Source organism: Amphibalanus amphitrite, unplaced genomic scaffold (assembly GCF_019059575.1).
Source record: "Amphibalanus amphitrite isolate SeventyFive unplaced genomic scaffold, NRLGWU_Aamphi_draft 000037F_arrow, whole genome shotgun sequence".
Classification (NCBI taxonomy): domain Eukaryota; kingdom Metazoa; phylum Arthropoda; class Thecostraca; order Balanomorpha; family Balanidae; genus Amphibalanus; species Amphibalanus amphitrite.
In genome coordinates this window covers 3,016-249,029 of record NW_024881533.1, presented here as the reverse complement: position 1 = coordinate 249,029, position 246,014 = coordinate 3,016, and the positions used below count along the sequence as shown (strand labels likewise).

Genomic DNA, 246,014 nt, shown 5'->3' with positions numbered 1-246,014 from the left:
AACCATTATTTTAGCGATCAGACGAAGCCTTGGGGCACTTTTGACGCGCCCCGTCCTTTAAGGGACGATTAAGGGATGAAGGATAGGAGGCACAGGTCTGGAACCTTCGACTGAGGTTAGATATTGACCCGAGGAATCGATTGCGACCATTATTTTGGCGATCAGACGAAGCCTTGGGGCACTTTTGACGCGCCCCGTCCTTTAAGGGACGATTAAGGGATGAAGGATAGGAGGCACAGGTCTGGAACCTTCGACTGAGGTTAGATATTGACCCGAGGAATCGATTGCGACCATTATTTTGGCGATCAGACGAAGCCTTGGGGCACTTCTGACGCGCCCCCTCCTTTAAGGGACGATTAAGGGATGAAGGATAGGAGGCACAGGTCTGGAACCTTCGACTGAGGTTAGATATTGACCCGAGGAATCGATTGCGATTATTATTTTATCGATCAGACGAAGCCTTGGGGCACTTTTGACGCGCCCCGTCCTTTAAGGGACGATTAAGGGATGAAGGATAGGAGGCACAGGTCTGGAACCTTCGACTGAGGTTAGACGTTGACCTGAGGAATCGATTGCGACCATTATTTTGGCGATCAGACGAAGCCTTGGGGCACTTTTGACGCGCCCCGTCCTTTAAGGGACGATTAAGGGATGAAGGATAGGAGGCACAGGTCTGGAACCTTCGACTGAGGTTAGATATTGACCCGAGGAATCGATTGCGACCATTATTTTAGCGATCAGACGAAGCCTTGGGGCACTTTTGACGCGCCCCGTCCTTTAAGGGACGATTAAGGGATGAAGGATAGGAGGCACAGGTCTGGAACCTTCGACTGAGGTTAGATATTGACCCCAGGAATCGATTGCGACCATTATTTTGGCGATCAGACGAAGCCTTGGGGCACTTTTGACGCGCCCCGTCCTTTAAGGGACGATTAAGGGATGAAGGATAGGAGGCACAGGTCTGGAACCTTCGACTGAGGTTAGATATTGACCCGAGGAATCGATTGCGACCATTATTTTGGCGATCAGACGAAGCCTTGGGGCACTTCTGACGCGCCCCCTCCTTTAAGGGACGATTAAGGGATGAAGGATAGGAGGCACAGGTCTGGAACCTTCGACTGAGGTTAGATATTGACCCGAGGAATCGATTGCGACCATTATTTTGGCGATCAGACGAAGCCTTGAGGCACTTTTGACGCGCCACGTCTTTTAAGGGACGATTAAGGGATGAAGGATAGGAGGCACAGGTCTGGAACCTTCGATTGAGTTTGGATATTGACCCGAGGAATCGATTGCGACCATTATTTTAGCGATCAGACGAAGCCTTGGGGCACTTTTTACGCGCCCCGTCCTTTAAGGGACGATTAAGGGATGAAGGATAGGAGGCACAGGTCTGGAACCTTCGACTGAGGTTAGATATTGACCCGAGGAATCGATTGCGACCATTATTTTGGCGATCAGACGAAGCCTTGGAGCACTTTTGACGCGCCCCGTCCTTTAAGGGACGATTAAGGGATGAAGGATAGGAGGCACAGGTCTGGAACCTTCGACTGAGGTTAGATATTGACCCGAGGAATCGATTGCGACCATTATTTTGACGATCAGACGAAGCCTTGGGGCACTTTTGACGCGCCCCGTCCTTTAAGGGACGATTAAGGGATGAAGGATAGGAGGCACAGGTCTGGAACCTTCGACTGAGGTTAGATATTGACCCGAGGAATCGATTGCGATTATTATTTTGGCGATCAGACGAAGCCTTGGGGCACTTTTGACGCGACCCGTCCTTTAAGGGACGATTAAGGGATGAAGAATAGGAGGCACAGGTCTGGAACCTTCGACTGAGGTTAGATATTGACCCGAGGAATCGATTGCGACCATTATTTTGGCGATCAGACGAAGCCTTGGGGCACTTCTGACGCGCCCCGTCCTTTAAGGGACGATTAAGGGATGAAGGATAGGAGGCACAGGTCTGGAACCTTCGACTGAGGTTAGATATTGACCCGAGGAATCGATTGCGACCATTATTTTGGCGATCAGACGAAGCCTTGGGGCACTTTCGACGCGCCCCGTCCTTTAAGGGACGATTAAGGGATGAAGGATAGGAGGCACGGGTCTGGAACCTTCGATTGAGGTTAGATATTGACCCGAGGAATAGATTGCGACCATTATTTTGGCGATCAGACGAAGCCTTGGGGCACTTTTGACGCGCCCCGTCCTTTAAGGGACGATTAAGGGATGAAGGATAGGAGGCACAGGTCTGGAACCTTCGACTGAGGTTAGATGTTGACCCGAGGAATCGATTGCGACCATTATTTTGGCGATCAGACGAAGCCTGGGGGCACTTTTGACGCGCCCCGTCCTTTAAGGGACGATTAAGGGATGAAGGATAGGAGGCACAGGTCTGGAACCTTCGACTGAGGTTAGATATTGGCCCGAGGAATCGATTGCGACCATTATTTTAGCGATCAGACGAAGCCTTGGGGCACTTTTGACGCGCCCCGTCCTTTAAGGGACGATTAAGGGATGAAGGAAGGGAGCTAGGGCAAAATAAATGTCATATTCGTGTTCCCCGTCCCTAAATTGACCTGATGGCGGTTTTTGAAGCGATTCTGAATCCGACGCTGTATTCGTTGCTGTTGCTGACGCTAACTTCACGGACATAGGTCTCGCGGGTTTTAGCGGTGGGTTTTGCACCTAGAAAATTTAGTGTACTTCAGGCTATATCTTCGTCGTCTTAAGCTTTTAAGTGTTGAAGATGCGATCGACTTGTTGGGTTACAAGCCGGCTATGATCGTGTAAAATGGCTTCATCGTAGATCGATTAGTTTCTGAGATATAACCGGAAATGTAGAAGTGCAAAACCTACCGCTTAATCTCGCGAGACCTGTAGGTACATACATAGTAGGTAGGTACCTTTTTTTTGGTTGAGCTTTTTAGTTACACGAGGGTAATTTTGTGCTTACGTTCTTTATCGCCGACGAACTTCTGCCTTCCCTAAGTTTACTTTCCAGAAATTAGTTTTTTTTTTGCAATGCATTTATGATTCTATGCTCAAAATGATCAGCGAAAAAATAAAACCTTTTTATGAAAAATATTATTTTTATATTTTAACATAGGTAGGAAGGAAGGACTACCTATATTCTACACAAAATATTGTTTGACGCGGAAGCTTCTTACGCTTAGACCAATCATATTGCGTGGTACAAACCCATTGGCTGTAAGCAGCATGCTGATTGGCTGACGATGACATGGCTGCATTCCTCAGCAAGGCACGCATTCCTCTGCAAGGCACTCTTTTCGGAACGAGAAATGGAATATTTTCGTCGGGTGATCGTTGGGCCGTAAAAGCTTCTGATTTGTGCTAGTCTCAGCTCAAGCTACAAAACTGCTATTCCAGTTAAAAAAAAACCCTTGTTAGAAGTGATCTATTTCCTTTTACTCATTTTATCATCGACAAGAAAAACTAAAGATAGGACAATTGAGCTTTTTAACGTATTTGTCATTGATGCTCATAAGGTAAATAGGTATATGTTACATGTTCAATGGATTCTTAAACATCTCAGGTCTAATAAACATGCAAGGATTCTTTAGCGTGCCTACTGCCTTTTTTCAGTCTAGCAGCCGTAAGAACAAATGGTTCAAAGTGCCAGATTTGAATAGCTCAAATTCCGACTTGCACCGTTAAACTTCCAAATATGACGCCTGGCTAAGTAAAGCAACAGCCAAAACGTCCATTCCGTGGCCGGTCAGGCGGGCCGAGAGCGCCGGGCCGGCGAGTCGATAAGGGTCATTTTCACGCATCTGGGGGTCTGACTTTGGCTCATCGTGAGGCTGAGCTGTGTGATTTTGCCTTATTGTCGGCTGTGGAAGACATATATGAGTATTTAAGCATATTTTCGTCAATTAGTGGTCTTTTGGCGCTCAGTTTTCAGTGAAACTCGAAAAATATGCCTTACGATTTCAGGAATATCCAGGATACCTCTCGTACAAAAACAGATTTTTTAAAATGCCATCGAACGATTTCAATTAATAAAATTGCATCATTGGAATGAGCTCACCATCAACTTCCGAATGGTATTTCAAATTTATTTTATGGATGAAATTACTTTCCTACGAACTGTGCATATAAGAGGCATTATTCAGCACCGGAGAGTGTGCCCACCTCTCTGCCTTATTACGCCACCCCCCCCCCCCCCATCTAGTTTTTTATCGATTATTCCAAAAACGGCCGCAGGTAGAGCCACTGTTGAACGTCGCACCCAGTGAAGGTCACCTTACGTGATCCCAGCCCAATGTCACGTCAAACCGACTTTGTGACCTCACACCAATAAAAAGGAACTGCTCGCCAAAGTTACGCTGACTGAACGATTGCTCTTGATAATACTTACTGTTCCTAATTCCTATACGCATTACGCGCATGTCACTGTGATTGCTGGTAAATGAGGCAAGATCATTCCACATTGAGAAAATCGTTAAGCCAGCCAAAAAGTGTTGTTCACTTCCTACATCCGATAGCGTTTTCGATCAATGAACCAATTTAATCAATTAATTCACCCGGCTGCTTCAAGTGAACACATTCAATGTGAATGCCGATAAACACTGGGATACTTAATCTACATAAATAAAGCTGAATTAGGCACCAGGCACTTTATTACCCATAAAATTTATGTAGTTTATGATAAAAAAACGCTTTTAGTATTTTCCCATTCAGACAGCCTGAGTAAATCGAACATTAACCTTTCCAAAATCAACCACAATACCATAGTTAATTGAGCTCTTGGATGTGAATGAATCATCGATTATTCGCCGTAGTGTTTTATTCAAAGAAGTTGGGGTGATACCAGGGATGCGGAGCCGTGGAAATTTCAGACGGCTTCGGCTCCGGCTCCGGCTCCAGTACTCAGTACATCCTCTATACAATTAAATACGGGTGGAAGAAAAAAGGCAATAGTATTGGTACACGTTGCTTCTGTATTTGCATAACAAGGCTATTTTTGTTTTTAGGGCCTTGGCTACTTTCATATTTTGAATACCACATGTTTTACTGCCATTACTGTCAAACCAAACTAGGTCAATAAATTTTTCCTCTTAAAAAAAGGAGCCGGAGCCGCCCCCTTTTTGGACGGATCCGGCTCCGGCTCCGGCTCCGGGCTATATTGTTTCACGGCTCCGGCTCCGGGCAAAATATGTCGGCTTCGGCGGCTCCGGCTCCAGCTCCGGCTCCGGCTCCGCACCCCTGGGTGATACCCATTCACCTATGTAGGTGTGCTCGAAAGTCGCCATCACACAGAAATCATATGCCGGCCGACACTGGCGCGTCCTCGGTCAACTGTCGCCGCCGCCGCAGCTGCGTCCCCAGTTCCCAGACAGACGTCATTGACCTTCAGACTGGGCCCCGGCGCGCAGACACCCTCCCCTCCCCTCCCCCCCCCCCCCCCGCGCGGCGGCTGGAGGCCGGTCGGTCAGTGACCCCGATTTTTTGCGCCCGGTCGCGTTCTCTCCTGTTTCGCCGAATGTCTGGCTGGCACGTCCGCTGCGCGCCAGACCGCGTCTGCCAGCCGGCTGGCGGCATTGTTGGCTCTCTCTCCCTCTCCCTCACTCTCTCTATTTCTCTCTCCCTCTCTCCCTCTCCATTTCGCAGAGCATCCGTCCGGGAGCAGACGCGACATTCCTGGCCCACGGCGTTTTTCTTCTGCCGCTCTCGCAGTCCAGCTGGCTGGGTCGGGTCCGGGGTCGCCCCGAGAGCTCTGCCAGGCTTCTAGACCATTCCGAAAGGAACGCGGACTTGCCAATGTAGGCTTGCCTTGCCTTTGTTGCCGCTGACTGCAAAGCGAATTAATTTAACATATATCCACGTACACGCGCACACAAAAATCTAAATTGATGGATATACCTGGATATACCTGGCCAGTGTGAGTCCGGGACCAGTCATGCGACTCAATTCAATGCAACCTCCATGCCAGGTCTCAAATTCCCACCTTCTTATAGAGCACGCATGGATCGGCCCATTTCTGTAGTGCCTAGTGGGTCGCACACCGATGAGGGCAGCGACCCCTGGTCAAAAGGTCATTACCCCGTGAGGGTGGAGTGACCATCAGCAGTTCGGGATAGCTTACCATCAGCCGGTTCGGTCACCCATCGTGAGGGTTCCCCGGGCGACCAGGCCAAATGGTTCTGCCGTAATTTAGTAAAATGAGATTTTTCGAAATGCATGGATTGGAGTGAAGTCTTTGTGATAGTTAAACACATACTTGTCTTGCGGGATGCTGAGATATTCTAACCAGACATGTGCATGGGTCTGAGTGTTGGATCCATGATCTCAGTGGATCTTGAAGCAAAGTACATGTTAGGATCTATGATCCCACCGGATCCAGCGTGAAAAATATCACGGATCTATGATCTCATAGGATATGATGATGAACCAAGAACATGGATCTATGATCTGAGTGGATCCCACCATGCACAACATTTGGAACCAGGTTTCAAGTGTTTCTATGTCAATGGGCATAGGCGGTCCCAGGGGGGGGGGCCACGGGGGCCATGGCCCCCCTTTGGTGCTGAAAGGTGGGGCCATACTATCTTTTGGCCCCACCTTTCAGATCGAACAAAAGTCCTAGAAAGCTTTTTGTATGTTTCATTTTCTTTCTTGCGCCATCAAAGGGCGTAAATTTCACTCATGAGTGGGCTCAGTTTCGCATTCTGTCAATTTGGCGGTCAGCGTCGCTGGCACCGGTTCACGAGTATGGCCGGATCTTATATGGAATATCAGCGTGGGTTTAATTGAGGCTCTTATTTATTTATTTATTTAAACATACAACGACATCCACTCAAAGAGGGCTTTTCAGTCGAGGCACAGTTCCTAGACAAGATACAGTAAAATAAGAGTATTCACACTCAGGTCATAAAGCACACTCTAGGCCCAACAATGGCTGGCATGAGACCCTCTTCGGCAGTGGCGGGTGGGCCCTGCCAAATGAGCGTGGCTCTACGACACTAAAGTAAGACCTCATGGGTTTGTGCTGTGCACCTCAGAAGCCCGGTGGTGACGCCGTATGCCGGCTTGGTTTCTTAACCCGCGCACCGACGGGAGGGGGGGCGGATATCCGCCCCCCTGAGGTTTTTCGCGAATAGGGGGAAAACCGCGGCGCGTAGCGCCGCGAAATTTGTTACGACTATTCCCTCATCAATTTTACACATGGTGTGCAAGTTTGAACCTCCTACCTTTTAAGGTCAGGTCACCAGGTCACTTTGAATGACCCAACCTCAAGTCACTTTTTTGCAACTTTGTCACCGTGCCAGAGCTACAGTAGATGTCGGAGGCCTTTGAAAGTCGCAGGATGTTATAAGGTCATTAGAAGCTACAATTTATTTATCTCGGAATTTTGATATCGGTAACCTAAGGTCAGGTCAATTTCGCGACCTCCCCATTATAAGTCAATGGGGGAAAAATTAACTCCCTATTTTTACGACTAAAATGGGTCGGAATTGCCCCATATACCATACATGACTTCATATACGATTAACCTTCACTACCTTGAGGTCTGTTTTGCTGTTGGGCAGCTGTGAGGTCATGTGACGTCATCAAAGGTCACCAAAGGTTTTTGGCCAATAACTCCGTACAGGAACAAGATACAGCCGCGTGGATGATCTCATTGTGTTCAGCTCGTCAAGACGCATCGAATGATATACATGATGACCTCGAGGTCACGTGACCTGAGGTCAACCTTTGACCTTGACCTTTCGAGGTCAACATATCGAATGTATATATCATTCGATGCGGATTGACGAGAGGATCACGATGATGCCCTTAGTTTGCTCCTATCTTGTCTAATTCGAAAGTTATTCGAGAAAAACTCTCCATATCTAGCGCCGCCATTTTGAATTTTTCGACCCCTGTGACGTCATCTTTGACCTGACCTGAAAATGACCTTTGTAAAAATTGTAGATCTTGACCGTGCGCATCGATGCCGTTTACCGCTTGTCGCTATCTTGCTTCGTTCTAGAGACCTCAGGGGGGCGGTCATCCGCCCCCCCCCCCCGTCGGTGCGAAGTTGGCGCAGACCCCCGTCGGTGCGCGGGTTAAGGATTAGCGTGGGAGTTGGGACCTCCGGAGCCTGCATAGAGTTTGCATGAACTAGTATGCAATCTCAGAGGCCTGTGTATTGTGTACACAGTGGCGGTCGCGGTGGGGGGGGGGGGCATCAGGGCCATGCCCCCCCCCCCCAAAGGCCAATAAAGGGGGCCATCATTTCATTTGCCCTCCCCCCTCAAACAACCGATGGGCCACCATAGGTGTATGGGGCCCTGGCCCTTATTCGATCGTCACGAGGCTCAAAAAACCCACTCCCAGCTATTAATATAGCTCCCACACCGGTCTTTGAGCGTCCTACACTGACCTCTGAGAGAACTTCAGTGGCGGTCAAGCGCCCACGTTGGCCGCTAAGAGCCCACATTGACCTCTGAAGCCCCACATCTGGCTTATGAGGGCCCCTAACCGGCCTCAGGGGCCCCAACCGGCGTCTGAGCGTCTCACACCGGTCTCTGGTGGCCTTATTTCTGTCTCTGGAGTCCCAAGACGAACCTTTAGGTGCCAATGAGGGCCCCGCACTGGTTGCTAAAGACCCGATGCCGGCCTCTAAGGGCCTGCATTGGCCTCTGAGGAGGGCCCATCTTGGGGCCTGCTGGCCTCTGGGGTCCAACGACGGCTCATGCCGGTCTTTTAGAGCCCCACGCTGACCTCTGAGGGCCCCATGTTGGCCTGTAATGAGTAAGGACCCACATTAGCTTCTGAGAGCCCAACACGGTCTCTGATGGTCTCAAACTACTGGCCTTTGCGGTTTGCAGGCCCTGTACTGGTCTCTGAGGGCCCTAAACTGGCCTCTAAGTGAAAACATACATGGGTGGGCTTCTGAAGATCAGAGGGCTTACGCAGACTCCTGCGACCTGCACAGCCTTAGGTACGTTGGTCCTGATCGAGATCACTTTACGTCCTGATGGTCCCGCGTAGATTCCCTCATATTTCGACGTCGGGACCCCATGAGCCGTTGTGGTTCCTGGGGCTGGCAGAGACTGATGAAGTCCTCAGGGCTCAGGGCCAGTCTTTTTAGCATGAGGACTAGGCAGGTTGAGTGAGCCCCAATAGAGCCGTTTCGAAGCCCGCAGGAGTTGCGCGCGGCCAATTTTGAAAGCCAGGAACCTTTGGTCTCCAGAGGTCGGTCAGTCGGTGTACCTACTCTCTCCCGCCGCCACACAACTATATGGGTAAATGTCATAGTCTGAAAATGCTCTCTGGGTTTCACATGCTTGTTCAAAGCAAGAGGTAGGTATCTGTACTTTTCCGAATTGTTTTATAGTGGTAAGGTCATGAATCCGCGTGCCCAACCTTCCAGTATATGCTACACCGATCCGTCGCCATGGTGCAGTGGCCCGACCGGTGGAAACACCGTGGGACGGGAAATGGAACTGGTGATTTTGCCTTAAATTTAGCTTAAAGATTCCACGCAAGAATGAGATGGATGAAGCATAAGTAGTGCCAACTGCGCGGCACCTCGTGGACGTAAAACATTAGCCGATCACCCCCCCCCCCCTCCGGTGACGGAGTAATGTTATGTCCCGCGAGTGTGAGTTTGGCCCCCCCTTTTGCTAGCGGCTGCGACCGCCAGTGTCAATGGGTGCCACAAAACTATGGATTGGGACGCAGAGGCGGATCCAGCTCAGAGTTTTTTTTTGGGGGGGGGCAAACCATAGCAATTTATCGATTCTTTCCATGCCTCGTCCATAGGCGTAATGTTAAAATTATGCCGTTTGGGGGGCAAATGCCCATTTTGCCCCCCCCCCCCCCCTGGATCCGCCACTGTTGGGACGTGCAATCACATAAAATCACTAAAACAGAAAGTTTTTAGGTTGCAACAAGTGCTTTTTTATTTCTGTGTTGACAAAAAGTAAACGAGGATCTATGATGTCATTGGATTTCAAGCAAAAAATTAGACTCTGATCCATGATCCCTACGGATCTCTCGATAAATGTAAGATTGGATCTATGATCCCGTCGGATTTGAGATCTGAGGCCAGTTTTACCATTATAAAAGTAACCGCGTGCCAGAATTTTTCGCCTAAACTCCGCTTCACATACTAAAGGCCACATCACGCCTAAAGGCCGTAGCCGTGCTGGGCACGTAAGCGGATAGGGTTTTACCGTTTACGGTTCATGTGTGAAGCGGTCTTTAGGGAAAAATCCCGGCAGGCGGCTATTTTTACAGGGTGACACAAAAAAAAAACGGTCATCACCAAAATTCGAATAACTTCGGAAGTTTTATTCAGATCATCACCAAACTTCGGCCACTTTAGGTCACACCTATGTAGCAGACATCCACCAAGTTTCAAGTCTTCACTACGAATACTTTTAGTACAGTGTGTGTTTTACGGACGCTCCACAATGTGCTCCAGGTGAGCGCCCCGGCGCTGCAGGGCGTAGGCACACCTGCATCCGGCGGGCAAAGTTGTTGATAACCTGTAGTAAACAAATGCGCAGAAATGTCTATTCCCAAGCGGGGACCGAGCCGCCACACGCCTCCCACTCCGGCCGACTGGCCCCCGGCTCGCCGGCGCCGTGCTCACCGGCCAGCGAACCTGAACTCGAGCCGTCGGTCAGCTCTAGTTGCCGGCGCCGGCCGACAGCCACAGCTGTGGGCCACGGCCTGTGCCAGTTCTATCATACACATGCATAACATATAGCATACAATACTAACTACAGCCCCTCCTGATCCTCAAGGATCACTAACGCTAGTATCTGCATGGGGCGTACCCAGTTCTTCATACTGAAGGCGATCAGGTGGCCGCCGCGAGCGGTCACTGCGTCGGACCTCACTCTCACTCACCGTCTCTCCTTCTACCCCCACATCAGGTGATGAACCCTCTCCCCCATCGGCTAACAGTGGCAAATTGACATATTCCACCACGTCATCGGGCGGCGAGCCAGGCGAAGTTGCCTCAGACACATCAGGACAGGTACGCAAAACATCACCACATGACCGGAGGTCCCTGACATGCCACGGTACCCCGTCGACTTCCACCACCTGTGGTGATACCGTGGCGGTGACAGCACCGCGTCCAGACTGTTCCGTGCACCGTGACCCGGGCTTCCTGACCCACACGGCGTCCCCAACTCGGTACGACGCGGGCTCGCGTGATAGATCGTCTCGGTCCTCCTCACCGGTTCCACCAGGTGGGCGCACTCGGTCACGCACGGGGTACACATACACTGCGCTCGCAGGTGATGATGACGCCGATACACCATCGCGAGGCGTCACATTATATAAATGAACGGCCTCAGACACGGAGCACTGTTTACGAGCAGCGATGACCTTCACCGAACGGTGGTTTCGCTCCACGATAGAGTTTCCACTCGGTCGGTGAACGGCCCTGAATCGGAGCTGTACGCCCCATCCTGCCGCGAACACAGAGAACTCTCTGCTGCGGAACGCGGTGTCATTGTCTGCCAGAAGTTCGACTGGGGCACCGCGCTCACAAAATATCTCCTCCAGCTGCTCCGTCACACTGGCCGAGTCCGTTCGGCGCAGTGGGCGCCACACACAAAACCGCGACGGACCACAGTCAATGATTGACAAGTACGACCGGTTTCGGTAGTGCGTAATGTCTATGGCGAGTCTGGTCCAGGTTTCCTTCACCCCCAGTTCCCCGCCACGCCACTTGACGGGTGCCGGGTCCACTGACCGACACACGTCACAGTCTGACACCACCTTTTGCACCTGGCTCCGCGTGATACTCGGCGATATGTCACGACGGGCAAAGTACAGAGTTCGCCGAATACCGGGGTGTCCAGCTTTGGCATGAACCTCGCTGATGGCCGACGACTCGCGCGTGCCGACGGTGTCCTCCACAACACCCGCATCAGCCCCGTGAGCGTCATCTTCTCCCGCATCAGTCACTGGCCCGACCACCGCAGCGGCGACTGCGGGCTCGCCTACACTCGGGTCGTCTCCGCGTACCCACTCGACCGGCACCCGCGTCAGGCAGTCCGCTCTGTTGTGGGCGGTCGGCACCAGGGTCACTGACAGGTCGATGCCGAACTCGTCCACCAGCTGCTTCACCATGTCGATGCGCCGCCTGATGATCATCTCACCGTGGGCCTTGGTCTTCAGACGGGAGCGCCCGCTCAGAGCGTCGCTTATCCATCTGTGCACGGTAGCAGAGTCAGTCCTGAGGTCCAGTCGACGCATTTCCCAGGCGATGGCGAGATTGATGCCCCGCACGGCGGCGTCCAGCTCCGCCATGTTGATGTGCGCTGTCTCGTCACGTCGGAGCCAGCAGCCGTCCTCGATTGGGTCTCCAGTCGGCGTCTCCAGCACCACTCCGGCCGCTATCGAGCTGGCATCCGTCCACACCACCGCGTGATCGCCTTCAACATGCCACCGTCCGTGAGCCGGGTCGTCGCGGGCCAGCCTACTGGCCACATAGTCAATCTGCTGACGCAGGGTGGCATCGTCTGTTGGCTGGTCCCAACTGTTCGTCACCGCGTTAGCCCGCCGCTTTAACCAGGCGGCGGCGGGCCGAAGCCAGGCGCACACGGGCAGGTGTGCCACCAGGCGACCACACCAGGCGAAGACGCTCCGCCGCGTCAGCGTGACAGGTGGTGGCCCTACGACGTTGTCACGCGCCCAGCGCAGCACTCCACCCACCGCCCGCACGTGCAAACCAAGCAGGCGTGCACCGGCAGCCGCTCGCTCCGGCGGCTTGCACTCTAGCCCGTACTGAGCGAAGTGGGCCACCACACGTTCAGCGCTGACGATGTCCTCATTCACACACAAGTCGTCCATGTACGGCAGCACCGCACTCTCCATCGCCGGGTCCTGCTGTAGCACGGCGCGCACTACAGCCTTCATGATAAGTGGGGCCACATTCAAACCAAATCCGACCCTAGAGAGTGCATACCGCTGACCGTTCACCATCACAGTCTGGAACGGCCACAGGCTCTGCTCCGTCCTCAGCTGAAGATATGCTCTCTTCAGGTCGACGATAGCGACATTGGTGCCGTGCCGCCGCCATTTCCTGAGGGTGGCGGCACACACGTCCGCATCGGCGGTGTGGGGCACCACATGACTGTTGAGCTCTCGATAATCCAAGACGGGTCGCACTTTGGTCTTGTTTTTCTGCTGAACAGCCATGAGCGGGATCAGTCCTCGCGGTGGTCCGTACAAATCCTCATCATACGGCACCAACCATTCGTTTTCAATCCAGGACTGAAGTTCAGCGTCGAACTCTTCCTTAGCGTCCTCCGGTACGGAATACTCCGCTACGCCGTTGCCGAGGCACTCTGGTGCCGCACCGTCACGCCATTTCCAGGCTACAGTCCACGCTCGAGCCACAGGATCGAACTGAGCCCCGAAATCCGACGCCTCCACAGTCAGCTGGTCACACAGCCGACTCACCGCACCACAAAACCTCACCTCTCGCTGCGACCCGATCAGCACACCACCTAGTGCTGATATTCCACTGACACCAATCACCATCTCCGCGCCAAGCGGCTTCTCTCTCATTACCAGTACGTCGACCACCGCGGCCTGACCCGAGGCCGTTTCCACAGCCACCTTTCCAACTCCGTCACAGTAGAAAGGATCCCCACTCATCGATGTTACCCGGACTCGCTTCTTCCGCCAGTCTCTGCAGTACGGTGCGAACACCAGGTTCTCCGTACAGCCGCTGTCCACTATCGCCCTGCATTCCCTGCCTGCCACTCGCAGCTGCGCCATCGGCAGAACCTCTGCTACTGCCGCCCTGGAGAGGACGCCGGCGCTGATGCGGCCTCTCCCGCGCTGTTTCCCGGCTGCTGACGCTGAGGGCAGCCAACGGAGATGTGGCCGATCGCTCGGCAGATCCAGCATCGGCGTGGTCCACGCACCGCCGTTGACGGCTGCACGTCAGCCGACCGATCTTCACGCCGCCCCGGCCCAGGCGCCACCGGCCGCCGGCTCCTTTCCTCTGCCGCCCAGCTCCACCCCTCTGTCCGAGGAGCTCGCGCCGCCGCTGCCAGCGGACCAGCCGCCGCCGCCGCCGCCACCTGAGCTGCTGCCACCGGAGCCGCCGCCGGCCGTTGGTCGCTCAGCACTGAGCGGGCCCGAGCGAGTACATCCTCCAGGCTGAGGCCCTCAGCCCTGGATCCAGCGCGGATAGCTTGTCTGGTGCTGTCGGGTAGTCCAGAGACAAATGCGCAGATGAGCGCCTTGTCTGGCACACCCCCGAAAAGCACCGCTAGCCGCCGTAGATCAGAGAGGAACACATCCGGTGATTCGCCGGTCCGCAGGCGTCGGCAGCAGAAGGCGTCATACGCAGCGAAGCTGTCCATGGCGAACGCCGCATACAGCGTCTCTTGCACTTCCACCAGCGAGCCGCGGCTGGCTGCCGGCATCTGTGACCATACGGTGAATGCCCCGCCTGCCAGCCGCAGCGGTACCACAGACATGAGCGAGACACCACGCAGTTCACAGAGGAGCCTCGCACGCTCCCACCACTCCACCACGTCAGTCGTGCCGTCATATTCAGGCACCAATCGAGTGTCAAACGGTTGGTTCGGTAGCCCTGCGCTGCTGGTCACTGGCACAGACACCGTCCCTGGTCCATTGTCCGGGCCACTCCTCTCCGCGTTATCACCCGTCACTGACATGGTCACGCGTCTTAAAGGTCAAAGCCGAAATAGCTTGTAGTAAACAAATGCGCAGAAATGTCTATTCCCAAGCGGGGACCGAGCCGCCACACGCCTCCCACTCCGGCCGACTGGCCCCCGGCTCGCCGGCGCCGTGCTCACCGGCCAGCGAACCTGAACTCGAGCCGTCGGTCAGCTCTAGTTGCCGGCGCCGGCCGACAGCCACAGCTGTGGGCCACGGCCTGTGCCAGTTCTATCATACACATGCATAACATATAGCATACAATACTAACTACATAACCCGATAAGAATAACGTTTCAGGGGTAGCACACCCCCTGAGCACTGTCTCCACTCAGAGGCCGTTGCACTCTGTAAAGTGCACAGCCATCGGGTTATCGACAACTTTGCCCGCCGGATGCAAGTGTGCCTACGCCCTGCAGCGCCGTGGCGCTCACCTGGAGCACATTGTGGAGCGTCAGTAAAACACACACTGTACTGAAAGTATTCGTAGTGAAGACTTGAAACTTGGTGGATGTATGCTACATAGGTGTGACCTAAAGTGGCCGAAGTTTGGTGATGATCTGAATAAAACTTCCGAAGTTATTCGAATTTTGGTGATGACCGTTTTTTGTGTCACCCTGTATGTTGGTAAAACTGGCCTCAGGACCCGTGGGATCAGATCCCAGATCCATTTCTTTGGATCCGGGCACCTGTCTGATTCTAACTGCACCGTTGACATCACGATCTGTCTACCCTCAGATGATACAACAGTCGGAGGAAACGTCAAACGAGACAAATTTGAAGAAAGTCGCCAATTAATATTGTTTTACGCATTTTATACCGATCTTTCAAGCCACGATTCTTCAAATATCACAGAAGAATCGGAATGCGTGTTTCTGTGCTAGTTTTACATCATACCTACATCTTTACCTCAATTTACCTCACGTTGTGTGGAAAAATCCATACAAATCGCTGGCGCCTGGGGGATGTCCAAATCAAATACCCCTTGAATCGTTCATTGCCTTTTGTTCATGCATGCGTAAAATGCTAACAATTATCTATTTAATGATTTAACATTTACCCCCGCCGTTCAAGAGTGTCACCAGCCAGGTGTAAATGAGTGCCCCGCTGGGTGTCGAGCTCCACTTTCCTGTGAAGCGAGCGTCACCGGGGTGAGTCGAGAGCGCCGGCCCCAGTCTCTCCTACAGCGGAGGATCTCACCCTGTCCGTCGAAACCGCCGGAAAATTCCGGTAATGTTTCGTCAGTGCGCTGGGGGGCGGGCGGCTCAGCTACGTGTGCCCCCGGAGACGGCGGCGCGCGCCCCGCCTCCGCGGCGCCGGTGAATGGGGTCGGGGCGTCTGGCGGGGCGGGGAGCGGGGCGGCGGTCGTCTGCCAGGCGCGGGCCGGTCGGCCGGTCGGCCAGTCTGCTCGGAGCGCCGGTGGGGCGCGGTTGGTGTGCGTGGACCTGTGATGTGCTCTGCAGGGCGCCGAGTGAGGGGCCGGTGGTCGTGGATAGCGGAGCGTGTGACGGCGCGCTCCCTGGATGGACGGGGCGCGGTCGGCCCCAGCGGGTGGCGCCGGGCCCTGCCCCGCTTCCAGCACCTCTACCGGGCTCGTCCTGCGGTCTCAGCTGGTGAGAGTGCAGTGATTGGTGACGACGCCGTCAAAGGGCTGTTTAGAGGACAAGATAACTTTTTTATTTCCGTGCCTCCAAAGATTTTGCTACACAAAGGCAACGTGGTTTCAGTTTCGGTCATCTCAGTTACGACGAAGTCTGCATCTTCCAAGTTGGTGTGTTTTTACACTGGGACTAGAGACGTTCTGAACCGTCTCCTACTTACAATGTGTCAATTTTTTATTCGTACCAATTGGTATTGAGTGTGTGGCTACCGGCTAGGTTCGTTGGAATACGTAGGTGGGGCAATGGGGATTTTGTCGGGTCGTTTCAAATTCCATTTTAGGTGGCCCAATTCTAAATATTTTATGTCTTAGGAAATAGACGAGGATATGTAATGTCACAAATTTTCGTGTTTTTTTTTTGTCGTCTTGACGGATAAGATTGGGATTCGGTGGAATTGATTGCGTTCAGGCTCTTAAAACAGTGAAATTAATCATGTTCATTCTACTCAGTACGAAAAGGAACTATTTTGACGGTCATCGTGTCACTGCTGCGGTCGCAGGGGTTGCACATGTCGCACTTTGGCTGGTTTTGAGGCTTCTGGTTGATCACTTGGTTCCAGGGACAGTTGCACCACAATGCGTTTCCTTCAGTTTTGATTGTAACTAATGGACAAGTCACTGGAGCGTATTTAAATTGTTTTTCTCTATGGCGTTGCATGGAATGCATGGTTTTAGTTTCCCAAAATCAGGTATATCAGTGCCATACCAATGATTTGTGACAAGTATGGCCTTTACAAGTGTTATAGGCGTGGGACCGCTAAAAGAACCGAGCTGCATCTGGCCGGCGTAGTAGTCGCTGATACCGGGTTCTGCGGATCCCGGGGATGGTTGTTCCATGACTGAGTGCTCCGAGTTATACCTAAGGTGTTCAGCTTCTGCTTATATGTGACAGCCTATTTTCTAGGTTTGAAAAATGCCTTACACTCTGCACTGGGGACAAGGTGGCTAATTATTGGTCAAAATTAAGAGCTGCAAGCTGTCCTCTTGTATTTACAATGCGAAGTAATGGACACTGATTTATGTAGATTTGCTACGTCCATGATTTGAGCCATCCCGGCCCATATCACCAGGGGTATTCATTTTCCAGGTGTTGAGGGCTAAGGCTGGTGGTGTTGTTGGCACAGCTGTATCCAGGGATGATAAGGTATTCAGGATTTCACGTGGTGTTGATTGACTCTATATAGCTTCCCAAAGGTTCTTTACATTCGAATGGCGGGCTCACAGGAAAACGTTATGAGTTTTCTAATATCGTAATTTAGGTATTCGCCGGGCTATGATCGCAATCTTATTCACTCGCGGGCCGTCCGTCCTGTTCAGTGTCCCCCCCCCCTCCCCCGAGCGCGAATTTTCGTGATTCAATCATTTCATTCATTTGGCGTGACCTGTTCGATTTCAGCGAATGTGTGCATTTGCCAAGTCATTCACAGTCGTAAAGTAGCGATAGTCCAGTTGTGCGGTGCTTTGTCTCACGATCTGTGAAATGTGAACTGCGTTCTGTTCATTTGTGGAGATGCCAGTCTCCAGACGGAGCAGTTTGACATGTGGTAACACCCGGCCGGTGTTTTCGGCGGCATTCCGCTGCGTTTCGCAAGTCGGGCGGTGTTATTCTGCGGTTCACCGACCGATCGCAGCGCTCCCCGGCCCTCCGCTCGATCGCCGCCGTTTCCCAATCTCCGCGTCTGGCCGGCCGGCCGCCTCCGCCGCTCTCCCTCCGTCTGGCCGCCTCCGCCGCTCTCCCTCCGTCTGGCCGCCTCCGCCGCTCTCTCTCCGTCTGGGCCGGCCGCCAGTCAGCTGATTCCGCGCCGGCCTTGCCTCCGGCCGGCTCGAATGAATGAGCACGGCCGCTAGATGGCTCTAGCGGCGGGCGGGGGGCGCTGGCGAGCCGCGCTCCGTCGGGCCGAGCTCCGAGGGGCCGGCAGGACCAGCCCCGGCAGGTCACAAAAGTTGTCATGGATCCGTTGTTTCCAATAGAAAGAACTATCGGTTCTGCGGTCTGGCATTACGGACCCAGTGGCACGGAGCTACGGTCGGAAAAACCCGGCACCGGGATCGAACAGCGCCCGCTCCTTTACGGGCCGGCAGGTAATGGCAGGCTGGAGCCGGGCCACATCCTGTATGATGAAACAGGGAGCTCGGACGGCGGCGTGCCTTTGTCCCTGGACCGGTGACGCTGGTGACGTCGCTCCCCGACCCGGAGGGCGCTTTCGAAAGGTCACGGCCCACCCGGCCGTGCCTCACGACCGCGCCAGTTCCGAAGTTTCGCTCGATTTGTAACTTAAAGGAATCGTTCGTTATGGACGCAGCAAAGAATGCTTGCACCACACCTCATGTTTTTATATAAGCGTTGAACCATGATGAAATGTGCGAGAACGGTGAAAAGTTCAGTTGGGTTTTACATGCATGACTTGCTGCATGTGTTATCAGATTATTAAATGTGGAATGCATGCGGAATGTGCCTTCGTTGATGTGCTACACAGCGGCGGGTGTTCGGTTACTGGCCGCCACTGCAGGCGCCGCCGATACAGGCCACGGCAGTGACGGCGCCGGCGGGCTCGGCTGTGGCTGGCTGCGGCGGTGGCGTGCTGCTCTCCGGCCTCTGTCGACTGGGGACGGGTCGCAGCCTTGTTGTCGGTCTTTGTTGGTTTTTACCGGTGTCGCCCCGCGACTGGTCGGCGCCGGCTGGCCCCGTTCGACCGGCTCCAGCCGCCGCCTTTGTGATCGCTGTGCGGCGTTTTTCGCCGAGGACTTTGTTGGGCGTTGTGTGCCTGTTTTTCGTCTCGGCTGGCTGGCAGTGCGGCGCACGGCGCGGTAAACACGCGCTCAGTGGCCCTGGGCCGTCTCGGACAGGCCGGCCGGCCCACGGTTTGACACGCGGCGGCGAGGTCGGACGGCTCGGCAACAGACGGCCGCCGCCCGGGGCGACATCTCTGGGCCGGCGCGCCAACCACGGCCGGCCGCCGGTGCCGAATTCCGGGCCGGCCGGCCGACAGCACGGCCCGGAGGAGCCGTCTGGCCCGCTCAGCCTGTTGCCAAGAGGATATGGTGGTATCGGCTGCCGACTTTTTAAGGAGGTCGTGTTCTGGTGAGGCCGCGCGGCGGGCCTGTTTTTGCCGAAATGTGTGGCTCCGCTGTGTGGGCTGTTCTTTGTTGGCTTGGTCTGCTACTGCGCTGAGAGGTTCCTTAAAAACAACTATTCACCGTTTGCAGGGATGCGCCATCAGTGATGCTGTGGAAAACCCACCCGGCACACAAATGTGCTTTGTTTGATAGAGTGGAATGACTGAGTCAGTTGTTTCTGACGAGGCCCCAGTTCCATCTTTGTGAGTCCCCTCCCCTCCCCTCCCTGCCCCGCCCGCTCGGCGCCGGCCGGCCGCACCCCAACCTCAGCTGATCTGACTCACCCCCCAGTCCCCCGCGGCTGAATCAGCTGATTGCAGTGAATCAGCTGACGCGGCCCGACCGAGATCGATCGCGGCCGGCCGGCCGGCGGGCAGGGGTGGGCCTTTGTGCCGGTCCGGCCCGGTCCGCGGGTAGTGCCGCCGGCCGCGACCGCGCGGAAGGGGCTCGGCCGCTCAGTCCGCCGCGCGGCGCCGCTCGGACCACTTCCGCTGCCGCCGCTGTCGGCTGTTCCCCTTCGACTGTCTGCATGTTAGTGTTGTGTGTTTTGTAAGCCGGGGATTTCAACACAGACATCTGAAGACGCCCGTCAGCACCGACACCTCTCCGGCGGTCTCGCGAGCTACTCGGGTGCTTCTGACTCGATTATAGAGTAGTCAGGTACCTGAAGTAGCGCGCGAGGCGGCCGGGCCTCTTCGAGCGGCGGCGCCACGTGCCCCATCAGCTGAGCGCCGCCACCCGGCGCGCCGCACCCGTAAAAGGCTCTGGCGACCAGCTGAGTCACGGTGACGTCAGGCGGCGGCGCGGCGCGGCCGACACCCACGTGAGCGGCGGCGGCGGCGGCCGGGCCGGCTGATAATAGAGCGGGCCGCGCCGGCCGGACGGCCACGTCAGAGCGGGCCTAGGTGGCGCGCGCGGCGGGGCGGCACCGCCCGCCGCCCGCCGCCGCCGCCGGCTCGCCGCAGTCGGCGACCATGGAGCGGTGGCGACGGGCGCCCGCGGCGCGGGGCGATCGACGACGGTGCAAGAACCGGCGCATGGCGTTCATTGTACTTCATCAGGTGCTCTGGTGACCTTTAACCCGGCATCTGACGGAGTGCAAACGAATTGCCTGCGCATATACTCCTGCTTCGTCGGCGGGCAGGGCTGGTGTGCGCCCCGCGGTGATATAATCAATCAGTGATTGCTGACGTGTCCTAGCGCTGTGCAAACTGTGTGTGTGTGTGTGTGTGTGTGTTTGTGTGTGGTGGACTAGCCAGTGGTATATCTAGACCTGGATTGTGGTAGGTCGTTGGACATCGCGCCTGGGCATGCGTGTTTGGGATTGGTGGGCGATTTGTAGTGCCTGTTTTTTTTTTACAGTTTTTTTACAGTGAGTGACCCGACGGGTTGGATAGAATTGGGCTCCGTACCCGTCTGTATTCTCTGTCTGTTATCTCGGCTAGCGTTTTTAATTTAAATGACAATCGAGGCGGACCGATTTTCAGGTGCTGCATGAGCAGCAGATTTTCAGCAGCCCTTGCGGTCTGCTGCTGACGTGTTAGCCGCCGATCAGACTGTTTCCGGACTGACCCGGGTTGCTACTTGAGTCCTCAGAAGGCCCTCGTAGGGTGTGGAGATCTTCTAGGTCATCAATGCCGGCCTCTTGCTCCGAGACTCAAGACTGAATTACTTTTGGCGGATCGGTCTAGCTCTTGGTTTCTATTGCGGTTACAGCCTTGCGCTGACTTCTCTTCAAGAAAACTTTCCGATGTCGAGTTCGGAGTTCCCCTGAGGGGCCGGCCCGGAGCCGTGTCCCCTGAGTGTCTGTCCCGGTGCTGGGCTCCCTGACCGCGGCGCTGAGCAGTGAGCTGTGCTGAGCCTCTGCCCTCTGAGCAGTGAGCTGTGCTGGGCCCTCTGCCGCCGCGCCGAGCCGCCCAACCGGACGCTGCCGGCCGGGCTTTCCACTGGCGGCCGCATTCCGCGAATGCCGCGCTGACGTCAGCGGCCGGCGCTCGATCGTCAGCCGGCGGTCACGTGACCGGCGTCAGCTGACTGCGGTGACGGCGGCCCGGGCTGGCCCAGCTCGCCCACGAGCTCTCCCGGCCCGGCCCGTGCTGAAGGTCCTTCCCGTTGGCCGGGTGAACCTGGTGGCTCTCTGCCCTTCACCGAGGGCCTGGCGGTCAAATGGGAAATTAACAGATATCTTGCCGATCTCACAGCACCGTTCGCATGGCCTGCCCTGAATTTGAGTAGAAGCAGCAGACCGGTATTAAAAACTAAGGAGAAACTGACGGACTACCAAAAGTTAGAAGCTACCATGCGATAAGACATGATAGGTGCCATCAATTTTATGAAACTTAGGTATTGTGTACAAATGCGATGAGGCTCGAAAAGTACCAAATACCAAATGCTGGAAGATGTAGGTATTTCATATTGGTATTTGAAAAACACAATTTCGGCATGCGATTGCCATTGTTAATCCATACAATAAGTTCTAAGCATACGCCTCCAGAGTCCAGGGAATGTATTCACCTGGCTCCATTTTTAGACGGCCTCAAATGACATCGGCGGCTGCGGTGCGCACCTTGCATTTATTTCATCAGCCGGCCGGCGCGGCGGCCGTCCATTCACCGGGTGCCGCGAACGCTCCAGACGTGTGTGACGTCACTCGTCGGACCCGGCCGGCAGGGGTCACCGGGAGGTCAGCCGGCGCCGCTCGCCGCGGTCCCACTTTCACGCGACAAGGACGCCAGCCGCCAGCTGCCGCCGCCGACCGGGGCCGCCTCGTGGCGGCGAACGTTTGGGCAGTGCGGGGCGGGACGCTGCCAACGACATTTAAATAAGGAACTTAATCCTCTCTGAAACCAAGAAGGCCACTTGCCGGTCTTATTGCTGACAGTAAAATCATTATCGTGCCGCTCAATAATCGGTAACGATATTATTCGAACGCTTATATTTTCACAAGTTACGCCAAAGCACTGCAGTGATTTTTAGCTGCACTATCGGCACTGCGCTAATGTTTTTAGGTTATCTCAAGTCGCTCTACGAAATTTAATGTAATTATCGGAGGTTATTGATTCCAGCGGCTTTATCAGGGCTTTGAAAATGGAAAGGGATCGGCTAGTACATATTGGCTGTTGCTGGATTGCTTGGGCTTTGCTGATTCTAAGGATCTGCATGAAACCTCTATTTGCTGGCGCGATGACTTTGATTTATTTATCAGCATTCACGATCACATACACGCGCACGCACACATGGACGCACATACACCCATACGAACGGAGGCGGTCGGAGTCGTTCCACCGCCGGTGCCACTCAGGCCCTGTGCTTGCGCGATTGTTCCAGTTGCACCGCTTAATTTGGCGTCATAGCTGATTGTTCTAGTTTTACCGTGTAGTCGTTTAGTTGTCGCTAATTGTAAACAAACAAATAAATAAATAGATAAATAAGCCTAATCAACCAATGGCTCAGCAGTCAGCTTTATAGGTGCATTGATTTGAAAATGAAAATATATTCAAGAAGTTGATACTGAGCGGTGAAAGTTCCGGCTGGCAAATGGATGGGATTTATGAGGGCCACTTTTTGAAAATTTGACAGTTTTTGGATGAATGACTTTGGATTGGTGTCTCAACCACCTCCTACATGTTACACCGAATAACTTCGAAATTTTGGGAAAACCCTGATTGATTATATACCATTAAACGATGCGTTCTTGGCTTACAGAAATTTATTTATGCCCCGCTGTGAAGAAATTGATATTCCCTGGTATTGAAATCGTCTGGAATAGCAGTCTTAAGTTTCCAGAGCCTTGTTGTGCTTCATTTGCTATCGCTTACTGGTGACAGTGGCGTAGCCAGAGATCAGCGAAAGGGGGGGCCATGGTGCTCGAGGGGGCGACTTTTTCCCTTGAGAGGGGCGCCGTTGTCAGCTAGTGACAGGGGTGTCAGTCTAAAATGTAACGTCATGTTTATGCATGATTTACTAGGTGTTGCAAAATACATAAGAACCAGCTTTCGCTGATTTTCATAAAATCAAATTAATGCAATTTGCAGCCTAGTGCTTTTTTATAAAAAAAAACCGTGATCTAGATGAATTTTTAGCATGATATAGGAAACGAGCTCAGGCTACGGACATTTTTTTTCTCAAAATACGCATCCATGCGAATTCGAAACGGTAAAATAGCTATACGTTGATCGATAGGCAGAATCTTTATTCTTTGCAAAAAAAAAAGAAAAATATACGGGCTCACTCACTGATCCGAAGTGACCTGTGGGCTGCAGCCTGTAGTCGACCGGGGTTGCCGTGTTTAGAATCTCAGAGCGCACGTATGTAGGGTACACGCTGCGACTTATTGCCTAAATTGGAATCAAGGAAAGACTTGAACATTTAAGACAATGAGATCCACCATGAGATCCCAACTCATTGTCATACCAGCAGCGACTGCAGTCAGAGGCGACCGAACGCTGACATACATTCTGTTTTTTTTTTCTCCACACATCACCTTAACAATTCGATGTCTAGTGCGTGCAGCCCCTACTTGTGGACATGCATGACTGCCTCCAGTGACTGACTGCCACTAGCCTCCAGAAGGAAACAGCTCCAAAAATAACAGTTTTTATTAAAACCGTTTTCTGCAATAACTTTTGACTCAAGACAGTGACGACATTTATTTTGCCAGCATCGTATTCCTCTCGTCAAAACGCGTCGAATGAACTATACGTTGACCTTGAAAGGTCATTTGGAAAATTTGACCTCAGGTCAAGGTCATGACCTTGACGGACAGGGTCATGCCGCATATCACCCGATCCGTATCGTCGAGCTGAACACATCTGACGTGTTTTCACCGCTTTAGCACGTCTCTATCAAAAGGTATAGCAAAAAAAAAATGCTGGTGACCGTTCATGACCTGAGGTGACCTCAGGGGCACACAGAAGGGTCACAGGTGCATTTTGTCGATTCAGTGTGTTATGTTTACCTATGAACCGATGTTTGAGAGGGTTTTGAACCACATTCGTCCAAAAGAGGCGCATTTCAATTTTCCCCAATTGACTTATACCTAATGGAGAAGTCGCAAAATTGACCTGACCTTAGGTCATGGATATCAAAAGTCCCAGATAAACATTTTATACATATTGTTAGTCTTATCAATCTCTGAAAGTTTCAAAAGTGATCGTTCCGTCGGTGTGGCGTACGCTGGGGCGACACCGCACTGCTAGGCGGGGGCGGCATCACAATAATGGGCGGCAATGCGCTGGGGGGCAGCACTTGCATTGAGGGGTGGCATTGTACGGTGAATGGGCGGCGTCGCATTGAGGGGCGGTATCGCAACGAGGGGTGGCACTAATGAGGCTGCCTTATAAGAAACGCTTGGCACATCCTAGCCCAGCTCGGCGCCGCCTGCTGGCTGCTGCATCTTGAAAAGGGTCCTTGGTGTCGATGAGACAGCCCCATTGTCAAATAATTACCTACCTAGCATCAGTGGTTTCGGGGGGGGAGGGGGCGCTATCGATCTTAAATGGAGCGGGGCGACTGAAGTCTCCAATCAGATGGGCGTCAGTGACTACTGGAGGGCGCCAACGAACTCGGATAGGGCGAATGTGATCTTCAGAAGGGCACCGGGTGATCTAGAGGGGTGTAATGCTTAGATGGGGTCACTGCTGCCTTCAGTAGGGCGTCGGACGCTCTGAAGGGGCGCCATTGATCTCGGATGATTCGACTGTTATTTTCAGAGGGGCGCCATTGATTTAGGATGGGGCGACTGAAGTCCCGGTTTAGGTGGGCGCCAGTGGCTCTTGAGGGGAGCCAGCGACCTTGGATTTATGGGGCGACTGTGATCTTTAGAAGGGCGTTGAGGGGCGCCATTGGGCATGGATGGGGCCGCTGTTGCCTTCAGCAGGACGCCGGACGCTCTAGAGGGGCGCCTTGAACTTGGGTGGGGGGGGGGGACTGTAGTCTCAAGGGGCGTTGTCTCGGATGGGGCGAATATGATTTTCAGAGGGGCGCCGGGTACTCTAGAAGGGCGCCATTGGTTTCAGAGGGTTGCCATCGATCTTAAGATGGGGCAGCTGTGATCTCCGTTTAGATGGGCGCCAGTGACTTTTGAGGGGCGCCAGCGACCTCGGCTGAGGACGACTGTGATCTTCAGAAGCGCACCGGACGCTCTGGAGGGGCGTCATTGGGCTTGAATGGGGCGACTTTAGTCTCAAGCGGGACGACTTCAGTCTCAAGGGGGGCGCTAGTGGCTCTCTTGAGGGTGCTATTGATCTCAGATAGGGCGACTGTGATCTTGAGAAGAATGCTAGTGCTTTAGAGGGGCGCCAGTGGTTTCAGGGGGCGCCATCGACCTTGGATGGGGCCGAATGGGGCAGCTGTGAACTTCAGAGGGGTGCAATCAACCTTAAATGGGGCGACTGTTCCGTTCAGGTGGGTGCCAGCGGCTTTCAGGGGCGCCATCGACCCTGGGGGTTCGGAATACCTATTCTGGTTTCCGGAGGGGCGCCCTTAAACATTGGGGGGCTCAGGTTCTATTTGGGGGTGCCCTGGAGAACATTGGGGTGTCCAGGCACCCCTAAAGAGATATTGAGTTCGATCCCTGCCTGCACATCGCTTTTTAATTCATGTTCCCTCTGTAAAACGGCATCAGCCTAGTTGGCGCTAATTGGGGCGCCATCTGGGCGGCTGGGCGGAAGCCCCCCCCCCCCTGTCTACGCCACTGACTGGTGACCACTTTTATTCAAATTTGTGTAACAAAAAGTAGTATTTCTGAGTTGTTAAGGCTCGGCATTTTACGGCTGCCCTCAGCTAAAACTGCTAGCAAACTTACCAAAAAACAAAAAACCAAAAACAACAAAACATGAAGCTGAAGGTTTCATGGCAAGGTTAAGGTAGTAATGGCAAGGAGTACCCAATAGCCGTCTCATATGCTCAAATTCTTTGGTTTTGATTCAAAGACGTTACATAACTCGTTGTTGGCGTTTCCTACAAAAAAACCGAAGCGCTCCGTTCGGGGGGGGGGCAGATTTTGCCCCTCGTCTTACGTCTAACTTCCGAACGGATGGTTGTAGAAAGAGTGGGAAAACGACAATCGAAAGCTCTCAACAAGACGGACCTTGGAGCACGAAAGTTTTTGCCTGAATAGGTTATATGTCAGGTCAAGGTCAGGTCCAGGGTAAAACCACAAGTTCTCACATTACTGGCTTGGAGCCGAGTTGACGAAGAATGGACTGAAATTGATCACCCAAAACGCGTTCTTGGGCTACCAAGGCAAGACGCATTGCATTTAATGTCATTCAAAGATCAAGGTCGGGTCAGGTCACCAAAGACGCACTGTTGAATAGGATACGTGTGACAAATGTTTTATGAATTATTGTCATAGAACTCAATAGGCATACTCCGGTAGTGATATGGACCATATTTGGATGAAATGCAGGTCAAAATCAGATCAATGTCGAGTCAAGTGAGGCCAATTTTAAGGTTGGTTGTTTGGACAAAAACCAAACGTGTATTTGGCGCAGGTTTTTTTCACGGCAAATCGAATGGTGCTATTTTTTGTATTATTGTGCAAGACTTAGAACTCAAACTGAAAATTATCTATTCCTTGAAAACTTTGTGCGTCATGACGTAACTAAAATTTGAATACCGACTTTAAAAAGGTATTCAATTACAGTTATATGCCTTCGATGTTCATGGACCGATTCTTCTTGAAATTGGGATAGAAGTGCACAGGCCATACTTATCTTAAACAAAATACGCTCTTGTAAACTCAAAATTTTGGGATTTCATTGTAATTTTTCCTTAAGAAATATTTTTTACATGTGTCAAAATAAAAAAAAACTAAAAAATTGATCCATTTCAATGACAAATTCGAATATCACCTACCTCCATATTTTTGTTGCGTCTTAGGATTCCTTAAAAACCAACGTTGTTGGAGGCATTTCATGTTGTGCAGTTTTTATAGCAAAAATGGCGTGACACTCACTAAAACGCCATTTAAAAAAAAATATGGCCGATTTCGCTAAAAAGTCAGGGAATATGTCACATTGATGTATGATAAGGTGCTGTAAGTTTGACGTTGTTAGCTTAGCGCGTTTAGAATCTATTGGCGAAACACGGGACGCCGGACGAGGGAGATTCTCCCCCCCCCCCCCCTCTAAGACGTACCCGTATCGGAGACCTCTATGTTGCGGCGTTAGCCGTCTCTGTGGGAAGCGGGCTCTCTAGCAAAAGCTATTTTGTCTACAGAGATTAGTTACTGTGGAGCATATTGCTACCAGCCATGGCAACCACGTAAGCTCAGTTACGAACCAATTTCAGCGTGCCTTTAACCTTCGCCCCAGTGGGGGGGGCATATGTTACCACCCTGTCGCGTTTTTTGCGTGTGAATAAAAAACCGCGGCGCGTAGCGCCGCGCCGCTTGAAGTGGCTTTTGGTACATCAATTTTGGACAATGTGTGAAATTTTTGACCCCAGGTCATGTCAGGTCAGGTCACCAGGTCAAGTTAACTGACCAAGCCTAAAAAAGTTTGCAATCACGTCCAGCCTGCAGTGTTTGTCAGAAAGGTTTCAAACTTGGTGGATAGCATGCTGTTATGGGCGCCTACAATTTGTATATCTCGGATTTTTTATATCCGTGACCTAAGGTCAGGTCCGAGTGGCGTGACCTTTCCATTACAAGTCAATGGAGAAAAATGAAAATGCCTCTAGATCCGTGTGTACGCATAGGAACAGTCCAAATATTTCAGAATCACAATGATTTGGACCACCCGTGATGACCTAGGTGTCACTTTTGCTGATGGCCTCTAGAAAGGACATCCGAGGTCATTTGAGGCTACAAACAGATTTTTGCCAATAACTCGCGATTGGAAAGAGATAGAACGCTGGGGATGGTCTCATTGTGTTTGTCTTGTTGAGACGCATCGACTGATATGCAACATGACCTTTTCCGGTCAGGTCATGACCTTGACCTGAGGTCAAATTTTCAAGTTGACCTTTCAAGGTCAAGTTATAGTTCATTCGACGCGTCTCGGCGAGAGGAACACGATTCTGGCAATAGAAATGTCGTGGCTTTTTGTAGTAGAAAGTTATTGTCGAAAAACACTTATCGTAAAAACAGCTATTTTTGGAGTTTTTGCCCTCTGGAGGCTAAACCGTTGACCTTAGGTCAATTTTGATAATAACCTTATCAAAAGAAGAGTTCAAAAGCTATCGATTGCTGTTCCATGCGTTTTTCTAGCTACTATATTTCCTGAGACAATGACATGTTTTCTGAAAAATATGACAATTCGCAAATTTTGACCTTTGATGACCCCTGGTGACCCCAATATTGCTCTAAGATGAAAAATGACCGAAATACTTTCAGACGTACGCATTGAGAGCTATCGACTGCTTTTTACCGCGTCTTTCTAGCCCTCTTAGTTTTTGAGTTAGAGGTGGGTGGTAACATATGCCCCCCCCCCCCCCACTAGGGCGAAGTTGGCTGAGACCGCCACTGGGGCGCGGGTTAAGAAAGAGAGCCTATAAACGTAAAATTTAGGTGAAAACGAACTTATGGGACACCCTGTAGATATCCACACCAATCTCACGTGCTTTCAAGCATTTTTGGGATGTTTCGGTTGGTTTAAGGTTCAGTCCGAGCTCAGTCTGGGTTTCGGTGGTTTTGCCCGGTGTGTGCCCTCGGTTCCGTTCATCCAATTCTGGCCCAAGGCAACGCAAGAGCGCTGCCGGCATCTAGTAATTAAGACATGTTTTCCCATCCTGAGGCTCTTAAATGAATGCTTAGAGCAAAATGGATGCCAGAATCGTGATCAGCGGCTACGAAATCATCACAAAGGACTTTGCATGTGTCAAAGTCTACCAAAGGTGATTCGAGGTCACATGAGTACCATAATAATTTTGAATGGCAACATCTAGGGGCAAGGTGCTCATGGATTTTGCAGATTGGCGTATTAGACAACAGTCGGGTCACCTCAAGCTTGCCCCCACTGGCGAAAATTCGTGGCGCCGCCACTGGGGACCAGCAATATTAAGCAATTTAGTACGTAAAAGAATTTGTATTTTTGTTACACTGAAAAGAGCACGTGATTAGTTCTAAATAAATTGAGATGTAAAGTGGGCCTCGGGCCCTGAGCCGAGCACACTGCAGTGGGCCTCAGTGGGCCCTGTGCCGGAGTGGGCTGCAGTGGGCTGCAGGGCCCTGAGCCCAGAGAGCAGCTGCTGCAGGCGGCGCCCGGGCGTCCTTGGGCGCCGGTTTGCCGTCCAGCCCGGCCCGGTCGGGGCGCCGGCGTGGTCTGCAGCGGTGAGCGCGGTGCCGGCGGGCGCGGCCGGCCGGCCGGCTCTCGGTGCACTGCAGCCGGCCGGCCGGCCCTTCCTCGAAGCCATTGGCACGGGGCCGACATTCCTGGGGCCACTGCCTGCCAGGCGGGCCGCCGCCACCGCCGCCGCCGCCGCCGCCGCTGGTGACGCATTGTGCCACAGCCGGCAGCAGCAACTCGAAACGATCCGAGTGGCTTCTTTAGCGTGAGGCCACCGGTATCTTAGGTCACTGTCGATTTTAGTATTCAACCGGCTCTGATAAGAACACGACGCATGCCTTCAACATCGCTTTTATACGAGTCTCCCTATAGGATGCTCGTCGTTTGGCAGACGTGTCAATGTTTTTTCTCCAATAGAGCACACATTAGTTAGAGACGCTAAGAAAATGGAAATCAAAGCAAGCTTTCAATAAGTTCAAGATCACGAATTTAGGATGGGTATTGGGTAGCAAAAGTTGCGATAAATGGTTAAGTTTAAACTTCTGTGCTACGCCACGAATAAGTAGTATAAAGTTTTGTTCATATGCTTAATGCGTATTGATTTCTAAGCTGACAAATAACACGTTGGCGTACCTGCGTAAGGTAACAGCGCTAGGTAAATGTGATTGCAATTTTCCCTCAGAATAAGTTTAACATGGATCTTGCAACTCGCCATGGAAGTAGTAGTTGGAAGTTATTATTTAAAAAGTTCCTGTTCCCATTGTTGCTTATGATTCATGAGCCATCCCTTTAAATAAAAAGTGTACCTAGATACGTATCAGCGCATTATTTTTTTTTAAATCTCACATCTGTCCTCTCGTGAATTTCCGACAACCAACTTGCAAGACGTTAAAAAAGGGACAGTCACTCGATTTTTTCTCATGTTTGTCTGTCTTGGTAGATCAAGCAATACCAGCACAAGCCTTCGAGCACACATATTTGATCATGGTCGGATGACTGGACATTTTTACGGGGCCTTTCGTACTTCCCGGAAATTTATGAGGGAGCAGAAGTGGGTTTGAAAAAATGCGTCTATATGGGGAACGCTGTTCACTGTTCATAAAATCTCTACTATTTAAAACACCCGTTTATTTTTATAAAGTACAGCCTAATTTAACCCGCGCCCCACTGGGGTCTGCGTGTAACGCGCCCTACTGGGGGGGGGGGAGGGGGCTCTTCATAGCCGCCCCCTCCTAACTCCGAAACTACTGGGCCGATCGTCAAAATTCAAAGGGCGTCTGATAGCCCCGGAAAAACTGTCGAACGAAACCTAATTTCATTGAAATCGAGGTAACCGATGACGTCACAGTTCAAGTCAAAGTAAAAATTATTAGCATTTTGGCTTGTTCACATTTTGGGCTCTGTCCGCCGTCTTACAAGTCAGATCAGGCTCATTTTTGGTTTACACACTCGTGAACAGATGCTTTAGATACCCTGAGGGTACCAAACTTGTACTTTGATTTTCAGGTCAGGGTCACGTCGTCAATATATAGGTCAATAATAGGTCACGGAAATATTAGCCGTTTTCACGACGGGCTATCCGGCGAATGCACCTGATTTGACCAAATCTATACCTAATTTCTATTACAGCAAATATCTTCATTTTATGAATTTATTTCAGTGTTTTAATCGATGATGCTCTCTGATAATATGACAAAGCAGGCATATAAGCAATTACTGCACCCCTAGCTGATAGCTGCTAAGAGACACACTGAACCTGATTTGACCAAATCTGCACCTAATCTGTACCAGATGTGCACCAAATGTGTACCAGATGGCCGTCATGAAAACGGCTATTGGCAAATATTCCACCCTCGTTATCCATTCTCGCTACCTATCTGAAATTGGAACATATCAATCTCAAAACATTCTTGACAATGCCACCGCTGTTTTGGGAGACAAAGCCAGAAATACCAAAAACATAAACTATCATAATACTCAAATTGAAATCAGAGCTAAGACGAAAACCAAATTATCGAGAAGCTCTCGGCATTGTGTCACTTTGATCGCCCTAGCTGCTGTGCCGCCGTGACGTGGCCGTCTGACCCGCCGTGACGTGGCCGTCTGATGGCGCGATGACGTGTCCCGGCGGCTGGCGCGCCGTACTGACGCCGCCGGCGGCTGATGACGGCCGGGCGGCGCCATGAGCGTCATTCCGGCGGCAGCGTCCAACTTCGGCACGGACGGCACGGGAGGCACGGACAGCACGGACAGCACGGACGGCGGTCCAGACGTGCAGCCTCTATCCCGACCTCCCTCTCCCTCCCCCTCTCTCTCTCTGCCTCTCTCCGTCACTCCCTCCATCTTCTCTCTCTCTCTCTCTCTCTCTCTCTCTCTCTCTCTCTCTCTCTCTCTCTCTCTCTCTCTCTCTCTCTCTCCCACATCTTCATAGTATCTTAAATTTTTATTTTTTTTTCTTTGCATTTGTCGGTTCTTAGTTCTTACCTCCAGTGAAATCATAGACCCTCACTTAGGCATTTCTTTTTTCAGCATATAAATCCTAAAGATTAACTTGTTTTAACTCACAAAGGTTCTGTTCAAGCAGTTCTATGTGATCGCACGACGCACGTCATAGTTCATAGTTTTGTGGCACTTAGTGACTTAGAAAGACTTGCAGACGTGGTTTCAAATGTTGCGCATGGTAGGATCCACTCAGATCATAGGCCCATGTCCTTGATTTATCGTCAGATCAATATGAGATCAATTCATAGATCTAGGCCAGGATACTTTTTTCACGCGGGGTCCGGTGGGTTTATAGACCCTAATTTACAGCTTGCTTTGAGATCCACTGAGCTCATAGATCCATCACTCATCCATGCTCATTGCGCATTGCACATATATGTCACCTCGACATAAGTTAGCTCCGAGTTATTTACATGGAAAAAAGTGCAGAAAGCAAATACAGTATGTAGTTGCATACGTGTCCAATGCTGCTTTTCTGAATCCACGAATATAGCAGATTTGAACAATGAACAAGACGGCAGCCAGACAGTCCGCAGGTGATCAGCTGGGCCGGGCGGCCGGGTCTCGGCAGTCCAGCCTGTGCCCGGCGCGGTCCACGCTGCACAATGCACACTGCACGGAGCATGGAGCATGGAGCCACCGCCGGCGGCGAGGTCGTCCGGCCGACCGGCAGGCAGCAGCCCGGCCCGTTAGCCGCCGCCCCGGCCGTGACGTCAGCACCGGGGGAGGGGGGGGGGACCTGATGGGCGATAGCGCCGTGCCGTGCCGTGATGTGACGGTTGTCCCGTGCCGTGATGTGACCGTTGTTACGTGCTGTTCTGTGACCGTTGTTCCACGCTGTTCCGTGCTGTGACCGTTGTTCCACGCTGTGCTGTGACGGCTGTTGTGCCGTGCCGTGCTGTGACCACTGTTATGCCGTGCCGTGTTGTGAGTGTGACCGTTGTTACGTGCTGTTCCGTGCTGTGACCGTTGTTCCACGCTGTGCCGTGTTGTGAGTGTGACCGTTGTTACGTGCTGTTCCGTGCTGTAACCGTTGTTCCACGATGTGCCGTGCTGTGACCACTGTTATGCCGTGCCGTGTTGTGACCGTTGTTACGTGCTGTTCCGTGCTGTGACCGTTGTTATGTCATGCCGTGGCGTGGCCACCGCTCCGTGCCGTGCTACATTGGCACCGTTATTCCAGGCACCCAAGCAACTTCATCACTTATCAATATTTATGTGTACTTCCACACCCATAATTACGCCTAGTAATCCTTTAGCTCACATCTCTTTAATGTCCTTGAATCAAGGTCGTCGGTTCCCGCCCTGGTGGTTCGCCTCCCGAGCACCCCGTCCGTGTGGTATATAAATATTCCCTTGTAGTCGCAGCCGCACTGCTTTGGCAGGCCTCCTGCGGCAGGGCGGAGATCGAACTGATTACCAGCAGAAGGTCCATTGGCCCGGCGGGGTCCGAGCTGCGCCGTCTCCCCAGCCCATACCGAGCTACTGACAAACACGGCTGCGGCCCCGGGCCGCGCCACTTCGGTGTGACGCCACCCCTGCGGCAGCGGCGGCGCTGCCAAGCTCGCAGAAAGTCCCATAGAGCTGGGAAAACCCGGCACGGCTGCGGAGAAAAGCCCACAGAGCTGGGAAAACCCAACAGGGGCCGCGCCGGCTCTGGGGAGAGGGGAGACAGAGACGCAAAGAGAGGAAACGCGCCGCACTGGTGCAACCGGGAACACACGGCGCTGGTGTAACCGCGAAACGTCGCGCTAGTGTAACCGGGAACACACGGCGCTGGTGTAACCGGGAACACACGGCGCTGGTGTAGCCGGGAACACACGGCGCTGGTGCAACCGGGAACACACGGCGCTGGTGTAAATGGGAACAACTGGTGCTGGTGTAACCGCGAAACGTCGCGCTAGTGTAACCGGGAACACACGGCGCTGGTGTAACCGGGAACACACGGCGCTGGTGTAGCCGGGAACACACGGCGCTGGTGTAACCGGGAACACACGGCGCTGGTGTAAATGGGAACACCTGGTGCTGGTGTAACCGCGAAACGTCGCGCTAGTGTAACCGGGAACACACGGCGCTGGTGTAACCGGGAACACACGGCGCTGGTGTAACCGGGAACACACGGCGCTGGTGTAAATGGGAACACCTGGTGCTGGTGTAACCGGGAACACACGGCGCTGGTGTAACCGGGAACACACGGCGCTTGTGTAACCGGGAACACACGGCGCTGGTGTAACCGGGAACACACGGCGCTTGTGTAACCGGGAACACACGGCGCTGGTGTAACCGGGAACACACGGCGCTGGTGTAACCGGGAACACACGGCGCTGGTGTAACCGGGAACACACCGCGCTGGCGTTAAGGGGAACACCTGGTGCTGGTGTAACCGGGAACACACGGCGCTGGTGTAACCGGGAACGCGCGGCGCTGGTGTAACCGGGAACGCGCGGCGCCGGCGTCCCAGCCGCGGCCGGTAGAGGTGGTCTGTGGTGGGGTTGACTGACTCCGCTTCTGTTGCAAGCCCGGTCGTTCCGAGACCGCTCCCCGGCTCACCCCGGTTCCTACCCCCGACCCCGACCCCTCCCCCCCCCCCGATCGTGGGAATGAGACAAAGAGCCGCCAGCTGGCAATCAGGGCCGCCGGATGAGCGGAGCAGCGAGGGGAACTGCAACCCTGCCGGGGGTGTGCAATGTGCATTGCTATACGCGTCATAGTTTCCTCCTCTCAGGACCCCTCTCCCTCTCCCCTTTGTCCCTTCCTCCGCTTCTCGCGTCCATCTTTCCCGTTGCCTATGTGTAAATTTCATTGAGATTTGAGACGGAGTCGTGCGATTTTGAAGCTGTTTGCCTTGGTAAGTTTCGCTATCACTCTCAACTGGTCGCTTCATTTTCTGGTTGTTTCTGATCGCAGCAGCTTCAGCTCACAAATGATGTTTTATCATTGGCGTTGCTGAATGCTTAATAGCATGAGTTATTTGAAAATAGGAAATGAGTTTCACATTTCTTAGATGCCGGTAATTTATTGAAAATCTAAGAACAAACTGAAACGTATCGCTTTGGTGAGATGGGCCATAAGGTATCTCAGTTGTCTGGAGATGTGCTCAGCCGCCCGGGGTCTGCGTCACGGGACGGGCGGCTGGGACTGACAGAGTCTATATCTCAGTTGTCTGGAGATGTGCTCAGCCGCCCGGGGTCTGCGTCACGGGACGGGCGGCTGGGACTGACGGAGTCTATCAGCTGACGGCCGGACCAGTGACGTCATCAAACTGCTGAGCGGCCGTGTCACACACCGCGCCAGATGACGTCAGCGGTCACACACACCCTGACAAATATTAACTCACGGCGTGTTAACCCGGCAGTTGCTGGGGTATTTCGCCACCCACCGTTTGCTGGGGGGGGGGGGGGGGGCGTTAAACGCCCCCAGCCGATAACTCGAGAACCAATTATTGGTTCTTGCGTCTATTAGATGTTTCGCTGCGCCTATTATAGGCGCAGCGAAACGCACGAGGCGGCAAACGAAAGAACGCGACGAGACGCTTCAGATGAGTACTTTAAAGTTGAATTTTGAGGTCACAGGTCGGGTCAAGGTCAGGTCAAACACCTGAAATCGGGCTTTCAGTAGCATGGACTTCAGGACTTCGCAATGGGCGGCTCTCGTCATAAACTCCGGTGCACAATCCATCATATAAGGCCTACAAGAGGGTCAGCTCCATATAGGGGTCAGTCAAGCATAGGTCAGGGTCAAGGTCAGGTCAACCGGGTAGGCACATATCCCCGAAAATCAAAACTGATATTCGCAGCCTGTGACACATGTTTTATGGGTAATTTGGGGCGTAGAACACGATGATGACATTCATTTTATCATATGTGTACGTGTTTGACTCAAAAAGTTAAATTTAAGAAATGCATCTATCATGGTCGTGAAGTAGTCACGAGAAATTGCCAAGATTCAGTTCAAGATTTTGGAAAATGCGGATCGATAATCAATAATCGAAGATAGCCATTTGATTGTTCATGGTATTGGCAGTCTAATGGCGTTTACGGCATGTCTGTATGTCTATTCTGTGATTTTATGATTTTTTGAACATATGCCGTTTTTGGTCGAAAACTCAGAAATCATGACGTCACTAAAACCTCGATATCTCAAAAATTTTCCAACCGATTTTTTTGAAACTTTGTCACAATACACTTCAATCAATTCCCTACAGGTACCTAAAATTCGGCGCGTATGCGGCGCGCCGTTTTTATGCTATGACCCGGCGAAAAAAGTGGGGGCGTTTAACGCCCCCCCCCCAGCAACTCGAGGGTTAAATCGATATCCACACTCAGTGCGTACTGCCGGCGTCTGTGTGATCTGAGCTAGTCGACGGTCAAAGCCGACCCATCCCGGGAGGTGCAATAGAGGCAGGGGGAGTACTGAGCAGGAAGTGTTGTCAGTGTAGTGTGTTCGTCCAGCGAGGGGTCCTCACTCCCCACATCAAACACACCATACAGTAAACACATCCGCTGTATTGCGGCCACCGATGTGATGTTCTCATAGCGGACATATGTATCTACAGAGTCGGACGCTCCAACGCACACGGATCGGTTCAGGAGCGTCATCGACGCCAGACAACCGCGGGAAAGACGGCGGCAGCCCACGGTCAGCCGTGAGCCGGCAAACACAGCGTCTTTAGGATAAATATGGATGGCAAAAACGAACATGCAACGATGTTGATGATGTACCTCGTGAAATCTGTGATTGGTTGGCGGAATATCAATTTAATTAATAAAAAGTAAATTCGTTCTAGCGCCCTACGAAAAAAGCGAGATCTGTGCGTTGAAGGAACTGGAACGCTCGAAGCCATAGTCCATCGGCGTACAACATCAGCTGTGTCTCCTACATAATACATCAACATGTCAGAGCCACGGCGACAACACATAGTTCGCTTGGACAGGCGAATGATCCACGACGATCCAACACATCTCATTGGATAAGACCGATGACGCTCTATGTGAGGGGTCCGACATCGCGCCTCCAAACAGATGAAACAGTACTGAACAGACACTAAGCCGCTCGCGCAGAGTTTCAATCCCACAACTATATGCAACTACACGTTACACAGCTTGAGCATGTGTACTCGTATGTACACAAAACATGCATTAACACATTACACATCCGATAGCAGCATCAATTCAAAGGATGCGCCTAACAAATCTCATCAAACAACTGGGCCTCCTTTCGGATACCGGCTGTCTTACACCGAGCGACAAAACATAAGGGGATGTAAAAAACGCACACACAAAATATGCCTTATGGATCATTCACGTCAACCTTGAAAAATAAAACAAAAATAAATAAAACACAGAAAGAAAGAGTAAAACAGGCTTTGATCTAAATTAAACATGATTTCAAGTAAGCTAGAACTAGAATCATCAGGAGCCCGGAGCGCACCACCGTGCGGCCATCTTGCTCTAAACTGCAGCCCCGCTGGATGAGCTGAGAATGTTTTGAAGCCGCCAGTGTCAGTGGCCACATTGTCCGCGTCACACACCGTGACCTGTGACCGTGACCTGGCGGTCGGCCGCCGGACGGCCAGCTCAGGAGGCCTTGCTCTGCTCCGAGGACTGGAACGGCTTCCAGGTGAGACATTTGGGATCGATCTCCTTGTGGTCGGGACCGCGACGGCGCCGCTTCTCCTCAAAGTCCTCAAATATGTCCTGAGAGCGAGACAGAGAACACCATTAGAGAATAACAGGTCTGGGACGGATGTGTAGGCAAATGTATGACCGATGCATGTCGAGCGAGGTTAGCGGGTACGAAACAGCGATATGAACGAAAACACAACACAGAGGGGAAGAGGAAAGAGTGCATGAGAACGAGAGAGAGAGAGAGAGAGAGAGAGAGAGAGAGAGAGAGAGAGAGAGAGAGAGAGAGAGAGAGAGAGAGAGAGAGAGACAGAGAGAGAGAGAGAGAGAGAGAGAGAGAGGAGAGAGAGAGAGAGACAGAGAAAGAAGCTACGAGTTTTACACAGAGAAAGAAGAGAAAGAGGCACAAAGAAAGAGGCACGAGAAAGAGGCACAGGGACAGCGATGCAGACAAACGCACGGACTTTTGAGTCTGACACAGAGGTCAGTGGTGCTATATAATCGCGAAAGACGTGAACCCAACATATTTGTATCTCCTTTTTTGGCGATGGAGGGGCCCGACATTGGGGACACCTTGGGGTCACGGCCGCCACGGGGAACACACTGGAGCGGGGCGTACCGACTGGCCTCGAGAAAAAAACGAGCACGGCATGCCACAATCGAGGAAACCATGCGGATCAAGCAGCCAACAATGGAGGCTCATTACACATCCAGAACTTCTTGCGGCCATTTTTTTTTTCTTCAGACAGGTGGTGGAACAACTAACGACCATGTCAGCGCGGTTCAGCCATCCAGCTCACCCGCTCGGGTCAGAAACCGGGCGACATCCGCACGACGAGGCCAGTTTCCTCCCCTGTCGTCAGTGGTAGGCTCAGCGGGTCTCGGAGCTATTCACTAACGAGCCACCTCAGTGAGCGGACCAGTTACGGCCTACGGCTGCGGTCTGAGCGGGCCCACCGAGCCGCTCGAGAGGGGCGCCGGCGTCCTCACGGCGGTCGCAGGGGAGCCGACTCCCTCTCTGTCTGTGGCTATGGTGTCTGTCCTCCGCACATCTCCGTTCTTTATGATGTATAGTTATTACTTCGGCTCACCTCGCCGACCACCTACCCAGGGCTTACCACCCCTCCACCCGCGGCTTCACCACCTGCCCTCTCTGAGAGCTCTGTATATAAAGAACGGTGAAAGAACACAAAAACTTTTTCGAACGATTGACTGCTTTAAATTTTCTGCTTTTAAGGAAGTTTCCGAAAAAAAACATCAATTTGAACATAACTAATGCATGTCTTCACGTAAGGGTTATGTGTTTTAAAAGCTGCCGGCGCCAAGTCTCAAGTCCCGTTCCCTAGGCTGCGCGTCATTATGCCCATATGCAATTATGACAAGGCAATAGTAGGCGGTGCAGCGACGACGTGACAACAGCCGGCACAAAGACGGCATATTCAAATGACACTTCACCCCAGCGAAGGAGGAACACAGGACATGACGCCATCAACCGGTGCCGTTCCACAAACTGGAAAACAGTGAATGAGCTGTCACTGCTGTCGCCAGTTATTCGCGTCCCTAGAGATGACATCATATCCTGTTTTATTGAAACAAACGCCGAGCCATTGTGCAAGAGCATTCAGTTCACAGGCGTGCATAGACGGAAAAGGAACGCAAGGCGAGCACGAACCCATGTGTCCCCTTCCCTGTGTCACAACAGCCCTGTTCAATCCTCAGTGAACTGCCACAGGCAGGCAGCCCTGCTGACCAATAGGAAAGCTGAGGCCGTGAAATTCGCGTCAACGCTAGTCGTTTTCACTTTGACCGTTAAATTTCAAACACATGCTATAGGTATTTCATATTTGTGCTTATAACTAGCACGTACCCGAGTAGGTACTGTGAATTCCCCTGGTAGGTACAGGGTGTGACCTGCTAGTGATGATTATATCACACATGCAATATGCATGCTTCAAAATCTGGTCTCAAACATTGAATTATGCCGCGCGTGAATGGCTGATGTGTGAGATTCCGCGATACTGTATGTAGTGGTATTTGACAGACACACCGGGCTATGCTGTATAACCAGTCAGCAGTTGAGGCCACCAAAATGAATAACTCGAGGCAACATTATATTGCTGCAGAAACTAGAAAGTGAACACAAGGCTAATTTTCTAGCGGAAGCCTTTGATAGGACTTTGATGTGCAACGACAATGCCAAAGCCGAATAAGACGTCGGGCATTATATCACTGCTAAGAAAAGCAGTGATAACATTTTTGAACAATCTTACCAGGAAATATGATGAAAAACCGTGCAACTGAATCTAATGCGCTACAAAATCTCAAATTATAATATAAATGCACGTCTGTACACGAGAACAGAACGAATCAATATTACCGTGCATAAATGACACGCCGCCAGGCATCAGTCATGCATCAGCGTAACCGGCACGTGGCCATAATTCACGCGGCGCATAAAATTGTACGTCCGACGGCCGTTAGGGCCAGAGTAATTGCAGGACGGCAGGCGTTTGGTAACGACACGCCAATTATTCGTACAGTTGGGCCAAAAACACGCATTAAACATGCAACTGGAGCCATCTGCGACGGGGACGGTATACCTGGAACAGGGGGCAGCCGTTACTGGGGACGTGTCTACAGCTGACGGTACCTATACATATAGGTGATCGAGTGGTTGGTTAGTCGGCGATCCCCTATCCATGCGCGGGGTCCGACCGGGCGACTGCGCTCCCGTCAACTACCGATTATCAATGACTATCAGCAATGCAGACATCAATTTTCACGTGAGTCGTAAGTAACCCGAATTAATCCCGCAGCTATAGCTGCGGTATATGCCCATTCTGCCCAAGAACAAGTGCTGCTGACTGAAAACCGCCACGTCGTCACCAGGCATGGGACTGCCTGCTGGTCGGATGTGACGCATCTGCTGCCGCTCTGGGGGCGGGTGGACCGTCTGTCTGTCCCTCTCTCCCTCCCCTCCCCTCCCCTCCCCTCCCCCGCCGTCTGGGTGACCCGGATTCGCCGCGGGCGCCGCCGCCGCCGCCGGTCGGGGAGGGGGAGGGGGGAGGGTGTCTGGCCGGCCGGCGGCGGCGGCGACCTCTCTCTGAATAGCCGGCGGCGGTGACGACACGGCGGCGGCACATTCCGGCGGCGGCCCGGGCACCGGGGACGTCAGCAGCGGCGGCGCTCACCCACCCACGCACCCACCCACCGCGACCGGGGCGCGATCGGTCCCAGATAGCACCGGCCACACAGGGAGCCGGCGGGGCACCAGGGCACACCACTTCAACTGACAACGTGAACCACATAAACTGCCAACAACCGAATGTAGACTATGAGCGATACAGATATACCTATAGGGAATGCCTTTATAGTGCACCCACCTCCGGAGCCAGGAAAATGGCAATGGAAGCCGCGGAGCATAGTTTTAAAGTTTCCAATTTCCAAAAACTTTCTGGATTTCTTCTCGGATTTCGAAACAAAACGTTCAAAACCTTTTTAAGCGGTGTTTTTTTTTTAAGGGAACTCTTTTTGGTAACAATTGCTCATATCTTCCTTAGCCGGACAAACCGACAAAATTTCGTTCATTTCGGACGCTGAGGGAAGGGCTGCAGTGACCGAGACGTCTCCACCGTCCCTGGATGCGCCATTGACATTTGACTTAGTGATGTCAATTTCAGAAATTTTGGAAACCAATACCAAACCGATACCGACCAAAACCACTGAGAGTATACCAAAACCGAACCGATTTTCAGAAACAGGGGGAAATACCGACTAGATACCGAAATCAGGGAATTATCAAACAAATGCTTCAAACTTTCTCAAGACATATGATAAGCCTTGAAAGGTACCTAATACTTTGAAATAAGGTAACAAAAACAAATTAGGCAATCTCTTAATTATTTGCATTGCAAAAAAACATTTATAACTTATTTTGTAACTATTAACAAATATTCAGGTCAGTTATTTTACTGGAATGTGGATTCAAGTCAACTGCATGAGGTGTTAGGAAAATAACTTGAACCCTGAATCTTGTCCATGCCTGAACCATCAAACCTCTTTCAATTCAAGTCATTCATTTCGAGTCCGGTCAAGACAGGGTTAAGTGAGTTATCATGATCCAAAAGTGGTGACCCAATTGACAATGATGGGCCACACCTTGGGCTGGCTACACCATTAATGTACAAAGCCCATGATACCTACAGTTAAACCCAAGTAGCATGGTGATTGGTGACGATACTGACGCAGCCAATTTTTCTTCATAAACAAATGTGTAACACAACAAAACTTGATAAATAATTACTTACGAGGCAAACTGATAGATAGCAGACACCACTGTAATGATATCGCGATGAAATCTAAGTAAAATGTCCATAATCTTACGGAAGCATTGACACACGTCACGTGTCATCTCTTCCATAATGGCTGCCTTACAGGCGGCGGCCATTTGCATTAATGATTAAACTATATAAAATAAAGTTTTTCTTTTCTTTTTTGCTTAAGTCCACTTAAATCAAAATTCCTTGTAAAAATTTTGACATCTTAAAATTAATCCAAGAAAGTTGTAGGCCACTTTTGCTGAAAAATGAAGTACCAGAAAAACATAGTTATTCAATTATTTTCAATTAGTTTTTGAGCTATATCAGTTCCTCAACCTGGCGCAGCTGCGACATTGAAATGTTTTTAAATGTGTTCAGTTTCGAAACTGCTGTGTGCAAGTCAAGCCAAAAGCCAATTATATTTTATAAGTGCTTATGATTAAATTGCTAGCGATCTGTATCTGTTGAGAGAGCAGGAAAGAGAACACTAATTGAAGAAAATAAATTATCCACAGCATAGATATACAGACTAGATAGGGCAGCTGTTTAGCGACGGCATGCAGAGGGCGCCGCCATGTTGGGGCAGCCCTCGGCGGGGCAGCTCTGTGTAAGTGAACGGGAAAATGGGAAAGTTTACGGCACATTTTTGGTATTTTTAGAGTGAATAGTGTTTGTCTCTGGAGCTCAGCTCATAGATTGAAGCTTGGAGAATGTCAAACGGAGGTTGAATTGTGCTCAACTAGTTTTGATTTAGATATATGAAGATAGAAAGGAGGGAGTGTTACCCGGATGGCGCCATTGTCTGACAGGTATGCTGCTTTGCATTTGAGGGTATTTAAGGGGTTGATAGTACATTTTGTTGGAAAAACATTATGTGGAAGTACAGTAGGATCTCATACCTTTATTTTCTTCCTTATTTACTATATAAACAACAAAAGATCTAGGCATTGAAAAGTGTAGTTTGTGATGCAAAATGCTGGTGCTAAAATGAGTTTTATTGTAGGCCTATGGTAGGTTAAATTATAGCACTATGTCAAATATATCCTCATTTCATATTTAAAAACACTTCAGCTTTTGAAAAGTTACTGTGCGCCAGACAGCAAAGCGCGTCAACACAGTCAACAAGCCGCACAAGCTGGGGCGACATGTCTGCTTCAGTCCTCTGAAAATCTGCAACAGATATCAGCTGCACTGACTAGCAAGACCTACATTTTTACCACAAGCTTATATATCTTTGCTGTTGATAGGAAATGCTGCAATATAAGACTTGAAATTTAAGTCACATGCTGACACGCAGTCAGTGACTGCGTTATGTCTCTGAAGACTGACTATCTGTTCACCATTTTCTTGGAGCAGATATGATATGCTAGTGCAGCAGATCTGCATTTTATGATGTTATGGCCAGCAATGCTCAGCACAAAAATATTTACCTTTCTGCTGCAAATCTAAGCCACCCTGTGCAGCTGATGAGCACCTCTGCACTGGCAATATGTTATCGGCATTGCCGTCTGGGCTGTGGTTGGCGCCTTAAAAACAATGGTCTACGTATGAAATTCCAAAATTGTGAACCATTTTATAGCCTTACAGATATTGCAATATTTCTCTTGCCATCTAAATGGTTTGAAATACCTAAGTCTTCATTGACCTGGGTTTTAGGAGCAAAGTTGGTAAATGCACATTTCGAACTGAGTACAGCGGTGAGCGAGTAGGAAAATCCTTTCCTGATGCGTAGTTACTTGGTAATGTAGCCCAGGTAATTGACTCAAGAAAATGATCAATTATTGTATCTATCTTTCAGGTTCAGTTATATGTGCAACTCACAAGTACTCAAAAAGGCTGCAAGATGCCTAGCTAGCAACTGCTCCAACCAGTTTGAAGGAAGAAGGGGTGTGTTTCTCCACAGGTAAATAGAAGATTTCTTTTTCAGTTAAGTCTGAGAGGATGTTTTAGAAATGGATATAAATTGCAGTTAGTATTGTTCTTTGTGTTTTGTCATTTGTGAGATAGTCTCTGTTCATGTTTTAATGTGGATACATCACAATCCATAACAACAGTTGGCCATAAGGACAATATTGATTAAACAATGGTTTGTTAAGAGCTCAGTAGCATCAAGATGCAGTGAATATAAATGTATAGTTACTACAAAGGGTATTTCATTTGAACAAACCTCCACCCAGCCCCTTGTTACCAGTTATTCAACACATTAACAGATGCCTGTCATTTTTTCACTTTCTAGGTTTCCTCAAGACCCAGGTGTGTACAGCGAAAGGACTGGCGCATTCAGGTGAAGATGGACTGGCGGCAACATGTGTCGGAAGGGGGCAAGCTTGGTCATGCGGCACACTTCATGATGAGGGCTCCTTCGATTGCACAGACCAGTTTGGCTGTGCTATGGTGCAGTCCCATCAGGTCTTTCTTCCCTGCTCACCTGCAGGTGAGTGGCATATAGTTGTGCAAGGTGAGCAGAGTCCACTGCTGTGTCATTGCTAACATGTGAAAGCAGCCCATGATCTGTTTATACTGTTACAACATACCATACCAACTTTGAGCACAATCATTCCAGATGTTTGTGAGAAATAGATACGTGTTCTGCACATGTACAATTGTGTACACATACAATACCTAGTATGCCTCAAGTGATTGCTTAAACTTATAAGGCACTCATCAGATTGGTCTCCAACAAGTGTCCCAATTTTGTATGCAATGCATCCTGCCATTCTGGAGTCATAAAAATACCCAGCACGCGCTTGCACCCAAACCACATTTCTCATTGCATTGCCAAGGGAAGTGGGTGCCCAACAACACACAAAGTTTCATCAAAATGTGTCCAGGCATTAAATAGGAGTTACTGCAAACAGAACAGATTTGGCACCGATGATTTAGTAAGTGCCTGGTGGAACGTGCCGAGTTGACTCCCCAAATGCTTGTTGACTCCCCAAAAACAATGCGTAATTTCAAGGAAGAATGGCTAAGCTACACAACATGATAACTGTTCGCTAAACAGCATGTATGGCTGCAAAGATATGGGCCTCTCTAGAATGCTTGATACCAAGTTTGACAGTTCATACTCTTTTAACCCGATATTTTTTGAAGTTACATCAAGATTTTTCGATAATCAATCTCATTTCTTTCTCGCTCATAAATATTTGCATTACATGGACCATGATTGATCGCCTCATGTGTGAATGTGTGTGAACATGTCAGTGTGTGCATGTCATTGTCGAGTCCGCTCATCGCCCTATCCCTATAGGAGAACTAAGAAGTAGGCATGATTGGTTGTTTTTATTTTCCTCAGGACCATTTCAATAGCTGCCAGAGCAGCGGGGGCTGAAGCAAAGGCTAGAGAAAGCTGCGACTAGGACGTTGGCCTGTTCCAAGCAGTCTCGAAACGCACACAAGAACGGGAATATGTCGATCCGGACAGCACGCCCCAGGGAGCGTCACTCGTCAGAGGCGGTCTCGACGGGCAGGCCGGGCGGTGCCCAGGGAGCAGCGTCACCCGTCTGTGGCTGCCCCGATGGGCAGGCCGGGCGGCACTCCGGCAGCAGCTGCATCTGTCTGTAGCGGCCCCGACAGCAGGCCGGGCGGCACCTTGGGAGCAGTGGCACACGTTTATGTGTGGGGTGGCCCCGACGGCAGACCGGGCAACAGAGGCAGTCTACAGGGAATAGCGGCACCCGTCTATGGTGGCCCCGACGGCAGGTCGGACACCGAGGCGGCTCCCAGGGAGCAGCGGCACCCGTCTGTGGCGGCATCGACGGCAGGACGGGCGGTGCTGATGTAGTAGCGTCTAGTTTGCTGATAAACGTTAGCGATATAGGCATTATCCTAGTCACCATGCTCAGGCGCGTCGATGATATGCTTGTGGTAGGATAAGTTCAACCTAGAATTCTGACCTTACGTCACGTTGATCTAAGAGGGCCGTATAACTCATTTCGATTTTGACGGTCTTCAGTCCATTGGTGACTGTCCCGACTCGCCAGCTCAATTTAATCGAATGATTTACCTAAAACTCCGACTCTGGCTTTGTGACGTAATCTATGTCGCTAAAGTAAACGGTGCAAAAGTTAAACATTGGTTTACAAGATGTGTAATGTGTATTATCTCATGGTTTCGTGCGTTTGCATAATCTTCAATCATTTTCGGCACCAAAATAGCAGTTACCACCTTTCCCCATTGACTTGTGATGGCGATGTCACGTGACTGACCTGACCTCAGGTGACCATCAGGAAAATATTAGATATACAAGCTATAAGGCCTCTGGAGGGTACAAGGTTCTGTTAGTTTGATCTCCCTGTGAAAGCTCCTCTGGCACTGAAGGCATTGCGAAGTTGCGGCATGTCATGACCGCGCGGTGGCTCTATTATGACGTCATAGGTCAGTGACCGGGCATGACCTGAAAGGGTGATTAGTGTCATAAGATCCGGATTTAATGAAAGGTCAGTTGTACCAACTTTCAGCTCTCTGAGGCCAGCGTGTACCGAACAAGCACGAGTAAACCGTCTGGGAACAAGGGGTGACTAATCCCTCGCTGCGGTACGGTACGATGATGGAAAATTGATTTCAAATACATTTGGTGAGGCTATAGGCTCTAACTAATCATTTCATAACCATACTGGCCATCTGCAGCCTCCCAATAACTCAAAAATCGGTTTGGAAAACGGGCTCGAAACCGCTCCACCCCCATTCACTTTACGTGCTGTAGCAAATGCGAGTCTATGTAGACGGCTGCCCCAACATGGCCGCCTGACCTACATGTTCGCTAGTATGGGGAGCCAATGGGCGTGTCCTATCTAGTCTGTATATCTATGATCCACAGGATCATGACAGCATCGCTCACTACACGGCTTTTTGAAGTTGAGCGAAGTTGAAGATTTGTGGGGTGATGCGGGTGATGATGAAGTGACAGATGCTGCCTTAAATATTAGATGATAATGGTGAAGCTAGTGCTGTATTAAACAGGGTTTGGATAATGTAATTGCATTGCAGTAAAATGGAGAGGAAGACAAGGTCAAGATCAATCACAGACTCCTCAAAACAAAGTCAAATTTGTTGCTAATAAATGCTTTGGATATTTTGAGAAAGGTAGTTTAAGGATGTTTTCCAGCATACAGTGAGTTAAACATTAATTCATGTTTATGTCTTGCACATTGGCTTCTTTGTAGGATAATTATCCTCATGGTATTGGAATTTGCTAACACTGATAAGTTGCCATTTAACATTTGCATTGGTAGACTGATGTATTTGATATTACAGTTGATGTCTTTGCCCATTTGTTAGGACATCATGCATTTGGGAGAAATGTGTCATGATTGCCATTTTCTTCATCCAGTGTCATTTAGCAAAATCAAATTTGAGTTCAGAAGGTTTATCAAAAATGCTTTCAAATATTTTATGACAGTAGTTGATTTTCATGATACCGACAAAATACCAAATGCTTTTGGTATATAATACCGAATACCGAATCGGTATTGGTTCGGTATCGGTATACCGAAATTTTGGTAACCGATTGACACCACTAATTTGACTGCATCCGACCATCATCAACCATGAGAAGAATGCTGGTGTCATCTGACATTTGTTCACAAGTCTGTCAAATGTCAATAAATAAACTAGTTTGGTGGCATCATACATACGTTAAGATAGAGGTCACACTCGACATTGCGACCTGGCTGAACAGAATCTCCAATCTCCATGTCTGTGAAGATCGAGCAATGTGATTTTCGAAAAAACCAAAGAAAAATATTCACAAAAAGAAATAGAGGACGATTTTGAAGAAAAAATATTCAAACTTGGAACACAACGATACAATAAAACGAAACGTCTTGGACGATAAGCCACTAAAGAAAGCCACTGTCACACCCGGGCGCCGTTTTGTCATAAGATGTCCGTTGGCGTTCTGCCAGTGACGTCACTGTCAACGGTGTCCTGTCTAGTGTCAGTGATGTCCGAAGGATTCTGTTCTGTCGGTGCCATCCGATCTATGTTCTACCAGCGATATTAGCGCGCTGGTCTGCCCATGACGCTCACATAGTGGCGGTGGGTCGCCCATGATCGTTAATAAAACTGAGTTGACTCGCGTCACGCCGCCCGACACAGGTGTCCTGTCGGCGTCACGATGCCGCCGTGTCCCGACAGCCGTGTGACACTATTCAGTGACTAGTGCAGGACGCCGGGCCGGGATCCCCCGGATCGGGGACTCCCCGACAGGCGCGCCCCACCTGAGTCGGTGCCCGACATGCGGGCGCCGGTCACCGTCCCGCTAAGTAACATCATCCGTCCACGGGGCTGCTAGTTACCGGTCTGAGTCATACACTGCGAGGAAACATATCTGAGTTGATTTTACCGTAAGAGAATGAGATCTGGCCAACAGGGTCACTTGATGGCATGGAGAGGCCACAAACTGCTTTTCATGTCGGTATTTATGAGGTACCCAGAACAGAAGCAATAAGGAAATACCACAGTAAAGACCAAAGGTGACGGCCTGACTAGGTCGCGGAACTCATAACGAAGCAGCGGGCTCACCATTCCCAAAGGTACACAAACCGCTGTCCGGAATTTGGCGAGGCTGGACGGACCCGTTATATAACGTCTAGCCTGAATGACTTCGATCTTTAGCTCAATACGTAATCGCAGCCCGCTTGCATGCTTTCCGGCCCTCGACATTGTGAAATGACACAAGGGCACGCAAAGGACCGGTGGTCAAAATCTATGAACCCCCGGAAGCAGTCATTGGACGATCCACGCCACCATGATCCTGTATGATGTTGGCAGCAGTACTGCAGCAGATCGCGCCACGCCAATTCAGAATCTCCCGACCAGCTCTCAGCCTCTAGACACGGCTGGGCGAGTCGGCGACCTCAGACACTGGTCAGTGGTCAGCTCTGACTGAAGGGCTGGTAGTGCCTCCTTCGCCCCTGCCACTGAAGGGATAGATAGCTTTAGTCCCCCTGACCTCTGAAGGGATGACTGAACCTCCTGGCCTATGTCATATGTGACTGACGAGTTTAGGCTATGCCCCTCGACCTCAGAGACTGAAGGGCGGACTGAGCTTCCCGAGTCCCGGCCTCTTGAGACTGAAGGGCTGGTCGTGCCCTCTGGTTCTGAGACCGTCGTCTGAAGGGCTGTTCGCAGCGATAGCCAACGGAACCGGAGCTGCAGTCGGCAGCCGCGACAGCCCCAGCTCCGACAGTCAAGTGGCCGCCGCGGGCCAGGTCAAAGGGCACCCAGCGACCGACCGCCTCCCCGCCAGGGGGGGGGGGGCACCCGGATACAGACAGCGGGGGGGGGGGGGGGGCTACGAGGCATGGGCGGCCCTGAGGCCATGACAGACTGAAGATATGGGGCTGGTAGTCGAGACGCCAGACTATAAGAGAAAGTTACAGACTGTCTGCTCTCCGGCTAAATTCGAGAAGTGATAGGGCAGTTGAGACGCAAGACCTTTGTTGACTACATAGAAACATCAGGTTGAGGAGAGTGAAAACTGTCCCAGCTAAGCAACGACATTAACAATTATAGTCGAAAGAGTAGGTGGTCACTGGTCAGTCATAAGGAAAGTAAGGACACGGCCTGGGTTGTCCTAGGATTTTTTTTTTTTAAGAGTAGAGACATAATTTTTTTAAGAGGAAACACTGCCACCATAAGATGACTGCGCACTGCCACTGGTGAGGCCGGTAGCATGGCGAAGATGATGGTAAATTTGCTGACACAGGGCACAGTACTCGATCGGTGGGAGCATGGATCAGTCCAGAAATCGAGCGACCTCGGTCCGACAGTCGCGGGCCGGACCAACCGCTGCCGACCGGCACAGTCTCCCGGCTCCAGCCCACTGCACTCGTCTCTCCGGCGCTAGCTGAGAGAGGCAGTCGGGAGACCAGTGGCCTCTCAGCTGTTGAGCGGGATGCCAGTCCTAGCCACTAGAACAGTACGTTCGTTACATAAGCATCACTCTAGAGCGAGTTACATAAGCCGGGCGGACGGCTGTTCGCACAGTAAGCATAGTGGCACCAGGCTAGATGAAAAGAATGAGTGAAAATGCGCAGCGGTCGTCATCGTGGACTGGGCATACGAGTCCAATATTGTAAGGAAAAGGTTTAAGACTGAAGCTAATGCATTTCTCGATGGCGTCATGCAATAGCCAGCCTCGTCCCATACACTCGTTAGATGATGAGCGTTCAGCGGCTGAACAGCAGCAGGGTATGAAGGAGATGCATACACAGAGCTCAGGCGGTCACCAAAACCCATGTGAATTCTACCCACCAGCACGCTGACTGGGATCAGCTGACTCTCAGCCACCCCACCCCGTTCACCCCTCATTACCGTCCGGCCTATCCCCACACCCCGCCAGCTGATCCACCAGGCTCCACACCGTCCACATCCCCCCGGTCCACCCCACATTCCACTGCAGCTGATCTGTCACACCCGGCCGTCACGCCGGTCCCGCTCCGCCCGGTCTTTATCCGTCCATCACGTCACGGCGCCACGTCCGTCCATCACGTCACGCCCGGCGCCGTCACGCCGACCGGAAGTGGTCGGTTTCCGGTGACGGTGCCGCAGACAGCAGCCGAGACGGCCAGCCAGTCGCTGCCGCAGCGGGAAGCGGCGGCGGCGGCGGCGGCGGCGGCTGCCGGGAAAACCACGCCCCGACCACGTGGCACGTGGCGGCGGGACCAGGGTGACGGACGAGGCGGCGGCGGCGGCGGGAGAGCCGACCGCACGGGGAGGGGCGCAAGATGACGAGATTCCTGGGCAGAGAGGATGACGTCCATTCCTGACTTTCCTCCTCCCCTTCTCAGTTCTCCCGCCCTTCAGCGATTCAGTGATTCAAAATGTTTTGTGACGAGGGTGAAGCCGACGCTGAATGCAAGCTCATTCTGTGAGAGCGACGAGCGAAGGCAAAGGCCGCTCCCCGTGGATCAGCAGTGACTCAGTGCTTACACACCTGACCAGACGTCGGTCGGCAGAACAGGACCCTTGAAAACCAAGAAATATGCCACACCAACCGAGAAACACCCACACCAGCTGAGAAACTCGCCGACACCAGCCGGCGGGTTGTTGCAGCTGGTTCGGTTCAGCGCCGATTTCCCTCGCTCTGGGTGGTCGAGCCGCCACCCGGTCCGAATGATCACGGCCCTGACGTGCTGAGCCATCCAGCCATCTCGAATGGTTCCAGCAACACAGCAGCAGGGAGAAAGCACAAAGAGAATGGCGATAGACGTGCAGCCGGCTGGCGCAGAGAAACGGGCGTGTGATTCATGTAACAATGACGGTGAAGGACCTTCTCCCAGAACTCAGAACATCCTTGCTGATTCAATGGCGGGCATAAGTATGCGACGTACTACATTTGAATAATAACGTGGCGGCCCATCCGGCGGGTGCCGGTCGTCTGACGTCAAACGGTAACACCATTAGACTGCCGAGCGTCCAACTCCAATCGGAGAGACGACACTAGACACGATCAGAGCTCACCAGACACTGATTTATGTATATACAGGGGATCGGACAGAGCAAACCAACATCGACACACCGTAGCACGCGTCACGAACGGCCCGACTCCCGCCAACCCCTCGCCCAGGGGCGCGCCGGGGCCTACCTGTCTCTTGAGGATGATGTGTTTGTTCTTCCAGTACTTGACGATGCCGACCGCCTGCAGGGTGCTGACGATGTCGTTGGAGTTGGCCGCCATCTCCTGGCTGATGTCTGAAATGGAACGGGAGAACCACGGCGTCAGCCGGAAGAACGTACCCGGTTTGTGCACTCGTCACAGCAGTCGTACCCTAAAAATAAGCTCCTCAGTTGTAGAATAAGTGATTAAAAGTCTGCACCAAATACGAGGAGAATCTTTTGTAAAAAGAGAATCTGAGAATGACTGCCCGCAACACTTTTGAGAGGCTTATATTTATAGCCTTGCAAGCGTGCGTATATCCGTTTGACGAGCGTTTAAAGGTAGTGTGCCACCTTTGAAAGATTTCCCATTTTATTTTTCCTAGGATAAGAAGCTTCTGTTTTTACCTAATATCGCAAAAAAAAATCAAAAAATGGGCCTGGAATAGTGCCTTTTTCGCCTAAAAGTTTATCGGTTTTTCGATATGTATAACAACTGTAGTGGGCTAACCTGCAAACAGGCGTCGGCAACAATCGCGAATGCGGCGCACATGTGACAATAAGCAAAGGTCATTATAGAGTTACGACGTACGGGAATGAGTTATCAGCTGTCTAATCGTAGACAACACAACGTCGAGCCTTAAACTGTAAGCCTGTATTGGTATTGTTTCTTTTATTTGGCTGTCGAACATTATTTATGGTTTGAAATATGATTTTATGTAAAATAATTGATATGAAAAAGCCGTCTCTTAAGTTATGACCCCATTTCACCACACGCAAGTGGCAGAAATGACAATGATCAGCTGACGCATTTTTCTTGGCCGAAGTAAGAGCGCGCGGCCCGACGCACCACCACCGCACCACAAAGTATGAGCAGAAGCCGCGCCCAAAGCCAGGGCCCCGGTAACGTGAGGTAGCCGAGTCGGGGCAGCGTGCGCTGACCCAAGCCGGGGCCGCAGCTTTGGGCGCGGTCTACCGCATCCCCGCGGGCAGCCCCGGGCTATCACATGACACCGGGAGGACGCGCGGCCCCGGCTTGGGTCAGCGCACGCTGCCCCGACTCGGCTACCTCACGTTACCGGGGCCCTGGCTTTGGGCGCGGTCTACCGCACCACCTAACAGGCGTGTTCGAAACCGCAGGAGATGATGATTAACGGGTTTATCGAAACTTGATTGGATGAGCCTATCGGTAATAGCGATTTCAGTGTGTGCATTTATTGTTCATAGTGGTGTGAAATGTGGTTGGGGTACGACCGACAACCCGTCGGGGCGAATTTCGCACTGGGGTACTCAAAATTTGAAGAATTTAAGACATTTCCATGAGTTTTGAAGGTATGGATAAGTTCTAAAAATCCGGTTCTCCTTATCTGGGCCATTAACTCCATACGGTCCAGGAAAGCTGGCACACTACCTTTAAATAGGGAAGCCCACACAAAATATGATTCCATAAACATAACTTGGAATTTGGAACATTTCGAGCAAAGCGTAACACCATTATCTGTGACGTGATGTGCCAAAACTCAGTCTGAAACAAATTAAAGTCATTGAGCATCTAACTCAAATTGCTATATGACAGAGGCACTCAGAGTTCAGATCGTCCGTGGCGGGCCCCGGAGTCCTGTACTCTGAAAGGGACCTCTACACCCGGAGGGGGACGACATTGAGCCGACGACACCGGCCCCCACCATTCGCCCGGCTGGCCTATCTAATGGGGAAATGAGCAGGGTCCGGGCTGGCCGTCGTTCTGGGCCGCCGGGGCACGGTCGGCCGTGAAGTGAAACCGCCCGTCGCGACGGGCGGTCGTGGGACAGGCTGGGCGGGACCGGCGGCCGACGGCGGCAATTTGCGCCGGCCGGCCGGGCACCGCGGACCACACACAAAACGCACCCCATCGGGGACCACTGCACCCTGTGATTGAGGAGTCCTTTCTCCGGATCACATTCGAAATCGTATGAAATTCGTACCCAGTCTCACGGGCCGCCTCGAAGACAATGATGTTCCAGCGTAAGTGTCCCAGCGTCCTGTCGCCGGACCGACCGACGTCAACTTTTCAAACAGCCAGATGCGATCGGGGAGAACGCGGTGAGCGGTCGCCTGGGAGCCGCTCCGTTCCCCGCGAGGACAATGGACGGCTCACAGAACCGTGGAGACTCGGCCCACCGCCAAGTCTCGGTACGGAGAACTTACAAAGCATCGAGACACCGGGCCATCGCGTATCAAAATAATAACGAATGTAAAAGTCCAAGCAGAAAGTAAAAGCTGCATAACATCAGAGGAAAAGTGAAAATTCTTGGAGCGGCCCAAACTTCAGCCAGCATAGGTATACCTACCACGTCAAACAGGACGTGGTCCTGAGCGGGGGCAGGAAGTGGGGGGGGGGGGGGGGTGAGGCGGGGGCTCGTGCACACAAACGTGTCCGCCGATGACACTAAGCAGACCTGTCCTCCCAGGGCATCGCCAGCGACCATGGCGTCGTCCACATGTGACAGGGACGCAGGGAGAGGTTAGGCAGGGGGAGGCGCTGCCACGTCACCGTAGTCCTGCTCGCGAGGTGCCGGTGCTGTGCAGCGGTAAGGTGGGGAGAACTGAGAACTGCGGACCGGGCAGGACGCGGACCACGGGCTCTGCTGGAACTGTGCGCCTAAAACGCAGTTCACACTTGCCCGTAAGGTCTGCCGGTGACGGGCCCGACACCGTCAAAACGGCCGAAACCGACGGAGTGACGGCCGTCAGGTCGACGGGCATGGGTGAACCGGCAGCGTTTGACGGCCGGCAACAGCTGACTGCGCCGGCGCCGGACCTGACGGCCGTCGCTTTGGAAAGTTCAGCAATGTTCAACTTTTGACGGTGACGGGCCCGTCGGTTTGACTGTCTGCGTGTTGGAGGAAGAGGAAAAGGAACCTTCTCATGCAGCATGAAGCTTATGTGCATTTTTGAGATCATTTATACCATTTTCCATCCATTTGCTGGGATGAAAGTGTTTATTACGGCACGATATCTTGAGATTCGATCCCTGATTTAAATAAGCGAACCGATGTGTCTTTCATTTAAATAAAATTGCAGCATTATTTGACATAAAAATGTAATTGCGTGGTATTTTATTTCTGCAATTTAAAGAATATTTTTAACCTCTCGGCCTCTACCGTCCCCCCATCCCCTTCTCCCGTCTGCGTCAATCTCGAAAATGATGCGCCATTTCTGTCACAACATATGGCAGCCAATGGGAGCTACCAAATCCCAACTTTCGTTTGACGGGCTGCAGGCCGTCAGGTCGACGGTGGCGGGCCCGACACCGACAGACTGACGGTCATGTGTGAACTGCGTTTAACACACCAGTCCGCCGTCCCCCGTCACGGGGGGCGCGACACGCTCCCTCCGGCGCCTCCGGCAACTCGGCGTCATTTTCACACTCCACCTGGCACATTTGCATTCGAATCAAACAAACAAAGCGGCGCGGCCGACAGCGAGCAGCGGCTCCCGCGTCCCACATCCCTCGTGTCGCTCAGACCAGCAGCTCCCGCGTCCCACATCCCTCGTGCTGCAGTCCAAGCTGCAGAAAGAAGACGCGGGACACGCCAGGTGTGTCAGGGAGGGAACAGGACGGCGGCGCCCGTCGCCCGATGAGGGACAGGACGGGGGTTCGCGGGCGGGACAGGGCGCCCGCCAACGGCCGGCCGCCAGCTGAGCGGGTTTTCTGTCGAGTGCTGCCGGAAATACCTACCGCGCGGTAGGCTGCAGCGTGATAGTGCAGATAAGTGACGGACGGACGCCGACGTCGCCACGCCCGAAAAGGGAGGAGAGACAAAATGGCGCCACCGAACAATGTCTGCAACGTCCGCGCGTGGTTGGAACGAAGGCTGCATGCCTTTCTGCCAACAATTCGTCTGGCACCGCCCACTCTCCACTAACAACCGAACTGTCGGCCGGCAGATTACCTAAACTAAAACCACGAATTTTGGAAACATTTGTGCACAAATACATACAGCCTTCATGTAAAGAAGCCTTACATGCGTTTTTTTTTTTCGATCGGATAAGTCATATCAGGTCAAAGACTTCCCCACGTTTTATTTTCCTAAAATGCTTGTCACTGTGACATGTTTCATTTTCTTAGAATTCATTCTTTCTCTTCAGCTGCCAGCTGGTCATAAAAGAGACGTCACAAAGAGAGCAAAAGAATCCCCCATAGTATCCCTTTCACCATCGCGATAATTCCATGTGAGACGGACGGAAGCCGTCTGTGGACCCACAGCCACCGGTGCCACAGCTGATGGCGCCCCTCCGGTAAGAAGCCCTCTACCCCTGCTCAGTGGCCGGTCGGCGGCGGTCGGGGAAATCAGCTGCTATCTATCCGAGGAAGAGCGGTGACGCTGCACCGCTGGCTGACGTGATTCACACCCCAGACAAACAGGGTGTGTTCGGCAAACAGAGTGTGTACCGGGCAGTCATGTGCGCCCGGGGCGACGCCTCACGCCTCACCGGGGGCGCTGGGCACACTGGGCGTGCTTGGTAATGCATTTCGCCAGATGCATTCCGTAGGTAATACGATGGCTGATGAGAGAAGCATAGCCAACCATTTCCATTTGCTATGAACTACGTAAGTCACCATCACTGGTTTTCTGAGGTACATTTGATGATTTATCAAACATTCACCGATGTATCAGTAATGCTCGGCTCACACCAGGATATGCCGAGACGGACCGCAATGCCTGGCACGTTACTCGTCAAGCTAGTCTCCAATCATGCGCACATCCCCGATTGCCAACGCAGCGTGACTCAATATAACGCGATCTGCCCGAAGCTTTTACCATCACCTACAAGGCTGGAGATTGCTGATCATGCTTTTTTGTTGGACATGTTTGTCGGTTCCAACCTCCCACGAAGGCGTTATTGGACGCTGCACGGGGAAGGGAACTGAAGACAGATTTAGTGGTTGATAAATTTCGAGCGTTTGTCACTCGAGCCCTCCAAGGGGACAAACAAACAATGAGTTCGATTGACAAGACGCCCAGAGCCTGGATTGGATATGCTATTCTTATAGGTGGACCGACATGTTCCGGTTATGACCGACTACACCCGGTTCCAGCCAGTTTGAGGCTGTCTGATCGGTGATCCGGAACGTTCTAAATCTGTTTGATCCCAAGAGGCTTTGCACGTAGGGGCTTGCGGTGAAAATTTAAAGCACGCTGTCTTGTCATTCATTGCTAAATCCTACTGTAATATGTAATTAGCAATGAATGTATGAATTACAATGAATTCGAACGGAGCAAGCAAAAAAAAAACCTATATAGGTAAATTTCAGTCAACTTTCTAAGTTCATCACACACCACATTTTCGGTAAGCCTAAACTGAGTCGTCACTATGTATCTGGTAAAGCAAACATGTCAGCAGCGGTATAAGGGGCCCTGGCAGCTGCAGGGCCCGGTTCGCGGACACGGCCGGGTCCGCAGACACGGACTCAGCTCCGGACACGGACACGGCCCGGCTCGGGACACGGTGATTCAGCGCTCTCCGCCGCACGACGTCGGTAAACAGCACACATCCGCCGCCACAGCGACAAATATGGCGGCGCGGCGGCGACGGCGGCGCGGACGACGCGTCACCGCGAGTGACCCGGCCCGACCCGCCGGCAGACGTACCGTACCGCCTTATCAGGAGAGTCCACCCCCACCGGCCGGTCGCCTGTGAGGCATGGCGCCCGGCGTCCACACTGCAGGAATGGAGAACAACGCAGGAAGAAACAACTTTTCGACGAAAAAGAGCGAAAGCTGAGAGGCTGACGGCATTTGGTAATATGTGGTGAATCATATCTCAAATTATCTGCTGTAATCACCAAAGGCATGCTGATGATGCAGCTTCCTTTCGCAGACCCGACTGCATACGTTTGGTACCATACTTTGCACAGAGAAGGGAATCGCTGGATTGCCACAACAATGCCAGAGCATGAATTTTTTTACATTCCTAACTCACTTTCAAGATGTAACGACATTCCTCCCGGTGTGAATAATGCAGGAATGAAAGTCACGGAAATACGTCGGACACTGCTTTCATCTATATAGCGTGCTCTTTTGAAGCCAGGTCCGCCGTCGCGTTCGAGTCCAAGCCGACCGACAATGCCAGGGGTCAGCGCGGACCGCATCTGTCGACGGCCCGCTCCACTGATTAGTGAGTTTATTTGGGGCGGTGACAGCTGCAGCCGCCACGAATATGTCAGCTACTCAGAATTCAGCGCAACGCCACAGCTGCCGGCCACACCGGCCTCATTAGCTTAATTATTTTCCGAAATCGCCATTCACCGATACTGGGAATCGCCGAGGTTTTTGCCATGGGAACGAACTGTTCGGCGTCCTCGGTTCGGTCGCACTGAGATCGTTCGGTCCGCAGTAGCACGGTACTCAGGCGGTCGCACTGAGATTAGTTCGGTCTGCCCAGTACCCAGGCATGCTCACATTGTCTGCCTGGTACCCTGGCGGCCCACTCAGAGCGACCGACGAACACTGCCAACCTGATCAGCGTGAGTCGGAGCAGCGCGAGGGTTCTGCCGCCAGGATCCCACCGTCCCACCGCGGGTCAGCCACCGTCCCACCGCGGGTCAGCCAGCCTCCCACCGCGGGTCCACCGCCATCAACCCAACACCCCACCGCGGGTCTACCGCCAGGATCCCACCGTCCCACCGCGGGTCAGCCAGCCTCCCACGGTCCCATCCTGCGCGAGTCCGCCGCCAGGCCTCGCTGCGTAACCTGCCGATAGCGCAGCTCACCCACTGAGGCATAAGGGGCCCTGACACTTGCACGATTTGGTGGCACGCATTGGCACGAATCGAATCGTGCCCGTGCGCATACTAGTCGTAAACTGACGTGAAGTGTGCGTTAGCTCGTCGTGACTTCGTGCCATGTCGGGGCGAGAACTTTGAAATGTTCAAAGTTTTGGTCACGACAAAATTTCGCGACCGGATCGTGAACTATGCGCAAACTGTTCGTGAGCTCGTCGTGAACTCGTCGGGACGGTGCGGGAAGTGCGTAAACTATGCGCAAACTGTGCGAAAAGCATTCGTGAACTCGTCGTACCAGCCCGTGCCAATGTGTGGATCTCGGCTTGCTTCGCAGCGCGAAATTTGGGATTGTTTGGTGTTTTTTCCCGAGTCGATTGGACGCCTAGATGGGAAGTTATGACCGAAAATGTGTTTAGCGGGTCATTTCAGGTCAAAGAGGTCAAACTAGGTCACACGGGTTCATATTAGGTCACAGAGGTCAAATTAGGTCACACGGTGTCAGGTTAGGTCACATAGGTCACCATGAGGTCACGATGGGTCACGCCAGGTCACAGAGGCCAGCCATAGTCACGATAGGTCAGTCCAGGTCAAACTGGTCACATTAGGTACGGTCAGGACATTTGCGTCACTGGAGGTCACGATGGGTCAGGCCGGGACACGGAGCTTACATTTGTAAGCTCCGTTCTGGGAGGTTCTCCGTTCCGTTCTCCGTTCCGTTCCCAGTTCTGGGACGTCCCATTCTTATATGGCATGCCCAAGTCGGCACAAATTGCGCAATCTTGTCGTGCCAATGCGGGAAGTGCGTAAACTATGCGCAAACTATGCGGAAAGTATGCGTGAACTCGTCGTACCAGTCCGTGTCAATGTGGACACTGATGGGCACGCATTCGTGAATTATTCGTGAAATCGTCGTGAACTGGTCGTGCACTAGTCGTGAACAGTGCGGGAGTCATCCCAATTCGTGCACGAAAATGGCACGGCTTGCCACGACAAAATCGTGACCAAAAGTCGTACAAGTGTCAGGGCACCGAAATCGCACCCGACTTTTGACCGTGGTGCACCGCCAGTACAACCCCGCCAGGACGAAGTCAAGTAGGTTACTATTGCACGTCTTGCTAAATAATGCAAGAGCCTACAGCTAACTGCATGCCCTATGTTTATCCAGGAAACACTTGCGTAACCGTGTTGAATCGTTTGTGTGAAAGCCAAACAATTCTGGTCAGCACGTGATGGAGACACGTGGGGGGCCAGTCGAGCGGCTCGTCACGCGTCACGTGACACACTAGCCGGGCCACGTGGCGCGTAGTTCGCAGACCGTCCTCACGTGTCCGGCACCGCTGCCACGTGCCACGTGACGCGTCATGTCAGTTCCTCCTCCTGGCACAGTGAGGAGGTCCTCCAGCTGATGGTCTCGCGGGTGAAATGATCCGGGGCGTGACATCAGCCACGGAACCCTGACCTCTGCCGGAAACCCGCACCCCCACACCGAGCGACAGCCCCCACCCCGTGTGTGACAGGGGGGGGGGAGGGGAAAGGAATGCCGCCGGCCGTCACCGTCTTATCGCTCAGACGAGCCTCAGCCGGCCTGTTTCGTCATCCTTCGGTACGGCTCAGACACCACTGGCAACAGCTCGCTGAAAACCGCGGGAATCCGGCTCGCTGAAAACCGCGGGAATTCGGCGCGACCTCAGCGGCAGCGGAAACTCCACCTCACCTTAGGTGGAACTTATTCAGCGTTAATCAGCTTCGGTGGAAATCTGTCAGCATCCACCTCAGGTGGAACTCGGCGGCAACATTTCACTGGAACTTCACACTCGTCAACGTTAAACGGAACCGACCTACATTCACCTTACGTAAGGCCCTATCAGCACCAGCCCAGGGTGGACGCGGTCAATTTGCAGTAAAGAAAAATGACCGGACGCTTGTTTGGTCGTTATTTGCTGTGCCGCCTGGCGTTGGTGGTATTTATGGCGCGGTACGGGACGCCGTTTCTATTCGGGACAGGACGCTGCGGTGTACTGAGGCCGCATTTATCATCGCCATGGACACCATACAGGGCTTCTACACGCATATGGCCGAATGTGACGAACATCCGTTTGTCAGTCCATAACAAGTTTGCTGAGTGCTGACGCACAACGGACCGTTAAGCGCAGCGTGCAGTAAGTAGGTACCCACCACGCGCTGTGAAGCCATCAACTCCCTCGCCGCCGCAAACTGCTGAACGAACACGGCGCTGCGCTCACTACATAGTAGGTACCTACATGCCTATTCAGCCGACGTCGACACTGCAGAAACTGCAGTCCGCACCCTACACACACCTAACGCCGCGCCGTCCCTCGTGCGTAACCCGTCCTTCGTCCGCCGTCCGCCGCCGCCCGTCACCCCACTCCGGCCGGCGGCGTCCTTCGTCCCGACTGCAGCTTCCGGCCGCTCTCGGGCGTGTTGCACGACCGCCGGAACCAGACCGTTTCCGGCGGCCCGTCCGCCGTGACGGTCCCGGGCCGCGGACAGACGACGGGACGACACCCTTACGTCGCGGCCGACAGGTGCGGGTCGGAGACGGCGCCGGTTGCAGCTGCAGCGTGCCGGCCGGCGGCGGAGCACGTGGCGGCGTCGGTCCAGAGAGGGGAAGGAGCGCGGCTGGACGGAGCACGTGGCGACGGGCCACGTGGGGGATTCAAACCCTTCTCCAAAACAGAGCGCCAGACAGAGCTGTAATTTAGTGAAAAACAACGCTAGAAAAACATTACTAGAGTGCATCTTGCTGACAAAATGATCTGCATCATAAATGTGCAGAGACGGACACAACAAGTGTCTGAAGCCAGTACGTGTCAATTACAGCTCTGAAGCCAGAAATATGCATACTGCACACCTCCTTGCGCAGAGACAGCAGTGCCACACCGTCGTCGCTATGATCGCAGAGAGCGACCGAGCGCAGTTCCGGCCACAGTCGTGAGCCACCACCACCGGCAAGGCTCAGTGACACCGTCGCACTGCTGTCCTGGCACCGCGGCCACCCCTTTGGTAGCACCAGACCAGAGTGGAGCTGTCCGGGTCGGACGGTTCCGGGCCGGGTCCGGAGCTGAGCTGTCGCGACAGAAATGCCGACGTCACTACAGGATGCACTGCAGGATGTAGACTGGCGAAACACTGTCCGAAAGGAAACGGCCGGATAGCGGACAATAAGAGTACCGAGGAGCGGGATGCATGGAAACCGTCGAGAAGCGTTCAACGGACCTGCAACAGCAAACTGAGTCGGAACACAGTCGCAAGAATAAATTTCACGGCTATTGTCATTAAACAGCGCCATGAATCAACGCTACAGCCACTGCCGACGGAGCCCTGCGCCGACTTTCCGTTCACAGCGCGCTGGTACCGGGCCGGACCGGACCGGCGTGGAGACCGCCTCCGTGTCCTTCCTGTCTGGAGCGCCGGAGACACCGGAGCCGTCGCCACCGCGACAGCGGGTAACGGGGCCGGCCAGGATTACTGGCCGGCCCGCCTGGTAACCGGCCGGCTGCCGGCCCGGTCCATCTGCGCCGCCGCACCCAACACTGAGCCGCCGCCACCCGGCGACCAACGGAGCTGTTCATAACGGCGTGCAGTACATCAAACTTGCATTAGTTAGTTCCGACATTTATAGTCAAAACTCAAATGTACTAGCAAAAAATTGACGTCCATAGTATCCGTCCATGCCAGACGCGGCTTGGCCCACTCCAAAGGGATCACTGGCGCCCGTTGAGACCGTGGTTTTGGGTCAGCCATGGATCCTGCATGATCGGAACTCGGAAGCTATGCTTTAGCTTAACCACGGAGCTGTCGAGCTCAATTAGCCACGGGCACCTAGCTAGCATATTTAGTAGCCATAGCCAGGGTCGCCTGTCAAGGCATTGGTCCAGGCGGTGGTAAGGCCTGTCCAGACCAGACTTGTAAGCGATTCAACTCTGATTGAATCGATTCTCATGAATCGCTTGAAAATGCCGACTCACTGTGATTGAGTCGGTTGAATCACCTCTTGTCACCATATGAATCCTGATTGAATCGGTCACACATGGCAACTGCAAGTGATTGAATCGGCAACTCATCGATTCAAGTTGATTGAATTAACAAAATGATTCAATCACCATGTGCTGGAAATTGAAGTTATGACCATATTTAGTACGATATTATGTAGAAATATATGTGGATTTGCATCATAGTCACACACAATGCACTGCAAAATTTTTAGGTATTTTGTCAGTATTATAAATGCGCACAGCTATCATTATTGAAAAAAAATAAAAATTTTGTTTTAAGTTTTTAATCAAACTGTAAACACAAAATTATACATAAATGTCAGTGCATGAAGATGAAAAAAGAATGTAAAGTTTCTTTCCAGTGCCCTAAAATCAGTATGGTAATCAAGTTAACAGTAGCAGTAAGCAGGCGCACATTGCTCAACACACATGTTTTAGATATCATGTTAATCTTTATATTTTCAATACCCTGTTTCATCAGGACATTTGTGAGCAAGCAAAACATATTGATGAATACACAATGCATGTTTACATTATAATTTGGTAACCTTAGTTACTGATTTGATTTTGGGCTAAGGGTCATAAATTGCTTGATCTAACCCATGGTCTTCTCACTCACTTTACATTTCCCAGCAGAATCAGCGTTTACCTATCAACGTAAATAATTGGAATACCTTGGCTTATGAGCGTTGATGGATCTGTCACATATTGCCGTGGTGGCTCCCAATTACACAAAAGTAAAGATACAATGGCAAAAAGTAGATACATACCCTACTAGGTATTAAAAACAACCACCTTCCCATCACCTCCACCATCACCCAAAAACAATTGTTTTCATAGCTCAACAAACAATTTTTATCCGTTTGGTGTTCTTCACCTTCTAGTTTTGAGGACCGCTAACAGTTTTGCATTCGATGCTAAATTCGGATTAAGAGATTTGCCAGACTGCTCGCAATATTTGCCACATGCAAACCACGCAAAATACGCTTTTATGTCACAGCTGCGTCAATATACGCTGCAACTACCTAGTGCAGCAGCAGCCGAACAGACTCTGGGCTAAATACATTGCATTGTGATGTTCAGTTCAAAGCATGTATTCGGCCCAGATACAGGTCTGCCGGGGAAGGATAACACACAGTCACAACCATGCACAGTACACATTCGTCACATTCCTCCCCGCCATACACCGCCATGTAACATCGTGCGTAGGAACACATGAAGTTAACTAAACAGCCATTCTCCATAAAGCCTTGGGGCGGATCTTTTTCTTTTACTTCGTCTGACAGCGTTAGTCCCTGTATCCCCATCACCTCCTGTCGTCAGCCTGTCATCACCATCAGCCACACTATCCGTGACAACAACGCAAGCACCGTCCCTCGAGTCTACATCGGGCACAGTTCCTCCATCAGCGCTGTGCAGCACACTCGTATCCCCCTCGGCACCAACAGAAGCTTCCTGATCCGTAGCATCTGCGACTGTACTAGAGGATAGCATCGGTGCTTCTACGTTAGCATGCTCCGGACCACTTAGGACGTCCGCTCTGTGATCGATACACACATCGGGTGCGCGATGTTGAGACAGATATGGCACATAGTCATCATCGTCTTCCTCTACCACTTCACCAGCATCAACAGACTCAGACTGAGATCCATGATCATCCTCATCCTGTTCATCCTGGCTACCTTTGCGCGCATACTCCTCACGTTCTACATACGGTTTCAGGTGATCATGATGTACTACCACCTTCCTACCGTTCTTTAACCTCAAGCGATAGTTCTGCGGCGACAGCACCTCAATGATATCAAAGGGGCCTGACCAGGGACTCTGCAGCTTGGGGGAAAGTCCCTTTCGCCCGACCGCTCTGTGCAGCCACACCCGGTCACCCACCTGATGCTGCATCTGGTTCACAACCTGACGCTGACGCCGTTTGGCAGCTGCTTCCTCGATAGCAGCATGAGCCACCTTCCGACGGACCTCCTCTAACTCTCGAGGAGAGCAGATCCTGTCTGCCGGACAGTCACCACCACCACAAGTGACGTCGAGAGGGAGTCTGGCCGGGCGACCATGAAATAACTCGAAAGGAGAAACACCGGTAGTCTCATGCTTGCTCGTGTTGTAAGCAAAAACAACTTTTGGGACCACCGTGTCCCAATCCCTTTGATTGTCTGAAACGAAAGCAGCCATCATGGAGCACAGGGTTTTGTTGAAACGTTCCACCTGTCCGTTTCCGGATGGATGGTAACCCGTCGTGCGTGTTTTGTCGATATCCAGATGTCGACAGACTTCCTTAAACAGTCGGCTCTCGAAATTGCGACCCTGGTCTGAGTGGATAACGCGTGGACACCCATACCTGCAGAAGAGCTCCCTAACCAGGATCCTAGCAACCGTTTCCGCCTCCTGGTTGGGAATGGGAAATGCCTCGACCCACTTCGAAAATCCGCAGACTACTACCAGGATGTATCGGTTACCAGAGTCCGTCAACGGAAAGGGTCCCGTAATGTCTGTGGAGACCCATTCCCAAGGTCGGGCTGGAAGAGGCATCTTCCCGAACTCCGCCCTGAGGGGATGGCAAGGGCTTTTCTTCTTGGAACATGGAGAGCAAGATTTGACGAAGTTGGCTACGTCAATGGTCATTCGGGGCCAATAGAAACGGCACTTCAGCTTCTCAGTAGTCTTTGAAATTCCCAAATGACCCGCCCAGCGACTGTCGTGGGACTCTGAGAGTATCTCATCGACCATGGAAGCTGGAACGACAAGACGCCTGTGGTTGTCCGCGTGAATGTATAACAACCCCGAAGAGCTGTCCACTTCCAAAGCCTCTTTCACTGACAAATAGTGTCGTACGACAGACGACTGACTAGATACATTTGGCAAACCATGCAAAAGACTGACGACAACCAGCAATATATCTGGATCGCTGCGCTGGGCCAGAAGGATACGGTGTTCATCAGACTTGAGATCAATGTGACCAACCACACCTCCCGACACCGCCCTTGACAGCGCATCAGCATGTGGGATGGACCGTCCTGGACGGTACTGCATTATGTACGGAAATTGTTCCAGCTCAAGGATCCACCGAGCCAGCCGTCCCCTCGGGTCCTTGCACGAACGCAAGTACGTCAACGGGCAGTGATCTGTCTGGAGTGCGAATGGTCTACCCTGCAGGTATACAGCAAAGTGGCGAACCGCCCAGACCACTGCCAAGCACTCCCGCTCGGTGGCGCTGTATCGAGCCTCGATTTTGGACAGACAGCGGCTCGCAAACGCCACCACTTTTTCAGAACCGTCAACCCGCTGGGTAAGTATTGCACCCAGACCGATGCCGCTGGCATCGGTAGTGAGAATAAACTCTTTCTCGAAATCGGGGAAAGCCAGAACTGGCGCCTCCGTCAGCAGACGCTTCAAACTTTGAAAGGCGGACTCGCACATGTCATCCCAAAGAAATTTCGCACGATCCTCGGTCAGCTTAAGCAATGGCTTAGCCACTGTAGAAAACTTTGGTATGAACTTTCTGAAATAACTAGCTAAACCAATGAATCTACGCACATCATGGACGTTTTTAGGACGTTCGTAGTCGACAACCGCCGAAACCTTCGAAGGATCCGCGGAAATGCCCTCACCGCTAATGACATGACCTAAAAACTTCACCTCCTCCTTAAAAAAACTACATTTCCTCAGGTTAAGTTTCAGATTGGCCTCCTTTACGGCACACAGAACGTGATCCAGGTGACCCAAAGCTTCGTCAAACGACTTACCGAATACGATCACATCATCTAGGTAAACCAGGCACTCCCGCCAGGTTAACCCAGCAAGAACAGCCATCATGAGACGCTGGAATGAGGCAGGGGCTCCCTTCAGTCCAAACGGCATCCTCGAAAATTCCCAGAGTCCCGTGTGGGTAGAGAAGGCTGTCTTTTCCTTATCTGAGTCCTTTACCTCCTGCTGCCAATATCCCGACTGAAGATCCAAGACGCTGAACCAAGATGACCCGGAAAGAGCATCCAAACAGTCCTCCACCCTGGGTAACGGGTGAGAATCACCATGCGTTAGGTCGTTAAGACGACGGTAATCAATGCAGAGTCGCAACGAGCCATCTCGTTTCCGAACTGGCACCACCGGGGAGCTCCACGGCGAGCAGCTGGGACGAATGATACCATCTCGCTGCATTTTCAGGATAGCCGCGTCAACATCATCCCTGTCAATTACGTTAATCCTTCGCGGAGGCTGAGAAACGGGGCGGGCTCCCTCTACGAGCGGGATCGAATGTTTCACGATACCACACTGTCCCAGCTCACCATCTAACGAGAATGCTTGTTTGTGCTTACTCAAAAGATCGGAGAGGGCAGTTTTCTGTGCATCATCACTGAGGTCAGAACCCTCGACCAGAGCGTTCACCCAAGCATCATCAATCTCACATTCCTCCCCAGAGTCACCATCAGCAATCTTTGAGTGATCCATCAGACGGGCCACTACAGAGCGAGCGGGCAAAGTGACACCCCGGCCTGACGGGTTCAAAACTCTTACGGGTATCATACCTCCCTTGGACACTGTCGCCACAGATCTAGCCGCCAAGAGTGAATGTTTATCAGACAGAAGGCTACTCGACTAGGACTGGTGGCCCATGGGGGCGCCGGCGCCCCCATGGGCCACCAGTCCTCCTGCCGCGCCACTCCCCAGTTTAACTGTCTCGGGGCCACACCCCTTACGGGTACATCAGACGCCGCGACCACGCGCCCCTGCCGAATCGCGGCTACTCGAAATTTGCACAGCCTCTGGCCATATGTCCTGGCTGCTTGCAGCGAAAACAGATAACAGGCTTCCTCTTCTCCTTCTGAGCCCCAGGCTCTGAGGGTTTAGCTGTCACTTGCTGCGTCTGATCAAACCGCCTTCTCTGTCCAAATCTGCTCTTGGGTATTGACAGCGCATCAACTTTCTGCTCCAGTGCTGATACAACACCTGCCAGTCTTTGGATTTCACCCCTCAGCTCATCCTGTTCCAACGGCACGCGTCGAACTGCAGCTGGGGCAAACACCTGCTCCAGCCGTCTTGCCCTCGAGATGAGGTCTCTGTATGATTCTGATTGGTCACCACCAAGGAGAAGCTGGGCTCGCAGAGTGTCAGCCAACCCTCCATTGATGAAGTGGGTTTTGCACAGACTTTCAAGCTGAATCTCAGTAAAAGATGGATACGCCTTCCGTGCCAGCGTCTTCAGAGCATCACCAAACTCTGGGAGGGGCTCCCCTGCCAACCGCCTCCGAGATACAAACAGAAGAGCATAGTCTGACTCCAAGGCAGTTGCAGAGTATTCCTTTCGCAGGGCATCCTGCAGTGCTCTTACAGTGGTTTTCTCCTCAATGGGTAGGCGGCGGAAAAAATCAAAAGCTGGTCCACAAAGTGCAGTAGGAAGCTGCAGAGCCCGAGTTTCTGGGCTCCAACCATTTGCCCTGGACACTACATCAAAATGATCCAGGAAACGTTCAACATTTCCCTGGCCATCAAACTTATCAATTTTGGCATGACCACCAACAGCCCCAAGTAGCTCAGGCTTAGTCTCCACCATACTTCTTGGCTTCAGATAGTACACACAGTCCGAGCTCCCAGGACATGCAGCATGCAAAGCTCACTTCATGCAACCAGATCATGCATGGCCATCAAGCGTGGGTTCATCTGGGCCGAATCAATCAGCTGCCACCAGTGTGATGTTCAGTTCAAAGCATGTATTCGGCCCAGATACAGGTCTGCCGGGGAAGGATAACACACAGTCACAACCATGCACAGTACACATTCGTCACAGCATATTACCAAACCAATTTAGATTTCTACTGTTGGATATTTTTCTTTAATGAATTGGACAGGATAAAAACTGTTTTACACGCATGCATAAATATGCTTAATTGAATCTAAAAATATAAACTATGTATTTTATATAGTACAAAGTAATCCATGGTTCTGCTGCTAAATTAAAGATGGCTGCCCACTTGGCGCATGCGTACTTCAGTACTAAAGGCCTGGCTACACTATGCGTGTTCTGCGTGCGTTTTTTGCGAGCTTGCATGTTTCGCGTATATTATATAAACATTAATAAAACCTTTTATGATAAGTTAATACTTAAAGTTTTTATATATAACAAAAACAAAACATAATATCGTTCCTTTCTAGAACCGTATTGTGCAAATCACGCAAACTCGCAAAAGCAAAAACAAAAAACGCACGCAGAAAACGCGTCCTGGTAGCCAGGCCTTTACAACTTGCAACTCAGCTCCGCCGCGTATGAAGTTTGGTGTCGTGGGTTGGGCTTGGAATTGTGATTTTGTCATTGAAGATGTGGATGGTTGAGGTAGTTTTATCGTGAGAGCATTCAGTTTATATTATGTAACTATTGAATAGCTTCGTATGTGTCGATATTCCGTATTCTTGATAGTAAAGAAAACTTGTAGCACGCCGAAAATGTCTAGTCCTGTGTAATGCTTTACCGGCTTTACCACTGCTTCATAAAGTATCCATCAATATTTTTTTAATGGCTGATCACCAGCTATTTTAGTTTGGGTATCACAATTGATTTACAAATTTTGGTCCTTTTCGATGATGCTGATAATATGTGGTAGTGTCCTGTGCAATTTTGCATGTTTCCTTTTCCAAGCGCCAAGCAGATAAATGAATTTTTATAAGTCCTCTGGTAGCTTCATTTGTAACAGAGCTTGTCTTTTCTGTGCTTAAATTATCATCTTTACACAGTATTTATATAGATATCTACAGCTTTGTTGAGTTCAGTATAGATTCAGTACTTTTCTATGATTTTTGGTATTTTCTTAGTGTATTTGGTTGGTATCTGTTTGGTATCAGTTTCCAAAAATGTCTTGAATTGATATCACATATGTATAAATTTTATATAACATCTTGACTGAATCGCGTTGAGTTAAATCATGAGTTGAGTCATTCCCTGAATCACTGATAATGGGATGAGTCGTGATTGAGTTGAATCACAAGGTCCATGAGTCGTGATTGAATCGCTTGGAAAATCAGACTGTTTGATTGAGTTATGATTGAATCAGTCATTTCATCAAGTGAGTCGTGATTGAATTGATTGAAATTTTTGAATCGTTTACAAGTCTGGTCCAGACAGTGGTATCCAGGACTGTGTCGCCTGTCCAGACAGTGGTATGTGTCGCCTGTCCAGACAGTGGTATCCAGGTATGTGTCGTCTATCCAGACAGTGGTATCCAGGGCTGTGTCGCCTGTCCAGACAGTGGTATCCAGGGGTGTGTCGCCTGTCCAGACAGTGGTATCCAGGGATGTGTCGCCTAACCAAACAGTGGTATCCAGGGCTGTGTCGCCTGTCCAGACAGTGGTATGTGTCTCCTGTCCAGACAGTGGTATCCAGGGCTGTGTCGCCTGTCCAGACAGTGGTATATCCAGGGGTGTGCCGCCGGCGAGCCTGCGACCCCGGCCAGACGGGACCTCGGCGATCAATGTAACCACAACAAACAGCCCAGCGGCACACCGGCGAGGTAGGGGAGGGGGCGGGGGACAGACTGAATCGTGAGGGGGGGGGGGGGCGTCAGCCTGGAATGACAGGACAGAGAGACATGAGAAACAGGCACTGGCGAAGACCTGTGTTTTGCCAAGTGAATTTCAAACCCACGTTTTGCAGCTTAACCTTCGCCCCAGTGGGGGGGGGGGGGGGGGCATGTGTTACCACCCTGTCGCGTTTTTTGCGTAGCTTTTGGTACATCAATTTTGGACAATGTGTGAAATTTTTGATCCCAGGTCATGTCAGGTCAGGTCACCAGGTCAAGTTAACTGACCAAGCCTAAAAAAGTTTGCAATCATGTCCAGCCTGCAGTGTTTGTCAGAAAGGTTTTAAACTTGGTGAATTGCATGCTGTTATGGGCGCCTACAATTTGCATATCTCGGATTTTTTATATCCGTGACCTAAGGTCAGGTCAGTGGCGTGACCTTTCCATTACAAGTCAATGGAGAAAAATGAAAATGCCTCTAGATCCGTGTCTACGCATAGTAACAGTCCAAATTTTTCAGAATCACAATGATTTGGACTACCCGTGATGAACAAGGTGTCATTTTTGCTTATAGCCTCTAGAAAGGTCATCCGAGGTCATCTGAGGCTACAAACAGATTTTTGCCAATAACTCGCGATTGGAAAGAGATAGAACGCTGGGGATGGTCTCATTGTGTTTGTCTTGTTGAGACGCATCGATTGATATGCAACATGGCCTTTTCCGGTCAGGTCATGACCTTGACCTGAGGTCAAATTTTCAAGTTGACCTTTCAAGGTCAAATTATAATTCATTCGACGCGTCTCGGCAAGAGGAACACGATTCTGGCAATAGAAATGTCGTGGCTTTTTGTGGTCGAAAGTTATTGTCGAAAAACACTTTTGGTAAATACAGCTATTTTTGGAGTTTTTGCCCTCTGGAGGCTAAACCGTTGACCTGAGGTCAATTTTGATAATGACCTTATCAAAAGAAGAGTTCAAAAGCTATCGATTGCTTTTCCATGCGTTTTTCTAGCTATCATAGTTCCTGAGATAACGGCATCTTTTCTGAAAAATATAATGACAATTGGCAAATTTTGACCTTTGATGACCTCTGGTGACCCCAATATTGCTCTAAGATGAAAAATGATTGAAATACTTTCAAACGTACGCATTGAGAGCTATCGACTGCTTTTTACCGCGTCTTTCTAGCCCTCTTAGTTTTTGAGTTAGAGGTGGGTGGTAACATATGCCCCCCCCCCCCCCACTAGGGCGAAGTTGGCTGAGACCGCCACTGGGGCGCGGGTTAAAGTGACCATCCCACCTTAACATTAGTTTTGAGTTGAGATAGCCAAATTGGTGGCCATGGCCTGCAAATACCGGTTTGGGTACTCACAACATCGAAAAATGCTTTAATTCGGAGATATGGAATTTCAAACTTGCAGTTTTCGGATTCTAAGGGGCTAATGCATTGAGATGCCCCCTTAGAATTTGTGACGTCAGCGGTGATCTAACGATTTTAAAACCTTATGCTAACATCTTTGTAAAGCAGCGGTGGTAAATGCTATTTGCGCGCAACATCTGCCGCGAACGCCGCACTTCCAAAATGAAGTCGCTAGGAACAGCGGAGATCCCAAAAAGGTAAACAAAAGTAGAAGTCTAATATCTTGAAAACCGGTGAATATTTTTCGGTGAAATTTGGTAGATATTCGTTTTTGCTCTTTCTGAATCGAGCGACATCACTTTCATGCCAATTCATTAACTTTTTTGAAGGTGGGAGGGTCCCTTTAAGTTGCACAGAAATCTGGCGATGTCCATTTTGTCAAACACTTTACGATGTGCCAACTTAAAAAAGAAACAGCATAAAATGTAGCCACCCAAAATTTAAGTCGCTTGCACGAACCACCTGAATAGTGAATACCATTGAAGACATGGGGGGTACGCGCATTGCGTTGGTGTGAAATACAAAAACTATTATTTTACCATTGTCCAAGGCTGAGGCCAGAGCGGCGGCGCAGGCGGAAGCGACTACTAATTGGGCGCGGGGCGGCGGCTGATGTAACTAAGGCATACGGTGAGTTCAGCAGGATGGTGAAACCACGATCTTACCATGTGGGGAACTACGCATGCGAAGGAGCTTACGGAACAAGAAAAAGACTGATGATGAAAACTATTAAAATAACCTAATGAAAACTTGAAGTACCGGAAAGACTCCGTAAACCTTAACATAAACCTGAAGACTCCGTAAGAGCATGATTGGGTGCACCATTTGAGTTCGATGCCCAAGTTCCCTCCCCTTTACACAAACACGCCTAAAACCGTAAAAAAATCGGACAGCGGTGATTAACTTCTCATAAGCCAATTATTTCCACCACGTGAAGCGCGCTGCGCCGGGCGGCACTCGATGGCCGGTGTCGCCCACAGAGCCCGTGGTTTCGCTGTTTGCTCTGGCGATGAACCGGCGTCCGGCCCCGTAACTACCGGTAACTCGCCACGACTGCCGGAGCCTCGCCCGCCCTAACAGACGGTCTGAAATGTTTGCCAGGAAATTCAATTATCGCTCTCGATCACCTCTGGACACACACACTGGGTGCGAAAACAGCCCTGCATGTTATACGGCCGGGTTAATAATGTAGCCGGATTAGGGTGTCACGTTTGTCACGTTTGACATTAGTACGCGACGTCCCATCGCAGAGGGCTTGTCCGGACCGGCCACCCGTGACAACGACAGAGCTCCAGAGCTCCACCAGTCACATCGATAGCACCCTGCGACCCGGCTGACCACCCGTCACATCGATAGCGCCCCACCCGTGACATCGATAGCACCCTGTGACCCGACTGACCACCCGTCACATCGATAGCGCCCCACCCGTGACATCGATAGCACCCCACGCGTCACATTGATAGCACCCTACATGTCACATCGATAGCACCCTGTGACCCGGCTGACCACCCGTCACATCGATAGCGCCCCACCCGTCACATCGATAGCACCCCACGCGTCACATCGATAGCGCCCTGAAACGACTGACACCGACCTACCGCTTAAACGCAAAGCAAAGCATAAAAATTAAAACGTTCACTGTCACTGTCCCAATGAAGTATTCACCTTCATACGATCAATCCATCGTAATACAGCTATAGAACATTTTAATATATTTTGATATATATATTTAATAATATATTTTAGAATATTTTCATTTTTGCTTCGAATTAAACGCAGCCAGAACAAGAAATGAACGTCCGCATTAACTCTGCGTGGGACGCCATTCATCATTGGCTTCTCAGTGGCAGCGGAGAGGCACTGCAGGAGTCAGGAGTCAGGAGCCACACCCCTGGATGGACCCGGCCCGGCACCAGTGGCACCTTCCCTACAGACGCCGCCGCGAAATCCCCCGGCTCGGCGAAATCGGCTCAGGAAGGGCCACCTGGACACCGTGGCCGCACACAGCCGGGTGAAAACAAACCCGGGAAAATAAAACAGCCCGTGTGGGCAGCGCGGCGGCCCTGACCGAAATCAGACGCCTGCTCGCCATATCCGCCGGTATATGGGAGCGACTCCGGAGGCCGGCCGCAGCTGCCGCGCGGCGTGTCCGGCTCGCTAAGGCTGTCCACCCGACACCCGGCCCATCTCCCTTCGCAGAGCTGCAATTACTGCCGGCACCGTTAGCCGTTATCTGCGGCCCTGTGAGCTGCGGCCTGGCGCTGTCCCAGCCGCCCCTCCGGCAGCTGCGCGGCCCCCCGCCAGGGCCCTGGCCGGCCGCCCATGGCTGTCGCAGCCCATGGCTGCGGCAGCTCCCCCGCCCCGCCCTGGCGCGGCGGCCCGGGCATTCGGGATCGATGGTGCGCCGGCTGGCTGGCGCGGCCGGCAGCCTTGGCAACAGCCGGCGGCCGCCGCCGCTGTCTAGACACAGCCGGCGCTGACCCATTTTCCCCGAGAGCGTCATGGGCGGACCCAGCGCACAGTGGCGGGAGGCGAGCCGGGTCACGCCCTGGATTCAGCCGAACATTGGATCCCAGCTGTTTCTGAGATCCACCCAGCTCCGCGCCGCTCATGGCCTCCCCTGCCGCGGTGGGGCGGGCGCCTCCCCTGTGTCGGCGCCTGGAGACGCCGCTGCTCGAAGCCAGACGGCGGCCGGCCAGCCTGCGATCGGCGCGGCCGCCGGTAACGCCCTGGGCCATGTCTGAGCGGCCAGCGCCGCCGCCCCGACACGCCACTTCGACCGCCGCATGCCTATTGCCTGATGTAGGCGTTCGTCCACGAAACTAACTGCAGTCTGCATTACGCAGCCGGATGTCCTCAACTATCGGCTATTCCTGGCTGCTATTTGTATTCAACACCCACAACTTACCAGCCAACCACATGAATTGCCTTACATGAATGAACATAAGTTGCCTTATCGTCTTGGGCAACATTGCTAACAGCGTATTACTTACGAAGCCTTGTTTTCATTTTCGTATTCATATGGGGAATATTCCCAGAGCAGTGAGAACAAACTTCGTGCACAGATAAGCATTGTAGTTTTAAGTTTACCTTTCATGTCTACATTTGAAATATCGGCAATCGGCATCCTAAGCATAAACGGTTCACTGAAGCATGATTAGGTGTCTATGTCGCCAATAATCGACAGAGCTGAACTAAAAGAACATAACCGCTCAAGCACATGCAACCTTTGCTACAACTTTGTGTCTTGAGCTTAAAAGCAGTTTCCTTCTCATACGAGTGTGAGCTTTCAATTGGTGCCCGGTCATCCTGGCGCGTGCCTAAAGTAATCGATAATCCGTCTCATGACTTTGAGACACATCCAAGAAGAAATAATGAACGTTTAAATAATATTTCTGAGGCTGACTCCCACCAAGCCTGAAGCGGTTTTGGTCAGTGTCGGTGTTTTCAGCTGGATCTGGGACGGTTCGTCCGTGTGGGCCGGGAGCCCAGCGTTCGCTCTGGGTGAGGTCGCCACCGTGCGGAGCCGGCACGTGCCGCCCCCCCCCCGCCCGGCGCCGGACAAAATGGCGCCCGAGGTCAGTCGGTCTGCGGCGCATCAGCTGACGGCGGCGGCGGACCGACCACGGGAAGGCCCAGACAGGGAGCGCGCCGCCACCGGACGGAACGAGCTGGTCTAACAGACATCGCAAACGCCGAACCCTCGGGGATGAAATGTGTCTGAATTCTGAATCCGAGACTAACGGCGAAAACGAGACATATGGCCTGTTCCAGCGCCTCCAGAAACCTCCAGAAATCTCCAGAAAGCTCTAGAATCCTCCAGAGAGCGTTCCAGCGCCTCCAGAAAGCTCCAGAAAGCTCTCGCCAAAGCTCCAGAAACCTCCAGTAGCCTCCAGAGAGTTGGGAGGTCCAAATTTCTCTGGAGGCTCTGGTCTACAATTATGGCGCACATGTGACAATCACGAATGTAAACAAAGGACTTTTGACTGATTATATTACAACTTGAATGTAAAGAAAATTACATTGCTATAATTTTGTTGATCTTTCTTAATAAAATTGAAAACAAATTTTGCGTTTCAAGAGAGAACAATCATCATTCTTTTGGTATCTGTGATGCCAATCTCCAGAAATCTCCAGATTACGTTCCAGCGCCTCCAGTGAAACCTCTGGTAGAGCCTCCAGTCAAGAATTTCTACTGGAGGCGCTGGAACAGGCTCATAAGCAGGTCGATAATTGACCGACATTGGTCGCATTTCGCAGCATCCACTCGATTTTTGCTCTTCCTCTCTGTATATCGGTTTTTTGATACATGAAATTATATCCTAACTATAGGGATTATATAAAACTGCGCAGTGCATGCTGAAAATGCGTTAAGTCGTGACGCATCGCGACAGTCACGGTGCCATGTCATCAGCGATGTAATTATATCAACGATATATTTCGCGATATCAACGAGAACAAAACATTTCATCACAGAGTAGCGTGGACCTCATGTATGCTGACACACCATATTGACAAAGTAAAAGTCCATTGTAACCCCAAAATATTTCACGATCCTATGACCTCATTTTCCAGAAGTTAGGCAAAAAGAAACCTCCCCCTGAGGTGTCTGTACTGACTGACTGATTGACTGACTGACTGACTGACTGACTGACTGACTGACTGACTGACTGACTGACTGACTGACTGACTGACTGACTGACTGACTGACTGACTGACTGACTGACTGACTGACTCTCTCTCTCTCTCTCTCTCTCTCTCTCTCTCTCTCTCTCTCTCTCTCTCTCTGCGTTTCTTCCAAAGCAGACTGGCGACGCCTGACCTCATTCCTCGCCCACGCGCCCGGCGGCCCAGACGCAGGCAGCCGCCGGCGTCCCCTCCCGTCCTCTGTCCCGTCTCCGGGCCTCTCTCCGACGCTGACGCGGGTCATCCCCCATAGGTGTCGCGCGCGGCAGGCCCGCCCGAGTCCCGACCTCCCCATCGAAACACTGGGAGGGCTGGGAGCCGCGGGCAGGAAATGCCAGAGACTCGGGGAGGAGGGTGATCGCGGCAAACAGGATACAGGGTCGCTTCTGGACTGCATAACACGGATGAGTATAATGAAGGAGCATAAAAATGGAAAAGCAAAATGAGCATAATCGTCGTCATAACATCAGAGACCATTATGGAACATTTGATGCAAACATGAAAGGTGAAATCGACGGGAAATAATGGATATTAGCGAAATGTTCTCTCATCTGAAGCATAGCGACTGACAAATAAACAATTTATTTACAGGCTGTGGAACAGAAAAGTGTTTCATAAACTTAAGGTGTGCGTCTTTGATATAAGTTCGTCATCAATCAGTGTAGTGTGTACTAGTTCTTGTTTGTCAACTACTAATACACCTTTTTGCGTTAGCTTTTGACCATTGAGCAAAACGTTTGTACACATTCACCATATAGGTGGCGCTACAAATGGGCGGTTGGTCACAAAGAATCACCATTGTGCAAAACTATTCGGCGATCTTCCTCTACAACTCGACATTGAACGAATGGTTCGACGTTGTGCAAAACAAATCGTCAATGGTCGAACCTAGTCGTCATATGCCGAGCTGGCTCCCTCTATGCCGAAGTGCGGCGAACTGTTAAACTGTTTTGCAGATCGCTCATTTCAGTGTTCAATCTGTTTTGCTGAATGGCTGAAATGAAACACACCACGCCGGAATAGTTGTGCTCAATGCGGATTGTCGAAATGGCTCCTCAAACAGTTATGGCGAATGGTTGAATTCAAATGCAAAAAGGTGTACTAATCCATTTACATCCATTATCAATGTGTATGTATGTATGTATTGACGTCAAAAGCCTTCCACCACGTATGGCGTGACGATGTAACATGGATGAAAGATAAAATGGACTTCGAAAAAGGCCACGAGTCTGCGGACCGTTGCTCGCTAAATGGACCTCAAGGGGATTGGTCTGCATTCGATCTGAGCAGCAGGATGGATGAAGCTTCAGTATAAGAACTAAATGTTTTGACCCTTAAATCAACCCGAATTCCTCTAATCGAGCAGTTAAGTAAGGGACATTCAACTTCAGCTATCTTCTATATCTATTAGAGCATATTTGCTTCGTCTGTAGCGACATTTCTCCCATTCGGTTAATTCTCCCATTTACACAACAAGGATGAAACGTTTTATATCAACACCAGCAGAGTACCTTCAAAAGAGCTGATACAACCGAATGAGACTGTGAAAAGCATGGTTAAACAATACTGCGAGTAACGGAGTTTCATCAGTAGGTATAGGGTGCCGCGACATGGGAATGCCGTCACCTATCGGGCACGCCAGTCCCCTCCCGGCGCCGCTCTGCCGACCGACGGGGGCTCCCTACTGATACCGACGCACAGTGAGTGTCTGCCACAGGAACTGGCGGCAGGGTCTGTCGGCCGCTGGGGCACTGGCAGCAGGGTCTGTTAGTCACGGGAGAAACTGTCAGCAGGGTCTGTCAGCCACGGGAGAAACTGTCAGCAGGGTCTGTCAGCCACGGGGAACTGTCAGCCACTGGGGGGGGGGGGGGGCTGTCAGTAGGGTCTATCTGTCCCAGGGATTGTCAACAGGGTCTGCCTGCCAACGGGGGCACTGTCAGCATGGTCTGCCTATCTGCCACAGAGGATTGCCAGTAGCGGCTTTCAGACAACGAGTAAAAATACCAGCAGGGTCTGTCTGCAACGGCATCTGTGAGCAGGTCTTTTTATCCGTCACGAGAGCAGTCAGCATAGTCTGCCTGCCCCGTTCTCTAACATTTCCTGCAGTAGCAGTTAGAAAGCCCACCACCAAACGCTAAAAACCGGCCCCTCCAATGGCCAACACTTCTCACTGCCACCCATTCGGAATGTGTCGACCGGTCATTCCGGAAACATTCCGTGCCATCCCTCGATCGGATCGGAGCGCTGCAGAGTGCAGAACTCCCAGCGGCGCGGCGCGGTGCCTCAACACGACATTGCCATATAAGGATTGGTCGGCGAGCATCGGTGCCGACAACGGCGCGGTGCCTGGAAACTGCGGAGCGTGCAGCAGCGCGCAGCTGTCCGCGCTGCCGCTGTCCGGACCGCGGGCGGCTCGGCGGCGACACGTGTGTCGGGCGCCGACCTTGAGATGGCGGCATTAGACTGGAAATGTCATCGACATGAAGGCCGGCATACCACAGACGGCGGCCACGGCGAGGCCGCCGCACAGCCGGAATGTGCCCTTTCCTCTCAGCGCAGCGCCGTTCAGAGACAGACGCTACAGACAAGCTCGCACGGATCCACTGCCAAAGGATCGTTGGCATGGGATGCTCGCGAGTGTGATGTGACGCTCGGAATTTACACCCGAGAATCGAGATAACACCATACGCAGAACGGGCCGGCCGGATGCTGGTGGCAGCACATCCATATTGGGTGCTCTGAGGACCCGGACCCTCAGCAGAGTCACACCCCTCCCTGCCCGGTACCAATTATCGGCACCATTAACGCCCGACCCACCACCGGCCTTGATCAGCCATTTGGCGATAACCTGTGAGCCGCACAAAAAGCGGCTGATTTCCTATCAGCGGCGCTGGCAGGCCCACTGTCGACTGTCTGGCCTTGGCGGCGGCGAGCTGCGGCAGCTGGCCCGGGGCTGGGACAGCCCGGTGCTGCGGCAGCTGTCCGGGGCTGGCACAGGAGTCCGGCGGCGGCCAGCTGCGGCAGCTGCCCGGGGGCTGGCACAGCCCAGCGCTGCGGCAGCTGGTCCGGGGGCGGCTGGGACAGCCCGGTGCTGGGTGGGGTTGGGACGGTTAGCTCGCCCTGGAGCTGGAACAGCCCGGTGCTGGGTGGGGTTGGGACGGTTAGCTCGCCCTGGAGCTGGAACAGCCCGGTGCTGGGTGGGGTTGGGACGGTTAGCTCGCCCTGGAGCTGGAACAGCCCGGCGCTGGGTGGGGCTGGGACGGTTAGCTCGCCCTGGAGCTGGAACAGCCCGGCGCTGGGTGGGGCTGGGACAGTCCGGTGATGGGAAGGGCTGGCACAGCCCGGCGCACGGTGGGGTTGGGCCAGCCGGCCCCGGGGATGGGAGCTGGGACAGCCCGGCGTAGAACGGAGCCGGCGCAGTCCTGTTCGGCTGTGCCGCACGCCGGTAGTGGTACCCACCTGTCTGTGGTTGTCTGACTCTAAGTGTGTCTGTTTGTCTGACTCTGAGTGTGTCTGTTTGTTTCCTGTCTTACTCTTAATATGGGTGAAAATGACTTTTTAAATGATAAAGATGCATTGCGAAAGCGACTGTGAAAGCTTGTGTGAGGCTGTGAAAGTTTGTAAAAATTGATATCAGAAGTGGACAGTGCACGCCGAATAAGGCACGCTCAGCAGATGCAGCCTCATCGGACAGCGTTTGCATGACGTCGGGTATTTATCGTGCCGTTAGCGCTGCATGCAACCAACTGGCAGCCCAGCCTTCAGACATGACATTATCGGCACATAAAGTGAAATACCTTTCCGGTCGGCCGGGCCGGTTCCCAGGCACCGGGGCCGGCTTTCCTCAGTACCGAGAAGTGAGCCGGCGCCGGCCATGGCCCTGGACCGACAGTCACCTTCAGAGGCGGCCGCGAGCGGGCTGGGAGGGCGCCGCTCACACGGATACAGCGGGTACAGCGGGTACACCGCAGCCTACAGGGACGTCACTCAGACAGCAGCCACTGGGTACAGGAGCGCTGATTAAAGTCCCACCCCTAATACTCGCCCTCAAAATAGGAGAAGAGTTGTCTCTGTGAAGTTGGTAGACAGACCTATCTGTCTGCCTGTCTGTCTGCCTGTCTGTCTAGACATCTGCGCCGTTGGGTGACCGCGCCCCACTGCGCCATCCAGCGCCGGCGGAGAGCAGGAGGGACGGGGTCCGGTGGTTTAGGTCGGGTCGGCGCACCGCCGCCCACAGTCCACAGCGCGGCCGGCCCGGCCCGGCTGTGCCGCGTGGGAGCCGCGATCGATACGGGTCGTCGGCCGCCCCCGCCGGCCGGCCGCCCATGGCAGCTCGCCGCCGGCCGCCCCCGCCCCCGCCCAGAGCCGTTGGCAGCTCACACCGGCGCCGGTGCCGCCCACGCCTTCCGCTTCGTCACCGTTGGCGCCGCTCCGGAATGGGACGGGAGCCTCCCGCCGCCCCGCCGCCCAGACTGCAGCCTCGGCCCGGACCGCAGCACCGCAGCACGGAACCGCAGCCTCCCCTCGGAGCGGCACCCTTTCCCGTCTGGACTGCACCCCCAGTGAACATACTGCAGCTCCCACCCACCCCACCGTCTGGAGTCTGGACCGGAGCTCTCACCGCCTCCCGTCCGGATTGGACGACCCCCACCGCCGCCCCCGCCGTCCAGTCTGCAGCCCATTGCAGCCTCCCCTCGGAGCAACAGGACCTCGCGGCGACGTACGAGCCGGCCGATTGCGGCATGTCCGGCGCCGGCCCGTTTTGGTCCCCCGGGAGGGGAGCGCTGCAGGTGCTGGCAGCCGCTCCACCCGCTCCGAATACAAAATGGAGCCTCTCTGCGGCGGAAGAGCTTTGGGTCGGCGGCGCGCGGCGGCGCCGGCCGAATGCAGGCTGCGACACGGGAGCCATCGAGTCCACGTCTGCTCCACTTTCCGTCTGGTAATACCTGCGCCGCAGGTGTGAATAGTAAATACGGGGCTGAGATCGAAGCTTGGTTTTATATGATTTTACAAAAGTTATGACAAACAGAATATTGGCAAAAAAAAAAATGACGCCTAAAGAGCCACTGAATATTGTTTTTCGCGCTATCCAAGTGGTGGGTCGGGGGTGCAAAGAGCTGCAGCAAAGGTTCACAAATTATTTTCGAGACCGAACAACTGCAAGGAACGGCGCATTGCCCAAAAAATCACCGCAGCAAACTGATGCTGACAATAGTTAATTAGATGACATCTTACATAAGTACCTAAAACCAGGTAACGTCGACAAACTCCTTGATGATTAGGTACATACGCGGTAACCGGTGCTACGAGTATATTGTTACTTTTCCAGTTTCCACTTACAACTTGCAATTATTTTTAGCTCTGTCTCTACCACAGGCTTCTGGTAGATCGGCGGGTCTCGCAAGGTCGGCCACTTTGCCCCATTGCCCTCTCCCCGCGGGAAGGTCAGCAACAGCAGCGTCCAGCTGCCTGCCGCCTGCAGCCTGCTCTGTGTAACCCGCTCACACAGCAGCGTCCAGCTGCCTGCCGCCTGCAGCCTGCTCTGTGTAACCCGCTCACACAGCAGCGTCTAGCCACCTGCAGCCTGCTCTGTGTAACCCCAACAGCAGCGTCCAGCTGCCTGGAGCCTGCAGCCTGCTCTGTGTAACCCGCTCAAAGCGCTCAGGAATCATGCATCCCCAGCACCATGCCGGATAATGGCATCGGACTATGCAAAACTAACAACACTCCCTGCAAAGTCACGTTATAGTGTCAGTTTCGACTGAGACTGAGAAGAACGCTGCTTCTTAGCATTCGGGGAGCAGCGATTCTTTGTTTTACCGCCCCCTACTAACAAATGCTTTAAAGATCACTTATCCACAAGAGACTCCTGCTCTGCCATGATGTCCGTTACTCAACGTGAAATAGCCACCGCTCTGGCAGCATCACCACCCAGGCGCCGCCGCCAGGCCACCTTCCGTTCCGGGGCCTTTCAGGTGAGTGAAGCCCGCCCTCGGCTCGTGGCCGGCCACAGTGACCTCTTCTTTCCACTTGTGCACCGGCATCAGGTCATGGTCCACTCCTGTCGGCCCCAGGTCATGATCCACCCCTGCTGTCCCCGGACGATGACCCCGCTGTGCCCCCTGTCGGCCCGGGTCATAACCCGCGCTGCACCCCCGCCAGCGGCGGGTCACTCCACCGGCGGGCGGCGGGCGGGCGCGGCCGTCGACCCCGCCCATGGCCGGCCCGCCGCCGCCCGCTAAATATACCGTCGGCGCCGACAGCCGAGGGCTGCCGCCAGACGGCCGGCGGGGGCAGGGGCGGGGGCGGGGGCGGCGGCTCCGCTCCGTCGGCGGCCGCTCGCAGCCCGCTCCGTTCGACTCGAATCGGCACTCGGCCCAGACAGCGGCCGGTCGTCGGGACCGACAGACAGAGCGCCGAGGGGGGCAGAGCGCCAAGGTGACCCCGCCGGCCGCGCCGAGAGAGACAGAGCGGGGAGGAAGGTGACCGCTGTTCCCCCTCCTCTGCCCGTCCCCTGGCCGCTGCATTGACCGGCTCCGGTGACCCCCCCCCCCTCCGGCGACCCGGCTCACCCCGCATACCCCCTGACCCGCCGGCAACGGAGAACTCGACCTCGCCGGGCGGGCAGCCGCACCAGAACACGCAAGGCGAACCCCTCGCCTCGCCTGAAGAAAAGAGACCTCTGGCGAGAGAGTTCGCCCGACGAGTACCACACTTTACCTGATAAACGAAGAAGAAGACGAAGACGAAGACGAAGACGAAGACGAAGAGAGAGAGAGAGAGAGAGAGAGAGAGAGAGAAAGAGAGAGAGAGAGAGGGAGAACCCTTCCTCGCACGAACAAGGATCCTCCTTAGTCCCAATAAGAACCCGCAGCGCAGTAGATAGGCGGACAGGGGCGCGGGAACTACTTTCAGACTGGGGGGTGGGGTGGGGGGGGGGGGGGGAGGGAGGGACACACCATAATAGAGATAAACCTAAAGTACCCCCAATTCTAGTTTTCTCACTGGTTTTAGGCCACTTATTTTTCATCCCTTGACTTTTTCAACAAAAAAGAAAATATTTCCATAAAAAGTGCGGTATTCTGTCTCAAAGTTGTGGGGGCACCACCCCCACGGCCCCAGAGTTGTGGGGGCAAGCTGCCCCCACTGCCCCCCCCGCGCGGTTCCCGCGACAATGCACGCGGACACAGAGTGATTGCAGCCCTTACCCCCGGAAGACTGGAAGGAAGCCCTGACCCGACCGAGCAAACACACAGGCTTCCGGGAGCACGGGCCGGGCCTGTGACGCAGCGAGACATGCAGAGCGACCCGATGCGCTGCGGACCACGCTTCATTGGCCGCTCCGGTCGCCCGGTACACACGGAACCTCATTTCGGCGACCTAATGAAACGCCAGGGCTGGGAGTGAGAGCGCAGTGGTGAGGGGTTATGATAAGGGGCCCGGCTGGCTCACAAATCACGCCGGTTGGAGGACCGGAGTAGGGTGGATCATTGACAAAACAAAACGGGTTCAGCTGCCGGCTGTCACGGTTTCCGTCAGAGTTGTGACCGACACGCAGGGGCGTGTAACCCTGAGTCAGAAATTAGTTAGACATATAGAGATTTGGGATGGTCAGAGGTGGGCTGCAGGTTAGGAGAGGAAGAAAAGACATGGAGCAAAGTGGACGCATGGTGTTGTGTTGTACAGCCTGGAAGACCTGAGGCCTACCAATATTTTTGACTTGACAACGACAAGTCAATGTAACCCTGGCTTGAAGACATACTGTGGAGTTCGAAAAAAGTTTAAAATTGACTTTCTCTACAAAGTTCGTCAGCACGTTGGATCTTTCGATATGTATTCACACATCTTCGTCAGCAATCGTGTCGTAGATCTGTTCGGTCTCATCTTAGGGTTCAGATTGAGGACACGGAGCACGTGGAAAAAGTCCAATTTGAAACCTAAAATTTGGAAATTGTATAAGCCTTTTTTACCCTCGCCGGACCTATTGATTTATATTTTTGTATTTAGGTTTTAAGGCATTTAGAGATTGCTGATGCACCAAACACATGCGCAGTGGCAGTGTACCGGCAATAAAATGTATTCTATCTATCAAGTTAAGTTTGGTGTCGGTCAGTACTGCAAGTAAATACGCCTCACCTACGAAACTGAACACTGCTCAGTTCGCCGTGCAGCTGCGGCGGCCGGCCGGCCAGGACCCGCTGCACGCTAGGCCGGCGGGCCGGAAAAGCGCTAAAAATACCCCCAAGAGTGACTTTCCACAATATGAACAAAACATGTATCATTCAATCCCAAATTGATCAAAGCATACGATTCTGATGCCATTTTTGCCCTAAGGTCGAAATTGAGGTGGTCAGTTGTCACCAAACACAAGACTATTTAGACTCGCTAGTGGCCACCACATTTGCCGATTTTAATGCTAATCTTTAGTTGATATTTATTAGATGACCAGTTGTCGTTTTGAACGCAATTTTCTGTCAGACTAGTTCAGGGCACTGTTGTTCACTGTACCAACAACATTCTTACATATTGCATCGCTTTTCTGCAAGATAAGCTAGCTTTTTGTAAGCAGCTGCAAGACCTAAATAAAAATCATATCTAAATTTTTAAATAGACTTTTATAAAAGCGTTACTTCGAGCGGCTAAAAATAAACATCTTATACTAGCCTCTGATTACTCATCTTTTGTTCCATATAGGTGCTTTGCTGCTTTTCCCTGCTACTTTTCGAGATATGCGCCAGTAAACCACATGCTGTAGGGGCAATTGTCACCTCGCCGCTCTACTGACGGCCCGGCGCTCTTTAAAGCGCTGAAATTTATGAAAAACGAATGCTTATAATATGAATAAAATATATGTCCCTGAGCTCAGAATTGATCAACGCACACAATGCTGTCAAAATTTTTGGGCCAAAGTCAATAATTAAGTCATTATGAACCCCCAAATACAAGTCAGTGATAATCAACAACAACTTGCTCTTTAGTTAGACTTTTTGAGAAATGTTATTTCGAGCCGCTAAAGATGAGCATGTCATACAAACAACTAGTCAATTGTCTGCCATGCCCTATTGACGATTATTGCCTATTACTGCTACTTTTCGAGATATCGTCTGCTAAGTCACCTGATATAGCTGCTATGCCACCCTACCGCTCAGGATCGCACGGCGCCTGCTGTGACCTGACCAAGCAGCAAAGCATTCCCAACTTAGGTACGTAACGATACAGGTACTTACTTACTCTCTCTCTCTCTTTCTCTCTCTCTCTCTCACTCTCTCTCTCTCCCTTCCTCTCTCTCTCTCTCTCTCTCGTCTCTCTCTCCCTTCCTCTCTCTCTCCCATCCTCTCTCCCTCCCTTCCTCTCTCTCTCCCTTCCTCTCTCTCTCTCCCTCCCTTCCTCTCTCTCTTTCTCTCTCCCTCTCTCTCCCTCCCTCCCTCTCTCTCTCCCTCCCTTCCTCTCTCTCTCCCTCCCTTCCTCTCTCTCTCTCTCTCTCTCTCTCTCTTTCTCCCTCTCTCATGCTCTCAATCTTTTTCTCTGTCTCTTTCTCCCACTCTCTTTGTGTGCATTCATGTATGTACGTACATGTATATGCATGCATATATACACAATACACATCTTACCAGCCAAATGTGTATGTAGGTATATATGCATGCCTATGTGTTTGAAATCAGCAAGTAGTTTTACAACGAACCCAAGTTAGCCGCTGTTTAGACAGCTCGAATAGGGACCCGTTCTACCTCACACCATACACATCGCTTATGCAGCTGCATGCTTGCATTAGGCGATACTTCGTGTTACTACATCAGCATCATGAGTTAAGCAGACTAACTTTGTATATAGCATGTTTGCTTGCCACTGAGACCAGCAATTCAGTCACAAATAAATTCCAGCGCTTTTCCGGGCGGCTGGCCCAGCGTGCGCTGGTTCCGGCGGCGCGCGGCACTCCCTAGTTGACCTCTGACCCCAGCAGCGGTGCGTGTGAGGCGCCCCCCCCCCCCCCGCCACCCTCGCCAGACCGGCTGACGTCAGCTCAGAGGAGTGCGTCCCGTCCGGGCGGCCGCGCCGCGGACGCCGGATGTGAGGGGGGGGGGGTGATATGCAGGAGATGCAGCGGGGAAGGGAAACATATATTTTTGAGACTTTGCCGGTAACGTGCGTTGATGGGAAGAAGTGTGGAATGGAAGACATCAACGACCCAGGCGGAAAAAATGAGGACAATAATTTCTTCGTGCGACAACGTATATCCGACGCTGACATCACGACGAATTTATCAGAAGGGAAGCCCATTTAACAGTACCTACCGCTATAAGAAATGTAGGCAGTATACCCTGGCCCCTGTAGACACCGGGAACGGCAACTACAATCGGAAATATTGCATGTTTTTTCTTTTAAAGGGACAGTATCACCATTTTGATGAAATTTGACATTACATAGGCCCCACCTTTCTGGTCCGGGAACTGAAGACCGATCCTCGAAGCTCCACACCGTTATCCCGCTATCGCCGCTCAAAGTACGAAAGGTGTACTACACTTTGAATCGTGCTTCACTATCTTCACTGTTTAAATGTTTGCGCCGTTTTGAATTGACCGCCAGTAATAAAACTTTTACCCTGGTCATTTCATCAAATTTTATAAAGCCAAAACGTTTTTCGCACTTATTCATCACCGTTAAATTCATTAAATAGTCGTAGGCAATTTCCGCCGTTTCCTTCGGATTCTAGCGGCTCAACAAAGGAATTCCTCAAGCTTGAATCACAATCTCCCTCCAATGTATGACGTATATGTATGACGTCATCTGATCAGTCTCGATCTCAACGACAACTCAATCAGAAGAGCGGCCGCGTAAGCGTAGCGTCAATAATGTAGGTATTATCTGCGCCAGTTCTGTAGTAATTTCGCAGGCTTCCAAAGTGGCGGCCATGCTTGTAGTGGTGGTTCGCTCATGAAAATGACTCGCTCATGAAAAAAATATTTTTCACCGAGTTCGGTCCTCAAACTATGTTTTTCTGATTCAGAAAAATAAGAAATGCTAGTAAAAAAAAATCAGCTCCATACATTGTTTTTTTTCGATGATACTGTCCCTTTAAGGGTCCATCAAGCGATTAGGCACTTTCTACCTTATGTGTAGATATTCTTCCAAATGCTTTTACCCTCCAAAACATTCTCTATTCCCTATTCGACTAGAGCTCTGAAAAGGATAAGTGTTTCGAGAAAAGTATACCGAATGAATAATTAAAAACTGTTTCCACAATGAAAACCAATTCACCCCAAGACGGTAAGCAGGCCCGAGCCCTACGTGCCCCCCTACACTGAACCACGTGGACTGTGGAGGCCGTTGTCAGTGACTGATCACGGAGCAGGATGTGGGTGTCGAGACCGTTGGTGCTCCCACATTCCGTGACCGGGGGGGGAGGGGGCAGCCGTTAGCGACCCCGGCCGATAACCGTCGCCCGGCACACACCTGGCCAGACAGGGCCGCCCAGAGGCGGCCGTTCGTGACCTCGGCGACCTGGCGCGGCGCGCGGTGGGAGGGGAGGGGGCGGGCCGGGCCGCACCCTCCGCCCGGCTGCAGACGGCCAGAGACAGCCAGCGTGGCGCCGCCCTGGGCGGTGGCCGCCGCCGCCGCCGCCCCCGCCCTGGGCGGCAGAGCATCGATCCCGTCTGGAGGCGACGCCCCACCCCGGCGGGAGAGGGGGAGGGAGGGAGGGCAGCAGCCGAGACTCATCCCCGAAAACGGTCACAGGAGCTTCCCGCCGGCGCGGCGCCGCCAGGGGCGCTGCCGGTCAGCGCAAGGCTCTGCAGTCTGCAGTCTCTCCACTCAGCATCAGCAGTCAGCAGTCGAGCGCTGTCGGCCAGCGGCTCATGAGGCGGGACCCCGGGTCCTCCCAGCAGTCTCTGGAAGACAGCGTTGAAGCTGTTCCCTAACCCCACAACTGCGGGCCGGGCCGGGCTGGGCCACCCTCAGATCACCAGCGTGTTGGTCCGGCTGAACCAGGTCTGACCGAGCGGCCGTTCTTACTCCTTACCTTTGATGCTGACCACCTTGCCGCGGAAGTCGGCGAAGTAGCGCAGCAGGGCGTCCTTCCAGTAGCTGCGGTACGAGATCAGACCCAGGTCGGAGAGCGGCTTCTCCGGCGAGCCGATCTTGTTCTCCGTTTTGGTCAGCAGGTAGCCTGGCGGTGAGAAAGGGTCGGGCGTCAGACAACCAGGCGAGATACAAACAACACGCCTGTCTCACGGCTACGAGAAAGGGGAAACTTTTGATCCATCGATATTCCATTGCGATGTAGACAGATGAAAGATAAAAAAGATAATCCTAGGAACACAGGAAAGGTCTCGCAATAAATTCTTGTTCATTGTTCACTATCACTGCTTTCGGTTACACATGAGTAACAACACCGTTTATGTTCCCCATGTGAAAGGCAGACAATTGGAGCAAATATCGGCAACCTTCTTTGAGCCTGAGTAGTGAGCACTGACCATGGAGGGTTTGTACCCCAATCAATTGCAAAAACACCCAAATTACCTACGCCACCCCCAGATCTCGATACAGTTTATGAAGACTGTAAGCAATATGCTGGATCGAACCTCGTACAAACGCACTACATAGAGGATGTCAATTCCTACAAGTCTTCATTCGTCAACAATTTATGCCAAATTTGGCGGCGCTACGCGCCGCCGTTTTTACATTATTTGCGAAAAACCTTGGGGGGTTGCATCAACCCCCTCCCTCGCCGGGCGAGGGTTAAATCACATTCAAAAATCTGAAAGTGATTTTCCATGATTTTCTCATTATGCTGTCTGTTGGTCAGCTGAAGCTCGGCCCGGACTGAGGCTATGATTTCGAACAATATTTCAGCTGGGGTGCCCTGGATACCCTGGATCTGTCGACCGTGCCGACGGCTGCAGCATATACTGGGATACGCGTCCACAAAATGGCTGCTGCTCCATGTGCGAAGAGGCCTTTTACATTTTCAATCTGGCTGCATCATCAACTATCGGAAACCGTGCATTCATCTGCCATGCATATTTGCATTCATTCTTTTCTGAATATGATAAATGTGTGGTTGTCTGTGAATGCACCGGTGAATCCGTCCAAACGGTGGAATCTGCACTGTGCTGTGTGTGCAGCCTGAACCGGAGGCTGGCCTTCGAGCCCGCCTGCGAGAGCGATGACGTCACTGAAAGAACCTGCCATGCCGGCTGCGCTTTTTACAAACCTAATGTATTTACCAAACACGGCAGCATTCCGAGAAGGACCGATGGACATTGGACACTAAATCTCGAAAGTCTTTGGGAGCGTAGAGCCTTTGCTATAAAGCTTCCACCTGAAGCTGGGTATACTGCAGACTGCTGAAACGTTTGCTCTCGGCTGGCGGCCGGGTCCGGTGGAAGGCTATCGTTCCCGGAACTCGGAATGGCAGTCGGCAGCGGCCTTGGCTGGCCTCCATTCCATAGAGGGTCTCGGCTTCCGTATAGAGCACCACGGGACAGCCTCGGCGGCGTTCAGAGAGAGCCAACTGTCTCTGGCAGCCCGGCGGCGTTCAGAGAATGCCTACTGTCTCTGGCAGCCCGGCGGCGTTCAGGGAAGGCCTACTGTCTCTGGCAGCCCGGCGGCGTTCAGAGAATGCCTACTGTCTCTGGCAGCCCGGCGGCGTTCAGAGAATGCCTACTGTCTCTGGCAGCCCGGCGGCGTTCAGGGAAGGCCTACTGTCTCTGGCAGCCCGGCGGCGGATGGAAGTAACTGAGGTCCGCGGCGCAGTCAGCAGCTCTAAAAGGCTGGTGTTTGTGCTTATAACCGTGCAATGTGCAGGCATGCTGCTCGGATGTGAGTACGAAGTAGGGGCGACATTGGCTGGCTGTTCTGTGTTGTCCGTGCTCTGGGAATGAGGTCGTCCCATAGCTGCACTCCCGGGTCCGCCTGGTTCGAGGAACGCTCGCCGGTCAGTGTGCGATGTCGGCTGAAGTGGAGGGCCGGGCTGCTCGGTCCGGCCTGCGCCGCCCCCGGACCTGGTGACGCAGCAGCCGGGGACGCCCCTTGGACAGGTCACGTTCCTGTCCGACCCCGGCACCCGGGTCACAGCGGCCGGGCGCGCGGCTCGTGACCTTTGTGTGACCCCTGCCCCGGGCGCTGTCACCGGGAGCGGCCCGGTGAGAGGGCAGAGCCCGGAGAGGGCAGAGCCAGGGACATCCGGGTCGGAGGCTCTCGAAGCGTGGTGAAGTGGGCTGTCTGTGCCGTCTGATAGGGTGGGGCGCACTACAGTCGGGCCGATTGACCGCGATCTGCCGCTTCCTCAGAACACCCGGGGCGTTGAGTTCGCAATGGCAGGGCCAGATGACCGTGGGCTATGATGAGTAATGACTTCGTACTCATCGTAGTGGATTCCGGTCTGAATAACAAAAGATCAAAACGTGATCTGCGGGATTAACGATTTCTGAAGTTGACGATAGTTTGTATTGTTTGTTTGCTGCACCCTCTGGGGCAGCCTTTTCGCACCTTTCCTGAAAATTTGAAGTCCCAGTCTTTTCAGGTCAGGTCACCAGGTCACAAAAACCGGTACAAGGTCAGGGGAAAATTTGACTAGCTTAGCGGCAACTGAATTCCAGGGTTCACTTAAATTGGTAACATAGTATATCATTCGATGCGCACGGACGTCCTGAGTTCACTGGTGCTTTAATTTTTTCTCTATCTTTACTATAGGTAAGAAGTTATAAGCGAGAAACGTTTGACATGTTTTAGCAAAATTTTTGCACTTATACCCCCAAAACCCCCCCTAAATATTGACTTAGAGTCACCAAACTTTCACAGGGGCGAGATCTCATATGGACCCACCTACCTTGTAAATTTGGCGTTTTTAAGTGCCATAGGAGTCAATCGCGAGGGGGGGGGTCGTACCAACCTACCCCCTCGCCGTCCGCGTTATGGAAAAGGCCGTCGCCTGGGGAGGGTTAAGACCATCGCCGATCCCGTGAACTCGAAACTTGCACGGCAGCACTGCATGGCATAGCGGGTTTCACCGGCCCGATGGCCGCTTCGACTCCGACTCCGACTCCGGTCCCGACTTCGCCGGCTGACTCTGGCCCTGACTCCGGCCCCGGCCCTGACTCCGGCCCTGACTCCGGCCCTGACTCCGGCCCCGGCCCCGGCCCCGACTCCGGCTCCGGCCCCGGCCCCGGCCCCGACTCCGGCTCCGGCCCCGGCCCCGGCCCTGACTCCGGCCCTGACTCCGGCCCCGGCCCCGGCCCCGACTCCGGCCCCGGCCCCGACTCCGGCTCCGGCCCGGCCTCGAGGTCAGGGCGGTCACCACAGGAATGGCGGGCGGCGGCAGGTGAGAATGGGAGCCAGACAGACCGGATGAGGGAGGGGAGGGAGAGAGAGAGAGAGGGGAGAGGAGGGGAAAACACAAGGCAAAAGACAGAGAGGAGTGGGAGAACATGGAACGCGAATATGGCGGAAAATAAACATGAAAGTAGGTAAAAAAAGACAGAGAAAGCAATACATAAGATCATGTAACAAAGACAAGCAGTGTGGGAGCTTTGGCTATCGGCGGAGGAAGGGGCAGCGGGTTGGACTGGCGGCCGGCCAGGTGCTCGGCTAGCTGACGGAGCGGGCGGTCGCGGCGGGTGGTGGCGGGCATCTCCCTGTGGAGCGGCCTCCGGCCCGCCCGGTGGCTGGGGCGCCGGGCACGGGAGGCACGGGAGGCACGGGAGGCACGTCCGGCCCCCCGCTGTCTGCCGTCGCCGTCCCCAGTGCCCCCAGTCGGGAGTCCCTCCGGATCACGGCAGAGCCCGCGCCGGCCTTATTGGGCTAGTAAAGGGACCATGTCAGCTCGGCGGACTTACAGGCTTCGCAGCGGCACTGGGTACTGTTATGTTTCTGTTCGTCGGTTCAGAGTGAGAGAGGAATAATGAGTAACGCGATTTATTGGACCGTGATCCGAGCGAGGCCGAGATTATACATAAAAGACAACAAGTATGGCGTGCGCCGCCCCTCGTCACCCGCGCCAGCCGTGCCGCTCGGCGCGCACCGTCAGCTGGCGGCGGCAGAGGCGCTTGCAGGCGCCGAGCTGGGGCGGCCAGCGGTGTGAGCGGCAGAGGCGCGCGCAGGCACGGCCAGCAGCCGTGCGGGGGCTGGATCGCAACACAACATCTCCCCCCAAGACGATCACATCGTCTTCACTAGCGCCATCCCAAAACAGACCGTCCCGGGTCTGGGCGCACAAGGCCACTACTGGCAGTACGTGGCGCCACCCCAGCGCACGGACAGGCGCCTGGGGGGCTGGTGCACGCGGCCGCTGCGGCGCGGCGCGGCCTGCGGCGACGGCGGCGAGCTCGGTGCTGCTCCCGCGGCGGCAGAGATCGTCTCCGCTAGTGCTGCTGGGGCTGCGGCAGGCGCGGCTGCTGTCGTGCGGGGCGGACCGGCGGCGTGTGGCGCTGCAGTGTCCAGCAGTGGTCGGTACGGCCGCAGGAACCGCCGGTTCCTCCAGTACAGCCGCCCGCTGCCCGTCTTCACCAGGTAGGTGCGGCGCCGGCCGATCCCCACCACGACACCGGGGCGGTCCCAGCGGCCGGTATCGGTGTCCTGGATGTCGACCCGGCTGCCGATGTTGAGCTGCGACAGCGGGCGCGCTGTCGCGTCGTGGCGGCGTGTGACCGCTCCCCGGGTCACAGCGGCTTTCAGTTCGCACTCGGCGGCGGCGCGCTGCCACTCGGGCGCGAACGCGCGGTGGTGCGTGGGCACGCCCGACCGGATCGGGTGTCCGAACAACACCTGTGCCGGTGATCGGCCGTCCGCGCGCGGCGTGTTTCTCAGCTCCAGCAGGCCCCGGCTCAGCAGCTCCTCGTCCAGCTGGCCGCCCGTGGAGGCCGTGATGACGAGCTTCTTTGCTGCCTTGACAGCCGCCTCGGCGTGGCCGTTTGACCGCGGGTAGTGCGGCGACGAGATGACGTGGCGCACCTCCCATCGGGTCAGGAAACGGCGCAGAGTTCCCGACGTGAATTGCGGTCCGCCGTCCGTACGGAGAACCGTCGGGACTCCAGTCTGTGCGAACAGCGCACGCAGCTCCCGAGTCAGGTGCTCGGCCGATGCTGTCCTCGGGCAGGTGGAGATGTACGGCCAGCCGGACAGTCGATCGGCGTAGACCAGATACGTCCGGCCGGCGACGTGGAAATAGTCTGCCGAAACCGACTCAAACACCCGGCTCGGCTGGTCGTCCTCCTGCCACAGCGGCTCGTTGGCGTGGCTCGCCACCAGCTGCCGGCAGCGCGGGCAGGACGACACCACGTTGGTGACGTCACGGTCGACGCCCGGCCAGTACACACAGAGACGGGCACGGCGTTTGGTCCTCTCGATCCCCTGGTGTGACTGGTGCAGACGGTTGAGGACGTCGCGTCGGAGGCTGGCGGGGATCACCAGTCGAGGGCCGTAGACGATCAGACCGCCGTCCAGCGCCAGCATGCTCCGCACGCCCCAGTATGGGCGGACGGCGGGGGGCACCTCGTGCCGGTGCTCTGGGAATCCGTGCAGAATTGTCTCTCGCAGGGACTCGTACTCAGGGTCGCGGTCGGCGGCGGCTCGGATCCTCTCCAGACTGGGGTCCACGAGCGGCGCTAGCCGCGCACCGTCCTCGGACGCCCGCTCAGCGTGCAGAGCTGCGATTACAGCTGCGTGGAGCGGGTCCTCCGCGTCCTCTGAAAGCTCGTCGTCGGCGGTCGGGTCGCTGGTTGGAGCGCGTGACAGCGCATCCGGTATGCGGTGGTCGGATCCTTTCTGCCAGCTGGCAGTGAAGGAATACGGCGTCAGCTTCTCTCGCATCCGCTGCAGCCGGGGATTCTCGATCTCGCTCAGCTGCTTTTGGTTCAAGATCGGGACCAGTGGCCGGTGGTCCACGACCAGTGTGAAGAACGGCAGGCCGGCGAGGTAGATGTGGCACTTCCGGCACGCCCACAGCACGGCGGCCAGCTCGATTTCCACGACGGCGTACCGTGACTCCGTGTCCGTTAGGAACCGGGAGCCGCAGTGCACCAGCCGCCAGATGTCGCCGTGTCGCTGGAGCAGCGCGAATCCGAGGCCTTTGGTCCGAGCGGCGTCCGTCTGTAGCATGGTCGGCAGGCTCGGATCAAAGAACGCCATCACGGGAGGCGCGGCGAGCACCGACTTGACCCGTAAGAAGGCCGCCTCGTGCTGTGCTGTCCAGCACCAGAGGTGGCGCGCCTTCAGGAGGTCTCGCAGCGGCTGGGCGGCGTGGGCGAGCTCTGACGACAGACCACCGAGCTGGTTGGTCAGTCCCATGAACGACCGCAGATCGGTCACGTTCTCAGGCCTGGGGAAATCGGCGATGGCTCTGAGCTTCTCTCCGTCGGAGGTGTAGCCGTCCGGTGTGATGCGGTAGCCGCAGTAGTTCACCTCGTGTCTGGCGAACACGAACTTCTTGGGGTTCAGTGTGATGCCGCACTCGTCACAGCGCTGTACCACGGCTATGATGTGCGCCAGGTGGTCCCGGTAGGTGGCGTCGTATGCCAGCAGGTCGTCCACGACCTTCACCGTGTTCGGAATGTCGCCGAGGGCCATGTCACCACGCCGGTTGTACTCATCGCCGGCGGACACGCACCCCTGCGGCGCCCGGAGGAACTTCATGCGCCCCCAGGGCGTGATGAAGCATGTCAGGTCCTGGGACGGCTCGGCGAGCGGTACCTGGAAGTACCCCATGGCGGCGTCCAGCGTCGTCATCCAGCGACTGCCAGCCGGGATACCTGCTACAGCGTCGTGCGGCGGTCGCACTGGGTAGGTGGGCCTCTTCACAAACCGGTTCAGCCGGGTCAGGTCCACACACAGTCGCACTCCGGACGGTCGCTTTGCGACGGCGACCATCGGGTGGCACCATTCGGTGGGGTAGTCGACTGGTGCGATGACGCCTCGGGCCTGTAGTTCATCGAGCTGAGCTTTGATGTCCGCTCTCCAGGCGTATGGGACCGGACGGGCGGCGGTGACAGCTGTCGGAGTCGCATCCTCGCGCAGCTCGATCACCATCGGGCCTCCGTCCATCTCTCGCAGCGGGCCTTCAGCGCTGAATACCCGCGGGTAGTGAGCCGCGATCGCGGCTGCATGAGCTGCGATGAGCTCCTCGGACGGGTCCCCGTCCTCGTCCCATGTCGGCAGGCCTCCCACCGGTGGCGGCGAAGCTCCATGGGCGGCGGCGGCCCCGCTCGGCTGGGTAGGCCGCGGCGGCGGCCCAGCTCCGTGGGCGGCGGCGGCGCCGCTCGGCTGGGTAGGCTGTGCCGCAGCACACCTCGCCCGCCCAGTGTCCGCGAGCGGCGGCGGCGGCCCAGCTCCGTGAGCGGCGGCGGCCCCGCTCGGCTGGGTAGGCTGTGCCGCAGCACACCTCGCCCGCCCAGTGTCCGTGAGCGGCGGCGGCGGCCCAGCTCCGTGGGCGGCGGCGGCCCCGCCCGGCTGGGTAGGCTGCGGCGGCGGCCCGGCATCGCCGACGGCTGCCGCCAGGGGCGCCACCGTCGACGAATCAGTCATCGTAGATGGCGTCACCTCCCGAGCTGCTTCTGGTCTCACGTCGGGAATCTGCGCAGGGAAGTTGGCCGGCAAAATCCCCAGGGCGACTGAATCAAACCAACTGATGAGCGTCCCCGTCAGTCCACTGATGACGTAGACGGTGACGTCGACGAAGCGGTCACCCAGCCGCAGCGTCGCGCTGAACGCCCCGAGACAGTCGAGTGGACGGCGTCCGACGGCGGTGAATTTGGCTCGGTGGTCGGTCTGTAGGCGGGAGAGGGCGATGCCGAGCGACCGAGCCACAGCGTCACCCATGACCGTCGCCTCGGCTCCCGTGTCCGGCGTGCACTCCAGCGTGCTGCTCCCGGTCTGATGGATCAGCTGGACATTGACCGTGGGCGCTGGGCGGGTGCAGACTCCGCTGATATGGATGTCAGCGATGACCTGCTTAATGTCGCGTCCGTACTGCGCTCGCTGGCTGCTGCGCGCCGGCGGCGGGCCGCCGGCGGGGCCCGGCACGACGGCTGCCGGGGCGGCGACGGCGTGGTCCGAAGCGCCATCTGTGGCGCTGACTCCGTGGCGGCAGACTGTCGCAAAATGTCCCAGTTCGCCGCATGCTCGACAGGTGGCGCCAGCGGCGCGACACGTGTCTGAGCCAACATGACGGCGACGGCCGCACCGCGGGCAGCGCTCGCGGGGCCGCTGATCAGCGGCGGCGGCGGCGGCGGTGAGGGTGGGGGCGGCGGCGGTGCGCGACCGCGGGCCGCGAGACCGGCTGCGGCCCCTCTTATAAGCGGAGAGCCGCGCCACAGAGTGCCCCTCCGACCCACGAAGATCCTGGCAGGTGGTACGCGCGTTTTCACTGGCGCGACAAATATCCACCGCGCGCTTAAGCGTCAGCTCTGGGTCTTCCAGCATGCGCCGCACGGCCTCCTCGTCCCGCGCACCACACACGACACGGTCACGAATTTGCACGTCGACACAGTGCTCGCAGAACGCACAGAACGACGCGGCTTCCTTGACGCCGCACAGAAAGTCATCGAAACACTCACCCGGCTCCTGCACTCGCGCATAAAAGTCCCGCCGGTCCACCAGCACGTTCCGCTGCTTTCGTAGGTGTCCCTCCATGGCGGTGACGATGGTGTCCAGGCTCGCACCGTCGGCCAGATCGAGCCCGAACCTGATGACTCGGTGCCAGTCCTCATCCAGGAGGCTGAGCAGCGCGGCGCGCTGGCCTTCCACTGGGAGGTCGCAGGCTCCGGTCAGCATCATGTAGCCGCGGAGCTTCTCGGCCCACACGGTGAACTCCCGCAGTGACGCCGACGAGGTCAGGTACGGGGCCGGGGTCGCCGAGGTCGGCAGGCGGGCGGTGCGGCGCGCGGCGGCAGCTGATCGCCCATCAGCGCCCGGGTCGTCGGGCACTGGGTCCGTCACAGCCGCCGTGGAGAGCTGGCGGGCCATCAGCCTCTCCATCATGGCCGCCAGACGCTCCTCACGCTGGGCGGACAGCTCCGCCTGCTGGAGCAGCAGCGCCGACAGTTTATCGAAATCACTCATGTCTATAGATTATAAAACTCAATCACTTAATCACAACACCGACCGCGCCATGTTATGTTTCTGTTCGTCGGTTCAGAGTGAGAGAGGAATAATGAGTAACGCGATTTATTGGACCGTGATCCGAGCGAGGCCGAGATTATACATAAAAGACAACAAGTATGGCGTGCGCCGCCCCTCGTCACCCGCGCCAGCCGTGCCGCTCGGCGCGCACCGTCAGCTGGCGGCGGCAGAGGCGCTTGCAGGCGCCGAGCTGGGGCGGCCAGCGGTGTGAGCGGCAGAGGCGCGCGCAGGCACGGCCAGCAGCCGTGCGGGGGCTGGATCGCAACACAACAGGTACAGGTGGATCGCGGACCAGAATTCAATAAACATTCGGCAGCAGGGGCGGAGCTTCCTATATAGTTGGTGGGGCGGCTGCCCCACCAACTTGGTATCTTGCCCCACCAATAAGCGTTTTGCCCCACCAACTTTAGCTGATTTCTAAGACTTTGTTGCTTTGCAAATTAACCTTTTTCGCATTGAAGAGCTTTGGAATGTCTGTTTAATGCAAAATAATATGTCTGTAATAATAGGAATTGATTCAGTGTGGCATTTTATTCAACTTTATAATCGGACATTGTGGGTTTGATGACTTTTTGCCCCACCAACTTCCCTAGAAAAGCTCCAACCATGTTCGGCAGGCTCTGGCTGTGCATCCTGCACGACATCCTGCAGCCCACGTGGTAACCGTAACTCTCGCACCCTGCTCTGAGCGACCGGAGAGCGACAAATACCGAACACACCACTGGACGATAGTGTCCTAAATGGCTATTGAACTTGACCTTCTCCATCAGTGCAACACAATGCCTTCCTTCAATTAGATCTTCGTAACCGCACACGGATCATGACCGGAAATACCATTCACTTGCATTTTGCGGAGCGGCTATCCATGCGTTGATAAGTTGATGCGTGACATGAGACAGGGTCCGTTCGTGTTGTGTTTCCCTGAAGCGGCTGCCAGTGCCCACCGACCCTCCCCATCGGCGCTGTCCGGCCGTCCCATACATACACGGCGGCGGCGGCGGCGGCCGGCCCTCTGCGTGCGTCAGTCGACCGCTATCGGGCCGCGCCAGAGGCCGCCGGTGACGTCACACGGACGTCACCGGCCGACGGTGACGTCAGAGCGCCGGACACGGCCGCCCAAAGGTCGTGACCTTCCTGAATGCCGTCTGGCTCCCTCCAGACTCCACGATAAATGGTGCGGACGACGGGCCCGCCAAGCGCGGCCACCTCCGCCAAAAGATTGTGACCTCCATCACTTGATCTGAGCCCTGAGCACCAAACACTTCATCTATGATGTTATACTTTTATTGAGTTATCGATCACAAACAGGGCAGTGCCCACTTAAAAGTGGGCCAAATACAGAAAAATGGCATTATGAACTTGGTGTCAGGTGGATTTTCACCGTATTACAGTTGCGGTGTCAAATTGGCTCAATTAACCGGCAGGTAAGGATAAATAACTGTTACTGTGGTCGGTTGCATCACTTGTAGGTACTCATTAGCCAGAGTCAGACACAACAATTAAAGACTTACAAACGACATTGGTATTAGGTAACCGCAATGCAATATCTCCCTGCCTCTCAGATTCGCTCATAAGACATCTGAGCTGCACCTTGACCCTGCGACCATTACCCAGAACGCTGCGCGCTCCGACTTCACGATATCTCCTCATCCCGAGCAAAAACTACCGGGACCTGGTTTTCACGAGGTTGTCAGAAGCTGGCCATTAATTATTTTAATTAAATTCACGTCGTCTTTCAACGCTTTCGTTCCCTGAACGAAAGCGTCCAAGACCCCTAAGTCCTTCCAGCCACAAAGAACGGCAGAATCGCGTGACCTTGGAGCCAAGCTCTTCCCAGAATCCACAGGCACTGGACCATCTGGTTCCCTGGTGAAGCTCCCCGGGGCTATGCCGGTCCACCGGGCCCTCGCGGAGTCGTGTCATTGTGTCCAATTCCATGGACGCTTCCCCTCCCTGAGGACCGCCTGGGTCCAGTGTCGGATGGTGGACCAGGTGCCACCGCCGCCGCCGGCGAATTGCAAGGAACATCGACCGATCGCAACAGCACCAATACGGAGGTAAGACTCGGTGGGCTCTGGACATGCTCGGTCCTGGAGACACCATTGTCCGGACAGTGGGCATGGATCGATCCTACAGCAGCATACACACAGGTCACGGATCGATGATCCATCCTACAGACACTCTGCATGACACGGATCGATGAACAATCACACAGGCACCACATAGAAAACGTGTCGGCCCCACAGACACCATACAGGACACGTATCGATCCTGCACATACACCATCCCTGAAACGGGTCGATCCCAGACACTATCCCTGAAAAGGAGCGATCCTTCAGACACTATTCCTGGCACAGATCGATCCCACCGACACTATCCCTGAAACGGATCGATCCAGCAGACCATACAGGACACGGATCGATCTAGCAGAGACTGTACAGGACACGGATCGATCCAGCCGTCGGCTGGAAAGCGCCGCTTTTACAAGCCGCGCACGTGGCGTAATGAACAGGTGTCTACAGTTACCCCCACATTACATAACAGTCGAAACGGTACAAACGGGAACACCCGATTTTGAGGCAGCTGCAGTGGTCAAAACACGAGGCAAACCACAGGCGTGACGAGAAAATGATGTATCGACCATTTCGACCGCTTCTGCAACTGGCATACAGAACAAAAGTTAATGAAATCCCAGTGGAAAATGTCATGCACCCAAACTTCACACAAAACTCTACAAGCGTTCTTTTTACGCCTAAATTCGAGACGAGCTGAGTCCAAAGTGACGTGTTCCCCGTCCCACGCCGCCTGTACGGTCGGTATACGGCCGGCTGCAGGATCTGACCGGGGCGCACGGTTCGTCGGAAGGTCATCTCAGTCTCAAAAGAAACGGTATATACCATTCGAAAGCTGGCGGTGAGCTGAATCCAAAAATGTATTTTTTTATCAAAATCGATCGATGACCTTTTTTGAAAATTGCGTTTTTGTAAAAACTTTATAATTTTTTAATCAACGGGCTGTCCCGGGCATTCTTGAAAAAATAAACATGTTTTTCGAGTTCCAGTCAAAGCTGAACGCCAAAAGAACAATATTTAACGAAGCAATATTTCTTAACATTAAAATGCGTCTCCCACAGCCGACAATAAGGCGCAATCACACAGCTCAGTGTCACGATGGACCAAAGTCAGCCATACAGAAGCGTGAAATGACCCTTATCGACTCGCAGACCCGGCGCTCTCGGCCCGCCCGACCGGTCGCGGAAATAACGTTCGGCTCTCGTTCTACTAAACAAATGTCATATTTGTCAGTTTAGCTGTCTACATCGCTATTAAAGTTATTCAGGATGGCTGTGAAGAAAATTCGTTGTTCTGCTTGATTTACAACATGCTTTAATTTACATTTTTCTTATACATGTTTTGTTCCATCCAGCTGCGCTCAGTGCCCGCGCAGGGGAAGTGAGCGGGGTTTCACTGTCAGAGGCTGTACTGGTGACAGCTGCTCGGCCGTGCGACCGGTCAAAGGTTACCCTGCCCCACCGGGCACTACCCCCACTCCACCCGAGCTGAGGCCGGTGCAACCTCTGACATTTCAGCGCGGCCAATTTTCCTTATATGGGCATGATACCAAGCTCAATTGAGCAAAGTAGACATGAACAAATACAAATTAATGCATGATGTGAAGATGACAGAGCAATGAATCTTTTGCTCATGTATCCTGAATATCTCAAGTACCGACTTGAATCGTTAAACTAACAAATATGACGTCTGTTTAGTAGAACGACAGCCGAACCTCCTTGCCGTGGCCGGCCAGGCGGGCCGAGAGCGCCGGGCCTGCGAGTCGATAAGGGTCATTTCACGCTTCTGTGTGGCTGACTTTGGTCCATCGTGACACTGAGCTGTGTGATTGCTCCTTATTGTCGGCTGTGGGAGACGCATATTAATCCGCGCGGGGCTGGGGGGGGGGGTAAATTTTACCCCCCTCGCGAATTTTTGCAATATCTCAAAAACGGCGGCGCTGCGCGCCGCCAAACTTCCAGTACCTTTTCTTACATCAATTTGACACGTTCCCTGAAAATTTGAGCGAAATCCGTCAAAAATTTTTCGAGAAATTGACGTTTTAGTGACGTCATGTTCGCCATTTTCGCCTCAAAAACGGCAAAAATTCAAACGCCGCTAACATCTTCATTTTTAAAGGAATCAAGACGTAACAAAAACTTTATACGTAATTCTACTTTGTCTATCAAATGGCTATCTCGGTTTTTTGAATATTTTGGATTTTGGCCCAAATTTTTTCAAAAAACTGACTTTTTGGGGAAAATAATTATAAAATCCAAAATTTTGAGTGTATCGAAAAAACCGGAATAGATGTCAGAGAAGTGGTCTATGTGCACCTGCATACCAAGTTTTAGAAGAATCGGTTCAAAAATGTGGGAGTAATTCGAAATTTTCTGACGTCACGACACACAAAAATTTTGAAAATGATTTTTTTTTGGAAGTTCTAGACCTCGTACGGAAACAAAAATAGCACCATTCGATTCGCCGTGAAAAACTGCATCAGATTAACACCTTTTTAGGCCTAAACAACCAACTTCAAAATTTGACCTCACTTGACCTGACCTTGACCTGACCTAGACCTGAAATTCATCTAGAGGTGGTCCGTATCACTTATTGAGTGTGCCTATTGAATTCTGAGTAATATGACCCATAAAACATGTGTCGCACATGCCCTTTTCTATATTTTGTTTTTGGTGACCTGACCTGACCTGACCTGACCTTGACCTTGACCTCTGAATGATATTGTATGCAACGAATATTGTCTTGGTAGCCTATGAACACGTTTTGGGCAATCAGTCTCAGTCCATGACTCCATTCTTCGGCAACTACGGTGCAAGGCCGATACTGTAGGAACTTGCAATTTGTACCCTAGAACTGACCTTGACCTTGACCTCAGACTTTAAATTATGTACATGTTTTTAGTTGTTCGTGATGAGATCTTTCGATTGGCGTTTGAATTTTCCAAATCGGACCATTAGTTCGGGAGATAACAGGGGGGGGGGGTAAAATTTACCCCCCCCCCCAGCCCCGCGCGTTCGGCTGGAGACCCCAGCCCCGCGCGGGTTAATGTTTGGAAATATTTATATTGCTTCGCTAAATATTGTTCTTTTGGCGTTGAACTTTCACTGGAACTCAAAAATGCATGTTTATGTTTTCAAGAATGTCCGGGACAGCCCGTTGAATAAAAAATTGTAAAGGTTTCACAAAAACGCAATTTTCAAAAAAGGCCATCGATCGATTTTGATAAAAATTACATTTTTGGATTCAGCTCACCGTCAGCTTTCGAATGGTATATATCGTTTCTTTTGAGCCTGAGATGACCTTCCGACGAACCGTGGGCGGGCAGACGGCCGGCCGCTGGACCGAACCCGCTGAGGAACACACAGGAGCTAGCCGGCCAGTGACCTGACCACTGGACCGCGACCCGGCCAGCCGGCAGCCGCTCGGCCAGCTGCCGCAGCTCTCGTCACGGTACGCTCGTGACAGGTGTCACACTGGCGTGACGGCGGCGTGACGGCCGCCACGCCCCGGGGAAAACCGGCCGGCGCCCGACACCTGCCGGCGAGGCGGTCGGACGGTGGTCGGTCGTTCGTAACGCCAACAGATTAAATTCCGACTACCTTCCAAAGACCGCTGCGAGTTGCGACGCATCTCCCTACATATCACCTCGGGCCCCGTTCGGGAATATAATGTCTCCTTCGTCGGCGCGTCTAGTTCGCCTGTCTGGCATGTGGCCAACGGCCCATGAATTTCCGAGGCGTCTGGGGGACCGCCGCCCAGCCGGACCCGCCGCGTGACCCTGGGGTCACTGCTGGTGGACCGTCAGCCAGCCCCGACTGACCCCGGGGTCAACTGGTGACCCCGGGACCGCTCCCGGCGGGCCGCCGCGCCGGCCGGTCTCCCAGACCCACCGGCTGATCCCGGGGTCACTCCGGGAACGGACGACACACGAGTCATGCATGAGCACGCGTGTTGACATGCAAATCACCACTAACAGACGGTGTCCGTGCCGCCGGGAAGGCTGTCGTCCCGGCGACAGGCGGTCCACGCCGCCGGGGGCGTCACCGCCGTCACCACCGTCACCAACGCCGTCACCATCTGGTGCCATCCCTACCAAAAGCGCACTCTGGCCGTATCGTGTCAGTTTTCAGCTAGCGCTACGGACCTGAGCGGATGAGAGTAATTCAGGTAACTGGCAGAGGCATCTGCAGCATGCAGAGACCGCCGAGGATTGGCTGTTCCCAGCGAACGATCGCGACTATAACAAGTCACTGCAAATGACAGCCTGAGTGATGACACACCGGGAGAGGAACAGATGCCCCGCTCCAACCGCTGACCGTGGCCCTCGCACAGAGAATAATACGGTCCTGATCGAACAAAGACGAATGCCACTGACTGGGAGACCAGTGATGCAAATCACATGTCACCAGCAGCTGGCAGCCAATTTACGGCACAAGGTCAGTGGGAGCGCGAGCTCTGCCGATCCGTGTCACCTGGATCAAACAGCATTCAGCGCCGATACATGACTGATCACACTGCGCCAAAACATTTCCTATCCGATTGTAGGATTTTGTTAAACGCCGTGTGGCGAAACGAAGGTGTTCATAAAGACAAAAAAAAAAAAAAAAAAAAAAATCGCCGAAGACACGCCTGATTTTCGGAAAGAAATAATGTTTCCCTCCCTTATGTTTCCTCCTATACCACAGACTGATGATCATGCTCCGTATTTCGGTCATTTTGACCATTGTCTCGCACCTGCGACCATGTGGTTTCCAAAATCTCCGCTGTCGACGACACACACGACAGACCGGTCCGCAAACCGTTAGCCGCTATCAGTTAGCGTTACAGAGATGGTTAACGTCTCTGCGGATAGGCAGCGTGGCATGTCAACTGATCAACATAGGGATTTAACATGTTACGTTAACCAGCTAGTCACACCTAGGATGTAATTGGAACGATACAACTGGTTAAGTCGTATGACAGCAAAACGGAACAGCAAACTGCCAAAGCTCATAACGGGAAACTTGAGGAACGCAATGTTCCCTTCTATCAGTTTGAGTTTCAGTTTACCATGAAATCGACTTATGACTGAGGGGAAACGATAGGACATCTTAAGGACTTGATTACATTTGGCAATATACTACCTTCCATGTGACTGCCACAATATAGACATTAGTACCTTTGTCACACTACGCATAAACATAATCCGCACTGAATGCACCCCTCGCCAGTCGCCTTCCGTTGTGTCCAAAGCCCCGCCTCTGCCGCGTGCCATTTGACGTCGCCCAGGCGTCATCGCTGCCCGTCCCACGGCATGTCAGCACCAAAACCGACCAGGATCCGGCCGAGCGGACGACAAAAATGAGCGCCGAGCGGACTAGCCGGAACAGAGGACCGTAAGTGGTCACCGTTAGCAGCGGTCAGTGGGGACGGCGGCCGGTGACGGCCCTCGGAGACCGGCGACTGGGCATATCATCGCCGCGTGCCGCCTCTCCAACGCCGGACAGAGAAACACTGAGACGTGGGGAGTGGGGGATGGGGATTTTCCCCCAACAGTGGGGCTTGTTCAACCATTGCATGCAGCGATAAGACTTCCGATGTGATTTGTAAAGAAATAAGTATATAGAAGGGTGTGATTGAGAATGATATACTCAGCAGAGATCGGTATAAGCACTGGATAATGGTTAGTGACTGCACTTACATGCCACTTCAACAGAAGTCGAGACATCTTAATCGCTGCCAAAGCTCATGTGGTCCTGACAAGCAGCACATTCTACGGCACTCATTTCATCCTTATATGGTGAATGCCGGAAACAAGAGGGACCCCTCCGCATAGCATTCAATGCAAAAAAGCAACAGAAACAGTAACAACAAACAATGCTGATCGATTCTGGACCCACGCAAACCATACACGCACAACATCCCGGGTAACATAACTATATCAGGGTTTGGTGTTTGTTTAATTTTTCAAATAAACAAACATACCTAAACAAACTGTTCACGAACAAATGTGTTCGCGAACAAGTGACGTCATCGGTCAAATTTTGGTAAACAAACAACGAACAGTTCGCGAACGTTCATGAACTGTTCGCGAACACGGTATAGAGGGGGTAGATAAGACCCCCTCCTTAGCCATTTCGCTCCCAATTGAGATAGAACCTTGCGGAAAAAGCCAGCGTGTGCGTCTTTACGAACCACAGCGACTGGTATCCGATTTCAAGGTCTTACACCAACCGGTGACCGCCGAGGTCAGGTCAAGTGTCATAAAGTAGGGGTTTGGTTCTTGGTACATAACTTCGCCACAAATGGTGGCAGAGCCGCGATTGTGGCACCATCGTGCTCGTCGTGGCCAGGCGCGTCGAATGATATGCTTTTTGTTTGGATTAGGTCTTTTTTGTATGCTGACCTCAGGTCAAGGTCAGGTCAAAGCCACTCGGGTCACAAAGCTGCATGGAGGATGTTATGCTGCATATCTTTCGATGTGGCAGTTCTTTCTGAGTCGATTGATGGCTCAACCGACTCGCTAGCTCACTTTGATCGGAAGTTATTAGCGAAAAGCTCCTACTGCACCAAACAACCTTTGTGGCGTCTTATATGACGTCATGCAAGGTCTTAAATGCACAATTTAAGCCTCAGCGTTGCAAAAAAAATTATGAATCATGATTCCATGTGCTTGATATATGACTGGTGCATTTTTTCACATGTAAAACATGCCTGCAGTCATGTCGGCACCGTATGATAACAGTTGCTCCGAAGATATCAGAAATGATGACTTGTTCATGAACGTTCACGAACGTTCACGAACTGTTCGTGAACAGAGAATCGTTGGTGAACATGTGACCTTGAATGCCAAAATTCGTAAACTATCAAATAAACAAACAAACAAACATTGTTCACGAACTGTTCATGAACAAATATACAAACACCAAACCCTGAACTATATAGGTGCCATCGGTCACACCTGACGTGTGAGTGCGTATAGCCCAGGAATTTCTTAAAGGTAGTGTGCCAGCTTTCCTGGACCATATGGAGTTAATGACCCGGATAAGGAGAACCGGATTTTTAGAACTCATCCATACCTTCAAAACTCATGGAAACGTCTTAAATTCTTCAAATTTTGAGTACCCCAGTGCGAAAGTCGCCCCGACGGGTTGTCGGTCGTACTCGTACCCCAACCACATTTCACACCACTATGAACAATAAATGCACACACTAAAATCGCTATTACCGATAGGCTCATCCAATCAAGTTTCGATAAACCCGTTCATCATCATCTCCTGCGGTTTCGAACACGCCTGTTAGGTGGCTTCTGCTCATACTTTGTGGTGCGGTGGTACTGGTAGTGCGTCGGGCCGCGCGCTCTGACTTCGGCCAAGAAAAATGCGTCAGCTGATCATTGTCATTTCTGCCACTTTCATGTGGTGAGATGGGGTCCTAACTTTAGAGACGGCTGTTTCATATCAATTATTTTACATAAAATCATATTTCAAACCATAAATTCATGTTCGACAGCCAAATTAAAGAAACAATATCAATACATGCTTACAGTTTAAATTCGACATTGTGTTGTCTACGGTCGATTAGACAGCTGATAACTCATTCCCGTACGTCGTAACTATAATGACCTTTGCTTATTGTCACATGTGCCGCTGTGCGCCGCATTCGCGATTGTTGCCGACGCCTGTTTGCAGGTCAGCCCACTACAGTTGTCATACATATCGAAAAACCAATAAACTTTTAGGCGAAAAAAGCACTATTCCAGGCCCATTTTTGATTTTTTTGCGATATTAGGTAAAAACAGAAGCTTCTTATCTTAGGAAAAATAAAATGAGAAATCATTGGAAGGTGGCACACTCCCTTTAATGGAGTCTATCGTTGGGTTATCTGATAGCTTTGTAACCGGGGTTGTGCTCGACTAAAAAAAAAATTGCCGACTCGACTCATCATTCAACTTCAGAAAGCCCTGACTCAACTCTGACCAGTATCCCAATATTTGCCAGTTTGGGTGAGAAGTAACATCCATATCAAAATAATTTTCCACTCTCACCTCTAATTTTCAGGAGCGATTTTTCACTCCCTCGTTTACCAATTAGGAACATCTGCTTGCACCTTTTACCTCCTTCCATATTTGATTGAATGATCTTTTAAGGCAGCTTCCACATCTTCCAACATTCATGCAAATGAATTGTTGATTTGTTTTCTGCTCTTTGTACTCTTCTAACTGGCAATTTTCCACTCTCAGCCCCCTTTATAGTGACGAATACTCCCCTCCGACACCCAAGCCAAAATATAATTTTGGGACACTGACTCTGACTCAAACAAGGAGCTGATTTTTTCCCTTGACTTGACTCATGACTCAAACGGCTCAATGAATATATGAGTCGACTCAAACTTGACTCAAATTTTTTTGTTGAGTCAAATGAGTTGACTCAAAATTGACTCAGACAAAAAAGTTGTTGAGCGGGGGGGGGGGGGTGAAAAAAACCGGCAGCAGGGCCAGGGTTAAGTTGTTAAGCGGGGGGGGGGATGAAAAGCTTTTATATATATATATATATATATATATATATATATATATATATATATATATATATATATATATATATATATATTGCTTCTGTAAAGTTGAGTCAGCTGACTCATGTTCCTAAATGTTTGACTCAACTCAATGTCAAAAGTCATTTTACTGACTGAACTCTGACTCAACTCAACGCCTTAATATTTTTGTCCGACTCAACTCTGACTCAACTCAATAGCTCAACATTTTATCCGACTCGACTCAAATCTGACTCATTTGAGTCAGAGTTGAGTCAAATTTCTGACTCGACTCATGAGTCAAGCACAACCCTGTTTGTAACCGTATCAAAAAGGAATATTTTTGCAGCTCAAAGGTACAAAAAAGACTTCGGGTCCATGGCACAAAATAATCTGATTTTTAAAACTGGTTTTCTCAATCATATCATTGATATAGTTATCATGTTACACAACAAACATGGGATTACGTGGGAGCTAAAACTATAGATACCTACTTTTCATAAGGTGAATTGTTTCTTAGAAAAAAAGCATAAAAGTATTTGTTTAATCGGTTCAGATGTGCCATGGAAACGTTGTGCTTGCGCCAAATCACCTCTGCTTTTCTGATTTCATCGACGTGGTTCCACGCAGTTGATCGTGGAAAATATTTCTTTTTGCTGAGATTGATGCTTCAAAAGCTCAAAATATCATATTCAACCGAAACTCTTTCGGCTTGATGCTGTCTTGCCGTACGCGTACCGATACGGCTAAGGTGCCTTCTTACCGTGTACCTACCTATCGTCTACGTATACCGAATAATGGTCATTATTTCCATTAGCCATGAATGCCGCGTATAGTGAACTGAAAGAGTGTCTTGCAAAAGAATGTCGGAAACAGGAACCGGCGTGAACTCAGCCAATTGTAAGGCGAGTCCACAAACTCTACAAAAAAAAAGCTGCGCGGCGCACCACTAGCCTCGGCGATCGAGCCAGTTGCAGTGTGGCACTACTAGTGACATCTATCGACAAAGTCGGGAACTTGGCAGCCCCACCGCCGCGCGCGACGAGCGTCGGCCGAAATTCTGAGCTCAGAGCTCACTGCTGTTGATTGTTCAGAGCTGACAGAGCTCACTGGTTATTCAGCACTCAGAGCCCACTGTTCCGTGGCCCGCGGGGCGCGGTAACTGCTCACTGTTGTCCAGGACCGTCACCGCTCCAAGCCAAGGGTGACGGTCAAACCATTGCGGTTTCACGGATGGATGATCGGGACCCCATAAATCAGTTTTCTTGGCTATTTTCAGTTTTTTTTTTGCTCACGGCATTAAAAAAAAACTGGCTGCATATTAACAAGCCGACTGTTTTGTCTTATACATTAACTGGGAATTGGGATGGCCTTTTATGTGGTAAGCCGTTTAGCCGGGCAAATCAGACCGAATATGACGTTTATTTTGGCTTTATATTGAGTCGCCTAGATGTTTGCATATACGTTGTCGTTTTCAAAGGACGCTTTCGCAAAGTAGCGGCAAAACGCTCAACGCCTGTCCTCCAGGGGGACAGGTTATGACTACCGCAATAGCCGTTCGTGCCCAACTACGATGCCTTACTGCACTTGTAACTGCCAACACTGCGATCAGCTTAAGAGCTCTTGCAGCAGTTATAAAATAAACCATATACCACCGCAATAATACGATACTGAAACGGAATTAGCTTTGGCATTGAACGCATGATTTCTCCGCAGGTCAACCGGTATTATAAAATGTGGAAAAATCACTGGTTGTGGAGCAATGCGAACGAAGACATACAACCTTGTGCTGCAGATATTTCCACACGAATTTAACAAACAATGTTTCTGCAAGGAAAAAGGCTGTCGATGTATAACAAACACGCAGTGCCGAGTGCATCCTCACAAAATATCCTAAAACCTTGCCATGCCTCATTCCCAATCACCACGGGACAAGAGCAACACGCACAAGTTACAAGAAGTAAGACAAATATGTAAGTAGAGACGCGGGACAAGAAAGTCAAAGAAAACACGAGTGGATGTGGACGCCATGGTTCCGGGGCGTTTGTCTGTTTACCGGGGACTCGGGGCGCGTTCCGGGACGTTAATTCGTGACTCTCACGGCTGCAATTATGAATGAAGCTTATGGGAAAGCGAGAAGAACGAGTTCTAACGCTTTCATGCAAGTCGCGTCTCAGTTATTCCCAGCGGACACCGCAAGGAAAGATCCATCCCGCCAGTCCCAAGGTGCGCCAGCTTTCTCACAAATTACCACTTAAGACGAGAGGGATGGAAAAAACACTGGGTAACTTTTCTCGACAGTTGCGGAGCGCTTGCGATTGTTTTATTTACCCCACGGATATAACGAAAGAGATCAACACCTACAGAGATGGATAAACAATGCAATGCAAACGAACTGCCACTTGAAATTTTCAGTGAACGCTCAGAAAGGACAGAGCAGCAGCTATACGAAAAATCAGGCTTCTAGCTTTAAAAATGTTCAGTGCAGAACAGAAAAAAACTACCTGGGGGGTTGCAACCCCCCCATGTGCTGGCGAGGGTTAATGAAACAATCAGCATAACAAATTAATGTCCCATGGCCTGCATTAATATTTTACGACTCAAGGCCCGATTGCAGTTACTCCGAGGAAATTTCCTGAAGACCCAGGAAGTTCAAAATATAAAACTGTTCTGAGTGTTCCAGTTTTATATTTTGGAATGGAAAAAAACTCAAATTTGACTCAGATGTCTCAGAGGGATGGGATCGAACGGATAATGTCTGTTTACCCAGCGTAGGGGACGGGTACCGACTACCGAACCCTCTGTGCATCGTGAGCATTGTGAAATGTTTAGGAGCAAAAAGCAATTTTCATTACCCTTTCTTTGCACTGCTTCTTCACCTCAGCAGGGCTAGTTCATGTAGCCATATCAATGCAGATGATGATGACTCGGTCAGAATCACCGGCCACCGCCCACCCATAGGGACGAACGATACGACGGTCGGCAGAGATGGCGGACGTGTCGGGTGTAGGTGTGTGACGTCACATTTCCCGGGCCCGAGTGACGGTGTGACGTCACCGTCCGGGGGCCGTCCCGGTCCCTCCCCGCGGCCGGCAGCAGCCTGTGAGGGCGCGCGCCGACCCGCCCTCCCCGGCGGCTCCACCCAACCGGCGCCGATGGGCCGTCCGATGGCCGTCGAGGGTGTAGCTAACGGCGCGCATTCAGTAGCTGCCCATACCGCGCGGTGGCCTGGGTCGGCGGCCGGCCGGCAGGGGGCGGGCCGCCGCGCCGGCCGGCCGCCGCCGGGGCGGTGCGAAGGCGGCTCGGGCGGGGTCGGGGCGGGACGCCGGACCGCCGCAGACATGGCCGCCGCCCAGTCACCCACGCCGGTCGGTGGCCATCAGTGGAGTGGAGCCGGCCGGCTCTCGGAGAATTACAGAGAAACTCACCGGTCCGTCTGCCTGTCCGCCGGCCCGGCGCCGCCCCAAAGCGCCGGCGGCAAATTAAAGTGAGGTGACGATTCCGCGCTCTGAAAACCTTTCAAATGGGGAGGGCGGCACTCCTCGGTACTCACTGAAGTCGATCAGGAGGCGGCCGTAGCCCTGGCGCTGGTACGGCGGCAGCGTCATGATGCACGACACGTTGTAGTTGAGGAACGAGTTCTTCTCCTGCCAAAAGACGGGGCACGGGACGGTGAACACTAACAGGCGACCAGACCGGTGACTGCAATATTTACACCAGTAGTGGGCTGCGAAAATCAAAATAAGTATGACAATTCGAAATCTGAAAACGTATCCAACTTCCCCCCCCCCCCACACACACACAAGTGACACACAAACATACACACAAGTAGCACCAATTCTATCACGACTGACTGATAGATATCGATAGCCAGAAGTGAGCGGGTTAGTCCCCGACTTCCCCGCTGTTATCAAACAAAACGGGGCCTCCCCACACAACGTGTCAACGGTCGCCAGACAATTGACTTCAGCCGGTCGGCTCTGCTTAGATCATCTACTCAACGAACATACCTAAAAGCGGACTTTTCGACCCTTGCCTTTAGTCTCTAGACGCGATCCTGAACGCCTTAAAGGTAGTGTGCCACCTTCCAATGATTTCCCATTTTATTTTTCCTAGGGTAAGAAGCTTCTGTTTTTACCTAATATCGCAAAAAAATCAAAAATGGGCCTAAAATAGTGCTTTTTTCGCCTAAAAGTTTATCGGTTTTTCGATATGTATAACAACTGTAGTGCGCTGACCTGCAAACAGGCGTCGGCAACAATCGCGAATGCGGCGCACATGTGACAATAAGCAAAGGTCATTATAGAGTTACGACGTACGGGAATGAGTTATCAGCTGTCTAATCGTAGACAACACATTGTCGAATTTAAACTGTAAGCCTGTATTGGTATTGTTTCTTTAATTTGGCTGTCGAACATTAATTTATGGTTTGAAATATTATTTTATGTAAAATAATTGATATGAAACAGCCGTCTCTAAAGTTATGACCCCATCTCACCACATGAAAGTGGCAGAAATGACAATGATCAGCTGACGCATTTTTCTTGGCCGAAGTCAGAGCGCGCGGGCCCGACGCACCACGCGTATTTGGAAATTCCGACCTCGACGAGCATCAGAAGCCACCTAACAGGCGTGTTCGAAACCGCAGGAGATGATGATGAACGGGTTTATCGAAACTTGATTGGATGAGCCTATCGGTAATAGCGATTTCAGTGTGTGCATTTATTGTTCATAGTGGTGTGAAATGTGGTTGGGGTACGACCGACAACCCGTCGGGGCGAATTTCGCACTGGGGTACTCAAAATTTGAAGAATTTAAGACATTTTCATGAGTTTTGAAGTTATGGATAAGTTCTAAAAATCCGGTTCTCCTTATTTGGGCCATTAACTCCATACGGTCCAGGAAAGCTGGCACACTACCTTTAAAGTAGAGGACGTGTGACATCGACTGTTTCGATAAACGGAGAACATAACACAAGCAAATAAAGCCACCTGCTTCTGAGAAATGGCCTCTGAGCTGAGAGGCCCACTGATGGGCTTCGAGGAAAGGTCAAAGGCTAACCCGAGAGTGCAGAGCGAACCACAGGTACGGTGATCGTCAACCATATCAGTCACAAGAGGATATCCGATATCATCGAAACCATAAAGGCACCGAGTGTACATTTTGCGAACCGCGATGCACGTTAAATAACGCACATTGCAAAAGTAGTTAGCAATAAGTAGTTGGTACGCAGGGGCCCAATGAATAATTATTAATATATTCTACGAACGTGTACAAAACATCAGAAATCCATAACGCTCTACATGATGACAATCCTAATCCATCAAAGGGTGGAACACAATTCTGAAAACATGGTTGCCCAGTCTGAATGCCTCGCATACCTTGAACTCGGCCTAGACCATTAATGAACAGCATTCAAGTTGGTCCTGGTCAAAGGCATATGAATGTATATTCTTGGACGATACCGCGAAAACGAAATATTTCTATCGAGAGTTTTCAAAGGATTTCATGCACGAGGCCTTGGCCGAGTGCATGAAATTCTTTGAAAACTCGAGATAGAAATATTTCGTCGCGGTAGAGTCCTAGATATTATTTCCTGTATGTTTCTTTATATCGTTCGTTATTTGCTTAAAAAGGCCGAAATATGCATAAATAGAATACAGTAACATTAACTACACGTTAAATACTGAAATACTGGAGCTTCTAATTACTTAACAGTTCAGCAAAGCTTACAAATTTTCTTTAAAACAGAAGCCCTTGATGAAATCAAGCTATCCAAGAAAACCATCCAAGAAAACGTCTCGCGCAAAGTTTCTTGGATGGCTGGATTGCATTGCAAGACTGCATCAAACATACAGGAATACTTGAACAAAGCAGATTCCCAGATACCAGGGCTCAGTTGTCACATGAAAAGCAAGCCTTCATTAAAAGTCGCAGGGCTCCTAATGGAAATAAAGGATAATGATACGACATCGCGGAGCCGGAGCACGTTGTCCACCTCAGTCAAGAGCAGCTGTGGTGGACCGGACACTACAAGCGGCATCGAGCCGAACTGCGCCGCGCAGAGCCAGAGAAGCTGTGGTGGACCGGACACTACCAGCGGCATCGAGCCGAACTGCGCCGCGCAGAGCCGGAGCAGCTGTGGTGGACCGGACACTACAAGCGGCATCGAGCCGACCTGCGCCGCGCAGAGCCAGAGCAGCTGTGGTGGACCGGACACTACAAGCGGCATCGAGCCGAACTGCGCCGCGCAGAGCCGGCTGGACATTTCAAACACCTACTGGACCTGCTCCGAACATAATCGTATGAATGGAATGGGCCTTTTCAATCAAATGTTAAGCAGATGTCTTTGAAAAGACGTGCCACTTTCAACCGCCATATGTTTATATGCAACGAGTAATCACATCGGACATTCTGGTCACAATAACATGACATGACATGACATGACACGGCATGACAAATCGGCGTCATTACGTGTATGTTGGCGCGTATGACATGTGAAGTTGAGAACGTGCCTGAATCCTAATCAAATCAAATTATTAAAAAAGCACATTGGAAACAATTGACATTTTGCTTGTTTGATGCTCCTTTCCGAGCGTGCTCGGCGGATACCGGAGATCAATAGACAACCTCCTGTCAGCGATCATTGCTAAACGGTCAGCGGTCGGCCAGTCGACGGTCAGCGGTCGGTCGGTCTGTCCGTCATTCAGCGCTTGGTCATTGGTTGATGGTAGGTCGGTCGATCGGTCAGTGACCGGAGATCGGCTTATCGGTCGGTCTTGGTCAGTCATTGGTCGGGGTCGGTTAGTGGTAGGTCTTTGGTCGCTGGTCAGTGGCCGCTCATTGGTCTGTGGGTCGGTCGGTCCGTCCGTCGGTCAATGGTCGGGAGACGGACAGCTGGCGCGTCGGCCGGGACGGCGCAGCTGACCGCCCCACGGCGCCGCGCCGGGCCACGCGCCGCCCGGCCAGCACCATTATTCAATTTGGACCCGGGCACCGATGGTTTCCATGGCAACGCGTCCCGTCAGTCAGCTGATAGCGCTGGGAACGGCCGGCGGCGGCGGCGGGCGCTCAAACCGAGCCGTTGTCGGACAGCAGATGGGATGGTACTGGACACTGGAGCTCACTCGACTGCAGGCTCAGTGATCCGTCCAGCTTTCTCGCTGATGACGCCGAAGGCTGCTAGGATGAGCAATGAGCAGCATGAAACCAGACAACAAGGATGAGCAAACAAGGATGAGACAAAATTAAATTTCGATATTATTTAAGTGAAGATAATTTTATCCTGGTGTTTGGTACAAAAAGAAATATATGATCAATAACATAACGTTGAATTTTGATACATTTTGAGACCGCAAAAAATGGGATTAGCTTTCGCCATAAGGCATATTATCAGATTATTTTTCATCATCATCAATTATGCGATCTTTTAAACAAAATCTATTTAATGCTTCGTGTTTTTCTATCTATTATTTCCGATTTGAACAAAATAAAGCAATAAATGACAGAATGCATAGTGAAACAATTTTATTAAGAAGCAAGCCCACACCTTCACCTACATCAGAAGGAATTTCCCAATGTCATCTCCAGAAACGAATTAAATACATGCTGTTCAGGACAGGAACGTTCAGGGGTCGCCCGTTATGGACATTACACAAAACACATATCATCGAAATCACAGCCATGGCCATAGTCGTGCCCGGCCAACTTTATTTGTCATCCGACTCCCTGCATCGTTACAGAACTTCGGGGTCTCCGGAGCACCCTCACAGGGCGGCGTGGAGACTGGAGAGCCCTCACAGGGCGGCCGAGTTGTTGACTCCCGGCCGACCCCCGAGGCGGGGATGGCGCCGGCGTCTCCGTCGTCAACAACCGGGCCGGACGCCCCCCCCCCCCTCCCCCGATCTGCCCTCGCAGCATGCGTGCTGGGGCCGGCGCCCGCGGGCCGCGGTCCGACTAGCAGTGCCCCGGTCTGCGGCCCCTCGCCCCTCCCCTCCCCGCCGGCCGGAGCGCCGGTGAACGGTCACGTGACGGCGGTCGGGCCGGCGAGCAAACAGGGGCGCTCCCCGGGGGCGGCGGCCGGCCGCATAGCAACAAGTGAAAGGGTTGGCCGGCGGCGGCGGAGGGTCCGCCGGGTCCGTCTGCCCGGGCCCGGCGCCGCCGTCTGGGCCCGCGCCGGTCGGACGTCGGAAGGCTCTGGAACCAGGCTCGGCTCGCAGAAGGACGGGGCGTCGCCCTGTCAGGAATTTGACCAACGAGCTGAAGCCAGGCTCGGACAAACGGCTTGGAAATCACAGACCGAATAAAATTCGCGATTCTTAAATGGTGCAAGGATAATCAGTTTAAATCGCCTACCAAAACCGAGATCTGCTAACCTTCACCAGATATTCATGAATAAGTTTCAAGTTTGTATAAAATCGAGGTGCGGGGGAGCGAGTCAAAGTGTTGGATGCTGAGCTTTTGCCGAGCATTTTGAGCATTCTAGCATTTTAGGCATGTCAGTACCGACACTGAGTACTGGGTAGTAGCGGTGTTCGATTCGAATGGGCCAGATCGCACCAACACTAGCACGGGGTGGGCAATAGACCATTACAGTGTTCGTAAATCTCCGCAACATGGAGGTAAGTTATTCGAATGTTATACGTATTGGATCCGGCAAGACCGTCTCTTGATTCTAAAGCATTTATTTTTTAAAGCAAATAATAAACTCGAAGTTGGTGCCAACTCAAAGTTGGTGCCAGATAAAGACATTCAATTGAACACTCATCCGGACGACTGCGCACTTCACTGTCCTTGCATATCAGAGGTCATGGCTAGAATTCGAGTCTCCGTTATCTGTCCGGCCGGAGCTGCCTCAGCGCACAGTGGCCCTTTTTCAGAATTAGCACGCATTAATTCCCACATTACCTGAAAGTGGTGCAAGACATCACCACGTGATCAAGGACGTATTCCCTGCCAATGCAAAGAGAAGAAAAGAAAAGAACTGCCCAAGGAGATTCGGCCCAACAGCGACAGGCCGCTCGGCCCAAGATTTGGCGCACGTTCGCACGGCTCGCCCGCCGGCCCAGGCCGCTCCGAATGCAAGTGTGGCGAGCCCGCCAGCCGACCGCGCTGCACTGACCGCCAGGACTAGTGGTGTCATTTTGCAAAAAATGGCTGACCGATACCGACCGAAACCGAATTTTGGGAAACATTTCCGACCGAATACCGACCGATAACATCCCAAGCCAAAATTTGACCGAAATTCTAGTTGCTATTATTTTACCCCCAAATTAAATAATTTGGTAAATTCTGATAGAAAATAATGGGAAATAGCATTTCAGTCCAAATTCAGTCAATTCTTAGCCACTGCAAAATACATTTTTTTGTGGTAGAAGTTACATTGCTAAGGGTAGATTGCATGGTAAATTGGCTAAGGGTACATTGCATTTAACTAGGTAAAAATGGAATGCTTTCTCTTTTTGAAAATGGTTTTACTGACAGGGTGACCGAAAATGTCCGATATTTGGGGGGCCTGACCGACCGATTACCGAATCGGTCAGCACATCTTTTCGATAACCGAATTTTTCGGTAACCGATTGACACCACTAGCCAGGACGCCCCAGGGCGTCACGTGACCGCATCTACAGCTGTTGCCAGCCACCGTTAGTCGGCCCCGGCCGGGCAGCAACTAAGGTCAGCGCGACGCGAACAATACAAACACATAGGCGCTTTTGACGTTAGATCTTTAGCCGACCACGGGACTTGTGCGGCTTGGACATCAAACGCGACAAGAAATCGGACAGTTTTTCTTGAGCACAGCGTTATGCCTACATGACATTTCAATAAGCACATCTTATGGCAAAAGTCAAGCCACATTTAGGCGCACACCAGGTGACACCAGCTTCGAGCCAGGTCAATGAGCTTAGTCGTATCGAACAGGAGCCACAGCCGCTCGCGGACTGAACTGGCTCACATTATCCACCGTAGAAGCAAAATGGCGCAAAATGGCGCGATGCCCTTTGGTGGACATGGTCAGAAGAGATCGGCGATTCGAACGATGTATAATACGACATGTTCCAGAGTGTGCTACTTAACATAAAGCTTCATATGTATGCCGCCATCTCCAGTTAATAATTGTCCTGTTATTATGTCCACAATATTCGGCAAAAGTGGTCTATTTAAGTTTATACAATGAAAATTGTGGTTTCTAGGGCTTCTACGTAAATTCAGCTCCACAGTCATGCCACTAATTTTTAATATTTTCTCACCGAAAGCCTTACAAATGTTCAAGATGTACAAGATGTTCATCTCACCCTACTTTTTAGGGTCCGCCGGTGGTGTCCGCGCGCCTCTCGACAAACTTCGATTTTGCGGTCAGTTTTACCAAAGATAATTATTTTTTAGGAGGTAAAAATGGCACTATCGGATAGTTTGGAATGTTTTGCACACGATTAGACTGCTTTTTACTCAAAAGAAGAGAAAAAATATTTTGAATTTATGCGTGCTAATTCTGAAAAAGGGCCACTGTGCAGCGTCCGAGCACAGGTACGGGCTCTGTCGCCCCAGTCCGTGTTCTGTCGCCCCAGTCCGTGTCCTGTCGCCAGAGCACGGGCCCTGTGGCCCCAGTCCGTGTCCTGTCGCCCCAGTCCGTGTCCTGTCGCCCCAGTCCGTGTCATGTCGCCAGAGCACGGGTCCCGTGGCCTCAGCAGCTGCGTGGCTGACCGCTGACGTTGTCGCCTGTCTGGCTGAGCCGCCGTGTCGCTGTCCTGTCTCTGGGCGCGCGTCCTGTCCTGTCCTGTCGGCTGCCGTCGGCCCCGGCGCGGCGGGGCGGGAAGAGGCGGCACGCGCGTCCGGCCGCCGCGCCGCGCCACGCGGGTTCATTGTCCCCGGCCAGAGGCGCGTGCAGCGTGCGACTGGCTCCCGGGCCGAGGGGAGCGGGGTCGGTGCTCCCAGCCGCCGCCGCCGCCGCCGCCGCCGACCGCCGACACACGCACCATCCGACAGCAGTGGCGGCGGGTGGCAACAGCCAGGCAGCTCCGGCCCGGTCCTCCCTCAGACAGGACAACCAGCTGCGCACCGGCTAATGTGTGTGCACTGTGCACTGTGCAGCATCGCAACCCGATTCAGGCATTAGGCAATAACGTTCACATTCTGAGCGTTGAGGCTTGTGTGAATCTCGCGAGACATCTTAGGCCGCACAGCTCAAATTGTGTGGCAACGAATCTGAAACTATGCGTGACAGCCTTCTGGAACGCAGATATGTTTTTCCAAAGGTGGGTCCTTCAAGACCCCCAGTCGTCCGCGCTATGAACGTGTATGGACGATAAATCAACGCAGAACGCCGGCAGTCAGTCCGCCTTTATAATGCCGCGATTATGTCGTTTCGTTCCCGGCAGCAGGCTGTCGTCGTCGGCGTCGGACCATGTAAATCATCATGGCTGCCAGATCTTCGCCTGTGTGACCTGCGTGTCCCGGCCCTGCCGTGTATCTGCCCGCGTAGGCCCTGGCTCATCCCCGCAACACAGTGTGTCGGTCCGTGGCCCGGGGTATGTTGCCGTGGCCCGTTCCCGGCCTCTGCGGCACAGTGTGTCGGTCCGTGGCCCGGGGTATGTTGCCGTGGCCCGTTCCCGGCCTCTGCGGCACAGTGTGTCGGTCCGTGGCCCGGGGTATGTTGCCGTGGCCCGTTCCCGGCCTCTGCGGCACAGTGTGTCGGCCCGTGGCCCGGGGTATGTTGCCGTGGCCCGTTCCCGGCCTCTGCGGCACAGTGTGTCGGCCCGTGGCCCGGGGTATGTTGCCGTGGCCCGTTCCCGGCCTCTGCGGCACAGTGTGTCGGTCCGTGGCCCGGGGTATGTTGCCGTGGCCCGTTCCCGGCCTCTGCGGCACAGTGTGTCGGTCCGTGGCCCGGGGTATGTTACCGTGGCCCGTCCCCGGCCTCTGCGGCACAGTGTGTCGGCCCCTGGCCCGTCCTTGCCGTGTGTCGGCCCCGGCTCATCCCCGCGGCACAGTGTGTCGGTCCGTGGCCCGGGTGGGTTATGCTGCCGTGTGTCGGCCCCGGCTCATCCCCGCGGCACAGTGTGTCGGTCCGTGGCCCGGGGTATGTTGCCGTGGCCCGTTCCCGGCCTCTGCGGCACAGTGTGTCGGTCCGTGGCCCGGGGTATGTTGCCGTGGCCCGTTCCCGGCCTCTGCGGCACAGTGTGTCGGTCCGTGGCCCGGGGTATGTTGCCGTGGCCCGTTCCCGGCCTCTGCGGCACAGTGTGTCGGTCCGTGGCCCGGGGTATGTTACCGTGGCCCGTCCCCGGCCTCTGCGGCACAGTGTGTCGGCCCCTGGCCCGTCCTTGCCGTGTGTCGGCCCCGGCTCATCCCCGCGGCACAGTGTGTCGGCCCGTGGCCCGGGGTATACTGCCGTGGCCCGTTCCCGGCCCATCCCGGCGGCACCGTGTGTCGGCCCGTGGCCCGGGGTATGTTACCGTGGCCCGTCCGCGGCCTCCGCGGCACCGGCCCGTCCCGGCGCGGCGCGGCGCGGCCGGACGCATTGGCCAATAGCCGACATCCGGCGGCGGCGCAGCCACATCCGGTGCGGCCGGATGTGGCCCCCATGGCCGGCGCCGCTCAGAACGTCACCATATACCCCGCGGCCAGTGGACAAGGATAACGCGAGACCTTGGGTGCCGGGAGACCACAGCCCACAGCCGAAACAGGGCGGAGACGGAGTGCCTGGCAGACAACAGCAACACACTAGAACTGGAGAGGAGAGCATAAGACAAAGTTGAGGTCCATTTCTCGGTGATTTATTGTGACTATCGCATTCCCAACAACACATGCAGCTGTCATCTACAACGTGACAGCCGTCCATGCTACCGCAACTGCTCAGGCGTCAAGTTCCCAGTGATCTGTTCGGTCTTCGGGCGGTTCATTCAGCCCGAAGCGCTCGGTGAAGCCAGTCCAGCTTGGCAGCGAATCGAGTTCAGGCAAACAGACCGAGCCGACAGCCATAGGGACTAGGGAGCAAACCGACCTGATAGACTGGCAGTGCCAGTGGGCCAGGTAGCAAGGGCATCTGGGTGTGCACTGTGCAAGTGTGCCCTGGACACTGGACAGCACACAGAAGCCCGTCTGCCCCTGTATATACAGCTGAGCCTACCTGACCCCTCGGCAGCGGGGCTGGCCTTAGTAACAAACGATCGGTGAGTGTCGCCCAACTGCACGCCCAATAACGACACCACGAAACACTCGTTCCTTTATGATCCCCTCTGACATTGTGCTAAGCCCGTCTAGGCCTACCAGTGTCGCCTCTTCACTCGGGAACGACTAAGACTGAGGTGGTACTGGTAGTACAGGCTACGGACAGACTGCAGACTGCAGCCTCCAGACTGCGGCTGTCAGCAGAGCCCGCTCACAACAGCCGACCTTCTCAGCGTTCGCTCCTCACAGCCCGACTGATGCGTCAGCGATGCGTGTCGCACAATGCACGTAGGTACTCAGCGTGCCGGCTCAGCTGCTGCCTGCTGGATAGACCGCCCTAATTCCAAAGCTAATGTGTCGTAGAAAGGTTGCACAAAAATGGCCATATACTTAGGTTGGAATAGTTGCAGAGATGGGGCAAGCAATAGGTCAATAAATTCACATTAATTTCTTTATCAAGCATCACCCATCATCCCGTTCAAACCAGAAAATGAAATGTCACATTCTAAAAACCTTTCCCAGACCGACATTGACAGGTAAGGTCGGTTGTCACAGGGGCAGCTGCAGTGGTGATGGCCGCTCGCAGTGAGCCGCACCATGCACCAGTGCCGAGCGTGAGCGGTGGCGCGCGCGCCGGCACGTCGTCCGTGCAGTGTGCACGGTGCAGGGCTGGCCGTGCATCGTGCACAGTCAGTGCAGACGGCAGACGACACGTCCGCGACCTTGGGCGCCGCCGCCGCCGAGCCGGCACCGTTAGGAATCCGCGCCGCAGACAGGGGCTGCAGTTAGTGCAGAGGGAGCAGCGAGAGGACAGTCAGGGGCTGCAGGGGACGGAGGAACCAGCGCCAGGGGTAGGGGATAGAGGACAGACAAGGGACTGCGGGCAGGGGCAGGGAACAAGACCTACAGAGGGCAGCAAACAAGACAGCAGCGGATAAGTCACAAGAGGACAGTGGGCAATGGACGGCAGACAGGACACGGACACACGTCAGCGAACAAGCTCCAGACGGCGCCGGCAGACATCAGCAGACATCTCTTCAACGCGGGCAGACATCAGCAGACAGCTCCACAATGCGGGCAGCCATCGGGTAACACAGAGCAGCGCGGCCAGAGCGGCCGGTCAGCCGCTGCCACCGCCTCCAATCCTCCCACAGGCTCCGTGCCGGTTATGGACGGCCTCAGTGCCAGTTTTGGAGGGCGTGCTGCCCGCTACCAGTCCCGTGGGGCCGGCAGCGGGGCCCGGCACCTCGGTCTGGTGTGTGTGACGCCAATGGCCGCCGGTTTCTGGCGGCAGCCGTACCGTCTCCCTCAGATCCCGCCGCCGCCGCCACCCGGCAACCGGTCGCCCTGGCAACCGTCCGCCGTCCGCCGGACGACAAGGCGACAGTGACCGACACGCCAGCGCCGGCGGTTGCGTGACAACGGGCGACCCGTCCCGGCCGGCGGGGGCGGGGGCGGGGGCGGCAGCTCAGCCTCGACAGCAACAGCTCCCCGCGGACACGGCACCGGCGGCGAACACAGTCACGGCACGGGCTGGGAGCAGCTGCATAGCCACGGCACGAGCTGGAAGCAGCTGCACAGCCACGGCACGGGTTGGGAGCAACTGCACAGTGCACCGCCGCGCCACGGGCTGGGGGCAGCTGCATAGCCACGGCACGAGCTGGGAGCAGCTGCACAGCCACGGCACGGGTTGGGAGCAACTGCACAGCCACGGCACGGGCTGGGGGCAGCAGCTCCCCACAACCACGGCACGGGTTGGGAGCTCTCGAACTGGTTTGGCAAAAATGGTATGAAAATCAACGCTCAGAAAACTCAGCTCATTGTTCTCGGCACTCGTCAAAATCTCCGGCAGCTTCCAACAGTCAGCATCAACTTTATGGGCGCCATTGTCTCCGGCTCTCCCGCGGTGCGGAATCTGGGTGTCGTATTTGACCAATGTATGTCGTTTGCCGCCCATACCGATGATGTCGTCCGGCGCTGCACAGGTATTTTAATCGGATTGAGTCACTCTAGACATATTTTACCGTATTCGACGCTCACCACCCTAGTCCAAAGTCTAGTCATTTCGCTCATCCGCTATTGTATCAGTGTGTACGGCTCCTGCAATGCCACTCAGCTCGCACGTCTGCAAAAGCTGCTGAATTTCTCAGCCCGTGTGATATCGGGGCGTCGGAAGTTTGATCATGTTAGTGACGTCCTGCGTGACCTGGGATGGCTGTCCGCGCGTAATATGTACTCATACCATGTGCTGACCCTATTGAAACGTATGCTGGTCACTGCGCAGCCCGAGTCAATCGCGAGTAGAATAGTGCATAGACGTGACGTACATCAGCGAGCCACGAGACAGATAGATATGCTACATGTGCCCAGAATCAAATCGGAGTCCGGGAGGAGACGATTCCTTTTTACCGCCGTGACAGCTTTTAATAGCCTACCACCGGCGATGTGTGACCTGAACCTGCGCGCGTTCAAGGCAGAGTTGCGCCGGCACTTGTTGCGACAACAGGCGGCCGACCGTTAGCAATACTTCATGACGACACGTTTGTGAGAGAGTGACTGCGAACGAATGTCTGTCTGTGTGCGTGCGTGCGTATGTTTTTCCCATGACACCCATCATTTTATATTGCGACCCTGGTTCAGGAATAGCCATTTTTTGTGGAATGAGCCTACGATGTCAAATAAATAAATAAATAAACAACTGCACAGTGCACCGCCGGGGGCGGCGAGCAGTTGCAGTCTGCACAGCCACGGCACGGATTGGGAGCAACTACTGCACAGCCACGGTCACGGTACGGGTGGCGAGCACGGCCCGACACAAAGATGTAGAGCAGCACACGAAACAAGACAGCATTTCCCATCCAAATAGGCGACGCTGGCATATTTGATGAAAGGTTCTACTTAATGTGAGGTGGATTACGATTGAAGTATCTAGAAGCGAAGAACCAATCAGGTAGGTGCTGAATGCTGTTATTATCTTCCAACAAGTACGGCTGTAGGAACCGGCCTAACAAGAAGATGGTCGCATTGAATAGCAAAGCTCCACTATAAAGAAAAATAGAACCAAGTAGACCGTGCCAGTTCGCAGTATTTCAGCCCATTAGCCCCAGCCAGTTCCGGAAGCCAGTTGCACCACAAACATGTGCGGCTCACACTGCAATACCAGCCGCAGCAAGGGCAAATCAACTGGCCTGGCAATATCAGGCTTTTGGTTTGGTTAACTGCGCCAGTGAGACCGTGTTGCCGGAATTAGGGTCCAACACGGCAGGCGGCGGGCCGCACTAGCACCGTTCATGGCTTGGCGGGCACTGCAGCGAGGCCTCCGCCTAAATTTAGACAACAATGTGTAGACGGACACTGATGGATGAAGGACGATCTACGCGGCCACTGCATATCACTTTTATGAAATATTGCTATAATTGTATTACCGCTAGTCAGCAGAGTGCAAGGTGAGATTACCGGCCGTTCACGACAATAGGACGTGCAGCCACTGTCACGAATTTTTGATGTAAGATAAATCAGTATAGCGATCAAACAATGCTGGTGTACCAGCAGCCCGACTAAAATAGCGCCCAGTTTGTGTTTTCACCTTTTACACAAGATGCTTGTGGCCCACGTGAGGAGGAAAGCTCTGACTGCTGCAGCACACGGACAGCTGATTCTGCCGGACCGCCACCACGTGACGGCTCCAGCTGCTATTACCAAACATCCCGGTCCGACCAGGGGGCGTGATGCACCTGGTCGTGACGGCCGCTGCACCCCCCCCCCCCCGTCCCGAGACCCGTGAGCAGGGCGGCGGGACCACCTGCCCCCCCCCCCCCCCCCCCAGTACATTGCGTCAGCCCGGAGCGGGGGACCGGTGCCGCATTCCATTGACATGGCTCATGTCTGCCGGCTCTTGCGCCGCGCTCCCGACTCGGCCCGGCCGCGACAGCTCGACCAAATGGGGCAGAGAGCTGGGCGGCAAGGTGGACAGAAAGGCTGCCGGGCCTTATAAGGCCGTCCGGAGCGCCGCGCCGCCTCTGCCCGCGGTCCCGGCCGCCATCAGACGGCGGGTCCGCCCCGGGTCAGCGCTGTCCCTCACGGCAGCTGCGCGGCAGCTCCGACGGATGCCGCCGCGGCTGCTCGTTCGAAATCGTGCCGTTCGTTTGAAGTAGCGCCGCTCGCCGCTTTCCGGACGGTTGGCGTCGGGGGCCGAGGTCACCAACGGTTATACGTATAACGAGGCCGGCCCGCGGGGGCGTCAGAACCGCAGAAGGTCGACCGGTGACCTCCCGGGTCCGATGGTGTAACAAGCCACACTACTGTATTTTGATATCAGTTAACAGTTTGAAGTGCCAACCAACTTCACATAAGTATGATATTCAGGAAAATGTGCGCCTCCCTTCACCGATATCTTTCGGTTTATCTTTGGTTCGATCACGTCGACATAGAATACGCGAAGCACGGTATAAATCTGCCGGAGAATTCAGAACGTTTAGGGCGGACACCAATAAAACCCCTCTGACATTCAAAGGGATGAAGACGTATATTTAGGATTGCCCATAAAAGTCAGCCGACACAGAAAAGTCCTCGGTATACCGACATCAGGTGTCGATCATTTTCCCTGTATATTTTCATACATACCATTTCAGTGACTCGTCATTGGTCATCAATTATCATCACATGTTGAAGCATTTTTCAACATTTGGTGTCCTAGACAGAAGGATGACAAGGATGGCACATACGAGGAAAAGGAAACACATTTCCAGCCTACCCGTGTTTCGTGTCTTTTATCTCAATGTAATCGAACCAACACATTTGCAGACAGACAGCCATTACATGCCAAGCTACACAGCGACGAAATAATGCTGCACGCACGAGTGCAACAAATCTGCGCCACCGACCACCACCACCTGCATCTCTCAATCAAACTTTCATTAACTAATCCCTGCAACAGTCACAGCTGCGCGGTGACAGAACCGGGCAGCTGTCCGTTTCAAAACCCGGCAGCTGTCAGTTTCAAACTCCGGCAGCTGTCCGCTTCAAACTCCGGCAGCTGTCCGCTTCAAACCCTGGCGGTTGCACGCTGAGAGGCGCGGGGCTGCTCGTTTCCAGCCCCCGAGCTGCCCGTCCCAAACCCCGCCGCCTGCCCGCCCGTTACCGGCCCTGCCGTCCGCCCGTCCCGTTTCAAAACCTCTGGTCTGTCCCGTTTCAGACCTCTGGTCTGTCCCGTGAGGTGTCGCCAGGTATGGGCCGAGGCCGAGCGGCGGCTGACAAGCAGCTGAAATAGCTGGGAGCGGCGCGGCGCGGCGCTCCGGGCCGGGCCGGGCCGGTAGCCCGGTGGCCTTGGTCACACGCCGAGAGGCAGGTGCGTCTGACAGTTTGAACAGCCGCGGAATGGGGCCGGTCGCCGCCGGCCCAGAACGGATGCCGCGGCGACACAGGCATAGAAGGCGCTTTGGAGGTCACCCGAAGCGGCTTTTTTATCGGACCATCCCGGCGTGAAGCCAGTTCTGTGGTGTCCTAACAAAGGAACTGAACAGGACTGTCACAGCTGTAACAAAGTTCTGGATGGCCGCGGAGAGCATCCAGCAACTAATCCTCTCAGTACCTGAGCGATGTGCGTAACGACCGGGGATGTGAGCCGTTGGCTCCTCAGGCTGAAAGGCATGACCGTTCCTTATGAAACTTTGCATCGTATCGCATCAACTGACCCTTGTACCGACTTCAGCTCGGGAAAGGCCCGTCCTGAGGTGCGGTGCCCTCCCCCCCCCCCCCGCAGGTGCTGTCAGACGGCCACGTGTCCCCGACACGTGTCAGCAGCGCACGGGACGCGCCGCGCCGGCCGTTCTGCAACCGTACCACCTATCCGCCCTGGAATGTGGCCTATCACACCACAGAGCACACATTGTCGGAGCACCGGTCGGCCATGGTTTCCTCATCAGTGTTTGACGTTGTGCAAGTGTTGACCGAACGTCGATAACGGCCGCGTATCAGTGACAGCCGGCGACCTAACGTCGCAGTTTGAGCGCCGGTCGACGGGGCGACCGGGCAGGTCACTGCCGGTCACCCCTGCGGCGGCGGGGCGACTGGGCAGGTCACTGCCGGTCAGCCCTGCGGCGGCGGGACGACCGGTCAGGTCACTGCCGGTCACCCCTGCGGCGGCGGGGCGGGCCGGCCACTGCCGGTCACCCCTGCGGCGGTTGGGCGACCGGTCAGGTCACTGCCGGTCACCCCTGCAGTGGCGGGGCGAGTGCGCAGGTCACTGTCGGTCACCCCTGCGGCGGCGGGGGCGGACCGGTCACAGGGAGGGTCGCTCTCACTGACACAGCTAAACGCATCAAAGATTGTCTAGGAAGATGGACCAAGAAACTTGTATTTCAATATGTGAAAGCGGAACTCATGTATGGAAAATAAATATGTTTTGTGATGCATGCCGGAAAAGGGACGTTGAAATTATGTTCCCTCTTTGAACCATGAAAATGCACGTTAAAGAAGAAAAAAGAAAAGGCGACGAAAATGACGATGATAATAATAGGTATTGACTCTTTAGGGCCAATATCGCCATTGCCTTAGTGCACAAAAAAAACTTCTCCATGCTGCCGTCTAAGCCCGATTCTCGATAGTTTTTTCTTATTGCGTGCTGCAAGTATGATCACTGTGGTGTTCAGTGTACACTGCACAGTTTCAAGTCACATGTTGACGAAAGGGGACGCTCATTAGAGGCCACAGACGTCAGGAGAGGCTCCCTTCGTCGCCCCGGCCGTGCTGATATCAGGTAACGCAGGGACAGTGACTTATGACAGAAAACGCGCCTCTAGACTAGAGGCGCTCGTCACCCTCACAGGGAACATGTGTGCCAACGTGACGTGACGATTATTCAATCCAGGGACAATCAGAGTCCAACGTCTCCTGTGGTGCTAACCAAACTGTCAGTTTGGCAGAGGCGTGCAGAGATCGCAGTATGTTTAAATCCACAGGCACAATCAATCGAAAACAGTCGTTAATTTTACCGGATGTATTTTTTTTTTTTTTTTTGGTTAGGCCCTTTCGGTCCAATGAGACCATTTCAGAGCCGGGAGGATGATAGGATATAGGGGGAGACATTGGTCTGGGCAGGCACCCTAGTGAGTCGCCGGGGCTGAGCCCGTCCAGAGGACAGACCACCCAGCCCCAAGGCACTCACTGCACCCGGCTACGGGGTGCGCTCCCTCGGGAGCAGCGGTGCCGCTCCAAGGGAGCAGCCCGCATGAGATAAAGTTGCCTGTCCAGCCCGGAAGGGGTTGCGGCGTGGAGAAGGATTTCAGTATCCTGAGGATAGAAGCACGGAACGGTGACCGGATGTAATCGAGATGAAAGCATAAAATGACTCCAAGCGGTGGAAATGCATGCTCATTTCTGATTTCAATACAAATCCTAACCGTAATAAAGACCTAGCACGAAACGCAAATACAATGCATATTGCAGGTGGCGAGGAAGGATAGCCATTAAGGCTCCAGGTGAGATCACGACCTAAGTCGATGAGTCGATGACAGTTTATACTTAGTGGTAGTCAGTGTCCTGAAATTGATTTTTCGGAGAGTGTGATTGAAGCCGCAAGGACGTCACTATTTCAAAAGGACGTCGATATCGGTGCGGAGCCTCAGCCACTGACGATCCCTTAAATCTCTTAAAATTAGCGATTTTCACTAGCAATTTTGACTAATAGCACCTCAAGGCACCTCAAATGATCATATATAGACACAAAGTAATGCCAGTTTACCCCTAGTACAATACAACTTTCAATCATTCACCACAAACACCAAAACAACACTTTGCAGATGCTTAGTTCTTGTCCATGATCGTACACAACAGTCAATAACAAATATGCTTCAACAAAAATCAGCCAAAGAGCCAGCGGCTATCACTAAATATTGACGTCATAAGAGGGATATTATATCGAGCAAGAGGAGTGACGTAAAAAAACAGACGTCCAAATAAAGAGATGGAAAACAGTTAGGAAAATTAATTTCCATAGCTTCCTGTTATGAAATTCAATTAAGAAAACTCCAAGGTAGACGCTGAATTTTTCTTGGCTGGAAAAAATGTGAAATCATTGTGCACTTTCCAGTTTTGTACCGACGTCGATTTAATGGGAATGACAAGGTCAATCGACGTCCCCAACATTGCGTGTATTTTTAAGCCAAGGACGACATACTTAAATTAAAACTGTTGAAATTCGGGAACTTTATTTTTAATTCAAATAAATAAACACAAACTTTTTCCCCAACTACTATCAACATATGCAAAATTAACTACTTTTGAAGGGTAGGTTCAAGGGGCAGCGCTACCCCGTTACTGTGACCTTCTGAGGGGAAAAAATAATTAAATATGTTACAGTGATTTGATACAAAATGTATGTTGTGTGCTTATATATAAATGTCGAAGTAATATATTCGCATGATTATTTTTTATCTATACACTGCACAGCTACTAAAACTGAAAAGTGGAAAACGACGTCCTCAGATCCCTCTATTCCGACATCTTTTCTCCCTCATATGGCAGCTATTACCTTCACATGATAAAGGAAAAAACCTATCCATATCTGACGCACAGAAAACGAAAATAAAACTGCGTTGTTTACTGTTGCGGCAGTTGGCCAGCGGTGTAGGAAAGGGGAGTTGAGTATAAGAGTGGGTTTGTGATTCCTTGGGATATATTTATTGTCATTTTGCAAAGCCGTGTTTTTAGGCCACACAGGTGATATTTCTTTTTGTTAGTTTGCTTTTGGTGTTCGATATACCTGTCGACTTTTATCTGTCAGGGACGTCGTTTGGCTTTCCGGGACGTCACAAAGAGAATCTGTTTGGGTGTGGGTTTCCACCCAAATTCACGAAAATCAGAACACTGGTGGTAGTCTGTAATCGGCGTCGAAGTCGGCAAATGCCGTTCCGCCGGGGAGTTAGTTTGTCCGACAGCCGTTAGGGGCGCCACCTGACGGTCACGTCCGCGGAACGGATCAACAACTTCATAGCTTAGGTGGTCGCCAGTTTCAAGAACACAACGGAAAATAACGACACCAGATGCATATATCGCTGACGAAAGAGCAGCCTACACAGCCCAGGCGTCCAACTGACGTCCCTATCCACCACACACCTCCTGTTCCTGTCTCCCGCGCCCCTGCCCGGCCCGCTCGCTAAGCTGGAAGCCGGACGGCGCGGCGCGTCGGCGGCTGTCCGCTGCCTATCAGGCTCATCACGAGGCGGCGCGCTCGCCGGCTGACGGCCGGCGGCGGTCGCCAAGCCGGCGTCTGCCTGCATCGACCGGGCCGCGGCGGCCGGTAATGGCCCGCCGCGCCGCCCATGTGCCGCGGCGCGCCGGGCCCACGGGCGTGCTCGTCGCGATCGATGCGCCGGCCCGTTGCGCCGGCCGCCGCCGGCCGTCCGGAGAGGCCGCAGCAGTGTCCCCGACACCCTCCCAGAGTCGCCGACGGAGAGACAGCCGAGGTGGCGAGCGTCTTCCCGCATAGGGCGGCTTCACCTTGTCGGCAGCGACGCTTACGTAGAACCCGTTATAATTTCAATAAACTTTTCGGGTCGATGAGCCTCGGCACCGGGCAAAGATGCGAACTAGCTCAGCACTAACGAAATGCCAGCTTATCCAAGACTCTTCTCTTTGTGATAGTGGTTGGATAGTCAGCAAGGCAGCGGGTAATTCTTTACATCATGGTAATATGTTATATAATTTGATTACCTATGGGGCGTGGGCACCTCTGGATAGAGATTACACACGGATTCCTGGCGTGCAGAAGTTGACCTGGCAACAACACACAGTCGACAAAGACCACGGGCACGTGGGGAGGGCAGGTCACTCCTTCTCAAACTAATGCCAAACTTAGTCTAGTTCACTGTTGTTGCGAAACTATCGCCGATCGGTTGACAGCGGACACAGTGCTCTGTGCTCAGCGTTCTGTGCTCAATGTTCAGTGCTCAGTGCTCTGGCGCAGCGTCCAGCATCTCGGATTGCTGGCCTCTCTGACCCCGCTGAGAGGCTTCCGACCCAATTGGAGGCTACCAACCCCAATCAAAGGCTACCGACCCGGACGGCCTGTCTCCCGGTGCGGCGAACAGCACCGCCTCATTCCCGGGGGGCGGGAACGCCACCGCCGCCGCTGTCGGCGACAGTGCTAGCAGTTACTTAGAGACAGGCAGTCCCAATCGGACAGGGGACTGCCTGCAAGAAAGCCCCGAGATAGAAAGCCCCACTGATACAGAAAGTCCTATTGACACGGACGGGCAGTCCCACTCGGACAGGGAGCCCATGGGACAGGCAGTCACACTGAGGCAGACAACCTTTCTGAGACATGCAGTCGCACACCTACCCAATGAGACAGGCAGTCACAATGACGTCACAATCGTTACGATACGACAAACGGCACGAAAAGGCAGCCCGTCGAATAAACAAACTCGGAACTCATGCGTCTCTGTCACTCATAAGAGAGGCGAGATTTTTCTTACTGTACGAAAGAAGACATTTCATGCGGCGTTAAACGATCATAACGATGTTCAATATGTTTTCGACATCTAGCAGATGGCAAAATTTAACTTGGCTGTCCTCATTTAATTTCGACTGATTACCTTACATTTCGTTGATGGAAATAAGCAGTTCGAGCAGCGGGTGACTCATAGTCATTCGTTCATCTATTCAAACATCACTTGATGCAATATGTGGAAATACTGAATTGTATGAGGACGAGTGCATATGGTGGTCTTCATCCTCAAAGTGCCGACGTCTGTTCAGTGCAATGGATGGGGACCGACCAATGCAATGGGTGTTAGCCGCCGTCTGTCCGTCGGCCGCTGTCTGCCCGCCGGCCCGCCTGTCGACCCCCCCCCCCCCCCCGGCCGGTCATCGGCCCCGGGTCATGAACCGACGAGACGCCCCGGGCGGCGGCGGCAGGTCGGCCACCGCCCCCCACTGGGGGCAGTCCAGTCCAGACGACCCGGGCGGCGGCGGCAGGTCGGCCACAGCCCTCTACTGGGGGCAGTCCAGTACAAACGCCCCGGGCGGCGGCAGGTCGGCCATCGCCCCCCACTGGGGGCAGTCCAGTAGAGACGCCCCGGGCGGCGGCGGCAGGTCGGCCATCGCCCTCCTCAGTCCAGTACAGACGCGGGTCACAGATCGGCCCCGGGCCAAGCCAGGCGGCACAGAGGCCGGCCCCACTGCACAGACCAGCTCCGGGCCGAGCCTGGCGGCACAGAGACCGGCCCCACTGCACAGACCAGCCACGTGCTGCCGCGTGGGACACAAAGGACATATTTGAAACAGTCCGGCCACCAAACTGGAACCGGTGACTACTGACTGCTCGGTACAAACTCCACGGAAACAGTGAACTTCTCACAGACCTGCCACTCACCGAATCACCGAAGCACGGCCAGATGAGAAGAAAAAAGACAAAAGACAACAGAGCGATGGATCTTTAAACCCTTCATGATCGAGCTCAAGGCTTTGCAACCGGACCCGTCACCGGGCGGCCGGTCACTGAGTCACCAGCCGACCGGTCACCGGGGGGTCACCAGCCGACCGGTCGCCGGGTCACCAGCCGACCGGTCACCGGGTTACCAGCTGACCGGTCAACTCACCGGGTCACCAGCCGACCGGTCACCGGGGGATCCCCAGTCACCGGACCTCGTCGCCGGATCACCCGCCAGCCGACCGGTCACCGGGTCCTGTCGTCAGCCGTCGGTGCCGTCGGCCCGTCGGATCGATGCCGACACAAGGTTAACGGCCGCAGACGTCGGCCGCCAGGGCGGCGCCACTGTACAGACGCGGCGCGGCCAACTCCCAGACCATCTCGGGGAGCTAGAGACACAGAATAACGAAAAACAGACAACCGGCGCAAACAAGCGCAGCTGAAGGCTGCTGCTCTATAGACGCCTCTATAGCCGCTCTATAGCGTCAAAAGAAATCTGGTGAGGTTAGCGTCCATATAAAATACTGAGCATCCAAATAGGCATGTTGGAATATGATATAAATCAATTACACCATGACTCAATGTTTCGAAAACCACCAGAGCCATGCTGGAAAGCAAAACACGGTATGTCCACTCCACCTGACATGACGGTTTCTATCAGGTTCCAGCTTTCACGGACAATTTGGCGATGTGTGAGTGTGCCTTTCACTCATGTGAAGACTGATCAAAAAATCAATCCACTAAAAGATGAGAGCAGTTCAAAGGTGTTACCGACTTACGGAACATCCAGAGCAAAGTCAGTGTGGAACTCCAAACAAATTAAAAGAGCTGGATCTAAGAAAGATAACCGTGTGATCACAGATCAAGATCAGTTTTCACAGTTATCCCACACCCGTGTGCCAAGATTCATTTTTAACGTATTTTATGTCCACCAGGGCTCCATAAGTTCTGAAGACTCCATAGGCATAACGCATTTTGTTGAACGACGGGGTGATTTAACGCCGAGTTCGGGTTGAGGATTCATAAGGCTGAAGGCCTTCCCGTGATCCGTCCTACCATTGGGCGTAAGTATGTAAGGCACAGTTCATCATGTAAGGCGGCTCTGGCCAGTGGCAACTCCCAGCACAAACAGCGCTGTCCACAGACCAGGGCCACAGCCCCGCCTCACGCACTGACTGCGCATTCAGCGCAAGTATTTACACACACACTGTATGATCGGCCAGCGTCCGTGCTGGCCCGCTCAGCCCCAGTCGGGACCGCGGGGACCACGTGACCTGTGACACCGCACCGCAGCCGGAACGCGGCACGTGGTGCGCCGATGGGCGTGGGTCCGGTCAGTCCCGCACCCATGTGACCACTCGGCCTATGCTGCAGGTCAGTACCACGTGACTACGAGAGATACGGCCACTGATGAGTGAACAGTGTTGTAACAGTCACATGACCACAGCCCGATGACTGAACGGACCTTGAACACGATACCTATGGCCGGATAGACCCACGTGACCCGGCACCTGACCGGATGGGCACCTACGACTGACCACGACACCTAGGTATAACTGGACATGTCCCGGTGACCGCACACTCGGGGCCACGTGACCCACGGCTCTCCAGATCCACTAGCGCGGCGAATAACGACCATCGAGAGGCGCGCTGTTATGAGCCGGATCGGAAATCTCATTATGCCAACATATCCATTCCACGTGACCGGTTTCTGCGGCACCTGCCACCTCTGAGTTGTAATTGCCTCATGGCACCTATATTTCACATTTATCGGCTCCACTTGACAACATAAATATGTTATTTTGAAAGCACATTATAAATGATGAAAGAAGAACATATGAATAAGCCACATGTCAATCATCGACACATTTGCATTATGCCGGGAATTGCATTGTAGATATGCGTCCAGTAGTAAGTGTACACGCTTATTGCATACTGCTTAGGTATAATTTTGAAGGTGGAATGTTGGTGGTGAGGGTTCTGCCGTATACAACTAGATACGCATAAGCACAGACGATGAGCAGCAACGGAGACGAATAGCGTAAAAATATGCTTGATATTGTTGTAAAGATTGAGACATTCGACCAACACGCTGCCAATCTGCAATCTGGTTATCAATGCTGCTACCATACATACAGGGTGTCTCAAAAACGTGTCACGGTTTTGAACATCTCCCATTTCCTAACTACATGACCTACATCGTTCAAATTTTCCAGATTTAGTGGCAATATTATGACATTTTGTGTGGCATAATTTCAAGTTCTTAGGCAAAATGGTTTTTGCACCGGAACCAAAAAATAAAAAAACTCAACTTGGGTGTTATAGGAGATGGTATACGGCACAGTCTGCCGACGGTTAAGACTTCGGCTTTTGCTTGTTGCACCCAGCAATGTGCTCGTCAGTAATTATCTACAACTATTAGCAGTGTTCTAAAATTGGATATTGATTGGGTGTGCCGATGAAGAAAAAAAAATCCTAGGATGAGAAAAAAGGAAGCAAATAACTGAAGTATTTTTGCAAAATGGTGTAATGCCAATTTTTATACCAACTGATAAACCAGGATTTCATGTCAGGATCTTGACAGGGTGTGAAACAAAAGGATGTGGGTGCATCAACTGTCAAGTGACATGTAAACTGGCTGTTGGGAATACATGAATTTTTTCAGAGATGAAGTAAAGTCGGTCATTCATATTTTAGGGATGAAAATATTTTCGCCATTAGGTGTGATTTGCCACCAAAAAGTCTGAAAAATGGAACACTGACTATTAGAGACCAAAAAACGCCATGCAAAACAGACAATGGAATTGCAATCACCCATTAGTCTCAGGACAGCGCCGTTGCCATGCCTGACTCTTCCGTCAAAAGCTGCAGTCGCTGACACCGTGCAAAGGACTTGTGACACACTGCCACATTGCGCACATCCAGAGCTGCGCACGTTTGAGTAGGAACTTTATAATTGTCTATCAGCTATCCCTTCTTCTCTTTATGTGTTTCGGAACAAAACCGAGTGTAGGATTTTGCCATCAAAGATGCCTTCGACTGTCGAGGCATGGAAACTCGCGTCGTCTGAAAATCAATCAGTGTTGAACGTTGTTCATGTTTGTGGCTGTGTTTCAGCTTGCTGCTGTGCTCCAGATGGCAGTTGTGTTGTACACGGTGTTTATCCTATAAAGGCTTCAAAAATGTATTGATGAGCTTGTTTCTGGATTCATCAGGCGAAAGGAGCTCAGACTCTTCAGGATCGACGGCAGGATGTGACGTATACCATCTCCTAATGCACGAATATTGAGCTTTTTATTTTTTTGTTCTAGTGTAAAGACCATTCTGCCTAGGAACTTGTAATTTTACCACATAAAATGTCAAAACATTGCCACTAAATCTGGAAAATTTGAATGATGTAGGCCTTATGGATACGAAACGGGAGATGTTCAAAACCGTGACACTATTTTTTTTAGACACCCTGTACTAAGTCACATAATATGCACTATGTACGAGTGTAAGGAATATAAATATGAATATGTTTGTACATAAAAATGGAAAAACAAATGTGTAAATAATTAAAAGGTAAAGCATGATGTGCTTGTATGCTTCTGGAATGCTTGCTTTTATAAAATGAAGGTTTACTTACTATGCGGTGCGCAATGCGCATGCATAAGATATCCGGTGAATGTTGCACTACTTTTACAGCTCCTTTTCAATTCATTACGCTGCAGAACTTCACATTTCATAAAAGTTGAACTTAGAAAGTAAGCCTTATAGTGGAGGAACCATTAAAACAGTAGTTATAAAAAACTAAAAAGAATAGTATAAACCTAAAGACAAAGAAAGCAAATGCTTTGGGAACATATATACCTGTATGCAGATATAGCAGAAATACGAAGATTTGGAAGGAAAAAGAAAACCACACCGTTTTGCAAAAAAAAAAACAAAAAAAAAACATGACAGCACAATGCACAGAAAAAAATCCAAAGCGTTGTTTTTATTAAAAACATAATTCCAAAGCTTCGTTTAATGAAAAAATAAAAATGAAAAGGCTTTGTTTTATCAAAAGCATAAACCAAAGCCTTGCCTTATGGAAAAAATACATAACGAAAGCCAAGAAAAATATAAAACCAAAGGTTTGTTTTAAGAAACGGAAGCTGTCTGGCGACCGCCCGACGGGTGGGAATTTCCCGGTAACGCCGCCAACCGTCCGTTCCCAGAGACCGGCGGGGCGTGGTCCCCCCGGGACGGACACGCCCGGCCGGAAATCAGCTGACCGCCGCCGGAGGGTCGGACGTCAATTAGTGGCCGGCCCATGGAGCCACCGCCGTCTCCTGTCGACATGTCACGGAGACGGCCGGCTGGTGCCACGGAGCTGGTCAAACGGGCAGACCCGACCTTACCCGTCAACAATTATGCCCCCGTACATAGACCACTATTGTACCAGACATAGGGAGTCGCTAATGCTGATATATGTACCAAATGCCAATTGAATTCCAAACCGACTGCAACGTTGGTTCTTCCAAATTCCAAATGCTGTATGGCCAATCAGACCATTGGAAGCGGAATTACAACAAAATGGTCACACAGGGAGGCAGCCCCGAACCGTACGATTTTCCATCGTCCATCCATGCGGGATACTCAACCATATCGAGTATGATCGCTATCATTGATCGCCGTCGACTGTCCCGGGCTGGATACTGGACAGTGGGCAGTGTCAGAAACGGTTTCAAAGTTCGTATGGGTCGTGGGACAATATCATAGCCAAACATAACCAGTTAGCCACCGCAGCCCGTCATACGGCATGTGTTCGGAGCAACTGAAAGGCCACTTTAACTTGTTACAGAGAATCCAGCCCAACTTGAAGCCTGGCGTGGGATACCTTTCCTTTCCACACGACCCCAGCCAAAGCTGCGCCGCCGCTAGACGAGCAGTGCGGCTAGCATGGTGCGGCGCGTGCGGCCGTGGCCTGCCCGGGGCGGTCCCCCGGCGGGCCACCACGTGCTGCTGCTCCCCTCCCCCCTCCCCCCGGCCCACAGGCCCGGACGGCGCGGAGGGCGGCTGGTGCGGTATTTTGGGACCCGCCGAGGGGATGAGCCGCCGGCGTCACTCAGCGGCCACAGACGGCCGACACGTGGCGGGCTTCGACAGACTCACAGCCAGCGGCCCCGGGGCACGGCGCGAAACACGGACGGACACGAGAAACCCCGGCCGGGGGGGGGGGGGGGGCACAGCGCGAAACGCGGGCGGACACAACAAGCGAACACAGCGAGAAGCGCGGACAACGTGGAAGGAACACACGGGCGAGACACAACAGGGAGGTACAGTCACAGTAGTGGAAACATAAAACAACGCGGACACAATGGACGCTGGGGACTGGCGGATACAAAACATGTTTAGGAGTATTTCAGTTGAGACAAGTATAATAACTTTATCAAATAACTTTATCAAAGGAAATGTAACCACCACATTGTCACATGCTTGTTTAAAAGTGTATGTAAAAATCAAAACGATTGAACTGTGATATTTGCTCGATGTGTGCCTCTTGCTCTCCTTTTAGACGCTGATGACGGTGATTTAGCCGAAACGCGTTCGTCTATCATTTTTGTTCCGTGTTATTATGTTTAGGAGTGTCAACCTTAGAGCACGATCTAAAATGATCAACTCCTTAGTCCTTACCAAGCCAATGTGCGATTAACTTCTCAGTTCTCATAGAAGGGTTTGCTCAGGGCAAAATAGTGATAATCTTTACAGCTGCAGGCTAGCCAAATGTTTACGTGTTCCTTGTTCTAAACGCTGCAGTGAGGTGCTTCTTGCTGTTTCATGGCTTAATCGTTTCAAGTTTCGTCTGCAGTCTGCACCACAGATGCCATATTAGACACCATTCAACATGATCTGTGACATTGTCTTACTAGTCCAAATCACGACCAGTTGGGCCTTTTGACGTAATTCACGTCACAGGCGCAGCCTGAACGGGCAGCTTTATTCGTCACTAGCTGCGGCCCCAGACGTCACCGTCAGGGCTGAACCACACCGCCTGGCCGTCTCTGTGGAGAGCCGAGCCGCGTCCGCAGCCTGGGCCGTCTGGCTGAGGAGCTGATCCGGCGCTGTCTGGACGGGAGGCCACGCGGACGGGCGGCGACAGCTGGTGCGCGGCCCGCCCGCGCCCGTGTTTGTCAGTCACCCCACCCCCCCCCCCCCTCCGTCGGAAAGACACAGATCAGGGCGCGATCGGAGAGCGGGCCGGCGCCACCCGCCCGGTAAACAACTCCCGGCGCCCGACAGCGGCCATCCATCCATCGGCAGACGGAGAGCCCGGCCCAGCCGCCCCAGCCGCCGCAGCCGGCCGGCCGGCGGCGCGTCAGCTGATCGTGGTTCGCGCCGCCGCCGCCAGTTGGCAGCACCTGCCGGCCGCCGGCAGAGAGGAGCCGCGCCGGAGCGGCCGATGGCAGCGGGGCACGTGTCAGCTCCGTGCGGAGAGGGCTGCCGCCGCCCGCCGATCGATGTCGCCGCCCGGGTGGGTGACCGACGGCCCTCTCAGCCGAGAGTCGCCGCCGGTCAGGGCTAGATAGGCCGATACTGAGCCGACGGTGGAGGGCAGGACCGGCCCAGATAGGGGACCGGGCCGGTCGGCGGGCGGCGGAGACGCCATCCGTCATCGCCGCCCCAGAGGGGGTGGGCGCGACAAACACCGGCGGCCGACCTGCAGACGTCCAGCCGGGAGGGACGGACCGGCCGACACCCGAGCCAAACAGGCTCGGTTCGGTACAAACAGTCTAACCGGGTCCGGGCCCAGGGTTCGGCCGGTACACACGGGTCATCTAACCAGGCACTGGCCGGTCCAGCCAGACTGGTCGGCCGGCTGGTCCGGTACCGACAGGACCCAGTCCACCTCGGTCTGTCATGGGGTCCCGCGTGGTCCTCAGGCCGATAGCCGGCTGAATCGATACGGTGCAGACTGCGGACAGCGATAAATTGTCGGGGGGGGGGGGGGGTCATGAGGAAATGACCGGCAGCCTTCCGCGAACCTACCCCAACACAAAGACCAATCAACTCGGCGTGCCCGTTTCACCGACTCATAACTCAGCTAATGGCACAGCCGGTCACCAACCGTCGATTGAGCGCGGCGGCACCGGTCGGCGAAACTCGGAAACTGGCGGACCCTGTGCCTGTGCGCCTCAGTTCCCCTAGACAGTAGACAGGCCTCAGTTCCCCTAGCCAGTAGACAGGTTATCAAACTGAGGAACGACAGCTCGGGTCATGGCTAGGAGGCCAGGAGTTTGTCCAATCATCAAAAGCCAGTATCTCCGGCATTACTCCAGCACTTTGATAAGGCAAATATCGATGCTCAGAGCATACTGGAACAGTGGCTTGAGCTAGACGGGCTGCTGCCACACATTATCATACAGACAGCCAAGGCCCTATAACATACAACAGACAGACAGACAGACAGAGAGACAGACTGATAGACAGACCGCCAGCCATTTGATGCACTATCTTCTTATCATTCAGCGTTAATAAATATATTTATCGATTTTATCAAATATGCATTTATGCACATAACCCACAAAGGCACATGTATATCCGGAGCAGGGGCTGGGGCATTTCCTGTGTCTGGCTCCGCTCCGCCGGCGTGGTCACCGGTGGAACGGCCGCTGTCTAATTCACACCCTTTATTGGCGAGCTGTGGTTCGGGCGAGCGGCGTTAGATCCGGGTCCATCGGGGCCCGGCACGGTCTGGGGAGGGTCTGTGACACTCCGGGTCTGCCTGTGATCCGGGTCCATCGGAGCCCGGCACGGTCTGGGGAGGGTCTGTGACTCTCCGGGTCTGCCTGTGATCCGGGTCTGGCAGAGAGCTGTGGGTCTGTAGCCGTTCTATCCGGGTCCGGTCTGAGGCCGTGGAACCGGAGCGCCGCCTGCGCCTCACACGGGAGACGGACTGCGGCGGAGGACGGCCTCCGAACTACATCAGCAATCGACAGGTGTTCGTGTGAGGTTCACAATCTAGCGGCTGAGGTAAGTAGTAGTACCGTCCGGGATCGGCGGAAGAAACAGACCAGAACCAACGAGGCACAACAGCCGGCGCACACCAGCATTGGAAGCCAGGCCCCAGACAGCCGACCCAGACAGCATAGTTGTCGGAGGCTGGACAGCGGACAGCCAGCCTGTGAGGGCAGCAGACAGCAGACAGTCCTCAGCTGGCGGACAGCCGGTGCAGACAGAGGACAGCCGACCCAGACAGACAGACATCAGACGGTGCAGACGACCCAGACAGTCATCGGACGGTGCAGACGCCCCAGACAGGACGTGCCGGCCCGGCCGTCAGACGGCGGACGTGCCTGCGGCCGCGCCGCCGCCTCCGCCGCCGCTCTCCCACGATCGACGACCCACCCGCCACCGCCCGGGACCGGCCCTGCCCGCCCGCCGCCTCCGTCCGGGACCGGACCTGCCCGCCCGCCGCCACCGTCCGGGCCCGGACCTGCCCGCCCGCCGCCACCGCCCTGCATGACGGGCGAGTCTCTCTTCCCGTATCACCCAGTCCTTATCCACATGTCTCATCTCTTTGTCCGCATATTTCCAAACATGAATTAATTCTTACCTCACACAAATATTGTTTCAGTCCAAGTCATATCGAAAGCATTGGAAGATGAAACTCGCGATCGTGTGCTTGCTCCAAAAGTCTGCCGAACTTGCCACAAAGACTGGCGGAAGTGCGCTGTAAGTAAGGCCCTAGTCAATGTCATTTCACCCCGCTGATCAGGAACGGAGTAGTCAGAGGGCCGACGCAGTGGCGGCCCCGGGACGGCGCAGTGGCGGCGCGGTCTGACGCAGCGGCGGCGTGGTCTGACGCAGTGGCGGCGGGCAGAGCGGCGCAGACGCCGAGGACAGCGCAGTTCCGAGAGCCGCCGGCTGCCGGCTGTCGGCTGCGTCCCACCTCTGTCCGTCCGAATTCCGAGAAGAATCGCCGACCGTCGGGCCGCCAGGGATCAAGGTCAGCCAGAGGTCACCGAGCCGACAACGGAGAGAGGGAGGGAGAGGGGTAGAGAGGGAGGAGCGAGAGAGAGAGAGAGAGAGAGAGAGAGAGAGAGAGAGAGAGAGAGAGAGAGAGAGAGACTGGGAGGAATCAGAGAGGAAAAGCAGCCAGTCACGCAGAAGACAGACAGACAGACAGACAGACAGACAGACAGACATACAGACAGACTAACAGACAGACAGAGAGACGGACACAACTACTCACACAACGAGCGTCGATTCTGGCGGCATTACCGCCCATTTTCTAAACACCTCTTTTCCAGTTTTCAGAATGTTTCATTACAGACAGAAATTTCGCTCCAATCTGTACAGCTCAGTTGAGTATTTGACGTTTATATGCTACTGATATTTTGCCACGCCCTACACCCATACAGCTGCCCCGGAGCGGACCGAGAGTCTGCTCCGGTGCTGCGCCAGCGGCCATTTTAGTCTGTCAGCCGGCCCGTCACCGCCAAATAGGCCGCGCCAGCACCGCACAGATCCGCGCAAAAACGGGCCTGCCGCGGCGGCACCAGCGGCAGCTTTTTGTCGCGCCATTGTGCCCGCTCGCCAGTTCGTTCACCTCTCCCCAATGTCCGCCGGCAAAGGTCACAGCGACCGGCGAGACCCTGATTGAGAATGACATACCCGAAATCAGCGAATGCTTAATTCTTCATAAAAACTGGTGTCATTTGGCGAAGCCGCACAAGCTAAAGGTGCGGTAGCCAGCCATCAACAAAATCAAGTCAGTTTGAGTGTTCTAGTGTTCATACAGCTTTGCAAAAAGTTTGCGATGAACAAGCATACAGTCTAACGGCAGCTCCAATGCCCACCGCCAGTAATGGGATGTCGCCACACCAGCGCCGCTCGGCCCTCTTGACATAGGTCGAGGCCCGGCCGGCAACCCCAGGCGGCCGGCCGGGCCAGGGCAGCGGCGCAGGACGCTAAGCAGCTCCAGTGGCTAGACGGCGGCCGCTCCGCTGCGTCCGACACCGCCAAGGCCGCCGTGAACCCGCCGCCCGCCGCGCCGGACAGTTCAAGGGCGGAGGACGCTCTGCGGGCCGGCGACGGACGCTCTCCAAACCGCTCGGCGTCCCGGCCGAGCTGCTGGAATGTCTGTCGGCATTTTTTGCCGACCCGGAGCGGACGTGTCCGCTGGTCCGCGGTTATAATGAGGTGGCGGGGAGCGACCAAGCTGCTCGGAGACCGGCAGTTCGTGATGAACTGCCACTGTCTGGTTCAGGGCGGCAGAGCCGTGAAAGGTTTATGGTCCAGAGTCGGAGGCCGAAGCCGAGTGCCTTTCAGTCGCTGTCTGAAGGTACAGCCTCTCTGGTGCCGAGCGGTGCGACAGATAATGATCCGTTATCTACCCATTAGGGGGACACTGACTAATCCATTGTCCATCCCGTCCAGTGCTGTGAGACGGATACAATGTCCGTGGGCCACTGACCCTCCCTTCCAATCGACTGGGTGGAAGGACAGCGATACCGACACGTCCTTTCACAGGCTGCCTGACCACCCGCCGACCAGCGGGCGATCCCAGCATACGGCATCAATATAGGACATTAGACATCCCTTCCAAACCGGCTGATTACTGACAGGTGATGGCGGCCGGCGCAGTTCAATCATACTAAGGCTCATATATTCAGTCATGAACTACTATGCGAGCTCAATGTGCACTGTCTCGGAGCTTAGTTTTCTGGCTGAGTTGGATGTTGTATGACTCAAATGTCTATAATGCCCTTCGAGTGCCTGGCCGGCCGGGCGGCGGGCCTCTGGTCTAGCCTGACGGCTTCATTTAGCCGGGGTCAGGCACCCGACCGGCCCGACCACTCGGCGGCGCCCGGGGCTGACGTCTGGCCGTCCAGCGGCAGACCAAAGCTCGGCGCCTACCCACGAGGTCACCGCGGCGGGCGGCGGGCGGTCGGGTCACCTTGGCGGCGCCGTGTCGCACAGGCGGCCCACCGCGCCGGACGGGCGGCGGCCACCTCGGCGACAGAGCACGCGTGCCGCCCCGCCCCGGCCCCGTCCGCAGCCAGACGGCGTCGGACCGCCCACGTGGCCGCCGGCGGGGAGCGGGGCACCCTCGCCGGGTCACCTCGCCGGGTCACAGGGGGCACCGCGCCGGGTCTGACGGGGAGCAGCGGAGTCCTCGGTAAATCGGGGCACCTCACCACCAGGGTCAGACGCAGACCACCTGAAGGGGTCAGACGGGCCACAGAAGAGAGACTCAAGCCAGCATTCAGCAATGAGAAAGGGGAATGAATAGCCAATGTAACAGCCCACCAAAGGCCACTTTAAAGCTACGCACGATTATGATCCACGATCAGAGTCGACAATGAAAGACAAGCACACTGACCAATCGGAGGCGCAATTGGAACAACACTATTTCGATTTTTCGAAGCATCACATTTCTTCAATATTCGTCTCCGAGAACAGATGGAAAGGGTTACAAATGTCGGAGACAAAATAAATGACAGCCCGTGCGTTGTGTTTTTCATCAATGTTTTTAATGCAGATATCCAGTTTCGGACGGTCATTGTGCTCCGATCGTTCACTGTGGCGCCACGCCGCCCGACGGCCGGTGTTGCCGCCCGCCGTTCACACAGTCTCCGCACACCAATCAGGCCGGCCGGCCGACCCAAACGCCGTCTGGCACCACATCCGGCCCGCGCGCAACGTAAAAACCCAATGCATCGGCCCCGGTTTTTGCACGGTGCAGGTAAAAACGGCGAGAGGGCCGGCCGGCGCGGCCCAGATCTGCCGGTGACGCCGCCGGCCGGCCGGCCGGCCTAGTCGATCTCTAGCCAGCCTTTGTTTGAAGTGGCCAACAGAGAGAAGCGTGACGAACAGAGACACGACGAGCGAATAAACGTGTTCTTACATGTGTTTTAGATTGTGCAATGCCCAATGCCCTTGCATGCTTATCGCCGATTTAACTTGTGCAAAAGTATACTTCTGACAATAATCCGCACAGCTAGTCAATTAGAATGCCAAATGGGTCCAAGAAATATGCCATACGACTTCAATGTCATGAAAATTTACCCAAACCAATCACGAATTTTGTGCTCAACAAAATTTCAATAAAAATTGTTGGAAGTTATAAGCAAGACAACTGCATCAGCCATCAACAAGGCACAGTTATTTGCAGGGGCCCCTGCGCAGCTGTTGACGTGTTCTCTAGTGCTGGCCGGCGGCGGGCGGGCTGTGACCCTCCGGCCGCCGCGGGACTGACCTTGCTGAAATAGCCGACCACGTGGCACCCCTCCGAGTCAGCCACCGTCATCACGTAGAACAGAAACGGTTCCACATCAAAGTAGAGCGTCTTGTTGTCCAGGAACAGCTTGGCCAGCAGACAGAGGTTCTGGCAGTAGGACTTGAACCGGCGGCCGTCCACCTCGAACACCGAGAGAGCGTCCTTCCTGAGGGCGGTGGAAGAGAGGGAGGGCGTGAGTGAGAGGGTGAGTGAGTGAGTGAGAGGGTGAGTGAGTGAGTGAGTGTGTGAGTGAGTGAGTGTGTGAGTGAGTGAGTGAGTGAGTGAGTGAGTGAGTGAGTGAGTGAGTGAGTGAGTGAGTGAGTGAGTGTGTGAGTGAGTGAGTGCGTGGGTGAGTGGGTGCGTGGGTGAGTGGGTGCGTGGGTGAGTGGGTGCGTGGGTGAGTGGGTGCGTGGGTGAGTGGGTGCGTGGGTGAGTGGGTGGGTGAGTGGGTGGAAGAGTCGGAAAGACAGACAGGCGACAGACAGATACATGGTTTACGCGTTTTGGAAAACTCAGCGCAACGAAACTCCACTGTGTTAGCACGGTTTTGTTAAGACATCAAGCCTTACTTATCAATCAATAGCTAGTAAACAAGCAAGATGAATGATGATATTCATGTCACCAGTCACCCTTTGCCATACCCAAAACCACCGCCGACCCCGCCACACAGAGCCCCTTATCCCCGTGCGGCCTTCGACACCGCCGCCAGCGCCACCTACCTGTAAATCTCATCGCCCGGCGGGAAGCGCCACACACACTTGGCGTTGTGGCGCTCGAGCGAGGTGCGGCAGCGCAGGTACTTGAGGCAGTATTGGCAGATGAACATTTTCGAGCCGCGCGCAGAGTCCTCCGGGTACGGCGACTGGTACCACACCTCCATCTCGAAGCGGCCCATCTCGATCGAGTGCAGGCCCGGCGTGTCGGGCAGGTTACGCAGGTTGTCCTCCTGCGGGACGGAGGGCGGACGGTTAGCAGCTTGGCGAAGTATTGCTGAATTAACATCTGTGAAGCAGTGAGACTGGCGTGAAGCTAACTAGTGCGACTTGAGAGGTCAGCAGAGACAAACTGTCAAACTGCCGACCAATTAACACGCACATAGTTATAACCCGCGGTCCGTCCCACCCGCCGTGCGCCCGCGCCGCACCCAGCACTCACGATCTGGGCGCTGGCGGCCGCCTGCGCCTCCCTGAACAGCATCAGGTCGTAGCTGGGCGCCAGGCTGTCCAGGTCGATCTCCCGCGACCGGTCATCGTCTATCACCTCGGGCTTTCGGTCCATGTTCTCTGCGGGGTCAGAGGGGTCGCCGTGGTCAGAGGAGGCAGGTCGGGACGGAACAGGACATAGGGACCGCCGGCCGAGCAGCAAAGACGAGTCCAGCTCTTCTACACGAAATACTTCACGTTACGTTCAACAGTATTACCTGCCCGAACAAAAGGTCCGCTTGACTTCACAACACCACGCTGCCCAATACCCGTAACTCCCAATAAAATAAACCTCGCTTCAGACTGATTGAAACCACTCCCCCATTCATCAGAAACGGTCTCACTTTTCAGGTCCACTACCAGCAGCCCCCCACACCAGCTACCAAGCAGCGAGTCGGCGGACCGCTACCCTGTCCGTACGCGACTGCCGGACGTGGATCCCTCCCCAGTGCCCGTGCCTGTCGACTGTCGGCGGATCCCTCCCCAGTGCCCGTACCTGTCGACTGTCGGCGGATCCCTCCCCAGTACCCGTACCTGTCGACTGTCGGCGGATCCCTCCCCAGTGCCCGCGGTACCTGTCGACTGTCGGCGGATCCCTCCCCAGTGCCCGTACCTGTCGACTGCCGGCGGATCTCTACCCGTACCTGTCGACTGTCGGCGGATCCCTCCCCAGTGCCCGCGGTACCTGTCGACTGTCGGCGGATCCCTCCCCAGTGCCCGTACCTGTCGACTGCCGGCGGATCTCTACCCGTACCTGTCGACTGTCGGCGGATCCCTGCCCTGCCCGTACCTGTCGACTGTCGTCGGATCTCTACCCGTACCTGTCGACCGCCGGACATGAGTCTCTGCCCTGCCTGTACCTGTCGACTGTCGGCCGTGGATCTCTGCCCCGTACCCGTACCCGTACCTGTCGACTGCCGCCGCTGGCCGGTGATGCGCGACACGTAGCTCTTCTGCTCGGGGGTCACCTGGCCGCTGCGGTATTTGTTGAGCGCCTTCTGGCGGTCCGAGGCGCGGATCTCCCGCTCCAGCTGGTGGTCCTGGGAGGTCAGGTCAGGGCAGGTCAGGTCAGGTCAGGTCAGGGTACGTCAGGTCAGGTCAGGTCAGCAACGACACAGCTGACAAGTCAGAGTTTCAATCTGAGCCAGGTGAAGATAGACGCATACAGGGTGTCCCAGAATTGACCGAACACTTATTTTCTGGCCAAAAGTACGATTACGCCCGATTCTAATGAGATAGAAGCTTCATACGTTTATAAGAAACCCCTTAGCTATCGAGCTTGGAGACAGTACGCTTTTGTTGACCGGTCACGACTCGAGTCAATTATTATACAGAGTCAACAAATAGTAGTTCCTTTCCGTTTTTTAGCCTAAGCCACCAAAAGGCAACCATGGTGAATCAACTGCAGTTCTGAACTTTGCAGACGGACTTTCGGCATGGTTCCTTCAGGATAGCTCCAGCAGCTCATCAGCAAGCAGGTAAGAGTAAGCAAAGCGCAGTTACATCAGCGAGCAAAGCCAGAGAGAGCAAGGTATGACATGATTGACCAGCCTGGGCGAGGCCAAAACGGAGCACGCACCTGCAGTCGTCAAGCGGGTGGTTGCCATGATATGGTCAGCAAACGTCACCGATCTACCTGCAAGCTAGCTTAACCCGCGCCCGGCTGGGGGTCCTGGATTTCCACGCCCTGCTGGGGGAGGCACTATGGGACGGATGGCCCCCGGAATGCCCACTTAATCGAAAAACAAAGATTGCATTTTTGCAGTTGCAAAGATGGTTTCTGATGTAGAATTTACGTGCGGATGCAGCGGTGGTATTTATTTTTTGATTAGGCATCTGTAATACCGTCAAAAACTGTCTCAAAATCCGACAATATGATAACCGGAGCGGTCACTGACTGAAATGCGTTTTTATATGACTGTTTTCTGTCGGTCACCGAGCCTGGTAGTTTTCATCGTTTCATCGCATACTGGTAGCATGTTGACAAGTTGTTTATTGGCTAACATGTGAGCTGTTAACGAAGTCTTCGAGTGATTTTTTTTTGCAGATTTGGTGCATTTGAAATAAGATCCACAAAGCTGTCGTAACCAGTTGAACATCGATAAGTAAGTGTATGGCTACAAAAAAGTACCACGGAGTACCGTCTCATTTTTGCCGATTTTAGAATTCCCAGTACCTTGTTTAGTTGATCTCCAAAGGGTTCGTGCTACTATCTGCTACTCTTTGAGATATTCCAGTGCAAAGTCATCGTATACACGCCGGCCGGCCGCCGAGTACAAGTGGCCGCGGCCGCGCCGACGTGGCTGGGCCGGCCGACTCTACTGTCGCTGGCGGGCACCCGCCCCTGCCGCCGTGTCTCCGATGACCGAGGGACAATGCGGTGCTTGGTGTCATATTATGAGAAGGCCACGGCAATTGGTGAAGATGATATGCTCAGCTTGGGTGACAAGCCACGTTCAGTGTCGCTGCCACGTTACAATGACTTCAGTTCGCATTCGAGTGCGTAGGAGAGCACATCGCGAGATGCTTAATCTTCGCGTATGCTTCCAAGTACCGAAACATTCCTCTGTTGCAGGTCAAACACAAAATAATGACATAGTACGCCAATCGAGTGACGTCATATGCAGCGTAACTGCCATTAGTTAACCCGCGCCCCGTAGGGGAGGCCGAAACGGCCCCCCTTGTCCTTTTCCGTCGATATCTTCTAAACGGCTGGAGATATCGCCACCAAACTTTCAGGACCGCTCCGGGCATCAATTTTACACATTGTGACCAAAAATTTTTTCCAGAGGCTATGACAGGTTGGCCACAAATGACGTCAGAATGACGTCATGTTCTGCCATTTTCGACCGAAAAAAGACCTTTGCAAGAAGAGCTGGTAGGCCTACAGCTTTGAAGATACAGAAAAATGATCAAGACATAAAAGGTGTAGAATTGACAGGGCTACAAAACTGCTATCTCAGATTTTGAAATTTTTGTATTTTAACCCCCCAAAATTAAAAATGCAATTTTTTGGATATATCAGCCAAAAAATCCAAAAAGTTTTTTGAGTTTCGAAAAAACGAGATATATGTCATAGTACCTACCGTCTTCTATCTACATACCAAATTTCAGATCAATATCTCCTTTTTTGGCCAAGTTATAGCGAAAAAACTTCAAAAATGATGACGTCAAATTTTTCAAACTCAATTTTTAGCAATTCTAGACCACGTAGAGCAAAACAAAGACCACCATTGGACTCCCCGTGACAAGCTGCATCGAATGGATACCCATTTTATGCAAAAATATCAACTTTGAAATTTGACCTTATTAATTTGACCTGACCTTGACCTGACCTTCACCGGAACATAATCTAAACTGACCCCAAAGGCTGCCTGACCTACATAATCGCATTTGTCATGTAAAATGGACCATAAAACATGTATCACACGACACTTTCATATTGTGACCCCGAGTGACCTGACCTCTGTGACCTGACCTGGTATCAGTGACCTCAGATAGCGAAGTATGTGTTTGACGAACAATGTACCATCGATGGTTTTCAATAACTTACCAATTTACTCGATTTCACAACACATTTATTGAAATGCCTGTGAACGGTGAAAATATGACCTTTGACCTGACCTGTGACGTCATCGGTTTGACCTAGGTCAATGAAATTCGGTCACAAGGTAGTTCCCGGGTGGGGCTATCGAACGTTGTTTGAATTTTGAAAATCGGCCGGTAAATTTCCGAGATCTTGGGGGGGGCGAAACGCCCCCCCCCCCCCTACGGGTGGTAGGGTCCGCCGGTAGCCCTACGGGGCGCGGGTTAACATCTAACGATGAAATAAGCATCATAATTGGACTCAGCGCACCAAATTACCTCATAGAGCACCAAAAATATATTGTTTTAAGGCTTCCCTGATTTAATGGGCATTTTGGAGGTCGTCCGTCCCATAGTGGGAGGGGGTGTTTGAACACCCCCCCCCCCCTTCTAACTCGGCTCCTGGGCCACGTAGCGATACGCGGAAGGCGGCGTTCGAAAGAGCGTCAAAAATAATGAGGAAATCACTTCGGTCAAATTTTTGGTCAGGTCAAAGGTCAGGTCACCAGAGGTCATTGAAGGCAAAATTTCGCCGATTTCCAGGTCGAATGTCGACAATTTCCAAGAAGCCCACGCATAACTCGGGAACCAATAGAGCTACAGCGCCGCGGAAAAGCGCATTCGATAGCCCTATTAACGCCCTTTCTGAGTGACTTTCTCAGATTTGACCTAACTGTAGGATACTGGGCCGGAAAGGCCTGCGAGGGATATAAACGTATTTAGTATTTAGATAATACTTGTAAACACGTTAGATGCATGTTGATCACTGGCCTGTATTCATCCGTCATCTCATAGCAATTTGATAACACGCACGTGCTGACGACATAACGAATCCTTCATGCCCTTCCCCCTTCCTGTGACCCTACTTCAGAAACGTAGGGTCGCAATGCTTGTAACTTCCGTTTCTGTGTAGCGCTGTCCACTGAGCGTCATCGACAGACGCCGCGTCGGAATTCTAGCGCGTGCGCTGCGTCGTGGTGCACCTAAACTTGGCGGTTGGACATGCTGACGACATAACGAATCCTTCATGCCCTTCCCCCTTCCTGTGACCCTACTTCAGAAACGTAGGGTCGCAATGCTTGTAACTTCCGTTTCTGTGTAGCGCTGTCCACTGAGCGTCATCGACAGACGCCGCGTCGGAATTCTAGCGCGTGCGCTGCGTCGTGGTGCACCTAAACTTGGCGGTTGGACATCCAAACCTACCCCTTGGACTGGGGCGCGCCGCTGTTCCTGCGTTGAGGAACTTCTGGAGCTCAAAGGCGGAGTCGCGTGACGACTTGCCGCAGGCGGTGGCTGTGACAGCTCCATGTTGTGTACCTCTCGTGGTGCGTCGCTGACTGATCTCTGCACGGGGCGGCATGGTGAAGGCGACAACATGTACTGAGAGGTGAGACGATGCTGAGAGGTGGGTCGTCCCAGGGACTCGCTGGCGCGTGGAGTAGCCGCTGTGACCCTCTCTCGGGCGGTAGTGGCCGGCGTGCGAGCTGGGTTCATGGGCTGCACCTTCTTGAGGAACCGTCGATTCCGCAGAGTTATTCTGCCGCTTCCGTCCATCTTAATGCTGTACTGGCGATTACCGAGTGTCTCCACCACGAGTCCGGTTCTATCCCAGCGTGTAGGTTTGGGACCGTGCTGGTTTTGGACGAGCACGACGTCCCCTACGCTGAGTGGTTCCAGACACCTGTCGGTCACCTTTGCGTGCAACCGCGAATGGCCTCGCTCGCGGAGATCCCGCAGCTTTCCCCATTCTGGTCGGGCATGGGACGGCATCGGTAGGCCATCTCTGAGCGGTCGGCCGAAGATGATCTGTGCTGGACTCTCCTGCGATGCCCCGCGGCCGGGCGTGTTACGATACTGGAGCAGCGCTCGGGTAACCTGATCTGTGTTCAAATGCCCTGACCTACTTGTGTTTTCCTGGAGAAGGCGCTTCGCCGTTTTAACAGCTACCTCTGCACGCCCGTTGCTTTGAGGGAAATATGCCGATGACATTCTGTGTTTCACTCCCCAGCGCTTCAGGAACGCTCGGAATTCTTCACTGCCGAATGGCTGTCCCCCATCAGTTTCAATGATCTGCGGAACCCCCCACTGGCCGAAGTATGTCCGGACTTCTGTTGCCAGCGTTTTTGATGTGCCGTCTACCATCCGAGTGATGCTGACCCAGCCTGAGTAGCGGTCCACATAGATGATGTAATGGTGCCCCATCATCTCAAAGTAGTCAAGGCACACCATCTCGAACGGGAACTCTGGGACTGGCGACTCGAGTGGAGATTCGGCTGGCTGAGACGGGGATATTCTTTGGCATACTCTGCACTGCATCCTTTTCTGCGTGATCGCGGCGTCCATGCCCGGCCAAAAGAAGCGGTTCCTGGCACTGTTCTTCATTCCCACTTCTCCTTGGTGCGCAGAGTGCAGGCAGTCGAGGACCTCCACCCGAAGAGACTTTGGAATGAAAATTTTCTTGTCGTGGAACGGCACTCCTTCCAGGTGGTGAAGCTCATGTCGCATGGGCCAAAATATCTTCAAGTGGTCTGGGACCGCAGTGCGGGAGTCCGGGAAGCCGCTGTCGATGAGGTTGACGAGCTCGACGCTCGTGCTATCAATGAGACACTCGTCCTTTACAAGGTCCCAAGTTATGGCTCGGAATCCGTTCTGGTCCGCTGTCAGAGGTGACACCTGTGCACTGGCAACCATCGACTTGTGGAGATCGTCTGCATACCTGACATCTCGGTCTGTTGGCTCCGCTCGTATGGCTGCAAACACGTCTGTCAGCGTGCTCGTCAGAGCCGTGGATCCCGACGCTGCGGCTGGAGACGGGTATCGTGAAGCAGCATCAGGACCCGTGTTTGTGTTTCCTGCCACGTGTTTGATCCGGAACCGGTACATCAAAGACCTCTCCTTTAGGCTGAATAGCCGTGGGTTTTTGATGTTTTCTAGCGACTGATCCGAGAACAGCTTTACGAGCGGCTTGTGGTCAACGGCAACAGTCAGACTTGGGCACCCCAACACGAACATTCGGCACTGTTGAAGCCCATAAACGAGCGCCAGGGCCTCTCCCTCGACCGGGGCGTATCGGGATTCGGCTTCAGTTAAAAAACGACTTCCCGCAAAGATTAGCTTCCAGTGGTCGGGTCCACAATGTGGTGCCTGGTCGATGCTGCACTGACAGTGTTTTTGCTGGAGCAGGAAACCGATGCCCGTCTTACTCCAGTCCGTGGAGAGACAGGTCGGGCGATGCGGCTCAAACGACCGGACACCGTCTTCCACGCATTGGACGACTGCATCCTTGGAGTGCTGGAATAGCTGATCCAGAGTGTCGTCCCAGTAGAACTTGCACCCAGTCTTGGTTTTCAGCAGTTCTCTGAAAGGCGCCATCACTTTGGATTGCGCGAATGCGTATGACACTTGGTTGACAAGGCCGAACCAGCTTCGGATTCCCGTGGTATTGGTCGGGGTCGGGAAGTCACGAATCGCGCTCAGGAGGCGTTCAGTAGGCTTGTAGCCTCCAAGTGTAATCGTGAATCCCGCAAAATCTACGGTATCTGCTCCAAAAATAAACTTAGACGGGTTGAATACCACCCCGTTGTCGCCACAGAGGGTGATGTATTGAACTGTGTGCCAAAACGAATCTTCAAGCGACCGGTCCCAAAGGAGGGAGTCGTCTACGCATCTTTTCAGCCGCTCCACATCCGCTGTTAAGTCATCCATGCGGCGAGTGTACGCGTCCCCGGACGCGTGAAATCCTTGGGGAGCACGCTTGTATCGGTACCTTCCGAACTCTGTAATGAAGGTGGTGGCGTCCCGTGCCTGTTCGGCGAGAGGCAGGCTATGGTATCCATTCCAAGCATCCAGCACCGTCTTCTTCGTTCCAGGCGGTACGTCTGATACCAGGTTGAACGGCGTGGGCGTGTGATGTGTCTCCCGTAGGGTAGCTTCGTTTACGCTTGTGAGGTTGACTGTTCGGCGGGGAGATCCATCCTTCTTTGGGGCCACAACCATTCTTGAGCACCAGCGGGTGGGTGTGCCTGGCGGAACGGGTTCTATGATACCGAGACGGACATCACGGTCGAGATCTGCCTTCACTTGTTTCTTCCAATGATGCGGTATCGGGATAGGTGTGTGTACCGCGGTGGGAGCAGCATCAGGCGTAAAATGTATCTCAACTGGTGGTCCCGACATCTCCTGCAGTGGCTGGTGCTCACAGGTATTGAACGCGCTGCTTGCGTAGCGAATCTTGATCCACTGTTCGATTTTGTCTCTGTTGGCCTCCGTCGCCGGGTATGGTATTTTGTCCGGGGGCGGCGGCACCGCCGATCTCTCCAGACACCCGCATGGGGCTCTTTTCTGTCCGAGTGTTGCGCTGGTTGTGTCTTTTACGTGAGAGGCAGTCTCCGAGGCGGCAGGCTCGGAGGATGAAGGAGCGGGGAAACTTTGAGACACCACTCCTAGGTCCTTGAGTGCCCTCTCTGACAGGTAAATGCCCCTCGTGTTACGAGAGACATATACTACCTGTTTGGTGGCTCTGCCGTTGACTTCAATGCGCAGGAGTAGTGAGCCAAGCACGTCTAGATTCATGCCCGTTACCCCGTGGATGCGGTGAGATGTCTTGAGGAGGTATCTCTCAGGGCAGTGGAGCAGTTTGAGGAGTTCTGGGCCGCTCGAGCATGTCATCGCCCCTGTGTCTGCACACGCTGTGGTGCGCGCTCCGTTTGGCACTCTAGCGTGCTCTCGTGTGGTCAGACGTTTGCCCAGTTTGGCGTGAGAGTCATGCAGGATTGTTACCGTGATTGGTAGGTTTGGATGCGACTTCGGCTGCGCTGGTGTGAACTCGTTGCCGTTCCATTCCATGTGAGGAATTGTGTTACCTGCGCTGGCGTCATGCGCCGCAGAGCAACTGTCCGTGGTGGCCGTAGCGGTGCTGCCCGTTTCGGGAGAGCTGCTGATTGTGGCTTGGTCGGCTGATGCGTCTGTATGCACGGATGCGTCTGATGCGAATACATCATCTGCCGACTCACTGCTGATCTGAGTTTGGCGTCCGCTTCGGCAAGCAGAAGAAAAGTGATTAAGCTTGTTGCAGCGACCGCATATTTTTCCACGCGCCGGACAAACCGGGTCCTGGAAACGCGGGTTGTTTGTCTTGTGACGGTCACCACACCACTTGCAGTGCATGACTTTCGGACCCCGGCGACTGTCGCCGTCGGGCGGTTTGGTGACGGAGCGCCGCTGCTGGCGCTGATATTGAGAGACGTGAGCCGCTATGAGATCTGAGCTGACTGCCGGAGCTTGTCTGTCTGTCGCAGAATGTAGTTTTCTTTCGCTGTTCTCGGCCGCCTGCATAGATTGCAGCGCCCGGAACTTCGCATCAAAGCCCGGATAACGGTCCACAGCTGACAGTATCTCATTTTGATGACGCTGGTTATAGAGTCCTACAACAAGCTGAGTCTGCAGAACGTCGTTTTCGTAGCTCAGTGGTCCAGGCTCCTGGCTGTCAGCATGAGGACGGTGGGCATTGACATAGAACTCGCATAGAGCGGCCTTAGATCGCAGTCTGGCTACGAACTGTGTTATGTCCTCGCCCTCGAATTGCCGCATCTCATGGAACTGTCGACGATGCACCGCCGTATGAAGTGCCTGGACGGCCACAGACTTGATGTGCGTCAACAACTCTTCCTCACTGTCATTCATCAGACTGGGACCGCGCAGCTGAAAGAGTCGTTTTTCCAGCTCGGAGCTGCAGGCCGAGAGCAGTTCCTGTGTCATGCAGTTGTCTGCTAGACCAGCTGCGCTCTTATAGCGGTCCCACTGAAACTTGAACAGGCGCCAATCTTCATCGGTGGCGTCCAGTCCTATCTGAGGACGTGGTATGCTAGATTTCGCTGGACCTTGTCCCCGAGTCAGTAGCGCTTGGAACTGCGCGTCAGTTAAAGTGATCAAGGTGGGAGCATTAGCCATGATTATTCAAGTTTCAACTTTACCTGTTAATCTACCGACCGCGCCATGTAGGATACTGGGCCGGAAAGGCCTGCGAGGGATATAAACGTATTTAGTATTTAGATAATACTTGTAAACACGTTAGATGCATGTTGATCACTGGCCTGTATTCATCCGTCATCTCATAGCAATTTGATAACACGCACGTGCTGACGACATAACGAATCCTTCACTAACGTCAACGGTTTTGCCTGCAGGGGGCAAAAACTGCAAAAATAGCCGATTTTTTCGGAAACAGTTTTTCTGCAATAACTTTTGACCCAAGCCTTGTACGAGCTTACTTTTACCGGCATCGTGTTCCTCTCGTCAAGACGCATCGAATGAACTATAACTTGACCTTGAAAGGTCAACTTGAAAATTTGACCTCAGGTCAAGGTCATGACTTGACCGGAAAGGGTCATGTTGCATATCAGTCGATCCGTATCGTCGAGCTGAACACATCTAAGGCGTTTTCATCGCTCTAGCATGCCTCTATCAAAAGTTATTTGCGAAAAACTGTTAGATACCATTCGTGACCTAAGATGACCTCAGGGCATAAACAGGGGTCACGGACACCATTTTCATGTTCAGTGTGACTAAACCACTTGTAATTCAGTGTTTGGGAGTGTTTATAATGTCTTTCGTCCAAAAGAGGCGCATTTCAATTTTCTCCCATTGACTTATAATGGGGAGGTCGCAAAATTGACCTGACCTTAGGTCATCGATATCAAAATTCTGAGATATACATTTTGTACATGCTATTGCTCTTAGCAATCGCTGAAAGTTTCAAAGCGATCGGTCACTCGGTGTAGCTATGACAGACATTGAAACTTTTTATGAGGTGAGGTCACTTCAAGTGACCTGGTGACCTGACCTTGAATGACCTTGGTCTGAAATTTTCACAACATGTGTAGAATTGATGTATGATAAGGTGTACCAAAAATGGCGGAGCGCCGCCGTTTTTGAGATATTCGCGAAAAACCACAAGGGGGGGGGGTGTTCAAACACCCCCCCCCCCCCCCAGCAGGGCGCGGGTTAACAACTGGTCAGGACTAGCTACAAAACATCAATGCACTTTTCACCCCTATCGTCAACAAAAAAAGGAATTTGGGACCTTTGGAATGAAAAGGATGCCAAAACTTACAAAAAGGCAGAGCAAATCGCTGCAAGTTAGCCAAAATCATATTACATTGGACACAAAAGTGAACTGAAACACATTTTGTGGTCTTACGAATATCCAATTGAGGTATTCTGCCCTTTGCACCGCCAAAAGAAGTCTTGTTTGGACGTCAGATGGCGACAACGCTACAACAGCGGAGACGGCCAGACACCCATCGAAAATTAAAGTGTGAGACATTTTGAGCCATAGTTCACTCATTCAGCTTCATGTGATGCTCCAAACATGACTGTTACAAGAGAGTACCACTGGTCACATTCTAGCATTACAAAAACTGGCTGCCGTCAACCGAATGGCCATGAACGGGTTCGTTCTGGAAACCAAATCTGCTGGAAGCCAAAGGTCGCGCCATGTTCAGGCATGGAGGTTCTCTATTTCCGATGCCAAAAACAACGTTACAGTGGTGTGGGCAGAATTTTTCGTTTTGGGGGAGAATGCCTTATTACCTGGAACGGTTTGGATGTAAATTTAATTGAAAATATATGCAGTATCTTCCGGCAAAAGGTCAATGGAAACCGGCCTACAACCATTTTCGGGAGACCCGTAAAACAACTGAAACCAGCATGGGGTTTCATTTATCCGCAATTGCCGACTAATCTTGTAAAGAACGCGTCTATTGCATACCTATGTCATTTTGTTGCAGGCCTAGTTGACTATATTGAACGACAAGCATACTAATGTGCAAATCATTTTTTCCTCATCTTATACGCTGATAAACAGTGTTCGGTCAATTCTGGGACACCCTGTAGTCCAGCCAGGACATTAATGATGAGAAGGCAAGCCTGACCTTCACGGCGCATTATATGGCACATGACTTGGAAATGGATGATACCGAGTGGCCGGTGGCGTATCGCTGTGACCTGTACAGTGTACGTCTGTAGTAAGTATTTAGTAGGGGAGGGGGACGGCCGGCGGCGTACCACTGTGACCTGTGCGCCTGCAATGCGGAGTAGTGGGGGAGGTAGGGACGGTTGGCGGCGTACCTTGGCCTGGGCGTCCGTGGTGCGGTGGAAGACGGGACAGGCGATGCGGCTGAAGTGTCGCTCGTAGAGGCCGCTCAGGTGTCCCCTGCTGTCACAGCCCGGCACCGGGCACGAGCCCTCGCCCATGGTGGGCGGCCGCTGCGGCGGCGGCTGATCGGCGGCCGGCCGCGGCGGCGCCGGCCCGCTGCCCCCCAGACGCTTCTTCTTGCGCGGGCCCTTGGTGCCCTGCTGACTGTCCGCTGTGGGACGGGGCGGGGCGGGGCGGGGCGGCGGGATAGCTCACAAATCTCAGCACATCACAGCTGCTGCAAACCGGCCACATTCGCACTGCTCAGTCGTTCTATTATGTGCAGTTCTAAATGGAGGCATTTATTGGCATGATTATGTGGATACTTGGCAGCTGCCTGTGAGTAGCTGCCATGTTTAATCTCAGCAGCACGGGCTATGTGCCACACTGATCCCACCTCGACCAAATGCCCCGTGCCGGGCAGGCGGTAGTCCGCAGTATACCCACCACTCCCGTCCCCGACTCCGAGCAGGTGTTGTAGATGGCTCTGCGGCCCGCTCCCCTAGTCCGGCGGCCGGCAGCAGGCAGTCCCTACTCACCGGTCTCCGACTCCGAGTCGGTGTTGTAGATGGTGCTCCGTTTCAGCTGGGAGCGCGAGGGCCGGGTGCTGCGCGTGCGCCGCCGGACCGCCTCGCTGTCCGAGGAGCCCGCCGCCGGCGTGGCCGAGCTGGCGGCGGCGGGCCGCGCAGGGGCCGCCGCCGCCGGCAGCCGGGTGGACGGCGCGGCACCGCCATCGGGCTCCTCGGCCGCCGACGACGAGCCGCTGTCGGCGCCTGGGGAGCACAGCGCCGTCGGATATCAACAGCACCGTCAGATATCGGCACTGAGAAACACCGGACCGTCAGATATCAGCAATGAGAAACACCGCACCGTCAGATCTCATATATCAGCAGTGAGAAACACCGGACCGTCAGATATCAGCACTGACAAACACAGCACCGTCAGATATCAGCACCGAGAAACACCGGACCGTCAGATATCAGCACCGTTGCCGAGAAACACCGGATTGTCGGAATTATCAGCACCATCACTGAGGAACACCGGACTGTGCGATGTTAGCACTAAGGAGCCGTCAGATATCGGGGGAGGCGTGCGGCGTTCCAGCACGTCAATTCACCGCTGGTTGACGAAACATGCACTTCACGCAACTTAGTGCTGCCCACTTCAAATAGTACGAAAATGGAATCGGTATCTAGTATCTACTTCCAGCAGAACCTCACAGCACTCAATGAATATCCAAACATAATTGGAGAGCCCTCAGCAATCAGTCCCGGTAGGCTCAACACACCACAGCCGCGCGGCTCCGCAGCGTCTCGCCGCCACCCACCTGAGCAGGCCCTGGAGGACGACAGGGACGAGTTTTTGGCCGGCCCGTTGGGTTTGCGGCCGGCCTTCTTGGGCGGCGCCTTGGCGGCCGGCTTGCTGGTCGTCTCTGCCTCGCTGGCGCTGCTCTCGTCCGGGCTGAAGATGCTCTTCTTGGCTGCCTTGGAGTCGGCGGCCGCCCGGCGCACCGGACTCTTGGGCGGCCCGCGGGCGGCGGACGCCGAGGTGGCGGAGCGTCCCGCAGCTGACCCGGTCGTGGAGCTGGCCTTCCGGCTGGCAGACTTGGACTGCGCCTCTGACCTGTCCGCGCCAGAACCGCCACAGGTCAGCCACGGAAGCGGAAGGGTCGGACGACGTGAAGGACCGGGAGAGATGAGGTCAGGGGAGTGACTAAATGAGCCAGGAGAGCTGGGGGCGGGGAGCAATGAAGCAAACAAGGGCGATGAATTCAAGTGCTTACGATTTTATCCAAAGACACCAAGATGTAAAGCTGCACTGCTCTGAAGGTTAGGACAGGAGCACAAGCATAGCTGGGTGACCACACGGATTAACGAAAACGGCCACGTTGGCAACTGTTCCTGAAAACGCAGCAAATGCAGGTGCCAGGCAGCCTTAATGAGCATCACTTCAATAACCTATGTATGTAGTAGACGTAGGGAATCCAATCTGTTTTGGTAGGAGTCGGACAAACTCCCATTGACCCAGTGAGCACGGCCGCACGCACCTGGTGGGTTTAGCCGGCGCGGAGCCGCCCGACGATTTGCGCCGTTCCGGCTGCGGTTTGGGACTTTTGCCGGGCGAGCGGCGGGTGGACCGCTGCGACCCGGCCGACTGCTCCGTGTCGGACGAGGACGAGTCGGACGAGCTGCCGGAGCTGTCCGAGCTGGAGCTGGAGCTGGACGAGCTGCTGGACGACATGGCGGCACCTGGGACAGACCTGGGGAGGGAGAGCGAGCGTTGAGACAAGAAGAAAGGGATAAGACAGACAGGAAGAGAGAATATGACAGTGGTGTCATTCATAAATAATTCCAATAATTATAAATGGGGTCATCTTTGCAATATCAAAGCCTGCCCTAGGGGGAGGGGGACCACAAAGTAAAATAGTTTCAACTTCCAACAATATCTTGTTGGTGCTGGGTCTTTCATTTGCATATTTTCTGAGGGGTACTGCTTGCATTCTGTGCTATTGTGAGGGCTGACCACCATGCAGCACATCTGTTTCATGAAACCATGCATATTGCAGGCCACAGTGGCCAATAATCGTGCAAACTCCTGATGCCTCCTTACCTAGTGCAGTGGAGGCATGACAACACCCCAGCTACATACTAGGAGACATGATAAGGCCAACCTGTGATCATGTTGTCTTTCACCACAAACTAAGTGTTTGACCAAACCTGAAATCCAAATTTTGTGGCATGCATTTAGTAGTGAAAATAAGTGGGGCCTGGTGGATGGAAGTTCCAGCCAGGCTGGTGTAGATTCATCACTCTGGCAGCCTGGCTGAACCACCTCATCAATTCTTCAGCTATACTTTTCCATCCAAACCAGGGGATCAGACATGAGATGATATGACAGGCCAGATGGAGGCAAGTTGATTTTAACTTAGTTCCTACTACCTACCTTACCTACCTAACCTAACCTACCTACCTACCTAGCTCCCAGAGTTGGGGCAGAGGCACAGGTAGTCCACCAATTGCTGCATGGTGCAGTTTTACTGTGGTTTGTGGCAGATTTTGCTTGGAACTCTGTGGAACACCACATAGCACTGTAATGAACTGTTGTAATAGCCAAAATTAATAAAACAGTAGGTTACCTACCTAAACAGGAAACAAAAAGAGGCAGGCCACAGACCTATCAAACTTTCATTTAAGCATTTACATTTTGTGGTGAAAGAATCTACACATTTTTCAATATGGGCTGTTGTGGATTTCCAGTCTAGTTGCTGCAGGCCGTTGCAGATTTATCACCAAGCAGGTCAGCTGAGGGATGTTCACTGGCACCATTAACTGCTGAGCGTGGTGTGTGCACTGTGCAGGGTGTGCAGCAGGCCTGGGAGCAGGGGATAGGTAGTCAGTATGACATCACACAGCTGTGTGTGGTGGACCGTACACAGCCATCTCCGTGGCCGGTCTCAAGCGACCACTGCGGTCCGTGTGCGGTGACGGAAGGCTGACATAGGGACGCCATGGGAGGAGCTTGGAGCCAGTGTATGGTCCTACCGCACACAGGGCCCGTGAACAGCCCTCTGGTGCAGCTCTGGGCTTGTCAACTCGTTGCCGCGCTCTGCAGTCTGGCCTGGCCTAGCCTCCGGCATCCTTGCCAGTTCAAGTTGCCGCCAGGTCAAGATCTGCCATCATCTGTTACCAGTTGTTTATGTCGCAAAGTGATGCTTACAACTTATGGTAAAACTTCAGTTTTTTTTCATAATAAAGAAACACAATTCTGATTCCCTCTCACCTCCAATTCGAGTTACCTATTTCAAAAAACGTGTAGCAGTAGTAAGACGTGATGCTGTTTCAAAACATTTGGCGATGACCTACTATGTTCGAAAACATCATTTGCTGTATGATATGTGAACGAACTCGAAAAACTCAACGATAACTCGTGCTGAGCGTCAGTTGAAAACAGCTCATCGATTTGTTTTGAACAGATTTTAAAAGGTGTTGCATAAATGATTTTGGTGCAAACGAAAAGTTGCGCTTTACCTAGCAGTTGTAATGCTAACTATGGGCTAACAAATTCCTATACTGATTTTTGCTTAGTTTTCGATTTTCAAATATAAAATAAATTTCACTGTAAAATTTTTAAGGAATTCATAATTTTTCAAACTGATGCTCGATAATTTTAAAAACGTTGAAACAAACAAAGCTTTGCTGTCATAAATTGTTCTTGGCAAAAGTTAAGGGAAATCTTCTGTGCTCTCAAATATTGCGCGAAGGGGACAAAATGAAATTTCCACCAAGTTTTCATTGATATCAAGCCGTACGAGAGCTGTTACCGTTTCCGATCTCTTTCCAGGTAATGTAGCCGATCGCCGATCATTTTCTCAAGATTTAAAACAAAGCAAAGCTCTTAGCTTGGATCTGAGGTGGAGGATCGCACCGCATTTGATTTCTTCATTCGTCATCTCTGCATCTCAGTGGTGGTTGCAAATACTCCGTTGGGTGAGTTTCTAGGAGAAGTGAAGGAAGAAACCCTTCATATTGAAATTCTTATGTATTTACTGAGAACCTTTGCAATGCAAGACTGTTGAGTATAGCAGTTTCAGCGTCATGTTGTTCATGAAGGCTCACTGATTCAGTGCATGTGGTGTGGAATCAACTAGATGGTGGCGTAACACAGATTTTGAGGTGTCAGAGTCTATCAATGAGCTGATTTTATGTACCAAATTTAGTAACTACCTACTTATGATTTCATATCATATCTAGCTGATTATAGTCAGTAAAACAGTACACCAGTAGACATTTGAAGCAGGAATGGTTACAAAAACAGCACAGTTCCTAAATGTAATGGATGTGGGTTATGCAGTGCTACTTTTTAAGGATTTTTGGTGAAGTTTGCTGGCTAAGCTTGTCTAGTATCATCTTTGGGTGCCCACAATGAAGGCCTCTTTTCAACAATATAGGAATTTAATGGCATTCATAAAAAGTGTGATGGTTATGCTATGTCACCACCTTCAGCCCTAGTGCAGGACTGAACAAGACACTGTGTTTTATGGGAAAGTCAGTGGTGTCAAGCAGTGGCCAACCAGCTATTTTGCTTTATAGCAGGCTGCAGGTATGTACATACTCTGAAATTATGTAACATGTAGTGCAAGTATGAGGGCTGGATGAAAACTCCTACATATTCCCATTGGTTCCTTATGGCTGGAGTTGGCTTCCCCATGTACAATTTCATGGAAATGTCACCTTACTCAGTTATTTGGCAAGTGCAACTAAGGAGTTCCTTGTTTATTGTTTGTTTGTTTATTGAATAATCACCAACGGGCTTGCACCCAATGACAGGTGAAGTCGGACAGTAAAATTCTAAAAACATAAAAGAACACACGACACTGACACACCAGACACCCTGACACTCACATGCACGTAAATCCTACCATTCAGAGGAGCTATGTGCATAGCGCACCACCCTATTTCTGAAACCAGCTGTACCCTCCGTCCATATATCAACATCTGCGTTGCTCCGCAGGAATGCGTTGCATCGGCTGGGAGCACGACTAAAAATGCCATTTTTGACAGTGTTTGTCCTGCCAAAAGGAACTAAAAAGACATTGGTGTTCCGAAACGATCTAGCGGGCACTAAAATAGGCATATGTTCTAAGAGAAAGGGCGAGTTGATGACATGCTGATGGACATTCCGAATAAATAAAATGTCATGCTGTGCACGACGAGCCGCTAGAGTCCCTACTTTGAAAGCACGTAAGAGATCATTATATTCCAGTGAGGCGTCCGCCACGCGACAACGACTACTCAGCCACATCAAGAACTTGTGCTGAACGCGTTCGATCCTTTTTAGATGGGTATCAGCCGCTCCATTCCAAACAATGCTACAATATTCTGAAATTGATCGCACGTTGGCATTAAAAGAGCACATCACAGCCGCAGTATCACATTCTTGTAACGAGCGGCCACGCTTCCCTGTCTGAAAGGTTCTCGTTAGCAGTCCCAGAGCCCTATTGGCCTTTCGCACTGTTGCGTCGACATGATTGGCGAAAGTAAGTTTTTCGTCCAACAGCACACCTAAGTCTCGCATAACAGACACTCTCTCTAGCACCGTTCCTCCAATAGTAAACTCTCCAACAATAGGGTTACGACGCAACGAGAGAGTCAAGACTTTACATTTCGCAGCGTTCAGGCTGAGACCCCATCTTGTTGACCATCTGCATAGGCTGTCCAACTGATGTTGGAGTTGGTCAACATCTTGTGTTTTATCAATCCTGCAGTACATTTTGACATCATCCGCAAACATCAATGAGTTTGTCTCCAGGGTGAGCGGCAGATCGTTAATAAAGCAAATGAACAGCAACGGCGACAAAATTCCGCCTTCAGGAGTGCCCGACCTCACATCAGTCCATCCCGAGCATTTGCCCTTCACAACTACCCGCTGTCTCCTGCCAGACAGATACGACTTGAACCAGGGGAGAGCTTTATCAGAAACATGGGATGAGTTTTTGAGCTTGTGAAGAAGGAATATATGATTAACACTTTGGAAAGCCGAACTGTAATCAGTGTAAATCACATCGGTCTGGGATCCAGCGGATATGTTGCTCCAGGCTTCATGCAACATCGTACACAGGTTGGAGGCACATGATCTTCCTGGCATGAAACCGTGCTGCCTATCAGAGATGACAGGTAAAACATGATCGCGCATGGTATTAAAAACAACACGTTCTAAAACCTTGCTAAAAATGGGCATCAGTGACACTGAGCGATAGTTTGACGGTAAACTTCTCGAGCCTTTCTTGTGTATGGGGACAATATTCGCACGCTTCCAGAGGTCAGGAACGATACCTTGATCAAAAGACATATTACAGAGCTTTGTGATAGGCACAGCGAGTTCACCAGCACACTCCCTGATAATGCGCCCACTGATGTCAGGGCCACATGCCTTATGCCGATCAACATTATTGAGTATTTCTCGGACACTTTCCATCGACACATGGAACGAGCACAATGGGTCCAGGTGGTAGTCAGGGGCAGGCGGCGGCTCATGGTCAACTGCATCACAGAACTTTGCAGCAAAAGCTCGATTCAAAAGCTCAGCCTTGTCTCTGTCGTCTATGATCTTCTTGCCTGTTTGCTGGATGGGGGCTGTATTGCCTGATTTCATCTCTCAGGCTGCTGCAGCATAAGTCATGCACTTACTGTGAAATGATGCTTGACAGCAACAACCAGCAGTGACAATAGCTGGTCAAATGAACTAGCATGCCAATATCATTGCAAAATAGATTAGCATGACAAAAGCATGAGGTCAGATATTGTTTACTCAATTAGCTGGGTTCATATTTACATGGACAAAATGGTGAAATAGCCATAATGCATATAACCACATAAGTAGGTATATGTGAAAGTGGGTAATCACATTTACCCAACCAAACACAATCTTTCAACCAGAATCAATGGATAATTGAACACACGTTGACATATTCCTTTGCATTATTGCTCTTATTCAAAGGCTTTGATCAATTGGAGCAGGTATCACAAATGTACCAGAGGAAGCTACCAAGGACGAGGACAATATTGTGTGAGATCGACCCTGTCCTGGAGGTGATATCATTTTAAGCATAAAAAGGCTTAATGTCAGGAATAACATAGCAAAAAACAAACAAAAATACAGCCTTATCCCGCCTAAGTGAATAATCCCTACCATTACCTAATCTTTTTCTGATTTATGAACAATGAGTTCTTACAAAATTGAAGGTTGAAGGAGGAAAATAAGACAGCCAATGGGACTTATGATCTCAATGCCATGTAATATTATCATGGCTGCACTCTGAAACACAAATCATTATCATAATGAATGTAATTTCAGTCCGAATTAACATGTTGTGGCGATGGGCCCTGCGGCTGTGGACGAGTCTGAGACAGTGCTCAGCGCTGGGACGTCATGCAGCGGAGCTGGCGGGGTCACAGGTCCGCGTCTGCCTGCCTCCAGAGCGCCGCCGCTGTCGCCGCCGCCGCCGCCGCGCGCGCGCGCCGCCGGCTGACCGCTGCTCGTCTGTTGTAGGTGGCGCTCGGGTCACCATGGCCACGGGCAACCCTCGCAACAAGGTGGCCCTGGCGCCGGGCCGATCGCTCATGGACTGGATCCGGCTCACCAACAGCGGTGTCGACCTGACGGGCGTGGGCGGCCGGCGGCGAGAGGTCACCAAGGACGAGCTGGCGCGCCACAGCCGTCCCGGCGACCTGTGGATGGCGCTGCGCGGCCAGGTGTATAACGTGACCCGCTACGTGGAGTACCACCCGGGCGGCGCCGACGAACTGATGCGCGCCGCCGGCGCCGACGGCACCGAGCTCTTCGACTCGGTGCACCGCTGGGTCAACTACGAGGGCATGCTCAGCAAGTGTCTGGTGGGCAAGTACGTCGGCGAACAGTCGTTGGCCAAGTCGCTGATCCGCAAGGCGCTGGGTGTGGGCGGCGGCGGCGGCGGCGGCAGTAGCGGCAACTCGCTGGCGCCTCCCCCCGGCCCGGCCTCGCTGCGTCCGCCGGCGCCGGCACCCGCGCGGCCCCCGCCGCGGCCGGCGGCCGGGCCCGACTTCGACTGGTTCCAGAGCCCCCAGCAGCTGCACCTCATCACCTACTGCCGGCAGCCGGGGCTGACCGCTGACGACGTGAGCGTGCGACTGACGGGCCGCCGGCTGCTGTGCCGCGTCTACCTGCGCGACTCGGTGTTCACGCTGCACTGGGAGCTGCCGGAGGACGTCAGTCCGGACTCTCAGACCTCCGTGTCGCCGGCCGGGAAGGTGGAGATTGTGCTGGAGAAGCGGCGCGCCGCCCAGTGGGCCAGCACGGGCCGCGTGCTGGCCGGACACCGCACCAGCACGCCGCTGGCCCAGTTCTGCCCCGAGTTCGTGTCGTTCGTGCTGGTCGAGCGGCGGCCGGTGAGCCACGACACGCGCCTGCTGCTGCTGCAGCCGCCGGCCGGCTGCTCGCTGCGGGTGCCGCTCGGTTTCCACGTGTTCGTGCGGCGGACGGTGTGCGGCGCGCAGCTGGAGCGGCCCTACACGCCCGTGCCGGAGAGCGTGGGCGAGGTGGCGTCGGCGGCGGCCGAGCGTCAGCTCTGTCTGATGGTGAAGGTGTACCCGGACGGCGTGCTGACGCCCCAGCTGGACGCGCTGCGGCTGGGACAGACGCTGGAGGTCAGTGAGCCGGTGGGCACGTTCCGCCGCCGGCCCCAGGACGTGGCCGAGCTGGTGGCGCTGGCGGCCGGCACCGGGCTGACGCCGATGGTGGGGCTGGTGCGCGCCGTGCTCGACCAGTCTGCGGAGGCGCCCGTCCGACTGGTGACGTTTGTCCGCCGGCAGCGCGACCTGCTGTGGCCCGACCAGTGGGCGGCGCTGGCCGAGCGCCAGGCGCGCTTCAGCGTACTGCACGTGCTCTCGGAGGAGGAGGCGGAGAGCGCGTGGAGCGGCCGGCGCGGCCGGGTGTCGGCGCCGCTGCTGGAGGAGGTGATACCGGAGCCGGCGCGGCCCGGACTGCTGGTGGCCGTCTGCGGACCCACGGCCTTCTCGGCCGCCTGCAGTCGGCTTCTGGCAGAGCTCGGGGTGCCCGGCCAACAGGTCCACGTGTTTGATGGCTAGGCACTAGGCAGAGCTGCAGCCGTGAAGGGAATCTTGCGATTCATGATATTGGCCCGGGCGCTGAAACAACGTAGATGTCAGACTGAGTTTAACCCGCGCCCGGCTGGGGGTCCTGGATTTCCACGCCCTGCTGGGGGGGGGGGGGGTGTCTGAACACCCCCCTTCTAACTCGGCTCCTGGGCCACGTAGCGATACGCGGAAGGCGGCGTTCGAAAGAGCGTCAAAAATAATGACGAAATCACTTCGGTCAATTTTTTGGTCAGGTCAAAGGTCAGGTCACCAGAGGTCATTGAAGGCAAAATTTCGCCGATTTCCAGGTCGAATGTCGACAATTTCCAAGATGCCAACGCATAACTCGGGAACCAATAGAGCTACAGCGCTGCGGAAAAGCGCATTCGATAGCCCTATTAACGCCCTTTCTGAGTAATTCTCTCAGATTTGACCTAACGTCAACGGTTTTGCCTGCAGGGGGCAAAAACTGCAAAAATAGCCGATTTTTTCGGAAAAAGTTTTTCTGCACTAACTTTTGACCCAAGCCTTGCACGAGCTTACTTTTACCGGCATCGTGTTCCTCTCGTCAAGACGCATCGAATGAACTATAACTTGACCTTGAAAGGTCAACTTGAAAATTTGACCTCAGGTCAAGGTCATGACCTGACCGGAAAGGGTCATGTTGCATATCAGTCGATCCGTATCGTCGAGCTGAACACATCTAATGTGTTTTCATCGCTCTAGCATGCCTCTATCAAAAGTTATTTGCGAAAGTTAGATACCATTCGTGACCTAAGATGACCTCAGGGCATAAACAAAGGTCACGGACACCATTTTCATGTTCAGTGTGTCTAAACCACTTGTAATTCAGTGTTTGGGAGTGTTTATAATGTCTTTCGTCCAAAAGAGGCGCATTTCAATTTTCTCCCATTGACTTATAATAGGGAGGTCGCAAAATTGACCTGACCTTAGGTCATCGATATCAAAATTCTGACATATGCATTTTGTACGTGCTATTGCTCTTAGCAATCGCTGAAAGTTTTAAAGCGATCGGTCACTCGGTGTAGCTATGACAGACATTGAAACTTTTTATGAGGTGAGGTCACTTCAAGTGACCTGGTGACCTGACCTTGAATGACCTTGGTCTGAAATTTTCACAACATGTGTAGAATTGATGTATGATAAGGTGTACCAAAAACGGCGGCGCGGAGCGCCGCCGTTTTTGAGATATTCGCGAAAAACCACAAGGGGGGGGGGGTGTTCAAACACCCCCCCCCCCCCCCAGCAGGGCGCGGGTTAAGTTGGCGTTGCTGCCAGATGGTTCCAGCGTTTCAGCGAGTTTGCTTTGCCTTTGGCAAGACCAAGCTATTGAGAAATATTCAGCATTAATAAGTCTTCAGCATAAATGTGACATGACGTTTTTAAACCTAACATTTTAGACCGTGATTTGGCCAGTGTCACGTTTCGTAGTTCCTTTTTACAGTGCTGGGCCGATGCTGCCTTAGTATTTTTTCACTAGGGATGCTATCAGATAGGAGTGAGATCGCGCCCACGGTCGCCGCGCTGTACGCGATATTTTATGTGCGACGTGTGTCCAGTCTTGCTGCTGGCCTGCCACTGAACCAATTCACAATGTGGGACGGATGATGTGATTCATGAAGATACCCGATAGGTGTATGTATGACGCTGATATGAGAGCGCGCACAAACTCACGTAGTCTTAGTCAAAGCTCCATAACTATCGGATCACAAACGGATGGTTCTGGTTGTACCCTTGAGATTGACAGATGTCTCATTGAGATTCTCCTAGAGGTGTTTTGACGAGCGGTTAACGCAAATGACCCGAAACTCCATAAGTTAATAGAACAATCAGGCAACCGCATAAGTGAATGACGGGACGTGCAGATCTTTTGTGGCTCTGGTAAACGGTTCCGACGATTGGATTGTTTAGTGCCGTTAGCGTTGGTGGTGACCGGCAGAGTAGCCGACCTCGGTGCTGTTTAGCGTTGGTGTTTGTTGTTGTTGTACACTGGAGACTGCCTCAGCCGGTCGCCGGTCGCCGCTCTGGCAGTGTTTATCCGTTGTCGTCTGTGGTCTAATGTCGCTGAATATCGTTAGTTCGGCGCTAGCCCTTCGTCCTCACGGTATCTGGGTCGTCATAGAACATTGTCAAAATACCTCTGCGACTATTCTCATTAAGTTATCGTGGTGTCCGTTTGTCCGTGGCTGTTGCAATGGCATGATATCTTGCTACTCTGTGTAGCAACAACAAACAGTTGTGTTCCATTTATAAACACAGTCTCCCACCGCACGTTTCCTAGGACAGAGCTGACACCCCACCTATCACGCTCGCAATAGACGTCGCTCTGCGCTCCGTTAGGCCTGCCGCTCGTATCGGCATTTCGCTGGGTTTTTTGTCGCCCTGTTGCGGCGCTGAGCGGCATGCTCGACCCACTCAGGAGCCTGCCTTGTCAGCGGGCGGGCCGTCGTCCGTGTGCCGGCGGCGCTCCCGCCCCCGCACCCGCCCCCGCTCCCGCTCCCGCTCCGTGTCGTGTCGGGGTGACCGCGGTGACCCGTACGTGTGCGGGCGAGGGTGCCGCCGCGGGTAGACTGTCCGGCCAGTGGTGCGTCGTGTGGTAATAAATGACGTGACGGCAGTTGCAGCATATCGTCTCGTTTGTCACACTATTCTGCAGACATAACTATTCGTGCCTTGACGCTAAGGTCCAGCTCTCTGAGCTAAACAGCTGAGCAGTGGTTTGGGCTGCACCTCCACTGGTGATTCGTAGGTACTAATGGTTCATCGGCAGCTAACATGGTTTCTCACAGCTATCGTGACTCCCAGTCGGTCGCAGGGTTCATGACAGTCTGTCAACACTGACACTGACACACCGCAAAACGGACCAGGCTCAGAGCACCCACGCTCTCCGCTATCCATGAGTTCTGGCCTAGAACGTTATCCCTGTCTAAGAGGGTAACTGTTCGACCCGTGACGCTTTGTCCAAGATGCCTTGTTTGACTGGCCAAATTGTGCCCGTTCTCCACACTCCATCCTCTGATGGGGTCTGGTCTGGTCTGGTCTGACTGGTCAGGCTGGTCTGTGCCACTGGTCTGGCCTGGCTGACCGGGTCGCTGTTGGGCAGGGTCGGGTCGGGTCTGTCAGTGGTTGCGTCCGCCGTACGGACGGCGATGGGCGCTGATCACCGTCTCCGAGCTCACTGCGCTATTTATTGATCCCCGCCGGGGTAATAACCACGGCTGAGCAGGTGACACGAGCCACCCCGGCTCCACGAGGGTCCAATATCGACGGCGGACGACCCGCCGCCCCCCGCCCGGGGGCCGGCCGACAGCGGCCCCGAGCGAGCTGCCACGGAGCTGCGGCGATCAGTCCGGTCCGCTGGCAGTGCGCAGCGAACGGCCCATTACGGGTGCTCTTTTTTAGGATTCCTGCTGCATGGGTAACAGATATAGACATGCTGTCGGAATGATGATGCTTCGTAGGGTGGATTTGGAGAGGATATTGTCATGATGCCGAGCCTCAGTAACTGACGATAGTTTTTTTTTTTACATTGTGAAAATATCCGCAGATCAATGAGTCTAGCATGGTTGTGTGGAACACTGCGTGACTGCAGGAGCCATCAGACTGGAAACCTTTTCCACTTGCTCACTGGGAGTGCGACTGCGCCTGGATCGCGCAACGTGACTGGCTGGTGAAGTAATTTTGTTCGCTCAAAAGGATTGAATGATATGGCACAAATGTATGGTTTATTAGGTGATAGAGAACTGTGACTAGACACCTGAGACCCCTTCCCGATGATTAACTAAGATATTTAATGAGCAGGGCTAGCTTAGACTGAGTGACGTAATGGTCAAATATCCATGAGAATCAGTCTGATTTCTGGCAAATAGAGAACTTTCCATGTTGGATACCGTTGGTGCTAACTGCTAAGGAGTTTCCCGTAAGATTGGTATCGGTGTTCAATCTACATCTGATGCTGAGCGCTGCTTATCCTGTGACGTGATCTTGTACCGATCAGATTCTATGTCACCCATTTCCCCACTGACAGGCACTAGGCAGTCACGCCCTGCCCTCGTCCCGCTCTGACGGCCCCTGGCGCTGTTGGCAGGCCCGCCGAGATGCTGACCGGCTGCTGCGCGCTCCTGCTGCGCCGGGCGGCGGCCGTGCCGCGGGTGCCTCCGGTGCCGGCCGGCGCCCTCCGGCTGGTGGCCGCCGTCCCGCCGCCGCCGCCGCCGCCTCTGACCCTGCTGCTGTGCCGCTCCGGGCACCGGCTGGCCGTACCGCCGGGCGTCCCCGCGGCGCCCTGCTGTGGACCGCTCTCCTCACCGTCCACCTGCGGCCCGGCGGCCCCTTCACCGGGCCGCTGCGTCCGTCAGTCGGCCCGGCTGTCCACCGCCGTCCGGACGGCAGCCTGCCCGGCCTTCCAGTGGAGGAGTCTCAGCGACCAGCGCTCCCGGGAACACCGAGACGAGCCGGCCCGGGAACACAGAGACGAGCCGGCCCGGGAACACAGCGACCAGCCGCCGCGCAGCATGGTGGAAGACGTGCGGCGCACCGGGCAGCAGATGCGCTCCACGGTCCGGCGCATGGTCTCGGTACGTAGTTACCGCGGGCGGGGCGCTGGCAGGCTGCCTGGAAGGCCCAGCGCCCTCCTTTGCGTATATTGGCTGACACCGATGAGCTGACACGCCATAAGGCAGGAGACTCCCTCTGATGCTCCTTTGGTGTTCATACTTCATGTCATGTTTTTTATTAGGTCATGGAGTTGGAGTTTTAGTAATTGGTCTTTTTAATATCCACGTTCTTGTGTACAGTAAGCAGTTCCCTGCGAGGAGTTTGGTGGACGCCCATTCTGAGGGTTCGTGGTTCATCCCCGACTCCGGGAGTGGCGTGGAACATTTCCCTTCTGAGAGTTATTCCTCGTCCTGTGACCTGCAGCGCTCGCCCGCTGCACTAAATGGCTGAATGGCGTCAAATAGGGGCCGAGCACTCCATGTATAGAGCGGTCCAATTACATTAGGAGGAGGCAGCGACCCAGCGTGGCCAAACCAGCTAGCGTTGCGCTATTCAACACTCTTCGACACGTTTCTGGGGCCACAGACACAGTGCTGAGCAGTGGGATGACTTATATGGTCCCTGGCTTAAGTGACGGTTGCGTTTCGGAGCTCTAATTAAACAGCTTGTTTCTTTTGTTTTGTTGACAAACCCTCAATCGCAAAAATGATTTCACTGGCTACTGCTAGGCTGATTCCTGAAAAAAAAACGACATGAGTGATATAATTATCGGTTTTACGTTGAAATATTCCATTCTTGTGTATATGTCGGTTCCACAGGCAAGGTTATATGCACACGTGCTGATGGCGTGTCTGTGGTATGTGTGTGTTTCAGCATGAGAACATTTACACGGTGCCGAACGCGCTGTGCGTGACGCGGATCGCGCTGACGCCCGCCATCGGGTGGCTGGTGGCGGCCGAGGCCTACGAGCCGGCGCTGGCCTGCTTCATCGTGGCAGGGGTGACCGACCTGCTGGACGGCTGGATCGCGCGCACATTCCCCGGACAGGTGGGTGGACACTGGACAGGTGGACGGGGAGTGGGTGGACAGGTGGACGGGACGTGGGTGGACATGGATGGACAGGTGGACGGGGCGTGGGTGGGCAGGTGGACAGGTGGACGGGGCGTGGGTGGGAAGATGGGGAGGCCAGAGGTCAAAACAAGTGGGTTAGTGGCTGCCACCGGTTTTCAGGAATAAGAGTTGCTGACTCGTTTTGCATTATTGTGTCGTTTTCGTTTGTTTCTTCACTTTGTTATTGATATATCAACTTGACAATTGTGTATATCATGTACCCCATAGGAATAGCCATAAAATATTGGCTTCGCATTCTGTCCGGTATTTGTCTTTGCATGAGCTCGATTCTCGCCGTCAATTTACCACCATCGCACCGCTGTAATCTTCTCTCCCCACCGTCACCTCGGCGGCCAGTCTGATTGTGACATTATACAGGGTGTCCGGAAATTATTTTCCCCTGGCTCATTGAGCTAAATCCTACCATGCGCTTTAACCCGCGAGTTGCTGGGGGGGGGGGGGCGTTAAACGCCCCCACTTTTTTCGCCGGGCCATAGCATAAAAACGGCGCGCCGCAGGCGCGCCAAAATTTGGGCACCTGTAGGAAATCGATTGAAGTTTATTGTGACAAAGTTTCAAGAAATCGGTCGGAAAATTTTTGATATAGAGGTTTTAGTGACGTCATGATTTCTGAGTTTTCGACCAAAAACGGCACATGTTCAAAAAATCATATAAAATCACAGAATAGACATACAGACATGCCGTAAACTCCGTTAGACTGCCAATACCATGAACAATCAAATGGCTATCTTCGATTATTGATTATCGTTCCGCATTTTCCAAAATCTTGAACTGAATCTTGGCAATTTCTCGTGACTACTTCAAGACCATGATACATGTATTTCTTCAGTTGAACTTTTTTAGCCAAACACGTACACATATGATAAAATGAATGCCACCATCGTGTTCTACGCCCCAAATTAGGCCCGGGCAGCGTACGCCCCAAATTACCCATAAAACATGTGTCACAGACTGCGAATATCAGTTTTGATTTTCGGGGATATGTGCCTGCCCAGTTGACCTGACCTTGACCCTGACCTATGCTTGACTGACCCCTACATGGAGCTGACACTCTTGTAGGCCTTATATGATGGATTGAGCACCGTTTTGACAGAGTTTATGACGAGAGGCGTCCGTTGCGAAGTCCTGAAGTCCATGCTACTGAAAGCCCGATTTCAGGTGTTTGACCTGACCTTGACCCGACCTGTGACCTCAAAATTCAACTTTAAAGTACTCATCTGAAGCGTCTCGTCGCGTTCTTTCGTTTGCCGCCTCGTGCGTTCCGCTGCGCCTATTGGTTCTCGAGTAATCGGCTGGGGGCGTTTAACGCCCCCCCCCCCCCCAGCAAACGGTGGGTGGCGAAATACCCCAGCAACTGCCGGGTTAAGAACTGTTAAAAAATTTGCTAAGACCGTGCCTCAGGCTATCCACAGCTGTCCGTTAGACAGATGACATAACCCGGTCACCTGACTTTGACACTTGCGAGGCGCCAGGGGGCAGTGTTTGGCAGGCGTAACTCGCACCTGAACGTGGTGTCTACTATGACGAAAGAAACTCTTCGACAAAGCGTCATCGTGCTGAAGTTGTGGTGAAAACTGGAATGAAGTAGGAAGTCAAGTTGAATCCTCTGCCCTAATCTCAATCGAAAACCTATGGGAAGTCATGAAGGAGGAGCTCAGCAAGATTGAACAAGCTCCCACAGAAAACGGACTGTAGAGGAACCTGTGAAAGGTGTGGCTGAACATCAGCGCGGATACTCTGGACATCTTGATCTATGCAATGCCAAAGCGGATGAGGGAATGGGTGGGACAGGGCAGGGGATAAATCGGTAAATAAACAATGACCCGGGGCTCTTTTTTATTGATTATGGCGGCGATTTGATGGAGGGACAAATAATTTCCGGACACCCTGTAACGCTCTCCGTGTATGTATATTGCGATGCTATTGGTGGCAGAGTGACACCCTCCGTGACAATGTGACGCTCTCCGTGACAGTGTGACGCTCTCCGTGACAGTGTGACGCTCTCCGGACTCCCATGAGATACTGGGTGCCTCTGTGACATATTCCCTGCCCCTGTGACACACTCTGTGTCCCTGTGACGCACCCCCTGCCCCTGTGACACACTCTGTGTCCCTGTGACGCACCCCCTGCCCCTGTGACACACTCTGTGTCCCTGTGACACACCCCCTACCCCTGTGACACATCCCCTGCCCCTGTGACACACTCTGTGTCCCTGTGACACACTCTGTGTCCCTGTGACACACTCTGTGTCCCTGTGGCACACCCCCTGCCCCTGTGACACCCCCCCTGCCCCTGTGACACATCCCCTGCCCCTGTGACACACTCTGTGTCCCTGTGACGCCCGCCGCCCTGTCGGCAGTCGTCGCTGCTGGGCAGCTTCCTGGACCCGCTGGCCGACAAGCTGCTGGTGGCCACGCTGTTCCTGTCGCTGACCTACACGGGTCTGATCCCGCTCGGACTGACGGTGCTGACGGTGGCGCGCGACCTGGGACTGATCGTCGCCGCCGCCTGGGTGCGGCACCGCTCCGTCCCGCCGCCGGTACGTGCGGGGGGGGGGGGGCTCCGCGGACCCTGGGACCCCCTGTGGGCAGGATTACTTTTAAAGGGGGAAGAGGGAATTTCCCCCTTCCGAAATTTCCGCTCCCCTTTCAAATTGTGTGAGAATGGCTAGGGAGGGAAGGGGAAATTTCCCCCTTTCAAAATTATTTTTGAGCCCATTTTCAATTAATTCGCTATTCAGATTCTAGAGTCATCGTTATTCAGATTCTAGTCATCATCAACGTTGCTGGCGCTAAGATATTATCAATGAGTATGGGCAGTGGCACCGCCCGGGCAGAACTTAAAATATCCGGAACTCCAGATTTGACCCGATACTGATTGGATGGTCGGTGGGACCGTCTCTTGTGTTGTCTTTTCGCACTCACTCAGGGGCGGATCCAGCAAAACCCCAAGGGGAGGGTCATGAATCGAAATGGTGCCCCTTGCTGTACCCAAAAGTAAAAACTCAACGGATTTCGGGCTTCTGCCACTTAATTTTGGTGATGCCCTAATTTCAGTTTTTTGGGGGGGGGCTGTGGTGCCCCTGCTAGGCCGCAGGTGCCCCTGGCAGGTTCGTGGTGCCGCTGGAGGGAACGTGGTGCCTCTGACAAGCCTGAAGTGCCCCTGACAGGCCCGTGGTGCCCCTGACCGGCCCGTGGTGCCCCTGACAGGCCCATGGTGCCTATGCGAGGCCGGTAGTGCCCCTGCGAGGCCGGTGGTGCCCCTGGCAGACCTGTGGGGCTCTTGTTAGGCCGATGGTGCTCCTGACACGACTGTGGTGCCCCTGACAAGCCTGAAATGCCCCTGACAGGCCCGTGGTTCCCCTACAGGCCCAAAGTGGCCCTCCGAGGCCGGTGGTGCCCCTGACAGGCCTCTGGTGCCCCTGGCAGACCGGTGGTGCTCTTGCTAGACCGATGGTGCTCCTGACAGACCTGTGGTGCCTCTGCCTGACAAGCCTATGGGCCCCTGACAGGCCCGTGGTGCCCCTGCTAGGCCTGTGGTGCCCCTGGGCCCAGACAGGACTGTGGTGCCTCTGACAAGCCTGAAGCGTCCCTGACAGGGCCGTCTGCAAACTGCGTGGTAGGTATTCTTTTTCGGACAAAACTGAGAATAACGCGAATACTATGCTATCGGTCACTCAGAAATCGTAAAAGCAAGATGCGCGAGACTCCGTACCCTAGATTGGCATTATCATCGTATTCATTTTCCATCCAGTTTGGCAACAAAACCGAAAAGTGTATATTTGCCCCCAAAACAAACTTTTGCATTTTGTTGCCACACATGGCGTATACATTGTTTAGTGATAGACCCAATCGAAGGAGTGGAGCGTGGCGCATCTATTTGCAGTCAGTTCCGACCGAATGATAACATAGCTTTTGAGTTATTACCAGTTTTGTCGAAAAAAGAATACCTACCACGCAGTCTGCTGAGGGCTGTACATGGTGGCCCTGACAGGCCCAAGGTGCCCCTACGAGGCTGGTGGTGCCCCTACTAGGCCTCTGGTGCCCCTGACAGGACAGACCTGTGGTGCCCCTGACAAGCCTGAAGGGACCCTGACAGGCCCTTGGTGCCCCTGCGAGGCCGGTGGTGCCCCTGTCAGACCTGTGGTGCTCTTGCTAGGCCTATGGTGCTCCTGACAGGCCTGTGGTACCCCTGACAGGACCGTGGTGCCCCTGGCAGACCTTTGGTGCCCCAGGGCTCCAGGGGGGGAGGGGGGGTCGTGACCCATGTGACCGACCCTCCCCCTTGGATCCGCCACTGCACTCACTGGCATATCGGTACAGGCGTCAGCGCAGAAACCGAGGGGACGAGCGTCATGACCTCCCCGAATCTCATTCCCCCTCTCAACTTTTCCTGTAAAAGTAACCCTGCCTGTGGGACCCTGGGACCCATACCACCGCCGGTACGTGGGGGCTCTGCGGACCCAGGGACCCCTGTGGGATCCTGGGATACTCGCCGACACCGCTCCGTCCCGCCGCCGGTACGTGTTCGGTGAGACCCTGGGGTCAGAGTACGTGTGAAGTCTGGTACATGTGTGCGTGACTAAAAACCTGTCTATACAGGTCGAATCTCTCTCTGGGGGACTCCGGGACACCCGGCCAGTATGTGTGACCTCCCAGAGACCTGATCATCCAAAGACCACTCTCCCAGTACGTGCGAGCTCCGCCTCCAACAGTGTCCGACCTCTGAGGGACTCCTTCACAGTATCTAGGAAACACCCCCGCCCGGTAGCTTACTGCAAACGCTTAGCAGATCTGAGTGATTCCGAGGCACATAATAACACGATGTCACGGATACAGAGCAGCGGGTATTTCCGCATTTCGGGATTGGGTGACTCCAGGAGTCTGAGTGACTGATAACTGGGTCCTGTTTCTTTGGTACGGTTGGGATGCTCTATGAAAAGGATGCTATGGAGCGTGATAAATGCACCCATTGGCCATTTAATTAGGCATTTGCCCTGTTGGATTCATCTGTGAACTATTCTCTGATTTGTTAAAGTAGCAATAGCTGCCTCGCCGCAGTAAGGTGAGGAATGAGGACCACGCCGCCCAGACTCGCTCGCCCCGGGCCGCGGGCTGCTGTCGGCATCGGTAGTCGAGGTGCTGGGTGGTCTCCGTTCGCTCACAGTAGTCAGTTAACACGGAACTTTCGGAAGCATGTTCAATGTTGATTATAATTTATAGGATGCTCAACAAGCCTTTCTCCACTATGTTCCTTGGCACAATCATGTCATGACACATCTCTGAAATGTCCTTTATTATGATGATGATGATGATGTCCTTTAATGAGGAAACGTTACGTTTGATAAGATAATGCTAGCTAAACCCCATCAAAGGCCATCCGTTAGGCAGCCCTGGCCCCTGTTGGCTGTTCTTATCCTCGGCACTGCGGCCGCGGCCGTACCAGTTTCTGTGTCTCGCCGCCAGGGTGCCCAGCCGTCCCTGAAGGTGGCAGCACACTGGCCGGCCATCGCATGAAATGGAAGCCGTGAGGCCTGAGCTTGATTTCATGATGAGGGAAAAGTCTTATTTCTCTTTTATATTGCTTGTGTTGTGCAGACGTGTGACATCAAGAGAGGCTTTAGAGGGACTTCGTTTCTTTTTCGAAAGTTTTTTTTTAACTCCATCGTTTGACCCTTCATTGCGTTTTGTTTAAGCCGAATGTTTTGTTTTTCAGCTTTGAGCGTGGTACGCTCCTTCAGGTTTTTTAATTTAGTTGCATTTTACTTCGAAGACTTTTATTGGCTGCTCCAATGAAACGATGGCCAGGCCCTTTTTCATACTTATGGGACGATACATGAGAAACGTTTATGCTCGAAGTTTTTTTCTTCACCTTATGCAGTGATGAAGATAGTGTCCGTGACATAGCATACCTAAGTTGAAAGATAATTATCAGGTTGGTTGGAAGGGTGACCCGATCCGCCGGGTACCCTTCTACCCATCCCCGGCTGGCGGCGACCCTGCCGCTGCCCCTGCCGGTCAGTCGCCGGCCCTCCTCCCCGACCCGGTGGTCCCGTGTAGCGGCACGCCGGATCAATAGCCTGACGGCTAGCGGCACCAACTGAGTTCGGGACACATTTTCGTGACTGTCCAGTGTCCGTGACACTAATTGTCAAGCATTCGTTACTGTTTGCTGCCTGTAACTGTGTAGTGTTGTCCGTAAACATCTTATAATGATGACTGTCTATTGTCCGGGACTATCTAGTGACCTTGTTGTGTCCGCGGCTGTCCACTGTCCGTGAGTCCGTGATCCGCTGCAGACCACTCCGTGTCCGCCGGCGACTGGAATCGCCGCCATCGACCCGCCGGTCGGCCGGAGTCGCGCGGCCGTATCGACCTGTCTGCACTTCTCACTGACCCGGAGCGCTCCAACATCGCCCCCCCCCCGCGCGGACCGGCGATCCGTGTGAGGTCGTCCTACAGTGGCGGTATTTCTGACCGTCTGACTGAGGTCTCTGACCCTGACATCTGACCCTCTAGCCTTGACATCTGACCGTGTCCGGGCCTTTCACCCTCCAACCGCGACATCTGACCGACTGATGGTGTCATACCCGTCTGACCGTCTGGCCGGGCTTCTGACCGTCTAACCGTGACATTTTACCCGTCTGACCGGGGCCTCTGATCCTCTAACCGCGACATCTGACCGTCTGATGGTGACACACCGGTCTGACCGTCTGACACGGTCGTCCTCAGGTGACGCTGTCGCGCTACTTTGACCCGACGTTCGCCACCGCCCAGCTGGAGCCCACGTTCATCAGCAAGGTGAACACGTTCCTACAGATCACACTGGTGGCCTCGACGCTGGCCGCTCCCGTGCTGGGCTTCGTGGACCACACGGCTCTCAGAGTGCTCTGGTGAGGAGGGGTAGTGGGCCGGCGAGGGGTCTGCTCTGGTGAGGAGGGGTAGTGGGGTGGCGAGAGGTCTGCTCTGGTGAGGAGGGGTTACTGGGGTGGCGAGGGGTCTGCTCTGGTGAGGAGGGGTAGTGGGGTGGCGAGGGGTCTGCTCTGGTGAGGAGGGGTAGTGGGGTGGCGAGGGGTCTGTCCTGGTGAGGAGGGGTAGTGGGGTGGCGAGGGGTCTGTCCTGGTGAGGAGGGGTAGTGGGGTGGCGAGGGGTCTGCTCTGGTGAGGAGGGGTTACTGGGGCGGCGAGGGGTCTGCTCTGGTGAGGAGGGGTAGTGGGGTGGCGAGGGGTCTGCTCTGGTGAGGAGGGGTAGTGGGGTGGCGAGGGGTCTGTCCTGGTGAGGAGGGGTAGTGGGGTGGCGAGGGGTCTGCTCTGGTGAGGAGGGGTTACTGGGGCGGCGAGGGGTCTGTCCTGGTGAGGAGGGGTTACTGGGGTGGCGAGGGGTCTGCTCTGGTGAGGAGGGGTTACTGGGGTGGCGAGGGGTCTGTCCTGGTGAGGAGGGGTTACTGGGGTGGCGAGGGGTCTGCTGTGGTGAGGAGGGGTTACTGGGGTGGCGAGGGGTCTGTCCTGGTGAGGAGGGGTTACTGGGGTGGCGAGGGGTCTGCTCTGGTGAGGAGGGGTTACTGGGGTGGCGAGGGGTCTGTCCTGGTGAGGAGGGGTTACTGGGGTGGCGAGGGGTCTGCTGTGGTGAGGAGGGGTTACTGGGGTGGCGAGGGGTCTGTCCTGGTGAGGAGGGGTTACTGGGGTGGCGAGGGGTCTGCTGTGGTGAGGAGGGGTTACTGGGGTGGCGAGGGGTCTGCTGTGGTGAGGAGGGGTTACTGGGGTGGCGAGGGGTCTGCTCTGGTGAGGAGGGGTTACTGGGGTGGCGAGGGGTCTGCTCTGGTGAGGAGGGGTTACTGGGGCGGCGAGGGGTCTGCTCTGGTGGGAAGGTTACTGGGGTGGCGAGGGGTCTGTCCTGGTGAGGAGGGGTAGTGGGGTGGCGAGGGGTCTGTCCTGGTGAGGAGGGGTAGTGGGGTGGCGAGGGGTCTGTCCTGGTGAGGAGGGGTAGTGGGGTGGCGAGGGGTCTGCCCTGGTGAGGAAGGGTAGTGGGGCGGCGAGGGGTCTGCTCTGGCAGCACGGCGATACGGAAGCAGGGAGAGAAAATTCGAACTAGGTAGTGGCGAGAGGGTCGATTCTGTGATTAAAGTCGGTGTCTAGTAGGGGTTAAGTGCCCCATGTTGTTAAGAGATAGAGGGTCCTTTGTTCTCTGGCGCAGGCGCGGATCCTGGGGGCTCTGGGGTCCGAAGCCCCAGCCTATCGAAAAAATGCCGCCCGGCCTTTGTAGATGGCGGAGGAGGGCGTCATTTTTTCGATAGACGGTGGAGCGCATTTTACGGGAATGAGCATTTCTTTAAGTTCATTTCATAATAATCTGTGGTAGTAACTGTCTGATTCTATATTCAACCCTCAGATTATGTTGCTCCTCTCCCTGAAGTCAGAGTGCCGCCCTCAAGTAGAGGTGCCGCCCCCGTAGTGAAGTGAATGCCGCCCCCGTAGGCGGGAAATGTGCCGCCCCTGTGCTGACTGCCACTACCCTATGGAAATCCTGGATCCGCCCCTGCCCTGGCGAGAGGGTGTGCTGCTCTGAAGAGACATGTGCTCTGGTTGAGATGGTTCGGTCATACTTGTTCTGGTGCGAGAATGTGATTCACTATGAGAGAGTCTGGTGTTCTGGTGAGAGTTCTATACTCTGGTGAGAAGACCCAGTTCTGCTGGGTCTGATGTGACGACCACGTTCTCCGGTGGGAGGGTTTGTGCTGTGGTGCCCGGTCTCGGCCGTCCGTGGCGACTGGCGACCGGCGTGCAGCCGCGCCCCGTATCAGCGCGTCCCCCGGACATCCCTCCCTCCCTCCCCTTCCTGTGTGGTCGGTCGCGCCGGGACGGAGCCGTAATCTCCGCAGGCGCCACCACATCGCCTCCCGGTTTCCGCTGCAGTCAGCACTGACTGTACTTCGAGTCACATGCTGAACGTGTTATCGGTCATGTTTTGAAATACGTCGCTCAGTTGGATCATGTTTTGAAATACGCTTTGCTGTAGTGGTCTGTAGTCGGACCTGGAACAATAATAATTAGAAAAATCAAAGTATTGCGTTCCAAAATACGTTGACGACTTGTGTATGTAGTGTGTACTGATACCTATGGTGTTTTGTGTCCGTCCGACAGGGTCTGACTGTCGCATGGTTGTCACAGACCTGCTCATGTCTGACTGACATCTGTCTGTCACGGGCCAACTGTCGTCTGTCTGTCACGGATCGTCTGATTGACATCTGTCTGTCATCTGTCTGTCACGGACCGCCTGACTGTCACATGTCCGTCACGGATCACCTGGCTGGCATCTGTGTGTCATGGACCGTCTGTCATTTATCTGTCACGAGCTGTCTGTCGTCCAGCTGTCACGGACCGTCTGTCTGTCAGATCTGTCACGGGTCGTCTGACCGTCCCGTGACCGTCGTCCGACAGGTGTGTGACAGCTGGCACCACTGTCACCTCGGGAATGGTATACGCCCTGCTACAGAGCTCCACCTACCGACTGCTGGATAAAGAGGACGCCAAACGGCCGCGCTGACGGCAAATCCAGCGGCAAACGGCCGCGCTGACGGCAACTACAGACGGCAAACGGCCGCCCTGACGGCAAATCCAGCGGCAAACGGCCGCCCTGACGGCAACTACAGACGGCAAACGGCCGCCCTGACGGCAGCTGCTGCGGCGAGGGACCGAGGGTTGAGTCAGCCGACGGCGGGGCGGACGGGACGTGATCTATATACTCTGGACGGGACACCCCCGACTCCACTGTAAACGGGATCGAAACCGACTGAGCAGGACTTAGCGAACTGACATTCTGGGGGGCTGGCTTATTGACGCGGCGGAGACTGATCCTGGCCGACAGACAGACTGATAGACTGACAGACCGGCTGATAACCTGGTGGACTGACACAGTGACAGTCTGTCGAATTGACAATGTGACAGTCTGTCGAACTGACAATGTGAGTCTGGTGAACAGACTGACTGACAGATAGGTAGTCTGGCAGATTGATACTGACAGTGACAGACGACTGACGGTCTGGCGAAGTGACGCCGACAGCCTGGCAGTCCGGTCCAACCGCCAATCCTCCCCAGTTGACGCTCGCCGTCAGACAAGGACATAAAGAGTCGGATCACACCGCCGGAAACCCCCTCACAGCCCGGCTGCCGGCGTCGTGACTCGCCCGGCTCCAGGCACATGACTCATGGTCATGATGTGCATTCACCCGGTACTGGGGACTGCCGTGCACGGCCCGGCGCGGTGTTCATTATGCATTATGCAGACGGCCGTGTCGTACAGCTGGGGCATTCCACGATAGATCGTACCACTTTTTTCCAATTTGACACCCTCATCTCTCGGATTTTAACGATAATTGGTCTGAGGGGTAATCAGGGGCTCTGAATCCTCCTGTAACAATTTCTGGCTTATCAGATGAGTGGTTTTTGAGTTATAGTGTATAACATGTTTTGGATCTTGCGTTGCAGCCCCAAGTTTGGCGGGCTGTAACTCTAAGACGGATAATCCAAATGCCAAACGCTATACGGCATTGAACTTGCATTGAAACGAAGAATAATATGCATTTTTAAAGTTTTTGAAATTTATATTATTTTTGATATATAACACCTCGAGTTTCCTTTCATTTGCATTTTTATGCCTTTGGGACCAAATTTTTTTGAATTTTTATTTACTTAAAAACATTTTTGGATCATTTTTAAGTAGTATGCAAAAAATTAGGAAGGTGTTCTTTCTATAAATGTACTTATTTTGCGTCACTGTAATGGTCTCGAATTGTGATATCGGAAGAGAGCCTACAAATGGTGTGGTAAAGCTGCCTAGTGACATCACTGGTTACTGAAAGTTCAATTGAAGTCATTTTTGCCTCACTTTTGCATTGTTGACCTTGCGTGACGTCATTCGTACGTCACTAGGGTCATAAGAGTTTTTCGTCAATAACTCTCGATCAAATTGAGCTAGAGAGACGGGAAAGCTACCAATGGACTCGGAAAGACGTTGCGAATCGAATGATGTGCAATATGATCTCATTCACCCAGCTTCGTGGCCTGACCGGACTGTTAACCATCTCTGTGGCGGCGCTGTTTGTCCAGCGCCGCGCTGGTTGGCTTTGCCGCGGACTCGGGGCGGTCACGTGATGCCCGGCGGCTGGCTGCCGGCTGGGCCGCCCGGTCGGGGAGCGGAGCCAAATACACGGCAGTGTGCTGACCCGAGGTCAGCGACTTAAGCTGACCTCACCAGAACAAACAGTATACCATTGGACGCGCCGGAGCTAGGCAAACACAAAGATGCTAAAATCGCGGCTCTGCGACCATTTGTTGCGAAGTTATCTATCAAAAACCGGACCCGTAATTTGGGTCACTTGAAATGACCTCAGGGGTCACCAATGAACCCGAGACCTTAAAATGTGATATCATTCAATGCATCTTGTAACGGCGCACATGCTCGTTTTTTTCGCAAGGTTCTAGCTCCATTAGAGGCGAAACGGCGAGCTGGGGTCGTACCGAACCCCCGGAAACCCATTTGGTATACATTTAAATGAGGAACTTACAGAAAGAACACCTTTCCAATTTTATGCATGTCGATTTTAAAGGACCTGAGGTTTATTTTGAAGAAATAAAAATGGCAAAAATTTTGGTCCCAAGGGCCATTATAGACAATTTAAAAAAAAAACTACGACTTTTTTCAATATGTAAAGCTTTTCTTTCCAATATCAAAAATACTGTATTAATCTTTGATTCATCGTTAGTTCAAGGCTGTTTACCGTTTGTTGCTTGCTTAGCTCGTTTTTGAGTTATAGCTCATCAAACTCACCCTTACAATCTGAAGTTTAGAAAATATTATGCAATGTAACTCAAAAAGTTTTCATCTGAGAAGTCTGATATTTTGGCAGGTGTTTTTGGAGCCTATGATTACCCCTTGTACCAATTTTCATTCAAATCTGAGAGATGAGGATGACGGGCCTGGTACGATCTATCGTGGAATGCCCCAGCTGCCCGGCGGCTGTGCAAGGGAGCCCGCCGGCCGGCCGGACGCTGACTGCGGCATGTGTTCGGCGTGATGGCGACCAGCTGCCGCCCGGGGACCGCCTGGGGACCGCCTGGGGTGCCAGCCGGGAGTCGGCCCTGGCTCAGCGCCGCGGGTTAGAGCCGCCGGCGCCCGAACCCACTACCAGCGTGCCCAAACAGTCCAGCTGTAACGGGTGCATGGCACGTAGCCTATATGCAAGTACGAGCGTTTTGGACGCATATTTTCCGCGGCATCGATGTTGTGTGCAATCACCTATTCTGTACCACGAGCTTGCTGTTTGGATCGAGAGGGACGGCACCTCCGCGAATCCCCGGGCCCCGCTAAGTCGTTTTTCTCCTAATGGGGAGCCAAGTCCACTCAAATCACAGTGAAGTTGAATAATTGAGAGTGCCATGGGGCTAATAGTGCAACTGTGATTTTTACGCATTGTGCCGATTGGAAATAAACATTTTATGTCAATGGATTCATGTTCCATACAAGCGACTCATGAGGGGAGATGGATCCACACATCAGAGCCTCGCAACGGACGGTTGTATTACCGCGGCACGCCATTTATCCCGGACCTGCCGGACCCGGCCCAGTCCTGGCGCCGGCCCTGCCGAGCTGGCGCCGCCTCTGCAGCACGTCATGGCTGGTGCCACTCCTGCCCCCCCCCCCCCGTCCCGTCCCACGGCGCAGTAGAGAGCGTCCGGCTGACGCCACATACCTACGTCCGTTCTCAACCCGTTACCGCTCGCCAACAGCAGCGTGCAAGCCGGCGGCGTACGCAAACACGGCGAGTGTGCATCGGCCCACACTCCACCGGTGCCGCTGAGCAGCGAATGGCCGCGGCTTGTGCCGCAGCCAGCCCTCGCTGTGGACTCGCCGGTTTCTAAACTCTGCGGCTCCCCCCCCCCCGCACGCCCAGCCCCGGACAGTGCCGGGGTCTGTGTCTACGAACTGCGCAGGTCGAGCCGGCCGCGGTGCATGGACCGCCGTCACACGGCTACGACCGAGCCGGCCGGCCGAGCGGTGCGCGGCGCCGCCGGTGGGCAGTGAGCCAGTCACCACCCTGGTCCATGAGGAAAACAACAACCAGAGCCGGGGCCTTCCTTTTATTTTCCTCAATGCATTGCTCACTGGCGTAGCCCGACAAGGTACGAGGAACACGGCCAGAGTCCGCGGCGCTCCAACATTGGCAGGAGAGCAGCTCGAGGCGCTACCGTCTCGCCGCGCTCAGTGCACGGTGCATGGCTCAGAACGGGGTCAGTGTGCGGCTGGCAGCTGGGTCGCTGCCGTGGGTCGTCGGACATGAGGCGCCCGGCAACAATCAACCGCTCCTCACATGTCAGCACAGTAACGCGCGTCGCACCGCGGCACGACTATCCGCCGCTCACGTTCTGCGTAACGGCATACACAAGTAACAACCAAACGGCAGCACAACATCGTACGCGATAAAATAATAACACACCGGAGACGAATTATGTTACAACAAACACTGACAATTAGCGACGCGCGGCTGCCGACACTGGCGGCAGGCGAGGCGGCATTAAACTGAGAGGCGCGGCCCGTCACAGCCTGGGGAGGGGTGGCCGGCCGAGGTCACAGCAGGTCACAGCAGGTCACAGCTCCGACCTGGCGGCACAGCAGTCAGCACAGCGGTCAGGTCAGTGGGCGACCAGCGCTCAGCAGGGCACATACGGCGCAAAAACCGCCACGCCACCAGTCTGGAATGCAAGGGCATGAATCGCCAACACTTTCAGCAACAATGATAAAAGTGGCATTATTCCATCGCGCGGTCGGCACCGTCCCCCCCCCCCGCAGACTGCTCCGCTCCCCCTCCCTACCCGCTCCCCCAACCCAGGAGGTAGGTCCCACCGCCGCCCCGCGGGTCACGCTAGACACCAGCCAACAATAATCCCTTTGTGGATAAGATCATGATGCTTTATGCTTTATGCATTGCGCAATAATCTCTTTGCACAAGATCTATTCCAGTGTACTTTTATATCATCAAATGATATAAAAAATACGCTATTTGTGACATGAAGTAAATGAAGAAATATTCATGATATTTAACTGGCTCCAGAATAGACGAAGAAGTCCACTTTTTTTAGTTTATCACTTTTCGATTCTAGAAAACAAAAAAAGGAAGTTTTATGTTTATGTCACGGGCGACTGCGCGCGCCCGGTGTCGGATGCCTGGCGCCGCCCATGGCGCCTGCCGGCTGGGAACGGCTGCGGGGCGCTCCCAGGTTCCCAGTCGGCAATGACGTGGCCCCGGGGGCGGGGTCAGGGACCGCTTGAGGCAAATGTCCCCCCCCCCTCAGCGGCTCCAAAATCGGCATATTTTTGCGGTTTTAAGAGAATAAAAAGGAAAACAATGTTTTTAACCACTGGCCAGACAGTGACCCATGGTCAGACAGTGGCCCCTGGTCAGACAGTGGCCCCTGGTCAGACAGTGACCCCTGGTCAGACAGTGGCCCCTGGTCAGACAGTGGCCCCTGGTCAGACAGTGACCCCTGGTCAGACAGTGGCCCCTGGTCAGACAGTGACCCCTGGTCAGACAGTGGCCCCTAGCCAGTGACCAAAGACCACGCCTACGGCGCCAGCGGTGGGCGTGGACTGTCTCGGTGGAACCACGTAACTGGATCAGATCGATCTTGGGCGGTGGTCTGGAGGGGGGGGGGAGAGGACGACACTCCCCTACACTCAGCAGGGGAAGTGACGCCGCGGAGCATGCAACATACACCATGAAACAAGTGGAGGGCCCGCTGCACGGTGCACCCCGCAGCGGCCGTTGATAACGAGGGGGGGGGGGGGTGGGAGGGGGAGGGCAAGTCAGCGGAAAGGAACGAGCATGGCGTGCAAGCGTCGGCGAACTGGAGAGGCCAGCGGACACTGCTAGTGCTACCCAACCCCAGCTTAGTGGGCACATACTGCACCAAGCCTAAGCTCGCGCTTTTTTGGTTTCTGCGGGATTTCCGTTCTGTTACTGCCAGCCTGGCGTACTGTGGAATGGAATCCCCCCAAAAACCGACGATCGTAAATATATTCCTGGTTACATGCAGCAATTTCAAAACCATTATTTGTTGATTATTATTTGTTGAACAAAACACACGTTATACAACAGGAATATTTTCACATATTGATCACCTAGCCATCACTTTTCACTATTCTTTAAACAAAAAGTAAAACCATCCACGCGGAGGCCGCTCGTAACAAAAGAAAAAAAAACACGCAAGAACCGAAAAACTCAATAACTGGAATCCCGCAGAAACCGAAAAAAACGCGGCAAGTGTAGGCTGAGCTTAAGGGACTCATTTTTGCCCCTTATTGTCTCCCTGATGTGCTCTGTTCCGCAGATGGCCGTAATTGGCCATGAACTGCGCTCTGCACACTGCGTGGTAGGCATTCTTTGTTCGACAAATCCGATAACCAGTAAAACGCCTTTTGGGCGACCAACGGAGCGAGCGAGAGGATGGGCCTTGCACGTGCGAAATTGCGAGGGGGTACCTCCAACTAACTTGTGCACTGCACCCTACTAACCGGTCTTTAGCGATGTGCCAAATTTCAGCGCAATCGGCCTAGCCGTTCTCGAGATCTGGAAGCGGCACACTGCACGTGCGCACGTGCAAGCGGGGTCCAAACTGACTTTTGCACGGCACCCTACTAACTGGTCCCTAACCGTGTACCAAATTTGAGCGCAATCGGCCCAGCCGTTCTCGAGATCTGGGAGCGCCCCCTGCACGTGCGCACGTGCTGTAGCACCCCAACCTTAACACATGCAGATGAATTTTCTGATGGAGACCTAACTGTGTACCGAGTTTCAATTCAATCGGCCCAACCGTTGTGCCGTTATTGAGGTTGCAATTTTGGGGGTTCTTAAAAAATGTCGAACTTTACCACGCGCCACGTGCGGTGGTTGGCAAGAACGCATGGTGGCCATCACACCACAGAACTTTTACGTCCAGATGACATTCAGTAAAGAAGACCGCTTGTCAATCGGATGTCCCGTTCCTAAGATATTAGCTTTTAAAGAGCGTCCCCACGGCCGGCCGGCCGGCCGGCCGGCCGCTCATACTCAGGATTTTCCCTTAATTCAGTATGAGACTCCGCTCGCTTCGCTCGCTCCGTAATAACTCAACGACTATGTTATCAGTCGGTCGGGGCTCATTAAACATAGATGCGCCATGATCCACTCCTTCGATTGGGTGTATCACTGAACAGAGTATACGCCTAGTGTGGCAGCAAAATGCAAAAGTTTGTTTTGGGGGCAAATATAAACTTTTGTGTTTTGTTGCCTAACTGGATGGAAAAGCTACACAATGAGAAGTTCAATCTAAGGTGCGGAGCCTCGCGCGTCTTGCTGTTACGATTTCCGAGTGACAGATAGCTTCGAGTCTTCGAGTTATTCTCGGATTTGTCGAAAAAAGAATACCTTCCACGCAGTCTGCAGAGGGCTATACATACATCAGTGCATCATAAGACTCTGCTCTTTTGTCCCGTATTACGTACACTATTGACAGCCGGCGGGTGACGTGTCCCGGGATACAGTGTCAGTACTAGTGATGTTAGTTACAGAAAATCAGGATGCCGATATCAAACCAAATACCAACAAAAAACGTGGGAAAATACCTAAACCAAATGAACTGGGAATATGCGGGGAAAACCAACTTTTTACCAAATTCTTAACCCTCGCTGGCACAGGCCATTTTGCGTCCTTCGACGGCACGGGGGGGGGGGGTTAGGGGTACGACCCCCCTCGCGTTTGGCCCCTGATCGAACTAGAGCTTCGCGGAAAAAGAGCGTGTTGCCCGTCACGAGAGGAAGCCGATGATACCCAATTCTAAGGTCCTAGGTCATCGTTTGACATTCCACGTCAGCTCAATGACCCAAAAGTCGGGAAAATCAGAACCTGTTTGAAAGTCGTAAAGTATGACTGCTATGGGTTTTTTATTTTTCGGGGTGCTGATCACTTATATCGTGTTAGTTTTGATCACAGATGATGTCTTTAAGCATTTTGGCCAGGTCGGGTCAGGTCAGGTCAGGTCAACCAGTAGGGGTAGTGACGGGTATTCGTAGTACGTGTCAACCGCCTCTGATAGCTTCATATCATGTAAGAAAGGCACCAAAACCACTTCGTAAATGTTTAACTGGTTGCTAAGTTCGAAATCAGCTAAAAAAAAACTAGCCTAGAAACATGTAAAACTCGAAAAAGTGGGCCGAGGTCACCAAAAGTCAATGACCTGACCTGACCTTCAGGTGACCTTAACATCCACTCTAATGCATGGAAGTAGCATCATATTACATGTTCGAACGTTTGAAACCACGAAAAGCTTGTAAACGCGCGGCTAGTGCGAGCCGACATACGCCGAATCGCGATTCCGGCCAAACATGGTCTCGGAAAGTAGGTCAAAGGTCAAAGGTCATTTGGGTCAGGGTCATGAAATTTTCAGGGTAGGTGTAAAATTGATCAATGCGAGGGTACGGAATGTTTCTCGCGATCAGCCGCTTTTTACGCAAGTTATTCGCAAAAAAAAAAACTTAGGAGGGTTGCATCAACCCTGCGAGGGTTATCCTCTTATCCATTAGTGAGGATTCATAATGCCAAAAAAAAAATACCAAAAGCATTAGAATTGAAATACCAAATACCAATTTGGTATCGGTTTGGTATCGGTATAACAAAAAGTTGGTATCCGATTGCCATCTCTAGTCAGTACCCTACCGACCCCCTGCCCTGCCCACGGTCACCTGCCCGGCCACTGTTTCTTGCGGTCGGTGAGGGGCACGTAGACGACGCCCAGCAGCCGGGAGCGAGTGACGGTGCCGTCGGCAGCCTTATCCACCTGCTCCATGTACTGGGTGTCGCCCTGGGCGCCCACCGGTATCAGCAGCCGGCCGCCGGGCTTCAGCTGCGCCACCAGCTGCCGGCAGTCGGCGCCGACCACGGTCACACGCCGGCGGCCGGCGACCGGCCCAGCAGGCTCCAACAGACGAGACAGGGCCCGACCGTACACAAAGGAACCACCAAACGAGAATACCGCACAACAGGTGGCACGCTCCCCGGCATGACAAATGGCAACGACGAAAACCTATTCCATAAAAAATTCGGCTTATTTTCACCGGCACAAACTTCACCTCAAATAGAGCAAGATGTTTACGTGAGGTCCTAAAACCGCTCGCCAGTTGGACAGCCGCTGCTACTGAGCGGACGAGTCTGTAATGTACACACGGACCATACAGCACGGTCTGCCTGCACTGACCTGCTCGGGCAGCACGGGCGCCGCGGCGCCCACGTGGATGGCGTCGTAGGGCGCGCGCTGCGGGTAGCCGAGCCGGCCGTCGCCGGCCACCAGCTGCACGCGGCCCGAGCTGAGCAGCTGCGGCTGGTCCTTGTCGATGTTGCGGCGCGCCTGCTGGACCAGCTCCTCGATGTGCTCCACACCGACTGCCACTCCGTTCTCGCCCACCTGGCGGCAAAGGCGGCCCGCTCCGACACCGGCGCCCCGACACCGGCAGTGCGACAGCCGGGGCCGAACCAAGGCGCGCCACCATCCAAATGGACAGAGAACAACAAACAACTAAAATAAATAACAAAAACCGCTCTGATCCCTTCCAGCACCTACCCCGATTCTCTTCCAAGGTATCAGTCCATTTCGGAGTCACATATTTGAGTAACAAACGTTATTATCGTTAAAAAGTCGTACGACTCTGACCACACGTACCATCAGGGCCATACAGGCGGTCAGGTAGCCACTTCCCGAGCCGATATCGAGTACAGAGGCACCCGGCTGTAGTCGAGACGACAGATTCTCCAGGGCATACGCATGCTGCAAAACATCCGCGAGAATCAGACAGCTGCGAGGGGACACACAGCAGAACGACGGCACCCCTGCAGAGACATCTCTCACATGAGACTGAGAAACTCAGTACCAACGACAGCGGCTACTCGCAGAAACACAGCTGTTCTAACGATGCTCGTACTGACACAGCTGTGTGAGGCCGACCCGAGCTCGCCACGCCGCGGCTCGTCGGTCCGCGTCGCTCACCATGTGTGGCGCCGATATGGTGACGCCATAGCCGATCGACTGGGGACGGTCGCTGTACGGGTTGTGCGCGCAGTAGTTGCCGCGGTCCACCTGGCGCATGATGCGCTCCACACGGTCCGTTTCAATGACGCCGTTCCCTGCGCACATGGCCAAGTGTCACTGAACACGTGGCCATGTCACTAACTTAACTCGACACAACCATCACTATCCAGTCAAGCTTTGGTAGTGACAGCTGTATCTATGTGTTCATTTCGGTTTTATAATATTTCCTTTCCAACCGTATTCCACGACCACATGGTACACTTTTTTGTTTACTATTTACTCTCGTTTACGATTTGTGACGCTCATTCATATCAATTAGAGCGTGTGAGCAGCTATCCATCGGGACGCGATGCCGCCGCGGACAGGCGCCCTGCTCTGTCCCGGGGAGGCGGTGCGCTGCAGCCGCGGCCACCAGGGTAGCCCCCCTGTCCCGGGACCCGGGGAGGGTCGCGCTCGCTGTGGCGGTGCCCACCTCGCAGCAGACGGACCATGTCCGCGTTGTCGGTGCCGTGCGAGCGCCAGGCCATGTGCAGTCGCTGACAGGACGAGACGGACGTCAGGAGGGTCAGGGCCACCTGCACCCGCCGCCACACCATCCGACCAACTGGGGGCCGGGCGGGACACATGACAGCTCAGCACCAGCACACTGACTGACAGCGCCAGACCCGTTCATCGCCGCTGTGAACTACACCTGAACAGTCCAGGAGTCATTAAACCGTGCCGTGCTGGTGGTCTCAGTTTTTCGTGTCGTGCTGGAGGGGAGGGGCATTTTCACGCCCTCCCCCCCCCCCGTTTAACTCGGCTCCTGGACCACGTAGCGACACGAGGTAAGCGGTATTTGAAAAAGAGCGTCACAAATAAAGACGGAAATACTTCGGTCATTTTTAGGTCAGGTCAAAGGTCAGGTCACCAGAGTCACCAAAGGTCAAATTTTGTCTATTTCAACAGTTTTCGAAACACCCGACAGCGACGCATAACTCGGGAACCAATAGAGCTATATCGCCCCGGAAAGGGCATTCGATAGCTCTTTCAAAGGGCTTTCTGAGTGTTGTCCGTAGATTTCACCTAAGCTGAACGGTTTAGCCTCCACATGGCAAAAAGTGTTAAAATAGCCGTTTTTTACAAAAAGTTTTTTTTTTTAATTAACTTTTGACTCAAGAGAACCACGATATTACTTTTGCCGGCATCGTATTCCTCTCGTTGAGACGTGTCGAATAAACTATAAGTTGACCTTGAATTTGAAAGGTCATTTTGAAAACTTGACATAAAGGTCATGACCTGACCGGAAAGGGTCATGTTGCATATAAGTCGATCCGTATCGTCAAGATAAGCACTTCGGACGTGTTATCACCGCTCTAGCACGTCTTTATCAAAAGTAATAGTAACAAAAAACCGCTAGTGACCTTTCATAGCCAGAGATGACCTCAGGAACAGGGGCACACAGAGGGGTCACGGGTGCAATTTTCCGATTCAGTGTGTCATGTTTACATAAAAAACGATGTTTGAGAGTTTTTAGAACGACGTTCGTCCAAAAGAGGCGCATTTCATTTTTTTCCGTTAACTTATAACGGAGAGGTCGCAAAATCGACCTGACCTTAGGTCACAAATACGTGAAAACGCCCCCCAACAGGTCACAACAGAGCGTGAAAACAGAGCGTGAGAGCGTTGTCCCAGGGAATGGGGGCACGGTTCGCCAGACCTCACATTTCCCCCTATGTCCTCACATTTCCCCCTTCGGTGCAGAAATGTGAGGACAAAACTCAATACTATCCTTTGGCCTCACGTTTTCAGATCGACAAAAGTCCTAAAAAGTCATGTGTATAATTTTCTCGTTTAATTCATGAAACGTCTTGCCTCTGCCATCAAATGAAGTAAATTTCACTTGTGGATGGGCTCAGTTTCGCATTCTGTCATATTGGCGGTCGCCGTCCGGCACCAGTTCTCGAGTACAAGGTGTCCCGAAATTGATGCGCGGTTGGTGCCGCATGTTATGCTGTCCCTTCCGACTTCCGAGTGCTGAACAAACGCAATTTTTTCCGGCTCTGGCACCACTGACACCTTGCTGGTCACACGATCACGTGAACCAAGCGGCTAACCCGACCTCGGCCGGCAGTGGGCGCGAGAGGCCACTCTTGTCCAGACAGGCAACGTGGAGAAACTGCATATCACCAAAAGTGAAAAGGCACAAACTACCGATCCGCTACCGCGCGGTGGGGGATGATCAAGGACGGTGTGACACAGGTCCAGCCCAGGATGCCAGATAACTGGGCGTCAACTCTGCAACGATTAAACGCTGGATGGCCCGCAGACGATCAGCAGAGACTTTCAAGAACGCCCCCCCCCCCCTCTCGTATCTCCGAAACTACTGGACGGATCCACAAAATTCAAACGGCGTTCGAAAGCCCAGTCAAATTTGTCGAGGAAAATCCAATTTCATTGACCTCTGGGTCACCGATGACGTCACAGGTCAGGTCAAAGATAAAATGTTTTGACGGTCACGGGTCTTCTAGGGGATGCGCTATAACATCGAATAAAACGCATTTTATCGAAAATCAGCGATAGGGCGTCAGTTGCCTAGTGCATATGTTGCTATAAAAGGTCACTGATAACACCAGGTCAGGTCACAGGTCCGGTCACCAAGGGTCAGCACATGAACCCAATTTTACTAGGGCTGTGTGATGCATGTTTTATGGCCAATTTTTCATTTCAAACTCAATGATGTTGATTATAAGACTATCAGGAACGGTTTAGGTCACTTCCTGGTGGAGGTCAGGTCAATGTCAGGTCAAAAAAGGTCAAATTTCAAAGTTGATATTTTTGCATAAAATGGGTATGGATTCGAAGCAGCTCGTCACGGCGAGTCTAATGGTGGTCTTGGTTTTGCGCTACGTGGTCCAGAATTGCTAAAAATTGAGTTTGAAAATTTGACGTGATCAATTTTGAACAGTTTTATCGCTATAACTTGGCCAAAAAGAGAGGTATCGAGCTAAAATTTGGTATGTAAATAGAAGTCGGTAAGGGCTATCACATATATTCAGTTTTTCGAAAGTCGATTTTTTTTTTGACTTTTTTTGGCAATCATATTAAAAAAATGGGGGGTCACAATAAAAAAATAAAATTTCGAGATAGTCATTTTGTAGCCCTGGTAATTCTACACCTTTTATGTCTGAGACGTTTTTCTGTATCTTCAACGCTATAGGCCTGACAGCTCTTTCCGCGAAAACCTTGTTTTGGGTTGAAAACGGCAGAACATGACGTCAGTCTGACGTCATTTGCGGTCAACTTACCATAGCCTTTGGAAAAAATTGGTCACAATGTGTAAAATTGATGCCCTGGAGGGTACTGAAAGTTTGGTGACGATCGGCGCAGCGGTTCTGAAGATATATCGGAAAGTCTGGAGCGGGGCAAAAAATAGCCCTCCTCCCCGCCCCCCCCCCCCCCCCCACCAGGGCGCGGGTTAAAGAGCACCATTCAACATACAGGGTGCGCAAAAAGTTCTGGCCCTCTTACAGTAAGCGCTCCTGCGCGTGCTGCGGTTGCTTTTCGGGAAGCCAATAGCCGCACGCAATATCTTCAATGATCCTGCTACACAGCCAGATGTCGAACAAAGCAGACCATTAACGGCCAGTCATGGAGGCAGGCTAAACGTCACATTGTCGTTGGATACCCGCGCGCGGCGCGGCCGAATCGGGCATGACTGTTGAGCAGGTTGCGATGAAATTTGGAGCACCCTGCGAACAATTACGCGTATCAAAGCAAAATACCAATAGGGGAGATCCTAGAATATGCCCCCAGGTCAGACCGGTCACGTCCAGTCAAAACTCTGAGAATGTCACTGCCGTGTCTCAGGCCATCCAGGACAGCCCACGGCTCGGGCGGCAAAAAGTGCCCAACCGTCTTCATTAACGCCAATTAGAAGATAAATGGGACGATGTATGAGCATCTGCTTGACAGTGACGTCATCGTATGTATCCTGAAGACGTATCCAAAAGTCGATTTCGTTTTCCAGCAGGATACTACACCCGGAAACAACGCAAGTTCCATCCAGCACAAGCAAACGGAGGAGCTCGGGGAGAAGCCCATTGTTGGCTTAATGACATACGAGTATTGCCCCCTCAGTCACCCGACCTGAACCCCTTGACTAAAGCATCTAAAGCGTTTTGCGGGTTGAGGTCCAGGGAGTGTCCCATCCAAATTTGGAGGCCCTGAAGGCACACATCGTGAAGATGTGGGAGACGAAGGACCCCACCTACATCATCAAGACATGCAAGTCTTTCCGCCTACGTGTGGAGAAGGTCATTGCCGATAAGGGGGTTATATCGCGCATGAGGTGAGTGAACGTATCTGGTTTGATAATGCAAACCAATATTTGGTGTTAGCGTTGAAAATATTCACTCCGATTGCATTCGTTTATCGAAGTACAGAAATGGGCCAGAACTTTTTGCGCACCCTGTAAGCGCTGACGAGAAAACTGATTGAGATGCATGGCCAATCATCCAAATCGACACTCCACCAGTATTTGAAAACTACCTTGAGGCTAAAGTTGCTCAGCATCAGGATGCAGACCTGGCTTACTGGGTCCAGAAGTGCAGGCAGCTGGATTTCGCCAAGACCCACATAACTGGACCATTCAGGACTGGAGATGCGTCCTTTTCAGTGACGAGGTGCCCTCTGTGCTCGCTAAGTCCCTAACTGCCAGAACGATCGAAATGTGGGCCAACAGCAGATCTGAGGAGTCTGCTGTCGAGACGGTGAAACATCTGCTGAAGAATCTCATTTGGATCATGATGGGCTCTCTGAGCTTCACGAGGCGCCGCGGGGACAGACCGTGACTGCTGATTACTATGTCAGCTCAGCGAGGTGCTGAAGAAGACTGTTGCCACAAAAAATGCGGAAGAAAAGGGTAAATGGTCCAAAAACCAGAGTCAAACCTTTGTCGGACATGTCCAAGGCCATTTTTCCAGCAAGAAATGGCTCTAACTTATCACGCCAGGAAGACCCAAGACTGGTGCCAAGCGAGGATCCCAGGCCTCTGGGAGAAGGGGACATGGTTTGGCAACAGTCTGGACCTGTACCCGATCCAAATTATCTGGTCGATGGTCAGAAAAGAGCTCAGCAAGCTTCCACCGGCTAGCTCAGAGAAGAGACTGTTTCAGAAGTTATAAACGGCATGGCGTAGTTTTAAAGGAGAAACTCTTGACAACCTGAAACGTGACAAGCTTTCCGTGACCTGTGATGACCTGATGGCTGACTCTGACCTGAAAATCAAAGTACAAGTCTGGTACCCTGAGGGTATCTAAAACATCTGTTCCCGAGTGTGTAAACAAAAAATGAGCCTGATCTGACTTGTAAGCCGGCGGCCAGATCCCAAAATGTGAACAAGCCAAACAGATAATTATTACTTTGACCTGACCTGAGACCTCATCGTGATCGGTGACCTCGAGGACAATGAAATAAGGTTACTTTAGACAGTTTTCCAGGTCTATCAGACTCCGCTTGAATTTTGACAATCGGCCAAGTAGTTTCGGAGTTAGGAGGGGGGGCCGGGGGGCTATGAAGAGCCCCCCCATTAGGGCGCGTTATACGCAGACCTCAGTGGGGTGAGGGTTAACACTCGGTGCCATTGCACAGACATGATTTGGGTGCCAGCTGCCACAAGTGACGTCATCAATGTATGCTCATTTTTGAAGACACGATTCCCAGGCATTTACTGAGCATAATTTACAATGGAATACTTTTGCAGTAAGAAATTCTTGGCTAGACACTGAAGCTGCCAAGACTCAGATGAGAGATTGGATAATGGACTTGGAGCCAAAGGCCTTTTGAAAAAAAACTTAAGATGCTTCTTTGATTTGGGTAAAAATAATGGGACTTTGCCGGGAACCTTTCTGATCTCATATAGAGTTCACACGGTATATGTCAAGTTTAGGTCCTAACTACAATTGTGGCGCTTTTGATACGTATATGAAACAGCAAAAATTTTAGGTTTTAGGTTAGGTTAGGTTGTAGGTTTGTAGGTTTTAGGTTGTAGGTAGGTAGGTTTGTAGGTTAGGTTAGGTTAGGGTAGGTTTGTAGGTTGTAGGTTGGTAGGTTATAGGTAAGTAGGTAAGGTTAGGTCAGGTTTGATTGTTTTTTTCTTTTATTTGCGAGACATATGAGTATCATTTTTGGATTCAGGATGTCAAATAATGTATAAATATGAAAAATTTATCAATGAAATCTTCTTAGGACTTAAACTTGACATTTACCGTTCACACATGCCTATACCTAAGGTTTTGGTTGTAGCACATGCCAGCATCAGAAAGGAAAACAATTAGGCAAGTATTGACTTCCACTAAGGACAAAGCAGATGTGTCAGTGTGGACTCAAGACTGGTTAGCTTACTTAAAGTGACCATCCCACCTTAACCTTAGTTTTAAGTTGAGATAACCAAATTGCCAATTGGGGTCCCTGGCACTTACCAGTTTGGGCACTCACAACATTGAGAAACATTGAGCTTTGATTCTGAGATACTTAATTTCAAACTTGCAGTTTCAGATTCGAAGGGGCTAATGCATTTGAATGCCCTCTTAGAATTTGCGACGTCAGTGCAGATCTAACAATTTCTAAATCCTATATTAATAAAACCATCAGTAAATCATGGTGATATATACTGCTTTGAGCTCAACATCTGCTGAACTTTTAAGATGCCAAATTATTTCTTCCAAATGACGTCGTAAGAACAGAGCGAGCAGAGGTAAAAAAAGTAAGCAAAAGTAAGTAATATCTTGAAAACCAGTGAATATTTTTCAGTGAGAGCTGGAAGATACTCATTAAGTTAATTTTAATCTGTTTAAGCCACGGGAACTGGTAAGGAAATGGTATTCATATACACTGTGGGTAAGACAACTAATATTGCAGATGCGACGTATGTGGCGTGAGGGGACAGCACGCACGGAGAGCATCCTTATTTGAACTTTATCTTTCTTAGGCCAAGAGAAATGCGAAAAATGATAACTCCCGCGAATATTCATTCAAATACAGCACTTACATGAAAATTCAAACCTCGGTTGGCCGGCGATAGTTAAAATAAAAAGGCTGCACTACCACTCCAACCCCTCCAACCCTCCTCACCATGACGTGCGTGAAGACAGCGACGTATTCAGCGACGGATTCAGCGTCACATTCAGAATTCGCTGAAAACAGGATATGAGGTCAAGTAGGACACGCTGGTTCCAAAAATGGACATAAAACACATTTCAAAATCATCTTCAGGGTATAATTTGAGGTCAAAGGACGGGGTACCGGAAAACGTTCCGAAAATTATAGGCGCAAGAGAGGACCAAAAATGGACAATGTCCGTGAACTTAGCGACGTATAGGTACAGGCAAGGCTATATAAACCGGTACAGGTCTCGCGGGTTTTAAGGGTAGGTTTTGCCTTTGCGGCTATATCTTTTTCGTCTTCAGCTTTGTAGGCTTAAAGATGTGACCGATTTATTCGTATAGCTCCCTACCATGATCATGGAAAAAAGTTTGATCGTATGCCGGCTAGTTTCGGAGAAATTTACAGAAAACCTCAAAATCTGCCGTTTGGGGCATTCTGGCCGCGGCTTCCCTGCAGTCGCCTATGACTACAGTGGTGCCACCCAACGAGTAGGACGCTGAAACATAGAGGCATGAATGAATCCAGCGCGTGGTGAACGGTGGATAGAGACGGGACTCGGCAGAGGCTATCACTGCGGCCCGCCGCGCAGGGCGTCCTTGGACAGCGGCCGAGCCCTCGGGCGGTGAGGCCAGAGGTCACGAGCACGGCGCTATTTGGCGCACATGAAGGGGAGGCGCTCGCCTCAGCCTTGTAACTCAGCCGGTGTGGTGGGGGGGGGGGGACGGCAGGCGGGAGGGGCTAGAACAAACGGGATGGTGGTTTAGGTTTAAAATAGATTGGAAATGTCGTGTCATGGTCAACTTAAATTATATTTTACCTAATAAACATTTATTAACATTACGAAATTATGTTTAGGCCAGAATGGGCATTCGGCGTGTCAGGTCTCATTAACCCGGCGGCCGCTGGGCCTCCGCGCCACCCGCCGGCCGCTGGGGGGGGGGGGGGCAACAGTTGCCCTTTTTTACTTCTGCGACGAATCGTCGCAACATGAAGAGATAGAGGAGAGCAACTTTGCACACATCTTCCTGAATGCCTAGCCGAGGTTGTGTTCCAATTTGTTGTCAATCCCATGTGAAATGACACGCCAAGCTTTGCCAAGTTTCACGTTCGTAGCTCATCAGGTTTCGGAGACATTCCACAAAACGTAAAGGAGTTAGCAACTTTATGCCCCCCCCCCCCAGCGGCTCGTGGGTTAACCGCTCATTTCTAGACTTGTGATTAGATTTAGAAACGTCCCAACATGTGAAATGATGTTTGGTCCCTTGTGGCTTTCTTGGCCGGTGCCTTCAGGGCTGTTTAACTACAAATTTGCCGATCTGCTGAGCGCATGGAGCCGATCTAGCCAGGTTAATAACCACTAGGGGTGACATTGCGGCACAGGCAATCTTTAAAGGAAATAGTTCACTTTTAACATGGGGTTTTGAGCTGGAATAGCAGTTTCGTAGCTTGAGCTGAGACTAGCACAAATCAGGAGCTTTTACGGCTCAACGATCACCCTAGACGAAGAAATTCCATTTCTCGTTCCGAAAAGAGTGCCTTGTAGAGGAATGCGTGCCTTGCACAGGAATGCAGCCACGTCATCGTCAGCCAATCAGCGTGCTGCTTACAGCCAATGCAGTATTCGTAGGTTTGAGCTACGCAATATGATTGGTCAATGCGTAATAAGCTTCCGCGTCAAACATTATTTTACATAGAATATAGTTCGCCCTATATTAAAATAAAGAAAATAATTGTTTTTACAAAAAGGTTTTATTTTATTTCATGATTATTTTGAGCATAAAAAATCATAAATCAATAGCAAAATACTGATTTCAGGAAAGTGGACTGTTTCCTTTAAGGTTTCCGCGCCCCTAGAATATCCGCAGTTTAGCTGCCGGTTTCTGGTCACATGGCCTTAAAGGGACCCTCCCACCTTCAAAAAAGTTAATGAATTGGCATGAAAGTGATGTCGCTCGGTTCAGAAAGAGCAAAAACGAATATCTACCAAATTTCATCGAAAAATATTCACCGGTTTTCAAGATATTAGACTTTTACTTTTGTTTACTTTTTGGGATCTCCGCTGTTCCTAGCGACTTTATTTAAAAGTGCGGCATTTGTTGCGCGCAAAGCAGCATATACCACCGCGTGCTACAAAACGTTTTAGTCAAACTTAATGACGGACGTTCGAAAGCCTGATGACGTCATCAGATTCCCGTAATGGTTAAGAGATAGGGACCACGCTGGTCCCACCCTGCAAGTAAAGGGAAGAAATTTCTTGAACACCATAAAGCTGCGGGGGTTGCGACCAGGATAAATGGTGGTTTCTGAGCCTGGCCGCAAACTTGGCTATCTCAACTCAAAACTAATGTTAAGGTGGGAGGGTCCCTTTAAGGCGAGGTCATTAGCGATAGAAATGGAAACACATTAAACAGGCTAGCTGTGAGAAGGATTAAGGTTCATTTTAATTTTGTGTATTGTCGCATAAATAGGGTAAGGTGCCTAATTAGCGACCCCCTTAATTTGAACCGTCATTGCTCACGCTCTGTGGGTGCCACTGTATTACTGGCTTGATTTTCGGAGAGATCGTTCATTTTTCTATTAAAATATAATCATTTTCTGCCCCAATATTCACTAACTTACTTGTAGTGAGCATTTTGGCAAACCATTGCAAAAAACGCTAATAGGGAACTCTTCCCGATTAGCGACCGGGGAGGGTCGCTAATAAGTCTATGGGTTTCCATATTAAAAATGGCAAAAAATGCGACGCCTGAAAACATGAAATATGATCTCAAAAAGGTAACCTATACGCAAAGCACTCAATCACTCGAACAGGAACGTTTATCCAACACATTTACGTAAGTAAAAACTGATCACGTGATGCACCGAAGGCGAAAAGAAGGCGGAAACCCAAATTTTGCGGGCTATCTCGTATGATATTTGAGGTCCGCGCTGAATTCGGCACCCCTGCAGTCGGTGACGACATTTGGCATCCCCTGCCACACATTGCAAGCTTCAGCAACACCTCATTTTCATTTCTCTCTTTTCCCCTTTCTTTCCCTTCTTGAGTTATTTGCGACCATGTCAGGCGCAAATAGGAAATATGAGTTGCGACACATTTTTAACCGCCATGCTGTGCACAGTTGAGCGATTCACTATGGGAAAACGGCAATCAATTGAAAAAGGAATGTCGATTCAAAATAAAAAAGGTGCATCATCCTAATGTGCATCGCTTTTCATCAGAGAGGGCCCAAACACACACGTTTTGGATAAGAAACTTAACATTTTTATTTAAACTCACCTGAAACGTCCCAGCAGAAACATCGACGACCGGAAAATAATTTATTTTGATAACCAAAGTATAGCTGACCTTTTGACGATGTTTTTACCCCGTTTTCTCCTGCCAGTTTTTCTGTAGGGAGGTAGGTCGCAAATCGGAAAGGGTCGCTAATTAGGCACCTTACCCTACATATACCAACCGTTTTCTAAGAAGGCTAATTTATCCCTCTCCCTCGCTCTCTCGCTCTCTCGCTCTCTCGCTCTCTCGCTCTCTCGCTCTCTCGCTCTCTCGCTCTCTCGCTCTCTTGCTCTCTCTCGCTCTCTCTCTCTCTCTCTCTCTCTCTCTCTCTCTCTCTCTCTCTCTCTCTCTCTCTCTCTCTCTCTCTCTCTCATACCGAAAGCATCATAAAAGCTCACAACAAAAACTTCTAGGCAGGTCTCGATCCTTCCGACTTTTGGGGTCATTAACCTGACTTGGAAGGTCAACTTATGACCTATGGTTAACGATTGACGTATGATCTAAAAAAAGGGTATAATCGGCTTCCTCTCGTCACGTGCAACATGTTCCTTCTTTTCATGAAGCTCTAGTTTGATCAGAAGCCGATCAACTGTGAGGTCTGATCCACCCGGCCCATACGTTAGCGCCTGCGAAAACACCGATATGGGTGCGAGTTATGGAATATTCCATTTTATTTTTGCTTTTGTAGCGGCTCACATTGATTTTGTTCTAAAAATAACGAAAGAAAACAACAGATTACAGTAATGTGCTGACTCAAATTTTTACGCCTAGTTTCCTTTTGAAAGTGATGTAATTTCATTCACACAACATAACTATTTCTTGGTCAGTTTTGTGACAAAGTTTTGAAAATATAGTGCAGCAGAAAACAAAACGGTGTCAAACGACCTCCAGTCTCAGCATGTCACGGTTAAATGACAGAACTGTTCCCATGAAATAGGCAATAGCATTACAGTCGTCTCCCGGCCTCCATGGTAAGCGGCTAAAACCTCTGACGACTATGGATCGGCACGCTGTCGGCTCACCCCGCCCGCTGGCTACTGGTGGCCTTGACCGTTCAATGCCGATTGGTCAACGGCCGAGGTCGTGCGCTGGTCAGCACGCAAAGAGGACCGGACGCGGTACTGCACATTGTGAGTGACCTCTGACCTTTCCCCGTCCCCTGACCGTATGCCGTGTCGCCGGCCCAGACGATAGAAGCCGGTTCTAGCCTCAACGCAGGCTGCCACTCTAACCCTCCCCTCCCCACTTTACTATGTGTCGTAGTACACACTCGCGAGTAACTGGGCGGAGCAAATGGTCACCGATACAGAGGCGGAACTGGTTGCCCTCCCGCTCGCCGAGCCACCTACCGCTAAAACCCGCGAGACCTGTACGTATACGTATTCAGCGACGAATTCCAAATCACTTCAAATTCATGGCATGCTGAACACGAATATGACATTTATTTTAACTTTTGAGCTGATCTTCATGGTTAAAATCTGGTTTAAATGACGGGGAACCGCATAACGTCGCGAAAATAAACACCAACCAATTCCAAAGTATGTGCAAAATGTAGAGCTCATCCAGATCTAACGTCCGTGGAAGAATCCAAGCTCGTGGCTCATTTCCTTCATGGTTAAAAATCCGGTTTAAATGACGGGGAACCGCATAACGTCGCGAAAATAAAAACCCACGAATTCCAAAGTATGTGCAAAATGTAGAGCTCATCCAGACCTAACGTCCGTGGAAGAATCCAAGCTCGTGGCTCTTTACCTTCATGGTTAATATTTGGTTTAAATGACGGGGAACCGCATAACGTCGCGAAAATAAAAACCCACGAATTCCAAAGTATGTGCAAAATGTAGAGCTCACCCAGATCTAACGTCTGTGGAAGAATCCAAGCTCGTGGCTCCTCACCTTCGTGGTTAAAATCCGGTTTAAATGACGGGGAACCGCACAACGTCGCGAAAATAAAAACCCACGATTTTCAAAGTATGTGGCAAAATGTAGAGCTCATCCAGATCTAACGTCCGTGGAAGAATCCAAGCTCGTGGCTCTTTACGTTCATGGTTAATATCTGGTTTAAATGACGGGGAACCGCATAACGTCGCGAAAATAAAAAGCCACGAATTCCAAAGTATGTGCAAAATTTAGAGCTCATCCAGATCTAACGTCCGTGGAGGAATCCAAGCTCGTGGCTCATTCCCTTCATGGTTAAAATCCGGTTTAAATGACGGGGAACCGCATATCGTCGCGAAAATAAAAAACCCACGAATTCCAAATTATGTGCAAAATGTAGAATTCGTGGGTTTTCATTTTCGCGACCTAATGCGGTTCCCCGTCATTTAAACCGGATTTTAACCATGAAGGCGTTTAGCCACGAGCTTGGATTCTTCCACGGACGTTAGATCTCGATGAGCTTAACATTTTGCACATACTTTGGAGTTCGTGGGTTTTTATTTTCGCGACGTTATGCGGCTCTCCGTCATTTAAACCGGATTTTAACAATGAAGGCGATGAGCTACGAGCTTGGATTCCTCCACGGACGTTAGATCTGGATGAGCTCTACATTTTGCACATTCTTTGAAATTCGTGGGTTTTTATTTTCGCGACGTTGTGCGGTTCCCCGTCATTTAAACCGGATTTTAACCACAAAGGTGAGGAGCCATGAGCTTGGATTCTTCCACGGACGTTAGATCTGGATGAGCTCTACATTTTGCACATACTTTTGAATATTTGGGTTTTTATTTTTCGCGACGTTATGCGGTTCCCCGTCATTTAAACCAGATATTAACCATAAAGGGAATGAGCCACGAGCTTAAATTCTTCCACGGACGTTAGATCTGGATGCGCTCTACATTTTGCACATACTTTGGAAATCGTGAGTTTTTATTTTCGCGACGTTATGCGGTTCCCCGTCATTTCAACCAGATTTTAACCATGAAGGCAATGAGCCACGAGCTTGGATTCTTCCACGGACGTTAGATCTGGATGAGCTTTACATTTTGCACATTATTTGGAATTCGTAGGTATGTATTTTCGCGACGTTATGCGGTTCTCCGTCATTTAAACCAGATTTTAACAATGAAGGCGATGAGCTACGAGCTTGGATTCCTCCACGGACGTTAGATCTGGATGAGCTCTACATTTTGCACATACCTTGAAATTCGTTGATTTTAATTTTCGCGACGTTGTGCGGTTCCCCGTCATTTAAGCCGGATTTTAACCGCGAAGGTGAGGAGCCATGAGCTTGGATTCTTCCACGGACGTTAGATCTGGATGAGCTCTACATTTTGCACATGCTTTTGAATTTGTGGGTTTTTTATTTTTCGCGACGTTATGCGGTTCCCCGTCATTTAAACCAGATATTACCCATAAAGGGAATGAGCAACGAGCTTAAATTCTTCCACGGACGTTAGATCTGGATGCGCTCTACATTTTGCACATACTTTGGAAATCGTTGGTTTTTATTTTCGCGACGTTATGCGGTTCTCCGTCATTTAAACCAGATATTAACCATGTAGGTAAAGAGCCACGAGCATGGATTTTTCCACGGACGTTAGATCTGGATGAGCTCTACATTGTACACATACTTTGGAATTCGTGGATTTTTATTTTCGCGACGTTATGCGGTTCCCCGTCATTTAAACCGGATTTTAACCATGAAGGTAAAGAGCCACGAGCTTGGATTCTTCCACGGACGTTAGATCTGGATGAGCTCTACATTTTGCACATACTTTGGAATTCGTGGGTTTTTGTTTTCGCGACGTTATGCGGTTCCCCGTCACTTAAACCAGATATTAACCATGAAGGTAAAGAGCCAGGAGCTTCGATTCCTCCACGGACGTTAGATCTGGATGAGCTCTACATTTTGCACATACTTTGAAATTCGTGGGTTTTTATTTTCGCGACGTTTTGCGGTTCCCCGTCATTTAAACCGGATTTTAACCGCGAAGGTGAGGAGCCATGAGCTTGGATTCTTCTACGGACGTTAGATCTGGATGCGCTCTACATTTTACACATACTTTGGAATTTTTGGGTTTTTATTTTCGCGACGTCATGCGGTTCCCCGTCATTTAAACCAGATATTAACCATGAAGATAAAGAGCCAGGAGGTTGGATTCTTCCACGGACGTTAGATCTGGATTAGCTCTACATTTTGCACATACTTTGGAATTCGTGGGTTTTTATTTTCGCGACGTTATGCGGTTCCCCGTCATTTAAACCAGATATTAACCATGAAGGTAAAGAGCCACGAGCATGGATTTTTCCACGGACGTTAGATCTGGATGAGCTCTACATTTTACACATACTTTGGAATTCGTCGGTTTTTATTTTCGCGACGTTATGCGGTTCCCCGTCATTTAAACCAGATATTAACCATGAAGGTAAAGAGCCACGAGCTTAGATTCTTCCACGGACGTTAGATCTGGATGAGCTCTACATTTTGCACATACTTTGGAATTCGTTGGTTTTTATTTTCGCGACGTTGTGCGGTTCCCCGCAATTTAAACCGGATTTTAACCATGAAGGCAATGAGCCACGAGCTAAAATTCCTCCACGGACGTTAGAGCTGGATGAGCTCTACATTTTACACATACTTTGAAATTCGTGGGTTTTTATTTTCGCGCTGTTGTGCGGTTCCCCGTCATTTAAACCGGATTTAAACCGCGAAGGTGAGGAGCTATGAGCTTGGATTTTTCCACGGATGTTAGATCTGGATGAGCTCTACATTTTGCACATACTTTGGAATTTGTGGGTTTTATTTTCGCGACGTTTTGCGGTTCAACGTCATTTAAACCAGATATTAACCATGAAGGTAAAGAGCCACGAGCTTGGAGTCTTCCACGGACGTTAGGTCTCGATGAGCTCTACATTTTGCACATACTTTGGAATTAATGGGCTTTTATTTTCGCGACGTTCTGCGGTTCCCTGTCATTTAAACCAGATATTAACCATGAATGTGAAGAGCCACAAGCTTGGATTCTTCCACGGACGTTAGATCTGGATGAGCTCTACATTTTGCACATACTTTGGAATTCGTGGGTTTTTATTTTCGCGACGTTATGCGGTTTCCCGTCACTTAAACCAGATATTAACCATGAAGGTAAAGAGCCATGAGCTTGGATTCTTCCACGGACGTTAGACCTGGATGAGCTCTACATTTTGCACATACCTACTTTGGAATTCGTGGGTTTTTATTTTCGCGACGATATGCGGTTCCCCGTCATTTAAACCAGATTTTAACCATAAAGGCGATGAGCGACGAGCTTGGATTCCTCCACGGACGTTAGATCTAGATGAGCTCTACATTTTGCACACATTTTTGAATTCGTGGGTTTTTATTTTCGCGACGTTATGCGGTTCCCCGTCATTTAAACCGGATTTTAAACATGAAGGGAATGAGCCACGAGCTTGGATTCTTCCACGGACGTTAGATCTGGATGAGCTCTACATTTTGCACATACTTTGGAATTCGTGGGTTTTTATTTTCGCGACGTTATGCGGTTCCCCGTCACCTAAACCGGAATTTAACCATGGAGGGAATGAGCCAGGAGCTTGGATTTTTTTTCCACGGACGTTAGATCTGGATGAGCTCTACATTTTGCACATACTTTGGAATTCGTGGCTTTTTATTTTCCCGACCGAGCATTTAAACCGGATTTTAACTATGAAGGGAATGAGCCACCAGCTTGGATTCTTCCACGGACGTTAGATCTGGATGAGCTCTACATTTTGCACATACTTTGGAATTCGTGGGTTTTTATTTTCGCGACGTTATGCGGTTCCCCGTCACCTAAACCGGAATTTAACCATGGAGGGAATGAGCCAGGAGCTTGGATTTTTTTTCCATGGACGTTAGATCTGGATGAGCTCTACATTTTGCACATACTTTGGAATTCGTGGCTTTTTATTTTCCCGACCGATCATTTAAACCGGATTTTAACTATGAAGGGAATGAGCCACCAGCTTGGATTCTTCCACGGACGTTAGATCTGGATGAGCTCTACATTTTGCACATACTTTGGAAATCGTGGGTTTTTATTTTCGCGACGATATGCGGTTCCCCGTCATTTCAACCGGACTTTATTCATGAAGGCGATGAGCGACGAGCTTGGATTCCTCCACTGACGTTAGATCTGGATGAGCTCTACATTTTGCACACATTTTGGAATTCGTGGGTTTTTATTTTCGCGACGTTATGCGGTTCCCCGTCATTGAATCCAGATATTAACCATGAAGGTAAAGAACCACGAGCTTGGATTCTTCTACGGATGTTAGAACTGGATGAGCTCTACATTTTGCACATACTTTGGAATTCGTGGGTTTTTATTTTCGCGACGTTATGTGGTTCCCCGTCATTTAAACCAGATATTAACCATGAACGTAAAGAGCCACGAGCTTGGATTCTTCCACGGACGTTAGATCTGGATGAGCTCAACATTTTGCACATACTTTTGAATTCGTGGGTTTTTATTTTCGCGACGTTATGCGGTTCCCCGTCATTTAAACCAGATTTTAACCATGAAGGGAATGAGCCACGAGCTTGGATTCTTCCACGGACGTTAGATCTGGATGAGCTCTACATTTTGCTTATACTTTGGAATTCGTGGGTTTTTATTTTCGCGACGTTACGCGATTCCCCGTCATTTGAACCAGATTTTAACCATGGAGGGAATGAGCCACGAGCTTGGATTCTTCAACGGACGTTAGATCTGGATGTGCTCTACATTTTGCACATACTTTGGAATTCGTTGGTTTTTATTTTCGCGACGATATGCGGTTCCCCGTCATTTAAACCGGATTTTAACCATGAAGGCGATGAGCGACGAGCTTGGATTCCTCCGCGGACGTTAGATCTGGATAATCTCTACATTTTGCACACATTTTTGAATTCGTGGGTTTTTATTTTCGCGACGTTATGCGGTTCCCCGTCATTTAAACCAGATATTAACCATGAAGGTAAATAGCTACGAGCTTGGATTCTTCCACGGACGTTAGATCTGGATGGGCTTTACATTTTGCACATACTTTGGAATTCGTGGGTTTTTATTTTTGCCACGTTATACGGTTCCCCTGTCATTTAAACCAGATATTAACCATGAAGGTAAAGAGCCACGAGCTTGGATTCTTCCACGGACGTTAGATCTGGATGAGCTCTACATTTTGCACATACTTTGGAATTTGTGGGTTTTTATTTTCGCGACGTTATGCGGTTCCCCGTCATTTAAACCGGATTTTAACCATGAAGGGAATGAGCCACGAGCTTGGAATCTTCCACGGACGTTAGATCTGAATGAGATCTACATTTTGCACATACTTTGGAATTCGTGGGTTTTATTTTCGCGACGTTATGCGGTTCCCCGTCATTTAAACCAGATTTTAACCATGAAGATCAGCTCAAAAGTTAAAATAAATGTCACATTCGTGTTCAGCATGGTCAATTTAAAGGGACTATCCCACCTTCTAAAATGTTGTTAAAACCAGTTAAATTGTGGCCGACTTTATAGATTGGATGACCAGGAACACGGTTCTGGCATTTATTTTTCATTAAACATCTTAGGCTTCCCATATTCCAAACACAAACATTCAAATATGTGACGTCACAGCCCAAAATTACCTCCTTCCCCAGGCCACATTACTGTCATAAAGCTGATTCTTTTTACTCTGTAGGCACCACAACAAAGTTCACACCAAGTTTTAAGCAATTTTTCAACGAACAAACCCATTTAAATCAGAATGACTAAACGAGGTGACGTCACACTAACGGTCGCTCCATGTTGAAGATAGGGCCTTGTACAAGGCCCATTTTCAAATGAAGGGAACGAATTTATTCAACACCAAGAGGCCGCGGGGGTTGCAACCTAGATAGATAGTGGTTTCTGAACCTCGCCGCAAACTTGGCTATCTCAACTCAAACCCCATGTTAAAGGTGGGATAGTCCCTTTAACTCATGCCATGAATGTGAAGTGATTTGGAATTCATCGCTGAATACGTAGGGGAGAGTAGGGCAATGCGTTACACTTTTTGGTCTTCTGCACTTAGTGGCCAAGCTATTCAATGAAATTGCACCAAATTTGGTCACATGCTAGCTGAATCAATTTGGAAAGCACATGCAAACTTTCACTTCTTTACGACTATTCACTTTTATGTGAAATTCAGAAAACCAAAGCAAGATTTTGGGGGTAAGTTGAAAAATTGTGGGGCAACGTGATACACGATATGGGGTAACATGTTACACTTCTTTTTTCGTAGTTTCTTCATCATTATAACGGTCATTGGCCGTCCTATCGGAACCGATCGTAAGCCTCCCTAATGGATAATACTAAACATGCTTTCCTTTCTCATTGAAAGGCAAGAACAATAAAGCATAAACCCAGGGGCGTCGTCACGGCTCCCCAACTTGTACGGACACATTCTGTCAGCCGTAACACTCGTCAGAGGTGTAAACCCACGCGGGCCCGTGGAGGGCATTTTCCCCCACCCCGGGCGAATAGTTGCGATAGCCCCCGAATGCCTAGGGGGCCTAGGGGCTTCGGAAAAAATACAACCACATTTTGATACCTACATTAGGGTAGATGGCAGGTCAGCGACCCCGAGCTGCGGTTTTTTTTTGCAGAGTTCTTCAGCAAAGAAGGTGGTGCCAACACATTAGTCATATCAAGATGCATCGAATGACATATAGTTAGGTTGTTTGAAACGGTCAAGTCTTATGTTGACCTTATTGACCTCAAATGGCCTTTGGTTGACTTTTGCACATGATCAGTCTCATTTGCTGTATTTGAAGTCGCTGGTCACGATTTTGTCATTTTCTTTTGCTCTAAGCATTCAGTTAGTTTAGTTAGAGCCTCAGGATGACAAAAGTCACAGAATTGTTATGGCTGACGTATCAGTGAATTAGTCTATAAAATGATACAGAGTGTAACGACATTATCCGCAAACCTTTCTTTCAGCTGTAATTAAGAAACAAACAACCTGAGGTTGTTTCCCTTTGATGATGATATAGCCACCTTTCATAAGATCATATTTAGAAATGCCTAGAACATTCCAGCTACTGGGTTTTTAAGCACAGTGGGTTTGATGTGGACCGACGCCGTATTAGCATGTGCCTACATACCGTTGCTCTGTCCTGGTGCCGGGTGTCCCCTTATTCACCTCTTGCTAGACAAAAGTCCATAAGATCTCGATGAAATTAGGATGAAAACTATTTCCAAGCCGTAGTCCGTTAGTCCAGAAGGATAAGAGCTTCTCCCGGCGTCACTTCTCATTCTCCTACGGACTAATTTGTCTGACAGGATGTTGCTCCGGTAATACTCATCAGTCGTCATTGATGGTGGACTCTTCTGTCAATGGGTTGGTCAATGCACAGCTGGAACATCGCACAGCAGCTGAATATGCTCCAGATCTGGATCTTGGCCGGATGTTTAACGCCGGTGACGGTCGGGACGTTTGAGTTACTGGCAGCCAACACAAGGCCGCTTTGACGGTTCAAAGGACAATACAGCGCGAATAGCTGCCCATTTCACCACACCATGCCTTGCTTATGTGTTCCTTAGACCAGTGAATGCGTCTTGGCGTGAGGCCAAAGGTGGTGCACCGGCTATTTTCCCGTCAATTTCGTTGTCTTTTTCAGTTTGATGAGCAGAAGAACCAAGCTAAGAGGCGGATAGCGGTGAGTCATGATGTGGGCCCTCTTATCATCGGTCTTGAATTCAAGTCAATCTGCGTTGGCAAAGGGTGGCTTTTGCGGTCGCAGCCGGGCTGAGTTCACCAATCAAGTCCCAGCTTATTACGCCTCAGGCAGATGTGCAGTTGGCTGCTGCTGATGTCCATGGAGCTGCTGGCAGACCAGCTTCAGGCTCATTGCCGCAATGCCACAAACATGCTTCCTAATACAAAAGGAGAGAGTGTGCTCCTTTCTGTCCATTGCCTTTGACGAAAACTAGCTATCAAATGAACCCGTCGGTGACTCGACTAATTACTAAGAGCAAGAGTCATCTGGCAAAGGTTGGTCTTTGCTGAGTTGAGAGCCGACACCGGAGGCACTTATACAGCCAGTATTCCCGCTTCTAAATCAGAAAAGACACTGTGCGAACAGATATGACTAACAAATAATGTCCGGATCATTTCGTTACACCCTAGATGCTAGTAGTATAAATACTCTTGCGTGACATTGACTTTGGGGCTGCCTTGGATCGGACATGTACGGACATTCCGTACATGTCTTGTACGGACATTCCGTACGGACTTGGTCAAACTTGTACAGACATTCCGTACAAGTTTTCGGGCCTTCCAAAACATCTACGGACACTGTCCGTAGTGTCCGTAGTGGTGGCGACGCCCATGCTGAATGCAACATGCACTCCCATACAATTTACACTACGAAGTACGAGTACAACAACTACCGTAACGCTTCACTTCTAGCTTTCCGATTGTGAGTACATCAGACGGTTCTGCGACACCTGAGCGAGTGTCATTTCAGCGAACGACATTTGAGCGAAACATTTTCAGCGATTATCAATTTAAGCGATTGACTTTTTCAGCGATTGTCAAGTCGGCGAATTCAATCACAGCCATTATCAACGTAAGCGAGGACCAGAATCAGCGAAACCAGATTGAGCGAATATATGGTGGTCAATGGGAGACCAATTGAGCGAATACAGTTACAGCGAAACCGAACGCGACGAAAGTCAATCATTTCTACTTTTCGGAAATTCTTGCCCTTTGAATACCCGTTTGGTTTGTGTCATGCTTCAAGCTGCGCGCGACAAAATAAAAAAATTGTTTTAAAGCTTGAAAATCTGTTATCTTGTTCTAGTAATCTTGTTGGAAACCTGAAACCACAAAAATATCAGGCCTCGTTTCGATCTTGCAACGTTTCGTTTTTAATTTTTGTTTTATATCATACGTCATGATAACACCTAACAGTTTGTTTTTAATTTTTGTTTTATATCATACGTCATGATAACACCTAACAGTTTGTAATATACCAGATGTAAAGACAAAATTAAATACAATGGATTGGCTACCGTTCAGTAGCGGCGGAACACCTTCAATTAAGGGGGGCACCGCCGACTTTTGGTCTCATTCTCTCCATGCAACGCCCATAGGGCTAATGTTAAAATGCCAAAATCAAGGGGGGGGGCACGGTGCCCCGGTACCCCCCTTCGTTCCGCCGCCTATGAGTAGGTATCGTCTGGACAAAACTTAATATAACTATTCTATTTGTTAAATTCTATAAAGAGCAGGAGGTGAAATTGAACCGTTGGAATTGTTTAGAAATGCAGCATTACATTTGGAGCTCAATGTCTGAGGTCTTTGGACGTGACATTCGCCATCCAGTTCCGGATAACCATGAGAAATTCCAAAAACATTCGCGCGTATACGCTCGCAAAAAAGAACGTTACAGGACGATGAAGTGTTTCGCTGAACTGGCAGTCGCTCAAATTGTAGTCGACGAAATAGATGTCGCTGAAACATAGCTTTCGCTAAAATTGATAATCGCTATATTTGATAATCGCTGAACTTGATAATAGCTGAATTGCCATTCGCTGAAAATGGTTCGCTCAAATGACGTTCGCTCAAATGACACTCGCTAAAGTCGCTCGCACCGCATCAGACATTCGGACCGTCAAAACAGCGCTTTGTATTCCGCATGTGCGTATGATACACACGCCCTCTGCCATCCACCAAATCCAGGTGACGACGACCAACACACTGTGCCACAATACAGGGTCCGTCCCACGGGTCGTCCATTTTTGATCGCGCGCCAAAAATCTTAAGCCAAACACGCTCACCAGGCAGATACTTTTCGTCTTTCACTTGATACCGCCGGTCATAATAGCGCTTATATTCCTGCATACGATCACGCTGTCGCTCTCGGGCCCGCTGGAATACCTCAGATAACACACGGAGCTTTTCTGAAACATAATCATCAGAATATTTCTGTACCGGGCGAGTCACTAGCGCAGAGAGGGGACTATGTGTGTTCCACACTCCGCCTCCGCTGATCACTTGGCGATCGTGGCGGCACCCGGTGGTCACGAGCCGAGTCCACAGCCACGCACTCGGCCCAGTGCAGTGGACGGCTGGACGAGAAGCGGCCCCGGCTCGGCCGGCCGGCCGCGCCAGACGGTCCCAAACAAACCACGTAACCCAGCCGGCCGGGTCAAGGTCAGCTGAATACCCGACACAGGTTCACGTCACCACACAGCACCAAAAGCGGTTTCGGCGTGCTGGTTGGTCAGTATCTGGCCGTGGGGGCTGGTTGGCTGCTTGGCAAGGGCGATGAAGCCGTGCTTGTACCGCCTGCCAAGCACGAAATTGGGCCTGTTGCTCTAGCGCCTTCTCCAAGGCCAGAGTCCGCTTGCGGTCAATTGTGGAATAATTGACCAACGGCTTCCCCTCTTAAGTGGGGCGGCTTTGGTGGCCGAGGAGGCGGATGACAAAGTTCGACGTAAGTCACTGCGAACAGGACAGGGATTCATTGGATGGTAAAAGTGAACGCGTTGCACAGCAATGCTAAATACCATGGCATAGTATTCACATATGCCGTGAAGGTGGTAGGGAAAAATGCTAGGAGTGCGCACATTAGCTTTACATTGTTTCTGCAACTCCCATGCACTAAAGCGATCCATTATTTCGTGATTGGCGTGATAGGGTAAACATATAGCTACGCTTGTCCTGCACTTGCGCACGTGCAAAGTGAGACCTTGTTTGCTGTTTGTTTGTTGGGGGTTAGGGGCGCGCCGACGGCGAGGTCATTTTGCGCCCATAACAAAGATTTTAAATAGGGTAGCCTGGGGCAAGACGCCCCAGATAATTTATTTTGCTACATAACTTTTTGTCCCACATCACCTGGAAGGCCAAATTTGTGCTCAATGCGTTCTTTGGACATTTTACTTTAAATTCCACCCCTCAAATTCATTCACTTATGATCGGACTCCCAGCTAGGAAGTGATTTGTGAAGCAACAGCAAATGGGGCATTTTGCCCCAACCCCAGGGCAAAACGCCCCACGGCCTGGGGCAAGACGCCCCATACTCTAGATTAAAGATTAAACATGCTAGTTGACTAAATCTTATATGAGAGGCCCGTTAGACCTTGAGAGGCACGGCACTGAAGTTAGCACCTTCCATCCTGTCAGGTGTTCAGCTATGACACTATTGTATGTACAGGTTTTTCACCTGCCTCATTAGGCCAAATAAGAAATTATTGCAATGCAAATGTTAACAAAATACTTCCTTTGCCATTAATTTGCTGAGAAAAGTACATAAAATTGCATAGAAACTTATTGTTCGCCAGCTACCGAACATTAGGAAGTGGGTAGTCGGAACAACACATGAGGTAAAACGCCCCATGGGGCTTTTTGCCCCGCGACCTACTGGGGCGTTTTACCCCATCACGTAGTTCGGTCAGAGAACAACGCCTTGCACTCCAGCAAGACATAATTTAAAAAGGACCAACCCAGCATTATAAGCGTTAGACAATAGTTGTTCAAAATACATAAAAGTCGTTAACCTGATGTGGACCATAAAAGAACGCCATGATGCATAATCTGACTACAAAACATAAAAATCACTCCAAAAACAAATTTTTGGCTATATCTCCCTAAAGAGTTATAACAATTTCTTTCCAGTCTGCTCATATAATGATCATATAGTGCACGTTTTATAGAAGAGAGGATGTTTCCCCAGAACCTTGCCAGTTCCGAGAAACATCGGTGAGGCGTTTTACCTCGGCGGGGCGACTTGCCCCGGTCTACCCTACGTCTTTAATTACTTACTTATTTACGTTTTAATCTTAGGATAGGAAAGTAACGGGGAAGTTGGCTGCACGGATAAAGGAAAATATGCTACCGTTAGGGGAGAGCGGGGAGAGTTGTATCATGTCCAAGTTGTATCAGGGCGAATTGTGCCAAACTTATCCAATGGTTGGCGCTCGCGACACGACCAGCCGACGAGGTTTTCCGGACGCCATCTTTCCCTGTTCTGTCTTGTGGCTGAGTGGACGCGTCTCGAGGTGAGAGCCGATTTTATGTTTTTTTAATGTCATTCTAAAAAATAAGTTGCAAGAAAATGTGTGTTTTGGGCATTTAGATGTGCACGAATTTGAAAGATCTCCGTAGCGGTGGTGAGGGTAGGTTATAAGGCTGCGTGAGTGAAAACGGATTTCTCCAGCTGTCCGCTGTTTTTTTTAGCACGAGGATGTTTTTCCAAGATGGCGGCTAGGTACATGTTGTATCAGAGCCGGGTGGGGTATGTTGTAACATGTATGTATGTATGTATGTATGGGTATGTTGCTTTTGATCGCGAAAGCTAAGCCCTGGCTCGCGTTTGTAGGTAGCTAGTCAATGCTCGTTCCATTTCGGCACAATGTGTTGGCTTCTTTGCTCTTAACGGGCCACTTTTGCGTCTAGTCTGTTGATGTTTCGTTCGGATTGCATTGACCTAAGTTTGGTCTAATAAAGTGAAGCCTTTGAGCATACCTATACATTGTATTAACCCCATTTAATGTTGCTGTTATGTTCAAAACCAGTAGCAAGCACACTCCCTGAAACGTGAAATAGTGATACAAATTACCCCACCATGTGATACAACTCACCCAAGCCATGGGGCAAGTTGTATCAAAAACATTGTTCTATTCGGCAGACCGTAGAAGAAAAACTGGTTGAAGTAGCGGAAAAGTTACTTTGCACAAAAAAGCAGAAGAATCAAGGAAGGGGATAGTATGGAAATAATGAGTTTATCACGGATAGTTACGAGGTTATGGGTCTCGGAGTAAAAACTGATACAACCCACCCCACTCTCCCCTATGGATCCAGCGCGAGTTATCTGAGAGAAGATCTAGGAGAGTCACTGTGGGCGCAAGATGCCCGAGGTGGTGTGACCGCATCCCGGCAAGCCGGCGGCAATTCAGCAGCACATGGGCCACTGAGAGTTGTTCCCCACAGTGGGTGCAGTTCGGTCCATCTTCACCGCGCAGCAGAAGATAGACCGATAGAATATAGACTCTTGCGTGACATTGACTTTGGGGCTGCCTTGGATCGTAACTTTACCCACAAATAGGGGACTGATAAGCGTTAAGCTACACTGTAAAAAATATTGACGAGCTATGTGTCAAAACAAGGGTCTCGAAACAGTCACCAGGTTGTCAATGCTTCCGGTACCTACCACTTGACTAGTTACCGCTTAGTTAGCTTACAGGCTGAGAACTATCCAGATCGTTATGATCCGGTATTGTAATGATACCCTAGGTGTACCTTTGTTTTGAAGTGCTGAATTAACTATCAAGGTTGTTTGACGTTTGTTTTCGCCTCAATCCGAAACGAGGAAGACCCTCATCAAATTATTAGGTGAAAGCCAGGCTCAGGATGATCAAAATACTAGGGGTAGTTTTGTCATAGTAATCTGTGAAGGGTGAGGAACAAGCCGTAGCAATGCACTCGTCACTAAACCAGCCTGAGATTATTCGCCAGGTAGCTGCTGCGTTTCCCTACTTGCTGAATCATGTTTGCAACTTTCCATTTCCAGACACTTTTTACGGCAAATAAATTGTTGGGTTATTTGGAAGGTGAATGACAATTATATTTCTATAAGTCAATACATTTGTATTTCCGATTGCCCTAAAGCTTTTTTTTTAATCGTTTGCGGTAGGTTTTTATTGTTCGCAATAAAGTTGCGCACCTGTGAATCCTTCACTTAATGCGTTCCCGGCTTCCCGGCGCCAGTTGCGCTGTGCCGTGCCGCGTTCGGTCGGGGGTGAGCGCGTCTGTGCAGTGCGAGTGTTTATCACTGGGCAAACCTGTATCGTTTCCATTTGTGCAGTGTCTAGTTATGAAGAATTGCTTGCCGATATATGACCTGCAGTGATCGACGTTCTGATTCAATAACTTGCCATAAGCCATTATTCTCAACCAAATCGCGCAGAGACGTTTGCAAAGTTGTCGAGGGGGGGGGGGGAACAAGAGCGATTTTAAATGAATTGCTCTCCATGCAGTGTAATAGGACTTAGGTTTAATTTTTCGAAAGTTGTGGAGCCGCCCCCGGTGTCCGGCCTGGCCAACTCTCTCAAGAACCGACAGCTAACGGAACACTGAAGTTTCACTACGACGATTTCCGCCAAAGTTATGAAGAAAAGGCAAGTGCAAGAAGCAAAACTTCTCTTGGTAATCAAAACTTAGGTTTGGCAAATTCCAAACCCTAAGTCACTACAACTGTGGATATAAATAAGCTGGTTATTGACGGCCAAGCTCTGGCCAATCTGAGGTTCAGACCTATCATCAAGTTCATGAGGCAGCTGCGGTTGGGCGGCTCACGGGCTCCACTGCATAGGCTCAGACAGGTACTCTACAAAATGTCTTCTGTGTTCTTAGGTTCAGATCTATCGATAGGTATGTGCATTGTGCATGCTTCTGATTCGATTGATAACTGTAAACGGGCGCTGGAAGTGAAAGGTTCGCTTGATATACGAAAGGTGCATTGCAAGAAAGCACATTATTTCAGAAATACACTTTCATTTTATCTTGAGCGTTTTTGGAATGGGCCGGATGAATTCGTCATCAAACTGGCAAGGGATTTCGTTTGAAGACCACCGATATTTAATAATATGATGGTCTTCAAACGAATTCGCTGGCAAATTCGATGACTGGATTGGGCGGCGTAGGATCTGCTGGTCATCTGACTATGGGTTGAGCAATACGTTAGTTTTGACCTAGTTTGAGCTTCATTCGTTAAGTAGGAACAAGACGATGCCTCTTTTGAGTATCGTCACTAAACAAGCCACCCTCGTTTTGACATTGTTTTTCGTTATTATTGTTACTAGGTACTTTGTTTTCATACACAGCATTAACGAGGACCTGCTTCCAAAACAAGGCAGAAACGCTCCAGCTATTTTTGGGACGTGTTAAAAACTAACCGACACCTGGTAACCGTCATCTGACGAACACAAAGCAAGCCAGGGGCTCGCAGCGTGTGTCAAAAGTAGGATGCAAAATTAGTCTGTACCCCCGACATTTAGCGTTGAGAATCATTTGACGAGGGGCTAGTCAATATTTTTTACAGTGTACTTCAAAACATGTGCAAAGACTGTTTTTCAGTCGTCGAAACTTGTACGGACATTCCGTACAAGTTTTCGGGCCTTCCAAAACATCTACGGACACTGTCCGTAGTGTCCGTAGTGGTGGCGACGCCCATGCACAAACCATTACCGTACTCCACATGCATGAAAAGGCTCATCAAACATGGCTCAATCTCTGAAGTGCCTTTACTGCGACGCCAAGGGCACCATGCATTGCCATACTGACCGGAGTTTGATTTTCTGCACGAAATTTACGCCCAGGTGAAATGGAGCACGCTATAAGCAGTCTTGGGTAGTCATCTTTAAACATGCCCCGGCCCTGCGGCGGCCGACATTCACAAGACTGAACTCAAATGTTTGTTTACATGAAGAGGCAAGGCTAGTGCGTTTTACTTGGTGATCTTACAAAAGAAATCATCGCTTAATTTTGTGAACAAACATTCAACATTCTTACACAAATAACCTTGACAAAAAACGACCCAAAGTGTTGGCCAGCAAAAAATACTTTTCCTGTCACAACTTACCCCAGTGCGCTTACAGGGCGACATGGCGTTCCACCAGGTCTGAGCCTGCAGTGACATGTAAAATGTGCGTAACCTTTCTGCTAGCGTAAATATTGGCGCCATATCAACAGTATTTTTAAAGATATTTCCTTTGTAACAACTTACCCCTGTAACAACTAGCCCCACTCTCCCCTATAGGGGAGAGCGGGGAGAGTTGTATCATGTCCAAGTTGTATCAGGGCGAATTGTGCCAAACTTATCCAATAGATAGCGCTCGTGACATGACCAGCCGACGAGGTTTTCCGGACGCCATCTTTCCCTGTTCTGTCGTGTGGCTGGGTGGACGCGTCTCGAGTTGAGAGCCGATTTTATGTTTTTTTAATGACATTCTAAAAAAATGAGTTGCAAGAAAATGTGTGTATTGGGCATTCAGATGTGCACGAATTTGAAAGATCTCCGTAGCGGTGGTGAGGGTAGGTTCTAAGGCTGCGTGAGTGAAAATGGATTTCTCCATCTGTCCGCTGTTTTTTAGCACGAGGATGTTTTTTTCCAAGATGGCGGCGAGGTACATGTTGTATCAGAGCCGGGTGGGGTATGTTGTAACATGTAGGGTAGACCGGGGCAAGTCGCCCCGCCGAGGTAAAACGCCTCACCGATGTTTCTCGGAACTGGCAAGGTTCTGCTGAAACATCATCTCTTCTATAAAACGTGCACTATATGATCATTATATGAGCAGACTGGAAAGAAATTGTGATGACTCTTTAGGGAGATATAGTCAAAAATGTGTTTTTGGAGTGATTTTTATGTTTTGTTGTCAGCTTATGCATCATGGCGTTCTTTTATGGTCCACACCAGGTTAACGACTTTTATATATTTTGAACAACTTTTTCTAACGCTTTTAATGCCGGGTTGGTTCGTGTTAAATTATGCCTTGCTGGAGTGCAAGGCGTTGTTCTCTGACCGAACTACGTGATGGGGTAAAACGCCCCAGTAGGTCGCGGGGCAAAACGCCCCATGGGGCGTTTTACCTCATGTGTTGTTCGGACTACCCACTTCCTAATGTTCGGTAGCTGGCTAACAGTAAGTTTCTATGCATTTGTATGTACTTTTCTCAGCAACTGGATGGCAAAGGAAGTATTTTGTTAACATTTCCATTGCAATAATTTATTATTTGGCCTTATGAGGCAGGTGAAAAACCTGCTCATACAATAGTGTCATAGCTGAACACCTGATACGATGGAAGGAGCTAACTTCAGTGCCGTGCTTCCCAAGGTCTAACAGACCTCTCATATAAGATTTAAGTCAACTAGCATGTTTATTCTTTAATCTAGAGTATGGGGCTTCTTGCCCCAGGCCGTGGGGCGTTTTGCCCTGGGGTTGGGGCAAAATGCCCCATTTGCAGTTGCTTCACAAATAACTTCCTAGCTAGGAGTCCGATCATAAGTGAATGAATTTGAGGGGTGGAATTTAAAGTAAAATGTCCAAAGAACGCATTGAGCACAAATTTGGCCTTCCAGTAGCCTTTCTCATAAAGGGTTGCCTAGTAAAAAGTAATAGTAAAAAGCGCGATTTTACTGTTGACCAGTAAAATTCTGTTTCATAAAGCAAAAATTACTTTTACCTAGAGTTGCAAATTTACTAGGTTACTAATGCGCAGTTTTACTGGTGACAAGTAAAAAAATCATAGGTTGTGTTTCATAAAAGCACGTGCCATAGTAAAAATTTCGAATGAATGTTGCTTTCGTGCTGTCAAATTTCACTCTGCTCTACCTTGCAGTAAAACAGCTTGCGAGTTTTCCTTTGGGCTTTAATTTCATTTGATATATTGATGCATATCCTGAGTTTTCCACGTATGCCTTTTATTGACAAATAACAAACTTAACTTTTTCTTTAAAAGCATTTACTGTCGCTAAAACCTTATGATAAATCGCTCGAAAAGTTGGGTCTCCATCCTGGCAAACGGAATGAGGTCAAGCGCATTTCTGGCAAGCAAATGTGAAGTGGAGCTTTGTTTTTGACTGTCAAAATAGTAACTGGGAAGGTGAAGATTTTCATTTAAGGAGAGACAATTTAATTGAAAAAGAACACGACACACGGACAACAGGACATCAACTGAATAGAATAAAGGGAGACCCAGTTACCGAACCATTTCCGATGCCGGTATTGAATAAACGGAAGTCCAACATCAACCTACTAGCTTGGACCTGAGCCTGAGCTGAGAAAGAACAAATAATTGGTCTTGTGAGTACCTACTAATTCATACGATGCTGAATATTTTGTGGGTGCAGTACACGGATATGAAACTAAAAGCAGAATCGCTCACCGCCGTGCCCGCTCACCGCTGGCAGTTCGAGAGGCACAGTTTGAGCATAGGCTCTCACAGCGCCCCAAACGTACGAAATTATGCATTTTCCCTCGCATTGAAAGGAAGCCCAACAACGTTTACAAGAAGAGGTTAGATTTAAACTGCACAAGTAGGCATAACACATCAAAATCCGATACATTTTCGGAAAAGCGAAGATGAAGCACGTTATTGGGAAGCATATCCCTCAACTAATATATAAAGTAACTTCTGGGTCTCCTATGGCTGTGCCGGCTAGTCGGCGGAGTTATGTATACTTTATAGCGGTGCTATCCACTCGGGCTATTGTGTGCGATGTTCTCCTATAGGCCCACCCACAAGTAACTCTGAATAAGTACGGCAGTCGCTGCCGGTACCTTTTAAGATGACAGATATGCACCTAGGCAGCCATCGACAACGATTGGTATCTTGTCAGCTATCGAAGCTATCTGTTCATATAACCAACTGTGCGCAGTGTGAAGGGAGAGGACCGATGAGCAAGTAGCAACTTAAACTGCGGCAGGGAGCGCCCGTACGAGTTCATTGAAACATTCGGCGGCTTGTAGAATATCGCTTTTCTGGCCCATGTGTTGTAGATACTTGCGTAAGTGTATGCGTGGCTGCGTGTTTTTAAACTTTGATACACCCATGCGGATGTTTGATAACTACAACGAAATACATGCAACGGATCTTTTAAGTATTATGTGTGCATATTTTTAAGCTACGTACGTCGTACAGTTTTTTACGGACTAGGCAAGCCGAGCTAAGGAAAATACTATCCAAACAACCAGGGTGAGCCGTTTTCCTTTCCTCTGCCGTTGTCCGTAAATGAATCAGGTACTGAAAAAAGTCAATGACTAAACGAAAGTCTCAACAAAATAAATCTCATCCTTAAAAAATTGAGCTCGGGCCAGTTCAAAACGTTAAAAGTCAAAGCCAACAATATGCTTGCAGTGATCCTCAGTAGCGGCAGAAGACCTTCAATTAAGGGGGGGGGGGGGGCACTGCCGACTTTTGGTCCCATTCTTTCCATGCAACGCCCATAGGGCTAATGTTAAAATGCCAAAATCAAAGGGGGGCACCGTGCCCCGGTGCCCTCCCCGTTCCGCCGCCTATGGTGATCCTTAACTTAATGACTAGAAGTTCACGGAATATTGAAATATTTTTAAAATTGGTGTGACATGGGGGCCCGCTTTAAAAACTCTCTGACGCCCTTCCATCGAAAACAATATGTAGTTGAGCGAATCATCTCGAAATCGCGTGATTCCTCAAACATTCGCTGATGCCTTCGGGGCATAAATCGATGTTATTTGATAGCTCGTTCAATTATCGATACGTAGATGTTGGCCCCGTGCTGATCATTGGTCTAGTTACCAAGATACAAAGCCAGAACTGCAACGGTGTCTACCGCATTTCGACGATCAAAATAAAATTAAAAAGATATCTTTCACACGGAGGTCCCATGACTCCCATTACAGCGTTACTGAGCTCCGAAATCTTACTCTTTTACTTATTACTTTTCACTTTTGTTTATGAGACAGAGGACAACAGTGATTAGTAAACTTGAAATCACTATTCTACTATACACCAGTAATAGTGAAAAATGTTTATGAGAAAGGCTACAGGTGATGTGGGACAAAAGTTATGTAGCAAAATAAATTATCTGGGGCGTCTTGCCCCAGGCTACCCTATGTATGTATGGGTATGTTGCTTTTGATCGCGAAAGCTAAGCCCTGTCTCGCGTTTGTAGGTAGCTAGTCAATACTCGTTCCATTTCGGCACAATGTGTTGGCTTCTTTGCTCTTAACGGGCCACTTTTGCATCTAGTCTGTTGATGTTTCGTTCGTTTCGATGTTTCGTTCGGATTGCATTGACCTAAGCTTGGTCTAATAAAAGTGAAGCCTTTGAGCATATACATTGTATTAACACCATTTAATGTTGCTGTTATGTTCAAAACCAGTAGCAAGCACACTCCCTGAAACGTGAAATACCTAGTGATACAAATTACCCCACCATGTGATACAACTCACCCAAGCCATGGGGCAAGTTGTATCAAAAACATTGTTCTATTCGGCAGACCGTAGAAGAAAAACTGGTAGAGGTAGCGGAAAAGTTACTTTGCACAAAAAAGCAGAAGAATCAAGGAAGGAGATAGTATGGAAATAATGAGTTTATCACGGATAGTTACGAGGTTATGGGACATGGGTCTCGGAGTAAAAACTGATACAACCCACCCCACTCTCCCCTACGTATACGTCGCTAAGTTCACGGACCAGATATTAACCATATATCTGGTCCGTCATGCATGCAAAGGCGCACACAAGGGGGGGGGGCACACGGGCCCGTGCCCCCCCCCATTCGAGTTCGGGGGCCCATTTGAGGCGGCCTTCGGCCGCCTCAAATCCTTAGACCGCCGAATCCCCTAATCCTTAGACCGCCGAAGACCGTGTAAAAATGAGCTGAAATAATTATTGAAAAGACCGGGAGGGCCCGTCTCGTGCCCCAGTAGGTTCTAGTGATGTCAATTTCAGAAAACATATGTCCAATGTCCGTCCAATGTCCAATACTTACGTCGACTGTTCGTCCAAAAATGTCCAAGCCAGCCATTTGTCCAAAGATGTCCGACATCTACGCAATAGTTTACACTCAACACCGTTAATTAATTTGTTTTTAATGTATCGTTACCAGCTCAAAAGTGGTAATCATATCGAAAGCTGAGCTTTCTCATAGCCAATCAATGTTAAACACGATTACTTTATAAAGATGTTGAGGTGTAGCAAGCGATAGTCCAAAGTTGTCCAAAGTCTGCTGTCATTGTCCAACCGAATTCCGAATTGGACATTGGACAAAATCGGAATTCCGAAGATTCAAGTTCCGATTGACACCACTAGTAGGTTCATATGAGTTCATAAAATACCCAGTAGCGCAGCCAATGTGAATGTGGTTAAATTTCAATGGCCCTCAAAACGCCTCAAAGGCCCTAAGATGGTGTCACAGGGCCCCTAGATGGTCTCGAAGGGCCCTCATTTAGCGTCAAATGGCCCTCATCTGGTGTGAAAGGGCCCTCAGATCACAGATGGCTTCCAAGGGCCCTCAGATTGCCTCAAAGGGCCCTCAGCTGACATCAAACGGACCTCAGAAGGCCTTAAAGGGCGTCAAAGGGCCTTGAGCTGGCGTCAGAGGGCCCCCAGCTGATGTCAGCACGCCCTGAGCTGGCGGCAAACGGCCCTCCTTAGGCCTTAGAGCCTAGAGGACCCTTAGCTGGTGTCAACTGTCAGAGGGCCCTTAGCTGGTGTCAGAGGGCCCTCAGCTGGCGTCAAATGAAAATCAGAAGGCCTCAAACGGTCCTCAGCTGGAGTCCAACGGCCCACAGCTGGCGTCAAGCGGCCATCAAAAGGCCTCAAAGGGCCCTTAGAAGTTAGAAGGCCTCAAAGGGCCTTTAACTGACGCTAAACGGCCCTGAAAAGGCCTGAAAGGGCCCTCAGCTGGTATCAAAGGGCTCTTACCTGACGTCAATAGCGGCTTGGCAATAACGGCCCTGAGAGACCTTGCCGGCCCCTGGTTATCTAAGAGACTCCTGCAGGGGGCCCCGGTTACTGAGGGTCCCCTGGTCATCTGGTGGGACCCTGATCAATTGAAAGCCCCTGGTCACTTGAGAGGCCCCTGATTACCTAACAGGTCCCTGATCACTTGGAGTCAGTGGCATAGCCAAGGAGCAAGGGGCACGTGCCCGTTCTCGAGTTAAGGGTTCCCTCGAACCCGAGGGGCCCTGCGGCGCCAATTGGTGGCAAAGGGTCCGCGCTGGCCGCGCTTCAACTCGGAATGACACCACAGGGCTTGTGAGAGCACCTCATGGCCTCCTAAGTCCTATGTAGCCACACTTGTCTCCAGAAAGGCCCAATGCCGGTTCCTGAGAGACCTTGCCGGCCTCTGAGGGCCCTTGCCGGCCAATAAGGGATCAGCTGCAATGGCCCCACACCGTCTGTGATAGCCCCACTCGGCCCACACCAGTGTTTCTGAGGGCCCCCACACGACGGCACCTGCGAGGCCCCTCAGCCATCTCTAAGGGCACTACACCAGTGCCTCTTAAAGGCCTACATCGGCGGCTCTGAGGACCCCTTTCCACATTTTCTGAGGGCCCTACGCTAACGCCTCTGACGGCCACGTACCATTCACTCTGAGGGCCTTTTATCAGCCTAGTCTCTGAATATCCTTTGCCGGTCAATAAAGGGCCACTTTCTACTTTCAGGCCACTTTCAGGGCCACAAACATGCCAATGATGGCTCCACCAGTGTCTCTAAGCCCTAAGGCCCCGCAACGGCGCCTGTGAGGACCCCACACCAGCGCATCTGACGACCTTTCACCTGAACCTCTGAGCGCACCAAACACCGGTGACTCTGAGGGGCTCGCTCGCTTTGCTCGCTCGTAAAATACCGTGCATATTAAGCACACTCATCGGGCAAAAATCATATTTTACCTGCCAATTTTCCACATTTTCCCAGGGCTAAGACCGTTTTAGAGAGGCCCGTCTGCAAGTGGGACCGGACCGACTGTGCCCCCTCCCATCGAAAGGTCCTGGATACGTCCCTGCCTGGGCTGACCCCGGGCCCCCGGGGGACTCGCGGGCCCCTTCGAGAGCAGGTGACCCCCTCCTGGGCAAAATCCTGGGTGTCGACGTACGTCGCCTACATAGTCCTGTTGATTTGATTTGTCCGTTGAACATTGAATATCTAGTTAGAACGCTGGATATCTGGTCTGTGATCTCGCATCCGGTATCAGTTGTAATGACTTTTCATGTTAACCCGCGCCCTGATGGGGTCTGCCGAGCAACGCGGTCTGATGGGGGGGGGGGGGGCATTTTGGCCCCCCCCCCTAAGATCTCGAGAACCACGCAATATAGCGACAAGCGGTAAACGGCGTTGGATAGCCTCAACGGGAAACTACCTTGTGACCCAATTTCATTGACCTCGGTCAAGCCGATGACGTCACAGGTCAGGTCAAAGGTCGAATTTTCACCGTTTACAGGCATTTCAAGAAATGCGTTGTAAAATCGAGTAAAAATTAAAATGCATTTCATTGAAAATCATCGATGGGGAAATGTTTGTCAAACACATATTTTGCTATTTGAGGTCACTGATACCAGGTCAGGTCACAGAGGTCAGGTCACTGGGGGGGGGGGGGGGGGGGTCACAATATGAAAGTGTCGTGTGATACATGTTTCATGGTCCATTTTACATGACAAATGCGATTTTGTGGGTCAGGCAGACTTTTGGGCCAGCTTAGGTCACGTTTTGGTGAAGGTCAGGTCAAGGTCAGGTCAAGGTCAGGTCAAATTAGGTCAAATTTCAAAGTTGATATTTTTGCATAAAATGGGTATCGATTCGATGCAGCTCGTCACGGGGAGTTCAATGGTGGTCTTCGTTTTGCGCTACGAGGTCTAGAATTGCTAAAAATTGAGTTCAAAAATTTGACGTCATCAATTTTTAACAGTTTTTTTCGCTATAACTTGGCCAAAAAAAGAGGTATCGATCTAAAATTTGGTACGTATATCGAAGAGCGCAGGGACTATCACATATATTCCGTTTTTTTTTGAAATTCGAAACTTTTTTGGAAATTTTTTGAGTTTTTCTAAAAAAAATCATTTTTTTTTATTTTTGGGGGTCGAAATCCCAAAATTTCGAGAATTCCGAATTTCGATAGCAGTTTTGTAGCGCCGTCTTTTCTCTACACAACCACATAAAGAACTTTAAAATCACTTGTTAACTGTAGAATCGGTGAGCGTTTCAAGATGTCATGTTTTTTGCTCATTTTTACTCGAACATGACCTCAGTTTGACCTCAATAACTCCTGACCTGAGGTGATTTGTGACTTGAAATTTTGTGTGAAGGTGTCAAATTGATGCCCGGTAAGGTACCCAAAATTTGGCGGCGCGCAGCGCCGCCGTTTTCTCGCTATTTAAGAAAAACCACAGGTAGGGGGGCCAAAATGCCCCCCCCCCTTCAGGGCGCGGGTTAATATGCCTAATTATAGTGAAAATGATGTAAATATAACTGTACTAACAATGCTCATCACAGCCATCAATCATGCATGTTCTCGATATGCCTACATAAAGGTGCGAATATACCTACGTGAAAAAGGAGTGTTGTCCCCGCTCCTACACATTCGGGGCAATAAGTGACCGGCCCTTGCTTCTAGCCAGCCGGGGCCGGTCGGCCGGTCGGCTGGCCGATTTCTGAGGGCCTTGCAACTATGCTTATTAATGGAATGTTTTACGTGAAAATAATTATATTTACCGACTTTGAATCGCATTTGAATAAAACGTACCAGCGTAAAACGTAAATGTTTGAAAATTTAACAGGTACCTACCAAAATAATTGTTTTACTATGCCTTGGCAAAAGCTGAAGCTTCAAGCTACCAGAAATAAAAGCACGTAGGCCGTAGCGCATTTTTTTTTGGGGGGGGGGCCTTCGGCATGGGGGGCCAAGTTCGCAGGTCGTGCCCCCCCCCCCCCCCATTCAAAAATCCTGTGTGCGCGCCGCATGCATGATAGCTCGTCACCGTGGGCAGCCTCCGTGACCATGACCTTGACCTTGACCTTCAAAGTCAAATTTGATGTCAAACGACGGGATACCGGATAACGTCTCAAATATTTGGAAGGAGCGGGCTAAAACTGGTCCCAAACGACGGCAAGCCTCGTTGGCTAGCCTCCGCTACCCTGACCTTGGCTCTAGCCCTTGACCTTCAGGGTCAAACACCAGGTCAAAGATAGGCACCATTTCCCAAAGAAGGGAAGGAGTAGGGCGAAATGTGCAGAAGTTGATCTGCCACGTCCCAAATAACCATGCCAGTGGATGCTTGACCGCCTGGGCTACATTTTATTCTCCTTGACCTTGACCGTAATGTTTGACCTTAGAGGTCAAACTCTAGGTCTATGGAGCATGATGCCGAAGCGTTACGGGGTTACCTAAAGATAACGCCAGTTATATGCTAGTTAACGATAACGTCGCATCCTTGCTCAAACGCGTATCCGCGGTTGGCCTCTAGAGCCACGCCGGCCGGCACTGTCGAGTGGTGACCCGACCTGACCTCGCCGGAGGGTTCGTGACATCACCGGCGGGCCGGCCGTGAGCGGGACGGCTGAGGTCCACTCGACGCGGCCCGGGCGAGTGGAGCGGACCAGCAGCGGTCGCTGCTGAGCACGTTTCCTCCACCCACCCCCTCCAACCATCTGCGTTGGTTTTTATTTACCTGCATTTCCTTACCTCGTCGACCGTCTCCTCTCTCTTAGCGATCGCCTGAAAGGTGAATAGGATATAAGGGAGAGAGAGACGGCCGGCCGATAAACAGCCAACACATGAGTACGGAGCACAGTGGTTTCCGCATGCGATAGGATGAGCGATAAACGATAAACGATAATTATCGCTGTTAAGTAAATCGGTTATCGTTATCGTTTATCGCTAAATTTTCAAAATTATCGCTCATCCACTTATCGCAAGTTACAAAAATCATGAACAATAAACGATAAAATATAAAACGGGATGATGGAAAAATGGAAGACGATCGACATTCGACAGTGTATGCCGCGCGACAGTATATGTGCGCAACCTGTTGCCATCTGCTAAGTATATAGATCTGCAAATAAACTCTAAGTACACTTATTTAAGCTGTATTTCTTATCGCTTTTGTTATCGCTGTTAAAATACAATTATCGTTATCGTTGTATCGTTTATCGTTTCGTTATCGCTGTTAAAAAAACAATTACCGTTATCGTTTTATCGTTTTTCGCTATCGCTGTTAATTTTTTGCAAATTTTTATCGTTTATCGTTATCGCAAACCTTACTAATCGTTTTATCGTTATCGCAGGTCCGAAAATTAGTTATCGCGGAAAGCACTGATGGAGCATACGATGCCGAAGCGTTACGGGGTTAACTAAGGATAACGCCAGTTATCCCGCGCTTGACTGTGCCTCCAGCCGAACACAACTAACTAAGGGGAGGGGGCGTTTGACGTTTAACGTTTAACGCCCCCTCCTCCAGGCTATCTTCGAAAATAAGAATGGTGGCGAGACGCGCGAGGCGGTGCGGCGGTAGAAAGGTCTCACCGACACGCATTAGATGCAATAGAAAAGATTTCGAATATGAGTCTCGGCCCGCTCGATTCTCTCTTTCCGCGCTTTCGCGACAATATATTCATTAGGGGCATACATATATTTCTAAGAGCTTGATGCTTCTTTGTTTGACAGTAATAACAGAACGCACAATAAGCAAAAAATTAAGCGACCGCCGCAGCTGGTTAATGGTTTCACGGTTCACGGTGCTGAAGAGTCGCCGTTTAGCGGGCGGCCGGCGTCGCCCCCCGATTTCAGATCCCTGGCCTTTCGCCGGTTGGCCATGAGCCGGGAGACGCCGCACGCGGCCACCGCCGCCAGCACGACCAGAGGCACCACCACCGCCACCGGTATGACCCACTTCCGCCTGGCGGCGGCCTCCCGCTCCTGCTGCTCCAGGAAGTCCTCCACGCGATCCGCCACGTCCTCAAAGTCATTACAGAGATCTCCCCGACAGGTGACCGTGCACGTGCGCACACCCTCGCTGGTGTCGCACTTGAAGCGTGGCTCCTTGACGCAGCCGCGGTTGACGTCGCGCAGTTCGGCTTCCTCGTCGCCGCCGTTCGGGTCCAGTTGCTCCTGGACGGTCACCTGTGTGCATAACAGCCAGCTGTAGGTATTCGCCCCGCGAAACAACAATTCGACAATAGTATGCGGTGGTTACAGGTTTATCGATAGGGACTATATGCATCAGTTGTCTATGTCTGACAGTAGCAGCCAACTACTGTCTGTTCCCCTTCATGTTCAATGTTAACATAACAGGTATATTGATTTTTCTAAAGGCGTTATGGCTTATGCAATATGCAGGCACTTTGTATCTTCACTTATCCCCTAGGCATTGGAAGCTCTGGCGGGATTTTGAGGACCCACGCCTATCTTCTGGAGCCCTAGACGGGCTCCTTTGGGTCCTTTCAGCTCACTATAGCATAAGAGGTCTCCACTCTCCACGCAAGTCCTATACTTACTTAGAAAGTTGGTAGAAAGAATCTTCCCCAATTTAAAAATCAGGTGTCGGTATCCTAAGAAGTGTTAGCGTGACCGCTTTGCCCCACTCTCCTCTACACGCCAATTACCAACGCATTTGCAATACCGTAACGTTTCGTGCAGCTTTGGCCTTTTTTTGTTAAACCTAAATAACTCAGCTATCTGTTTATGTACAATGTTAAGCAACGGGGCCTTGATAGAGGTGACCCTTGGCTTTTCAAAAATGCGTTTGGTGTCACAATATGCGACTTGGATCAAAGGTCAGCTATGCCAAGTTTCAGCTTCATATTGCTGGCGTGCTTGGAGCTGACGCGAACAAAAACCTAGCCCGGGAGGGGCGGCAGATTTCAAAGGGGGCCAAAGTTGCGCATTTTGATCTAAAAGTGTGTGGCAACATTGTCCCATAGGCGGGGAGGGCACCGGGGCACCGTGCCCCCCTTTGATTTTGGCATTTTAACATTAGCCCTATGGGCGTTGCATGGGAAGAATGGGACCAAAAGTCGGCAGTGCCCCCCTTAATTGAAGGTGTTCCGCCGCTACTGCATTGTCCACCTATATTTACATGTCCACCTATGTAGGAAAGAGCTACCATTCTGAATTTTTGTGTATCCCGAGCTAACCTTAACCACTCAAGTTGGAAAGCACAAGTTCAAAACTGGAGCACCCTTTTACCGTCCTCACTGGATCCTAGCCTACCCTGTTTTTCCCTTAATTTTTTTTATAGATTGTTTTAACCCCTAGCCCTTAAACATAGTCTTACGAACCAGTAAAACGCCTTTTGGGCGAAGAACGAGCGAGCGAGATAGTGAGCCCTGCACGTGCGGAAGGGCGAGGGGACTTCCAACGGGCTCAAGTGCAAAGCACCCTTCTAACCGGTCGCTAGCGGTGTGCCAAATTTGAACGCAATCGGCCCAGCCGTTCCTGAGATCTGGAAGCGGCATTCTGCACGTGCGCACGCGCAAATGGGGTCCAAAATGACTTTTGCACGGCACCCTACTAACCCGTCCCCAACCGTGTAGGGGAAGCCGGGGGAAGCCCGGCATAGTAAGCTCTTTTTCATTTTTATGACATACCTTGCGTGATGTATAAAATGTTAATATCCTGTTAGCTAGATAAGTTAATTGGCCGTGTTGTCCCAAAAACTTGTTTTTGTGGAAACAGTATAAAGTTGCGAAATTCGAGTTTTAAAAAAAGTATTAATTTTTCTGGGGTAAGACCGGCATAGGGGTAACGCCGGCCACCTCTTCAGCGCTTTACAACGAGTTGATGAAACCATTATGCGTCTTCCAAATATTGACGGAAAGTGAAATATGAAGGTAATGTTTAGCTCTGGACATCTTAGAGTTTATGTCAGTACTGGTATTTTAGCTAGCGTCTATCACATATAGAGCACAGGTCGATGAAAATCGTGATTCAAAATTGTCAAAAAAATGTGTATCTCAAAATTCCTTAACATTTATTTTTTCATTTACCTAAATGCATCATATAGCATGTCATTCGACTCGGCTGATGAAGAAGAACAAAACGACACCATTTTTGAAGCTCTAGCTTCATTGTCTGTCGCGTTATCTGCAAAAACGTAGTTTGACCCTAGTTGACCTCAAGTGACATGACTCTTCTTGCAGCATACAAACATAAACTTAGTCACTTATTGATATAAACTGATGGAGGGTAACTAAAAACCGTTAAAATGGAGCGGATATCTCCCATAATTTACAGTAAAAACCAAGCAAGCAATCGCCCTAAATCCATACTTGATAGTATAGGCACTGGAATAGAGCGACAGGCCGAAGAGGCTTTGTCTATGATGACATGTTTATTTTCGAAATTTATCTTTGGGCTAGGTGTAAACCAAACCTACTCAGTACATATCATCTCATGGAAAAGAGTGGTTTAGTGGCATAGCTCTCGGTTGGGGGTAAGCTCGCCCACTCGCCCGGGGCTACCCCAATATGCTAATTTTATTTTAGAACAGCGATGTTTGGAAAAAATGTCATACTTAAGCCATCCTGCTTCGTCACCCCTCACTACAAACACTTAAACGATCCTTTCATAAAATTCGTATAAATATTAGGGTTGTATGGTATAACATTAACAGTGCAACATATAAGGTTTTTAGCTAAAAACCCTTAAAATATCATTTATGCTCTATAACTTTAACAATATACATTTTTTGTTAGCGTTAACTTTTACGCTGGCGTTACCTCAGCTGCCACGCTGAAAGGACAAACACTTAAACATTTTATTATGAATAATTTAGCCGCAAACGGGGTGGCCGGGCTTCCCCCGCGCCCGGGGTTCCCCCAGCTTCCCCTACCAAATTTGAGCGCAATCGGCCCAGCCGTTCTCGAGATCTGGAAACGCCCACTGCACGTGCGCACGTGCAGTAGCACCCTAACCGCAACACATGGGAATGCATTGCCTGTATGCCAAGTTTCAGCGAAATCGCCCCAGTAATTACCGAGTTACTGAAATGGAAACAAATTTGGCACCTCTTCTTTTTGCATTTTGCACGTGCAGTGGGGGTCACTCACATAGATCAAGAGTATCCAACCTTTGGTAGAAAGGATGCAGCTATCCTACAAAAATTACCGCAAGACGATCGTCCAAGCGGCTGCTGAGATATGAGCCTCTCAAAATCATTACTTTCGCAACACTGCTTGAACACCCTTGACTTTTCACGTGGCACGTGCCACGACGGTCACTGAGATGTATCAAAAGTAGTCAATTACGGGGTAGAAGGGATGGGGCTACCCAGCAAAAAAGACCGCAGGCCAATCGGTCCAGCGGTTGCTGAGATATAAGCCTCTCAAAAGCGTTACAGGCCGGGCCGGGCCGGGCCGGGCCGGGCCGGGCCGCTCATACTGAAAATTTTCCGTTATATTGAAAAGACTTCGCTTCGCTCGCTGTGCTCGCTCGCTCGTAACAACTCAGGGCTGCTCCCAAAGGTAACCGATGAACAGTCTTACCAAACCATAACAACTTTTCTGCACTAGGCAAGCGTAAAAGCTGCAGCAAAGCAAGTTCTTTTTCCAGGCGTGGGCCAAAGTTGCCCTTGGTGGCCAAAGTTGCACGAAGCTTCGGTACATGTCAAATAATCGACTACAGAATGATGTTCCACTTTTAACAGGCAATTATTTGCCTGGAGTGGTAGGCTGTGGCGCATCATCATACGGGCTGAGTTCACAAATTATAGCTTTGTCCCAATGCATACAATCGACACACAATCGACGTGATAGACGGCACAACTTAGCGCTCCGGTCAACTGATAGCTTCTGAGGAGTGGAACATCATTCTGTAGTCGACTATACCTACATAGTCATGTGCCACAATATGTCACAGTACGTGAATTACCAAAATCCGTAATGCTTATTTATTTGCTCAAGCTCATGTACACATAGAGCGTGTATCGGACACCGATATCTGCGGTAGGCATACCAACGTGACGCGCTACAACCGTGCTGTCGCCGTGTACGTTTTCAACGACGCGGATACGACGCGAGCAGCCGAGTGGACGCTTGTTATTCCGCGCCCCGTAGGTGTGGGGGTGGGGATGGGAGAGGACGTCCCTTCTCATTTTCTGTCGATACTTCCTTAGGCTCTGCAGATATCGCCACCAAACTTTTGGCACCCCTCCGTGTATGAATTTTGCACTTTGTGGCCAACTTTTTTCCCAGAGGCTGAGGCTATGATAGATTGCCCACAAATAACGTCAGAATGACGTCATATTCTGCAATTTTCGATCCAATATAAGGTTTCGCGGTAAGAGCTGTAACATCCACAGCTTTAAAGATACATAAAATTGTTCCATGCATAAAAGGAAAAGAATTAATCGGGCTACGAAACTGCTATCTCGAATTTAGCATCGTATGTGGGGGGGGGGGGGGGGTCTGCTCCTAAGATCTCAGAAATTTACCGACCAATTTTCAAAACTCAAACTACAATCGATAGCCCTCCCCAGGAACCATTGTGGCCCAATTTCATTGATCTAGGTTAAACCAATAACGTCACAGGTCAGTTCAAGGTAGCATTTTTAGCCGTTTACAGGCATTGTAAGAAATGTGTAATAAAATCGAGTAAAAGGTACGCTATCGAAAATCATCGATAGAGCGTCGATTGCCTAATACATAGGTATCTGCTTAAGGACGTCTCTGATACCATGTCAGGTCACAGAGGTCAGGTCGCTAAGGGTAACAATATGAACCCAACTATACAAGACTCGTGTGATACACGTGTTATGGTCCATTTTACATTACAGATTCAATATAGTTTGGGTTAGGCGACCATTGGGATCAGTTTAAGTTACGTGCTGGTAAAGGTTGGATCAAGGTCAGGTAAAAAAGTTCCGATTGCAAAGCTAATATTTTTGGATAAAAGGTGTGAGTAGGCATTCGATGCAGCTCATCACGGGGAATCCAATGGTGGTCTTAGTTTTGCATCATGTGGTCTAGAACGGTTAAAAAGGGAGTCTAAAAATTTGGTTTTTCTTTCGCTTTAACTTTGCCAAAAACTGAGCCAGCACAGCTCATTTCGTATGTCGATGGTAGACCGTTAAAACTATGAAAGATATTCCTCTTTTTCAAAATTTAAATTTATGGGATTTCGAGGGTAGGTGTTTGAAAAAAATACTTTTTGATTTCTTTTTTGGAGAGGCTAAGATATTTTTTTCTAATCGAGATAGTAGTTTTGTATATCGGTTAATTCTACACCTTCTATGTCTTGGACATTTTTCTGTATTTTTAAATCTGTAGGCGTGACCAAGATTACTTTACTAGGTACTAGGCGTGACAGCTCTTCCCGCGAAACTTTTTTTTGTCGAAAATGGCAGAACATTTTTTTTAATTTTGTCCGAACCTTTTGATAGGAAGGATTCACAAGGACAGAGCCACCGCTAAGCGAAGCTTGTTGCGGTGACCCTGCCCTCTACCCTCCGATCGCGCAATTCCAGTTCATATGGCAGAATTTAGAGTCCAAAGTCTAACGTGCGCACATAGCCGCGCACGGCCGGTCCCCTCACTGACTTTGCCTGGCTACGGCCTGCCACCAACCGCAACCATACCTGTCAGGAGGCCCATAAATGTCAAGCGCCCGTCGCGCTTCGAACCCGGACTGTTATCACCGGGAACGCGTGCTCTCACCACGCGGAGTCCAACGCTCTACCAACTGAGCTACGGGACCGGCGTCATTAACGTCATAGAACATGACGTCATTCTGACATCATTTGAGGCCAACCTATCAGAGCCTCTCGAAGAAAAATTTGAGCACAAGGTGTCATCGATGCCCAGAGCAGTCCTGAAAGTTTGGTGGCGCTATCTTCAGTGCTTCAGGAGATATCGACAGAAAAGGATACGGGATGTTTCGCCCTTCCCCCCCCCCCTTATGGGGCGCGGGTAAGGAGTACATTCTCCCAGAACCAGTCCAACAACACGTCACAGCACGCGCGCCATCACCCGAAAGGTCACACCAGTGCACGGTAGGTGAAACAGCAGCGAAACGCTCCGCAAAGGTATCAACATTCACATTAGCCGTTCTCACGACGGGCTATCTGGCGAGTGGCGAATGCACCAAACTTGACTAAATCTACGCTAAATCTCTGTTACAATAAATATCTTCAATATCATGCATTTACTGAAGTGTTTTTATCGAAAATACTGTCTGATAAATTGCATAATCAGATACATAAGGAGCTATGCAACCCAAACTGATAACTTCTCAATGAAACTAATTCACATTGAAACTAATTTGACCTAATCTGCATCAAATGTGAACAAAATGTGTAGGTACCAGATAGCCGTCGTGAAAATGGCTATTATTGAATGTCATACATTGTGATGCAGCAGCGACATTAGGTTATGTTATTTCGCCAAAGTTTTTGCTTTTACATAAACGGTACGCAGCGATACACGCACAAAAGTATCGGTCATCAGTAGCTCCAATGTTCTAACATATCTGCCAGCAAGTATCTAGGCGATAAAATACTAGAAATACATCGCTAAGTGAATCGGTTAGCCCGCGCCCTGGGTGGCCACTCAAACGCATCCAATGAAGGTAGGTAATGGTATCCTTCAGTGAGCCAGATGCTTCCCCTGCTGGCTGCTTCTCACAGGTTTACTACAGAAAGACGAGAAAAAGGCAAACGAAAGCTCCTTTGACACAGCACAATGCACATATATGTATACTCCGCACAATGCTGAGGGGTTTGAAGTTTTCGCGAACATCCCAAAAGTGGCAGCGCACCGCGGTTTTTGGGCACACCTGAGGCCTCTTGCACCAAACTACCTAGCTAGGTAAAATCGAAAAACCGGTTTCAGAATAAGCTAATCTAAATGTGGTAAATTGGTTTGCAATAGCCCAATACATAATCCTACATGTGCTTGCTAAATTTTGCACGCAAATTGTTACATTTGAGACTTGGACTGGGTATACGATGCAAAATAATCCAAGCATTGGTGCAAGAGGATTTTGGTGCAAGAGGCCTCAGATCATACATTTTTGCTGCACATATTGTGAAAAATTTAGAACCAGGTCAACCGAGGTCAGGTCACCAGCTCCCGTCGAGTGACCTTACCCATTACCTAAAAAGCTCCTGCCATAACTACACCGAGGCAGATCGCTTTGAAACTTTCAGCGATTGATAGGGGAAACAGAATGCATAAAATACACATCTCGGAATTTCGATATCAGTGACCTAGGGTCAGGCCAATTTTGCAACCTCTCTTTTATAAGTTAATGATGAGAGAAAATTGAAAGTGTCCCACAATTCTTTTTTTGGCTTGGGTGTCCAAGGATAAAATTCCTCACCAAAAGGGGATGAGAGTGATATATTGCTGGTCAAATTGCCCCCCCCCCCTCAAAAAGCAGGAAAAGGATGAATAGGATAAATTTTCATACCTACAAACAAGGCCATATATAGAAGGTAGCGTCACTGAACGATTTGTACAGCCAGTTTCGAACCCAATGGCGCAAATGTGTCGTCACGGGACAAAACAAAATGGCACCTCTAAATTCTAATGAGAAACAAGTGCAAGAAGTTGCCGGATGAAACAGCACTGACGTCACCGGGATCGAAAGCAATGACATCAGTACTAGACCTATGGCGAAACAAAGTAGTGACACCCCCTGTCTACAAAAGTAGATACCGTGGCCTAACCATACATGCAGATGCTCTTTCCTGATATAATTGGAAAAGGAAAATTGCTCTTACAAATTGGAGGTGGAAACGGAAAATTATTTTCATTTGAATGTCTTGTTCCACTTTTAACAAATATTGGGACACTGAAATGAAATGCGCCTTTTTGGACAAAAGTCATATTTGATACCCTAATAAAACATCTGGTTAAAGGTGATTGTGAAGTATTGAATAGAGTGATTGCATTTTTGGCCCCTGGCCCTCGTTATGCCAATGAGGTTATCTCAGGTCACGAAAGGTATCAAACAGCTTTTCACTAATAACTTTCGATAGAAGCATGCTAGAGCGATGGAAGGACCTTAGGTGCGTTCAGCTCGTCGATACGAATGGGCTGATATGCAACAAGACCTTTTCCGGTCAGGTCATGACCTTGACCTATGGTCAAATTTTCAAATGACATCAAAGGTCAACTTAAAGTTCATTCAACGCGTGTCGGAGTGAGAAATACGATGCCGGTAAAAGTTTACTTGAACTAAAAGATATGAACTAATTAAGACGAGTGAAAAAATACGGCATAAAAACAGTTTCCGCAAAAAAATAATTTAAGCAGTTTTTGCTCTCAAGGTTAAGCAATTGTTCTTAGGGTCAAATCAAAAATCGTAAATCAAAAGAGTGGAAAAGGTCTATCAAATGCGCTTAGGCTTACCCGTGCCGTACGCCGTAGCTTTATTTATTTCCGAGTTATGAGCCGATTTGTTGAAAATTGTCGAAATAGGCGAAATTTGACAGTCTCTGGTGACCTTACCTTTGGGCTGACCTACAAAATGACTTAAGTACTTGCGTCATGATTTTTGACGCTCTTTCAAACGCCGGATACAGCGGGTCGCTATCTGTGGCTCAGGGGCTGAGTTAGAAGGGGATGTTCAAACACCAGGAGCAGGGGTGGAAATCCAGGAGCCACAGCGCGGCGCCGGTTTCAGATCAGTACCTATGTCACAGGTCAGATCGATATCAGATCAAATGGCCGAAGTTATATGTCATACATGATACAATTAGATCTCGGTATAATCTATCTTTTATGATCCATCTTGTATCGTATGATCCATGATCCACCTTTGCAGGCCTGTCGTGCCCACTAGCATAATCGCACCTGCCAGCGCCGTCCTGGATGCCAGCACCGCCACTGACGGCTGTCCAGATTTCAGAAAATCTAAAATCACGTGGGGTCAGAGCTGGTGAATGTCAGACCGTTTCGATGTTGTTGGTCAGTTTGATATTTGTGACGATACTCCGAAATTTTGGAGAAAAAAAAACTGATAATACTTGGAGTGTGTGCCATGCAACGGTTGTATGTTTTCGTTTGTTGCGGCATTTCCAGCATTCATTACTTAACTCATAGCCAATAACGCTTAATGGTTGTCCACAACTTCTTTATGACACCGTTTGGGCTTTAACTGCAATCAAATTGGTGAAAAACTGCGCCGGCCGTATTTGACACCCTTTCATGAAAGCGGCTCCTGCTGACGAAGTAAGGTCGCTGGGTGAAAGACACACGGCAAATGGTGCATCGGCCGGGAGGGGCGGAGATAGGGAAAGGCCAGCAGGAGAGACACGTTGTCCTCGTCCCTCATACTTAAAGGCGCGGATTAGACAATAAACTCTTGAAACTCTTTACTTGAACTGGTTTGGTTATCAAGCTCTCATGCGAGAGAAGTTATAAGCATTCAAGTAAACGAAGAAATGTTACTTTGATTTAAAATGGCTCCGATATTTATTTGAATAACAAAATCCGCTGTGAGTAAGGATATGTAATTTAATTATACATTTTAACACAAATTATATGCGAAACTTAAACATTTTATGATTACCTACACCTATAAAGATAAAAGGTCGGCATTCGATCAACGGTAATAGCAATTAGTACGCACAATAAGCAAGAGATTACACGCCCGCCGCAGCTGGTTTCACGGTTCTTGGTGCTGAAGAGTCGCCGTTTAGCGGGCGGCCAGCATCGCCCCCCGATTTCAGATCCCTGGCCTTTCGCCGGTTGGCCATGAGCCGGGAGACGCCGCACGCGGCCACCGCCGCCAGCACGACCAGAGGCACCACCACCGCCACCGGTATGACCCACTTCCGCCTGGCGGCGGCCTCCCGCTCCTGCTGCTCCAGGAAGTCCTCCACGCGATCCGCCACGTCCTCAAAGTCATTACAAAGGTCGCCCCGACAGGTGGCCGTGCACGTGCGCACGCCCTCGCTGGTGTCGCACTTGAAGCGTGGCTCCTTGACGCAGCCGCGGTTGACGTCGCGCAGTTCGGCTTCCTCGTCGCCGCCGTTCGGGTCCAGTTGCTCCTGGACGGTCACCTGTGTGCATAACAGCCAGCTGTAGGTATTCGCCCCGCGAAACAACAATTCAAAGTTCAGGTTGCCACAGGTCATCAAGGGTCAAATTTGATTTACAACAATTTTCGAAAACCCGGCGCATAACTCGGGAACCAACAGAGCTACAGCGCCGCGGAAAAGCGCACTCCATAGATCTTTCAACGCTCTTTCGCCGTCATGTCCTCAGTTTTGACCTCAGTGCTCAGATCAACGGTATAGCCCACAGAGGGCAAAACTAAAAAAATGGCAGTTTTTATGAAAAACGTTTTTTTGCAATAACTTTTGACTCAAGGAAGTGACATTTATTTTCCCAGCATCGTGTTCCTCTTGTCGAGACGCGTTGAATGAACTATAATTTCACCTCAGGTCAAGGTCATAACCTGACCTGAACAGGTCATCTTGCATACCAGTCGATCTGTATCGCCGAGTTGAACACATCCGAGGTGTTTTCATCGCTCTAGCATGTCTATCAAAAGTTACTGTAAAAAACTGCTGGGGACCTTTCATGACCTAATATGATCTCAGGGACATAATGAGAGGTAACGGATGCCGTTTTTCGGTTTACCTTGTCAAGTTTACCTGTGACCCGATGTTTGAATGTTTGGAATGACGTACGTCCGAGAGAGACGCCTTTCAATTTTCTCCCGTTGACCTCTCCCAACGTACCTATCCCATTGACCTCTCCCTCTCCCATTGGAGAGGTCGCAAAATTGACCTGACCTTAGGTCACCGATATCAATATTCCGAAATTTTCATTTTGTATATACTGCTACTCTTATCAATCGCTGAAAGTTTTAAGGCGATCGTTTATTCGGTGTAGCTATGACGTGGATTTCAATTTTTCTAAGATGAGGTCACTTGACGTAACCTGGTGACCTGACCTTACGAGACCTGGGTCTGATTTTTTTTTACAAAATGTGCAAAAAAGATGCATGAATAGATGTGCCAAAAACGGCGGGGCTACGCGCCGCCGTTTTTGAGATATCTGCGGAACATCGAGACACAGGTAAACATGACACACTGAAGCGGAAAATTGCACCCGTGACGCCTTCAATTGTGTCCCTGAGGACATCTCAGCTCAGGTCCTCAGCAGTTTTTTAAATAACTTGATAGAGGCATGCTAGAACCTTGAAAACACCTTAGATGTGCTTATGTTGACGATACGGATCGACTGATATAAACAGGATCGGTTAGGTCGTGACATTATCAAAAGTTAAAATTTTCAAAATAACCTTTTCAGGTCTAGCCTAGTTCATTCGACGCGTCTCGAAGAGTGAAACACGATGCTGGCAAAATAAATCTCGTGTCTTTCCTCGGTGAAAAGTTATTAGGTGGGTACTTAAGAAATATTTTTCATCAAAAACAGCTAGTTTAAGTTTTTTGCCCACTAGAGGTTAACGGTTGAAGTTAGGTCAAATAAAATCGATAACGAAAGCGCTTTCCGCAGCGCTATAGCTCTATTGGCTTTCGAGTTGCCGTGCGAAATTTCGAGGGAGTACCTCCAACTGACGGCGCGGCACCCTACTAACCGGTCTCTAGCAATGTGCCAAATTTGAGCACAATCGGCCCAGCCGTTCTCGAGATCTGGAAGCGGCACCCTGCACGTGCGCACGTGCAAAATGGGTCCCAGCTGACTTGTGCACGGCACCCTACTAACTGGTCCCTAACCGTGTCCCAAAGTTGAGCGCCATCGGTCCAGCTGTTCTCGAGATCTGGAAACGACCCCTGCACGTGCGCACCCCAAATCTGGCACATGGATATGCATTGCTTAGTGGGTGCCTACCTGCATGCTAGCTTTCAGCGCAATCGGCCAAGTAGTTACCGAGATATTGCAACTTTTACAAAACTGACACCCCCTCGTTTTGCACGTGGCACGTGCATAAGGGGCCACCCACATGCATCGAGAATAGTCCAATGCTTCGTAGAAGGAATGAGGCTACCCTACACAAATTACCGCATGTAAATCGGTCAAGTGGTTGCTGAGATATAAGCCTCGCAAAAGCGTCCGCACGGCCGGCCGCTCATACTCAGAAATTTCCGTTAATCTAAAGAAAGACTCCGCTCGCTTTGCTCGCTCCGTAATGAGAAATATGAATCGTTTTAAATGGAGATGCCCAAAACTGTAAATCCCATTTCAACTAGCCCCACCTTACGTTAGTTTTTTTCGCAATAACTTTGCCAAAAAATGAGCTATCGAGCTGAAATTTAGAATGTCTATGGACGACCGTTAGGTCTATAACATCTATATTACTATTTGAGGAGGGTGCGTCTGTCCGTTACCGAGGTCCCGACTTGGTGGTGCTTTGCGTGGACTACAGGCCAGACCGTTGCACCTAGCGCGGTGAAATTTGCACAACTTATAGATCAAGGATGCGCAACGTGCCTTTGAGGGGTCTGGGCTCGATCGGATTGGTAGGGAGCGCGTGGCGCGTGCTAAAAAAGTGCAAATTCGCGTCATAGACTTTACATGTATAAATCGGTGTGCGCAATCGGGCGAAAACGGCTAATTTTGGCCGACACGGGCCCCGTCCCCGTGCAATATCTTGGTGACCAGGGGTCTGACTGGGACGGGGAAAACAGCATCGTATAGATAATTGAACGGGCTATCGAATGGTGTGCGGTGCAGGGGATGGCACGCGCCACGTTCACCGGGAAGGGCACTTTTGTTGAAAAATTGCGGTTTTGACGGATTTTGGAATTGATTTTATTTTTAGGTGACCGTTAAACGGAGCGAGTTAGAACAACGTCTGTTGGCAAGAGAAATGTACCGCCTCTCATGGGAAAATTGTGAATAGCTAATTGAGCGACGCCAAGGTGGTACAAATCGCTGGAGAAAATGGTGTTTGTCGATGATGTGCCACTTTATTATTCACACAGGTTTTGCTGCATAACCTGATACCTTTGGCAATTGAATATGGTACCATTGGATAGAGTATTCAATTCTGTCCAATATTCACTCTTCATTTTTGCATGATGAGCAACAGTATTCTTAAAAATGTATATGTTCCAAACCATTACATTGTCATTTTTAGCGAAATTCATCGATGGCCCTCAAAAGACTTCATGCCAGTTTTCGAATCATTCTTAAGTAGAACGCATGATAATACGACACGGGCACCTCGATGCGATGTATCTTTTTTGTTTTATTACAAAATGCTTGGCCGTCAAAAAGCAATCGAACGAAATGGATACCAACCAAATCGACACAGACCAATCCAATACCCACGGGTCAATAACAACCCTTCTTCGCGTTGCGGAGCACGCGGGTAACCCTAGTATCTTCTACTTTTCAAAACTTTGATAATTTTTGGTATTTTTAGGATAATGTAAAAAAACGTTTTGTTAAATTTCGTGGATCAAAATCCAAAATTTTCAAAGATCCGAGATGATAGTTCGGTGGCCCTGTTAATTTTTACTTTTGGTGAGAACATCTATTTTTTTTCTACCTTACTATTTGAACAGGATCCATCTGTCTGTCTGTCTGTTTGTTTGTTTGTTTGTTTGTCCGCACGGTCGTAGTGGGTTCAATCTGTCACGCCTACAGGGCAGACGGTACGGCGTAGGGGGGTGAAATTTGCATACCCTCTACAATGACAGAGCGGGTCAGCGCCTTTTCTAGGTTTCCACTCGCTGGGGTGCACGGTTGGCGCGTGGCGCGCGCCGGAAGAACGCCAATGAAATTTTTATCGGTTCGTAGATCTTCATTGAGAGCCGGGGTCGACGAACTTTGTGGACTTTGTGAACTAAATGCATGCCGATCGGCGGCGGGTGCCTCGCATTGGCGGATATAGGCGTGTTTTGATTTTAATAAATGGTGGCGAAAGAATGTGTTGATTTCCGTTCAACAGGAACAGTTTGTGATACGAGTATATAAATGCTCTGCGTTTGCCGCAAGGCGCCACATTTGTCTCAGGTCGTCATTTTTGCCGCAAATCGCACAGTTTATGGTCCGATATGGTTATAATTTGGTGCAAAGATGCATGCTCAATCACCCGGTGAAAATGCGCCGCGTTTGTCGCAATGCGCCAAATTTGTCAAAAGGCGCCAAATTTGTCACAAGGCGCCATTTCTGACAAATACTATTAAGAGTAATGGAATGGCACGAATAGGAGCAGGGCTAGAAGCATTTTTAAAGTCTGATTTTTTTAAAATAAATATTTATTGCCGGATCCAATTATTCTGTGACCTGGCATGACCCAGTGATAGGTAGTGGTAGGGGTAGGAGTAGTGGTAGTGGTAGGAGGTAGAGGTAGGGGTATGGGTAGGGGTAGTGGTAGTGGTAGTGGTAGTGGTAGGAGTAGTGGTAGGGGTAGGTGTAGTGGTGGGGTAGTGGTAGTGGGAGGGATACCTAGTAGTAGGGGTAGGGGTAGTGGTGGAGGCAAAAGTAGAAGTGTGGCTCGGGCTGATCCCATCAGACAGGAGGTGACCTATTTGACCTGGCCTGATCCGGAATAACCGGGGTTGACCCCCTTGACCCGTCTTGACCCCGTATCACCCAAATTTCATCCAAAAAGCCCTCAGAACAGCTCATTTTTTAATTCTCTTCACATTTCCGTCCATATCTATGTGTGGGGGCGGGTATGACCCCGCTCCCCCCTCGACTCGAGTCCGCACGGCGGACGGCGCGTGCGGTGTGTGGGGGCGGGTATGACCCCGCCCCCCCCCCTCGGCTCGGGTCCCCACGGCGGGCGGTGCGTGCGGTGTCCGCCGTGTCCGCCGGCGTCCCCTCGGCTCAGGTCTGCGCGGCGGACGGCGCATGCGCGGCGACCGGGCGGCGGTCAGCGCGCCGAGGGCGGGGCAGACGTGAGGGGACAGGCGGTACGAGAGGTGCACGCTGTGTAAGAGGAATAGGCGATAAGTGTGCATTGTGCAAGAATACATACGACAAGAAGACACTGTATCTGCACCCAACATTTGGCGCGGTCGGTAGGACCACATCTACAACAGGTGAGACAATAGCCGCGTTTACATAGGGTTAGTTGCCAGATAGTGGAATTCCACTAACGAGACATTTTTTCCACTAACGAGACATTTCAGGCA

At 51.7% G+C, this 246,014-nt stretch overlaps 5 protein-coding genes and 1 long non-coding RNA gene across 14 annotated transcripts; 3 read left to right on the top strand and 3 right to left on the bottom strand.

Moving 5' to 3' along the window:
• Nucleotides 1-10,147: 10,147 nt before the first annotated feature.
• Nucleotides 10,148-14,423, bottom strand: LOC122372940. Its single transcript, XM_043350625.1, has 3 exons — nt 14,252-14,423; nt 11,686-13,850; nt 10,148-10,165 (listed from the first exon to the last, which is right to left on the bottom strand). The coding sequence occupies exons 1-3, from the start codon at nt 14,421-14,423 to the stop codon at nt 10,148-10,150; spliced, it is 2,355 nt and encodes a 784-aa protein (XP_043206560.1).
• A 22,252-nt stretch (nt 14,424-36,675) lies between these two features.
• Nucleotides 36,676-161,688, bottom strand: LOC122372505 (histone acetyltransferase KAT7-like). Of its 3 annotated transcripts, XM_043349755.1 has the most exons (14): nt 161,444-161,449; nt 160,834-160,837; nt 159,711-159,923; nt 158,991-159,286; nt 158,203-158,436; nt 157,597-157,835; nt 146,792-146,924; nt 145,838-145,965; nt 145,402-145,628; nt 144,662-144,848; nt 111,391-111,484; nt 88,160-88,306; nt 51,726-51,832; nt 36,676-37,886 (listed from the first exon to the last, which is right to left on the bottom strand). In XM_043349755.1, exons 3-14 carry the CDS (start codon nt 159,902-159,904, stop codon nt 37,767-37,769), a joined length of 2,106 nt encoding a protein of 701 aa, XP_043205690.1. In that variant the 5' UTR covers nt 159,905-159,923; nt 160,834-160,837; nt 161,444-161,449; the 3' UTR covers nt 36,676-37,766. The 3 variants fall into 3 exon arrangements, with proteins under 3 accessions (XP_043205690.1, XP_043205681.1, XP_043205673.1); XM_043349746.1 differs by lacking the exon at nt 160,834-160,837 and having other exon boundaries at nt 161,444-161,688; XM_043349738.1 differs by lacking the exons at nt 160,834-160,837; nt 161,444-161,449 and adding an exon at nt 161,460-161,676.
• LOC122372529 lies at nt 42,795-46,668 on the top strand. The gene is made up of 4 exons (XR_006254886.1): nt 42,795-42,942; nt 43,932-44,036; nt 44,370-44,567; nt 45,429-46,668. It is a non-coding gene; the product is annotated as an uncharacterized LOC122372529 (long non-coding RNA).
• Nucleotides 161,689-161,985: 297 nt separating the features above from the next.
• On the top strand, nt 161,986-185,439 carry LOC122372520 (probable cardiolipin synthase (CMP-forming)). Its single transcript, XM_043349769.1, has 6 exons — nt 161,986-162,150; nt 171,404-171,890; nt 172,684-172,857; nt 175,301-175,480; nt 179,673-179,833; nt 182,378-185,439. Exons 2-6 carry the CDS (start codon nt 171,414-171,416, stop codon nt 182,481-182,483), a joined length of 1,098 nt encoding a protein of 365 aa, XP_043205704.1. The 5' UTR covers nt 161,986-162,150; nt 171,404-171,413; the 3' UTR covers nt 182,484-185,439.
• On the top strand, nt 165,730-167,286 carry LOC122372930 (cytochrome b5 reductase 4-like). Its single transcript, XM_043350616.1, has 4 exons — nt 165,730-165,915; nt 166,000-166,116; nt 166,258-167,132; nt 167,229-167,286. Exons 1-4 carry the CDS (start codon nt 165,730-165,732, stop codon nt 167,284-167,286), a joined length of 1,236 nt encoding a protein of 411 aa, XP_043206551.1.
• A 622-nt stretch (nt 185,440-186,061) lies between the features above and the next one.
• On the bottom strand, nt 186,062-199,267 carry LOC122372465 (protein-L-isoaspartate(D-aspartate) O-methyltransferase-like). Of its 7 annotated transcripts, none has more exons than XM_043349688.1 (7): nt 199,166-199,267; nt 192,525-192,656; nt 192,011-192,147; nt 191,687-191,791; nt 191,225-191,431; nt 190,717-190,885; nt 186,062-186,596 (listed from the first exon to the last, which is right to left on the bottom strand). In XM_043349688.1, exons 2-7 carry the CDS (start codon nt 192,646-192,648, stop codon nt 186,574-186,576), a joined length of 765 nt encoding a protein of 254 aa, XP_043205623.1. In that variant the 5' UTR covers nt 192,649-192,656; nt 199,166-199,267; the 3' UTR covers nt 186,062-186,573. The 7 variants fall into 7 exon arrangements, with proteins under 7 accessions (XP_043205623.1, XP_043205646.1, XP_043205638.1 ...); XM_043349711.1 differs by having other exon boundaries at nt 190,713-190,885; nt 199,166-199,229; XM_043349703.1 differs by having other exon boundaries at nt 190,713-190,885; nt 199,083-199,210.
• Between the last annotated feature and the right edge of the window lie 46,747 nt (nt 199,268-246,014).

Coding starts and splice junctions, on each gene's coding strand:
- LOC122372940 (XM_043350625.1), bottom strand. CDS start 14,423: ATGCCGGCAGCCAGCCGCGGCTCGCTGGTGGAAGTGCAAGAGACGCTG. Junction 13,851..14,251: donor GCTAGCGGTGCTTTTCGGGG/GTGTGCCAGACA, acceptor GGCTGCCCTCAG/CGTCAGCAGCCGGGAAACAG.
- LOC122372505 (XM_043349746.1), bottom strand. CDS start 159,904: ATGTCGTCCAGCAGCTCGTCCAGCTCCAGCTCCAGCTCGGACAGCTCC. Junction 51,833..88,159: donor CAAGGTGGTCAGCATCAAAG/GTAAGGAGTAAG, acceptor GTTCCATTTCAG/ACATCAGCCAGGAGATGGCG. Junction 37,887..51,725: donor ACATCATCCTCAAGAGACAG/GTAGGCCCCGGC, acceptor TCTCGCTCTCAG/GACATATTTGAGGACTTTGA.
- LOC122372930 (XM_043350616.1), top strand. CDS start 165,730: ATGGCCACGGGCAACCCTCGCAACAAGGTGGCCCTGGCGCCGGGCCGA. Junction 165,916..165,999: donor GGATGGCGCTGCGCGGCCAG/GTGTATAACGTG, acceptor GACGGCACCGAG/CTCTTCGACTCGGTGCACCG. Junction 167,133..167,228: donor AGCGGCCGGCGCGGCCGGGT/GTCGGCGCCGCT, acceptor GGCCGCCTGCAG/TCGGCTTCTGGCAGAGCTCG.
- LOC122372520 (XM_043349769.1), top strand. CDS start 171,414: ATGCTGACCGGCTGCTGCGCGCTCCTGCTGCGCCGGGCGGCGGCCGTG. Junction 171,891..172,683: donor CGGTCCGGCGCATGGTCTCG/GTACGTAGTTAC, acceptor TGTGTGTTTCAG/CATGAGAACATTTACACGGT. Junction 179,834..182,377: donor ACGGCTCTCAGAGTGCTCTG/GTGAGGAGGGGT, acceptor GTCGTCCGACAG/GTGTGTGACAGCTGGCACCA.
- LOC122372465 (XM_043349680.1), bottom strand. CDS start 198,544: ATGTTTCTCAATGTTGTGAGTGCCCAAACTG. Junction 192,657..198,513: donor TGTTGTGAGTGCCCAAACTG/GTAAGTGCCAGG, acceptor CCCGGCCCCCAG/TTGGTCGGATGGTGTGGCGG. Junction 191,432..191,686: donor CCGCCTGTATGGCCCTGATG/GTACGTGTGGTC, acceptor CTTTGCCGCCAG/GTGGGCGAGAACGGAGTGGC.